This window comes from Camelus dromedarius, chromosome 1, assembly GCF_036321535.1.
Source record: "Camelus dromedarius isolate mCamDro1 chromosome 1, mCamDro1.pat, whole genome shotgun sequence".
In the NCBI taxonomy this organism is placed as follows: Eukaryota; Metazoa; Chordata; class Mammalia; order Artiodactyla; family Camelidae; genus Camelus; species Camelus dromedarius.
In genome coordinates, this window is record NC_087436.1 from 111001226 (window position 1) to 111212799 (window position 211574).

The window sequence follows — 211574 nt, forward strand, 5'->3', positions numbered from 1 at the left end:
AGAAACTGGAGTGATGCAACTCAGGCAAGAATCTCCAAAAGATTTATTTCCAACAAACCACCAGAAGCTAGGGAGAGGCAAGGGAAAATTCTCTTGCAGGTTTCAGAGAAAGAATGGCCTTGCCAACACCTTGATTTCTGACCTCTGGCCTCCAGAACCATGGGGTAATACATTTGGGTTGTTTGAAGCCACTCAGTTTGTGGTACTTTGTTACAACAGCCCTAGGAAACTAAAACACATCCCTAGTATCTTCACTTTGTCAGATGAGGCTGATTAAAAACAGACCTCCCCTCTCCTTCCCCTGTCACACACAAAAAATAGAGTACTTTCCCCCGTTTAGTCCTTTTTAATCCCTAGTTGGGTAGAAGTCTGTTACTCCAAGGTAGAAGCAGTAGTGAATTTAAAGAGGTCCTCTTTATACAACCAGTGATAGCTGATTTGGCACCTGAGCTTGCACACACACACACACTCTCTCTCTCTCTCTCTCTCACAAAATCATATATTGTGGAATCATTTTTTCAAGCTTAGAGACATTTGACTTCATGCAAATCTCCTTTGCTGCCTACTCAGTGGAACTACTCTTTCAAAATAAATCCAGTGATTAGATACTAATAGCTGTCACAAACATGCATTGGCAAGCTATGAATAGCAAGCTTAATCATGAGATCTAAACTCTCAAGAATAGAAGCTTCCTAAACCTGAAACATTCCATGACAACAAAAACTTTCTTCATCCATCTGTATGATATTTCCACATCTCTATCATAGGCGCTCCAGGAAGAAAAATAACTGGTTGAAATACCAAGATATTAATTGGCCAAAGGAACAATGAGACCTATTCAGACCAAGATGTGAGTATGGATCTCATTAACAGTCCCCAGTAATAGCCTCCAATTGGTAGACAGAGCAAAATATTTAAATAAATAAACAAGATGGTAAAGCCAAACCATGCACTTTAGAATATATATGTTACCACTGGTATGAACTTGCATTCCATTAACATTACAGAGATTACTAAATTACCAAATTCACCATTTTAGTAATAAAGTTTTCAGAGAGAAATCAAAACAAGATTACCAAAGCCACCATTCAGCTTGCCTCATTTCATGAATGGAATCCATGGTGTTGGCCCAAATGGCTTTTTACTTCTTGTTTTGCCAAAGAGCTTAATCAAATAAGTTATTTTAAACAAAATTTACTAGACAATAATGATTTTTAAACTTTCTAGAAAAGAAAATCATTGTGAAAATACTTCGTAATTTAGGAGTGTTTACAATTCCAGGCTCAAATGGAATCTTGTAGATGCAGTCCCACAAAGCCTGGAAAAAGTCATCTCTGTGGCTGAACTTTTTCATGTATTTTATGCCAGTTATTTTTCTTTTAAAGTGAGATAGTTGAAGTGGGGAGGGTATAGGTCAGTGGTAGAGTGTGTACTTAGCATGCCTGAGGCCTGGGTTCAATCCCCAGTACCTCTGTTAGAAAAAAGAAACCTAATTGCCTCCCCCCAAATTAAAAAAAAGTTTAATTAAAAAAATAATAAAATAAATAAAGTGAGCTAGTTGACTGAAAAGACTTTTAGAACCTTACCAATATGAAATATTTTCCATTTAAATTCTAAAGCAGCTATCCTATGAAATTCTAAAATTTTCAAGCAAATTTTTCTGCACGGTAGACATGTTTTAATGCAGCAAACAATTTAAAATTAGTCTTGAATGTATTTTAAAGATAAAAATTAAACGTATTCACCAAAGAACTTCAGTTAGTAGGAGAATGAACACAGGACAGGTAAGATACATTTTCATATATAACTCTGAAACCGTCTCAATTATCTGGGAGAAAAAAATATATACATATTTTTTAAATTTTCTGATCTGAGTGCTCCCTTCTAAGAAACTAGTTTCTTTTTATTCATGCATTCATTTACTTATTCATTCAGATATTTATTGAGTGCTTGTTTTATATAGGGCCCCAGCGCTGGATACTAGACAGCATACTGGATACAATAGTGCTAGATACCACTGCTTTATTATTCCATGTATGTGAGCCTTTTTTCTTAAATATGTGTGAACTTTAACAAAAGTCAAATATATGCCTGAAAAAAAAAAACAAAAAAAAAGGTAGCATTCTTCTCTAAAGGGATTAAGCAAATAATTTAGGGAAAAGTATGGTGGTTTTCCATAGCCTTTGGTACCTGTGGTAGGTTGTCTGATTGGCTCACAATTCTTCCTTCCCTTCCCCACAATCTTGCCAAGGTTCACGTTGGGCAGAATATACATCCCATTGACTTTGGACTTGACTGTGTGACTTGATTTGACCAGTGGAATGTTAGCCAATGTGATATAAGGAGATCATGGAGTCTTGCTTGCCCTTGTGCACATCTGTCATCCTCATGAGAAGAGCATGCCCCAAGTAGCCATGGATCCCAGAATGAAGCACATGGAGTGCATATGAACCCAAACTGCAACCGGGAGCTGAGCCTACCCAAACTCAGAAAACCTACAGGTCTGTCAAGTTGATAGTAGGGGAGAAAGGGAGAGAGAGAGAACAAAAACCTTTGGAAAATAAAAATTAAACTGCTTGGCTATTCAGTGAACACAGTCATAACATGCAGACCACTTTTATAGATGACCAGTTTTTAGAATCAACCCATAGATAAAGCATAGAACATTTAAGTATGGTTCCAGGATAGACTGTAAATGTTATCAAAAACTTGAGGCAAAAATGCAGATGATGAAAAGTGGAAGCTAAAAGAGAAAGAAAGAGCAAATGGAAAGGTAAGGGTGCTAAAAACCTTCATTTTGAGAAATGGAGAATCAAATACATTGTCTCTGGTTGATGAAACATGGAATAAAAGTGTGTTAGATATTTTCAAATTTTAAATCACTGCATTAGTTTGCTAGGGCTGCCCTAGCAAAACGCCACAGACCTGGTGGCTTAAACAACAGATATTTATTTTCTTATAATTGTGGAGGCTGGAAGTCTGAGATCAAGGTGTCAGATTTTGTTCTGAGCCCTCTCGCCTTGGCTTGTAGATGGCTACCCTCTCACTGTGTCCTCACGTGGTCTTTTTTCTCTGCACGCATTTCTATTGTCTCTTTGTGTCCAAATTTCCTCTTATAAGTGCACCAGGCAGACTGATTTAGAGTCTGACCTCAAGGGCTCATTTTAACTTAATCATCTCTTTCAGGACCCTGTCTCCAAATGCTGTCACAGTCTGAGGTAGTATGGGTAGGGCTTCAACGTATGAGTTTTCGCAGGACATATTGCAGCCTATAACAAGCACACGTGTTTAAAAGCACGTATTCAAATAGTGATATAACTATATTGAAAGGTAGGAAAAAAGGGAAAATAGATGATAGTTTGACAGTATCAAAAACTGAAGTCAGGAACCAGTAGTAAACACGTATTATTTAGAGATAGGGAGCTAATCCAGGGTTGCCACATACAGTTGCCACATACAAGTGGTACAGAGTACAATGGAGTATGAAGGTCCTGGCTGACCACAAGAATAACTATTAACATAAATGGTTAAAAAATTGAAAGTAGTTGGCTGTGGAGAACAGGACTGGGATTAAGGAAGTGCAAGGCAGACTTATTTTTTCATTAAAAACCATTCAGTACTAGTTTATTCTTAAATCATGTGTACACATTAGTTTGATTCAAAAAACATAACTCCAATACATAAATAAATGTTTCATTTCTTCTTTGTCTTCTCCCCACTGCTGCCCTATTTGCAAACTTTATTAACTCTTGAATGGACTATGATAAAGTCTTCTAAATTCTTTCCTTTCCTCTAGTACCCTTCAACCTATCCTGCAATGTCCCAGAGGGTTCTGTCTCCAATAAAAATATGTCCATGTCTCCTAAGGAAAAAAACCCTGATTCTAAATCAAAGAAACTACACAGGAAAAAAATCAAGAAATGCTCTTTTCTGGCCATTATCCTATAAGAATATAACATCCTTCTATTTGATTAAACATATGTGATTGCTTTTTTAAAATAGGTCAGACACACTCAAATATCACCAGTTTTGTATGGTTTAGTACGATAGATCAGAGGTTGAACTTGATATGACGCAAATTACCTTGTCTTCGATGAGTTCACAATCTAATACTTGTTAAATTGTCCCCACATAATCTACTTCTTCCTGCAGCTTTTCTTCTAATTCATTAACTGCTTGTTTAAATAAAGCACTTTTTAAATGATTTAAAAACAAATATGACCATGTCATTCTTCTGCTTAAAATATGTCAGTCATCCTGCCATCCTCTGTGTGATGTTCCTTACTTAACCTGGAGGATAAGATCTTCCGTGATCTGTCTCTTGCCTCTCTCTCTCAAGTCTCTCCTCTGATCCCTCTATTATTGTCTATAAATTGTCATTTCATGTCTTCTCAAAACTGTTTGAGGTTTTCCCCATTCATCATACCATAGCTGCCTTTAGTCTTTTTTTTTTTTCTTTACTTTTTTTTCTACCAAAGTATAGTCAGTTTACAATGTTGTATCAATCTCTGGTGTACAGCACAATGCTTCAGCCATACATGAATATACATATATTTGTTTTCACATTCTTTTTCACCCTAAGCTACTACAAGATATCGAATATAGTTCCCTATACTATACAGTATAAAATTGTTTATCTATTTTATATATATATATATCAGTCAGTATCTGCAAATCTCAAACTCCCAATGTATCCCTTTCCAACACCTTCCCCCCTGGTAACCGTAAGTTTGTTTCCTATGTCTGTACTGCCTTTAGTCTTACATCATCCAGTTGGAATGCTCTTTCTCCTTCTAAAATCTGAACTCTCCCCTCCCCTCCAACTCACTGTCTTCATTGGGCTTATTCTCTTCTTTCCATGTCTGAAGCCAAGGTGTCTGGCTCTAGACAGCGCTCATTCCCGGACTTGGTTTCCCTCTCTCCTTTTTGAGCTAGCTCTGTTCCTTGGCGGTGGTTTTATTCTCAAGCACCATGTACTTAGTTGCAAAACGGTTGTAGCACATTTAGTAGAAAAGAGCAAAGGTCTCTCCCAAATCTCACTGTGTCTCTTTGGCTCAGACAAGGTACTATTTCTGTCTCTAGAGCCAGTCACGGTCAGGGACTGCAATCTTCTGATTGGCCAATCCTGAGTCACCTGCTCAAGTCTAATGTCAAGAGATGGACTCAATTCCATAGGAAGCATATAAACTGAGAATAGGAGAGGGAATGGTCTTCAAGAGAAAATTAAGGTCTAATTTCTAAAAGGAAGGCCAACAAATAGTGTGCAACAAGCACTATAGACAAATGTCGTGATCACAGAAGCCAATTCTGTGACTTATCCTGGAAACCCAGCACTTAGTGTAACACTTGACAAGCATTAGATGCCGAAAATGTTTACTGAGTGTTTATGTGTGGAGTATTGCTTCCTGACTGAAAGATAAACTTTACAATAAGGTATATATCTTAAGTATTGATTTTTAAAATTAAATCACCCAATGTATACAAATGCAAGTTGTTTAAGATATTTCTGTGAAAAATGAACAGTGTTTTTATAGCTGTATATAAATTTGCAAAGGAAAATTCTGTCACATTTTTATATATACTGCAGTTTTCTTTGAACTGAGAAAATCATGTAAAATCCATCCCAAAGTAGTTGACATTTTAGAAGGCTTTTTATTTTATTTTTTATCTTTCTTAAAGAGTGCTTGGAAACCAATGCTTTAAAAGAAAATGCTGCTTCGGCAATAAATTTTACATAATCCTCAAGGTGTCAAAATAAACCCCTGGATCAAGGGATTCATAATAGAAAAAGAGCCTGCTTTTTAAACATACAAAAAAAAGTACATTTAAAGACTTATCCTCAAAAGTGATTATGTGCAAGTCAGATTTCTTCGAGGAATAAAGGTGTGCTAACTAGCAGGCATTCTATCTTAGCAACTGAGATTACCCCAACTACATGATGCAACTATTTCATTAGCTGCATGTGAATAACTTGATTCTTCTCACTCTTTCTATTCCTTGTAGAACCTATCTGGGCAGCTATTTAATACTACCAGGCCAAATTCCTTCTTCAGTTCTTCCTGCCAAGTAGTACCATAATTGTCATCAAGATGTGATCATCTGTTTCATATTGCTTTAATTCATACTAAATAAAAGCACCAGAGTGATTTGCCATTTTATTTCAGCTCTTATTCTTGAAGAGTAGAAAATACGTGAAGACTTCTTTTTATTCCTGTTTCAAAATCATGACTGTGAATTAATTAACATTATCCTATTTGATGCATTGTATTATTTGATTGAAGGAAGAAAGATGACTAGAATGGAAAGAGAAGGTGTTCAAGAGAGAGGAAATTGGTTGGGGGAGGGAAAGACTTTACTTAATAGAATATAAGAGTTTTCACAGTCCAGAAATATTTTGCCCAATATGGTAGCCTCCTTCCACATGTGGTTAATCTTAATTGAAATGTGCCGCAAGTGCAAAACACACATAGAATTTCAAAGACAGTACAGAGAAAACAATGTAAAATACCTCATTAAAATTTTATATAGATTATGTGTTGAAGTGAAAATGTTTCAGATGTGTTGGATTAAATAAAATATATTCTTAAAATTAATGTCAATTTTACTTTTTAAATATGGCTGCTACAAAATTTAAAATTGTACATGTGACTTACATTTGTGTCTCACATCATATTTCTGTTGAATAGAGCTGATCCACAATTTATATGCCAAAAAGTTAGAAAGGTCAGAGGTGAAATATGAGATATAAAGTCAAATTTTACAAGCATTCTCAAATAATGTTTTCTGTTTTGACAGGTTAATTCGGAGGACTATTCATCTGTCTCATAGAGGTCAGGGTAAAGTAGGTAAATTTTTTTCAATAAAGTAGCTATTTGGTTTGCCTGTCTGGATATCTAGATTCCCTTTTCCTGCTAATAGTGCCCTCTGTGAAGCCATCTCTGCCTAATTTTGAGGCCATGTTGTTTGGATGAGGCCGATCTATGTTTCTAGAGTTCTTCATGTGACCCAGGCCTAACCATTCAGAATATTCCATTCCCCTGGCCACGATAATTGGCTCAAGAAATTGATAAAAGTTGGTCAACTTTGACTAAGCTGTGTATTTCAGAGTAACTAATAAAGAAGTGGTGTTGCTAATCTGGGGGATTAAGTCTGTAATGAGCACATGGGGAGATCTGACCTAAGAAGGAAAACAGTAAGCCAGAAAGAGAAAGAAAAATGCCATATAATATCACTTATATGTGGAATCTAAAAAAAAATGACACAAATGAACTTATTTACAAAACAGAAACAGATTCGCAGACATAGGAAACAGACATGCTTACCAGGGGAAAAGGAGGTGGGGAAGGATAAATTGGTAGTTCAGGATTTGCAGATACTAACTATGTACATAAAACAGATAAACAACAATATCCTACTGTATAGCACAGGGAACTATATTTGATATCTTGTAATAACCTATAATGAAACAGAATTGAAAAGGTATATATGTATAACTGAATCACTATGCTATATACCAGAAAATACCACAAAATTATAAATTGACTATACTTCAATTTAAAAATTTGAAAAAAACAAAAAGAATGAAAACAACCAAGAGGAAAGCAATGGTAAGAGACAGAAAGAAACAGATTATTTTTGAGTACCTGGATCCATTCTGTGGCTGCAGATATCACCTGGAATTTTTCAGAGTTTTAACAAATTCCCTACTTTAATTAAACAAATTTAAAGTTCTGTTTTTCAAAACTAAGAAGTCTGACTAATATAAAGGGATTAACAAATGATTAAGTAAACAATATGCATTCACAAAATTCAATAAACATTCCTAGAAGTTTGTCTAAGTTTAAGGAACTATTAGGTGGAGGAAGGCACAAAGTCATTATTATTATTATCATTGTCACTATTATTATACTATTTCATTAATTCATCAATTCAACCACCTATCCATCCATCCATCTATCCATACAGTAAGCACTCACTGAGATCCTCTTCCATGCCAGGCATTATCATAGACACTGAAAAAGCAAAGATAAAAATTCAAAGTCACAGATATTGGGACTCTATTTTCTCCATTATTTATGTGCCTATTACTAATTCCTTTTGCTCTTCCAAGTATCCTTCCAATTTTCAATTTTCTCCAGGTCAAGCCTGTTACAAATTCTGCTCCATTTTGCCCCAGGATATTCTTTCTTGGATCCCTCCATCATCCTGCTTGCGTTTGGACTTTCTGGGTCTTCTGCCAGCTCTCAGCTATAACTGTCCTTCCTCACCTTGGGAAATCCTTTGACCTCTTTCTTATGTTGGATTCCCTGTTTCTGTGATCACTTACTCATTTAGTTATAAGAAAGCACTTACCCCAGTAGCATCCTGAAAAGGAGTGCATGGGAGGTACATGTTTTGAGAACTTGCAAACCTGAAAATATCTACTCTATTCCCATAATTGACTGATAGTTTGACAGGTTTTAGGATTCTAGTTTGGAGATCACTTTGAGTTATAATTTTGAAGTAGTTCCATTGTCATCTGCTGGGGAGTCCAATACTACTCTGATTCCTTATTCATTGTGCGTGACTTACCTTTTCTATCTAGAAATTTTTAGAATTTTCTCATTATTCCTGGGATCGTGAAATTTCATGATTATGTGTCTTGGAGTGAAGCCACCCAATCTAGAGGCTTATTTCCCTTAATTCTAGGAAATTTTTAAAAATTATTTCTTTGATAATACCAACCCCTCAGTTTGCCCTATAGTCTCTTTCTGGAACTCATGTCACTCAGACACTGGACTTCTCAAATTGATCTTGAAATTTTCACATCTTCTATTGTCTGTCTCTATATCTCTTTGGGTTTTTTTGATGCTACCTTGAAGAAATTTTCTGTCTTCACCTCTCAACACTGCTATTGAATTTTATCTTAATTTCATCTGAAATATTTTTAATTTCCAAGAGCTCTTTCTTGATTCTTCGTTCTCTGTTTTCCATAGCATCTTGTTTCAAAGTAATTCTTGTTTTAATATTGCAATATCTTATCTTTTGAAGATGCTAATTGTAATTACGTGGAAGCTTTCTTGTGTTCCCTGCATTGTCTCTGTTTTACTTTGAATTTCTTTCATCTGCTTGTTTTGGTCTCTGTCTTTCAAGTTGGATGTTTTCCTCAAATGTCTAAAGATTCTTAGCAGCCAGTGCACATTTATGAGTAAAACATTTTTTGGACGCTCTATGCAAATGGGTGCGCTTTATGACTCCTGGACCTTACTTAAGTATGATCAAACAGATGGCCAGCTTTTCATTAAGGAGATATTCAAGTGTTAGCATGTATAAGTCTTTTCTGTGAGACTTTTGAGTTTCTCTTGAGAAGGATCTCCAATTTCCTGCTAAAGGGTATAAATCTGGCTATGGGTATTATGAGGAGCAAGTAAAGGGAAATTTAGCAACCTTTATTTAGTAAGATGTGTTTAGTCTGCAGCTTTAGCCCCTCCCTCTACTACTTGGAGTCCTCAAATTCATAATCTCTCCAATCCAATTCCTCTAAAGAATAAAAGTCCAACCTCTTGTAGGAGCTGGGATAAAAAGTTGTGGCTGCACATACATGATGGAGAGGGAGTCCAGAAGCAGGGGTAGTTCTCAGAGCTCCTTACACAATCTTTCAACCAATCCCTGGGCTTTTAGCTGACCTCTCACCTCTACCTTCTGTTTTAGGATTCTTCTATTTTCTGGGAACAACGGAGAAACAGAGAGAGATTGGGGAAGAGCAATGATATTCAAAGAGTTGCTGGGTTTTATATTTAGATCTCTTTTTTCTTTCAAGTTTCTGGTTTAGAGGTTTAGAGCCTAATGACTTTAGTGTATAATAATGAGATCAGGTAATTTTGCCTATTAAATTTGAAAGTCTACAATAGGATAATATTAGACTATTCTTTACCTTCCACTGTTGCATAAGTGATTATTCATTATAATTTAAATCTTATTATTGTAATTTAAACCTTCAAATATTCTATAATTTTGACATATTGACTACTAAGTTAAAAGGTACTAAAGTTTTATCAACTTCACATTTTAATTCATATCTTTATCAAGGTAAATCATAGTATAATTTAATTGCCTCATCCTTTTCTACCTTTATTTCATGTCTATTCTCTAGGTAGATATAAATAGGGACTACTATCATATTTTGCTGGTTAAATAAACCTTCCTTATGGTAATATTTTAAAATAAACTTCTTTAATCCACTGAATTTTACTTCGGAGCTTTACTGCTTGGCCTATTTGCCTGAACTATTGGTATTTTGTATTATTTTTATATCTAAATATTTTCTGCATGTTGAAACTGGGGACCCAATCCTAACTATTATCAACAGCATGGGAAAAAATTTCAAATTCATCAGTTGTTCATATTTCAGTTCCTTAAGGCATATTGGTGGGTAAAATGATACACCTTATTCACATAAGACATTGTGGTTTATTTTGTATGAGGAGTTTTAACATGCAGAAAAGCCAAATAATAATTTCTTAATTTGAAACATAACCTCTGTAAAATGGAAACATGCCACCACCTTTTGTCATTGTCTGGACATCAGAGATAAAAAATAACTTTGGATTTAAGAGTAGGTCTTGAGAATGTTGGAGGGGGTGGAATGAAAGAATTCCTATGTCTTTCATGTTTTCTTTTAAAAAATCCCATTTTGCTACCCTTTCATTTCAATTCAGCAAAAGTCTCTTGGGTATCAACTAAGTGTAGAAACAGGTATAAAGAAATGATGAATACCCAGGTCTTGACTTTACAACCTACAGGGTGATAGAGTGGAACAATAGATACATCCATAAATAATTATAATACTTGGAAGAACATGATAAGATCCATGAGAAAAAGTATAAGTAAAGTGTTTTAAGAGCACAGAAAGAAGTATTAGACAAGCTCCGTGAGAGTAGACATCGAGAAAGTATCAGATGGCTGGCAGCGAAAACCCCAGTTTGGCTGAATGGTATATTAAATACTGCGGGATCATGCTTTTTTGTTTGTGTCACTATTTTCCCTCAAATAATCAGTAGTCACTCATGAAAATCATATAAAATACAGGTTCCTCAATTTCTGATTTTTTTCCACAAGGCAACGTTATCACCTTCTTTACTGCTTCCCAGTGTAAAACGGTCGTTAAATTTGGAAAGACGTGTTCAGTTTCCAACTCCATGATGAATTCCCAGATGTAGGTAGTGTGCTACACAAGGGGCAAGCTTTTCACTAAGATCACAAAAGTCTCTGGCCCAATGAGCGGAGTTTGAAAGTAATACTTGGGAAAAGTAATACTTGAAAAGAGGAAGAAAAAAAGAATGAAAAAAATGGAATAAAAATGAAAACAACAACAACAAATACAAATTCCAATTCCAACACTGACTAGCTGAGTGATGTTGGGCAAGTAAACTTCTCTGAGCCAATTTATAATTCCTTCTCTACAATATGCGGATATTAATAACACTACTTATTGTATAAGGTTATGGGAAAGGTTAAATGAATTAATACTGTATATATATGCTCAACAAATGATGGCATTATTATAGCAAAAAAAGTCAAGATTAGGAGTCAAGAAATTTGATCTAATTTGGGGCCTACTGCTTATAAATTTTGTATCTACCTAAATTGCTTACTCTCTCTGGGCCTCGATTTCCCTATCTGAAAAAGCAAGGGATTGACCTAAACAAACTGTACTCTTTCTAAACTGTAATAGCCTAGGTGCTATAGATATCATTTTTATTTGACTTTGAACTATGAAATTGGATTTAATTGGATCAAATTGCCATCATTAAGCATATAATACATTGAAATTTTATTAAAGGCTGAAATGAAAATGATAATAATGAGTTAGGCTGGGGGAATAATTTCAAGGGGACACAAAAAAGAGTAGTGATAGATCAGATGCTATTAACATGTGCCTGGATGTAAGAAAAAATAGATGGTAAAATTATTCAATTTAGATGCCAAGCTCAAAGGTACATGATTCAGTTAAAAAAAAAAAGAAAAAGGAAACATGCTCACCCTAATTTCAGTATTGGTTATCCTGACAGTTTAGGGCCTGAGTCTCCCTAAAATAGCAAAAATTGTATCTGATATAAGATATTTAGTGTGAAGAGGGTAACAGAGTGTAATAGTAATGTTTTAAAAGTATATTTTAGATTTATCTTAAAATACCCTATGGTTGAAGTAAACAAAGAACATGAACAATGAAAATGTGAGATACCACCCTGACAAGAGTGACAATATTGGACCCAATGTCATGCCCATTTTTATGTATACAAAAGGCAATTTTGTAATAGGAAATAGGTAGATATTACAGTATAAAAAATAAAGTGCATCATCATATATTTCTGCTTCTTCAATTTTTATTCCGTCCTTTGAAATGTTATCATTGTTCCCTACAAAAGATACAAAAAAGATGTTGATAATATTTGGAAATGCATCAAAAAGACAAAATCGTTAATCTATTTTATATATCTCTAATTATTTAACCATAGTATTGAAATTAAATGCATCAGCATGTATATCTGAGTTAATGGTGTCCTTACAGTCCAAACTCTCATAAGAAAAAAAAAAACCTAAGAAATCTTGGGCTCATAAACCTGGATGAATCTAAGTTACATAAAATTTAGCATAATATGATTACGTGGCTGATTAGAAATTTTCCAGAAGGGGGCTATGTTCCATGTCCTAATAATTGGTTGATCAAATTTGTCTTTGATTTTTAGATCTCTGATTAGTGCAGTGCATTACAGTTCAGAACTAAAAAAAAATAGCAAAGTGTGATATTTTTAAAGAAGCTGATAAAGTTTACTTAAAAAAAGGCTTTTCAGCATTATGAGTAATTTTATAGTCAATTAAGTCATCTAATAGTTATAAGTTATAATTCCAAATATCTAATTCATACAAAAGGGTTTAGATTTTATTAAATTATAAAACATATATTATTTTGTATTACATGTTGTTAATTCATAATTGAATAGGTATTTTACAATCTTAACTAGTATACTGGGTTGTTTATTTTTGTTGCAAATTAAAAGAATAGCTTTCATTTTGGGTCAGTAACTCAAAAAACATGACTCATCATACACTTCTGTAATTTTAAATTTCTCTACTAGGGAAACATGGGTATTTCAAACAACTCCAATTTATTTGTATGTTTATATCATATTCTCCTAAAATGTACCTTGGATTGGGAATTGACTGCCAAATGACCATACAAATCATGAAATGTAATTTTCCCAGTGGTTAATATCTACACTTGGTACTCTATTCATGTGCTTATAAGTTTTAGATGGATAACAGTGAACTTTGATGGGTATTTATGGTGGTTTGAAGTAATGACCCTAATTTTCTGATATCTTTCTGTATCCATGCCATGAGTAAGTTTCCTCCTAGTCAGACTTTGGGCTTTGTCACATGATTTGCCTTGGCTAATGGGAGAGTAGCAAGCAAACATAATGCAAGCAAAGACTTGAAAAGCACTTACACATTAGTGTTCACCCTCTTGTTTTGCTTGATATGCTACCACTATATAAATGAGCTCAAAGTAGTTTCTGGATAATGAGATGCATGGCTTTGCCCTTCCCATTACTCTAGCAAACAGGGAGCCAAACTCCAGACCAGAGTGAGGCCATCCTAGATCAAGCAGCTTCTAGCATTAGCAGTCCCAGCCAAGATCAGCAGGGCCTCACCAGATAAACAGAACTGCCCATTTGATATGTAGAATTTTGAGCAATAACAAATGGTTGTTCTTTTAAGTTACTAAGTTATGGATTGACTTGTTACACAGCAATAAGTCAATGATACAATATGTATAGGAAACAGACAATAGAACAAAAACATCTTTCCAAAGATCATTAACATTTTTATATCATATATCTGTTGTTATATTAAAATTCCTTTATGAGTAGCTAGATTTTCAGTGTAGGAGACAATCCTGGATATGACCCTCTTTCTATCCTTGATTTTATATATATCCCAAATATCTGTCAAATCAGTCAATAAATATTAGGCACCAACTAAATGCCTGGAACAGCACTAGATGGTGAGAATACAAAGGTGAATAAGCTACACTCCTATCTCTATGTTCATTGAACTCACACAAACGTCAAGTAATCAGATTATTATACTCTGTGATACTTGCCATGGAAAAGTCTTTGCTCTTCAAAGTCAAGCTGAATTCCAAAGTTAACTCTATTTGTGTATTTCATTATATCTGACCATGATCTCCTTCTTCCAGAAATTCTAGTGATATGATATTCATTAGTTCTGTTCATTAATATTTCTATTTCCCCTTCTTTGGGGGAACATGATAGCACTGCACTTTCCCTTATGCAGTAGATTGCAAACGCGGCCACAAATCACTTCTTTCCCTCTTTCCACACTCCTTTGCAATGTGTCTTGCAGCTCTTCCTGTTAAGAGGTAGGATCTATTTCCCCATATTGACACTGGGCTTGGCCATATGATTTACTTAGGCAATGGACCTGGAGCAAATGTAACCCAAGAGGAAACTTCAAAAGTGCTTGTGCATTGAAGCTTGCTCTCTTGCTGCTCTTAGAACCCTGTGACTGCCACCATGTGAACAAGCCAGGGCTAGTCTCCTGATGATGAGGGACACCTGGCCTGGTGGCTCTACTGTCCCGGCTGACAGCTCACCCTCAGAAACAGCTGTGTCGTTGACAGGCAGCTAATCACAAGCACCTGAGTGAGCCCAGGGCCAGCCAGCAGAACTGTCCCACTGAGCCTAATACAAATTGCCATTCCACAGAATTATGAGCTAAACAAATAGCTGATATGATAAGCTTTTAAGTTTTGGGGTGGTTTGTTATGCCCCTGAAGCTCTCTGATATACTGCTCCTGTGAAGTTAGGCATAGCCATATGATTTGCTTCACACAGTGAAATATGTCACTATTGGCAGAAGTCTTTAAGCCCTTGACCATGACTCAGCATCTCCTATGTCTTGTTATGGTGACTGGGGAACTTCCAGATGGTGGGGCTCCATAAACCTGGGGTCCTGAGTAGATATGGAACAGCTCTCCCCACCGTCCCCAATACTGATTTTTGGAGAGCATAGTTTAAGTAAGAAATATATCTTTGTATTAAACCTCTGAGAGTTTGTATTTCTATTACTGGAATATAACCTAGCCCATTCTGGCTAATACAGAATTTGGTACCCAGAAGGAGGTACAGTTATGATAGGAACCCTAAAATATCTAGCTATGACTTAGAAACTAGTGGATGGTGGCAAGGAAACTATTGTTAGAGACCGGGAAGTTGGCAATCCATGCTAGCTGTGGTAAAATATTTGCTAAAACTATTCATTCATGTCTCCCATTCTTCTGCTTTCTAAACAGAAATGTTTACCACGGTTATTTTGCTCCTATCCCACCATTGTATGTTCAGTGCACACGTGTGTGTGTGTGTGTGTGTGTGTGTGTGTGTGTGTGTGTGTGTGTAAGCAGGGATACTTTGTCTTTTCAAGTCTCCATAACAAGAGAAAAGTTTTTTCCTGTTCTAATACAGGGACTACTAAGCATCATCCAGAGATGCTGAACTTTGAGATTACTGCCATTACTGAACAGAATTTTTGACTGTTTCCCTTGTGTTAGGAGTGAATGTATTATAGTATAAGGAGAGTGATCTGTAAATTGGTGACTAGAACGATGGATTGCAGTAATCATTGGTGCTGTTCATCAGTAAATTTGGGTTAATTTTCCTTCTGGCAAAAAGCAGGATTATACTTCCTGCTCCCTTGAAGATAGCATGCCCATACAATTTGCTTTTGTCAATGAAATGTGAGTGGTATTGACTTGTATCACTTTTGGAAAGAACCTGTTTGCTATTCATCTTCCTTGTGCCTATCATGCATGTGGGGAAGAAACTGATTGGAGCCTCCCTAAACCATCTGGCTGCTTGGTGACAATGGCTAAATTGAAGCTCTCCCCACTCCTCCAATCCCTTCCTCCTACAGAGATGAACATGTTGATGAGCAGGAAATAATTTTGTTTTTGTTTTTTTAAACCACTAAAACTTTTGGATCTTTTGTTACTGCACCATAACCTAGCCCATCCTAACCAATGTAGATTACTGTGAAAGTGATCAGGAAAGCTGTAGAGGCTGATCACTTGGAAATTATAATACCACTAGAATCCATAACTGAAACCATCCACTGATAATCTCAAAAGCACCTTCACTAGTGATTTCATTTGTTTCTCCAATTGTGTCGATTCTAGAAAAGATTATGAGATTTCAAATTGTTTTTTTAATTTGTGAAAATATAAAACTACTTCTTGACTACTGAGAGATAATGATGAGGAACGAATACTCTCTCCTACAAAGGAAAAAAAAAAGATGGATAAAGATAAGCTATAAAACAGGGAGGGTGGAACTGAACTCAGAATTCACAGGCGTTTCCAAGAAGAATTAAAACATAGTTCCCATAGATTGATGCATAAATTTCCCGTAATACACAGTACCTCTCAGCAAACTTTGGGTGTCTTAGCTTCAGTGCAGCCTCCTGCACATGTACAGAGAAACATGCACAACCGCTGTGGTGCAAAAGAATGTTAATGGAGTTTATATCTAATCAAAAGCTTTCTCTCTGAAGAAGTATTTTCTTCAGCGTAGCGTGGAATTCATTCCGTAACATTTGTTAAATGCTAAATCCCGTGCCACGCACTGTACTAGGTTCAGGCAAGTTAAAGACGTACAGAAAGTCTCAATGGGTCGCTGTCCTCCAGGAGTTTACTTTTTGTGGAGCATAAAAGTTCCCCCTTTGGAGTTTTCACCCAGCCACATCCAAACCCACATAAACAATTTCCTGCGAAAAGCCCCGCACCTTTTCCCTAATCTTTACAAATATTCTCTCGCTTTCCGAGATGTCATCGCCCTGGAAACTGAAGTCACTGCGAGCGAGCTCTCTCTGGATATTTGGTAGTTATTTGGGAGCAGCCGAATGACAGGCAAGCTCTTTCTCCGCAGTGGCGAGATGACACTGACCCGTCAAAAGCACTTAAAGCACGAAGCGCAGCCCGAACCTTCGAGACCGATAACTCTCGCGGCTTCCAATGCCCTTCTGTCGGAGAGCCCAAGGAAGTTAAGGCGGCTGGGTCAGACCTCGCAACACCTGCAGCGAGCGCACTATCTTGGGCACAGAGAATTGGAGGCTAAACGTACAAGCCGCCCAGCGCTGAGAAGTCCAAGGCCAACCTGCAAGGCCAAGTGTGAAAGGAGGATAGGAACGTGCCCATCTCTGCTGGACTACAAGAACCGGCATGCACCGCGCCGCAGCGGCAAGCTCTGCTTCGGGACCCCCGCGCAAAGGGGCCTGGGAAGTGAAGTCTCCGGGCGGCCGGAGTCGCGTCGCGAAGGCAGAAGGGAAGCGTTGCTAGTCCGCTCCATTAGCACGCCGGTTCCTGGCCGGGCTCCGAGCCTCTCACTCCCGCTCAGGGTTTTCGCGGGCGGCAGGAGCAGTATGGCTCGCTTGAGTAAACTCCTGGGGGAGGGGAGAGAGGGGAGTAGTTGGGGAGGCGGGGTCAGCGGAAGCGGCAGGTTGCTTCCTTCTCCTCACGCTCGCTCCCCGCCTCTCCCTGTGGGAGCGGTGGGAGGGGGAGGGAAGGGCAGTGGGAAGGTAGTGTGACACGTGTCAATCAACCCCCCTCCGGGGGGCGCGCGCTCCGGGGCTCGCGCCGAGGGCTCGCGCCCCTGCCTCGTGCCTGCGCCGCTCGTATGTAAATGAGGGCGCGTGACGCGGGACGCAGATGGACAAGGGAAGAGAGAGAATGGCCGCTGCCGCCGCCGCTGCTGCCGCCGCCGCCGCCGCCGCCGCTCAGTGCCGGAGCCCTCGGTGCGCGGCGGAGAGGAGAGGATTCCGGCGGGAACTCGACTCTTGGCGCCACCGCCTCATGCACTGTGTAGGTAAGAGAGACACGGGCCGGGGCCCCGGCTCCGCGCGGCGACGGCTGCCGCAGCCCGAGGAGTTTGTGGCTGAGGGGTTTAGTTGAATCTCCCGTTCGGGTCAGTTCAATGGGGGAGCGAGATGGGAGCGGCGGCGGCGCGGCGGCTCCGGCGCTCGCCTTTTGTCTGGGGGCTCCTCGCCCGGCGCGGTCCGCTCTCCTGCTCCTCCTCAGCTCTTTGGCTCCCCGGGAACTGTTAGTTCGGACCCGCTCGCCGAGCCCCCGAGGAAACGGCTCGCTCGCGCTCTCCCCGAAACTCCTCGGCGCCCCTCATCGCTCTCCGTCCACCCTGTCAGGAGAGAGGAAGCGGGCCGGCGGGTCGGCGCCCGGGCGGAGGGGAGCCGGCGGGCAGAGCCGGCGGGAGGAAGGCGGGCTGGTCCGCGCCCCCACCGGGCGCACACACACCCCCTTCTCGCCGCCGGGGGCTGGGCCGGCCGACGCGGCCGACTTCTCGGCGACCGGGACCTGAGCGACCCCCGGGCGCTCGCGAGGCGGGGGCTGCGGCCCGGCCCGCGGGGGGCGAGGGGCGGCGGGGGCGTCGCCCGAGGGGCGGGGGCGCCCAACTCTGCCCTCTCGCGCTCGGCGGCGGCCGCGGCGGCGCAGTGTGTACCCCTTTAAGAAGGAGCCGCTCGAGCGCTGACGGTTGGGATTTGAAGTTCTTCCTCCCTCTTTGGAAGTCTGGATGGAGAGGGGGTGTTGCCATGGCGACGGCAACCCCCCTTCTCCTCGCGGACGCCCCGACGACTCTGGTCCTCTCTTACTGTCATGTGATGGACCCTTCCCTGCACAGACACGCACATCGCCCTCCCCACCTCCCATCTCCGTCCTCCTGCTAGTTCGTCTTCCCTTTCTGTTGGGTCGGAATCGTTTTGCTTCAAACTTCTGGGCTCCGGGCTGTCATTCTGCGGGGTGCTGGGGGGTGGCGGGTGGTAGTGGGACCTCCCCACCTTGCCGCTGTCGCCTTTTTTGTCTGAGTGAGACGTGTGCGTGGAGCTGTTAATCCAGCAGGTTGGTTGAGTGGGCATCGAGGGGACCAGGCGGGTCATGGGATGGGGTGTGTTGTGAGTGTTTGTTTTGGAAGGGGTTGGTGGGTAGGAGAGCAGGAGAAGCACTAGGAAGGAAGGTTGCATTGTCTCAGTGGATAGTGGTAGCAGCTTGCTCGACTGGCGACTAAATCTTGGCATTTGGAGTTAAGGAGTAACCTTAGTGCCTTAAGAAAACAACTCTCTTACCTCGTTTCCATCTGTTCTTGCGCCACCTCGCGCCCCCTCTCCTCCCACCCCCCTCAGATTTGTTTGGTTAGCGCCTAGAAGATCTTCCTTGTTTTTCACTAGTGAAAAGGAGCTTTTGGTAGGATAAACTAGTACAACTTCAGCTCAGAAATGTGCACTGAAGAATACGATGCATATTGGAAAATGTACGAGAAGGAAGGTTGCTCTGATTAGGGGCATTTAAGTTATGTTTAATCAATGAACTGCTTTACCCTTACAAAATATGTTTTGGTCTTATCTAAGGAAGCATTCTGGGAAATAGCTTTAGGCAAGTATTCATAAGTGATTTTACCTCTTTAAAAAAGTGTAAGAAAAGTCTCACAGTACTCCTTATATAAAAATTTTAAGATAAGTGTTGTTAGTGCTTCCTGAATACAAAATGGACCCGGTTTTTATAATTGCTTATGTAAAGATCTCTTCCACTGACAACCTGTTTGGAAATTGTTGAATTCGTTCAGATAGAATCAGGCAGGATGATAGCGTTGTAACACTGGCTCACGGTGTCATCGTGTTAAGTTTTGCCGAAGCACGCAGTGATTTGACGATGTCTTTGTCGATTATTATGATTTAGAATACTTTGGGTTTTTCTTTTTTTCTTATCTTCTTACTTAGATGCAATAAGTATGGCTTTATCTCACAAATATTTGTGCTTTTGAAAAATAGTCAAATTTGAATTAAATTCAAAATTAATTGGATTTGATGGACAAAGGGAATTACGATATGTTTCTGTCTTACCTATTTGAATAGCAAGTAGCATTGGAGGACATTGAAAATTGAGTTCATGCTGTGCGTCTAATACGCAGTTTCTATGTTACATTTTTAACGTAATATATACCGTTATAAGGTATTTGAAGGGGATTTTTTTCCTGAGCTCTAACTACATTTGAGAATTGTTTCTCCTAGCCCTAGGCAGGAGACCCAATTAAGACTCATCTCCTGTTTTGTTTTTGTCGTTGTTGTTTTTACACGATACAACTCTCTTAAACAGGATATACACTTGTTGATTGGGTTTTTTCAGTATCCTATGTGTGAAGCATCTGTTCATAGTATGAATTGGGATTAAATGTATTTTGTGTAACTATTTTAAGTTACCTTTCGCTATTACTTTTGTAAACATATTTGCAAAAAAGCCATATTTTTACTTCACATATATGTATGTGTGTGAATGTATGTATATATATACTTATGTGTTGGATACTCAATGCTCTTACTGCTTGAAATTATTTTTTATAAAATATTCTTTCTGCCTTTGGGGAAGAAAATGATCCATAATTCTTATTTTTAAATAAGGTATAGAAATTGTAAGCAGCGTCTCAGGGCTGTACAGCAAATCAGTATTGAGTCAATAGTGAGGTTTCAAATCTCAGTTCTTAGCCTAAATCTTTAATCTCATTCATTTTTTAAATAGCATATATAAAAATTCTAATTTTATGGGCAAAATCTTGATTGTACTAAAGTTAAATATTAACTAGCTAAGACATTTAACTCTTGATATGGAAAATGATGTTTACCTTTCTCTGTTTGTGGAACTCATCTCTTTAGGTTAGATTTGTGGCTACTCTGATTTATTTCAGGTTTTTCTTTGTTTATGGTTTAATTGAAGAGTTGTCCTATAAGCTCTGTGTCTCAGTTAATAGCTTTCTTTACAATGTGGTGCTTTTTACAGTTTTTCTGTAATCATCCTATACTGTAATTTTGAGTATGCTTATCTAACAAATGTTTGAATGCTTGTTGGGTATAGTGAATAGTATCCTACTGCTCAGCATGATATTGAGTGATAACAGATACTGTTCTGGATCTTATGCAATACATAATATAACTAGTATCTTGTAAGTCATAAAATTTAAAGCAAAGTCTAGGGTAAAAGGAATGAATTAATATATTTTAAAACATTATCAGAATTTATATAGTCTATTAGGATATTTGATCTGGGAAATAAGGCAAGTTTTTTGTTTTGTTTCTGTTTTAACTTTTAATTTTGGTATAATTTTGAAATTATGAGAAAAAATTGGAATAATACAGGGAACCTCTATATACCCTTACTACATTCACCAGTTGTATTATATTTTACTTTATTTGCTGTATCATTCTTGCCTTATATCCATCTATTTTTTTTTTCTGAACCATCTGAGGGTAATCTGGAGACACACATTTTTACATCTAAATTCAGTTATATTTCCAAAAACCAAGGACATTGTCTTACCTAACCACAGTGTAGTTATTAAAACCAGGAGATATAACATTTACATACTATTAATAGCACTATTATCTAATTCATAATCCATATTCAGATTTTTATCTGTTAGTCTATATTATTTATTTTTTCCCCAGCCCAGGATCATACATTGCATTTGGGCATCATATCTCTTTAGTCTCTTTACTGGAATACTTCCTCAGCCTTTCTTTTATTTATTGACCTTGACATTTTTGAAAAGTACAGGGCAGTTATTTTGTAGAATATCCCTCAGTTTGTTTGTCTGTTGTTTCTTCATGATTAGATTGGTTATGCATTTTTGGCAGGAACATCTCTGAAGAGATGTCTGACCTTCTCAGTGCATCATATCTTAAGGTTCATGATGTTGGTTTGTCCCCATTTTGGTAATGGTAGCTTTGAAAATTTAGTTAATGTGGTATTCTCCATATTTTTCCCTGAAAGTTATTATTTATCCTTTTGTAATTAATACGTAATTTGTGAAAAATACTTGGAAGACCAGGATATTTACATAGTCTCATCAAAATTTCACTCATAAGTTTTAACATCTGTTCATGATGTTTCTAGCTTCATTTTATAGCTAGTAGTTGATATTCTGTCATAAAGCAGTCTTTCTCATCTCCATTATGTATTTTTTATTTATTCAGTTATTTTTATCAGTATGAATTCAGGGATTCTTATTTTATTCAGTGGTTATTAAATCCATTACTGTCATTATTTTGATTCCCAAATTGTTCCAGATTTGGCCAGTGGGAGCCTCACTGAGCTAGTTCCAGTGTTTTTTGACAAGTCACGTGTCTCCCCAACCACTCCCTGCCTAATGATCTTTTTGAGCACTTCCTTCCTGCCAAAACAAGATATTCTGGGTTCATCTTGTACTTTACCTGTCCTGGCCCTGACATCAGCTATTTTTCCAAGGAGTTTTCCATTCTTTTTAGTGGGAAACAAATAAATAAATTAATTAATTAATAAATTTATTTTAAAGCTATTCTACAGTTCCTTTCCCCACCCCCATTTTTTTATTTAAATAAAGTATAGTCAGCTTAGAATGTTGCATCAATCTCTGGTGTACAGCACAGTGTTTCAGCCACACATACACATACATATATTCCTTTTCATATTCTTTTTCATTATAGGTTAACTACAGGATATTGAGTGTAGTACCCTGTGCTATACAGTAGAAACTTGTTGGAAAATACATTTAGATACCAAGATCTGAACAGTAGGTTTCAGGACTGTTGTTTAGTTCTGTTTTTCTGATACAGAACCTCATCATCAGTGTAACTGATTTGCCTAAGGTTACAACAGTCAAATGACAAAAGGCTTGATTAGAATGATTTCTATAAACTCCAGCGTCTTTCCAACATACCATTGTTGTCCAGTGAAAATATAATGTGTGCCAAATATATAATTTAAAATTTACTAGTGACCACATTTAAAAACACATTTGATTTAGCCTAATATATTAAAAATATTTTAACATTAACCCATATAAAATTGTTGAGTTGGCTTACATTCTTTTAAAAATATTAAGTCTTTGAAATCAATTTTTTTTAAGCATATAGCAATCTCAGTTTGGACTAGCTACATTTCAGGTGCTTAGTAGACTCATGGCAAGTGGATACCACATTGGACAGCACAGTTCTGTAGTGTGGCTTCATCCAGCTTTTCTTTTTTAATTGAGTTATAGTCAGTTTACAATGTTGTGTCAATTTCCAGTGTAGAGCACAATTTTTCAGTTATACATTATCATACGTATATTGATTGTCACATTCTTTTTCACTGTGAGCTACCACAAGATCTTATATATATATTTCCCTGTGCTATACAGTGTAATCTTGTTTATCTATTCTACATATGCCTGTCAATATCTACAAATTTTGAACTCCCAGTCTGTCCCTTCCCACCTCCCTCCCCCCTGGCAACCACAAGTTTGTATTCTATGTCTGTGAACCTGTTTCTGTTTTGTATTTATGTTCTTTTTTTGGATTCCACATATAAGCGATCTCATACGGTATTTTTCTTTCTTTTTTCTGGCTTCACTTAGAATGACATTCTCCAGGAACATCCATGTTGCTGCAAATGGCATTATGTTGTCGGTTTTTATGGCTGAATAGTATTCCATTGTATAAATATACCACCTCTTCTTTATCCAGTCATCTGTTGATGGACATTTAGGCTGTTTCCATGTCTTGGCTATTGTAAATAGTGCTGCTGTGAACACTGGGGTGCAGGTGTCTTTTTAAAGTAGGGTTCCTTCTGGATATATGCCCAGGAGGGGGATTCCTGGGTCATATGATAAGTCTATTCCTAGTCTTTTGAGTTATCTCCATACTGTTTTCCACAGTGGCTGCACCAAACTGCATTCCCACCAGCAGTGTAGGAGGGTTCCCTTTTCTCCAACAGCCTTTCTAGCATTTGCCATTTGTGGACTTTTGAATGATGGCCATTCCAGCTGGTGTGAGGTGATACCTCATTGTAGTTTTGATTTGCATTTCTCTGATAATTAGTGATACTGAGCATTTTCTTCATGTGCCTATTGATAATTTGTATTTCTTCCTTGGAGAATTTCTTGTTTAGGTCTTCTGCTCAGTTTTGGATTGGGTTTTCAGCCAACTCTTGATGGTACCACTTATTTCAAATCTGTTGATACTAACCAAACCTATAGCTTTCCCCAGATCTTTTATTTGAATAATACAATACAGTGAATAAGAACATAGGCTCTAGGGGAAAAAAAAAAAAAAAAGACCATAGGCTCTGGAGCTAGACTACCTGTGTTTGAATCTGAGCTGTTACTGCCGACGTGTGTGGACACTTTACTTATCCTCTCTGTACTTCAGTTTCTTTTCTGTAAATTGAAGATAATGAGACTGAAAATTGTGTTGATGTTTGTTAACATGTGTCTGCCGTATAGAAAGCATTCCAAATGTTAGCTATTGTTATTATGATTGTTTTACGCAGGTTGTTAGCAGCTTTAAGCTTTTTTTTTTTTTTTTTTTTTTTTGGCCAATACAGTCTTTCTGGTGGGAATGCTTTTGAACAATGAAAAGATCATGAGGCATGTTAGAGGAAAAGACGGTAAGGGCTGGAAAGATCTATATTTTAGTATATTCTTGAGCCACAGGGTCATAGAGCTTAAGAATCAAGTATAATCACTTAACCTAATCTTGGCTTTTTTTACATATGAGGAGAACAAAAGACATTTGATGCCATTTTGTATTTTAGGAATGTTTTGGCTTAGTAGTAACCGAATACAAGAAATTAATTTAAAATCATTAACAAAATCTGTATCATACTAGATCATCCTAAAGCTGCTTTTTGTTGGTACCTACTCTGCCCTCTTCCTGACAAATCACATCACTGTCTTAGAGCTCTGCATTCTGCAAGGATTTAGAGTGAACTTTCTTCCAGCTACCTGCTGCATTTATCATCAGCATTATCAGTATCAGAGGGTATTCTCTTCCTCTCTTTTTAACCTCTGAAGAAGTTATGGGAGCACTTCATAGAGCTGTAACACTTGAAGTTGGGGTAGTTCAGGTAAATAAAGTTCTAGATGATCAACTTGACCCTTCTTTCTGGATGCTGCTTGCCTCCTACCCTCTTTATTTCCCCAACTAACTTCCACCTCATCTTGTCACTATTGCCGTGTAAACCCTAGAAGAGTAGATTTGCTTAGAAATCTGGATTTGATGAAAACTGTGATGGATGAGTCAACTACAGGTCAACTACCCCAGATATTTGGTTGAACATCCATTTTTTTCAAACACTGACAAATTTTTTATCCATTTAAAAAGATGTAAATCATAGTACTGTCTAATATGCATCAGGCAAATGGATTCTGTGATGATCTTGTGTAGTTGAGCAGTTAAGACATATAACCAAACTTCTCTGTAAAATAGGCATATTGGAATTCTGCATGTAAAATTTGAAATTCTGTGTACTTTTGGATTATTGTATACTTGGAAGTTCTGCCATCCTTAGGACCAAGCAGTGTATGAATTTTGTGTATTTGCAGATGTTAGAAACAGGCTGTAGTCTAGTCTGAGCATATCACTTGTAGCCTCCTTTCTGTATGGTGCTGTCTCTTCCTGTCCATGCTACTTCCCTTTGCTGGCTATACATGTGTACCCCTCCCTGCTTGGCTGTGTACTATGATAAGTTGCTATAATGTTCCCGACTTGTCTTTCAACCCTGGATCTTTTATTCTTATACCACTGCACAGTCTTGGGAGGAGCAACAAAAGCATGTAGATTTTTGGATATGCATGCAGTTTTTTCTTCCTTATTAGTAAATCCAGTTTTTCAATTATGGTATCATATATTACTGGGGTGTGACACTATGTCTTTTTCTGTTTTGATAATACTCCTTTGTGGTGTGGGGGTGTGTGTGTCTGTGTAATATGGCCAGCATTCATGGGTGAGAGATAAAATTTGGTTAGAGCACCACATTCATTTGGGGGACTCATTTAATTTTATTAGAGTGCATGCATAGGGGCTGAATCTATTATTGAGTAATAATGTCAAAAATTTTATTCAGCACAGAATATAGATACAAGAATGTAAATAGGCCCAGACCAACCTACTACTACCATTATGAAACTAATTAAGGTAACAATGCCATATTTGTATTTGAAAAATGGCACTTTGTTCTTAATTAAAGCTAAATAAAAATTTGTTTTGAGAATTTTTGTGTTTTCTAGAAAATAACTTACAATGAAGAATCACTTTTCTATATCTCATCTCCTTTCCTTTCATATAGTTTTTGCATTAATTAGCAACAACCCTATCCTGCTTACTTTGCTTCTTCTTTTTTCTTTACCTTAATCTGTTGCCAGGTTATTACTACTTTCTTCACAGTATCTCTTGGATTCAGTTTTTCTGATGGAGTAGTAAGCACTTGGGCAGATTCAGGTAAAATTCTAGTTTATATCAGTATCTGCATTGCTAATTTTACTGTCCTTCAGTCTAGCTTATAATCTGCGTTTAATCATTATTTGAAATAGCTCCTTTGATTTTGCAGTTTACAAAGCAGTAGTGGTTCCCAATATGTCTGTTTTCATCAAATAAAAGCTCCTAACCATATTCAGTTAGTTAACCATAGTCTACCAGGCTTATTTTTCCCTATTTGCCTAGTTTCTTCTTTAGAAACTATTTTCATCTGCTTTTACTTCTGTTTTGTACACATTGCCCCAAATCTAGAGTATCTTATTAATCATAACAGCTACCCTGAATCCTCAGTCACCTTTAAAATCCACCTGTACCCTGGAGTCTTTTCTAAAGTATTTATAGAAGAACAAGGTTGAGATCTTTCTCTGTTAATTCATTTTGGCCAATTCTTATCTGATGGATATGTGTAAATTGTGTATGGAGGAAAATAACTTTCTCCAGTAGTCTTCATATTTGAATAGTAAACCATTTAGTAAACAGTTCAGGGATAAGGGACTAAGTCTTGACACATGGTAAAAAGACTAAGAATTGAAAGAACACAGTTCCATTTTGGCCTTTACCATCCTAACATTAGGCACAAGTCATTTCACTTTTCACAGATGGGAGTCTGTGAAACTAGGTTAATACCTGTCCTTAAATGTTCACTATTTTTTTGTTTTTTATGAAAGGCTCTGTAATACTTATATGGTGGTGGTTTCTGGACTAAAGATATAGATTAAGGAATTACTAGTATAAAGATGACATTTAAATCCGTGGAAATGGATGAGATCACCTAATATAGTATACAGTATAGATTAACTCATAGTATAACTGCAGAGGAGTGGAATACTCAGTACCATGCCTTAAGGAACCTTAATTAACCTTTGGATGGAGGAAGAGAAGCCTCAAAGTAAGACCACTGGACTTCTACACTGAAAAGTAAGGCCATTGACTAAGTAGGAAAACTGGGAGAGGTGGTATGACCAAATCTAAGAGAGAGGAGTGTTACTATAAGGAGGGATTGTTAACATGTTGATGAAATGTCAAGTACCATTAAATAGGGAAGCGTACGTTGTTTTTGGCAACATGGAGGTTCTTGGTGACTTAGACTAGATAAATTTCAGCAGGGTGATGGGGATGGAAACTATGTTATAATAGATTTAAAAGTAATTAAGATGTGTGTAAGTGGAGGAAATATTTGTAGCAGACTACACATTTGAGAAGTTACATTCTGAGGAAAAACAAATAGAGCAGTAATTGGAAGGATCTGAGGTCTAGGGATGTTTGTTTTATAGATGGCCAATAAGAAGGGGAATACTTTTTTGAACTGATAATATTCATGGTTACTTATATGTTATTTAAGCTGAGGCTTGATAGCAACAAAATATTGAGAGAGAAGTTAGATAAATAGGATGGGCTTGGCTTAAATCAGTGAATGTGAACTCTAAATTTGTTACTTTTTTCCTTCAAAACATATTTTCCTAATTAAGTTCATCACTAAGATAGAATATGTGTGGCATTTATTAGTGCATTACACATTTTAAAAGAATGATTTTTTCCAATGAATTTACTATTGTCAGTCATCAAATATCTCGAGTCTTATTGTGTGTTGGTTAATTACAGTGTAATTGTATATTTATTCCTTAACTAGGTTCTGAGCTAGAAATGGACTTAGGAATCACAGATCAAAATACTAGCTTTTTAGACAGTAGGGTTGTATTAAAGAACCTGGCTTGTAACTAATGGCAGATTAAACAATATCACCCTGAACTGAACTTATCAACCTACCAAAGACAGAACAGCTGGAGCTGTAGGCCTCTTCTAAAATTCAAGGACACTCCACCCCATGTGGTTGGCTTATTGGTAGATATGACCATCTAGGCAGCATGAGCAGTAGGCTTGAGCATGCATGAAAAAATGACCTTTAAAACATTAATCTATCCCATAGGAACAACTCAGGATGTTGCTAGTACTAGTCATTCCTCTTTCCTTTGGTAGGATGAATAAGGGGTAGAGAAAAGGGCACAAGCTTCTTCCAGGATACTTCCCCCAAGAATATGAGAAGTATTAGACGAGGTGGGAACTGGAGTTTGGTAAAAAAGCTAATTCCTACACTAGGAACAGGATTTAGGCTTTGCTTTTAAAGAGCTCGCAATAATCAGGGATGTTAAGTATTAGAGTTGGCATAATATAATGGAAAGACATGGGAGAGAGCAATTAGTTTTGATTTGAAGGATCTGAAGTGACTAGGCTTCAAAGGATTGAGTGAAAGCAGGAATTGGCAAACTTTTTTTGTAAAGGGCTGCATGAAAATATTTTAGGCTTAGTAGGCCATATGGTCTCTATTGCAGCTCCTCCACTCTGCTGTTGCAGTGCAGAGGCAGTGTATAAATGAAAGCGCATGGCTGTATTCCAGTAAAAAATTATTTACAAAAATAGGCAGATTTGGCCTACAGGCCATAGTGCTGATCTCTAAGTTAAATGATCCACAGGAAAGTAGGGTGGAAGGAGTGGGCTGAGGGATAGTATAAGCAAAGGTATAGAAGTCTAAATCATATGTATTCTGAAAATATTCAGCACTCCAGTGTCATTGGAGTATAGGGTGGAGGTAGGAAGTGGGACCGAAAATATAAATTATGGCATCTATGAGGAGGGAATTATGAGCCTTTGAAGTTTGTTTTTTAATGGCTAATAAGCTTGATCAGATAAGTCAGCTTATTTTCATTTTGAACATCTGCTGTTGGTTCAGGTTTGAGGGGGTTTTTGTTTGTAGTAGTTTAAGAAGCTCAAATTGAAGCAGCCCTTTTAAGTCAAAACTGGGAAAATGAGCAGTCTCCACTTCAGTATATTAATTAAGATATTGGATTGCTGAAGTACTCTCAGATTGCACCCTTCTTTTTTGCCTGGGTGCTGAACAATTTGAAAATTAAAACAAAGAGAAAGATCAAAGCAGGATATCACTTTTGTTACTAATAAAGGCCAACTTAGAGAAATAACTTGGTGAGAGTCAGGTGGTCTGGCATAGGCCAATTTATTCACCCAGTTCTAGGCATACTAAGCAGGCTGAGCAGAATATGAGCTCTCTGCAGGTAGCTCACTCCCAAAGGTATACTCAGTTATTCTTTACAAAATCACCAATCATATCAGTCACTTCAGTTCCCTAGGGGTGAAGAGAGGCTCAGATGGTGTTTATAATGCATCCTTCCTTATAGAAACAGGAAGCAGGGAAAAGGTGTTACTCCTCTAACTATCAGTGCTAATTTTTGCAGAGTTGTATCTGGGCATAAGTGTACTGGAAGCAGTACAACTGTCATTATACTGAAAACAAGTCAAACTTATCTATTCTGGATGTTTTAAAAAATATTTAATTCTAGTGTTTGGAACACCCATATTTTTTAAACAATCAAAATAGGGGTTTTTTTTTAATGAACTGAATTTTCTGTAGGCCCATGTAAGATACTTTATTTGACTAGAAAAGAGAGAAGACTTCCTTCATCAATTTTCAATTGATTTTTTCAAGTTTAGAAAGAATTAGTTAAAAGAGGAGAGCACTGTTTCTTTAAGTGGAAAAAGCAGATACTTTGACAAATAGATTATCCTTTTAATTAACTCTGATTATGGGTGCTTATGCAGTTTATTCACTGGTATCCTTTTTTTTTTAATGTCATCAGTTCATTTTTTTTTGTCCTCTTCCTCTTCCCTTTCTGGACGTTTTAGTACTAAAACCGTCAGGTGGAGCCAAACAAAAGTAAGTATCCACACTGAATGGGATATGTGGGAGGAGGAGCCATGTCCTCTTGAAGGAGTGGGATGTCAGAACCTGGAAGAGGTGAGGTGGGTCGCTGTGTGAGTCGATGGAGCTGGAGGCGTGAGGAGCAATCTGCATCGGAGGGCACACTGGGATAAGGTGTTTGAGCCCAAGCAGGGTCAGTATGGTATCGTTGAAGGAGGATAACTTGGTACAGGATAAGAGGATGATGAGGACACCTACTTGGGTGAGGGGTGGGGCAGCGGAAAGTCATCCTTGTAGGAGAGTAGCCTGATTCGGGTGTATTGAGCCTTGGGTTGGGTGAGGTGGGATTCCGTGCATGGAAGCATCCCAGTGCAAGGTCAGAGCCTGAGGGATGGGGGAGGAAAGCATCCCAGTGGAGGGTGAGCTCGATATATGGGATGTTAGTGCCCAAGCAGGATGAGGAGGATATTCTTGTAGGAGGAGTACCAGGCACAAGGAATAGGGGCCTGAGCAAGGTGGGGAGGTTATACCCTGGGAGAAGATGTGGGGATATTGGGGCAGTGAGGGATAAGGAGAGCATCTATGGGGGACAGGGAAGCAGCCACAATAAGAGATTAGTAAATACAGGAAAACTGGTCAAATAAGTAAACATTAAGGATAATGGGAGTCTGGCCTTTCACTGTCTGAGAAGAGAGTTTCCAGTATGGAAATGGAAAAAACTAGAATGCTCTCTGTAGTGTTGGATTGGAAAAGAGGTATTGGTATGAACTTATGGTTTTAATTATACATAGATGTAGAATATAAAAATATACACGTATGCCCTATACTGTGCACTGAGAAGGGGCCTAGGAGCAGTGACACCCCAATAGCAGTGAGCATAACGTATCATTGTTAATTTCCTGATTTTAATGTTTGTATTTATAAGAGAATGCCTTATAGAAAATGCTTCTTAAAGAATTAAAGGGTGATGGGATATCATGTAGGCCGTTTACTCTCAAATAGTTGGAAGAGTAAAAGTTCTTACCATATGTAAATTTAAGATTGTTATGAAGTAAAAATAAATTTTTAAAAGCAGTGTCATTAATCTTAATATTACATTGTCTTGAATTAATCACTTTCAGCCCTTTTCATAGTTGATGCTATATAAATTGTCTTGCAGACTTTTCAACACTAAGAATTGCCCTTTGAAATAATGACAGCTAATATCTTTTGAGTGCTTACCATGTGTCAGACACTGTGGTAAGCTTTTATGTGTTTTAATCACATTTAATTTTCACATGTGAAATAGTACAATTTTTATCTTCATTTTACAGATGAGAAAACCAAGGCTTAGAGAAGCTGACTTGCCTAAGACTTCCCATCTAGGAAATATGAAGATAGAATTCACATCTAAGTCAATATTACTCTTTTGGTCAAACCTAGTTCAAAAATGAGCAAGTCTGATCCTTCCTGCTTCGTGGTCAGATAGTTGCATTTAAAACTTCAGTACCAGAGCTGTCCTGTTTTATTTTAGAACTTTGAATTTTGGGACTAGGGAAAACTATTCTGGGTTTAGACTTCCTTGGCCTTTTGTTCCTGGCCCTGGAATAAGAGAGACCCAAAGAATTCTGTATTTGAATGCACATATATTAGAGTTAAGGGTTCCCTTGAGATGGATTAATCAGGGAATAATACCCCGCAATTTCTTGGTCGTAAAATTGGGAATGGAGGGCGATAAGAACATGGAGTAGTGGAGCATAGATTACTAATGTTAAGTTTTAGTCTGGATATAAAGTTAATCCTCTATCCCAATTCCAGAAATGATAACCATCCCCTTTCAATTTCTTTTGAACTTTTCCTAAGAATGGCAAATGATCAAATAGAAAATAGCTGATGACAATTTGTTTCATTTTAATTCTCTTTGCCTGTGCTCCCCATACCCATTTAGAGTATAGGAAAGTAGTGCCCTGGTAAAATACGTGTTTGTTTTTTGTAACACACCAGTATTCAGCCTAATCAGTACTATTTTTCTCCTTTGCCTTGCTTCTTGACCTTTAAGTATTTCTGTTCTAGCATAGGTAGTACTTATGAATGGGAAAATTTCCCTAAAACTACACATTGGCTTACTTATCTAACCTCACTATCTTCATTCTTCTCCTCAGTCTAAACCCACAGATCTTTTTTATCTCCGTCACAGACTGAATTTTTGCTGACCCTCTCATTCTTTAGACCTATTCTAAAATTGTTCTTTTATTTTTTATCAAGAATAATTGAATTTTCAGTGTTGAAGGAAGCATGGCCATCTGCTGTAATCCTTTCATGCATCTCTTTTCTCCTCATAATTTTTTTCAGTAATTATTTATGGGCCAGGCATTGTGCTAGGGGATTTGGATGCATTAGATTGTCTTTGTGAAGCACAGTCTTGTAGTGAAGACAGACCTCTCCTACTATAAAGTATGATAAATGATATAATAGAAGCGTATACACTATTGTGATATAGAGGAGGAGAGTGATCAGGTTTCTTTGTATGGGTACAGGAATGGTCAAGGATGGTTATGGGACATGAGAAGAGAAAAGAGAAATAGAAGCTGAATCATAGAGAAACTCTGAAGCAGAATATAATAGTAATTATTTTATTTTAAATTATTTTATTTTACTGTGGATTAGACATTAAACTCTTACACTAGAATCCATTCGATTTTCACAACAGTCACGTAAGTAGGAACTATTTTCATCATCCTTGCTTTACACATAAGGAAATTAAGTAACTTACAGGTAATGGAAAACCATTGAAGGATTGGTTTTCAAGCCTAGGAGTGACGTAGTCTAATTTGTGATTTTTTTAAGATTACGCTGCCAGTAGAGTAATAGGAGAATAGGACAGGCAAATCAATCAGGGGGTTGTCAAGATAGGCCAACCAAGAAATAATGAGGGTCTGAAATAAGAGTAGTGGGTGAAACAGAGGGAGGGAAAGAATTCAAAAGATATGAGGCATTACAGTCAACAGGTTTTAGTCATTGATTAGCTATGGGCATACAGAAAAAGAAAGAAGAATAGAGAATCATTTCCAGACTTCTGTTTAAGAGGCCTAATTGGATTCTGGGACCACTCTCCAGGGTGGGACACAGAGCAGTTTTATATTTGAGGAAGCAGAGTCAGTATATAGGCTTCTCAATATCTGGGATCAACACATCAGGGTTTGCTAATTTGCCTTAAGCCAGTTGTGGCAAGGGTATGTACAGCAGGACCTCTAAGGAAACCATTCATACAATGGAACATAGCAGACTATAAATTCTGAGCTTTCATAGCTCAGAGGCTCTTACTTCTGCAGGTATGAGGTGACACCCCTGCATTCTTGTACTCTTAACATTGGAAGGTACAGTAGTGGCTTTGGAGCTTGATTATTATTGTGTGTGTGGTTTTATTTTTTAACCCAAAATTTTATCCCTTATTATCTGTCAGGAAAATATAGCCTAGACAGACTATATTTTTTGTTTGATATGGAATAATTTTATAATAAATAATAAGTAATTTAGACAGACTTCTTCAAGTCATTTTTCACAAATTGTGTTGAAGTTGGTAGAATAAATGAATATGGTTCATTGGTCATATGGTTATAGATCTCCAAAGCATAAAATGATTACTTCTTCAAACAAAACCCTGAACATTTCTCTGACCTTCATTTTTTCTATCTCCTCCCAGTTGCTAGCCTATCTCATTATTTGATTTACTTGATCTCTCTTCACTTGTATGTCTTAACACGTATCCTAAACATATCTAAAACTGAATTCTTGATCTCCCTCTGCCAAATACCAAATCTGTTCCTCTAGTTTTTTTCATCCCATTATATGTAATTTCTCAAGTCAGACACCTGGAAGTCCTCTTTCACTTATTCTCTATCTCTATACGCATTTCACCAATTATTATTTATTATACTTCCAAATACATCTTATATCCATCCTTTTCCCTCCATTTCCACTCCAGTCTAAATCATCTTTACTTTTTTGCCTGGGCCACTGTAATGATTGTTAATGGTTCTGCTCTGATTCTTCTTTAGTTTAACCTTCTGTGCTGCAGACAACAATTTGATGAAGTCTTTGCTCTATTCACAACCCAGCGATGACTTCCTTTTGCACTGGAGGCAAAAACATGGAAGTCTGATATATTCTGGTTTTTTTGAAAATTATTACAGCCTGCCCAAAAGTTGCAATATGGCAAACACCATGAGAGTACAAAAATTGGCTTGAAGCCAGATTGTGAATTTTTTTTTTTTTCCTTTTCAGGAGTTAGTCCTTATTCTGATACTTAATTGAGAGTCAATTGACATTTTTGTTGGTTTGCTTTTAAGAGGCGAGGTTCACAGGAATTCCACTTTCCACATTCTGTTCAGTAAATTTACTATTGAAATTCTCTACTTTATACCAATCCTCTGCAAATATTGATTACTCTTTCTCTGGGGAAATATCAGAAGTAGCTTTTCCAGGAGAATATTTGAAGACTTGGACATAATTTTTAAAATTGTTATGGGAAATTTTAAATATATAAAAAAGAAGAAAGCATAATGAATCTCCATATTTTTGTGACTTTTATAATAGTATTGCAGATTCTGGACTAATTTTTAAAATTAGAATTTGTATTAGAACAAAACATTTTATATGTTGGTTGTCTGAATGCAATAATCAAGCCATTCCAAGTTCTAACATAAATACATATTTTGTTGCGATAGTTGTGGGTTTATGCCAGAGTTATGAAAAATATTGTGACATTGATAATATCTCACTGCTTGCTTTTAGGCTTAATATAAACTTTTTTTGGTTGTATGTGGTTTGATTTGAGCCAAAAAGAAAATGAGTTCTAGACTCTAGAAGCTCACTCTCCTACTATTCCTCTCCTCTCTCCTCATTCCATCTTTTTTGTTCTGCCTTTTGAATGGCTGTAAAACGAATAAGAAACCATTGCTGCTTGTATCCAGATCTATCTGACATTTTATATTCATCAAACAAATCAAAGAAGGTACTGCTTATTAGTAGATGTGTTGCATATGTTGAAGAGCAGTACATTGTTTTTAATCTTGTAGAGCCATTGAATTAACAGTAATATAGCTAATGTATCAAAATGTCTCAGAGCATTCATTGCATTTGATTGTTGGTAAAATAAAAATAACTTACTAAAAATGTTTTCACATTAGTGTTATAATATTTGTTAGCACTCATAATAATTTGGTACTTACAGTTTGGTCTTGGGTCTTTATTCAGATCCACATCAAATTAATTTATGGCTTGGAAAATCTGAATTTTAGGAGATATGGATAGATAGAGATCTGTAGAGACATAGATGTATATACAGATATCTAGGTGTATATACATACACACATATGTGTATAATTTGTTGTCAGTAATAATAATTGTGATGATTCCAAGAGTCTTTTTTTGAAGTATTTTTAGTTTAATGAACAGTTGAGAATTCCTGTCGCTATTTGTGTGCTTAAAGTCACAATTATATTTAATTAAGATTTTTTTGCAGTAAATTATGAATTTGGAGTCCCTTTTATTCTAGGTGTCGCTTATTAGCTGTGTAAGCTTTAAAAAGTTATAGGCTATTCTCTCAAAAGTTGTTACATCTTACTGATTTTCAAATCAGTGCTTTCATTCTTTCTTTGTACTGGACCTCTCTGCAAGATTTGTTGACAGCCTCTTTCTCTTGACATCTTTTTTTTAAGTTTTACATCTTTGGATAATTTTCCTAAGCTCAAATGTGATCATGTTACTCTCTTTGTAAAATTGTTCATTGGTTCCCCACTAACCTTAGGATAAAGTCTATAAATTCACAATGTGGTTTAGGAAAAGCCCAGCATAACCTGCACCTCTGTTCTGTAGCCTTTTTTGTCATCCTTGAGCACTACCACCAAGCAGCTGCATTAGTAGTACAGTAATAATAGCTAACATTTATTAAACACCTATTAATACTTGTGCCAGATATATGCTTTACACATATTCTGTCCTTTAATCCTCACAGTAATCTTGAGAATAGGTATCATAGTTCGCATTTTATAGAGGAGTCATGCTGAGCCCTTTTTGGGTTCTCAAGTACTGTGCTTTTGGCTTTTGCATTTGTTTCTTTCCTTCGGGATTACCAGTAACTACTCTTCATTTCTTCTTTTTGTAAACTTTTAAAAATCATAACTACATAGAGAAAAGTATATAGATCATAAACTTATACTTCAGTGAACAAAAAAGAACATAACTCTTGTAACCACCACCAGATCAAGAAATAGAACCTCTGAGAAGTCACCTCATAACCCCTCTTAATTAATCTCTCCTCTAAAGATGAATAGTTTTCTAACTTCTTAACACTATAAGTTATTTTTGCCTATTTTCAGAAACTTTACTTAAATGGAGTTATATAGCATTTATTCTCTGTATCTAGCTTCTTTAACTCATTATGTTTATGCAGTTCATTCACGTGGACTTCTGTAGATGGTTTATTCATTTTCGTTGCTCTATAATATTCTAATATGTAAATATGTGATAATTTAAGATTTGGGGTTGTTTCCAGTTTACATTATTACAAACAATATAATTAACATTCTTTTTGGCAGGGGGGTGTGTAATTAGGTTGGTTGGTTTGTTTGTTTTAATGGAGGTACTAGGGATTGGACCCAGGACCTTGTGCATGCTAGGCAGGCACTCTACTACTGAGCTATACCCTCCTTCCTTAGTTAACCTTTTTTTCAATACTCATTCTTTTATTGCTAAAAAAAAATAACAAACATAAACTTAATGGAAATTGGATAATATATACTTAATTACTCTCTGCCCTTGTTTTATCCTCTTCAATTAAATATATAGAGTTACCTTTAAAATAGATTATTATCAAGTTATGTTGAAATTTCTTAATTTGTCAGGCACTGTGTTGTCCCTTTTGTACTTTCTATCATGCAAAGTATCTTTGGAAATTTTCTTTTTAACTTGTGACACATTTAATAACCTTATATGTGGCAAATGATATTATTTGTCCTTTGAGGGTGGTGGTGTATTTTGGACATAGCCAAAAGACATTTGGAGCCAAGACAGTAATTTTATGAATGATACACTGTGTCAGAAGTCAGTTGAGATTTCAAGGAACATAGACTTGTCTTCCCTGTCCCTATCCCCTTGTGGCTTTGAAAACTATTCTTTTTGCAGAATTAAGTCACTGAATTCAGGTAGGGTTATTAAGCCACCGAGATAAGCCAGAGTTTATAGTGTATTTTGCCTTTGAGGTCTTTTGCCTTAAAAGCTGGTTACTTTTGCAAGTTACTTATCTTGTACTTAATTTGTATTTGAGCATTATTTCCTTAATTTTTGACAGTGGGTTTTTTTTTTTTTTTCATTTTTAGCCTTTTTCTTCTTGAATTTGTCTTCTCAGCAATTAAAATTTTTATCTTTCCTTTGATCACCGTGCCATTACTAACACCCTTCCCCAAATTAAATACTGAAGATAATGTACCTTCTACCATCTTCTCTCACTTTCTCTTAGGCTTTAATTAGTTCTCTCTTCTTGCTCATCTCAGGCATCCTATATAATGATTATTGAGCTTGTCTGCTGTTTGTCTTTTTTCCCCATTAAACTATGACCTTAAGGCAGGTGTTCATTAGAAGTTTAACAAAAATGTTTTATGAAGACTTTGTCACCTATTTTAGTCTTCTCTGAAACACTGTATTTGCCACAAATGCCCATTTTTACGTTAGTCATCTTTCTTATTATTTAAAAACTCTCTACCTCTTTATTGAAAAAGCATTGTGTTATTAAGCATAGATGATCCCCCTCTCCCTTCAGCCACATCCTCTGTTGGCTGCATTTATTAGGCGAATTCAGCTACATTTATTAGGTAAATCACTTTGACAGATCCTGAGGTTAAACAAAGGTAGTAATGTTGTCCCTGTTGTCAAGTTGCTAAACAGTCTAACTCCTTTTCCTCAATGAGAAAAAAAAAAAGTCTCAAGTTAGGATGTGAATATTCTTGAAGAATGTGGTGCTGGTACCAGTGAATTCTGACAAGTAAGATTGGAAAAGTCTCTGTGATACCATTTGGACAGTATTGTTGTATATCAAATCTTTGTATTTTGCACATGAACAAACTGCTGCTTAATATGGTTAATTACTCAGCTAGTTGTGAGATTGGAAGAAAATGTTTTAGGTTAGTTTGGAAGACAGGACACTTGAGAGGTGAACAAAGATGGGAGAAAAGCATTTTAGACAGACAACATGTACAAAAGCTCAGATTTGTAAATAATCTAATGTGTTAGTTCTTCTAAGTGGCATGTAATTTAAATATGACAGAGTTGTATAAAATGAGGTTGGAGAATATGCAGGGGCTAGATCAGAGAAGCTCCATATGCTATCCTAGAATATTTATAATTCATTCTGTAAGCAGTAGATACCCATTGAAAAGTTTTAAGGAGAATTATTGTAATTGTCTGGTTTTTTAAATGGTGAAAGTTGATTAGAACAGTGATTGCAATATCAAAAAAATTTACAGAGTAATGTATATTCAAATACCTTCATTTTTAGAAATAAAGCATGACGAATGAAAATAGAAATTCTCATTTATCTTTTACCAGACCCATTCCCCCCTTTCCTCCATCCTGGAGATATATTTTTCTCTTGCTGTGAGTCTCTATAAAGAGTTCATAATCTACTTTTTATAAGTTACTTCAGTGGTAGAGTCAGATATGTTTTTTTATGTACTAGGTGTCTTTCATGGAGTTGCACATTGAGTTTTTCTGTGTCTGTTTATTTTAAATGTTCAGCAGATCTTCTATTTAAATTATTAACTTTCTTCCTAAAGCATATTATTATCTCCTATTTTCTCTTTTCATTTGTATATAAATCTAGTTGTTTTATCAGTTAGGTGGGCTTGAAATGAGACATTATCAGTACTATAAAATATGAATATTTGGTATTTAAACTTTATAAGGGTGACTTGCAAACTTAATAAAAGATAAAGGGAAATAATATGGACAGAGCCTTGTCAAATGTGTTTCCTGAATTTGTGCCTGTGTAGGAGTAAAATTTACTCAGGTAGGGGTAAAATCTAGTTCAAATACCTGAATTGTGTATTTCCAGTTTCTGATAATGTCTATCACTTATTTATTGTTTTATTACATTTTACTGTGAAATGCCATAGAGATTAGCTCTGGATCTGGAATATATGTGTTTTATTAAACATTTGAGGACAATAATCAAGTCTTCAGCATATAAAGTGTTGATAATATTCCAATATATGCATTTTATTAAGTGTTTGAAGACAATAATTAAATCTTCAACATATGAAGTGCTTATAGAAGAAGGGTTAGTGATTCAAAGAGAGTATGTCATTTGTCCAAGATCACATGGCTGGTATTGTGGCAAATTTGATAACTTCATATCCATCATCATCCTGTATTTTATGAGAGAGCAAAACAGACTCATATTAGATATAAAAATCAGGGAATACTCTTAGCTCTTAATGAGAGTATGAGACCAATTTTTTCAACAATGACTAAGAAGCATTTGAATACAGTGAAATAATTATTCTAGTATCAAATAAACTATATTTAAGTCTTGAACAGGATTAGCATCTATCTTATACATGTGCTTATTCGTCAGTAATTCCTTATGACTAGTTTGGTTTCCATTTGTTACATAAATGTAAATTAGAGAAAGACATAGATAATTAAAGTATTTTGGGTTTTTGTCTTTTACTGTCTATTGAGATATGTGGACTCAGTTACCTTAAGGCTGACTTTCAAACCAGCATTGGCACTGTTGACATTTTGGGCTGGACATTCCTTTGTTGTGGGGAGTTGTCCTGTGCATTGCAAGGTGTTTAGCAGCATCCTTAATTACCAGTAGATACCAGTAGTTTCATTTATATGCTCATGTTAGAGGGTTAGAGAGACTTCAGAGCCTTATAATAGAGACATTTTTATTAAGAGAGTCATCATAATCCTTAAATCATATAGAAAATACATTTGACATATGCTTCAGAAAGAACAGAATAGTAAGAAACAACTTAAGAAACTTAAGAGGCAATGGTTACACTGAAACTAAAGTGCCTTCGAGTCTAAAAAAATAGAAAAAGCACTAAACTAAGCAAGGCATAAATATGGGTTCTTCTTAGAACAAGGTAGCATGTAAAATAAATGGCTGTAAATTTTAGAAATATATTTTGTGAAGAAAGATAAGTTTTTAACTTACAGATTGGGCTGTGTTTTAAAAATTGTTCTGAGAATGAATATCTTTGATCTCAGAGTGAAATTTTTCTCTCAAACATTTATTCAGCAAATGTTTGAATGTCTTATATGGGCCAGACACTAAGGCTCTCATAGCAGGCAAGATGACATGATGCTTTCCTTCTTAGAGCTTATAAAAATTTGTGTCGCTTATCAAATAAAAATACCAAATAAAGATTTGTTTGTGTGATTTTGTTTTTCCTATCACTCATCTTCCCCAGATTTGGGTTGAGGGCAGAATTCTTGTCTCTTCTTACTCACTGATGTACCTCCAGCTTCTGGAACATATGGTAGACTTGTAAATACTTGTTAAATAAATAATTGATTAGTTGGAAAGAGACATTACAAAAATTACATGTGATTAATTAGAATTGTGATAGGTGCTCCAAAGAGAGTATTATATAATAGAGATCATGTAACAATGGGTCTAATCTAGTCCAAAACTAGATTAGATTAGCTGAAGTTTTAAATTTGAGGCAGTGATTCCTTTTCCCCCCAGCTTTATTGAGGTATAATGGACAAAAAGTACATATATTTAAAGTATACAGTATGATGATTTGACATATGTATACTTTGTGCAGTGATTAACCACAATCAGGTTAATTAATACATCTGTCACCTCACAAAGTTACTTTTGTGTGTGTGCGTAAGGAGAGAGTCTACAATCTACTTTCCTAGCAAATTTTAAGTAACAATATTACTAACTATAATCACCATGGTGTACATTAGATCTCCAGAACTTATTCATCTTAAAATGGAAGGCTTATACTCTTTGACTAGCATCTCCCCATCTCCCCTAACACACTGGTAACCACCATTCTACCCTCTGTTTCTGTGAGTTTCAGATTCCACGTATAAGTGAGATCATAGGTACTTGTTTTTGTCTGGCTTATCTCACTTAGCATAATGCCCTCTGGATTCAGCCATGTTGTTGCAAATGACTGGATTTCCTCCTTTCTCATGGCTGAATAATATTCCATTGTCTGTATATATCACATCCTCTTTTTCATCCACTGATGGGCACTTAGCTTGTTTCCATGCCTTGGCTCTTGTAAATAATGCTGCAACAAACATGCGGGTGCAGATATCCCTTCAAGATAGTGATTTCGTTTCCTTGGGATATATATTGAGAAGTGAAATTGCTTGCTCATATGGTAGTTCTATTTTTAATTTTTTGAGGACCCTCCATACTGTTTTCCATAGTGGCTGCACCGATTTACATTCCCACCAACATTGCACAAGGGTGCCCTTTTTTCCACACCTTCCCCAGTACTTACCTCTTGTGTGTTTGATGATAGCCATTATAACAGGTGTGAGATGATATCTCACTACGGTTTTGATTTACATTTCCATGATGATTAGTGATGTTGAACACCTTTCATGAACCTGTTAGCCATTTGTCTATCTCCTTTGGAAAAATGTATATTCAGTTTCTCTGCCCATTTTAAAATCAGATTGTTTTGCTCTTTGCTTTCGAGTTACATGAGTTTTTTTTATATATTTTGGGTATTAACCTTTTATCAGGTACATGGTTTGCAATTTTTTTCAGAGGTGGGCTTTTCATTTTGTTGGTTTCTGTTGCTGTGCAGAAGTTTTTTAGTTTGATGTAGTCCCACATGTTTATTTTTACGTTTGTTGCCTTTGCTTCTAATATCATATCCAAAAAAGTATGGCCAAGACCAATGTCAAGGAGCTTTCCCCCTATGTTTTCTTCTAGGAATGTTAGGATTTCAGTGATTTTTTAAAACCAAGACTTTAGGAATAATTAGGAGTTATCTAGACATGTTTTGGGGACAAGAATGTGGGTCAGAATGTATTGTAGGCTGAAGGAACAGCTTTGTATGAATGCCTGAGTTGGGGTGTGCCTTTTTTTTAGGGTTGGGTGTTGGCAGGGGTGGGGTTTGAGGAGTAGCATGGTACCAGATGACATACTAACTTTTCTTCTTTTATATGTTGAAATACCAAACATTTGTAGTAAAAACAATATCATTACAGTATCAACAGTTAAAGTAGAAAAAAACTTTTAAATGGTAGTTTAAAAATATTTGGATTCTGATACTTGATGAAAGCCTGTTTTAATTAACTAGAAAATGAGACTCCATATTCCATCTGTGTGCTGGTGATCTCTAAGTCTGTGTTTCTACCTCCGGATGTTTTTGTTTAATTTATGTCTGCATGTCCAAGTTAACATATCCAAAAGTGAACTCCATTTATATCTACTAATCATTTGAGATAAACAAACAAAAAAAAACACTTCATGGATTTTCTATCTCAGTGAACGTTTGTTCACTCAGTTTCTCAAGCCAGAAATCTTTACTCCTCTCACTTTCACCTTAAGATAATGAAACTGTGTCACTACTTAATTATTTTTCCATTTAATTGTATTATACGGCTCAAAGCCATTCTCTTTTTCTTAGGTAAATTTCTTCCTAGATTTATGTTCTTGTTTTCTCTCTGCTGTATTTCTGCAAGTTTTCTAAGCATTCTAGCTTTCTTCAACTTTGTGCATTTTGGTCTTGTGCCACTTGCTGCTTGAGTGATTTTTTCTGAATGCAAAGCTAATCCTGTCTCTTGACTACTTAAAGTCCTACCATCGCTCTTTCAGGCTTTCAGGCTAAAAATTAACTACTTGGCAAAATGTGCTGTGCCCTTCGGGATCCATGTCGTGTGCATCTCTCCAGCCTTTCATGTTGCCCTCCTTTCACATCACATTCTTTATTTACCCCATACTTCTTCAATTTCTAGACATGCTGTTTAAGTTAATTAAAACTTAATAAAATTTAAACCTGTTAAACCTCATTTCCTGTGTTGGATAGCTCAAGTACAGAACATTTCTATCATTGCACAGAGTTCTGTTGGGTAGTGCTTTCTTGACCATATTAAGCTTTCTTTTCCCTGTTTCTTTATGCATGCTGCTCTCCTTTGCTAAATGTGTAATGTGCCCTTCCTTGTTTTACCTAGCTAACTATCATTCTTCCATTAAGACTCAGTTTGGGTGTTCTCATTTCAGAAAAACCTTCCCTGACACCACCTTTTCTTGTTTCCTCTAACTCCAAAGTCTGAACTCTCACCTTTTGCCTTAATGTTTATTGCATTTAAATTCAGGAGTCAGTGTTTGAAATCAAGATTCTAACAGATACAAAGTATTGAAATTTTGTATAAATTAAAGTTTTACTCAATATAGTTTTATACTAAATATGGTGCATGTATTTACCACCATAGAAATGAAGGTACTTAAATGGATCTATCATCTGAGTACTGACTGAAGAAGCACTTCATTAAATAACTATAACCTTAGAAAAAGATAGTTTGTATGTTACGTAGGTCAGAGTTCTCAGATTTACTACTTGAATGATAATTGCATACATGTAATTAGATTTTAAAACAGAATTGAATCTAGCGAATCAGTTTGTCTGAAGGTAAATTTATAAGCAGAAAAGCATTGTTATCAGATGTGTTTTCATTATAAAAATATAGTATTAAATTTGTAGCTATTAGGTTGACTTTAATAAATAGCGTTATCATGAGCAGAGTGGGGAATGTAGAAAGCATCAGTATGATTACCTACCCTCACTCACGTTTATAATATGGTTGCTCATCAGCAAGTTTTACCTCTACTCTACTTACACACTACTTCCCATCGCTCAGCATCGTTTGGCGTATTTCACTTCTGTAATCATTAGTTCAGATATATTTCTGATGTGTATCTGATGAGGAGAGATTAGATTCAGCATTAAGTTTAGGCCTTCAGAAATGATATTAGTGAGCCAAGCAGAACATAAGAAAGGAAAATGTAATTTTTTTTCGGGGGGAAGACTTTATATTTTTGCCCAGGGCTTGACTCTTCTTCTGGGAAACACACATTCTCCTTGCCTATTTGTAATAGATTTGGTGGTTATATTTTCCAAACTAAAGATCTGGATGCATCTTCTAAAAAGAGGTAGGTTTTTTGTTTTGGTTTCCATTTGTTTTGGGGTTTGTTAATCTATCCAACAATATGAGGCTATCATGGGATAGGAAAAGATGCTAAATATTAGAGTGCCACTTTATAGCTTATGGAAACAGTAGATTTCTCAAGGTATTTCTGATTTCAGATATTCAAATTTAAAAGGAAGGACTACCAGAACCCCAGTTTTCTGTAGTTTAACTACACTTGACTTGGGTTGGAAAGGCTTCATTGATATATCTTAGATATTTAAATTGTGTGGCACAAATAAGTACAACAGGCATTTAAAGACACGTAGATATTAATGAGGAATGGTTTAATTAGGGATACTTTCTTAGAAGACCTAGGTTTAAGTAGACAAAAGAAGGAATGGAAAAGAACAAGAAGTAGAAGCAAAGAAAAAGGAATGAACAGTGTTTGGGGAATAGTGTTGAGACAGGTTAAGAATACATAACTAGAATAGAGGATTGACTATAGTATGGAAGTTGATTTTGCCTATCAGGGAAGGCATTAGGGTCATCTGATGAACTCTCCTATAAAATCATTTTCATATGAACACATCACATTGTCCTTATATTTGCTGTCTCATCCTTTCTGTCTGAAAAGCTTTTTTGAGCATAGTTTTTCTGTGTGTGCTTCTATCATACTTTTTCGAATCATTATTCTATTTCTGTACAAATGGGTCTTTGTTTTTGAAAATCATGGGGTTTTTAATATGCCACAAGCAAGCACAAAGCTGAGTTACCTTTCCATGCTCATTGATGACTGTGACATCTAATTTTCAGTTTTCCATCTTTACTCTAAACTCTGACATCATTCATTTGACTTTATTTCCTTAAAGATAATCCATCAAGCTGTCTAACCTCATAGTTCTTCTAGTTCTTAATAAATACCTTCACCTTTCTCTGCTTCAAAAACCATCTCTTACACCATATTAAAAATATTTTTGGTGAACTTTATTAAGGTATAATTTATAGAGTACAGTTCTGTGAGTTCTGACACACTAACAATTGGATAACTAACTCCTCAACAATCAAGATATACACAGTTCCACCATCCCTCAAAGTTCTTTTATGCTCTTTGGTAGTCATTGCCTTATCCATACCCAAGCACTAGCAACCATTGATTTGATATTTGACCCTATAGTTTTGCTTTTTCCAGAGTATTATGTAAATGGAATCATACAGTATGTACTATTGATACTGGCTTCCTTCACTTAACAATATGCATTTAAGATATATCTGTGTTGTTGCACTTATCAGTAGTTTGTTCCTTTTGTTGAGTAGTATTTTCTTATATCATAGTTTATCCATTCAACAGCTGAAGAACATTGGGTTATTTCCAGTTTGGGGTAATTGTGAATGAAACTCTATGAACATTTGTGAATAGATTTTTGTATAAATGTAGTTTTCATTTCTGTTGGATAAATATCTTGGAGTGGGATTATTGGATCATGTAGTAGTATGTGTTTAGCTTATTAGAAATTGTCAAACTGTTTTTCAAAGTTGTTGCGCTACTTTGCATTCCTCTGTATAATTTGTGAGAAATCCAGTTGCTGTGTATCCTTACCAGCATGTGGTATTAGCAGTTTCTTTTTAGTCATTCTAATAGGTATGTAGTGAATTCTGCTGAGATTTTAATTTGCGTATCAATGGTGAATGATGTTGAGTACCTCTTCATATGCTAGTTTGCTATCCATTTGTCTTTTTGGTAATGTATCTGTTTAAATCTTTTACCCAGTAAAAAATTTTGAGTGGCTTGTTTTCTTAAAAGTTCTTTATATTGTCTAGATACAAATTCTTTTCTTTGAAGTATAGTTGATTTACAATATTATGTTAATTTCAAGTGTACAGCAAAGTGATTCAGATACACATATATGTTCTTTTTCAGATTTTTTTCCATTACAGGTTATTATAAGGTACTGAATCTAGCTCCCTATGCTATACAGTAAATCCTTGTTGTTTATCTATTTTCTATATGTTAGTGTGTATCTATTAATCTCAGACTCCTGATTTATCCCTGCCCACTCCTCTTTCCCCTTTTGTATCTATAGTTTGTTTTCTATGTCTATGAGTCAGTTTCTGGTTTGTAAATAAGTTCATTTGTATCTTTTTTGAAGATAAAAGTGTTACCATAAGATATTTGTCTCTGTCTAACTTACTTCACTTAGTATGGGGAATCTCTAGATCCATCCATGTTGCTGCAAATGGTATTGTTTCATCTCTTTTTATGGCTGAGTAATATTCCATTGTGTGTATATATACTGCATCTTCTTTATTCATTCATCTGTCCATGGACATTTAGATTGCTTTCATATCTTGGCTGTTGTAAATAGTGCTGCTGTGAACATTGGGGTGCATGTATCTTTTTGAATTAAGAGTCTTCTCCAGATATATGCCCAGGACTAGGATTGCTGGATCTTATGGCAACCCTGTTTTTAGTTTTTTAAGGAACCTCCATACTGTTCTTCATAATGGTTGCATTGATTTACGTTGCCACCAGCAGTGTAGGAAGGTTTCTTTTTCTTCACATCCTTTGCAGCATTTATTTGTAGGCTTTTAAACTATGGACATTCTTACTGGGGTGAAGTGATACACCTTACTGTAGTTTTGATTTGCATTTCTCTAATTTTTGCTTATTTTTTGATTGGGTTGTTTGTGGTTTTTTTTTATTTTGAATTGTATGAGCTGTTTTTTATATATTTTGGAAGATAAGTCCCTGTTATTTGCAGTATTCACAATTATTTTTTCCCATTCCATAGATTGTCTTTTCGTTTTGTGTGTGGTTTCCTTTGGTGTGTTTGATTAGGTCCCCCTAAATGGGAAAATATCTTTTATATTTCCTTTCATCTTAACCATTTTGAGGGAATCTTCATTTCTTTGTGTAGATCCAAATGTCTGGGTGGTAACATTCTTTTTTCTGAAGACTTTCACATTTCTTCTGATTATTTTTCAGTTTTTGTTTGTCAAAAGTGTCTTTATTTCACCTTTATTTTTGAAACATATTTTTGCTGTGTATAGAATTCTGGGTTGACAGTTTCAGCACTCTAAAGGTGACACTGCATTGTCTTCTGGCTTGCATAGTTTTGGATGTGAAGTGTGTTATAATTCTTCTCTTTCTTCTTGTGTGTTATTTAGGGTATTACCAGTTCTGTTCAACAGTAACTGGAGGCCTTAGCCAAAACAATAAAATTAAGGCGTAAAAAAGCACAATGACTTAAAATTACAATTGTAGTTTTCCTCAGGTGTTTGTATATAAAAATGTAAGAGAATCTATAGATAAATTATTAAAACTGTTAGATGAGCTGAGCAAATTTACTGGATAGAAATTGGCCACATCTATGTACATCAAAAGGAAATGAGTTTTTTTTTTTTTAAGTTAACATTTTTAGTTGACCATAAAAACTATAAAGTAAGAAAGAATAACTCCAATAAATGATATGATAGACCTTAGTTAAGAAAATCATTCGGTGGTATTGAATATTTTTAAAAAATCATAAAATGGTAATCTTTAACATATTGTGGTATTCACTTAGGAGTAGACAAACAGATCATTGAAGGGCCTAAAAACAGATCCACCAAAAAACGGTTGAGAAATTGGACCTAATCAAAGTTACAAGCTTTTTGTGCTTCAATAGACATTATCAGAAATGGGAAAAGACAATTCACAGACTTGTAGGAAATATTTACAAGTGGATCATATATCTGATAAAGGACCTATATCTGTAAGAACTTTTACAGCTCAGTAATGAAAAGATAAATAACCCAATTAAAAAATAAGCAAAGCATTTGAGTAGACATTTAACTGAAGAACATATGAATTACTGATAAGCTCATAAAAAGATGTTCAACATCATGAGTCACTAGAAAAATGAGATACCACTTCATACTAACTAAAATGGCTATAATTGAAAAGACAAGTGTTGATAAAACTGTAGAGAAATTGCTGGTGGGAGTATAAAATGGTCCAACTACTTTGGAAAACAGTTTGGCAGTTTCTTAAAATGTTAAACATAGAAATATCATATGGATCCAGAAATTTCATTTCTATGTGCCTTCCCAATAGAAATGAAAATGTATGTCTTCAGCTGTTTACAACCCAAAGTTCCATCAGTTGTCAAATGGATGTATAAATGTGGTGACATACAACTACATGCTACAACATAGATGAACCTCAAAGACGTTATACTTAGTGGAAGAAGACAGATACTAAATAGCACGTATTATATGATTTTATTTATTTGAAATAACCAGAAAATGCAAACTTACAGAGATAAGAAGTAGATTGATTTGTACCTGGGGCTGGGGGTAGGAATGAGGAGACTCTAAATGGGTACAAGTTTTCTTTTGGAGGTGATGGAATGTTCTAACATTAGATTTGGTGATGACTGTACATCTCTGTACAATATATATTAAAATGATTGAATTATGTACTTACAATGAGTGAATTTTATGGTAGGAAATTATACCTCAATAAAATATTAATTTTAAAAATCCAGACTTACATTCTGTGATTTCATGGGACATGAAAGTAGCCTTACTAATCAATTGAGATGGAATGGTGCTTGGGATAAAATTGTAGTTCTATATTAGACTGTTCATAAAAATGAATTCTGGTGGATTAAAGAACTACATATAGCAAAAGTTCAAAATTTTATGCATACTCATAAAAATAATTATCTTTCAAAATTTTTCTTATACAAGAAAATGTACAAACCATAGCACAAAATACAAAAAAAAAGTTTGTCTATGCTACATTAAAACAAGACAAAGCAGGTGGAGGGTGTATAGCTCAGTGACAGAGTGCATAATTAGCATGCACAAGGTTCTGGGTTCAATTCCGAGTACCTCATTTTAAATAATAAATAAATCTAATCCCTGCCCCATAAAAGACAAACAAAAAAGCAACACAAAGCAAAAAAAAAAAAACTATGAAAAAAATATTGCAGATCAACTATACTTCAGAAAACCCCCACAAAACTTCTGTTTTGAGAGAACAGAATGAAAAGTTAAGCCATAACTGGGGTGGGGGGTGTGCAATTTATGAAATTGGTAATTATTACCCAGAATACATAAAACTGATTTGATTTTTTTTTTTGAAAAACCAACAGTCCAATTGAAAATTGGCAAAAGGACAATCTGTAAATAACATTTCAATATATGCTAACTTTTAGTAGTAATTAGGGAACTGCAAATTAAAATGGTAAGTGATTTTATGTTCATGTGTTTGACAAATATAAAGCCTGATAATACCAAGTTGGTGAGTATTTGGGGAAAACAGGAACTCTTAAACATAGCTGATAAAATATTAAGATCTTTAACCATATAATGCAATATCTAGTAAAGTTGAGAATGGTCATAACTTAGGGCCAAGTAGTTCCACTTAGAGACTTCTACCCAAAAGAAGCTCTAACACTTGGACAGGAAGACACATTTATGAGGATTTTTGATGCAGCTCTGTTTGTAATAACAAAAAAAGTGAAAAGTCACACAGCTCTCAATAGAGAAATGGATAAACTGCATGTATCTATATAAATGAACTCTGTATTATAGTCAGACTGAACTAGGAATTTTGGTTTTTGGTAAGGGTGATCTGAGTTATCTAGATCAATCCTTATGTTGCAAAGTATGAAAAATGCTTGAGTAGAACTTTTTTTTTTTTAAGAGCTGCAAAGATAATTGGGAATACCTAGGTTAATGTTAGTGGTAAGAAGAAAATAAGGGGTGAAAAGCTGTTTAAGCTTGAGGTCATTTGTCATATTTGTGCTTTCCTGGCCAACTAGGGAAGAGGATCAGAATTCAAATCCTAGGGCTTGTCCAAGGTAGATACCCTTATAGGATATCTATAGAAATTAAGCTGGACTTCAGAAGGCCTTGCCTTCAGGGTAAAAGCAACCAGGCCTAAATGTCCTTTTCCCCTGAAGTCCCAGGAGGAGGTTACCTGTTGATCAGAGCAGGAAAAGGAAAAAGTAAAGGAGAAAAATACCTGAGATTGAACATGTCACAAACTGGCCTTCTAACAGATCTGTACCCTGAGGTAATCAAGGAACCTCAGGCCATGAAATTAAAGTGTTGCTGTGACCTAAATATTTGTGTCTCTCCAAAATTGCTAGGTCGAAACTTAATGGCCAAAGTGGTGATATTTGCAGGTGGGACTTTCAGGAAGTGATGAGGCCATGAAGGTGGAACTCTCATGAATGGGATTAGTGTCTTTATAAAAGAGGCCCCAGAGAGATAGCTTGCCCCCTTCACTATGTGAGGACACATGGAGAAGCTGGCATTCTGTAACCTGAAAGAGAGCCTTCACCAGAGTCTGACTGTGCTAGCAGCCTGGTCTTAGAATTCCAGCCTGCAGAACTGTGAGAAATAAATGTTTGATTTTTATAAGCCACTCAGTCTCTGGTATTTTGTTATAACAGCCTGAATAAACTAAGACAAGTGTATATTAGTTTCCTACTTCTCTTGTAGCAAATTAACACAAATTTAGTGGCTTAAGACCACACTAATATATTAGCTTACCGTTCTGGAGGTCAGAGTCTGAGATGGGCTTCCATGGGCTAAAATCAAGTTGTTGACAGGGCTGTGCTTCTTTATGAAGGCTCTAGGGCAGAATCCATTGTCTTGTGTTTTCCAGCTTTTAAAGGTTGCCTACCTTCCATGTATTGTTGTCCCTTTCCATCTTCAAAGTGGTGGTTAGTCATTCTCCTGATGCCATCTCTCATTCTGACTCTTCTGCCTCCCTGTTCCCAATTTAAAAATCCTTATGATTATATTGGGTCCACCAGGTTAATCTTATCTTAAGGTCAGTGATTAGGTACCTTAATAATACCTGCAACCTTAATTCCTCCTTGCCATGTAACATAATTTATTCATGGATAATGAGTATTGGAACATGGACATCTCTGTGGAGCCTTTCATTATTCTACTTATCACAAGATGGTTTCTAATTGACAGTGCCCTTAGATGTTTTCTGGAAACAAATGATAAGCATCTTTGGAGGAAGAGGGTACATCCATCCTAGGCATTAGGGAGTTTTTAATCTTTTGGGAGCAAAGCCAGTAAGTACTGCATTAACTGCAGAAAGAAGCAAGGCAAGATGAGCAGAAACCATTAGATAGCAGAATAGACCCATACAACATATAATATTGGAATGATCAGATACTGATTTTTTAAATGACTGTACTTACCATACTTAAAGAAATTACAGACCTAAATATCTGCAAGGACTGGGGAGCTGTAAAAAAAGATGTTAAATATTTTAAAAGAACATTGTAAAAGTTGTTAAAATTACTGAAATCAACAAGTCAGGGAATGAACTTCTCCCTCTTATGGGACAAACAGAAAACAAATAAGATAGTAGATATAAACCCAGTCATACTGTTAATTACATTAAATGTTATCTAAACACTTCATTTAAAAAGCAGAGATTTACACTGGATAAAGGTGAAAGATTCAACTATATGTTTTCTATAAGAAGCTCAATGTAAATATAAAGACATAAATAGGTTAAAAGTTAAAGGATGGAAAAAGACATACCATTGACCCTTAAACAATGAGTGGGTTGGGGGTGTTGACTCTCTACACTGCTGAAAATCCAAGTATAACTTATAGTTGGCCCTCCATACTGTCCTCCATAGTGGCTGCACCAGTCTACACTCCCACCAACAGTGTAGGAGGGTTCCCCTTTCTCCACACCCTCTCAAGCATCTATCATTTGTAGATTTTTCTATGATGGCCATTCTGGCTGGTGTGAGGTGATATCTCATTGTAGTTTTGATCTGTATTTCTCTGACAATTAGCGATGCCGAGCATTTTTTCATATGCCTATTGGCCATTTGTATGTCTTCACTGGAGAATTGGTTGTTTAGGTCTTTTGCCCATTTTTATTGGGTTGCTTGTTTCTTTGATATTAAGGTATATGAGCTTATATGTATACTGTATATTTTGGAAATTAGTCCCTTATCAGTCACATCACTTGCAAATACTTTCTCCCATTCTGTAGGTTGTCTATTCATTTTGTTGATGGTATCCTTAGCTGTGCAAAAGCTTTTAAGTTTAATTAGATCCTATTTGTTTATTTTTGCTTTTATTTCCAATATTCCAGGAGCTGGCTCAAAACATATATTGCTGTAATGTATGTCTGCGAGTGTTCTACCTGTGTTTTCCTCTAGGAGTTTTATAGTATCTGGTCTTAAATTTAGGTCTTTAATCCATTTTGAGTATATTTTTGTACATAGTGTTAGAGAATGTTCTAATTTCAGTCTTTTACTGGTAACTGTCTAGTTTTCCCAGCACCACCTGGTGAAGAGACTGTCTTTTCTCCATTGTTTATTCTTGCCTCCTTTGTGGTAGATTGACCATATATGTGTGGGTTTATTTCTGGACTTTCTATCCTGTTCCATTGATCTCTGTGTCTGTTTTTGTGCCAGTACCATACGGTTTTGATTACTGTCTGAAGTCAGGGAGCATGATTCCCCCAGCTCCATTCTTCTTTTTGAAGATTGTTTTGGCTATTCTGGGTCTTTTGAGTTTCCATACAAATTTTAACATTTTTTATTCCAGCTCTGTGAAGAATGTCGTTGGTAACTTGATAGGGACTACACTGAATCTGTAAATTGCCTTGGGCAGTATGGTCATTTTAACAATATTGATTCTTCCAATCCAAGAAAATGGAGGACAGTGTGGAGATTACTTAAAAAACTGAAAATAGACTTAACATGTGATCCAGCAATCCCATTCCTGGGCATATATCTGGAGAAAAATAAAATTCAAAAAGACACATGCACCCCAGTGTTCATAGCAGCACAATTTATGATAGCCAAGACATGGAAACAACCCAAATGCCCATCAACAGATGACTGGATAAAGAAGATGTGGTACATATATACATTGGAACACTACTTAGCCATAAAAAAGAAGAAAATAATTGCAGCAATTTGGATGGACCTGAAGATGATCATTCTAAGTGAAGTGGGCCAGAAAGAGAAAGAAAAATGTCATATGACATCATTTGTATGAGGAATCTAAAAAAATAATAATAATAAGGACACAAATGTACTACTTATTATTTGTAACTAAGATGATTGATTTCTTGAATATGTGCAAGCACATCTGACTGTTCTTTATGATTGGATTACCACATTCTGTTGATTCTTATTTTGTAGTTGGCTTTATTCCTTTGATAACTATGTAAGTTTAAAAAGCTAAAGATCTAATCTGTTCTTAGAAACAATAATTAGCACATATATGTAAATTTAAAATGTGTAGTATACTGTATGTATGTATTTACATGCAATGTATTGTGTATGTGCAGTCAAACTGTAGTAATTCTACCTAATAAAACTGAAAAAGGAGAAAAAGAAATTGATCAAAGAAACTAGAAAAAAAAGAAAATTTACAGTTGGCCCTCTGTGTCTGTGGTTCCTCCATATCTGTGGTTCAGCATCCGTGGATTTAACCACCAGCAGATTTTGTAGTTCTATAGTATTTACCAATGAAAACAATCCACCTATAAATGGACCCATGCAGTTCAATTCTGTGTTGTTTGAGGGTCAACTGTGTAACAAAAGTGGTAGTCATAAGAAAGTTAGTGTGTCTGATATAACATCAGATATAGTAAACTTCAGACCAAGAAATAGGACTTTGGAACAACGATAAAGAGGAGCATTTTTTAATGATGATGAGATCAATCCACAAAGGAGCCATAATATAAAAGTATATGTGTACCTAATACCAGAGATTTGAAATACATGAAGCAAAAACTGACGGAACTTAAAGGACAAAGTTAAGATAGAAAGTTAGTAGAAGTGTAGAAGAACGCTTTCAATCAAGTAGGCCTAAATAATTCTAATAACTGCAGATACATGTTCTTTTCAAATGTATATGGAATATTCACCAATATAGATCAGATGCTACCTGCAAGTCAAATCTCAGTAAATTTAAAATGGTTGTAATCTTGCAAAATGTGTTTTATGATCACAAGGAATTCAGCTGGAATTCAGTAGCATTTCTGGAAAATTCCCAAATATTTGGAAATTAAACAGTACATTTATAACTTACATGTAAAACAAGGCATCATAAGGGAAATTAAGAACCATATCAAACTGATGAAAATGAAGAGACAACTTATCAGAATTTATGAGATGGCGCTAAAGGAGTGAATAGGGAAAAATTTATAGCTTTGAGTGCTTTTATTAGAAAATGACAAAGGTCACATATCAATGTGAACTTTCACCTCAAAAACTTAGAAAAATAAGTGCAAATAAAATAAAAATGATTAGAAGGAAGAATGTATTAAAGGTAATGCAGAAATCAAAAATGTAGAAAAGGGTAGACAGTAAAATGATTGAAACTATAAGTGGTCTTTTGGAGGAAAAAATCAATAAAATTGCTAACATTTTGGCCAGAGTGATCAGTAAAGTAGAGGAGATAATTAAGCTGATATTGGAAATGAAAGGGATATCACTGCAGATTGTACAAACATTAAAAAGGTAATAAGAAAAATCTTTGAACAGTTTTATGCGAATAAATACTATAACTTAAATACAAATTGCCAAAACTGATCAATTAAGAAATAGATAACTTGAACAGTTTTATATTGACCTAAAAAAACTTGGATTCATAATTTAAAACCTTAACCATAAAGAAAACTCCAGGGGTCTGGTTTACAGTTAATGAATAAATATTGTAATACACAAACTCAGAAAACAGAGAAGGATGGTTTAGTTCCCAGTTTGCTTTATGAGGCAAACATAACCTTGTTACCTTAACAAAGACATTTCAGTAGAAAGGATGCTTAAAATCATTAGTCATCAAGAAACTGCATGTTACAACCTCTATGATATACCCATACATGTATATTCATTAGAGTGGCTAAAGTTAAAAAGATTGACATTGCCATATGTTGGTAAGTCTGTGGTGCAACTGGATCTCTCACATATTACTGGTGGGAATGTAAAAGAGTATATCCATATTGCAAAACAACGTTCAATTCCTTAAAATATTAACAACAAGCCAAAACAATTTTACCACTCAACTCAACGATAACACTCTTAGATATTTATTTAAGAGAAATGATTACATATATTCACAAAGAGTTGGTATGCATGTACACATCAACTTTATTTATAATAGTCACGCATTTTAAAGAACCCAAATGTTCATCAACATGAAAATTGATAAGCAGGTTGTCCTATATCCATATAAGGGAATACACCTCAGCAGTTAAAAGTACTGATGCATGCAATCTTCATGATAGGTTGCTGAGTAAAAGAAGCTAGACACAAAAGAGTACATGCTCTGATTCCATTTATGTGCAACTATAGAAAAGACAAGTCTAATTTATAATGACAGAAAATAGATTAGTGTTTCTTTGGGTTTGGGGTTCTTTCAGACAGCTTATTCAAAACAGCACAAGGGTACCATTTCAATTAATAGGAATAGTCTATGTCTGGATTATGTTAAATGAATGTATGCTTTGTCAAAATTTATTAAACTTTTTTAAAATTGGCATATAATATTGTATGACAATTGTATCTCTATAAAATTGACTGTAAAAAAAATCAGAGTACATGTTTGTCAGCTGACTGTGCAATAGAGGAAGTTTGTGAAGTGGAATATATGTAGTAGGAGAAATTAAGCAAAATGCAGCTAAGTAAAGAGAAGGATGTATAAAATACAGGAGAGAGAGCAGCATGTAAGCATTGTAAGAACAACTTGGATACTTTTGATTGGATTCTAATGAAGGATGTTAACATCAACAGATGTTCACTAAAGGAGGTACCTTGGGGCAGAAGGAAAGTATTCCTAGATGAATGCTCTGAGATATGATAAGGAATGAAGAGCAATGACAGTAAATATGTGTGCAAACATAAAAGAACATAATGTTTAGTGAAGTACATGAAGTAATAACAAATAAGAAGGAAGTCTAAGTCCTGGAAGGATGAGAAAAGATTTTGATTAATTTTAGACTTATACCCTAATTTCTGGGAGAACCTCGAAAAGAATAGAGATAGAAGGCTTAATTTTCATACTGATAAAGGAGAAACAAAATTGAATGAAAAATACTCAGTCAATTTCAAAATTTGAAAGAAAGGAGAAAAATAGAAGCTGGATACAAATAGAACAAAAGTAGATAAGGAATTTAAACCCAAATATAAACTTCTAAATTTAAATTACTAAATTCTGATGAAATGTTGTAGTGTTTTAAAAAAGAAATTCCATGTTATTTAATAATACAGAAAGGTTATAAAGAAATAACTGAAAATGACCTTATGGAAACAGTAACCAAAATTGTGTTATAGCTGTGTAATATTAGACCATATAGTTGAATACAAAAATCATTCCTAGAAATAAAATGGGTCACTTCATAATTATATAAAGTTCTGTTCACCAGGAAGATAAAACAATTAGAAGGACTTGATAATATAGCCTCAAAAACTTACAAAACAAAATTTTAAAGAGCAGTAGACAAAGCCACAGTTTTATAGGAGATTTTGCATACTTTTTCTCAACACTTCATAGAAAAAACAAACATTAAAAAACAAAAATGAGTAAGGATGATTAAAGAACACAAATAACATGTTAACCTAATGAACAAATAAAGAATGTTGCATCCAACAATTTTAGAGTACATATTCTTTTTAAGTATATGTAGAGAAGTTTCAAAAATTGTTTATATCAACTATAAAGACAGAAAATTTCAAAGGATTGGAATGATGTTGGGCATTTTCTTTGATTACAGTGTAGAAATCTGTAAAAAGGGTAGACTGTCCATATATATTTGGAAATTAAGAATTATGCTTCTAAAAAACATGAATCCAAAAAGAAGTCATAATGGAAATTAGGAAATATTTTGACTCAATGATGAGAAAATAATGACACATCAAAAGTTGTGGAATGCAGCTTAAAGGAGTACATAGATAGAAACTGATAACTTTAAATGCATATGTCAGAGAATAAGAAAGGCTGAAAGTTAATAAGCTGCAAATCCATTGCAGGAAGGAAAAATATAAGAGCAAAATAAACACTAAATAGATGGCAGGAAGAAATAAAAACAGGCACAGGAATTTAATGGCTAAGAAAACAAACATATAGTAGAGAAGATCAAGGAATCAAAAAAAGAATTCTTTTTAGATCTAAAAAAATGAGAAACTTCTAATGAGCTTGACCGAGAAAAAAGAGAAATAAATGAAGTGTAGAATGAGAAGCAAAAAGGACATGACTGCAGGGCTGTTGACATTAGATAGATATAAGATATGAAGAAACATTTTATGCAAATAAATTAGAAAATATAGTTGAAATGGGCAGGTTCCCAGAAAACTATAACTAATGTGAGAAATAGAATGTATGAGTAGTCCTTTGACGGTTAAATAAACTTGATCATTAAGTACTTCAGAAAGACTATTCCCAGTTGACATCCCTGACATGTTTTTTTAACTGTTCAAGCATGGCATCTTACATTTCCTAATTTTTTCCCAGAGAGTGGAAAAAGAAAGAACATTTCCACTCATATGAGAGTACATAACATTGATGTCAAAGCTTGACCAAGTACAAAGGAAATTTATGGATCATCAGTCTCATTGGTGAACATTGACGCAGACATATGAAAGGAATAATCAGGACAGGAAACCTAGCAGATATATCTCATGATAATATTGGGTTTTCCCAGGAATGGAGGAAGATTGGTTTAATATTCAGTGTAATTCTCCATATTAAGAGATGTAAGACAGAAAAATGACAAGGTTATTTCAATAGATTCAAAGTAAATTTGGTACTCAACCACAAGAAATAATGAAATTTTGCCACTTGTAACAACATGGATGGGCCTGGAAGGTATTATGCTTCATGAAATAAGTCAGACAGAGCAAGACAAATACTGTATGTTTTCACTTATAAATGAAATCTAAAAAATTAAACAAGTAAACAAATATAACAAAACAAACAGACTCAAGATACAGAGAAGAAACTAGTAGTTACCAGAGGGAAGAAGGGTAAAATAAGTGAAGGGGATTGAGAGGTACAAACTACTAGGTATAAAATTTAAAAAAAATTACAAGGATGTCATCTACAGTACAGGAAGTATGGTCAGTATTTTATAATAGCTTTACATAGAGTATAGTCTATGAAATATATTGAATTACTGTGTTGTATGCCTTAAACATAGTATTGTAAGTAGATTGATTGATTGATTGATTGATTGATTTGGTAAAAATTCAAGGTCTTTTCATGGCAGGGCCCCCAGCCCCCCAACTTCCAGCAAGCTAGACATAGAAGGAACTTCTTAATGTGATAAGTAGTATTTATCTTAAAGAATACAGCAAACATATTTAATGATGAAAATTGGAATGCTTTCCCATTTACATTGGGTATAAGTCAAGGATGCTCACTATCACCACTAATTTTCAACATTATAATGGAGGTCCTAGCTAAAGCAATACGGCAAGAACAGGAAAAAAGAAAGCAATAAGGATTGGAAAGGAAAAAACAAAACTACGATTATGTATAGATGATATATTTGTGTATGTAGAGCATTTTCAGATAAATTGTTATAGTTACAGAGTTCAGAATGTTTAGATACAAAGTCTGTTTACAAACATTAATTGTGCTCTACAAGCCTACAAGAAACAGAACTTTAAAGATATTTATAATAGCACCAACACTATGCAGTATGAATAAATCTTTACAGGCTATCTATATCTATATATATATACCGTGGTCTTACCTACTGAAGAATTGAGAAACCCGATAGAATAAAAATATAAGTCCTTACTTGCTTTCTTCTTAAGGCTTTAAGGCTCTTTCTTTCAAGCTTAAGTCTAGGAAATGTACATTGTTTAAATTCAGTATACTTATGTAGGGAGAGGCTATACATTTTGTCCAAAATACCAGAGAATAACATCCTAAAATAGTGGTTTGCAATATTATTTTTGAAGTAAATTGATCATAGCAGAAAAGAGTATCTTACTAGTAGAGATTTGGAGCTCATTCAGTCTGAATTTTTATCCAATGTGAAAGTCTTCTGTAGCATTCTAAAAAGTATTCTCTGGTGGAAGTTCATTCATTTTTCTGCTTGAAATTTCTACTCATGGGAAATCGTCTTGAATTATTTTACCAAGATTTTATTAAGTACATATTTACCATGTACTGTGATAGCACCTTACTTTGTCAAATTTAAGGCATCATTTGTTATAAGATGCATTATTCCTTCATCTTACAGTAAATGAAAAAATACTGCCACTTTTTGACACACCATCGATTTTAATATTCATTTTGATTATAGAGATTTTAAAACATTTAAAAAAGCATTTTATAATTTATGGAACATTTCTACAGAAGTATTTCTACTGTTTTACAGTTTAAGAATACTAATCTACTTTATTTTTCTTTTTGCAGATCTATAATGCTTTCTTTAGTTCTTTTTCCTCCATAATTTAAGCATCCTTAAATTTGTTCCTTTTCTTGGTATCCCAGTTATTTTGTCATCCTGGTCATTTTTCGTTGGATGCCTTGTAGTTTATCAATAACCTGCTTAAAATTGAATGTGATACAGACTTCAAAAAGCAAATTGTAAAATTAGCCAGAAAGTAAAATGCTTCTGTAAGCATTTCTGTAATTCATGAACTAGAGCTTTGTTAATAAGATTTTCAGTAATGTTTGTCCTTAAAACAAGGCGAAATTGTTGTTTTAAGTTTTACAAGTAAGTTTAAATTTAAACATCATATTTTTCACAGCAAGAATTTCTCTCCATTGACACTCATTTACTCATTTTTGTAACTGAGGTTAAAGATGCTACTTTAAGTTAACATTTTTTGTAACCAGTGTAAATAATTATAATACATGTCTCTTTTAATTATTCTTCTCCTCTTAACAAAATCATTGCGAAACAAATCTGCCCATTATTTTAACCTGGGGATGTTTCTAAATGACAAAAATGTTTATTTGTTTTAGTAGTGAATATTCACATTTGAGTATTTACCTTTTTTACAATATCATAATTCCTGGTAGTCATTGTGTGACTTCTTACTATGTTGTATACATTGCCTAGTTCAGCTTCATTCAACTAAAGGAAAAATGACCCCCCATAATATGTTAAATTTATAATTTTCTGATTTGTGTAGAGTTTATGGTTTTTTGATTATTATAAAATTAAGCTTTTTTAGTAGTTAATACACTTTTCTCTCTTTACTAACACAGGTTTTGAGAGTATTTTAGAAGGGCTTTATGGACCACGGCTACGAAGAGACCTCAGTTTATTTGAAGGTAATTTTTAAAAAATTTTATTAAAAAATTTTAACCTGTCCATTTTACAAATGAAAAAACTAGTTGTTCTATACTAACTTTATATTAAAATGAATTTGTGATCTCATTTAATTAGAAAATATTTTTTAAATAAAATGATGCAAATATTGTTTCTATGATTACATAATGTTATATAATCTTTTAAAAACTTTTAGTACACTGATCAGAATGAAAAATGAAGCTTGTTTTTGGCTTGGTGGTAAAATTTAATTTTTGTTATTTTACATATTATGTGCCTAACTTTTTTTTAAAGAGGACTTAAAGGGGTTCGAGTAAATATATATCTCCTGTTGCTATGATATGGGTGGCCTAGACCTCCGATTGTCACTCTGAGAAATCCTGCCATGTGTGTTCAGAGTTTTATATTTATATATAACCCTATTTGTTATTTACTATAGCCTCCTCTTCCAAACATTCTAACATAAATCCTGGAGGGAGATTTTGATCTATGCTATAATTGCTGTGCTATAGTTTAGTTTTTTAATTGTTTGCTTGGAAATGTAGAGCACTAAGAACATTTTGATAGACATTTGAAATTTTATAGTACAGTTCATTCACAAAATGGGCAGTGCTAGTATATGTATTTTTTCTACTTTGATTTTGATAGAATTATTTCTTAGTCCCATGCCTGGTCAATTTTATATACTAACTCTTATCTTCTGTAAAACTCTGGTACTTTCCATCCTACAAAGACCCAACATATCTCTAAAAGTCCTTCTCTCTTGTATAAATAAGTCTTTTGAGTTGAGTGAGCGATAGTGATAGTGGGAGTGTTTGAAGTTTTCTACTCATTCTTTATTAATGTTGAACAGGGTAACTGAGTTATGAATCATACAGCTGAAAGCATTTATGGAGAGATCATTTGTCCCAACCAGCCATCTTCAGTCAGATGAATAATATCCCTGCAGAACATGACTTTTAGAACGGAGACCCCAAAATGTGCCTTTTCAGTGTTTTATCATTCTTATGGCTGAGAACTTTTTCTTATATCTCTTAACTTTACTCATTTCTTATTTTATCATGGTTTAACACTAAATTAAATATTTTACCTGATATATTTATAACCAATACTAATTATAGTTTCACCTATTTTTCTGAGCATGTAAATGAAGAAAAGAAAAATCTAATGAAACAATTTAACCTATGCTTGATATTTCTTCAACTTTCCCTTTTTAACCTGCTCTCTTCATTCGTATCAGAAGGCAGCATTATGCTTAACGGCCTTTTATAACACAAGTTGCAAGCCTCTTGTTTCCCCCACTTTCATTTATTTATTTATGTAGTATGTATATATTTATGTTTCTTCAGAAATTAGTTGTTTATTACATAAAGGGCAGAATGTCCTAAGGAAATAAATTTTTTATATTTTATTTTTAGACTAGTTTTTTCTTAGTATTTAAGTAATGTATGTTCATTTTTGGAAATTAGAAAATACAAATGAGTCAGAAAGAAAAATATTACCCCTAGTCCCATGACCCACAGATGACCTTTAACATTTTTATATAAATTTAAAATATGTGTTTGGATGCATTTATACTTTTATTGAAGTTGTATATACAGTATATATAGTTTTTTGTGCCCACTGTTTTTATTCACTAGTGTTACCATTTGGGTTTACTGTTTTTTTCACTAGTACATCATTTGAGTATATAAATTTCTGGATCATCATTCTTAATAGCTGCACAGTATTTCATTGTAGAACTATTATAATTATTTAAGTAATTTAATATCCTATTGTTTATACCTCATTCCATTTATTTTTTTAATTCTGATCTTTTACTTTATGCCTACTAGGGACTCATGGCTTAGTATTAACTCAAAACTGAGTATTTTTCTCGTATGAATTGATGATTATTTATATTAAAACTAGAGAATCTAATACTATTTTGTAAGTAGTTATATGTTATATTAACTCTTCACAGTGTGTACACAAGGACTTTCAAGTGTACAGGCATACCTCAGAGGTATTGTGGGTTTAGTTCCAGACTACTTCGATAAAGAGAGTAATATGATAAAGTGAATATTTTGGTTTCCCAGTGCATATAAAAGTTATGCTTACACTGTAGCATAGTCTCTTTAAGTGGTAATAATAGCCTTATGTCTGAAAAAGCAATGTACATACCCTAATTTAAAATATTTTATTGCTAAAACATGTTAACCATCACTTGAGCCTTCAGCAAGTCATAATCATTTTGCTGGTAGAGGGTCTTGCCTTGATCATCCTAATACAAAATAAGCATTCAAAATATTTATGGCTGCTTACTGATCAGAGTGGTAGTTGCTGAAGGTTGTAGTGGTTATGGTAATTTCTTAAAATAAGATGAGAATGATGTTTGCCACATCAACTGACTCTTTCAGATTCTCTGTAGCATTCAGTGCTATTTATTAGCATATTACCCACAGTAGAAATTCTTTGAAAATTGGAGTCAGTCCTCTCAAAACCTGCCATTGCTTTATTAACTGAGTTATTGTGAAACTCTAAATTCCTTGTTGTCATTTCAACGGTCTTCACAGTATCTTCCTCAGGAGTAGATTCCATCTCAAGAAACCAGTTTCTTTGCTCATCCATAAGAAGCAATTCCTCATCCTTTAAGATTTTATCATGAGTTTGCGACAGTTCAGTCACATTTTCAAGGTGCTGCCTCTAATTCCATTTCTTTTGCTATTTCCACCATATCTGCAGTTACTTCTTCCACTGAAAGTCATCTGTGAGGGTTGGAATCAGCTGCTTCAAAATTCCTTTTTTTTTTCTTTTTAGTTTATTTTATTTCTACTTTTTCTTGGAGCCGGGAGGTAATTCGATGTATTTATTTTTTCATGGAGGTGCTGGGGATCGAACCCAAGACCTCTTGCATGCTAAGCACATGCTCTCCCACTGAGCTATACCCTCCCTACAAAATTCCTTTTAATGTAGATGTCCTGACCTCTTCCCATGAATCACACATGTTCTTTATAGTATCTAGAATGGTGAATCCATTCCAGAAAGTTTTCAATTTACTTTGCCCAGATCCGTCAGAGGAATCACTTTCTATGACAACTACAACCTTATGAAATGTATTTCTTAAATAAGACTTGAAAGTTGAAATTACTCCTAAACCCATGGACTGCAGAATGGATGTTGTGTTAGCAGACATGAAAACAACATGAATCTTGTTGTACATCTCCAGCAGAGCTGTTGGATGAACAGGTACATTGTCAATTAGCAGTCACATTTTGACAGGATTTTTTTTTTTTTTTTTTTTGACCAGTAGGTCTCAACAATGGGCTTAAAACGTTCAGCAAACCATATTGTCAACAGATATGTTGTCATCCATGCTTTGTTATCCCATTTATAGAGCAGAGATAGTGTGGATTTAGCATCATCCTTAGGGTCCCTAGAATTTTTGGAATGGTAAATGAGCATTGGTTTCAACCTCAAATTATCAGCTGCATTAACCTCTAATAAGATAGTCAGACTTTTGAAGCTTTGAAGCCAGACATTGACTTTTTCCTCCTTAGCTATGAAAGCCCTGGATTGTGTCTTCTTCCAGTATGCGGCTGTTTTGTTTACATTTAAAATCTGTTGTTTACTGTGGCCACTTTCATTAATTATCTTAGGTGAATCTTCTGGATAACTTGCTGCAGCTCCTCAATAGGCACTGTTGCTTCACCTTACACTTTTATGTTATGGAGATGACTTCCTTCTTTAAATGTCATGAACCAGTCTCTGCTAGGTTTAAACTTTTCTTCTGCAGCTTCCTCACCTTTCTCAGCTTTCATAGAATTGAAGAGAATTAGGGCCTTGCTCTGAATTAGGTTTTGGTTTAAGGGACTGTTGTGGATGGCTATCCAGACCACTAAAACATTTATATCAGCGGTAAGACTGTTCTGCTTTCTTATTTTGTGTTCACTGGCATAGCAGTTTTCATTTCCTTCAAGAACTTTTCCTTTGCTTTCACAACCTGGCTGTTTAGCATAAGTGGCCTAGCTTTCAGTCTGTCTCAGCTTTTGGTATGCTTTCCTCACTAAGCTTAATCATTCCTAGCTTTTGATTTAAAGTGAGAGGCTTGCTACTACTCCTTTCACTTGAACTCTTAGAGGCCATTGTGGGGTTATTTATTGGCCTAATTTCAGTATTATTGTATCTCAGGGAATAGAGAGGCCCAACAAGAGGAAGAGAGAGCTGGGGACAGGCCAGTTGGTGGAGCAGTCAGAACACACACACAACATCTATTAAGTTTGCCATCTTATATTGGCACAGTTCGTAGCACCCCAAAACAATTGTAATAGTAATGTCAAAGATCACTGATTACAGATCACCATAGCAAATATAATAATAATGAAAAAGTTTGAAGTGTTGTGAGAATTACTAAAATTGACACAGAGATACAAAGTGAATAAATGCTGTTGGAAAAATGGCAGATATACTTGCTCAACACAGCGTTGCCACAAACCTTCAGTTTGTAAAAAATTCAGTATCTGCGAAATGCAATAAAGCAAAGTGCAATAAAACAATAAGACTGCCTTGTATAGATGTACCACAGTTTGCTTATCCAGTCACTTATCTGAAAGACCTCTTGGTCACTTCCTAGGTTTGGCAATTAGGAATAAAGTTGCTATAAACATTTGTGTGCAGGTTTTTGTGTGGACGTAACTTTCAGCATATTTGGGTAAATACCTAGAAGTACCATTGCTAGATCATTTGAAAGGGAAAGACTGTGTTTAGCTTTGTAAGAAACTGTCAGACTATCTTCATGAGTGGCTGTAATACTTTGCGTTCCCACCAGCAGTAACAAGGTCCTTTTGCTTTACATCCTCACCAGCATTTCATGTTGTCAACTTTTTGGACTTTACATTCTAATAGGTGTATAGTGATATCTCACTGTACTTTGCATTTCTCTGATGGCATATGATAGTGAGCACCTTTTCATTTGCTTATTTGCTATATGCATATCTTCTCAGGTGAGGTGTCTGTTCAAGCAGGTTTTGGAGTTATAGAATGAGTTAGGAAATATTTCCTCTGCTTCCTTTTTCTGAAACAAATTATTAGAGAAACCATTTGGGCTGATGCTTTCTGTTTTGGAACATTACTAATTATTGATTTAATTTCTTTAATTGATAAATGCCTATTGAGATTATGTATTTTTTCTTGTGTGAGATATGGTAGATTTATATCTTCTTTTAATCCAAGTTTGTGGGAAACTAATGTTGTCCATAATATTCTTTTGTTATTCTTTTAGTACTTAGGATCAGTAATGATGGCTCATCTTTCATTTTTGATATTTTCTTTCTTCTTTTCCTTGGTTAGCTTAGCTAGAGGTTTATCATTTCATTAATCTTTTCAAAAAATCAGCTGACTCTAATTTTTTTAAGAGGCATAGAATGTAAACTGCAAGAGTATATTGTAAAATGTTAATCATCTCTGAATGATGGGATTATGAATAGTGTTTCTTTTCTCCTTTGTGCTTTCAATATATTTAATACATAGTTTCATAATGAAAAATTATTTTTTAATTATGTTACCCACTGTTCAGTTTCTTTCCTCAAAATCAAGTTATAACTATTTTTGCATGACCTTAATGAAAAACCTAATTTCAGTATTCTACTTTTTCACTTTTTATTGAGCTTTGTTAATAAACTCCAAGTTTATCTTTTGATGTTAGAGGGTATTGAAGAGAATAAAAACATTGAAAAGAAGTGTGATTAGTTAAAAGAAAATGAAAGTAACATCTGTTGGACTTACGTGTTTTGCATATGTTTTTATTTTATTTTTACTACAGCCTTAAGATGCAATTATTATCATTTTACAGATGAGGAAATTGAAGCTCAGAGAAAGTAACGTGCCCAAGGCCACTTCTAGTATGTGGAAAGACCATGTTTCAGTACAAGGTTGTCTAATTTCAGAGTCTGTTTTCTTTCCCATATAGATTAGATAAATGATTGGAGCCTTTGACCACAAGAGTAATATACATGGTAGAAAGGTTGAACTTTTGTCATTTCTTTACCATCAGTTTTTATATATACATCACCTTTTATTAATAAGGCTAATTGTATAAGGTACATAATTTGACCCTTTTTGAGCTTATACCTTCATGTATTAAAATCTCAAAATGAGAGACTACTTATTTTAGATATAAATATCTGATTGATTGTCAGATTTTGTTTGAGAGGTAAAATGAATGTTTTGTTGTAGTGTTTATTTAATTTTTATGACCTGGAAGGACAGCCTGGACAGAGGGAAGACATCTGGCCTAGAGTTGATTTTTCAAAATAGCTTTTCCTTACATTAGAAAGTATGTATGCCACTATCATTTATTTGGACTGAAAATTAAAAGTTGCTATATAGAGAGTAATTATTAAATGTTTGTAAGTAAAGTCACAGATTTTTGAACCCAGTAAAATTTAACAGCATTTATGTAATCATTGATTATTCAGTGCCATTTACTTAACCATATTGGCATTTATTTTAATTAACATTTCCTTGAATAACTCCACCTAAAATAACTAAAATAAATAAAGGTAATCTCAGCATGCCCAATTTTATTTTGCAACTGGCAATTGTTTTAATTAATCCAAAGTTGTCCCTTAAGTCAGCATATTTATCACTGAAACTTTAAGAAACCTTTCAATGATTTTTCAAAAGTACTCCTTTTCCAGACCTACTGTTTTTTCAAAAATCCCAATGCTGGATTTCTTTCATATCCTCTGTTCATGAGGCCATAATTTAAAAAGCAGTAAGGTTTCCTTGATCTATCAAAATTATGTTATGCTTGCTTTTCAAGTCAAGTTTTTCTACAGTAATTCTGTATAACAAACAGCTCCAAAATCTATTTCATGCTTATGGGCAATCTAATTCACTGGACTCCAGGCTGTGGGTGAAGATTGCATTTCCTCATGACTTCAGGTCCCTGGCTGAAGGAATAATGGCTTTATGGGGCAGATTCTTCTGATGTTGGGTGGTGGAAGTTCTAGAGAACTGTGGGAACTTGCCAGACCTTTTAAAGCCTAAGCGTAGAATGGTATACTGTCACTTTTCTGTATTCATTTCATTGGTCAGAGAGCTGTGCCTCCCTAGTAAGAGACACTGCACGATCCTACATTCAAGAGTGTGAATATGATTCTGTTCTAGTAAGAGGGTTAAAGGTTGGAAAAAATTATAAGCCTGCATAGCACAATTCTGGGTTTTTAATTATACAGATTATATAAATACCTTATGAGTTGACCAGTTATTTACAAAAAGTGATCAGTTTTCTTAAGCAGGAATTTCTGATTTCTTAATTTTCAATTAAAATTATATGCCTTCTACAAATTAACCTTATTAAATTCATGTGTGATAGTATAGGATATAAAAAAAAGACTGGTGACTACCTTGTTAATAATTAGCCTTTGCATGATGTTTTATAGTTTATAAAGTATTTTCATATTTTTAAAATTTGATCCACAAGTAAGTTTCATGATGATATCCTAATTTTATAGACGTGGAAATTAGAACAAAAACTTTGTGACTTGGCAAGATTACAACTAGTAAGTTCCATTCCATTTTGGAGATTTCAAATATAGTCATCTTTTCATTATTCCATACTGGATCTTATGTTCCCATTCTGTGCTCTTTCCAAGTTTAAATGAATACTAGGAATATTTCTGGACCACTGCCAAAATCAAAGGGAGCAAGCAATCACTAATCTCTTTATATTCCAACAAATTATATTATCTTCTCTTTTGACCTGTATATCTGGATTAATTCAAGAGTATCCCAGGGTTTAAACGTAACTAGTATTTACTCATTATTTCAGAAAGATGAGTTTTTTCCTGTATAGTGTAGCAGAAAACGCATTCAGTTTCATTGTGTATTTTAAAAGTACAAGAGAAATTATTGTGGTACACCAGTGCTTTTCAAATTAGTCCAGTTTAGCTGCCTCAGGTGATAATGGTTTATTTGAGGTTCTGTATGTGAGTTTATTTGGGAAAAGAAATGGAGGGAGTTTCTGTTGCAAGGAGCAAATTTGAAAAATCAATCTATTACCAAGTATGGTTAGAATGATAATGTTATTGTAGGTTAATAAAATTTCTTCATTAGAAAACATTTTCCATGAACTCTTAGTATATTACAATAGTTGAAATATAAGGAACATTCTTACGAAAAAAATTCATATTTTATATTGAATAATATAACTTGTTTACTTGCTTATTGCTCTAACTCTTACAGCAAAGCCTTTAAGCAATGTAATAAAAATCTGATCTGACTTTTTAGCAATGGATTTCTACTTTTTTAGGGGGACAGCATTCCATTTTCTCAAATTCTGAAGGCTTTTCTGGTGCTTTACTCCATTTCTCTGTTTTATGTTGTCTTTCGTGATAAGGAGAATTTATTCCTCTTCCCCCATATCGTCTTGTTTTTTCTGATTTCTTTCATAGTGAAAGTAAAAATTAATAGACAATGATAAATTGAATCTTTCAGAAGGCTAAATACTTAAAATTCTAATGTTGGAAAGTTAATTTATAACCAGCTTATTGTTCTTGCTGCTTTGTCTGATAATAGTGCAAATTTACTCTTCATATTCCTTTCTAGATGTCACCAGTTTAGTTTTAAAGTTAGGGCTTTTCCCCTTATAGTTAGTAGTTAGTTTTTTTTATATGAGCCATTGCTATAGAGAGGTAATTTTATTTATTTTAATAAAGTTAGTGTATTTAATCAATATTTTTCCCTCTTTTAAAGACTGTGAACCAGAAGAGCTGACTGACTGGTCTATGGATGAAAAATGTTCATTTTGTAACCTACAGAGAGAAGCAGTCAGTGTAAGTTTTAGTGCTGTGAAATTATTTCTAAACTAATTGTACAATTGTAACACAATTTTTTAAACTTAATTTGTTCTGAAAATATGTGACTTACAGTGAAATTTAAATACTTGATTTTAGTAATGAGAATAATATTTTAAAGTCTTACGTTAGAAGTCTAACATTTAGTTTAACCTACGGATGAAAATCCCAACACACTCATCTTTTTTTGCTTATTTTACATTTCTTTCTTAGAACTCCCTGACTCATAAAGTTAAGTTGCAGATCTGTTTTATATTTAGGAAGACAGTTTGGTCTGAGGCCATCCTATAGTCTGATTTCTTAGGAATTGGTGGTTGGAGGATAATGTAGCACTACATTTTAGCCTTTTAACTTTCTTATGAAGTCTTTTGGATATCAAATAATTATCTCCTGTGACATGATTAATTATTGGTGTCTACAGTAAACAGGCCATAAACTAGATGCGCAGCATCTTCTTGTATGGTGGGAAGTCCTAATTCTTTATGTACTGTTGAGAAGAAGTGGGAACTTGAGAACTTGTACCCATTTTGGTTAGATTAGTGTGTAAACACATCTGCTTTGTTCTTAAAACTTATTATTGGCATGCTATATAGTGAATTTATTTAACAATATATTTTATCTGCCCTCCCCCCTTTTTGACAAAAATTTTGCTGAAGAATAATGCTAATTTGGCCCTCTGTAAAAGATAAATATCTTTTTTCCTGACTCTGCTCCTAAATTTTGTGATCTGTATATAATTTATTTAAAAGGTAGAACAAATGAGCATTTAGAGAATTAATTTTTTTTTTTTTGCCATTTTAAATGGAGTCCTGTGTTTAAATAAAAAGTGATTTGTGTGTGTGTGTGTTGCTTTCTCCTAATTCTAGGATTGTATACCATCTCTTGATTCTTCACAGTCAACACCAACAGAGGAACTATCATCTCAGGGCCAGTCCAACACTGAAAAGATTGAATGCCAAGCAGAAAATTACCTAAATGCACTCTTTCGAAAGAAAGGTAATATTGATATACTTTGTCATGTAAAATTTTCAATAGAGATCTAAAATGTTTTAATTTTCCTCACACACATGTTTTTAGTATGTCAATCTCTACTCCATTCTTGATTTTTTCTTTATCGCTAGTTTTTCTTTGTATTTTTAGAGACATTAGGATTTGCAGTCACTGTAGACCTAGTCTTCATTAGGCATTCCTTTTCACTATTCTATTCTCAAATCTCTCCCTGTCTTTATTTTCTTAATCTACTATAGGCAGATGAAAATTTTTAATGCTTCTAGTCTTCCTTATTTGGTTGCACAAGACTTGAAAATTATTCATGTTCAATAAGTGATATATTGCAAAGCTATTTTTAGAAATGGAACAGTTAAATCATTTACCAGCCAGGTTGGTAGTATATTTGCTGAATTGAGATTTCAGTGTTTCTTTGATATCCTGAATATGCTTACTTGACATTAAAATGTCAGTGTTCTTCTTTGCTTCCTGTCTATCTAAACTATTTAATCCAAATGAAGCTTGTTTCACTTGTTCCCTTGATACACATTTATTAGGCAGAAGTAGTTTTTGTATCTTGAATTACTTGAGAAAAATACAGACACGTAGAACCTTCCATTTTTTTTTCTTGGCCATTTCTGCATTAGTAGTAGAGTGTCTTAATTTTTACCACATAGACCTTTGGAGTAAGTCATGGCATGGGGGGATTTCAGGGGGGTGGTGGAGGGATCATCCTACCTCCCAGCTTCCAGAGATTGAGAAAAACATTACTGTGTTTTCATCCAAGTACTGACTGTGCTTTTACTCCTCTTTTGAATTAGGTAATATTAAATATTTTCTGTTAAATTAATAGCTTCCAGGTTTTAATGAATGATGTTGAATATAGTCCTTCCCTTTGAGAAAGGAGGCTTTTGTTTAGTCTTAATGTTATGAGTTCTTTTATGTGTTGAAATATGAAAATCCTCTGGTTAGAAGAATCATCAGTATATTTAAAGGCCTAAAGTTAAGAACTATATTTTAAGTTCAAAGAACTGAAAACCTTTTCCTGTGTTACTAAAGTACTTAGTATTGAAAAAGTGGCATTGTCTTTAAAAAAATTATTTTTCCAAAATTTTCTATGTGAACCAATATAAAAATACTTTACATGCTTTATGAATTTTATAATATTAATTTTAAAAATTGTATTCTGTCTGTAAGTTTACACTTCTAAGAAGAATTATTGTATCAGATTTACATCACTGAGAGAGCTGTAGGAAATGTATGCATTTGCACCCATGCATGCAGTTAACTTTCACTCACCTTTGAACTTATTACTCAGTCTCCTTTGAATAATTTGTAATGGTAGTAGGTAGAATTATCAATAGTAATAACCTTTAATATTTGATAGTATGGAGTTAACCTGTGCTCCATTGCCCTATTAAGAGTAATCAGTAAAAACTTGGTACTATTTCAGCTGATTCAAGCATCTGGGTCTCCAAGAGGTCTCCTACCAATGGTTGGGTGAGTGTTCATGGATATTTAGTGACCTCTCCATTTGGGGATTTTTTTGATTTTCTTCAAGATCTTTGAAAGATCCCAGGGTTTTTAAATGAAAGAGTCTTACTAGTATTTTTGCTTTACTTCAGGTCTTAAGTATTTTTATCTTTGTTAATTTCTTTATTTGTAGTCCATCATCACTTTCCAGATTTAATTAAACATAAATACTTTTCTACTTGTTTACTTGGGTTTGTTTCTGTTGTTTGTTTTTCATTTTCTTTGAATAAAATCATTTTAGAGATTTCCAGTATGGTCTGACCAGGATGAGGCTAGAAGATAATAACTATCTTTTAAATGGTCCTAATTCCTTTGTGTATTTGTTTATTATTTGTTTATTTTTTTAGGAAGTTCTATTTACTCTGCTTTGAAATAAAAGGCAAAAAATGTGTTTTTAAAGACAGGAAATACTTCTGAGACTTTGAAGCAAATAAAATGTTAATAAAACATATTGTTTAGTGAAGTTTTCATTTGATTCCTGAAAATTTCTCAGTCATTTTTAGGAGTTCTGGATATTAATAACATTAATGTTACTGATATTTAAATCTGTTGCTTAGTTTGAGGAACATAAGCATGAGATCATCTTGCCAAAACAAGAAAATCTTTTAATATAATCCTCATTGTAGCTTGTTTGTTATCCTTCCTAACTATAATTTTGGGGATAATGATGATAAATTAAATGTAAACTATTATTATTGAGAACTCACACTTAGGATAATTATTATCATTGAGGCCATCACTTATGATGGAACACTAGACCCTTTTGGTGCTTTATCTCATTTAATCCCAAAACAGTTTTAAGAGAGAGGTCCTCTTATTATCATTTTAACAGATAGAGACAATGAAGCACAGAGAAGTTAAATTCTGTGTTGTGAACATTTGAATCCTTGAAAGAAATTTTAAAAAGGTCAGAGATGTTCTGTGTGGAGAGCACTGAAGTTCTTTTAAGTATTAAATAGAAAAGCCTTCCTATTCTCTACTACTTAGCAGCCTAGGACTAGAATTATTTTAATTGAATTAGGCAAACTAGAGAGAAACTATGAGAAATGCTCTGTTTCTCATAGGTTTCCTTTTCCTTTTTATGAACTATGAACAGCTTTAGTGATTAGTTCCTTCATAGTGTTTAATAATTGGAGAAAACTTACTAAACTAAATACAGTTCGGACAATCCCTTATAATGAGAAACGAGTCAAAGATACTCTTTCAGGATTGAATAAATAGAATCAGGAGGAGGGGATATTTTAGTGCAGAAGTGAACTTTTAACTAATTTTGTATGTTCTTTACTTTAGAAGTTTTTCAATATTGAATTCCTTCCAGAGGTTAACCCTAGAAATTGTCCAGAGTGCTAGAGTAGAATGAAAGCTCCATGATAGTAGAGACTTTGTTCTGTTAATTGCAGAATCCCAGGTATCTGGAACAGTACTTGTCACATCTTAGATCTTCAGTAAATATTTCTTGAATGAATGAATGAGTACTAAGATAAACTGTCCAGATAGCTTCCAGTTTCTCTACATACTCAGTGGTATTAACACTTACTCTGTTTGAAGACTAAAATTATTTAGCATGTACGTATAGTTTATATTTTCCTACTTTGTACTTAAGTTTATTACTATGTATAGTTTGAATATCAGTAAATTTAGTTGTTTTGAAGTGTGAATAAACATAGGCATATAGATATAAAATGCCTTTTATGAGGCTATCCCCATAAGATATAAACTGAATTATTTTGACTTTTAGCTTCACATTCTCTAATCACCTAAAGTCGTGTAAATCACTGGCTTATGGTTCAGGAAGATGTCTCATCTTTTATTTTTAAATTAAAAAAGGCTACTTAACTTGAATAAATTGGACAAATAGTATGCACATTATAGCTGAATGAATCATACTAAGTATATAGTACAATAAAACCTTTCAGCAAAATACAGTATGTTTTTCCTAGTTTATCTTTTACCCCCACATACATTTACCATTTATGTAACTATTGTTCTGGTCTTGTCTTTTCACAGACCTTCCGTCTGTATCTGATGTAGTTAGTTGAAAGCTGCGATTAAACAGCCCTTTCCCCTTGAATTAACTGATAGCCAGGTTTTATGTAAAGTTTTTCATGCCTTTTCTGAACACAGACCCGTTTCCTTTTAAACTCTTCATTTTTAAGCTTTATACTATTGCATGAAATAAATATTTACACTGCTCTTTAACTAAGTGGATTATGACTGATGATAAAACATTTGATTTCTTAGAAACAGGAGTGTTAATATTTTAGATCACTTTTCTCTAAATGCAATCATCCCTGACTATTTAAATTTGACCTAATTCATTCAGGCCATAAGTGTTTCTTTTACAAGTGTGCCTTTGTGATACCATTGTGGTCATACATAGGCTTTCTTTTTATATGTGGGTTGCCTTTTTGGAACTCTCAGGGAATTGTATGTTAGTGCCATAAAATAATCCACATACCATTATAAGCCACATTCAGAAATGTTCATGAAAAGATTTTCCTTGTTTTGCCATATACAGAGGACATGAATGAAATTCTAAGAACACACTTAAAATTAGGACTAGATTAAAAAATTTTTGCATTTCTATTAAAATCACCTTTCTGCCTGCAATACAGCAGAAATTAAAGGCCGACTATGGGGTCATTCTTCATCACCTGGATTCTTCCCTTTTTTTGTCTTTTTTCACCTCTAATTTGACCCAGTTACAGCTTTACAAGCACCCACATTTTTCCCACTGTGTCTTCTGGAACTTGTGGTCTTTCATCAGCAATCCCCTATATCCTTAGTCTTTTCTCTTAATGTTACCTTTACTTTTTTGCTATAACTGAAGCATATATATTCATAAAAGATGCTTTTATAACCCTTTCTCTTGCTGGATATTTGTAATTCCTTGCTTTATGTAATGTAAGTATGATAAAATTAACAAGCAACTTCTGAGATCTGTATAGCTGCTTTCTGATCATTTATTTGCCCTCATCATCAAAACCATCAGCTTGTTTGGAGCACATGACATCAAACATCCCATTAATATTATCATGTTGCAGACCTCTACCAGCCCTTTCACTTTCTTCCTCTCATCATAGTTCTTGGTGACTTCAAGTTCTATGTAGCTGATATGGTCAACATTCTGGCCTCTCAGTTACTTGATCTTTTCATTTCAAATGATCTCTCCCTCCATTCCACTCCAGCTACCTTTTCCCATAATCATCCCTAGACCATTGCCTCCTGCCAAATAAAATTTCAACCATCTCTTTTTCTAACTACCATTTTATTCCAGTAGTCATGCCAGTATTTTTTTTTTTAACCTCCTTGCATCCTGCAATCTATTGCCCATACCACTTCTTACTGTTTATTGTCTTCTCATGACTTCACATCTCTCCTTACTCAGCTCAGATACTGTGCTTGATCGCTGTGGTCATCTTTCTATAAATCTTAACTCCCTTCTTCTCTTCATATTTGTTTATCAGAACCTTATCTGTGTTTTAACCCAATTCTGTATATATTACACCCTTGTCCTGGAACAGCTGAACTTAACTAGAGTAAAACACCCGGTTATGCTGACTGTGATGTCTCACCTAGTCAGTTTCCTCTATTACAGGTGGTTATGTTCTCTGTCTCCTCAAACCGTCACAACGAAAAATCACCCTTCCTTTTTTTGTAGCACAATCACCTTCTTACATATTATATAATTTACTTTTTCCTTTTATTTATTGTTTATTATCTTTTTCTTCCTGCTAGAATATAAACACTATGAAGAATTGGATTTTTTTATTTTTACTGACTGATATATCTGAAGCATCTGACATTTGGTTCATATTTAATAAATATTTGTTCTTTCTATACTTTTACCAGCTTCACTTCTCAACTCCCCTTGTCTTTTCAACCCATCCCAATTAAACTTTCTTTCCTACTATTCCACTGAAGTTGTTTTTTATCAATTTCATTGGTAATTCCATCTTGTACTACTCAGAAGAAAGTTATCAATTTTCACCTTATTCAGGCTTTCAGCATCATTTGATAGAATTGATCACTTCCTTAATCCTGGTTTCTAGGAAATTATATTCTTTTAATTTCTTTTTCCTATTTCTTGCAGATAACTTCTTTCATATGCTTCTTGCTGATTTTTATCTTCTTGATCTTTAAATATTGAAGAGCCCAGGAGTTAGTCCTCAGCTGTCGTTCTTCCCATTATACCTTCTCTTACTTGATGGCCTCATTTTGTCCAGTGGATTTAATTATAATGTACGTGCTGATGATATCTGCATATTATAGAATTACATCTAATCCTAATCTTTCCTCTAGCTTTACTCTCTTATATCTGTCTACTTGATCTTATATCATGTCTTCTTTCTTATATCTTTCTTTACTAGAATATCTGATAGGCATCTCAGAATGACCTGACTAAAACAGAACAGTTGATTTTACTCTCAACGAAACTTTCCTCTGCCCTAGTCTTTCCCATTTTAGTAAAATGTATCACTTTTGACCCAGGTGGTCAGCCCCCAAAGCTTGGAGCCTTTCTTGATTCCTCAGTGTCCTTTATACCCACATTCAACCTATAGTCAAGTCCCATTGGCTCTACCTTCAAAATCTGTCCAGAATCTGACCGTGTCTCAACATTTCTTTTGCTACCATCCTAAACCACGGCACTTCATTTTTTACATATACTCCTTAAAGAGCCTCCTAACTGGTGTCTCTGCTTCTCCTTTGCCCTTCCGTACCAATTCATTTTTCTTCATAGAAGGCAAAGTGATATTTCTAAAGCCTTAACCAGAACATTCCTCTGCCCAAAAATGTTTAATTGGCTTTGCATGTCAGAGTAAAAAATCTATCAAGGACTTGATCTGCATTGTCTGGTTCTGCCTCCTCTTTAACCACATCTCTTAATTGCCCATTCTTTTGCAGACTCTGGCTTTTTTGCTTTTTCTTAAGTGTGCTAACTTTATTCCCATCTCAGGGTCTTCCTACTTGCTGTTGCTATTACCTCTACCTGGAATCCTGTTTCTGCCTGAGCATTGCACTCCTTCATATTACCAAACATTACCAATGGCCAGATGCCACCCATTGCCCCAGTCATTCTGTTTATAATTCTTTCAGTCACTCTCTTTCCTATCATTCTGCTTTTTGTTTATTTGTTTCCCTGACTGACTCCTCTTTTACCATCTCTTTGTTATCTGCTACTTCTAGAATATAAGAACAGTAAGACAGGGATTTTGTCTATTTTGCTATATCGTAAGCATCTAGAATAGTACCTGGTATAGTTAATACTCAATAACTTAATTGAGTGCATGTAGAAAAGGAATAATTTTAAAGATCAATAGCAATGCTTTAAAATCATGATTGTCTATCCAGCTTTTAAAAACCGTGACTTATAGCAGTAGTATGCTAAAGCAAAATCTTTTAAGAGTCCTTGCATGTGAAAAGCAAGTGCCAAAATTCTAAGATGTTCCAGGGGTCAGTCAAAAATATTGAAAATATAAGAGATTCTAAATTCCTTTCAGAAATGTTTAGTCATTGAATTACTGTTTCAGTGGTTTTACACAACTCTAATAACCTTTTGAGGGCATAGTTTAAATTTGGAGGAAGCAGTGGTTCTTCCATTTATCTTTATAAAATTCTTTAGGACTTGTCTAAAATTTTTATTTGCATATTCTAATTAAGTTGAGACGGTATAGTCTAGTGGGTGAGAGGGAAGACCTAATTCTCAGAAAAAAGGAAATTTTATTTGGGGCTCTATTATTTGAATTAGCATCTATCCTTAGGTAATATTTCTTGCCTATGCTCTGTCTCTAATATGGCAGATAGTGAAATTAGCCTGTATCCAATTAAATGTAGTAATCTGTATATGCTATTCAAAATAATCAGAGTACTAAATTGGAAAAAGCACTTTTATGTGGAAGAAATAGACAATTACTTTTGCTATTTAACTGTTTATTATTAACTTATTTTAAAAATCTTTTTATAATATTCTCTGGTTTTCTGAGTAACTCATGAAGTTACCAGCTGTGTCATCACCTATGTGTTCTTTTATAAAATGCTACTAACTTAGTTCTTTCTTTCCCTGAAGTATGACTTTCCCTGAAGCAAGACTAACATGTTGGCCTTTATAAAACATATTGCTGGTCCATGAATAAAGAAGTCCCTTCATTCAACAAAGATCCACTAAGCTTCCTTCTATATGCCAGGTATCGTACTAGTGAACAAAAGGCAAAAAAACATCCTTCTCTTCATGGACTTTTGTATGCTAGTGATGGGAAGCAGACAGTAAATAAGTAAAGTCTATTTGTGGTTGAATGTGCATACATACACGCATACACCCCTTACACACAGGCTGGATATAAATATATATATAAGGGCTGTGGAGGCAAAGTGGAGAGAGGAGCATAGGGAATGTCAGGTTAGAGGTGGGGATCGCGATCTTATAAAGAGTATTCAAATAACATTTGAGCAAAAGCGAAAAAATAAGGTATCAAACTACAGAAATCCTAGGGGGATTACATTTCAAGAATTAAAGAGTTAAAGTTTTGAAAAATTACAGATCAGGCATGTGGTAGGTGACTGCCACGCCCATTCCTTAGTTTTACAGATCATTTATTTTCCTTTTAAAACCAATCTAAAATTACAGCATTTTAAAGCAAGTAGGGGATTTAGAGATTATTTACTCTGTTCCTTTACTTACATACAAAGAAATAACAGTTAAATAACTTGACCAAGGAACGTGTACTCTAATGTAAGTAACTAATGAAATAATGTAAGATAGTTAATGATTGCCAGTAGCATTCAGTAAAACAATTTTTAAAAGGCATTTTTTAAATGTTTAATTAATGGATGAAAGAGTTGCCTACCTGAAGTTTGATGGTAATAAAAGAGATGGAGGCTTAGTTCCTGTTGCTGTTCGGTGATAAGCAATATTAAGCCACGTTGAGCTGGGGAAGTAGTGGAAAGCTGAATTAAATGCCTGAGGTTTGTCCAAGTCTGAATCCGTGAAACTAGCTCTTAACCATTAGTTGAAGCCATGGAAAAAACAATGGGACTCTTAAAAACTAAAAATGGACCAACTATTTAAGTTTGCTTCACTTGCACTTTTTCAGCTCCTGATTACCCTGTAATGTGAGAAGTCTTCTCATATCATGACCAAACTCTGTTGTATCAACAACCATTTTATCTGCATAATGTAAAGTTTCTTTTAAAGATTTGATGTCAGATATCTGTGACTCCTTTATCTTTACCTGACTAATGATGAGCATCAAGTTGAAAACTTTTCTCAATCATAAACTCTCCACTATGTGATATTAGCAGTTCTTTAACATTTTCATGGTGCACTTCATTAAATCCAGCCTCTTTATCTAGATATAAGGCTTTTTACTTTACAGTGAGCATTTCCTTTAACTCCTGGAAGTTAACCAAAAATACACTAGGTTTGTTCATACTCCATTTATTGTTTATTGTGATACTTTTTCCTAAGCCTGATTGACTTAGAGTGTCTTTTAATCAAAGCTCTTCCATGAATCCTACATCTAGAAGTGCCAAATGCATCAGCATGCCACTGCAGATATTTCATGACAAGTGTGAAAAATAAAAATCTGTGTCATGGGGTATCTGTCCACTGGTCTAATTGGTCAGAATACATCCCAAAGAGACCATGAGATAGGAGATAAATAAACTTACTTTTTTTTAATAGCTTAGTTTCTGCACACCTCCTGTAGTTTATAAAGCATCTTTGCACATAGCACGTGATTCTCTTAGCTGTAAGACTTTAAACCCGATTGCAGTCTGCCTGCAAATTTAAGACAGTCCAATATACTAAATTGGGTGGTACTAGCATCTGAAGATCAGGGCCTTTTAAGGAAAAAACAAAACTCGATAGCCAATGAAATTAGCTGAAGACTGAAGTAAAGTAGTCGTGTGCCTTGAACTGAAATAAAAAGGGTGGGGAGGGGTATGTTGCTGGTCAGCTATTTTTTTTTTCTGATAATTTTCTTCATATTACTGTAGTTTTATGGGTGATAAACTCTACTGTAAAAAACAACTGAGTTATAAGCCGGCCTCTGAAACAATCTACTGCCTCAGTGCTTTTATAAAGGTTCTGTCTTGCCATAATTTTGAGTCTGATGTTTTCAGTTTCTTACTCTCACACAAAGGTCATTTTTTCAAATGCAATTTTTGTAGAGATAGTACTTTGTTAAACATACTCTAACACATGAACTTTCCTTTATCTCATTTAATATGATAATAGTTGTAATTCTCTTTTAAATAATTACTTATTTTCTGTGGCCCTTTGGAACCTCAATGGCTGATTAATTCTTTCTGAATTTCTCTTGTGTATCTCAAGATATAAGGAGTCTAGGATTCTAGCAGAGTTTGATCAGATACTGTACCTTTGAAATGTGATAAATTAGTTTTGTAAATTACAATCTCACCATTTTTAGTTTATATATCATTATGAACTATCCATTACAGTTTACTATTTGCAGTTGGCTAGTTGTACATTATATTGACAGCCTGCTCAGACTGTTCTGTTGATTGGAACTCACTGATTTGTTATTGCTAAGTAGTGGTGATCCCCTACCTTTCTCCATGTGGATTTGTTATGTGTGTGTGTTTTCCACCTTAAAGTATTTTGAATGAAGTCGTCTAAAATGTTTCTATCTTAAGGAGAAAGGGCAAAAGCATAAGCTCTACCATAGAACAGATATGGATTCAAATCTTGCTCTACCATGAATTAGTGATATGGTTTTGATAAACTACTTACTCTTTTATGTGACCTAGTTTTCTCATATGCAGAAGAGGCGTAATAATTATAGATGCTTATACTCTATTGTGTGCCCTCACCCACTAAAAATAGTTTTATTAAAACAAAAGATATTGGTTTACATTTTAGCGTTTACTGTGTGTTTACTAGTAGCTTCTGGTGGAAAAAATACGGGCTATGCAGTCAAACCTAGATTGGTTGGTTGTTTGCTGTTTTATTCATTAAATAGCTGTGATATTGGGCAAGTTACTTTACTTGGTGATGTTATATCATTGTGAAGATTGATATAATGTAAATGAAACATCCAGCTTAGTGCCATATAGGCATCCAGTGAAGAGTAGCCCCATGGTGGACTGCACTAATTTTTTCGCTTTGAATGTATAAGAAAACTAAGCAATGGCATCTAAATGACCTGTTCTATTCATAATATGGCACAGAAGTTAAGAGGTCAGGTTTTTTAGTTAGACCTGGGTTCTAGTCCTGGTTCTACAACTTATTCAGCCTTGTGTGACCTTAAGCAAACTTTTTAACCTCCTTAAGACTAGTTTCCATTTCTGTCTAATAGGAATGATTCTACTTCTTAAGAAGATTATTGTGATGTAAAAGAGATACTGCTTGCAAACTCACCAAATTGTATACATTATTTATGTGCAGTTTTTTGTATACCAGTTATGCCTCAATAAAGATGGGGAGGGATGGGAGGAAGAGATAATGTAAGAGCTCAGTTGTCTAAAACTGCTGCTACTATTATTTATTATTATTATTATCAATTACTTGGAATCACACTAAGTCAACAAAGGAGTATCACCTAGGGGTTAGTTCTCAGATTACATCTTATAATCATTAAGAAGATTATCCTTAGGATTCCATGAATTAGTAACTAACATCAAGGTGTAAGGTGTCGTGCAGTCTCAAAAGTGAGCAGTAGTAATACTTCAGAACTGTCAGCAGCATACATGATACTCTGAATATTTTGGGGAAGTAGAATTGTCACATAAATAGGATACAAATTACAACATTCTTTGTGTTTGTTTTATACAAATAAGTCACTTTTGTGCTTCACTTTCTTAGCTAATAAAATAGAAAAATTTTTTGCTAAAATGTGTTGATATATATTGTTAGCCTATGTAACATTCAAGAAGTAAAAAGAAAAGGAATATTTGAAAAAATTGTTCTATAGACATATACACCAATCAGCCTTCCATAATCATGAGACACTTTGAAGTAAAATTTCAAAGTTGGCTAATCCTGTTAGCTGTTTTTCTTATTCCCTCCATGTTCTGAATATCAGAGAACCAAAACTAATTTTAAAATATTAATAACAGAGTGAAAATCTTGTATGAATATATTTGTGCAATGAAAGGTCACATTTTCTAAAGCAAAACATAAATTATTTAAGAACTTATTATTTTACTTTTTAATTCTTTAGGTATGGGCAATAGAGAGTGTACTTTATAATGATAAATGGGTTTTTTTTAACTTTTTTTATTGTGTTATAGTCATTTTACAATGTTGTGTCAAATTCCAGTGTAGAGCACAATTTTTCAGTTATACATGATCATACATATATTCATTGTCACATTTTTTTTTTGCTGTGAGCTACCACAAGATCTTGTATATATTTCCCTGTGCTATACAGTGTAATCTTGTTTATCTATTCAACATTTTGAAAACCAGTCTGTCCCTTCCCACCCACCGCCCCCTTGGCAATCACAAGTTTGTATTCTATGTCTGTGAGTCTGTTTCTGTTTTGTATTTATGGGGTTTTTTTGTTCTTTGGTTTTTTTTGTTTTAGATTCCACATATGAGCGATCTCATGTGGGATTTTTCTTTCTCTTTCTGGCTTACTTCACTTAGAATGACATTCTCCAGGAACATCCATGTTGCTGCAAATGGCATTATGTTGTCGGTTTTTATGGCTGAGTAGTATTCCATTGTATAAATATACCACCTCTTCTTTATCCAGTCATCTGTTGATGGACATTTAGGCTGTTTCCATGTCTTGGCTATTGTAAATAGTGCTGCTGTGAACATTGGGGTGCAGGTGTCTTTTTGAAGTAGGGTTCCTTCTGGATATATGCCCAGGAGGGGGATTCCTGGGTCATATGATAAGTCTATTCCTAGTCTTTTGAGTTATCTCCATACTGTTTTCCACAGTGGCTGCACCAAACTGCATTCCCACCAGCAGTGTAGGAGGGTTCCGTTTTCTCCACAGCTTCTCCAGCATTTGTCATTTGTGGACTTTTAAATGATGGCCATTCCAGCTGGTGTGAGGTGATACCCCATTGTAGTTTTGATTTGCATTTCTCTGATAATTAGTGATATTGAGCATTTTCTTCATGTGCCTATTGATAATTTGTATTTCTTCCTTGGAGAATTGCTTGTTTAGGTCTTCTGCCCATTTTTGGATTGGGTTGTTTGTTGTTTTCTTATTAAGTTGTATGAGCTGCTTATATATTCTGGAGATCGAGCCTTTGTTGGTTTCATTTGCAAAAATTTTCTCCCATTCCATAGGTTGTCATTTGTTTTACTCATGGTTTCCTCTGCTGTGCAGAAGCTTGTAAGTTTAATTAGGTCTCATTTGTTTATTCTTGCTTTTATTTCTATTGCTTGGGTAGACTGCCCTAGGAGAACATTTTTGAGATGTATGTCAGATAATGTGTTGCCTATAGTTTCTTCTAGGAGGTTTATTGTATCTTGTCTTAAGTTTAAGTCTTTGATCCATTTTGACTTTACTTTTGTGTATGGTGTAAGGGAGTGTTCTAGCTTCATTGATTTACATGGCTGCTGTCCAGTTTTCCCAACACCATTTGCTGAAGAGACTGTCTTTATTCCATTGTATATTCTTGCCTCCTTTATAGTGACAAGAAATATTAAAATACTTTTATGTATATATAAGAAAAAAAATTTTTTTTTAGGCCAGCAGATGTTACAGTATCCTGCTTTAGGATTGCTTCTGTCTTAAATACACTAAGTCAGATTACATTGTTTCTGTTGAGTAGCTGGAACCATGATACTAACCAAATATGCTAGTGAGTCTGATCATGTACTCTAATTTTCTGGTATTGCCTGAACTCCAAAACCTTTTGGGTGGCCTAGAGCATCCTTATTTACTTTGCATGTATCTCATTTTTCAACACAAAATAGAAGAGTTCTGCAAAACCATCTGTGGGCCCATATTAAAAGCTTGCTATTTTTTTTTCATGAGTCTTTATCCATTTTTGTTTTTCTTAAAAAGCACACTTATTGTTCTGGCAATACTGGTTGATGTTGTTGAGGTTTGTTTGTAGAAGAAGCACTCTGGTGGAGTACTGGTCAGTTGCTACCTAGATTAGGGTATGTTGTATACCTCTGGCATCATTGTTTATTGGAGTTATTGGAGTTACAATGTCTAGAATGTTATAGAGATAAACCCAGGGATAATATGAAGTCTGTGATTCTTCCTGTTACATCCATTTCTTTGACTTAATCCTTTTTAGCTCTGGAAATGTTTTAGATTGTTAATGAGTGTTCTTTCATTATTGTTGAGTATTTTGTTGGAGCAAAAAAAAAAAAATTGTACGGAGCAGTACTGTAAAACCGTGCTGTCCAAAATCATGTGTACATGTAGTCAGAGATTAAATAAGATAATCCACTGAAGTGCAAGAATTCTACATTGATCTACATCCTTAATAAAACAAGATTTCTCCAATAAAGGGAACCAAGGCTTTTTGAGAAGTGGTTGCTTCCATAGCTGGGGCTGGGAAAGTATAAAATGAGTTTGGAGCATTTTGTGATGCCAAGAAAGTAAGGAAGTCTCGAAAGAAGTAGGCTGGTAGGACACAGGTACCAACCTGAAAGAGCTGCTGATGGCCAAAACTGGAACAATTTGAGCAAAAAAATAAATACCTATGGGATAAGATCAATATCTATGTTTTCATACTGTTATAAATAAATGAGGAAGAAGGGACAGCTCTTTCTTACAGAAGAATTTCCATTTAAAAATGTAGAAGGAATGCAGGAAATGAAAATCAGCCTTAGAACTCCACAGTGACAATTACTGCATCCACCAATGAGTGCTAGCATTAGTGGGCAAAAGGTTGATGAGAAACAGAGTACTTGCATGCTCTAAGAGTATCTTCCCTAATATATTAGTTACAAAGAGAGAAATAGTAATTTTACAGTACGGAAACCCAGGAGACACCAACTTAACCAAGTGACCCAGGGTAGTATCACCAGTAATAAAACATACCCAGTCTTACTGGTGCACTGATGTCATACACTGAGAAAGGCACATCACTTCTGTAGCCAAAAATGCATACCTTTGAACTAATCATGAGAAAGCATCAGATATGTTGAGGAACATTTTCTCTCAAATAACTGACCAGTACTCATCTAAAATATCAGTATCATGAAAGACAAGGAAAAACAGGAACATTGACTGATTAGAGAAGTCTAAGGAAACATGACTACTAAATGGGATCCTGGATTGGATTCTGGAACAGAAAAAGGACCTTAGTGGAAAAATTGATGAATTTCAAATAAAATCTATAGTTTAGTTAATAGTATTATACTGATGTAAATTTCTCGGTTTTGATAATTGGTTTTATAGAATGTTAACATTAAGAAAAAGCTGGGAAAAGAATATATAGGAAATCTTTTGAGGGAGGGTATAGCTCAAGTGGTAGAGCACCTGCTTAGCATGCACGAGGTCCTGGGTTCAATCCCCAGTACCTCCTCTAAAAATAAATAAATAAACAAACCTAATTACCCTCCCCCCACAAAAAAGCTAAAAACAAAAAACAAACAAACAAAAAGGAAATCTTTGTGCTGCTTTTGAAACTTTTCTGTAGGCTAAAATTACTTCAAAATTCAAAATATTTTTAAAAACATAATAAAAATAAAAAGTAAGTTAACCATTTCAGATCTTTGATGAATAGACTGACAATGGCATCCTTACTTGGGCTTTATATCAGAAGTCCTGTCATATAAAGGAGACTTAGTGTCCTGGGAGAAGAGTGAGAGCTCCGTTCCTCAAACAAGGAGGGATTGATAATGAGGCCCTTATTCTTTGGTTTGCAATCTAAGTGTTGTGATACATCGCAGCTTATATGGCCCAGTTAAATGGATATACATATTCTACTATGTAGTTTTGTCTGAATTAAGTTTGAAAAATGGCATTTAAAAATTATATCATTAATGAACCCTTTTCCAAATATGTGCAGTGCTTTGAGTTGTTTGGCTCATAATAAGAATGTGGCTATGTAATTTATAAATAATACACATGTTTTTAAGGTGTGTTCTCAATTTTGTAAGTTGGTGAGGTGAATATCCATCAGAATTTGAAGAACTCTATTCTGAAGGAATATTTTAGAAACTGATTTTTCTGAAGTCCAGAATTGGTGAACTGAACTTATGAAGAATATTTAATTGCTAAAAAAAGTCTAATAAGGAAAGTTGTAATCACAGGGGAGTTGGACTTTTGTTTTAACAAGGCTAGGAAATTCACAAATACTGTGGTCAGTTCATGGCTTCAAAGACGCAAAAAAAAAAAAAACAAGGAACAAGAATGGTTAGGATGGGCAAAAGGCTTAAATAGCTACATTAAGCTGTGGTAGGCCATGACTTTTACTAAAACTTCATGTAGGCTTTAAGAAATGAAACTTGAAAGTATACTGGGGTACAGCAAGAGTTTCCTTTTATGATAATGTTATGAATTCCTATGATAATGTGGTTCTATCCCTCTTACCCTCCCCCCCCAAAAAAACCCTTAAATGTTGTAAAAGGGAGAAATCCTGCGATTCTGTATTCTCCATGTTCCTCTAACCTGACGGATTCCTCATTACACACGGACAGTTGAGACTGTCAAATCTGTGGAATAAAAAGAAGCTTCAGGAAGCACATGTCTCCTTATCTGATCCTTGATTTTGTGTTTATCCTTCGCAGTGCACGTTCAGTAGTGACATAGTAAACCACAGTGAAAGCAGCATGAGCTATGTCTAAGTCTTCATTCTTGCCTGCCTTTGAACCAACTAGCTCATAAGACTTTCAGAAAAAAAAAGATCAGTTTTCTTTAATAATTCCTTTCAATGACCGTTCAGTTCCTTTTGGTGTGAAGTGCAAGAGAGGAAAGGAATATTTTCTCATTCTTGCTTAATCTATGCCCTGTAAAAAAATAATAAGAATAAAATGAATTTAAAAAAAAGAAAAAATTTAAAAAGCAGAGTATCATTTATTTATGAAATTTATTGAGTTACCTTGTTGTGGTACCACTGTAGATTCCTGAATAGGTAAGTGAGTAACATACAGTGCTTAGTCTCAAGGAGGAAGCCAGCATGTCATATAGTAGGATATGTTGGAGATAGAATAGAGACAGTAGTTCACATGCTCTTGATTCTCATGTCATCTTTAACTTCCTGTGGGTAAATTGAAGATCAAATGGGCCTCAAGATACCCCTGCAAGAAATATAAAATTTTTACACTGTATCCTTCCATAGTGGATTGCTAACTCCTAGAGAGCAGAAAATATGTATTCTTTCTCATTGTCTCTTTTACTACACTGACCAAATGTCATAGTTATATTAGAGTCTTGGTAATTGATTTTTAATAACTTTAATTACAAGAATGAACAGTGATCTTTAGTTAAAATATAGCTCTGTGCCTCTGTAGCTATCCCATTATTTTTCTAGCAAAAAAATTATTGCTTGTTATTAGTAATTTGCATTTTGTTTAGAGTCTCATTCCATTTAAAATTAAAAGCAATAAAGTAAGCAAGCAACATTTGGGAGGGGCTTTTATGGCTAGCTCATATTCAGTAGGCAAGAAAGCAGTATTGTTAGTCTTGTTAGTTGAGTATTAAGCCCTCACTCCTCAGTTAACCTTCCTGCCTGTTACTGTAGCAGGTAAATGTTCTCCATGACCTTGTCATGTCCAGAGAACAATACATTTAAATCCTATAGTAGTCCTTATCAAACTTAACTGATTTAGAATACAGTTTTTACAGCCTCATTTGGGCTTCACTGTATTGTTGAAGTATTTAGATTTTCTTTGGTACGCAGTTTGCTTTTTAACACTTCTATTTTGTTTTCTGTTTGTTCCCAGGAATTCCCCAGCTTTAGCAGATCTAAAGCCTCTCTAGAGATGTTGGTATCTCTCTGTGTGCTACGTTGGTTACAGTGGGTATTTTCTACAAGTGGATATGTTCTGCAAACACTTGTGGTACTACACTCAGCCATAACTGCCCTACAGTTGCCTCTGGACAATAATGTCTAAACTCTTTTGACTATGGCTGTGATAGGAATAAGGTGTTGTCTCAACTACGTTGTTGGGTCAGATTTGATACTACTTAATAGCAACTGCCATAGCAGTTGAGAAGCCAGAAAAAGAGTCTATCATGGGAAATGACTCAACATTCCAAATAATCTAGTCAAATTTTCGCTACAACACAGACTATTATATAGAGAGATATAATCATTAAGATAATATATCTAGGGTAACTTGCCTGACTGTATCACTATTAAAGGAAAATGGTTTTTATCCCTCTTATTTAGTATCGTAATGAATTGTTTCATGTTTCTAGGGTAGCAGGCCAACTGAAAGACTTGAACCATTGTTACTCATCTGTTCTGGCTTGTGTGGCAGAATGTATCAGTAGATTGTGTAAGAAGTAGAAGCTGGATGAAACAGGATGGGAGTGGAACATATGGGACATACAGTAATTGTTGTATTGGCGGTCTGTGGCTGTGGTTATCAAGTGATTCCTAATGGGGATACATTTTTAAATACTAGTTCAAATGCACTTGTGATTTCTTTTCTTTCTCTGAAAATATTCAGAAACTCTGAATCTCTTCTACCTTAGTTTGCTCAACATGCTGTTCTCTGACTTTTCTCATGTTCTTCTTCACAATTGTAAGAAATGAAGCAGAGGGTATAGTATTTTATCATTGCAACTTAAAAATAACATATGCTGTTTTATTGCTATAATTTCCATGATAATTGTTTTATCAAGTTTTTATGTCTCTTTAATTTTGCTTTCTTGCTCGGGGATTCTTAACCTGGGATATTCCCCCAAAAGTTTATGGATGGGATTTCGTGGGTTCATGAACTTGAATGGGAGGGAAATGGCATCTTTATTTTCACTAACCCCTAGCTGAAATTTAACGTTTCCGTCAAATATAAATGTTGACGGCAAGCAGCAGTAGTATTATACTGTTTTAGCAATAAAAATCATAGATATTTTCATATCACATATCTTAAATTATTGTTTACATTCCCACTACTTTGAAATTGTGGTAGATATTAGTCTTAATGCTAGATCTTATATTTTAATTCATTAAGAAAAAAGCACATATTACTATATCTGAATTTAAAAAATTTTTAATGGTATTTCATTATAGTTGGTTTCTTCTGTAATCCTACAAATTTGTGCATTTAAAGCGTGATTCTGAGAAGGAGACCATAGTCTTCACCACACTGCCAAAAGAGTTCTTGCACAAAAAGGGTTAAGAATCCTGCCTACTTTACTATTTGATCTTCAGACTGTCTCCAGAATGTTATACCTTAAGGACTGTGTCCTTAGAATTTATAAATAGACACATATGTATATTTATGCACGTATATGTATTTCCCTATCTCCTCCCACCCCAACCACAGTCTCATCCACTCTCCTGGCTTCAACTCTTCTGTTCTGTCGCCAAGTTACATGCGGTTTCCTAGACATCTCCACATATGTATTATGGGAGGAATTTTAAGTTCAGTGAATCTACACGAAACTTATTTTCCTTTTTAAGTCTGTTTATTTTTCTATGTTCCCCATTAATTAGCAGCATTCACACCTTCCCACTCACTCAGGATTAAAATGCAACAATAATTTTTGATTCTTTATTCTTTTCTTACAACCTCCTCTGAAAGTAGTTATTAATAAGTCACTAGGGATTATTAATAAGGCTGCTATGAACATTCTTACTTTTGGACATTTGTCTCATTTCTCTTGGGAAAATCTGTACAAATAGAATTGTTGGATTGTATCATCATGTATATTTGAAATATATTAGAAACTGACAAATCATTCTCCCAAATTTATCATTTCACAGACTTATTAGAAACACTTGAGAGTTCTAGTTGCTCCAGACCCCTGTCAGCAACTACTGTTACCCATCTTTGTTACAAGCTCTTCTAGTAGACTAAGAAAAGTAAGGAAATTAAAAGGGATCTCTGAAAACTTGAGAGAGGCTTGGCAACTTAACTTTTCAAGGTTGGCTTTGCAAACTGTGTATTTTAAATGTTTTGTATAACAAATTAAGCTTTAAACACATTTACAAAATGGAATAAAATTGTATTCACAAGACCATTATTAGATCTACGGAAGGTATTAATTTGTAATATCCGAGAAGTCCAGTGGAAGGATGGAAATTTGAATTTGTAAGGTTAAAGCCGTTTTTTTAGACCTGCCACATTCAAATATATAATCTCATTCAAATATGATATTAAAATCTTAAATATGTAGCAAATTTGTAAATGTGACGCCCAAGTCAAAGTACTGTCCTGGCTACTTCTATGCTAGACGTAAAACTAGACCAGACTTTGTTCTACATTTTCACTCTTTAGTTCTTTTTATTTGAGAAAAACGTATATCAATGGATAAATTGATAATTAATATAATGACTTAGGAATTTTTTTATATGGCTTAGCTATACCTCTTAATCATGGAGATGAGAGTGTGCGGTGCTGTTTATCTTCTGGTGTTGTAAAGGTCATACTTGTTAATATCTTTCCCTGGAGAATGATGAGGAAAAGGAGAAGACATCTAAATCTGTAAGGTTTTCCATTAATTGCCTCTATCACAAGAGATTTTCAGTAAAGTAAGGATGAAATTATTAATGAAAATCAAGGTTTTTTTAAAATTTGAGAGATTCAGTTAGCCCATGTTCTTACATTCTGTTCTTACAAATGCTTTAAAAAGTTAGATGTGTTAATTACTACTCTCTATTGAAGAATTATCTTTTCCTGGTAATATAGTACAGTGATTGCAGAAGATTAACATTTCTTTATTAATAAACCTCTCTTTTAAAATATTTTTCCAGTTGTATAGTATGGATGCTACAGCTTGTTTTGTTGAAATACAGCTAGCAGTGGTGATGTGTTACAGCATTCTAGGAACAGTTGCAGTAGAGTGTTGGCAAAATTTGTCTGAAAACTTTAAAATGATAAGAATGTTATCCCAGAACAATGTTAGTTTGGCACTAAGGAGTAGGTGCAAGGAATGGAGGCCCAATATAAAAAGAGGCTGAATTCCTCTCAATTGTTCAAGAGGATTAAAAGGGTATCCAGTATGTCATTTTATAAATTCCTAACCCTACATATATACTGTTATAAAATTTACATATTGAATTATGAAGTGATTACAAAACAATGTAAACTGATCCATGCATACTGAGCATGTTGATTTCTAACACATATTTGTTCAATTTAATCTGTTTAATCTGTTTTATATACTTCTGCTGGTGGTAGTTGGAGACCTTTTATAATATTGTACATGAAAAGAGGTTTGGAGTTGAGAGGAAGCCAGAATCTTTTCTAATTAGATTATGCCACTGCTGCTAAGAAAAATAAGATGATTTCAGTCATCATGACTCTTGAGACTTGGCAACGGTAGGATTGGAGGCATGCACAGAAAGGAAAGAGGTGATCAGATTTTTCCCCTCCTATAAAATGAGAATTCAGATGAGATAATTTGAACTAAGGAATTGGATTTCAGATAAATTTTCAAATTTCTTACTGTTGAAAACTCAGGGGAAAAACGGATTCAGATACTGCAGTATACCTTGCTACCTGCTCTTGCTTCTCAAACTGTGTGAATTTAAGAACCAAATACATTTCCAAGAGTGATACTTGTACTACTGCTTTTGTAAGACCACATAGGCTGGTAAGAGTATAGTCTGGAAAATTAGTAAATTGACGTTCTAAGCTCTGCCACCATCTCTGACTTGACCTTTCTGCATTTTTGCTACCATCTCTGTAAAATTATGAGGTTGGATTAGATTTTGTCTCACGTGGTAGATCCTGAAGTCTAGAGGTCCTGAAAGTTGGTAAAAGTTCAGGAACTGTTTTTGACATTTCAGAAAGCCAGAGAAAGACACATATTTACTTGCAATAAGACAATATAACAAACACAGATTCCTTCATATTTGGTTCAAATTGATAATACTTTTTCTTCATAGAACTTGTAAGACAGAACAACTTACCACTTATTGGCATACCTTTTAATTAAATTAAACAGGGAATTAAATTATGAAAGACTGGAAATCACCATGCTGTATATTGTAATATTACCCAAGGTGTAGGTGACCATAGTTTACCCTTACAAATTAAGATTAATACATGTATTTATGGACAAGTGAGAGATCCATCAGTGACCATATTTTTGTATTATCTAGTAATATGTAGTAGACTTTCAGGGGATTTGCTTCCAAGATTGGTTTTCAGTTACTGCGTACCTAAACTTAATTTCATTCCGTTTCTGTTCTCTAACTACAGTTAAACTCTGTTTTATAATTTTGATTAATTCATTTGGGATGCTGAGTAGTATTTTTTTTCTTGGGAATAAATGTTAAATCTAATTCTTATCTAATGTACAGAACTCTATAATGATAATTAAAAGTTAATATATGTGTTTATATTACTGTTTCAACTACATGCTGCCATTGTTGATAATTTGTTTTTTTGAGAATTGAATATTAAGTTTGGAGAAGAAAAGAATGCATTTTACTCTTCTCTCTGGGTACTTCTTTGATTCCCTCTTTTCTTCTGTTGCCTCTCCTGTCTCCACCTAAGTGGCAGTATATGGTATTTGGTCTCCATTATTGGGTAAAATACGTAATACCTGAGCACCAGTATAGCATCACTTTAAAGTGATATAAATTAAGAGTAATTTGTTCTCTGTAAAACTGTGTACTGCATATGTCAGTTTGAATCCCAGTGGGTGGACTGGCGATAGTTGTTCAGTGGATAATTAACATTTTCATCCTCTGCTTTTTAGAGAGACATAATACTTTTTTCTGTCCCAACTTGAGAAAATGAATTTTAAAATGCCTTGATGCCACATTTAGTAAATGCTTTTAGTCTACGGAGAAAAACAATTTTCTAATGTGATACTTGCTCACCTAGTAGTCAAGAAATGTCAAATGGATATGCTATGTAGTTGTCAAAATGTGAGTTGGAATTTAGTTTTTAAGTAGCTTAATATAGCACCTTTTTCTTTTTTACCCATAGTGTAGGATTACTGTTGGTCCATAATTCTTAATCTGCATTCCTAGATTTTCATGGTTAGTTACCTACTTATGGAATGCTATAATTTCCATCTAAATTTAGTTGTCTCTAACACACTTTTTTCAAAAACAACAATCATATTCATTAATGAATAAATCCAATCTTAAAGTATGTATCACCATCAAAACTAAGCATTCTGAATAGTACATCTGTAATTCCTTATTCTAAAGGATCTCTGGTGCCACCTACTGAATAGTTTTTTAAAGGAAGAAAAGTATGTGAAGTCAAATAGATTTTTTACTTAATCCAATTTTTTGTTTTGTTTTTTAAATTAATAGACTTTTTTTTTTTTTACAGTTTTAGATTTACAGAAAAATCGAGCAGAAAGTACAGAGCATTCCCATATACTACTCCCATTCAATTTCTCCTGTTAACATTTTTCATTGATAGTTGTACATTTATTACAGTTGATGAATCAGTATTGATAAACTATTATTAAATAAAAAGTTCATAGTTTACATTAGGTTCGCTCTTTCTGTCTTGTACAGTTGTGCGGGCTCTGCCAAATGTACAGTTTTATATATCCACCATTACAGTGTCATGCACAATAGTTTCACTGCCCTGAAAATCTTCTGTGCTCCACTTATTCATCCTTCAGCCCCATGCCCCAACCTGTGTTAAACACTGATCTTTTTACTGTCTCCTTAGTTTTGCCTATTTCAGAATGTGATACGGTTGGAATCATGCAGTATGTAACCTTTTTAGATTTGCTTTTTCACTTAGCAATGTGCATTTAAAGTTCCTCTATGTCCTTTCGTGGCTTGATACATAGCTCATTTTTTTTTGTTACTGAATAATGTTCCATGCTGTGGATATACCACAATTTGTGTATCTGTTAACCTGTTGAAGAACATCTTTGCTTTAGTTTTTCCCAACTATAAATAAAGCTTCTATAAACATTCACTATTTTATGTGTGGATATAAGTTTTCAACTCATTTGAGTAAATACGTAGGAGTGCAATTTCTGGATCCTTTGCTAAGACTTTAGCTTGGTTAAGAAGCTGCCAAACTATCTTCCAATGTGGCTTTACCAATTTGCATTCCAGTCTGGAATGAATGAGAATTCCTGTTGCTCCACATCCTCAACAGCATTTGTTGTTGTCAGTTTCGGGTTTTAGGCTTTCTAATAGGTGTGTATTGGTATCTTGTTATTGTTCTAATTTGCAGTTCCTTAATGACATATGATATTGAGCATTTTTATATGCTTATTTGCTATCTGCATATCTTCTTGGGTGAGATAATATATCCAGATCTTTTGCCCATTTTAAAATCAGGTTGTTCATTTTCTCATTGTTGAATTTTAAGAGTTCTTTATGTATTTTGGACATAACAGCCATTTATCAGGTAAGTGTTTTGCAAATATTTCCTCTCAGTCGGTGGCTTGTCTTTCCATTCTCTTAACAGAGTCTTTCACAATCATTGCCAAACCAAGGTCACCAAGAGTTTTTCCTGTGTTGTCTTCCAATGGTTTTATAGTTTCATGTTTTACAGTTAGGTGTAGGACCTATTTTGAGTTCATTTTGTTGAAAGGTAAAAGGTCTGTGTCTAGTTTCTTTCTTTGCATGTAATTGTCCAGTTGTACCACCACCATTTGTTGAAGACAGTCCTTTCTCCATTTGATTACTTTTGCTCTTTTATCAAAGATTGGTTGACTCTTGTTTGTCTGGTTCTGTTTCTGGGTGCTCTGTTCTCTTCCACTGATCTGTTTGTCTGTTCTTTGGTCATCATCATCCTGCCTCAATTACTGTAGCTTGTTAAATAGTAAGTCTTGAGGTTGGCAGGATCAATTCTCCAATTTGGTTCTTTTTTGCTATTGTGATGGCAAAGAATCAGTTCGTCAGTATCCAAAAGGTAACTTGTGAGATTTTGATTAAGATTACGTTGAATCTGTAGATAAAGTTGGGAAAAACTGACATCTTAGCAACGTTGAGTTTCTATTTGTTAACGTGGGATATCTGTTTTTTCAGGTTCTTTGATTTCTTTTATCAGATTTTTGTGATTTTTGTGATCAGATTTTTGTGATCAGATTCATGTAGATCCTGCACATATTTTCTTAGGTTTATACCTCAGTACTTCATTAAAAGAGTGTTAATGTAAATTGTATTATGTTTCAAATTTCATATTCCACTTGTTCATTGGTAGCGTGTAGGAAGATGATTGAATTTTGTATATTTACCTTGTATCTGCAACTTTGCTATTGTTAGTTCCAGAAACTTTTTTTTTAGTTTTTGCAAATTGTAATGTTATATGTATTTTTTAGAGTACAGAATATGGAAAATTGTCAGTGTATTTTAACAACTGATTCAAAATCTGAAAAATTGTTATCCTCTAATGAATGTATAGACAACAATTCTAAATGAGATGTTAGTCTGTTGACTCCAAAAGTATACTGAAAGAATAATAATCTAATAATCCCAGACATAGTAACCTTATTCTTAGTTTGAGTCCTAAAATCAGTAAGTTAAAATGAGAATAATCTTTTGTTCATCCTAATAGACTTTTGCTTTTATTTTTATTGAGATATAGTTGGTTTACAATATTATATTAGTTTCAGTTGTAAAACATAATGATATAAAAATTTTACAAATCATGTTCCATTTATTCTTATAGCATATTGGCTGTATTCCCTTCTCTGAATGATACATCATTGTAGCTTATTTATTTTATACATAGTAGTTTGTACCTCTTAATCCCCTATTGCAATCTTGCCCCACCCTCTACTCTTTTCCCATTAATAACCACTAGTTTGTTCACTCTCTGTGAGTCTGTTCCTATTTTGTTATATTCATTCATTTGTTTAATTTTTTAATTTCGACATATAAGTGGTAACATACAGTGTTTGTCTTTCTCTCTCTGATTTATTTCACTAAGCATAATACCTGCCAGGCTTGTCCACATTGTTACAAGTGGCAAATTTCATTTTGTTTTATGGCTGAGTAGTATTCCCTTGTGCGTGTGTATATAATATATATATATATTATATACCACATATATACACCACATATTCTATTCTTTATCTCTTGTCTGGTAATGGACACTTAGATTTCTTCCATTTCTTAGCTGTTGAACAACATTGTTGCTGCTATGAACAGCATTGTTGAGTTTTTTATAATCCAATTTCATTAGTAGTCTGTTCATATCTTCTATTTCTTCCTGGTTCAGTCTGGGGAGATTGCAAGTTTCTATGAATTTCTCCATTTCTTGTAAGTTGCCCATTTTATTGGCATATGGTTTTTTGTAGTAATCTGTTATGATCCTCTGTACTTCCGTGGTGTCAGTTGTAACTTCTCCATTTTTATTTCTGATTTTATTGATTTGGGGCCTCTATCTTTTTTTCTTGATGAGTCTGGCTAAAGATTTATCAATTTTCTTTATCTTTTCAGAGAACCTGCTCTTAGTTTCATTGATCTTTTCTGTTGTTTTTTTTAGTTTCTATTTCATTTACTTCTGCTCTAGTCTTTATGATTTCTTTTCTTCTACTGTGGGTTTTGTTACATCCCATAGATTTTGGATCATTGTGTTTTTGTTTTCATTTGTCTCCACATATTTTTTAATTTCTTCTTTGATTTCTTCAGTGATCCACTGGTTGTCTAGTAGCACATTGTTTAGCCTCCACATCTTTGTGTTTTTTCGCAGTTTTTTTCTTGTAATTGGTTTCTAGTCTCAAAGCATTGTGGTCAGAAAAGATGTTTGATGCGGTTTCAGTTTTCGTAAATTTTACAAGACTTGTTTTATGGTCTGACATGTGATCTATTCTGGAAATGTTACATGTACACTTGAAAAGAATGTGTATTCTGATGCTTTTGAATGGAATGTTCTATATATCTCTATTAAGCTTATTTGACCTGATGTGTCATTTAAGGCCAGTGTTTCCTTATTGATTTTCTGTCTGGATGATCTATCCTTTGATGTAAGTGGGGTATTAAAGTCCCCTAATGTTATTGTGCTACTATCAGTTTCTCCTTTATGTCCATTAATATTTGCTTTATGTATTTAGGTGCTCCTATGTGGGGTGCACACATATTTATAATTGTTATATCTTCTTGGATTGATCCCTTGATTATTATGTAATGTCCTTCTTTGTCTCTTGCTACAGTCTTTCTTTTAAAGTCCACTTTGTCTGATATAAGTATTGCTGCCCCAGCTTTCTTTTGATTTCTGTTTGCATGGAATACCTTTTTCCATCCTCTCATTTTTAGTTAGTGTGTGTCAAGTAATCATTGGTAGATACGCACTTACTGCCATTTTGTTAGTTGTTTTGCGGTTGTTTTTGTAGTTCTTTTTTGTTTCTTTTTTCCCCTTCTCTTGTGATTTGATGACTTTATGTTTAGTGTTAAGTTTAGATTCCTTTCTCTTTTTTGTCTGTGTATCTGTTAATAGATTTTTGATTTGTGATTACCATGAGGTTTATATATAGCAATCTGCATATATATGTAATTATTGTAATTTGCTGGTCTCTTAATTTCAAACTCATTTTTAACAACCTGGCACTTTTACTCCCCTCCCCCTACAGTTACTGTTTTTGACATATTTTGCATCTTTGTTTTGTATATCCCTTAATTATTTATTAGGGATATAGATGATTTTTACTACTTTTTTCTTTTAACCTTCCTACTAGCATTGTACATAGTTGATTTATTATCTTTGCTGTATATTTGTATTTACCAGTAAGTTTTTTTCCTTTTGTAATTTTCACGTTTCCAGTTGTGGCCTTTTCTTTTTCACTTAGAGAAGTCCCTTTAATACTTGTAAAGTTGGTTTGATAAAGCTGAACTCTTTTAGCTTTTGCTTGTCTGTAAAATTCTTGATCTCCCCATCAAATCTGAATAAAAACCTTGCTGGGTAGAGTATTCTTGGTTGTAGGTTTTTTTCCCTTTCATTACTTTAAATATATTGTCCCACTCCCTTTTGGCCTGCAGAGTTTCTGCTGAAAGATGATCTGGTAGCTGTATGGGAATTCCTTGTAATTTGTTGCTTTTCCCTTGCTGCATTTAATATTCTCTCTTGATCTTTAATTTTTGACATTTTAATTGCAGTGTGTTTTGGTATGGTCCTTTTTGGGTTGGTCCTACTTGGGGCTCTCTGTGCTTCCTAGACCTGTATGTCTGTTTCCTTTCCAAGTTAGGGAATTTTTCAGCTGTTGTCTTCAAATATGTCTTCTGCCTTTTTCCTTCTCTCTTCTCCCTATGGGACCCCTACTATGGGACTCTAAGTTTGCTTGATGTCCCAGAGTTCTCTGAAGCTGTCTTCATTTCTTTTTTCTGTTCAGCTTCAGTGATTTTCACTATTCTGTCTTCTAGCTCACTGTTCTGTTCCCCTGTATCATTTAATCTACTGTTGATTCCTTCTAGTGTAATTTTTATTTCAGTTGAATTGTATTATTCATCTCTATTTAGTTCTTTATGTCTTATACCTTTTGGCAAACTTCTCACTGTGTTTATCTTCAGGAATATTTTTGTTGATTCTTTTGTATAGACAATTGTATCATATGTGAACAAAGGCAGTTTTATTTCTTTCTTCCCCATCAGTATACCTGTTGTTTCCTTTTCTTATAAATATTATCTAGAGCTTCCATTATGATGTTGAATAGGTGTGATAAGAGGAGACATACTTGCCTTGTTCCTGATCTCAAGGGGAAAGCATCTAGTTTCTCATCATTAAGTATGATGTTAGCTGTAGGTTTTTGTAGATGCTTTTTATCAAGTTGAAGAAATTCTCGCCTGTTCCTAACTTGCTAAGACTTTGTATTATGAATGTGTATTGAATTGTCATATGCTTTTTCTTCATCAGTTTAGGTGATGATATGGTTTTTCTTCTTAGCCTGTTGATGTGATGGATTGCATTAATTGATTTTCAAATGTTGAATCAGCTTTGCATACCTGAAATAAATCCCACTTGGTCATTCGGTATAATTCTTTTTATACATTGTTGGATTCTATTTGCTAATATTTAGCAAAGGTTTTGAAATTTATCTTTATGAGAGATATTCCTCCATAGTTTTTTTCCTTGTAGTGTCTTTATCTACCGTTTGCATTACTGTAATGCTGACCTTAGAATGAATTAGTAGTTATTCCCATTTCTTCTATTCTTTGGAAGAGATTGTGGGGAATTGGTGTAATTTCTTCCTTAATGCTTAGTAGAATTCACCATTGAAAATTATCTGGGCTCGTGCTTTCTGCTGTGAAAGGTTATTAATTATTAATTCATTTTTTAATAGATCCAAGCCTACTCATGTTCTGTATTTTTCTTGTGTGTTTTTGTAGATTGTGACTTTCAAGTAATTAGTCTGTTTCATCTAAGTTATCAAACTTGTGGGGATGAAGTTTTTCATAATGTTTCTTTATTATCTTTTTAATGTCCATGAGATCAGTAGTGGTGGCCTTTTTTTTTTTTTAAGTATAGTCAATGTTGTGTCAATTTCTCATGTACGGCATAAAGTTTCAGTCATACAGATATGTACATATATTCATTTCCATATTCTTTTTCTTAATAGGTTACTACAAGATACTGAATATGGTTCCCTGTGCTATACAATAGAAACTTACTGTTTATCTATTTTATATATAGTAGTTAGTATCTACAAATCTTTATTCCCCAATTTATCCCTTCCTACCCTCTTTCCCCCCTGGTAACCATAAGTTTGTTTTCTGTGCCTGTTTCTGTCTGTAAGTAAGTTCATTTGTGTCTTTTTTTTTTTTTTTTTTTTTTAGATTCCATATATGAGTGATATCATAGGGTATTTTTGTTTCTCTTTCTGGCTTACTTCACTTAGAATGACGATCTCCAGGTCCATCTATGTTGCTGCAAATGGCATTATCTATTCTTTTTTATGGCTGAGTAGTATTCCATTGTATAAATATACCACAACTTCTTTATCCAGTCATCTGTCGATGGACATTTAGGTTGTTTACATGTCTTGGCTATTGTAAATAGTGGTGCTTTGAACATTGGGGTGCATTATTTTTTCCAATTAAGATATATGCCCAGGAGTAGGATTGCTGGATCATAGGGTAAGACTATTCTTAGTTTTTTGTGGAATCTCCATGCTTGTTTTCCATAATGGCTGCACCAAACTACATTCTCACCAACAGTGTAGGAGGGTTCCCTTTCCTCCACAGCCTCTCCAGCATTTGTCATTTGTGGACTTTTTAATGATGACCACTCAGACTAGTGTGAGATGATACCTCATTGCAGTTTTGATTTGCATTTCTCTGATAATTAGCAATGTTGAGCATTTTTTCATATGCTTATTGGCCATTTGTATGTCTCTATTGGAGAATCGCTTGTTTAGGTCGTCTGTCCATTTTGGGATTGGGTTGTTTATTTTTTTGTTATTAAGTTGTATGAGCTGTTTATATATTCTGGAAATTGGTCCCTTGTCAGTCGCATCATTTGCAAATATTTTCTCCCATTCTGTAGGTTGTCTTTTTGTTTTGTTTGTGGTTTCCTTTGCTATGCAAAAGCTTATAAGTTTACTTAGGTCCCATTTGTTTATTTTTGCTTTTATTTCTTTTGCCTGGGTAGACTGCCCTAGGAGAACACTGCTAAGATTTACATTGGAAAATGTTTAGCCTGTATTTTCTTCTAGGAGGTTTATGGTGTCATGTCTTATATTTATAAGTCTTTAAGCCATTTTGAGTTTATTTTTGTGTGTGGTGTGAGGGAGTATTCTAACTTCACTGATTTACATTTGGCTGTCCAACTTTCCCAACACAACTTGCTATAGAGACAGTCTTTCCTCAGTTGTATATTCTTGCCTCCTTTGTCGAAGGTTAATTGATGGTAAGTGTGTGGGTTTATTTCTGGGCTCTCTGTTCTTCTCCATTGATCCATATTTCTGTTTTTGTGGTGATGGCTCTTTTTTATTTCTGTTATTTGTAACTTGTGTCTTCCCACTCTTCTTTGGTATCCTGGCTAGGGGTTATCAATTTTAATGATCATTTCAAAGAATCAGCTGATCCTTATTTTAAGAAGGCATAGACTATAAAGTGAATTCCTTACTCAGAGTTCTCTGATACCATCTACTTATGGTTTTTTAAGGAAGGAAAAATTCTGAAAGCATATCATTGATTTTTTTCTCTTAATCTGATTTTCACTTTATGGTTGCCATAGGCTTTTTAGATCTTATTTAACATTGGAACATAGAGGCATATCAAAAAGTTAGCAAAGAGGTGCTTTTTGTCAGAATGAATAACTGCTCCAAGGAGAGTTTTACTATAGGGATTTTGCCAACTGTACTCTTTCCTATGAGAATTCAACATTAAATCTTCAGGAATTGCCATGAGATTATGACAACATTGAAAAAGTGTGCTTTTGCTTATTATTCTACATTTAGACTCATAAAATTTTTCCACAGGGTTAGAGCTGTCAGAATGGTCCCATAGAATGTTTAAATACCTTACTATATCATTAAACTTCAAAGATTATTGAAGGTAGATATCATAAATCACTTTACTATATTTAAACTTTCCGAAGAGCTATTTCTATATCTCTATATGAATTATGTCTTTTAAACATAAGACCTATGAATAATTTTTTAATGAATCATTAAAGAAATATTGATTTTTGGTATAATAGGGAATTTTATAACCAAAGGAGATTTAGTTTCTTGATTCTGAAAGTATAGACAATTAGAAATATGAAATTCATTAAAGAAACAATGAAAATGCTAGGTTAAAAATCGAAACTTAAAATAAAGGAGAACAAGAACATATGTCTGTATTCTAAAGGAGAAAATCTCTCCTAGTAATTTTTAGCTATTATCTAGTTGTCACAGGTTAGGAATCTGAGTTCATACTAATTCATAAATCTATAATTTAATCTAAATCATCTTGGTTTGGAAGCAACCCAGTTGTCCATGGAAAGATGAATAGATAAGCAAAATGTAGTTTGTATATATATAATGGAATATTATTTACCCTTAAAAAGGAAAGAAATTCTGACATATGTTTCAATGTGCAGGAACTTTGAGGACATTCACTAAGTGAAATAAGCCAGTCACAAAAAGACAAATACTGTGTGATTCCACTTATATATGAGGTAGTTGGAATAGGCAAAAACAGAGGAAGAAAGTAGAATTGTGGTTGCTGTGGGTGGAGGGGGATGAGATTATTGTTTAATAGATATGGTTTTAATTTTATAAGATGAGAAGTTATGGAGTTGGATGATGGTGACAATTATACAACATTATGATTGTATATAATACTACTGAGCTGAACTATATATTTAAAATAGTTAAGGTGGTACATTTTGTTGTGTATATTTTACCACAATAAAAAAAATATTTTTACTCATCTTGGTTTGATATCTCCTCCAGATACATGGCAGAACCAAAGGCATAGTCTCTAACAATATATCCAAAAATTAAATCTCAAAATATAAAGTTCTTTTAAAAAATGAACTCATTTCCCAAAAGTAAAATAAATAATAAAATACATAAGCAAACAAGGCACTGTCTAGAGTACTATCTACAGTTGTTGGCCAAAATAATAAAGAACCAGGACCAAATCTTCAAAGACTGTGAATTTTGTAATTAAAAGATAAGAATATAAAAATTATGTTTTAATCTATTTAAAGAAATATGAAGTTTAAAATTCAAAATGTGAGTAAAAGCTAGAGACTATCATAAACTACCCAACATGTGTTAAAAATTAACCAAATAGAATGTTTAAAGTGGAAAACATAATAATGGACTTTTAAAACTTAATGAAGTTGTAAACAACCAGTTTTATTTAGAGAGGGTAATTGATCATTGGGAAGATCTGAAGAAGTCACAAAAAATGCAGCAACTAAATAAAAAATGTGAAAGATTCTGAGAGACATGGAAGATACAGTGAAAAGAGTTACTGTGGGTCTAACCAGAGTCTAAGTTGGAGATTATAAATATAATTTAAGAGAGACAATATTCTGAGAATTTTCCAGAATTTATGAAAGATACAAATCATTATATTCAGGGATCTTAGTGTTACCTACCAGGATGAGTGAAAATAAATTCACATAAGACTTAGTTGAAGACGAAAGAGAAAATGTTGATAACAGCCAGAAGTAAAGGACTGATTACTTACAGCCAAATAACAGACTGACAGCTGACTTCTAAGCAAAAAACTTGGGATTTTATATTATGTTAAAAGTTCTTTCATGGAATAAATTTATTTGCAGATTAAAAAAAATAGACTTTATTTCAAACAGACTTTCTTTTTGAAAACAAAACCAAAAAGCCTCTGAGGTTTATACTTGAGAAAGAAACAATCCTGGAAAGAAAGTCTGAAATGCAAGAGGAATGAAAATATGGATGGGTAAATCTAAAGAAAAACTGATTGTATAAAATAATAAAAATAGTATCTACTCGTGGGATTGATAAATGCTGTATTACCTGACAGAAAGAGCATCTAAGCCTAGAGTGATGTGCGTAGAGTTAAAGCATTGTACAGCCCTTTAAAATCAGGCAAACATACTAGTTACCTTGAGACTTTACAAGTAAAACTAGTGCATGTGGAAATTTCTGGGTGAAGTAGTAAAAGAATAGATCTAGAAATATTAGTTTCAAACCAGTAGAAGAGGGAAAATAGTATGGAAAAAAATAACTTCAAAAGAAAAACTAAGGCCTGTAAAAGCAAAAAATAGGAATAAATGGAAATATCAGTTATTTAAATAAAGTATGAATTCTCCAGTTAAGACATAGATTATTAGATAGATAAAACCTCAAATCCACCTATATGTTCTTCATAAAAGACCCCTTGAAAATGTGAAAGGCTGGAAAAAATATGCACTATTAAAAAAAAGTCTGATTAAACCTGTGTATCAACATGATAACATCAAACATAACGACTATAGAGACAAGGAGAAGTATTAAAAATTAATAGGATTTTTATATAATGATAAAATGTACTGTTCACCAAGAAACCATGATAGTTATGAATATGTGTTATCAAAATAACATAGCCTGAAAGTATGAAACAAAAATTATCAGAAGTACAAGGAGAACATCATAGAGAGTTTAAGATCTTAGTTAAGTCAAAGACATAAACTAATGAAAAGAAAGATTTGAATAACATAGTTAGTAAGTTTGAGCTAATGGACATATATAGAACTCTGAACCCAACCATTGCAAAATTTGTAAACATGGTGAACATTTTTTCAAGTATACTCAAAATTTTATAAAACCTGACTGCATTCTATGCCATTAAAAAGTTACCAACAAGTAAAAACTGGTATCATATAGACCGTGTTTATTGATACAGTTCAGTTAAGATGTGATCAGTAACAAAAGATAGCTTTAAATAAATTTATGCAGAAGGAAATTTTATGACATTTCCAAGTAATTCATGGGATAAAGAAAATTCTAATGGCTAGCAGAATATATTTGGCATTGAATGATATTAAAAATACATTTTAAAACTTACAGGACCTTCAGAATTTGGTAGAAGGAAATTTATAGCCTTAAACTTTTATGTTACTTAAGAAAAAGGAACCCTAAATAAATAGGAAAGAGGCAAACAGAAAATACGAACAAAACTTGTGAAATAAAATACAAAGATAAAATAGAGAAGACAGAGTTTAAAAGGCCATTTTTTAAAAAGGCTGTTAAAGTTAAAATGTCATAATATGCTGATATCTGAAGTTTTATATTCTAAAATTCTAAGATTTAATGCTTTAAGGATTTTGCTCATTTTTTAAGATTTTTGGTCTAGAGAGACTTCCCAAATTATTGTCTTTGATTTTTTTCTCCTAATTGGGATTATTAGAAAATAGTAGTATTGTATAAAAATTAAATAATTAGGCTATTGCTTTTTGAGTTCTAAGTGATAGGCACTGGGTAAGCACTCTCTCTGTACATTAGTTCATTTAATCTTTGCAGCAACTCCTTTAGACACTATTAGTAGACTTACTTTACAGAGGAGATTATGGCTTACAAAGTAGTTTCCACAATGTTACACAGCCTGTAATCAGCAGATGTGGAATTTAATACCAGGTATATCTGAATACATGATGTACTTCCAGCCATTCTTCTTTATTGCTTTCCAGTATACTATTTATTTTGGGATAAAAATATGTTAGGTTTTTGTAGGATGGTGGTTCTCCAAGTGTGACACATGGAAACCTTAGGTCCCTAAGACTTATTCAAGGAATCTGCAAGGTAACATTTTTTAAAAATAATTCTGAGATGCTCTTCGCTACTTTTGCTGTGTTGACATTTGCACTGATGGTGCAAAAGCAATGTTGGTTAAAATTATGAGCCAGTGGCAATAAACTATACCCAGTAGTCCTTGTATTCTTCAGCACCTCACACATTGTGGTAAAAAAGGGCCATTACACTTAAGAATGCCCTTGATGAAGGCATAATTTTTTTTTAATTTATGAAGTTTTAACCCTTGGTTTAGACATTAAAAAAAATTCTGTACAGTTAAATGTGAAGTACTCAAAATGTTTCTGTTGCATACCAAATTACATTGCTTGTCTTGAGAATAAAAGACTTTGTTAAAGGTCTTAGCTCATAATGTTGATAGGGCATTTATTAATATCTATGTGCCAAATAACATAGTAATCACCTTCACAAAGCAAAAACTAGAGAGAATTCATAGTAAAGGACAGACACTCAGGAGTATTAGCATGTCACTTTCAGTCCAAGATTGGTGAAGCGGATCTAAAATAAATGAGGATATAGAAGACCTAAAATAATAGTAAGGAATAGTTTATGGATAGAAATTGAGCTCTGCTTAAATAATGTAAACTGTACTTTTTTCTCAAGTGTACATGGAACATTCAAAAAAATTTACTAAGTAATGAAATCCTGAGTAAATTCATAAAGTAGAATAATACAAAAAAGTTTTTTTATCATAATGCAATAAAGATAGAAATGAATAACAGCAACAAAAAGATTGTCTCATCTACTTGCAATGTAAACATTCTTTTAAACAACTTTAGGGTGAGAGGGAAGAAAAAAATTGTAGAATCTCTTTAAACAAATACTAATAATGAAAAAACTACATATAAGAATCTAGGAGATATAATTAAAACAGTGATTAGAAAAAGATATGGCCTTTAATATTTTTCTCAGTAAAAATTTGAAAGTGCAAATGAGCTAAATTCCCATCCAGAAAAGCTAGAAATCACAAAGTAAATCAGAATAATAAACAGGGAAGGAAAAAGTCAAGATAAAAGCAAAATTTAATAAGGTAGAAGATAAAAATATTAGGACTAAAAAATAAATAGAAAAAAATACTTGTCCTTTGGAAAAGGCTGCAAAATAGATAAAGCACTATTTAGCCAATAGGCCAGGCAGCTGGGGAGAGGGTAGTACAGAGGGAGAAAGCGGAGATATATACAAGACACGAGAAGAGGGAAATAACCATTTAAACGGAGAATTTAAAAAGTCATAGATTCTATTGTGTACAGTTTAGGTGAAGTGGATAATTAATAGGAAAATCTAGTTTACCAGAATTGTCTCCAAAGAGATAGAATACTAAATAGGACTATTCTTTTCTTTTCTTTTCTTTTTTTTAAGAAATAGAAAAAAAAAGGGTTAAGAAATCTCAAAAAAAGCACCAAGTGTGGGAGGTTTTGAAAGTTATATTTTACCTAATTTTATAAGATCAGCTAATCTCTATTTCATAAAACTTTGCAGAACACAAAAAAGTGAGTTCCAAATTATTTTTTAAATGACTATGATGTCGATCTAGATAAAAATCTCATAAAGTTAGTTCATATTCGTACACACACACAATTGCAGAATAATCTCACTTATATCAATACAAAAATATATCAAACAAAATTCTACACTGTAGTAATAAAATAATTCATCATGATCAAGTAAGATTTGACCCAGTAACATATGAGTGGTTTCATTTTAGGAAATCTATTAATATAATGCATCTGTTAATCTAAGGAGAAACAAAACTTGAAGTTCATCTCTATTGATGCTCAAAAGATCTTTGACAAAATTCAGCACGTTCCTTCCTGCTAAAAAATATTCAGTAAAAAACGAATTGATGTATATATCTTTAACCTCATAAAACACATGTACTCCAGTTTTTAAAATACAAATTAAAATGTAGAAACTACTGACTGCAGTCCTACTAAAAGTGGAACAAGACAGAATTGTCCTGTCCCACTATTTAACATCTTTTCAGAGGTTTGGGCTTGTGCAATTAGATAAGAGAAAACTGTTTTAGATTCATAAGAATCGGAAAAGAAATATAACGTTCTCTTTGCACATGGTATTGTAAGACCAAGAGCATTGACAGTAAAACTAAAACAGTAAAAGAACTCAGTACAGTGTCGAGATATAAAGTGAACAGTCAGTGACTTTCATGTACACTTAATCAGATGGTATAATTTCATTTACAGTAGTTTTTTTAAAAAGGCAAATACTTTGGAATAAACATACAAGCAGTTTTGGTGTTCCGTATATTAATATATAAATTTTGTATGATCCCTTTAGAAAGTCTCCACCTTCTTGGAGCTATGTATGGAAATACAGCTATGCAAGACTAGATGTTTTTAAGAAACTAGTATGGGAGAGAGGTTGGCCACGTGGTAGAAACATACAGTGGATTACCGTGGAGCTGGAGAATAGAATAAAGCAACCTAAGTGTCCTTCAACAAACAAATGGATTTAAAAAATATATGTGTACACAGTGGAATACTAGGCCATGAAAAAGAATGGAATTCGCAAAAACATGGATGGACTTGGAAGGTATTATACTTATGAAATGAGTCAAAGATAAAATACGTACGATATCACTTAAATGTAGAATCTAAAAAATGAAACAAACCAGTAAATACAACAAAAAGGAAACAGACTAACAGATACAGTGAACAAATTAGTGGTTGTTAGTATGGAGGGGGAGAGAGGAGGGGCAAGATAGGGGTAGAGAGTTAAGAAGTGCAAACTGTTATGTATAAAATAAATAAGCTATAAGGATATATTGTACAACACAGGAAATATAGCCAGTATTTTGTAGTAACTGTAAATGGTATATAACCTTTAAAAAATGTGAATCAGTTATGTTGTATTCCTGAAACATATATGAGATATAATATTGTATATCAACTATACTTCAGTAAAAATAATTTTTTTAAAGAACATTTCTGTGAACTGATAAGAAAGATTAACTGGGTATATATTTTTAAGTGAACAAAGAAAAAAGAAAAAAGAGTATATATAGTATGTTAACTTTTAAGAAAGAAGAGGAAAGAATATATGAATCTTTTTTATTTTTACACAAAAACAAAAGGATTAATTAGAAACTAATGAAATTTGGTTACTTTGGAAGTGGTGGAAAATAAAGGAAAGTAAGTGAAACTTCTTTGAGTGTTGTACAGTTTTGACTTTTGAGGCATGTTAATTTTCTACATTTAAAAAAAGTAATTAAATCAACAAGGATGGAGGAGGGAACCCTGTGACTGAGTCAAACAGACAAATTAAATGAGCCTGTTTATCATATTGATAATACAGAACATAGGAAAAGTTAATTCAAATAACTAATATAGTACTCTGTACTCTCAGGGGGATATATTTTAAGGATAAACATTTTTCAGTAATGATATTGGTATAGTAATTTTATGACTTTTTACTGTAAGAGAAGGGGATAAAAATATGGAATGGGGGAAGAAAAAGAAGAACCCTGTGGACTGCTGGTGGGAATGCAGTTTGGTGCAGCCACTGTAGAAAACAGTATGGAGATAACTCAAAAGACTAGGAATAGACTTAACATAGGACCCAGTAATCCCACTCCTGGGCATATATCCAGAAGGAACCCTACTTCAAAAAGACAGCTGCACCCCAATGTTCATAGCAGCACTGTTTACAATAGCCAAGACATGGAAACAGCCTAAATGTCCATCAACAGATGACTGGATAAAGAAGAGGTGGTATATTTATACAATGGAATACTATTCAACCATAAAAACCAACAACATAATGCCATTTGCAGCAACATGAATGTTCCTGGAGAATGTTAATTCTTAAATGAAGTAAGCCAGAAAGAGAAAGAAAAATACTATATGAGACCGCTCATATGTGGAATCTAAAAAAACAAAAAAAACCCAAAAAACCATAAATACAAAACAGAAACAGACTCATAGACAGAATACAAACATGGTTTCCAAGGGGGCAGGGGGTGGGAAGGAACAGACTGGGATTTCAGAATGTAGAATAGATAAATAAGATTATACTGTATAGCACAGGGAAGTATGTACAAGATCTTGTGGTAGCTCACAGCAAAAAAAAAAAAAGTGAGAATGACTATATGTATATTCATGTATAGCTGAAAAATTGTGCTCTACACTGGAATTTGACACATTGTAAAATGATTATAAATCAATAAAAATGTTTTAAAAAAATAAATAAATATAAACCTTAAAAACAAAAAAAAAACAACAAAAAAGAAGAAACCTGTGGTAGTAGAGGTAGCAGTATGAACTCATGATTTAAATATATATTTAACGTTTATTAGCTTTGCCTATTTTAAGATTCTAGAAGCAGTGACACCACACTAGCAATGACCACACTTACCATCCAGTCCTTGATGCCTAGATAGCGGTCCCTACCACAAGAAGGGAAAATAGGATATTTGGAAATAGAATATTTGGAATACTGATTGATTCCAAGTTAGGAAAAGTAGAAGGTGGACATGGAATATTTTTTTATGCTAAAAAAGCAGAAGATACAGCAAAAAGATGCAAAGACCAACATGAAAGGGTTTCCACTGGCTAAATATGGAATAATTTGTGCATTAAAATGAATAACGATGGCATAGCTAACATTGGATAACAAGAAACCTGAGTTCATAGTGATAATAACAAACAAAAAATAAATAAAAGGTGAGGATCACAGAAGAGAAGGCATTTCTTTTTCTTTAAGAATGCTACTGAAAAACAGAGAATGAAGGATAGAATTAACAAAATTACTGTTTTGTAGCCACTAATGTATTATCAATTGGTGCTAAAACTGTTGAGTAAACACACATTAAAGTATTAATCCACAGATCACTAATTACAAAGGAGAAAATGTAACTCTACAATGGAAATACTTGTTGGATACCAGCTTAAAGCAAGTGATCCCAACAGCATCACTAATACTGGGACAAACTGGTATGATACACCAAGGAAGCATATCACCTATGTACTATTCCTGTCAAATTATTAACCTGAACCTAAATCATAAGAGAGCTAATCTAAATCATGGGTATGCTACAAAATAAATGGCATGGAAGTTAAAAAATGAACAAACCAAAAAAAGTGGGGGAGGGGTGAAGGGAGCAGGAGGAAAGACTTAGAAAACATGACAATCAAATACAATATGTAATCCTAGATTGCAACCTGAGATTGATGATGAAAAAGCTGTAAAGGAGATAATGGAGAAAGTTGGGGACAGTATTGTTTACATTGAAAGTTTTGAAAGGGACAGTGGCATTATCGTTATATATGATAATGTTTTTGTCCTTTATTCTCAGCTCAATTTTGTTTATTTTATTCTTTATGCTTTAACTACTGAAGGAGAGTTAAATCTTCATGATATCTGCAACTTTCAAATGCTTCACCCATAAATAATGTGTGTGTGTAAGGGTGTATATGTCAATCAAATGACACAAAATGTCAAAAGTTATTGAAACTAGAGAGAGAAAATTTTGTGAAAGTACATTGTACTCTTTCAACTCTTCTATATATTGAAATTTTTAGAAATAAAATATTTTGGGAAAAATAAAAGGCATGGGAAAGAACTGTACACCATAAATAGAACTTTCCTTTCCTTCTTTATTTTATATTGTTATCTGCACTAATATGATATTTGTTATTCAGTGATATCAATGTATGTCAGAGTTCTTCATATTTTATAAAATGCTATTTCAGTGTCGTTGTTAATACATGTTAATTGTTGCTAATGCATATCAAACGTGGAGAGAAGAGAAATGGAGATGGAGAAAAAGAAGATAACAAAAACATCACCATCCTGGCCTTTATAATTTTTATTGAATTAATGACTTATATTTTCCACATTGACAATCTCTAATTGAAACAACCCATTCCTAAATCGATCCTAAGAGCAACTATTTCTCTAAGTAAATAGTAGCATTATATGCTACCTATCAATGTGGGGGAATACTAAACAAAGAGTGAATACAAGGAAGTTGGAATCCATTGGTCACTGGTGATTCACATCTCTCCTATATGCAACATGCACTCACTCCTGCCCAAGACCTCCAGAAGTCTTAGTACAGTATCATCTCAGAAGCCAACACTCTTGTTATCTAACTCAGTTCCAGGTACAAATGAATTTCCTTGGTATAGTTCCTTAAGTTCAACACTTCAAGTACAGTTTCTCTTGATCTGTAGACCTTTAAAAGTAAGAAGATAAATTACTTTCCCACATGAATCCAACATACTATGTTAGGACAAGCGTAGAATAACTGTCATAAACATTTCTGTTCAAAAATGGGGAAATAGGATGCACACAGGTGTCAGTGTTTCATAACAGTTCTGAAATCCTGCTGGGCAAATGTTGGAAGCTAATTGATTAAATCTTAAGGCCTGGGAATAATTTTTTATGACTCTTCAATCTGCCCTCTGGGCTCTAGGGTTCCACTCTCTAAGTTATCCTTTCTTCTTATTTTTCTTTTTTTAAAAATTGAGATATAATTCATATACTATATAAAATTCACTTTTTTAAAGTATTAAAATTCAATGGGTTTTAGTATATGTATTCACCAAGTTTTGCGACCATCATCACTATCTGATTCCAGAACATTTTCTTCACCCTAGAATGTCATTACTAGATTAGCACTCACTCCTCATCATTCTCCTGCCCTTATCCAGGCTCTGGCAACTACTAATCTGCTTTTTGTTTCTATAGATTTACCTGTTTTAGACATTTCATATAAATGGAATCGTACTATGCAGCCTTTGTTTAGCATGTTTTTGAGGTTTGTTTTTCTTGTAACATGCATTGGTTCTTTGTTCCTTTTTATGGTTGAATAATACTCTATTGTATGGATATACCACATTTTATTTTATACATTCACCAGTTAATGTTTATTTGGGTTGTTTCCACTTTTTGGCTATTATGAATAATGCTGCTGTGCACATTCATAAACATTTTGATTAGACATACGTTTTCAGTTTTCTTGGTTATATACCAGGAGGTGGAATTTGCTGGGTCATATGGTAATTCTGTGTTTAAATTTTTTAATGTGTTTTCAAAATGCATTTTCCAAAGTGGCTACACCATTTTGTATTCTCACCAGCAGTGTATGAGGGTTTAAATTTCTCCATGTCTTCACTAGCACTTGTTATGTGCATTTTTTTTATTATACTCTCCTTCTGGTATGAAATAATATCTCATTGTGGTTTTGATTTTCATTTCCCTAATGACTAATGATATTTATCATCTTTTCATGTGCTTACTGGCCATTAGCAATATCTTCTTTGTAGAAACGTCTACTAAATCATTTGCTAATTTTTAATTGGTCATTTGTCTTTTTATTGTTGAGTTGTAGGAGTTCTTTGTATACTGTGTACAGTAGACCCCTATCAGACATGTGATTTATAAATATTTACTTTTTTTCTGTGGACTGTCTTCACTTCTTGATAGTATCCTTTTGAAGCACGGAAGTTTTAAATTTTGATCAAGTCCGTTATATCTGTTTTTCCTTTTGTTTCTTGTGATTTAGTGTCAAATCCAAGAAATCATTGCCTTAATCTAAGGTCATAAAGATTTACAATTATCATTTCTTTTAGAAATTTATAGTTTTAGCTTCTATATTCATAGGATCCATTTTGAGTTAATTATTTTATATGGTATGAGGTAGAGGTCCAGCTCCATTATTTTGCATGTAAATATCCAGTTGTCCCAGCACAGTTTGTTGAAAAGACAATTCATTTCCCCATTGAATTTTCTTGGTACTCTCATCAAAAATAGATTGACTATAGGTGTAAGGATCTGTCTTGGGGTTCAGTTCTACTGTAATGATTTGTATATCTGTCCTTATGTCATTAACACCTAGATTAATTATACTTTATAGTAAGTTTTTGTTAACAATCAGGAATTGCTACTCCTCCAATTTAGTTTTTCTGTTTTCAGGATTATTATGGCTATTCTAGATTCCTTACATTTCCATATGCATTTTAGAATCAGCTTGCCAATTTCTACAAAAATGCCAGCTAGGATTTTGATAGGGATTGTGTTGAATCTGTTGATCAATTTGGGGATTATTATCATGTTAACAATATTAAATCTTCCAGTTCATGAATGCTGGATGTATTTCTATTTATTTATGAATAATTGTTATCTTTATGTTTTGTTAAACTTACTCCTAGAAGTATTTTATTCTTTGTGATGCTGTTGTGAATGGAATTATTTTCTTAATTATTTCATTTTGGAATTGTTCAGTGCCATTGTATAGAAATAAAACTGATTTTTGTATATTGATATGGCATCCTGTAACCTTTCTGAACTTACTAGTTCTAAAATATTTTGTATGTGGATTCCTTAGACATTTCTTTACGCAGCATTATGTCATCTATAAGGAGAGTTTCGCTTCTACTTTTTCAATCCAAATGGCTTTCATTTGTTTTTCTTGCCCAATTGTGCTGGCTAGAACCTCTAATACATGTTGAATAGAAGTGGTGAGAGCATATATCCTTGTCTTGTTCTGATCTTAGGGGTAAAACTTTCAATCTTTTGCTATTACGTGTGATGTTATCTGTGGAATTTGTACAGATACCATTTCTTAGACTGAGGTAGTTTCCTTCTATTCCTGGCTTGTTCAGCGTTTTTATCATGAAAAGGTGTTGGATTTTGTCAAGTGCTTTTCTCCATCTATGGAGATTATTATGTGGCTTTGTCCTTTATTAATATGTTATGTTATATTGCCTCATTGGTTTTTATGTGTTGAAGTAACCTTGCATTCTTGGGATAAATCCCACTTGGTCTTGATATATGATCTTTTTTATGTGTTGCTGGATTCTACTTGATAGAGTTGACCCTTGAACAGTGCAGGAGATAGCGGCTAACCCTTTGTGCAGTTGAAAATCCGTGTATAACTTATAGTCAGCCCTCTGTATATGTGGTTCCACATCCACAGATTCAACCAACTGGGAATTGTGTAGTACTGTAATATTTACTAATGGACAAAAATCCACATATAAGTGAACCTGCACAGCTCAAAGCCATGTTGTTCAAGGGTCAACTGGACTTTTGTCTATTCATAATAGATGGTTCCATTTGGTTTTGTAGGGTGTTTTTTTTTTTTCCCTCCAGTTGATTTCTTTGGTTTTGATATCAGGCTAATATTGCCCTCATAGAATGAGCAGGGAAATGTCCCTTCCTCATTTCTCTTTTTGGAGTTTGTGAAGGATTGGTTTTATTTCTTCTTAGTTGTCTAATAGAATTCACCAGTAAATCTGTCTCTGGGCTTTTCTTTGTGGTAGGATTTTTGGTTACTAATTATAGTCTGCTTGTAGGTCTTCAGATTTCCTATTACTTCTTGAGTAAGTTTGATAGTTTGTGTCTTTCTAGGAATTTGGCCATTTCATCTAGGATATCTAATTTGTTGATATATGGCTTTTTTTTTTGGTAGTATTTTTATTTATTATATTTTGTGCTTCTTTAAGGTTAATGGTGATGTCTTTTCCATTTCTGATTTTACAAACTTAAATCTTTGGGTTTTTTTCTTGGTCAAAGTTTTTTATTTTTTCAAAGAACCAACTTTTGGTTTAATCAACCTTCTCTGTTGTCTTTCTGGTAACTATCTTTTTTTCCTTGTCTAACACTTATCATTTATTTTATTCTTTATGCTTGCTTTGGATTTAGTTTTCAGTTCATTTTCTCTTAAGGTGGAAGGTTAGGTTATTGGGTTATTGAGTTTGAACTTTTTTTAATATATATGTTTACCACTATAAATTGCTCTCTAAGCACTGCTTTAGCTGCATCACATACCTTTTGGTATGTTGTTTTCCTTTTCATTCAGTCTTTAGTATATTCTAATATTATTTGTAACCTTGCCTTTTATTCATTATATGTTTGGGAGTATGTTTTTTTATTCTCACATTTGTGATTTTCTTAAATTTTATTTTGTTACTGATCTCTTGTTTCATTTCTTTGAATACTTCTATGTTTTTAATCTTTTTAAATTGATTGAAACTTGTTCTGTGGCTTAATATGTGGTCTCTTTTGGAGAGTTTCCATATATACTTGACAAAAGTATATTTTCTGCTGTTTTGATGTGGAGTGCGATTATATATATGTCTGTTAGATCTAGTTGATTTATAGTGTTGTCGAAGGCTTCTACTTTCTTATCTAATGTCTAGCTTTTCTTTTCATTATTGGAAATGGTTTATTGAAGTCTCCAGCTATTATTGAATATTCTGTTTCTCCCTTTATTTTTCTTAGTGTTTTCTTCATGTATTTTGGGGCTTTTGTTAGGTGTATGTATATATATTTATATTTTTAATTATTGTGTCTTCTTAGTAGATTGAACCTTTATCATTATAAGATGACCTTCTCTGTTTCTAGTGATGAACTCTGTCTTAGAACAGATTTTGTCTGGTTTTAGTATAGCCGCGTAAGCATTTTGTTGGTTACTATTTGTATAATGTCTTTTTTCATTCTTTTTCTTTCAACTTACTTGTATCTTTGAATTTAAAGTGTCTCTTTTTACAACATATAGTTGGATTACTCTTTTTAATTTATTTTGCCATTCTCTGCCTTTCTATTTACATCTAATGTAATCACTTATAAGGTAGGATCTACATTTGGCATTTTACTATTCATTTTCAAGGTATTATTTCTTTTTGTTTTTTCTGTCTCTATTATTACCTTCTTTTGTGTTAGATAGATATTTTGTAGTTTATCATTTTAATTACTTTTTTTTTTACTGTATTTTTTCCAGTTACTTTCTTAGTGGTTGCCCTGGGGGTTGTAATTAACATCTTAATAGGCAACAGTCTAGTTCAGATTAATAACTACTTAATTTCGGTGGTCTACAAAAACTTTGATCCCATGTGGCTCCATTCCATCTCTCTTCCTGTGTGCTGTTATTGTCCTCTATGTTATATTTTTATACATTGTTTGCACTGGGATGGATTTGTGATCATTGTTTTATGCAGCTACCTACTAAGGTGAGAGGAAAGAAGTTACAGACAAAAATTATAAACAAAAAATACATTTATACTGTATTTTAACTATTTAATTTACTGGTGCTTATTTGAGTTACTCTCTAGCTTCCTTTCATTAGGTCGGGCCTGATAACGACAGATTTTCAGTTTTTGTTGATCTCGGAATATCTAAATTTTCACCTCTTTTTTTTTAAGAGAGAAGGGCAAGCAAAGACCAACTCTAAATGTAGAATTCTTAATATATTTTCTAAATAAAGAATTGTTGGTTGTCAGTCTTTTTCTTTCAGTTTCTTGAATATGTCATCCCACTCTCTTCTGGCCTTTATGATTTCTGATGTGATGTTGATTGCAAATCTCATTGAGGATCCATTGTATGTAATTACTTGATTTTTTTCTTTTCTTACTGCTTTCAAGATTACTGTTTTTCTTTGTTTTCTGACCAAAGAAACCAAATGTATCTAGATGTCCCTCTCTTTGAATATATCCTACCAGAAGATTGTTGAGCTTCTTGGGTTTGTAGGTAAATGTTTTTCATCACATTTATGACACTGTCAAACCATCATTTTTCATATATTCTTTGTGCCTCATTCTCTTCTCTCCTTTTTGGACTACCATTTATGAATCTTCTTACATTCAGTGGTATCCCACAGGTCTCTGAGGTTCTGTTCATCTTTCTTTCTTTCTTTTCTTTTCTCTTCTTTTTTTTTTCCCCCTTTCCTTTCCTTCCTCCTTTCTGCCCTTCTTCTCCCCAGACTGGGTAATTTCAGTTGGCCTGTCTTCAAGTTCACTCATTCTTTTTTCTGCCAGTTCAAATCTGCTCTTTATCCATCTAGTGAATTTTGCATTTTAGTGTACTTCTCAACTCCAGAATATCTATTTGTTTCTTTTTTTTTAAAGTTCTATTTATTTATATTTGGTGAGATATTCCACTGATGCATGCCTTTCTTCCTTTGTACATGGTTTCCTTTAGTTCTTTGAACATATTTAAAATGGTTCATTTAAAGTTTTTGTTTAGTAAGCCCAATACTTGGACTTCCTCAGAGACACTCTCTATTGACTTTTTTCTTGCTGTGTATGGTCCATAATTTCTAGTTTGTATTTATCATAATGTTTTGTTTTTTAAAAAGTGGGTATTTAATATAATACAATGTAACAGCTGCGGAAATCAGACTATTCCCCACCTCAGGGTTTGTTGTCACTGCTTTGTGTTCTTGCTGTTATTTTTGTTCTTTGTTTAGTGACTTTTCTGAACTAATTCAGTGAAGTCAGTATTCTTTGTATTGTGTGGCCACTGACATTCTGCTAGTTAGCTTAGTGGCCAACTAATGATTGGACAGAGATTTCCTTAAATGTCTAGAACTGTAAGATTCTCAGTCTTTGTTTAGGGGCTGTGTGTGTATTGGGGTAGGCTACTTCAGAACTGGGGAGGGAAGATGGGAATAGAGCAATTTAAAATGCCATATAGTTTGTTCTTTTCACTAAAATTTAGCCAATATTTTTAAAGACACTTCCTGGAAAGCTTTTGGTTAATACCATAGTTCTTTTACTTAATGGAGTGACATCCCCAAACCAAAAAAAAAAAACCCTAAAATTAAAGTAAAAAATTCACATTTTACCTATATCGTTATTAACAGAGTTAAATTTGAAGAAAATCCATCGGATTTCTGAAGCATATTTTCCTGACTGTCCTCCTGAGTTGGTCTTTGCTCAGTCTTTCTTAATTTTAAAACATCAGTTCCTATCTGTACAGACTGAAAGTTTTCAAAACAATCAAGACCTGGTTTCTTTTTGTTGAATAGTCCTTCTGTTAGTATATTTCTCTCTTCTCCCATTTTACTATAATTAGGAAGAAGAAACTCAACACTTCACTTAGAAATTTCCCTAGATAGAGCACCCAATTCATTAGGCTAATTTTTGTTTTCCAGGTCACTACGGACAACAGTGTTATAAAACTTCCTGACACTACATAAGTATTTTTTTCCTCCACTTTCCAATAACATTTACCTCATTTTCCTACAAATCCTCACCCTGCATCCTTATCAAAGACCAAAAGGCTTCTATTAATCTGCTCCTTCAGAGGACTTCAGGCTTACATTAACACTCTCCTCAAAGCTTACTGCCTGGTTGTAAAGCCACACCTACATACTAGGTTTTTATTCCAGTAGCATCTCACTAATGTGTACCAAAGTCTGTATTATTTATTAATTACTACTTGACAAATTACCCCCTAAATTAAGCAATTTAAAACAACAAACACTTATTATTTATTATCTAACATTTTCTCTGAACCAGGAATCTGAGAGTGACTCAGCCGGATGTTTCTGGCTCAGTTGTCTGAAGTCAAGCAGTCAGCTAGGGTTGCAGTCATTTGGGATTTGGTTGATCTAGAGCATCTTCTCCCAGGTTTACTCATTTGACTATTTGCGAGAGACCTCAGTTCCTCGCCTTGTGAGCCTCCTCATAGTGACAACTCACAGTATGGCTTCCTCCAGAGTGAGTGATGAGAGAAAAAGAGGCAGGACAGAGTGGTAGAGGGAGTGAGATGACAGCGAGCACCAATGTTCAAAGTATCCAGGGTAGAAACCACATTTTTTTATAACCTAATCTTGGAAGTGACATACACTTCTGCAGTATTCTATTATTAATCACACAAACGACCCCTGATACACGTGGAAGGGACTACACAACAGTATGAAACCAGGAGGTGGGAGTGGGAATCGCTGAGGACCATCTTGAAACTGGCTACCACAAAGAACTTGTTAAACTTTTGAATTACTTGAAAAGTAAAGAGATAGGGCAAAAATAAGTTATTTCTGTCTTCTTGGGGGCAGTAGACACCACTTCTATGTGGCAACATATTTTCTCATCTAGCCAAACGTTTGTTAGTTGCCTGAACTTTGAAATCATTTGAGTTTATAATCCCTGGTCTAAATCTTTAGTTAACTCATTTGCTTTTATGTAGTTGTGACAACTTATGCAAGTAATCTGGAAGGCTCATTAGCTAATCAGCAGCTGAGTAACATTTTCTTTGTCTCTCTCTCTCTCTCTTTTTTATCTTATTTATTTGTTTGTTTGGTTTTTGCCAAGTCCTTTGGTCTCACACATAGGTTTATTCTCAATATAAATTAACAAAAACTGAGTAGATGAATAAAGTAGCATTGTCTTTTCTGCTTTAAACTTAGCTCTAAACTCAATTCTAAAGTAATAGCCCTAATCACATGTTATGAGTCTTACCATGTTTTTGTTCTTTTTTGATAAATTTAATTATTTTGAATTTATAAGGTGATATTAGTCAATAAATTGCAGAGCAATTAACCAAAATACCTAAAAGTAAATCCAGTATCTCCTTTTCAAACATAATACAAAGCAAGATTAGGTTTGAAAAAAGGTTGAATGGAGAGGAATGTTCACAGAAGTTTTCAGAGATTCCCGGAAGTAATAATCAAGAAATGGTATAAATTGGGAATCCTTACAGATAACATGAAAATTTCTTGTTTTGATGTAAACTACTTTAGTTAGGTTACATTTTCTCATACTGTTTATTCTGGGCCAAAATATATCACATGGACTTACAAATTATGTACTTATTTTCCTAGTTAATAATTTTATATTAACCTAGTTAATATTTTTACTTGGCATTTTATGATTTAAATAAAATACAAGTTCTCAGTCTATATCTTTTCGTTTCTCTTGTTATTTTCACTATAACCTAAGATAACAGTGTATTAATGTTAGCTGTTAAAATGCCAAGTACAGGAGTTCAGTATTTTATCTACAAGCTCATATAACCTTAAAATACTCTTGTGAGCAAGCCTTGTTATGATTTTCAAGGTTCTATTATCATTTCTATTTTTATGAACAGAGAAACTAAGGCCTGGAAGGAATGTATAACTAGCCTAAGTTCATAAAGATGGTTAAGATTCCAATCTATAACTAAGTCTTTCTTTTTTTATTAAAATGTTGATGTACAGTATTACTTTAGTTTCAGGTTTTCTACAGAGTGATTTAACATTTGCATACATAATGAAATGATAACCACAGTAAGTCTAGAACTGTCTGTTTCCATAAAAGTTATTACATTATTATTGACCATATTCCTTATGCTGTGTATTCTCACTTATATGTGGAATCTAAGAAACAAAACAAAGTAAACTAATTTAAAACAGACTCAGTGTTAGAACAAACAGGTGGTTGCCAGAGAAGCGGGGGCATTGAGGGGATGAAACAGGTGAAGGTGGGGATTAAGACGTACAAACCTCCAGTTATACAACAAGCTGCGGAGATGTAATATACAGTTGGCCCTTGAACGGCATGGGAGGTAGGGGTACTGACCCTCTGCACAGTCAAAAATGTGAGTCAAACTTTACAGTGGACCTGCTGTATTTGAGGTTCTGCATCTGTGGATTCAACCAGTCATGGATTGTGTAGTACTGTAGTACATATTTATTGGGGGAAAAAATCCACATTAAGTGTACCCCCGCGGTTCAAACCCATGTTGTTCAAGCATCAACTGTATAGCCAAGTCTTTCTAATTCCCCCCCAAAAATAGTGCCTCTCTTCCCTACTGGAGTCTAAATGAAGAATAAATGTGAAGCCTAAAATGTTATTTTTTTTATAGGCCCTTCTCAAATGTTTTTTTCAGAATTCAAAATTTTTTGTTTTGAAAGAGGTAATATAAGGAGGTGTTTATTATGTAATATCTCTAACAGGTCCAAAACAGCACCCTGTGATCAAATATGTTGATATTTCTGCAGGACCATAAACAGATTCATGTTGGCTTAGGTCACATTTTGCTACCAAATGTGGTGGTCATGGTATGGAGGGAGTTTGTTGCCTTTCCTTACCTCTAAATAGTATCTTTTCTAACCTCCTAGCATTTTGGAATCATGTTTCTATAAAAATAGTTGTTTTTCCGCCTAGTGAAGTACTTGCCTTCAGATCTCTTAGACAAGTGCTGTAGCTCATACTGAACCCCAAAACTAAGGAGACTTATCCCTTCAATCTCAGACAGCCCTGGATCAGGGCAGCCTATTCACATAACACTGATCTGCCTGGGTAAGAGTTGAGGCTTTTAAGGAGCAAAGAACTAGTATCTCTAGAAGTAGGCCCACTTGTAAGAGGAAGTAGTATGGAACCAGACCAAGTATGCTTAGTCATCCTTCCCAGTTTACCAGTCCTTCTACCTCTGAAGGAGCAGAGGAAATAAAGGATTAGAGTGAGGCCAGAAGTGTGTGTGTGAAAAAGCCACCACCACCACCCCCACAATACCAAAACTCTATCACTATGATACTGTGTTTGTAAGTGGTCTGTTCTTATTCCATACCTCTTAACTATAAAATCATTGAGTTGTTTTTACCTCTTGTACAAGTTTCAGGCAGAATTGTGTGTCACTGCTGACCTTTATTTTGGATATAGCTGACAAACGTGTTTTGGGATAGGGGACTGATTAAGACTCTCAGTAATGGTACTGCTGTATTCTATAAGGAGAAACCTAGTGAATGTATGCTGAAATATTTAGGAGTGAAATGTCATAATTCTGCAACTTACTTTCAGTAGTTCTTCAAACTAAAGAAAGTAAAAAGAAGGTGAATGTAGCAGAATACTAACAATTCTTGAATCTTGGTAGAGACTGTCTGTCATTGTAGTGGTCTTTATTTTTTCTTTGTGATTGAAATTTCTTGATATGAAAAGTTGAGAAACAGAGAGAAATCCTTGATGATATTCAGGCTGTACATGAAATGTACTGCATTTGACAGAATTGAAAAATTAATGATACAAATAGTTAAAGAGTTTATATGTTTTCTTTAATAGTTAATGTGTGTACCAACTCTGTTAGGTTTAAAATTGCTTGGTTACTTATATATTCAATTTATTTTCACATACTAATAATTTAATCTCTGGTAGAATACATTTGAATTGAAACTCTGAAAATAATTTGTTTTTATGTGTAATTCTTTATCTGTATTTCAGTTTCAGACAAAAATGGTTATTTTCAAGAAGTGATTATATACGCTAAGTTTTGGGTTGACATATTATCATAAAACTAATTAAATCTACAAGGTTTCTACTGCTAAGTCCTATAAACCAGTTTATGAATTGATTCTAAGAGAAATTATGAACTGACTCTAAGAGACTTCTGAAATCATTAATTTATAATAAAAATAAGAAAAACATTGGTATTTTGTGTTCTGTTTTTTAATTCTTATTATATTTATTTCTTCCCTAGATCTTCCTCAGAACTGTGATCCTAACATTCCCCTAGTTGCTCAGGAATTAATGAAAAAGATGATACGTCAGTTTGCAATTGAGTATATTTCAAAAAGTGGTAAAATTCAAGAGAATAGAAATGGTTCAATTGGACCAAGTCTAATATGTAAAAGTATCCAAATGAATCAAGCAGAAAACTCGCTTCAGGAAGAACAGGAAGGCCCCTTAGACCTCACTGTGAATCGAATCCAAGAACAAAATACTCAGCAAGGTAAGAATTTTGTGTGTATGTGAGATATAGTTTTATGTTTGAATATTCTTAAATGTACATATAAACTTATATTCACAGAACAGTTTATTTTGGAAGTAATATTACTTGTAATTAGCCTCTGTAATATGAACTAGAGAGATGTGTGTAAATTAGACCTTTTGTATTGCAATTGACTTTGTTTGTAAAGAGAAAATGAGAGTTGCTCTCAGTCTCTTTTCACAATAAACTGTATAGTGAGAGAATCCTCACAAGCACCCTAAAAGCAAGGTATACAAATAAATGGATGTGTACAATGTAGAAGTATTCTTATAATGTACAGCTGAGAACATTGATGAAGCACTTGCTGTGCAGTTTTTTGCCCTTAGGTGAAAAATAAGAAGAAATAGATGATTTATCTTTAATTGTTTATGATGTAACTAAGGAGAGAGAAAAGTTAATACATGTGATAAATTTATTATAATCATGATACATTTTTCATAAGAAACCTGATGATGAAGCTATGTTGGTGTTACCTAATGGTTAATTGAAGGAAGAGCTATGATTCTCCGAGGAAAAGGAAGGAAAAGCCTTTTGGTGCTTGTGGAGGATGCCAAACAAGTGTTTGCTTGGAGAAAAGTGAACAAGTAGCTCTTGTTAACCCAAGTTAGGGATAGTGTTGAAAGTCCTTGATGCCAGAAAAATATCAGCGTTAAGTTTGATTGCAGAAGGTGTGGTGTTTGAAGCTCTAAAGAAGAATACACTAGTCAGTATTTAAAGAAGGTGATCTTTTCAGTGTGTGAGACAGATCAAAACTGAGAGGAGCTAAAATACGGAAGTAATTTTCTCTTTTTGCTTCCCTAACTTTCAGTTGAATGAGTTTATTTATGTGGAAGGATATGAGAAATATTGAGATAATTAGATGTGTTATAAGACATATTAAAGATGATTATAATAAAAGCTTAAGGACATGATGTATCAGTACATTGAATTTTGGAAGTTAGAAAGCATAGGATTTTCAGAATTTTTGTTTGTCTTACTTTTCCATGTTTTACACTCTCTTATAGCTCTTCTTTTTTGTGGGAGGCAGTTCAGTGTTCTAAAGAGGACTAAAACATAGGCCTTGGTATCTGTGACAGACTTGGGGTTGAAATCTCAGCTCTGCTACTTAAGTTACATGAACAATTAACTTTACCTATCTGAGCTTTAATTTCCTCACTTGTTATTTTGCAATAATAATTATACACTCATTGGAGCAATGTGAAAGTTAAATGTGAAATAACCAACTCATAAAAGATACCCAAACATTAGTCTCTCTATTCTCTCTACCTCATGTTTCTTACCACCAGCGAAGAGAAGCATTGGAAACAACATGGTAGTTATCTGTAAATATTTGTATGGCTGTTACACTAAAGTAGGACTGAACTTTCTCTGAATGGCTCAATGAGTAGAATTAGGATCACTAGCTATAAGTTAGGTGAAAACAGATTTCAGGTCCATGTAAGAAAGACTATCTCTAAGGCTCAGACTTTTTTTTAAAGGGGAAGGGGGAAAATGATTTCCTGGTTGCCTAATCATTAGACATTCAAAACTGTCAGATGAATAGTTGGAATAGATGATATTTTAAAAGTAAATTTCCAGTCCTTACATTCAGTGATTCTATGAACTTGAGTGATAAGGCAGACCCAAGTAAATATAGAAAATAAGCAATGTAATTACTATTTTAATTATTGTGATATTCTAGGCATAAATGCGTATGTGAACATTTGGAGGTTGAAAAGAGTAATGGTGGTGGATATAAATCTATGCTTTAAGTAGTCTTCTTGATTATTTTAATTTTGGGAGTGATTTCTTGTCTCATGAGATTACAGTGTTCTTTCTTCATGACAGGATTCATTTAGCTTAATGTGGCTTCTGATGTAGAGAGCAAAGGAGAGAATGGTAATAGATAAGACTAAAGAAACAGGTGAGGATAAGATTATGAGAAAGCCATATAGGAAATACTAAGGATTTTGACTTTTCTTAGTGCCATAGAAAGCTGCTAGATTGCTTTAAGCAAAGAGTCATAAAATCACATTTTCTTTTATAAAACTGTTCTGCTGTGGTATATAGATTGGTAAGCTCAAACTTTGCCTACTTGCGTACCAAATTTTTTTTTAATGGAGTACATAACCTTTGATGCATTTGTTTGTGTACACATGCATGTGTATACATATATACACTAATACTTTATATGTATTAATCCTTTCACAAATTAAAAATTTTAAGGTTGACATAAAGACATTATAAGCAATTGTTAAATGTCTTGCTAATCATGATGACCTTATCTTATTTACACATATAGACTTTGGAGAGTTTCATTAGTCATAGTAGAAGGTATAAATCCATATTTCAAATGGTTTCTTTCAGAAATAAAAAAGCTTTTGGACTGACTTCACTGTTCATACCTTTTAGTATAATTAATAAAGTGCTCATACTAGTAGTAGCAAGATTAGTTCTGTTTTTGTAATTTGCTAGTGCTTATATTTTTCGTATTATTCTCACTCTGTAATTTCATAACTGTACTCCTTTATTTGTTCATTAGTGAGTTATTTTAACAAATTAGATAATATAAACTATAAACTGTAGATAATCTAAACCATAAACCATGTGGATACTTTATGAATTGTCTTACAACTATAAAATTTAATCCCAAATGGTTTTAAGATAACCTTATATAATCTTCAAGCAATAGATAATTCTTATCTCTTACAGACTGTTTTAAAGACTAGAGAAGAGAAAAAATACTGATGTAATCGTGATACCAAAACAAGGCACAGATGGCAAAGGAAAGAAAAGTTGCAAACTAGTCTTATTTACAAACCTAGGTGCAAAAATTCTGACTAAATATTAGCAAATTAAATATAGGGAAATATAAAAACATTATAAATAATGACTAGGGAGGCACAGATGAGTCTGCATTTGAAAAACCTTTATGATTTAACACATTACAAAAAAAAGAAAAAGAAAAACCATATCATCCTAATAGATACAGAAAAAATTTATAGAAGCTGACACATTTATGATTTTAAAAAGGCTTTTCACAACCAAAAATAGATGAGCACTTCTGTTATGAGGGACATCATAACCAAATGATTCAGAGTAATAGATGTGACAAAAATGCATACTATCACCAATTTTCAGCATTTTATGAGAGGCCTTGACTCGTATAATATGAGAAAATAGAAGTATTAAAATAAGCAATAGGTTAAAGGGAAAGAATGAGCAAAACTGTGGTTGCTTACAAACAGTATAATTGTGTATATAGAAAATATGAAAGAAAATCTACATAAAGTTTTATAACTGATGAAAGTGTTCCAAAAAGGTACTACTCATAATTATATATTACAACATGTCAGCTGTTATCCAGTTAGAAAATCCAGTTTATAAATAATTTCTTCTGCAATAGCAAAAAAAAAAAAAAAAGCAGGAAAAACTTTAAAACGCCTAAGACTGAAACTAATAAACTGTTTTAGACCTTGTGGAGAGCACTACAAAACTTTATTGAAGGATATAAAAGAATACTCCCAAAATGAGTGATTATATTTTAAATGAATGGGAAACCTTTAAGAGATAGCAGTTCATCTTTAATGTACTTTTAAAATTCAGTGCCACTCCAGTCAAAATTCTGGTAGGGTTTATTATGAAAAATGACTTGCCAGTCCTAAAATTTATGAGCAATACTTAAAGAGCCAAGAATTACCAAGTCAAGGTGGTGAAGGACTTCTCTAAAACATATCAGGACTTAGTGTAATAATTCAAACAAGGTACTATGGGCCATATACAAATCACTAGGACAGATTAGCAAGCCCAGAAACTCTCCAAACATTAGTGGAATCTTGGTAAAGGACAGAGAGATGTCATTGTAAATCACTGAGACAATGGCCAACTCAGTAAATAGTTTCAGGGCAATTGGTTACCCACATGGAGCAAAAAAATAAAAATAAAAAAGATGAATCCCTACCTCACACCACTCACAAAAATAATTTCAGTCTGGTTAAAGTGCTAAATGTTAAAAGCAAAACAAATGTTAGAAAAGATAAGGGATTATGTCTTGAGAAATTCTTCCTTAGTTTAAGTTAAAATGCAAGAATAACAACCCATATTATAATTGTGTAAATTTGACTATACTAAAATGTAAAACTTAAGTATTATAAAAGTCACTGTGAGCAGAAAATTGAAGCCTTACATTTGGAGACAATGTTTATGGTTGATGTAACTAACAACCATTCAGCTAACCAAACAAAACTATGGCCAATGTGGAAAACACAACTGTGTAGAAAAATAGGCAAAAATAGTTCAGAAGATAATAGAAAAGGCAAATAAGCAAACAAAAAGATGCTCAAAAGAATATCCAGCCCAGCTTTCATCCCAGTATATGGTTCTTTTATTCTGTTGTATATAACAGAATAAAAGAGATGGTAATTCAACCTCTGACTGTAAGTACTTAGAAAAAACTGTGTTTGACAGCTCTGACAATTAAGCTCATATCTCGGAAACATCCACCCTTCATTTTATATTTTTTCCATCTCCAACAATATTTTACCTAATAGTACTGTCAATATTTGTAGAAATTATATCTCCAAGTCTTCTCTTTTCCATGCTAACCTTTAGGGTTTGTGGGTTTCTTTTCCGTCTCAACACTATGAGAAAATTTATTCCTTTTACTTATTAGTGCTGTAAATATTCGTTGAATCTGTTTTGTCTCTTTAAACCTCTACTTTCCATGCAAACTGTTACAGCTTCTCTAATTGTTCTTCATAAATCAATTTTCATACTCTGCAATTTCCTTATCCTCTCTTCCACAAACTCTAGACTGACTTAAAATATTGTTACCCTGAAGGAAACATTCCTATTTGCCTTTCCATTGTACTTTCTAGCCAAGTGCTTCAAATATTAGAGATATTTCTTTGTGCATTTTCATTATGCAGATTTGTATAAATACTCTGAGCCTCAAAAACTGGGAGAAAGTAAGTCATGCATTTTTTTGTCCTGGAACACTAACTTAAAAGACATGCAGACATAACATTAACATGTCAAAAATAATTTGTTTTTTGGTTTTAACCGGGGCACAAAAGTAAAACTTACCCTGAGTTACAAAGTACAGGAAGAAATTTACAACTTATGAACCTTTATCATTATTGTGACCACTATGAAGAATTTACCAGTTCTATAAAGAACAAGATCAAATGTGGGCAGAGATGAAACAACAGCACTTCATCGGCCTTGTTGGTGTAGTTTTCTACCATGAAGTCCAGTGATTATTGTGGTAGAACTTTGATTTTAGTAAATTCTCACTTCATTGTAATTGTTTCCACGTTTATCTCCCCACTATAATCAACATTTGGGAACAGGAACCTATTTATTCTCTTTTGTATCTCCAGTGGGTGTATGATGTATGACACTTTGGGTTTACTGAATTAAAAACTTTTTACTATTTTCAAATGCTATTAAGAACTAAAATGAAGATTGAGACTTGATAATTTACGATTTTAGCAGTGAAATTTCTTATTTTAAACATACTAGAGGAAAATATTATGTAATGTCTTTATACTTAAACAATGTATGGAACATTGTGTCATGATGAACATTAATTATTGAAGTGCCCTGTAACCTTTTGACATTTTTAGAATTATTTTCCCTTGGCAACAAATAAAGTTAAATTTTTTTAAGAAATTATTTCACATTGCTATCAGTAGGCTGAACTTTGGAAACCATATCTCCTAGTTTGAATAAGATTTTTTAAGAGACAAATTATATATGAGACTAATATGAACTAGGCTTCAAGTGAACATTTGGGAGATTATATTGAATAAAAGATACAAATTTAAGTGATTTGTCCAGTTGTCATTAAGTATCCTTTATTGTTGTTGCTGCCACCACCCCTAATCTGGTTTCTTGGCTGAGATTAAGGTAGGTGAGGTTGTCAGCTGAGATGTTAAACTGTAATTTAGAGAGTCATGTATCATTTTATGATACTACATTTTATAAACTACGCTATTTATAAATGAAGTTTGTTGTTACTTTGTTAGGAAAATACTGAACAATTTTTTTAAAGAAAGAGAAGATATTTCTGTATCTCATAATGAAAGCAATAAAGTTACCCATCTTGTTTTTCTGTGCTTAACTTTTGTTTTCCAAAGCTAAAGACATATGGAAGAAAGTGTTAATGTTCCATGATCGAGAAGATACCATATCTTAGTAAACCTGAGGAGTAAAACATACCAAGATTATCCATGTCCCTTCCAGGCTAACCTTCTCTGACTCTAAGAGAGAAATAAATGATATTTAAAAATTCCAAATCAGGACATACCACTCATCTGCTTAAAACACTTTAATGATTTCTAATTGTCCTTAGGATAAAGTCTAAAATCCTGGACTCACCAAGATCCAGACTCTGCCTACCTATCTGTTCTCATCTTGCATCTCTCTTTAGTCTTCATATTGGTTTTTTCTGTTTCTTGAATGTCACATACTCTGGCCTCCGAACATTCATACATGCTTTTGCCTCTCTGCAGAAGCCACTCCCTACCTCTGCCAGTTTTTTCTAAATGAATCTTACTGGGCTTTTCTTTAGGTCTCCTTTTAAACATCAGTTCTCTAAGAAAACCTACCCCACACTCTTAAATTGGATGCACACAGACACACATACACACACATTCTTGTTAATTACCACCAAAATTTGTTTTGGTCTCTTACTGTATTTTTCTACAGCATCCTGTATTCTTTTGTAGCCTCATCACCCTTGTAATTGTTTCCACCATCTTATTTTGTGCTTTCTATTTGTCCCATTTGTTAAGCTTTTTTCCTCCTTTGTTATTTTCTTTTAGATTGCATTGTTTCTATTTTAATCTTCTTTCTTTGCTAATTTTGAAATTATATACTCTGTTGCTATTCTGTAGTAATTACCCCAGAAGTTTTTTAATGTTTAGTTAACTCAACAGTTAAAGTAAGGAATATTTTAGCTTGTTTCCCGCCGTGACACTTACAGCCAATTTATCAATGCTTTAATTCTCTTTTTATAACATCACAATTAAAATATTATAACTATTTTTATATAATCAATTTTTGTTTAGTTTTACATACATGATTACCTTTTTCCTTTGCTTATCATTCCTTCCTATATCTCAAAGTGTCTTCTGAAATCAGAAATTCTTTTGATAAAGATTTATTGGTCGTAAACTCTCGGAATAGTTTTTTCAGTTTCTTATTTCTCTTTAACTACCTTTGTTCTTAAAAGAGATTTTTCCTGGGTCCACGAGTCTGGGCTGACAGTTACTGTTTTCTCGCCGCTGCTGCTGTGATTGTGTCTTGGCTTCTGTTGTCGCTGTAACTACCCAACAAATAGTCTTTCCTTTGTAAGTAATCTTCAGACTCTCAACTTTCAGCATCTGTCACTTACTCTCTGTCTCTGTTTTGTTTATGCTGTTCTGCAGCTTGTCTTGGATATATTTGGGTGTATACTTTTATTTATTCTGCTTGTGAGTCATATCATTTCAAAACATTTCTAAAACTGAGGACAAATTTCTTTCGTCAGTTATGATTGTTCAGCCATTATCTTTTCAAATATATTATAATTCTTACTTTATCTCTTATTTGAATTTACTGAGACATAATTTGGACCCTCTCATTCTAGTTTTCATATCTCTTATCTTCTCTTTCGTATCTTCCAACTTTTTATCTGTCTGTTATATCCTGATTAGTTTATTTAGAACTATCTCCAAATTCACTGTTTCTTTCTTGAGCTATTCAAACCACTGTTTAATATTTGTCTTGAGTTTCTAATTTGTTGTTATTTTTTCATTTCCAGAAGTTACTCATTACTTTTTTGAAATATGCCTGTCAACGTGCCCCTAATTTTACAAAAGAATGAATAAGCAAGATACCAAGAGTGACTTGAGAGGATTATTTTAGGTAAGGTGGTCAGGAAAGCCTCCCTGAAGAAGTGAGTTTGAACAGAGAATTGAATGGTGAGAGATCCTTCATGTGAAGATGTGAGGGCAGGGCATTCCAGGCCAAAGAAATACCAAAAACAAAGACAAAAATATCAGAAATCAAAGAAGGCAGGAGCAGATCAGGTATGTCTGAGGAGCTGTATGAGGATTTTCTCAGTCACTTAAAAATCAAGAGAAAAGTCAAAGCTTTTTCCATAAAATCAGATTGTAGAGTGTCAAGAAATATGATTGTTACAGTATATTTAAGCTGGAATTTTCTTTTTTCTATTTTGTAAATAATACCAGAAACAAAAAAGCCATGCATTTTAAATTCAAAAGTTCCATAAATATTACCATGTAAACAAATCGTCACTTGACTAACCTGATTAGCTGTATGAAGTACAACAAGAAAGAAAAAGAATAAATAAATCATTTTCTTTGTAGCCATTACATTTTTCCTGAACCTTTGTTATAGTTTGATATAAAATTGACCATTCTGTTACCACATGGTTTCCAAGAGACAATTCGTTGGGTTTTTGTTTCCTTTTCAATTTCTTCACATGTTTTCCCTCCAAATAAAATATTCGGTAATATATACCTTAACATAACTTTGAAGTTATCAGTGTGCCAAAATAGGATTCTCATGCTCAGGCTGAATAAAGTAAAGCTAGATAGTATTCCATATGTAAATCTTCCTCTGAGTTTTCTGTTACATGAACAAAATTTAAATTTTCTTTCCATGACTTGTATGACTTTGCTAAGATCTTGTCTCTATCTACCCCGCTGGACTTAATCCTTTTCCTTTCTTCCTGGCTTATTATGTGCAAATCACACTAACCAACACATGCCAGGCTCACTTCACTTCTGAACCTTTGCTCTTGCTGATCGCTTTGTCTGGATTAGTCTTCAGATTTTCTTGTTCCTACGGCTTGCCCCTCTTCCTCATCTGTATCTCAACTAGAATATCACCTTAACAGTAGGGGAATGATAAAATCAAATGTATAAAAATAACATTAGAAAAATCAAAAGACAAATGGCAATCTATGAAAAAATATTTGTAATTTATATTACAAAATAAAGGACTAATAATCTAGTGCATAAAGAGTTTCAAAAAATTGAGAACTAAAAGATCCACAAACTGATAGAAAAATGAGCATTGTTTTATTGTCACTTCATAGATGAAGAAATTTTAAGAGCCTTTAAACATAGAAAAATAAACTCATAGGAAATACACTCATATATGGTTCACACCTATCAGACTACTGAGAATTCAAGCTTAGCAATGTAACCTATTTGGTGAGGCTGTGAAGAAACAGGCATTCTCATGTATTGGGGAATACAAACTGGTACAATCCTTATGGAGCGGAATCGACAGTATCTATTAACATTATATACATTTACCCTTTGACCCAGCAATCTCATTTCAAGGAACTGAGCCTATGATTACAGTCATATAAGTATCGATGATATGTATGCAAGTTTATTCACTGGGGGCATTATTTATAATAGCAAGGAATTGGAAGTAACGCAAATGGTTAACTAAATTATCGTACATTCACACAGTGAAAGACTGAACATTTGGGGGAATAAAAAGGGTGAGAAAGATCCCTAAATTTATAGTGACATTTAAAAGCAAGTTACAGAACGGTACATATTACATGTTCTCTTCTATATAAACAAAGAAGGAAAGATAAAAACTAATAAGCATGGTTACCTGTAAGGGTTATAAGTAAATGAGGTGGAGGGGGCAGGATGGAAGTGCTGTGAATCAACCTTGTTATGTAGTTTTATGGAAATATTCAACATAATCCAAAGAATAAACATTTTAAAAAATTAAAGTGATCCCTAAAATTTGAAAAAGAATGTTACAAATGAACCTGGCCACATCAAGTCAGTAACATACTGATACTGAGAAAAGAATTATGTCAGTGACTTTACCCAGTATTTTGACCATACTTTCTTGGTGGAATATAATCTAAGGACAAGGGATACTTCAGAGAAATCCTAAACTTTCTTTTAATAATATTAATAATAATATTGTCATTGTTCATTATTTTGGATTTATAGAATAAATCAAATATGTAACCATGTTAACGTTGTTTTAGGAAACTAAGATTTTCAGGGTAAAAGAAGAAACAAGTGCAAAGTCAAGTAATAACTCTGTAATACTACATGTAAATTGGAAGTGTCACTGCAAACTCACATTTTTTTTTCTTTTCAAAAATACACATTTCCTAGTCTGACCCCTGAAATATTCTAAAAGCATGACAGACAGCTCAGTAGCATTGAACTTAGGCCTGGATTGTTGTCTCTATATATTATTTTCCTTTAAAAGAAAGCAGGCCTCCTTGGAATCCAAGTCTGGATCAGAAAATGTGCAGAATGAGCCTGGAACTTCTTTTATCAGCAAGCAGGGAAGCGCCAAAGACTAATTTGTCAACCAAATATAGGAGCCAGTGTTAAGGATTCCTGTTGGCCAAAAAGGAGAACATTTAAGCATCGAAAGGAAGAACAATTACAACTGAAACATATTGAATGTTTTAAAATCCATTAGTGTATGATACTTCAGCAGCACATATGAAAAATTAGAATACAGAGAAGACTAGCATGGCCCCTGTGCAAGAATGATATGCAAATTCATGAAGCATTCCATAGTTTAAAAAAAAAAAAGCCGTTAAAGTTACTAGTCCACTCTGAAGGAACATACTATTTCCTTACTTTGAAAATGAGCAACTAGAGGAAGGACTTAAGTATTTATTTTGCTTTTCTTTTACAAATTGTATTTCAAGACAATCAGACTTCATTTAAGGAAGATTCTTGAAGAAGAGTTTCATCTAATAAATATGGAAGACATGATAGACTTAAAATTACTATTTCATACCTCCTAGTAAGATAATTGAATCAAACACCATCATCAGAAGATAAAGCTATAGAGGAATGGTTATTCTATATTTTGTATGTTTGAAATTTGTCTTAGTAAAAATGTCTTTTTTAAAAAAGAACAAGTCATTTTCTTAGAGGCTTTGCCTGATCATTTATTCCAACATAGTAACCTCTTCCCACTTGGCCATTGTTATTCTGTCCTGTTACTGTGTTTTATTTTCATTATAGGTCTTATCACCTTGTGAAATTATTTTTTTATTGATTTGTCTTTCCTTTTTATGCTCTGCTAGAATATAAATTCCCTGAGAGCAGGAACATTTTCTATTCTGCTTCCTACTGTGCGTAGAAGAATGACTGGCATATTATAACCATTCAGTAGATATTAATCAAATGAATGAACTGTAAAGCTATGCATTGTAGAAAAGCTAAAAATAGATAAACAAATGAACAAAATAAAAATCTTTTCTTCACCTACCGATAGGTAACTGTTATGGTTAAGTTTTCAATCTTTCTGAATCTCTTCCTGGAAAAAGATACTCACACACATACTTACACACTCTTAGGCTTGCTCTCTTCTGCCAGAGCTCATTCCCACGAATCATTCATTATATATAATCCTCTGTAGTTTGTATTTTTTAAATATTTTTTAAACATCCATATGTTACTATTTTTCTGCAGATCCGTTTTAATAGTTAAATAGATTTACTTAGCCGAATAGTATTCTATATTATGGAAAGATCACATTATATTTAATTCATATCTTCAGATATATAAGCAAACATACTTTAGCTGAGATTTTTGCACTCAATCTTAATTTTTACTTGAAGACAATTTCCTAGAAGTGAAATTGTTGCATAAAAGAGCTTTCATAAAGCTGTTAGAAGTCAAGATAGTGGATGTGGGGGTAAGTTAGTGACCCCGAGGTATGATGGGGGAGCTTCTGGGTTGATGGTGGTGACCTAGGTGCTATTTACATAAGCATGTTCAGTTTATGAAAATTCATTAAATTGTGTACTTATGTTCATTCTTGTTATGAATGTCATATTTCAGTAAAAAAAATTTTAAAGTTCATATAAATCATTTTTGGATGAGCATGACAAAGGCTAGCAAATCTAAAGTTTTCCAATATATAGTTGTAATAAATATACATTCCACATTTTAAATGTTTGGTTAAAACTTAAACTTACAGAATAAAGTAGTTCAATACATAAGATAAAAAAGAGAATGTGTTTTTTAAAATATTTTTCAAGGTATTGACTTGAAACCTCTTGAAACTTTGCTTTAGTTCAGTACTTAAAGGAATAACTGAAGAAAGAAAGAACTACAGTGAAATTCTTTTTTTTTTTACAATGAAATTCTAAAATGGCTTGTGGTGGAAGTGCTGAAACCTTGTTTAATTTTACCAGTAATATTTTCCTAGTTCAATTTCCTAGTTCAATTTCCACATCCTAAATTTACTATAAGCACTTTACTCTGATTTATTTTGCCCCTTATCAGTATTAATAAGTATTAGATGGATGAATTCTATAGGATTTCACCTATGTATGCACTAAATAAAACACGTCAGGAAGGCAATAGCCCTTCCCTTTTAAAAAGATGTTTGACATGCAGAGGAAGGCAGATGAGGGAAAGAAAAACCAATGTTAATTGATGTGCTACTCTAATATTACATTGATTGTTTCCTCCATGACTCTGAAACTAACTCAGCGGTTAAACAAGTAACAAAAACAATTTTAAAATAAAATTTTGATAAACCCAAGGGGTTGCTTTTACACTTTGGTATTATTTTGTTAGTAAGTTTGTGGGGGTTTTCCATTAATATATGCTCATTATGGCAAACATGGGGAAAACAGAAAATTAGAGAGCAAGATTATATATATTATGTGTGTGTATATTTATATTATATATACATTATATATACATACATGTGTGTGAGTTGGTGCCCACACACATATTTTAATTACTCACATCCTTATTAAAGGTTATGTTCCATTTGTTATATTTATTTCCAGATATTATTCTATATTTGGTATTTTGGGTTTTTTAAGTATTTAGAGTGTTTAAAAATGTATTTCTACTTATCAGTAATATGGAAATCTTTGGCATATTTTTGTGCGTAAAACCATGTTCATGTTAAATACTAGTTTCTTAAGATAGATGCCTTGAAGAATGTGAACATTTTAAAGATTTTTGATAGCATATTGCTAGATTATTTCCAAAAGTGTTCCATTTCTGAAGTGGTAATGTTTAAAGGTGCTAAGTTTATTATACCATTATCAACATTGTAACTTGTCTTTTTAAAAAATTACACAGATTAGAATTGTAGTTGAATGCATACTCTGGAATATGACTGACTGAGTTTGAATAGTGTTTTCACTACTTACAGCTGTGTGACCTTGGGCAAGATAACTAACCTCTCTTTCACTCTCAGTTTTGTCATTAAAATTTGCAAATTAATAAAGCCTATTTATATATACTGGGTTGTGTGAGCACTGAATGGGTCAAGACATGCAATGCTCTTGGAGTAGTGTTTTGCATACTTTGTGTACACTATAGAAAAGTATAGTTTTATATATTTAGATTTTATGTAAGTTCTATTTTCTGGAAATCAGTTGACTATAAATGATTACTTTGAAATCATGGGAATCTCCTTGAGAGTACAGTAGGAGAAAACCAGGAAGAGCCGAAGGCTGACTAGAACAGTACATTGAGGGGCTAAAAGGAAGGCAAGAAGACCCATTTAAGGAGTTAGATAAGAAGTGGTCAGAGACATAAAGTAGAAATAGCATTAAGGTATTTATTAAAACTGTTAATGTAGGTTTGCATCAAAGAGTATTAAATATTAAGTTGCAGTGATTTTGATGAAACTTTTATTGCTATTGATTAGTAATTTATGAAATTTAATTTGTTATATTTTTCCCCTTGTCCAAAAAACATAAAATGTATGTGATTTTCTCCTTATTAAAATTCATTTGCCTTCATGTACTGAATCTTACCAATATTTACATCTTTAGTATTGATGATGAGTAATATGTTTTTAAAAAATCTTTTAGCTCAGTATGGGCTGAGCTTGATGAATTTGTCTTGTATGGCACCTGGAGATCAATAATATTGTGAGAATAATAAATATATCTTTAATATACTTAGTATTCATATTTAATTAAGTCGTTAGTGATCATCAGTCTTGATATTTCTGAAGAAAAATCTGTATGATTATTAGAATCTAACAAATATAGAAATTGGTGATTAAAAATTGTTCTTAGCCTCTTTAACTTAAGTGGAATTTCTCTGTGTAAAGCTAACTTCTCTCATATGGAAAGCAACTTTTTGACTATGCTGCCATTTTCGGGCTGGCTGAACAAAGTCCATTGATTTCATGACTGTTTTATCAAGTCAGGATCTGCTGTGTGCAGTGCTGTATGCTGACATTGGTGTGACAGAATTGAGCAAGTCATTGATGAGTCAGTGAATGGGTCTTTTTTTGAGATACTATTCCTCTCATGCCCTTGTTTTTATAAGTGAGTCTTGTGAGAGAATCAGCCAAGTAAGTATACTTAATTAAATATAAATTGTAAAGATTCTAATCTGTATAGATTCTAAACATAGTTACTAATTCCCACAATACTATTGGATTGCCTAATAAGCTAGGCAAATTATAACATGTCATAAATACAGTATAGAAGAAGAGGGTGCTGTAGAAGTATGAAGAAGGCTGGGGGGAAATTAGGAAAACCTTCTTTGAGGGGCTGATCCCAAAGGACGTATGTAAGTTAGCCAGGCCAAGATAGCACAAAACATACCTTGAAAAATGGACAGAGGCCAGATAAGAGATGAGAAAGAATAGTGTCCTTGGATGAGTGAAAAACAATTCTGTATTATGAGGGGTGCATTTGTCTGCTTTGAATAGATTCTTTATCAGGAATTTGCAGGAAAATAAAGAACTGAGAACAATTGATAATGGAAATTCAAATCTTCGTTTTGGTATGCAAATTCTCAAAAAAAATTTTTTTAACCCAATAAAATGTTGATACTCAAGAAATTGCTTAATTTGGTCATGGTTTCAGTTTTTCAAACATCAGTCCATTTTAAGAGTTATCTCTGATAGTGTCATGTGCACAATTATCTGCCCTGTTGAAAGATTACACTGGCCTCTCTTTAATTCTTTATCTTTTACATTAGTGTTTAATCAGAAACAATTAAATTGTGTTGTTAATGCTCAGTCAACAACCAGTAAATGGAAACAATTGTGTTTATTAGGAAAATGCAGTGTAATAATCATGTTCCCATCACCCAGGACTACTAAATGTATTTGATCATATTTGCTTCTGGTATGTTTTCTCTAAAGGAATTATCACATCCTTTGTTTATCCTTGGCAGCAACCACTGATAATACCTATTTATACATCTATATGCAAAATAATTTTGTGTGCTTTAGGGATTCACATAAACGCATACTAAATGCACGCTTGCACGCTGATTTACCCCTGCAACTTACTCTTACTCATCAGGTTAGCAAAAATTAAAAATCTCAGCAACACCAAGTGTTGTCAAGGGTATGGAAAAAATTTTGGTAATACCTAAAAAGTTTAAAATGTATACCCTACTGTCCAGCACTTAAACTCCTAGGTGTGTATCTTTGAAAAACTTTTATACATGAAGCAAAAGAAAACATTTAGAAGAATTTTCGTTTCAGCATTGTTTGTAATAGTGAACAACTAAAACAACCTAAGTATCTACCAATAGATGAATGGTAAAAGAATTTCAGTCTCTCTTTCTTTGTGTTTTATTTATTTTATATTGCTCTGCTGCATTTTTAGCATAGTAAGTACTTAGTTTTTATTCATCAAGTTAATTATTAGTACTTTGATAATATATACACACAAAACAATGTACCGTATACTTTATCTATCCAGTCTCCCATTTTACCCTTTTAATCCAGGCATTCTAACTTCTAGCAGTAACTGAATTTCTTCTAATTCTTTGAAATTCTAATTATCAAATATTCTTGAACATTTATTGTGTGCCAGGCACTGTTGTAGGCAGTGGGGTACATCAATAAATAAAATAGACATGGTCTCTGCCTTCGTGTAGCTTATCGTCTGGTGGCTAGCCCTAGGGAGTATACACACAACTAGAATATAGCCTGCTAAATGCTAAATAACGTAGGTAAGTGTTGCAGGTATAGGAACCTAGAATACTTAGAACCAAGTTCAGTTTGTGTCCTGAATGACTGAATGATGAGTAAGATTTGGTGAGAATTAGTATCAGTGTGGGAATAAAAGGGAAGGATTAGGAGTCTTCTAGGCAGAGGTAGCTAATTGAAAGTGCGAAAGCCCATAGCTGAAAAATAGCCTAGCACTTCCCCAACAGGTTTCCCTTTTCCACCCTTTGCTCTTTGCAGTCCATTCTCCCCACAGCAGATTGATCCTTTAAAAACATAAATTAAACTTGTGCCTGTCTTATGCTTAGTGTCTTCCAGTGGTTTCTTGTCTCTTTCTAAATAAAAGTCAAATTTCTTGCCATGGCCCATAAGGCCCTATGCGATCTGCTTCCTGTAACATTTCTGATCTCATCTCACTCAGCCTGGCTTACTGCACTCCTGTCACCCTGGCCTCTTTGCTGTTCCTTAAACACTCCAGATATGATTCCATATCACAGACTGATCCTTCTAGAAGCTTTCTCCCAGATAACCAGCTTGGTTGGTACCCTCGCTTTCTTCAGGACTCTATTCAAGTCAAAGAAGCCTTATACTTTTAACGCTTGATAAAATGGCAACCGCCTTAGCCCTACCCTCATTACTCTGCTTTGTTTTTCCTAAGTAGCACTTACCATCAACCTGAAATATGGTTGGTGGTGATGGTGGAGGTAGTGTATGAATTGTTTGCCTAGATCCTAAGCACTGTGAGACTAGGTACTTTGTATGCCATTTTTACTGCTGCTCTCCAGATTCCTAAAACAGTGCTTTGCACATGGTTGAATTATTTTTAAACCCAGCTGAAATTTTGAGTAATTTTTTCAATATGAATTTTCTTATAATTTCTTTCCTTTAGCTTTAATTTTCAGTTTTTAGCTATCAGTAAAGACATACTCACAGCATTATTTGTTGCTGTGTTTTAAATTCATATTTTTATTCTTTTTGAAGTTTATTGGATTAACAATATATGAGTCATTTAAGTTTTATTTATGTAAATTCAGTATTATAATAGTAATAAAAACAACTTCATTTTAGCAACAAATATATAGGCAGTTGTTTTCAAACAGGTTGTTTTTCTTAAAATGTCTTATTTTGTCTTCATCCAATCACAGATGTAACCACAATATATTACATAGGCAATGATTCAACTGTTGTGTATTTCAGTTACTAAAAACAGTAAGATGTTATACTGTGAGTTCCAAAAAATGCATTGGTTGAACATAGAGTCAAGGATTACCTTAAGTATATGTCCCACATATTGCTAGTCTTGGTAAATGCTAATTATTGTTCTCTTATTCATCATCATATTTTCTATGCGCTGTTTTGTATGACATACATTATTCCTACTTTCCCAAAGCATTATCTGGGCAGCCTTGAACAGAAAACAGTCCTGTTTCTATTGAATGAGCAGTCAAATGGCTCACTGTAGAGCAGTGGGAAAGGTGACCAAGGCTGAATTTTAAACAGATTTTATATCATAGTCTCTTTGTTTCTTCATATCACTTGGCAATGCCAGATCTTTCTCTGTTTCTTTTTTCCTATGTAGTGCCTTCCCAGTCATGTCCTGTTGCTAAAACCATAAGATGAGTTGGTAATGACCACATGTCAAATGCAAGTGTTAATTTTTAGGTCATGAATTAGGAGATCATCAAAATATGAAATGTTAAAATGTAAGGATTACCTATTTGTCACAAATATAAAGTTTTTTCTCTTGCAAAAATTATAGGGGATGGAGTGTTAGATCTCTCTACAAAGAAAACCAGCATAAAATCTGAAGAGTCATCCATATGTGATCCTTCTTCTGAAAATTCAATGGCTGGGTAAGCAATATCTAGGAAATAATAAGTTAATATTAATATAAAATTATGCAGAGAACTCTTAATACTACTTTGAGTAGATTGACATATGTAGTTTTCTTCCAGAATTTTCGTCACTCATAAGTGTGTGTCTCTCATACCTTTCATTTGTCTTTTCTCTTTCTTTTTTATTCTTTCTGTTAAAGAAAAGTTATCAGAACAATCACCAAACTTTAGTTCATGTTACTAAAATGAACTACCAACTTAATCATAGAATACAAACTAAGAAGCAGGACAAGTGAGAGAATTTTAAATTTAATATTTAGGAGGCAATTTTAAGGAAAATATGTAATTTCACTATTTAGTTTTTTAAACAATCAACCAATTTTAAAAATACTGTACTTACTAATTCTTATAACTAACTTAACAGTGTTTAGATTTTTTTTTATTGTGTTTTAGGTGTGGTGGCAGACAATTTAATATATCTAGAAATCGCCACAAAAAGTCCTTTCATGCTTTAAAGCTGTTGTTAAATTACATAAATAAATAAATAAATAAATAAATAATAGTGAAATGCTTTTCTGTTGGACTTTTGGAATTTTTTTTTTGTAGCTTTTGCATCTTCCCAATAGCAAACTGCATAGGAAGCTTTTTTGTCATGTTTAAATCTTGGATGTAGAGTGAAATTTGTTTCAACTAAGGCTGTAATAGCTTTTTTGAGTCACAGGGTATAATGAGCTTTCTATTTGAGAAACTTTGAAAATTATAGTGATAACATTTAAAGTAGAAATAACATGTATAGTATCTAAAATTATTTTACCCAAATATAACTTATCTACTTATTTCAAATTTTAAGTTTTTATCTAGAAAAAAATTAGTCTTGTGGAAATATGGGATGTTTGTGTTTGGAAATATTCTTGCTGCTGCAGATTTCCTTTAAAGGGGTTGACTCTTTTATTACTTGTTTAGCGGTAACGTCACGTTTCTACTAACAAAAACTCCTTTAGGATTTGGGTATTTTTTATAATGGAACTCTAATTGTAAAAAAATTAAAAGTGTTGCTCTGCAAGCATCTGTCAGAGGAATAGCAACATCATGAGAATATTTTTTACAAATACTGAGTTAGGATTTTATGTTCTTGGAAGGTCTGCCCGTTGAGGCCACTGTATGATTGACACACTGTCCTACCAGGACTGTAGCGTTTGCTTTGATAAGGAGTAACTACTACATCTCACAGACTTAAAAGAGTCATAAGCAGTGATGTTACCTAAGCAAGGAGTATAATAAAGGAGTGGACCCTCCCCTTCCATAGCTGTGTGAGAGTCTCTCATGCATCAGTTTACCATCGTTTCATTCCATCCATCCAGGAGACTACACAGAAACAGAGAGGACTATGTGGAAAGAAGTGCTGAGTTTGCAGATGGTTTGCTCTCAAAAGCTTTGAAAGACATTCAGTCTGGAGCACTGGACATAAATAAAGCAGGCATACTTTATGGCATACCTCAAAAAACTTTACTTCTCCACTTAGAAGCCTTACCAGCAGGGAAGCCTGCATCTTTTAAAAACAAAACTCGAGATTTCAATGATAGTTACTCATATAAAGACAGTAAAGAAACTTGTGCAGTGCTGCAAAAAGTAGCCTTGTGGGCAAGAGCTCAAGCAGAGCGCACAGAAAAAAGTAAACTCAATCTACTTGAAACCTCAGAATTAAAATTCCCAACAGCTTCCAGTTACCTCCATCAGTTAACTCTACAGAAAATGGTTACTCAATTTAAAGAAAAAAATGAAAGCCTACAATACGAAACTTCACATCCTACTGTACAGTTAAAAATTCCTCAGCTGCGAGTAAGTTCTGTTTCAAAACCACAACCTGATGGTCCTGGTCTGATGGATGTTATGTATCAAGTTTCCAAAACCTCTCCAGTCCTTGAAGGATCAGCTCTCCAAAAACTGAAAAATATACTCCCTAAACAGAGCAAAATAGAATGTTCTGGGCCCGTAACTCACTCAAGTGTTGACTCTTATTTTCTACATGGGGACCTCTCTCCTTTGTGTCTTAATTCTAAAAATGGAACAGTTGATGGAACCTCTGAAAATACTGAAGATGGATTGGATCGAAAAGATAATAAGCAGCCCAGGAAAAAACGTGGCCGTTACCGGCAGTATGATCATGAAATAATGGAAGAGGCTATTGCAATGGTAATGAGTGGAAAAATGAGTGTTTCCAAAGCACAAGGAATTTATGGGGTACCTCACAGCACTTTAGAATACAAGGTAAAAGAAAGATCTGGAACACTGAAGACTCCTCCGAAGAAGAAACTCCGATTACCAGACACTGGGTTATATAATATGACAGATTCAGGGACTGGCAGCTGCAAAAACAGCAGCAAGCCTGTGTAGATTACTTGTTAGGAAAATGTTTGTGTGTGTGTATGTGCGTGCGTGTGTGTATGTGTGTTTGCGTGTGTGTGTATGTGCACAGGTGTGTATTTGTGTGTCTGTATACACACATGTGGGAATTACAGATGCTCACTCTGACAGGAGACATGAAATTTTACAGTTCAAAAACCACTTACATGCCTTTTGAAAAAAGTTTTATTCAGGGTTTTCACTGTGGACAGAATTATATAGTTGCTTACTTAATTCTGATAGTTTGTATTTAATCCTTGTATAAATAGGTGAAAAGGATTCAGGTTTTCTTTAGTAGTCAATAGCATAAAGCGTTGTGGGAAAACAAGTAATTGTCAAGTGAAACATTTTTATTAGTGAAAGACCACTCCAGCCATTCAGTTGAAACCATCTTATAATGGAAATATGATATTAATAGCTTGTAAGCATTCTTGCATAACATACTTACAGTTATTGTAAGTATATCAAACAACCGGTCAAAATTTAAAATAGTTATCTCCACACTAATAAAAATTAATATATACAGTATTAGTACACTACAGTGCATTCTATGAAATATGAAATGCACTCAAGTGCATCCACCAGGAATAGAAAAGAAAACCTTAAATGATATGTATAATGAAATTTAATATTTATCATTTAATAGTTGATTTAGCAGGAAGTTGGGGTTTATAAGGTATATACTTTAAAAAAAAATACTTACACATAGTTAACCCCAGCAGCTATAGAATCCTTTAATATAAGATGGAATACTAAGAACAAAAAGTAATTTAAATTTAATTATTAAAATAATTTAATTTTGTTTTTCATTTGAAAAATAAGCTAATGTGTAAGGTTAGAAAAGAAAGTTGGAATGCAACTTAGAGCATGTTTATAATGTGCACAGAAAAAGCTTGAGAATGATAATTTTGGTTTAAATGTGCTGGTTAGTTGATGTTATGACTACTTTAAATTTTAAGGATTGTGACACACTCCTACTATTGAAAAACCTCAGTGTAACTTTAATATATTTGCTGCTGTGACATTTCAAAACATTTTCAGTTTATCAAAATGAATTACAGATTTCATTTTGATGGGTGATACATTATCATTTTGCTAATAACCAAATTTGCAGTTTGTTCAGGGTCTTGAATAGATTTACAGATATTTAACACTGAAGCTGTTTTGAACTTTTGGTAATGTAAACTCTCTACTAATTGGGTAGTTAGAAGCTGGGCAGTGCATTTTAACTTTTACTAGACTCATAAAAGAGACCAGTAATTTTATATAGCAGTTTTAAAATGTGGTTCAGAGTATCCATGTTGGATTTATGGAGTATGCAGTTTTAGTGGTAAAATGTTATAAAGCGTGTGCCTCCATATAAAGAATGGGGGTTTGCTTCAGAAATTCAAAATTCTCCGAGTGCCCCTTTTCTCTGTTAAAATTCAGGTTCTGATCACTTTTTCTAAGCCAGTTTTCCTAAGTCCGAAAGGAATACTTAAAGCTGAATTTAAAAAAATAAGTGCACCTTGTCAAATACATGTGTTTTTACACTTGTGTTTGTGTGTATCTAATAATCACATATACCTGTAATACTAAAGAGATTTTCAGCTTATCACATTTAAAAACTGCTTACATATGTTTAAAGAAACTGAAGAGTGGGAAACTACACAAGCAAGTAGTTATTTGGTCTCTCTGATCTATACTGAACCCTCTTCAGCTATTAATGTTACCTGCATACTAGGGTATGAATCCTCTTGCTCTTTTGTTTTTGTCCCCAAGAAAGTATACATAATAGATTGCAAAACAGCAGATGTCAGGGTCATCTTTCTTTTTAAAGAATTAAGCCATATTTTGTGAGGGCCAGAACTTGGATTATTTAATATATTTCCTCTTCCCCCCACCCCATTGAAAAACAAAGTTAAAGATAAACATTTCAACACAATTTTATTGACCTCTTTATACAGAATTTTACTTGGAAAAATTTGGGGGCTTGAATGCATTACATAATATTTATATTGTATTGAGCTTTTTTATTCCTCACACTATATTTACATTAATAAATTGATTGAGAAGTTTATAGTAAAGGGATACTTACAGAACACTTTTATATCATTTAGAAGATGACCTGACCAAAAACTTTACAGGATTCATAAAATCAGGGATCATTTTGCTATTGACTTCACAGTGATCAGTAGTTTTATAGGTAATATTATAGTTAATTTGCAGCCTTTTAGTACTTGTATTATTTATTTTTGGTCAGAAATAGTAAATTAAATATTTTTTGATAGTTTATAGGTAATGATCAACCCATAACTTTTAAAAGAAACAAAATGTTTCTAATTATTGAGTTAACTTTTGATTATACAAACTAGGAAAGGCAGGGAAATTTATGGGTTCCCCTTCTCCCCAGTGATTCTATTAAGATGTTCTTTATGTTAAACTTTCAAAGTACTTTATAAATTTAGTTACCAGTTACTACGTATTAATTGACAATTTTCTGAAAAATCCAGTTTCAGCAGACTTTTAATGAAGATGAAAGCAACCCTTATGTGCTTTCTACTTATTTGAATGTTCCTCAAGTATTTTATATTTAAAAAAAAAAGAAGGAAAAGAAAAAACAGTGCCTCTGTTTTTAGAAAACTACTGCTCAGTAAAGTTGTTTAAACCATTTCTGGTAGCTAATGACAATTTTATATTAAATTGTATACTAACTTTAGTGAGACTGATTTTTTTAGTTGTTTACAGTACAAATACTTGTATTTGTTTTTTAATTGCAGTATTTCCATTGTCGCAGTAATTTAGTAAAACTCTGTGGCTGCCTTGATTTTGACAGATTTTGTTAATATAAACTGATTGTTAGGCAATTAGTTATATTTATGCATAAATCAATTGCACTATAATTCATGAATTATTTATTACAATATTTTCTAATGAATTCATGTATCTGTCTTGTGTTGTAAATGTACTGTAATTCTGTTTCTATTTTGTGTTGTTATATATCTAAATCTGATTGTATGAATTTTAATTGTTCAGTTAACGTGTTTCTAGGTTGTAATTTGTAGTAAAGCACTTCAATGCTTTTGCACTTAAATTTACAACACTGTTGGTGTGTGATTGATTTACTCATTCAGTAAAAGAAAAAAAAGAAAAAGCAAAGAAAAAAGCGACTACACTGGCTTCTTTGATTCACTCTAGGAAGCAGTTTTATTAATATTAATGTTAGAATTGACTTTCTCCAATGAGAGCTATTTCAACAACAAAACTTGGAATGGGCTAAATGGATAGTAAAATACAAAAATAGGCAGGATGTTTTTGTTTACAAATCAAACAGGAAAAGGTTAGAAGGTTAAAACATTTTTTAGCATTTAAAAACAGGGGAACTGTGAAACATACAATTTTAGAAACTTTATTATAATCAGTTGAAAATAAATTCTAGATTGGAGGCTTGTATGTATTCAACTATTATTTACTCATATATTAGGTTTTTCTTTGCATTTCTAATATGCAAATATATGGAAAAGAAAAAAATTGAAGCCAGATAAGCATATTGTGAAGTTTTATAATTTGAGAACTTAGTTATCTAATGTCTGATATATATATATATATATATATATATATATATATATATATATATATATATATATATATATATATAAATCTTAATACATGAACATCTAATTAGTAACTTTTTAAAGCTACTCTTCATATGGTATTAGAAATTACTGGCCACTGTGGTATTTTTGAAATTCCATTATTAAAAATAATAAACTGAGTAAGAAACTCTAAGAAGTATAGGCTTCTTTGGAATGTCAAAAGAGATATAAAACTCTTACAGTGGTTTTCAGAATAGTTAACACTAGTCATTAGTTTTTATTATTTCTACTATATACTTGACTAGCAGAAAAAAGCATTTGAGTATTTCAAGAACTGTTAGGAAAGCATATTAATCTTTAAAGTATAGTGCAATGTATTTTTCTGAGAAACATGTAAATCTCTCAATTATTTTCTCACAGATATGCTTAATAGACCATAACGTACATAACATAACTGAAAGTGTCTCAGAACCTTTTTTGGTTTTCTTTTGTTTATGTGAAAATTAACAATTTTTAATTTACTAGAAAAAAGTAAAATACCACTTACATCTTCTTATTTGATAGCTAACATTTCCTCCTGCCTTTGTCTCTACATATGTATTTTGAATTATCTAATAGTGAATCTTGGGAGTCCGTTCCATCATTTTACACTCCCAATCATGATAAAATTTACCAAAAAATTATTTTCAGAAAGGAAGGGATACTAAGGTCATGTCCTGTCTTCATCTGTCTAGAGGTGGCAGTAGATTTTTAAAGTTTTATTGTAATTTTGTATTTCTTCTCATTTTTTTTGAAAGCTACTTTATGTCAAATCACGTTAGCTGTAGTAGTAAAGCATTGGTTGACTCTAGTAAAAGTATCTTTTTTCTAGAAAAATATTGATCTAATTTGCAGAATTTGCCCTAGTGTTTTTGCTACTCAAATGGCATAATTTTTATAAAATGTGGATAAAATATTCCATACTTATCTGTGAAACAGACTAAGCCAGTTTTAGAGAGCAAAATAAAAATCTAATTTCACTTTTCATTTTAAAAGAGAAATCCTTTAATTATTAATGTATGAGAACATAGTATCCTTTTAAACAAAATACAGTCTTCTGTAGCAATTTATAATCATCATATTTCAATTACAGCCCTAAATAAAATTTCTACAAACCAGGAACTAACAACAAATACAAGAAATCACGAATGGGAGACTATTTTCATGTACAGAGTTTGGTGATATGTTTAATTTAAATAGATACTTTTCTGAAACAGAATTCTTTCAACATATTTTATTCTTCTTGCTGCTGGTATTGGATTAAAAAAATTTTTTGTAGACTTCTACATTTGTTGCTAAGTAATCCTGGGTTTTAGTTAATGTTAGATGTATTTAGTTTCTACAGTGGGACATTTTCCAGCATTTGAAATTAAATAATTAGGTAAGTAATGCCTATAGTTTTGATGTAATTACTTTAGTATTTAGAAATCAATTAAAATAGATTTCATTTTTAAATAGCTTAGTTTTGTTTTTTTTTTTTCTTATTAGGTTAAAAGGCCTGCAGCTTAATCTTAGAAAATATATTCTGTTATTTATGTGAAATATAAATCCCTCAATTTTCCTTGTGACTATGCAAAACTCTTTTATTAATAATTTTATTTTCACTACCTTGAAAATAATACCTATTTTAAATAAAGATAGATTTTTTCCTACACCTTATTTTTCTTATTTGTACTAATATGGACTAATAACTATCAAAATAACTTATAAAATGTCTACTTTACAAAAATCTTAACTCCTTCTGAAGTACTTTCCATTAAATATTCTTAATATATCCAAAGCACTAAACATTAGCAGTCTGTAAATATATCTGTCAGCAGCAGCAACTTTTATATTACAAAAATAGGGCTTTGATTTGATTCTTATACTTAGTCATAGGAAATTAATTATCATCAGTGCTTCATTATATTTTTGCTAAACAATAATCAAGATGTCACTATTGCAGCTCTTTACAGGAGTTAGAGGAGTCCAGCAATACTAAAATATCTTTTGTTCAAACTCTTTTAAAATTATAACTCCTTGTGATACTGGTATTTTTACTGTAATTCATTTTTTGTTTGATTTTTATTTTTAGTTCAACTGTTGATGCAAAATCAGAGGAAGCTACTAAAATGGAAAAAGGAAAATCAGCATTAAGCAAAGTTTTGGAATCTTTGTGCATACATCACCAGCAACAAGTTTTGGCTATGTTGAAATTTCTAGTCCAAGAGCAGAATGCTGCTTCTCTTTGCTGTTGTAATACATCATATACTGTGTCTTCAGAATCTCAAAAGCCCCTAATTGAAGATGATGTAGATGGTCTATTCTGTAGTTGTGAATATAGGCTGGCAGAAAGAGGGTGTTTACAAAATGAAAAACAAAGCCCTGGTTTTGTGCCTCTGCCAGTCTGTATTAAAGATTCGCATTGTTTATCTTGCCAAACTGTAACTGTTGAACACATTAAGACAGTAGCGAATAGAGGAGTTGGAAACAGTTATAATTCTCACAGGTGCTGTGCTGGACTGTTACCAAACATTCATTCCACAAAATCAGCCTTTCATACTCCTGTTTCGTCAAGGGAAGTACGTGATGTTTCAGTAAGTCTTAAGGATGTTTGTAGATCTCGAAGTCCCTCACCCCCGCCATTATCACCTGTACAGACGGAAGGATTTGAAAAATTGAAAGATGTCATCTCAGAGTTTTCAGCCTTAGAAAATAACAAACTTGAAACAAACATTAACCAGCCTCCATCTCTCACACCAGCAGAAATAAACAGTGACAAAGGTGATCATGAAAGTAAAATGTGTAAAACTAAAAAATCCAGTAACTCTGATTCTTTGCTCTTAGAAGACAGCAATAATTGTACTACAAATCATGAAAAAGGTGAAACTACTGTAATTTTTCAAGATTTAATGGATCGTATTAATGAAAAATTAAAATCAATAGAAACTATAGATATGACAAACTTTATAAAATTCTCTAGCAGTGATGGTAATACAGATAATGATTTAAAATTGAGAGATTTAATAGCCTCTCTGTTGCATAATGCAAAAGCCAGTGATTACAGTTTTATGGAATTACTGAGTCAACATGATAAAAAGGTAGAAAATAAAATTATTCAGACAAGATTTCGAAAGCGTCAAGAAACCTTATTTGCAATGCACAACTCTCCTGACTCACCTATATTTAGAAGGCAGTCTTTACAGATAAAAAGAGAACTTGCTAGTCTTGATGAAAATTTTATAAGGAAAAAATACACTGAAAAAAATTCAAGGAAACTTACGCGCAACGATGATCCATTTTCACCGGACAAAGAAGAATTCTATCATTGCCAAGGGCCGCCTTTACAAAATTCTAAAAGCGTTCAAGGTAATAATCATGCAGAAACATCATATTCACCAGATTATGCATTACAGTCATTGCAACTACCTCTTCATAATTTAGAAACTAACTTGACTTTTGATGCATTTTCAGAAAGCTTTAAAACAACTTCCCCTGAGAAAATGAGCATAAGAAGATCACAGGAGAAATCTGTGGCTGGAAAAACATTTTTGCAAAATTATAAGGAGAAGCCAAAATTACAGAATACTCAAACTCCTTTGAAAAGTGATGTTCCTGGACTTCTGAACAGAACTAAACGAAATATTGTGCCTCCGGGGTGGTATTCTATATATGTAACAAATAATTATGTTTTCAAAAAATCCCCTAAGGCCAAAAAAGTTTCTGAATCCACAAAAAAAAAAGATCCAGTGAAAAACATTCAGATTGAAAACTCACATGATATAGATCTAAATAAAATTGCAATGAATTCTAATTTACAGGTTGTTGTGGAACGTTTGGAAGATACAATAAATATGGCCCAAAAGTCTTGGAATAGTCAGTCGTTATCAGAAGGATACAAAGCATCCAAGAAATTGATAGAAATTGATGGTAAAGATCAAAATACTGCTAGAAATATGACTCTTGCTGTAAGTAGAATGGCATGCAAAGAGCAGAGTTTATCGAAATCTGTGGTAACATCCACCAGTATTAAAAGCAATCATACACCAACACTTGATTTGAATAACAAAAGACCTGATAGCCAGAAAAAGTCACCCCTTTTAGATATGGGTAGCTTGATGTCCAGTGTTGAAAATGTACCAACAAAATATAAAGCCATTGAAAGATCTTCTTTTTCCAGCTATTCTAGTCCTATCAAACTCATGTTTTTATCTGAGGTTAAAAGCAGTGAAGGAGTCAAATACACTTTAACTTCAGTCGGTACTTGTGAATCAAATACTGATCTTCCTTCTTCTGAAAAACGACCAACCCATCAAGTAATTGACCAAAGAAAAGAAACAAATGAGGATATACTGAATGTCAACTTTGAAAATTATAGTTCCAATCTTAACAATAGTGCTACTCTTCAAAGAGAACTAAGCAAATTTAATTGTGCAAAGGAAGCTGCAGAACCCTCTGCAATGTTTATGGATGATAAGATGAGTGATAAGCCTCAAGAGGGACCTAAGGAATATTCAAGCAGCGCTGTTAATTCATCTTTTAAAAGAAAACCAGGTAGACCTAAAAAAATAGGTCCCCAGGTTGTGAAACAGATTAAGCGACCGATTGGAAGGCCACCAAAACCTAAAACTGACCAAACAGACATCACTCTTTGCCAAAATGAGTCCTTCAGTGCTGGAAAGAAAAGTCCAGAATCTCTCGTATCAGAAGTAAAAGAAGGTATTTATAAAAAGAGTATCACGGTAACTGTCATTTATGGAAGGTCAAGAAGAACTAAAAGGCATGTTTCTGAAGGAAGTGTGGACATAAGCAATGTGCTGTCTGTAAACAATAACGCTGCTGGTTTTCCAGCAGGATGTAACGGTCTCCAGACTATCGGAGAGTGTGAGGTGGGCTTGGGCGAGAGGACAAGTGCTGCTGCAAGCTTGACTACTGACAGCGGGGTCTCAGGGCCCGGCTTGGAACACGGCAGCCCTGTCAAGAACAAGTCTGTCATACCTCAGCCTTCCAAGAACATTATTCGACCAAATCAGAAGCCCTTGTCAATCATTAGGAAGCCCGGTAGACCTGCAAAAGTGAAAATCTCTGGCATATCTGTGACTATTCATAGAATTTCACCTCAGGAGAGGGAAGTAAGTATTAGCAGTTGCTTACCTCCTTTAGAACAAGAGAATATATTAGAAAAAAATCTGCCTGAAGAAAAGCATGATCACCAGCGCAGTAAGGTGAACACAAGGCACACTGAAGCTGACGAGTTTAAGAGTGGATCAGAAAGTATGGTTGCTACTATACCTTTGAGACATTCTGTTAGGGATAGAAAACCATCTCTGCATTTCTTACATTCATTAGCATCTTCTAGTTCACTTATTTATAGAAATGCTCTGCTCCATAAATCATGTAAAATCCATTTGCAGAAAAGTCAAAGTCAGAAAGATAAACATAAGCAGTCAAGGATTAAAATAGCTTCCAAAGGTACTCCAGGAGCTAGAAATTCAAGAAATGCAAAGACGTGTTTGGAAAATAAATTAATACCCGTTTCTGAAGTATCCTTGGACCCTATAATTTCATCAAACCCTTTGCTCAGGTGGTGGGCTGCTTCTACTTCAAACGATTCCTTATTAGAGGAATTAAACAATAGATTTGAGCAAATAACAAATGCTTGGGTGCGTGTGAGTGGCGATGAAGCTGAAAATTGTGTTAAAAAAAGAGAACGTGTTGAAAATGATAACTTCAAAATAACAAGCCCTTTGGAAACCTGTCTTTTAGAACTTGAAGTTTCACCTGTAAAAATGCTTTTTCAGAAAAAGTATGATTTGAATGAACTCTGTACCTGGTTTATGCAAACAACAGAGACACAATCTCTTTCATTAGTTAGAAAAGCAAATGCTCGAAACCCTTTGGAAGTAATAAATACCAGAGGAATTAAATTAGGGAACAAATATTCCGATTTTAACACCAGCCCCTTCAGAAAGCACTTTAAAAAATTTGCACTATCTTCTCCTTCAAAATCATCAGGGAAGTTGCATTTACTACATAAAATGGTTAGCTCTCCACTTTTAAATGTGAAAAGTAATTTAACACTAACTAGATTAAAAAGAACTGAGTTTAAGAGGTTGCAGCATGAAAGGTGGAGGCGAGAGGGAAAGCTGCACAGCCATGGAACAGGTGATTGGATCTCTAAGAGGAGAAACTTAAGATTTTTCTGCCAGAACCAATTTTTAAATAAGACTGAGGGGAAAACAAATGCTGACATCCCACTCCAAGGGAAAACCACAGTAGATAATCAGTTTATTTTGCCACCTGAGATCAGGGATGACTTTTTGCAGCAGAGGGTGGCAATGTCTGACTTCAAAACACATGCTAGTTTAGAGAATAAATTTAAGTCAGAAGCAAAGGAGAATGGAACAAACTGCAGTCAAAAAGATTTTGAAAAGGGGCCAAGACTAGGAAATGTGTGTCCAAATAATTGGAGGTCAAAAACCTTAAAAGATTGTAGAATATTTTTGAGGAAGATCAACTATCTTGAACACAGAAATACTTTTAAGCTAAATACAATCATTTACGCTCCTGAATCTGTTGACAGTGGAAGTAATCATCAGACTCATGTAGAAGACTCAAAGCGCTTTACCTTAAGATCCCATTCTGCTAGGCAAAATTATTTTAAAAAGCAATCTAAAGAAATAGAAAATGCTAAAGCAAATAGTCCTTCAAGCGATAAATTTCCTAGCCAACTTGACAGTAGTAAGTTAAATAAATGTGTTAACTATGACAAGAATCCTTCTGATAATTCTGAAGTTCTTAGCAAATTGAACAAAAGGAAAAGACCACCATGGAAGACCACAGAAATGTCAACAAAAAGACATAAACGACAGTCTTGCAGCAGTGGACAAATGGCAAACTATTATTCAAAATCCCAACTAGGTAAGTTTTTCTGTACTTAATTTTAAAGTTTCATTATAGGTGCCTTGTGTAAAGTATGAGATAATGGGTAGGAAAGGAACAGCTGATTTAGTTTTAATTGATTTCCAAAATATCTGGACAGTCTTATTTCCTTGGCACCTAGTATGAAACTCATGAAATTAGGTGTTGCTAAATGTCCCAGTGCACTTCCCCAAATCTAAATGTTTCTGGGATTACAGGCAAATTAAAGTGTATTCAGTAGAGACATAGAAAATTTCTACTAAATATATGTCATTAAAGTAAACATTACATTATCTACTTTTGCATCAGGTAGGTTTAATATAAAATACAGAAAACAGTTGGACAAATAAATATGACCAAGTCACCTTCTAAAAGTTAACTACTACACTGCAGGCTAATATATATTTATTGTCTTGATAGATTAGTAACTTTGAGACCACGTGGAGAGAAATAAAGACTATCTCATTGCTAAATTGATAAAAGACTATAACGTGTCATAATCCTAGGGTATCAGTCTCATATTCACCATTAAGTTGTTAGGCCCTTTGGGGACCACTTTAAGATTGTGTTTATTTAAAGAGTGTCAAGGAACAAGATATTTTTTCCCAATAAATCATCAAACTTGTTGAACAGACATTGAATTAGATCCCATGGAAATAAAGATGAGGATTTATTTCCAGGGATAATCCACAGCCTGGCAAGGGAGAAGGTCATATACAGGTAATTTTAAAGTGATGCTAAATTCAGAAGGCAAATTACTGAAATTACTTTAGCAAGTAGTTATGTGGTTTATACAGTTATGCTGACCTGACAGTGGTGCCTCAGGGAGACTGTTACCATTAGAACCTAGCAAAAATGGGATATAAACACTGTAGCTACCAACATAGCCAGTTCCATCTCTGCTGATTGATGGGTGCTGGACAATTCAGAGTATGTAGGAGTGTGGTAGTGCCTGTTGATTACTTCCCTGACATGAAAGAGTGGAAATTTAAGGATATCTTATCATGGGGTTGCACTGTTACATTGTCTACTTTAGGGGAATCTTTTGTGGGGTTGGGGAGGTATTGTTGGCTTTATCTTTGTTACCTTCTTTAGAAACTTACATAAAAGCTTAAAAAAAATTTCTCAGGTCTTAGATTAAAATATTAAAAGCAGTAATTAAACTCAAGATTTGATAAGCTAAAAGATTATTATGACCCCCCCCAAATTTAATTGCTTAACTGAATAACTTTAAAATACCTATTTCAGTAATATCTAACATGCAGGGATTAAAAAATGTTAACTCTCTAACATGCAATGATTGAAATTTTAACGGTGGTCAAATTAGAGTCTCCATTATGAAAGATGAAGCAAATCTAAAAGCAGTGCCCTTTGTTTCTTGCCCTAAGGATAACTAAAAATAATTATAACAAAAAGTATGTCACAAAAAAGAGAGAAGTCTAATAGTAATTTAAAAAAAAACAACTTTTAATTCGCCTAAAAATATTCACACGTATTTTTAAAACTGTCACGAATGGAGAATAAAATATAGTGCTTCATTTTTAATTCTTTATACATGTACATCCTCATTTCATAGTAAAGGTAGTTTACATTGTCATTTTTCAACAGAACTGTGTTTTATCCTTCCAACTTCTTAACCATTGTATCTTTCTAAGGTATAAATATAAAATTTATTTTAATACGATTCTTCATCTCACTAAATATGCGATCACCCTAGAAAAAAAGATGGAAGATGCCTAATTATTACTTTTTCAAATTAATTTCAAATCCTTTGGTGATACTTAAAAAAATTTTAGTGCCATATTGAGTTGTTTTTCACCGTTTCTCCTTTTTAAGAGTGCTAGTAATAGTCCCTGTTCTGCTTAAAATTTTATTTATCTTTCACTGATAACTTTCCTTCTTTATTTTTTAACATTCTTTTTCACTCAATCAACAAGGACATTATTTTTATAAAGTTGTATTTATAGCAATATTTGTTATATTTATCTGATTTTTACATGTTTCTTAAAGTGTTGTTTTTTCTCATTCTTGATATTTCATACTTCTTTTTGCCTCTTGGGAATGACACTAAAATTCATTATTAGTTTTATATGTGTTTTTCTTCTTCATAGAATTATTATTGACTGGAAATTTGAGAGACTTTTAACAACAGGCCTTTTCTAGGAGAATTCCTAGGGCAATGTATACAATGAATCATGGAATATTTCTATTGATGAAGAGTTTTGCCTCTACCGTGAATGTCTTGCTTTTATACATTTCAAGATTAACTGTCCAGATACAGTTTAATACACGGGATTTTTAAAGTTATACTCATTACATTTGTACTTCTTTATATCAACTACAGACATGGAAAGGAAGAAGAAATGCAGTTCTAATCTATTCTTAGTTCAACAAATAATGAATGCCTGTAATATGCTCTTAGGCACTGTGGAAGGTTCGAAAAGTTCTTCTGCCGTCTAAGTGAGAAAACAAGACCTGTGTCATTTATTTTTTCAATAGTAGAGTGTATTTTATGTTTTAAGTGGGATGTTATGTTTTAAGAGGGTAGAATGGTTAAAGTCATGGTTTGTACTCTTGTGGAGCTTACTGTCTCATGGGGGACAGGGAAGAGGAAGCCCAGGAGAGAGGTGAGTGCTGTGATGGGAGAGGGAGGTGGACTGTAGGAGCGCATAGGAGGGAAGCTGAACGCAGGCTTAGAGGGTTAGGCAAGGATTCCTACATAGTCACATCTAAGCTGGGATTTGAAGGATGTCAAAGTATTAGCAGTCCAGAGAGTATTTTCTGCAGAAGGAAATTGCATATGGAAAATTTGGGTGACAGAAGAGAGCTGAAACACTGAGTAATTTAGTTCATATAGCTGAGGCACAAAATAAGAATTAAGAATGGGGTAGAGGGTGACTGAGAAAATGGCAAAAGATAAAGCTACTGGGGTAAACAGCCCAAACTGTGAGGTCAGCATCAGTTAATGAAAAAAATGTCTTGAGCCCTTATGATAGTATCATTACTGGAGAAGAACAGGTGTATTTGAGAGAGATCTATGAAGTAGAATTAATCTGTTTTAGAAAATAGAGGAACAAAGGATAACATCCAAGTTTTGGGGCTTGAACATCTGGGTAGGTGCTAGTAACGTTCCATTTTAGACATAACGAATTTGAGGTATGTAGTGGGATATCCAAGAAAAGATGCTTTAGAAAGCAGTTAGTTAATATGGGTTTGTTGCTCAGGAGAGAGGTCTGAGCTGGAGGTAAAATTTGGGGGTCAGCAAGTAACTGAAGCCACGAGAGTGGAAGAGATTGCTCAGTGTAAAATGTGAAGAACCTCGGGTCTCAGAGCCTAAAGGAAAGAAGAGAGGTGTACAAGGGGACTGCTGAGAGTGGTCAGGAGGGAAGAGGAAAGCTGGGAGTGTGTGGTGAAAGGAAGTGTGTTTTAAGAAGGGAAAAAACAACAGTGTAAAATGTTGATAAAAGAGGTTAGTTAGTCCTTGAAATGTTCCAGTCAGGATAGCACAAGAGGTTATTTTAGAGATTTGGGAGAGAGCAGTTTTGATGGACTTATAGAGTCAGAAATCTTATGACTGAGTAAATGCAGGAAGAGGAAATGACGAAAACTAGCACAGAAAACTGTAAATGGTTGCTTTTGGAGAGGAGATGGGGAGGCGATGAGAAGAAGCCCAGTTGAAGGCAGGTTTTAAAAAAGAAAAAAAATAGATACATAGATGCCAGTGGGGAGAAGCCAGTGGAAACTGAAAGGCTGAAGACAGAAAAGTGAGGTGGCCGGTAGCAGAAATGGAGTGAAGTCCCTGAGTTGATTACTGAATATTATAGGGCATTGGTTGGAAGAGTCGCTTCCCTCCCAAACGTGAGAATGGTGAGAACGATAGATGGGGATGCAGATCAGCTCCCAAGTTTCTGGGCAGCATGTTGGGGATGGTAGAGTCTGTGGTACCAAGGAGTAACGCAGAGTGGTGCGGTGAGTACTGGGCTCTGTGGATAAGGTTTGAAATACTGTCTCAAGAGATGACAAGATTGAACAGCTTTGTGATCTTATCTCGGCTGCCAGAATATAAGCTTGGAGAAAGCTGGGCCCTTAGATTTGATAGTAACTGTGTTCACCAAGTGAGTGTAACAGAAGAACAAAGAGATCAAACCAAGAGTTTATTCTGTGAATTATGAGAAATTACAGACTCCAAGTGTAATTCTAGGGAGTCTTTTTCTAATAGTTGTGCACAATATAGACTTGAGGGGGAGGGTAGAATGGGGGTGTGTGAAGGGCCAGTCGTGAGATGATTTTTGAGGTGATAATGGCCTAACACTGAGTGTGACTATTGAAAATAGTAATATAGACCTTTTTAATGTCAGTGTCTTTTCAGTTCCCAAAGCAAATGTGTGCTTTTTCCTAACTGATATATATCTGGATATAATAAACGGACTTCGGACACCTCTGGGGAAATTTTAAGAGTAGAATAACCTAATGTGTACTTAAAGCTACTGTCCTGATAGTATTCATTCTAAAATGTTAAGTTTCCCATAAAAATTCAGAATTCAAGTTCACACCTTGAATTGGATTCTGAGATGAGTGAAAAAAAGGTCAGTTTGTCAGCTTCTCCCGTTTTGTCATCTGTCCTCAAAAATGACTGAATATACATGTACTTTTTCCATTCAGAATTCTGGTTTTCACTCAGGTATATAACTGATGGGCAATTGTAACTAATAGTATACTTCTTTAACTACCTAAAACTGAGACTAACCACACATTCTTCTCTGTTCCTGCTAGTGAACACTTTACCACATTTTTGGAGACCTAACTCAAGGTGTTCTTTTCAGTTTGTATGGTTGAGGCAACCCTCGGCATAGAATATTTTTAAACACTTAAAAACAAAATTTAGGGTTAAGGGTCTCTTCGTGTGCCGTTTTCAGCATCATAATTATTATCTAATGGAAGCATGGAGTAGATGATTTTCCAAATTTCATTTTGATAGAAAGGTGTTTCCAGATAATTCCACCACCTTAATCTAGTTGGCTACAAGCATTCCAAAGGTGTGTTCCGTGACGCACTAGTCCACCAAGACGTTCTGGATGCAAGGGGATCTGTGGTCTGATAACACTGGGAAACGTTCGGTTCTCTTTCCTGTGCTCCCTGAGTCACAGTGCTCCATTTGCATGTTAAGCCACAGTCTTCAAGCGTCACACTCCACAGGACACAGTTCGGGGAATATAATCAGGAAACACGGCTCTACATGGTTTCCTGCTAGTTTCTCTATACTCACTGTTGTGTTCCCAGGAAGAATGCAATGACTGTAAAAATATAAGTTAATTTATGTACTAGATTTGTTCTTGTACATAAATTGTTAGAGTAATTAAAATTAAATTGTTAAGTGCTTTGTTAAGATTCACCATTAAATGAACACTGTGGTAAATACTCCAAAATGATCATGTTTTGATCAGTCTATTTTGTAAGTTCTTTTTTGTATATTAGATTTTATTTCTCAGTGAGTTAAGGAAGGAAGAGCTGCAGTCAATTCAGCTGGTTTTCCTCCCTGTATGATAAACCATGAGAAAATATTATATGAATTCAGGAAAACATATGAGATCAGTGTCTCCTCAAGTCTTAACTAATCCACAGTCTTAATTTGATCAGAACTGGATGAAACAAAGACAGATATTTTAATGTAAAGAAATTAATAAATGCATCGACCTATTCCCTTTTACATGGGCTTCATATGACCACTTGCTACCTGCCAGTGCTGTAAGCAAAACTGTGAAACTGTGACCCAGTAATTTAAAATATTCTAATGAAGTCAAGAATTTCTAATAAAAATCCTTTCTGTTTACAGTTGGGTTTTCTGCCCATCATTGTAATTTTCTCAGGAACTGAGTACAGAGAAGAGTTTTAGGTTTTGAAGAGTTTCTAACTCTTGCCATAAATACTATTATTAAAATATAAAACAGCTGTTTGATAATCCCTTGTCTTGATATATTTTCCTAGAATTTTTCTTGCATATTTTATATCCCATTGCTTTGTCAACCATTACTGACTTTTCCAGGATTTTCTGCTTTATTTACTAATTACCCCACATCTTTCATGAAAAACTATTCAATTTATTCAACAAATATTGTATATATTTCTTTTGACTGACCAGGCATTGTTAGACATTAGAATCAAAAAAGAACTCAGGGAACTTGTCAAAAAATATTTCAAGCTGTTTCTTCAGTTTGGCAGCGTAATTAGCATAACGCCAAGAAAGCTGACTTGTCGCTTCTCCGCGCTGGTGGCTGCGTAATGCAGCTCTGGTAGCTTTCCAAATGGGGGCATCTGGCCCCGGGCCTGCTTTGTCACTAGTTTTGTTGGAACGTTGTCATGGTCATTCACTTATATGATGTCTGTCGCTCTTTTTATGCCACAGAAGCTGACCTGAGTAGTTGCAACTGAGAGCATGAAGCACGCAGAGCCTAAAATATTCATTATCTGGCCCTTTGCATAGAAAGTTTGCCGACTCCTGTTTATTTCAATGCAATTTTCACATGGTGTGACTAGGGGAAAACAGTCATTGGACTTTTTTCAGTAGATTAAGATTACTATATCCAGTTCATCCCAACACCCCATCCACTCCCCCCCGTTGTCCACCCCCTCCTCCCACACAATACATTTCTCACATGTGGTTGTTCCATTTTGATTTATCTCTGTGGGACCAGACCTGTCTTTATCCAGCAGAGTGGTGCTGGGGGAGCCACGAGTGCCAGTGTGATTCTGTTTTGTAAATCTTTATTCTCTCCCTTCAGCCTCCAGACCTGCTCTGTCTATCTGAGGTAAGTTCAAGGGTCACCCTTCTCTTCCTTAACCAGCTGCTACCACCTGTTAGAAAGAGATTGACTTCAGTGCTTCACACCCTAAATTCCTTCCTCAACTGTTGTCTTCTCCCCTTCGCTATCCCTTTTTTCTTCTCTCAGGAATTCAGAATTCTTAGTTCAGCTCTCCTGGCTACCATATTTCTCTCATTTTTCCTGTGTGGTAAATAGTTTTCTTTGTAGTGAAGCTGAGTATTCTGTGATTATCATAATGTTAAGCCTACTGAATTCACCTATTGTTTAATTCAAAAAAAAAAAAACAAAAAACAAAAAGGCAGAGTAGGGGTCTGAATGATACCATCCTTCCAGGTTTTTTTTCTTCCTTGTTTTTGTTTAATTTTAAACAAGACTTTGGCTTCTTTTTTCTCCCCCAATTCCAATTCCAGGCAACCTGGAAAATTTGTTTACTTCTTTGTTTCTGTATTATATAAAAATAACTAGATTTTAGAAGCCTATGTCTATAGACCCCACTAATTTATTCTTTCAGAAATATTTGTCTCCTGTATGCCAATAGTATAGCGTGCTAGACATAGGGGAAATAATGGGGGACAAAACTAGAAGGCATTCCATTCATGGTTCAGGTTTATTTGGAGGGGCAGACACTGAGAAAACAATTACACAAATCTTACAAGTTCTTAGTAGGTGGTCCTATGAGGATTCTTTATAGGGAGAGCTTATCAAGTCAGGGAAGTGAGGGCAGACTTCTCGGAGGACATGGCGTTGAGCTGAGCTGTGAAGGGTGAGTAGGAATCAGCTAGGCCGAGCGGCAGAGAACTGGGAGGAGAGGAATGACTTCTCAGGAGGAAAGAACTGAATGTGAAAAAACCCACGAGGTCCAGTGTTCTTGGCAGGTAAGACGGGTAAGACGTGACTGGTGTGTCTGAAGTCGAGAGAGAAGGGAGAGCATGATGTCAGGTGCGATGAAGACTGAAGAGTGAGTGAAGGCAAGAACGTGCAGGTTCTCCAGAGCCATGTGTGTGGACTGTCAGTGGCTAATTTCACCCCTCGTGCGGCAGTACCAGCACCTGTCCGAGGCATGCTTAACGCCTCAGCTGCTAGCTCTGCATTCTTTCCGGTGGGAACACAAATTATATCCAGTCCTACATGGCCTCTGGGTATTCTCCACCTGGTCCTTTTCACAGCCTTGGGAAACATTTGTGTACTGATCAGTGTTTATCTCCAGACTTCAGGGGTCGCTGGAGCTGGCTCTCTCTGCAGTGCTCTCTCCTGTATATCGCCCCACACATTCTAGTCACCTTGGACTCCCTCACCTCTAAACTCTGTCTTCTTGGGAAGATTTCCAAGTTCTCTTTGGGTTCCCCCCTATATACAGCCCAGAAAGTCTCCAGGCAGTAAGCCAGAGCAAATGTTAGAGCTTACTTCCTTTGTTTCCCCTTTTTCAGAGTTCACTGCCATCCTGCATTCCTGTCATCCATTATCTTAGAAACATTGTTTCATATATTTTGTGTTTATTTTTTAAGTCATTAAAAGTGAGAGGGCAAACTCATTTTATTACTTCATCATGACTAGAAGCAAACATCCCAGATTTATTTGTTTAACAAATATTTATCCAGTTGCTGTATGCTGTGTGCTGGAAATAAGACCAACAAGAATCTGTACTCTTCATCAAGCTTGTATTTTAGTGGGAGGGCGTAAGTAGAAAACATCAGGTGAACTCTGTGTTCATGAAATTGGATGCTATGAGGATTTCTAGGGGAGCTACGTTGGGCTGAGTGCTCGGGAAGGTACCTCGGCCATCGCTGATGACTGACGCTGCATCTGGACGAGAGCCAAGGAGAGGTTGTGGAACAGGAAGGAAAGACCTGGGACTCAACCCTGAGAATCCCAGCATGTGTCAGCCAGGTAGAGCGGGAGGCCTTGCAGTGACAGGAGGAAGCCGAGGAGAATCAGTACTGTGTTTTGTCTTAGAAGCCAGAAACAAGAGTGAGTCTCAGACAAGAGGGTATCTTACTCTGCTCAGGCTGCTGCAACATAGGCTGCATGGCTTAAACAACAGAAGTGAGTTGTCTCGCGGTTCTGGAGGCTGGAAAGCCCATGATCGAGGCTAGAGGGCCCCGTTCCTGGCGAGAGCTCTCTTCCTGGCTTGCAGGCCGCTTTCCTGTTCTCTGGTGTCTCCTCCTCTCATAGGGACACCAATCCTATTGGATTATGCCCCTGCCTTATGACTTCATGTTACCTTAAGTACCTCCTAAAGGCCCTGTATCTCTCACTATGGGGGTTAGGGCTTCAACGTGTCAGTCTGGGCCAGGTGGGGAGGTAGGCAATCCAGTCCATAGCAGAGGAAATGGCCAACAGTGTTGAATGCTGTTAGGATAAAGAAGTTGAAAACTAAAGATCATTCATTCAACTTACCATTTCATGAATGACTTTAGTAAGGGCTGTGGAGTAAAGGCCTGGAAGCTAGACTGGAGCAGGTTGAAGAATAAAAGGTATGGAAAATAGTGATAGCACGTCTAGGACAACTTGTTAAAGCAATCTAGCTCTAAAATATTAACCTGATGAAACAAAAGATTGAGTGAAGCCTTGTTTTTTAAGGAATGAGGGACCTTGCACTTGTGTAAACATTGTGGTGAGGACACAGTTGAGAAGAGATGGTCTGTCATTTATCTATTGCCACAACAGTGCTACGCTACAAACACCCAGAAGCAGTAGCATTTCTTTCACTCATGAGTCAGTGATTGGCAAATAAGGCCAGAAGACTCTCTGGGTCTTGGCTGGGCCCCCTCGCGTGTCCTGAGGTTGGCTGGCTGTCAGGTGGGACCGCTCAGCCCTGCTGCGTGTGTCTCAGATCCTTCCCGCAAGCCAGCCCCAGCACGTTCTCGTGGCTGCAGCAGGTGTGCGTGTGAGCATAAATCCCGAGCAGCTTCTCAGCTTCAGGTCGCATCGTTTCGCTAGGATGCCGTTAGCCAGAGCGCATCCCACAGGTGAGGCAGTGAGAGGGCGCTGTAAAATGTTAGGGCAAAGAGAGTGAATACAGTGGTGGGTGAAGAGCTGGGGCTGTTAATGCACTTAATCTGCCACAGATGGTATATTAAAAAAAAAAGGAAGGAGGGCAACAGGATTGTACTTTTTTTTATTTTTAAACTATAATAGCTTTATTTTTACTTATTTTTTGTTTGTTTTTTTTAACATTTTTTATTGATTTATAATCATTTTACAATGTTGTGTCAAATTCCAGTGTTCAGCACAATTTTTCAGTTATTCATGGACATATACACACTCATTGTCACATTTTTTTCTCTGTGAGTTATCATAACATTTTGTGTATATTTCCCTGTGCTATACAGTGTAGTCTATTCTACAATTTTGAAATCCCAGTCTATCCCTTTCCACCCTCCACCCCCCTGGTAACCACAAGTCTGTATTCTCTGTCTGTGAGTCTATTTCTGTCCTTTATTTACGCTTTGTTTTTGTTTGTTTGTTTGTTTTTGTTTTTGTTTTTTAGATTCCACATATGAGCGATCTCATATGGTATTTTTCTTTCTCTTTCTGGCTTACTTCACTTAGAATGACATTCTCCAGGATTGTTGATGCTGATCACTGATAAGTTCCTGAAAAGAGAGATGGGAACAGATCCAGAAACACTGGTTTAAATCATACCAGGTTCTGCAATATTTTCTAGTTAGCTAGTTGGCATTATCTTAGACTAACAACTTGCTAATTGCTTTTAATTTCATATTAATGTAGTACTGAAATTTTCTATTTTTATAAAAATATCAATCACATTTATGTATTTATTGAATAATTGAATACCTGTTATATTTAAGATACTGCTTTAGGCGCAGTTGTGTTACCCCAAGTTTATATACAAGTTCATTAAGAAATTCAGGGAAAGCTTTTGTCCCTAATCGGCCAAGGATCTCATCTAAATCACATAGCAGTGCAAACTGTGGTCATTGGCTCCTGAAAAGAATTGGCTTTGTGCCCTTGATCTGACTATAATTTTCTTCATTCTATTCAACTAAAAATGTCAGTAGCTATCCCATTTCTCAGTACAAACTATTCTTTCCATTCTAGATGTTTTCTCTCGAGTTCCTGATTATCACAGTTTGCTCTCTAATAATCATGGTAACACTTGGTTTGCACCAGTGTGCTAATCTTTTATTGAAAAAGTAATTTTCCTAAAATTGGTTGCAGTAAATTGCAAATCTAGGATTCTAATCCAAGAGTATCAGATTTCAAAGTCTTGCTCTTAACCACTAGGCGGTTCTGCTCCTCCAGATAAATATACTGAATCATCAAAAGCAAGTCAGGAAAAATATCTGACTTAAAATCTCCCACTTAAGATTCTCCCAAGACCTTTAAATTCATCAGTATCCTACCAAAGGGAAATTTTGCTCTTGAGATAAATTTGTCTTTTTAAAAACCCCAAAACCTGTACAACCTAACTCTTACAGAATTTGCCACCAAGATGAAGAATTTATTTCCTCACATTAGATCTCACGGTTAACTGGTAGACCATGTTCTCCTGGCTACATGCTGTGGCTCTTTTACATTTGACCCCCTTTAAGCCTGGAGATTCAAAATTAACTGTTGCATTACTTACCTGTCTACACAAATTATAGGAACAAACTAATTTGGTGAACATTGCATAAGCAAATATCTGCCATTGTTTATCCCCACACGTGAACCTTTTGATTTTAATTCTTGTTATTAGTACTGATATTAGCTTAGGTTTATTGACTCCTTACTGCGTGTCCAAACAGGCATTTTACATGCATTCTCTATGCTTTATTTACATAAAGTCATTTAGTAATCGCATTTCCCTTAAGATGTGGGTATTATATCTTCACTCCCCAGTTAAATTGAAGCTTAGAGGCTAAAGAATGTACACTCAGCAGGTGATTCGATTCAGGCTCCGAACTCCGAACTCCAAACTCAGGCTCTAGGAAGTCTCCCTCTGACCCAGTTTACTAAAATCCTCATCCCTAAAGACCTATTTCAAATGTTTTCCCCCCAGTTTCCCCACTGCTGGGATTAATCTATCCCTTCTCTGTAATTCCTCCAGCCTTAGTTATTCCTTTTATTTATATTTACTGCATGCTGCTTTTAATTCTGGTAACTTACAAATACTTTTCTCTCTGCCTCCTCACCAATCTGCAAAACCCTGGCGTGTCGCAACTACTTTATAAGTGGTATTTTCCGACCTGTCTTGATCATGCTAAAGTGTGTTTCCTGCAACGTGGCTAACTTAAAGTTTATTGTCTGTATGACAGAAATGAACCATCACATACCTCCAGTAATAAATAAAACAAGTTTAAATTATTAGAGTTGAATATATAAAAATCATTTTTGTTAAAATTAGAATTATCAGTAATCATTCAAATCACAAACGATAATTGTCTTTCCATGACCCACAGAAGATTTTTATCTTTTATACTTTCCAAATGCACATATTCTGTAAGATTCCGTTCAGGTGGTGGAGAGGGGCTCTGTCTTGGGGTGTGTGAAATTACTGAAGCATTGAAAACAGGCTTAGATGTCTACACAATGCCCTTGTTCAGCCCTCACCTACCATCTAGGCTCCTGACTGGACAGAGACAGAGAGGCCTTACTTGGGATAAGTACCCCTCTCCTAGCTTCTTCCCCCTTCACCAAACTGCGCCTTGTTAAACTGAACCTTCGCGTTTGTAACTCCATATGGTTTCTAAAGCACGTTAATTGACTCTTGTTAGATCATCAGAAACACGTAAGTTAATCGGGAGATGTCATTTTTTTTCTTACAGACGAAGAAAATGAGGCTGAAGGAGGCTAAGGTTACTTGTCCAAGGTCGTAAGGCTGATTGTTAATATTGTCAGAACTGGAACCCAGGTCCCTACATTCTTTCCCCCAACTCGTTTCTCCCCAAAGTGCTGCTGTGTGCACTGCTGCTGAGCTTTCGTAAGAATCCTTGATAGAGATTTATAAAGCCGCTTTATCAGAGGATTCAAATGCTGCTAATTCAGCTTTCTAATCATGATGTAAAGCAGCGAAGCCATGAAATAAAACTGATAAACCTGATAATAGAAAATTTTAAATGGATTCACGACAAAATCACTGTAAGCAGATACAGTGAACTAGGCAGGGTGAGGAGGGGAGTGGGATTGTAACTCACATAGACCACAGGATTAATCTTAAGTGCATATCAATGAGAAAAAGACCATCTCAACTGGCAAAGAACGACGAAAAGGAAATACAAATGGCTTCTAAGATATGAAAACAAGTTTAACCTTACTCAGAAGAAAAATGCAAATTAAACAATAGCATACCATTTTTTTAAGCTTCCATAAATTTTATTATATATTGTACGAGTGTGAGGGAAGGGAGATACATTCATACATCGTTAGAGTGTAAAATGGTACACAGTCTATGAAGGAAATTTTGGAAGGAAGATGTACTTGCACACATACTTGAAGAGACACATAAGAATATTCAATACATTGGTATTTTAAGCAAAAGATTGGAATAGCCCAAAAGTTTATCAGTCGAAGACTGGCAAAGTCAATGATAACATATGCATAGAATGGAATCCTCTGTAGCTAAAGAATCAAGTATTCATTGTACAAGTACGAAACACTCCAAAATATACAAGTGAGATATGGAACGGTATACAGAATTGTGTAGGGGAAAAGGAGGTATTTGAAACACAGATATATATCTCAATGTAAAGGGACTATCTCGAAGAATTGCTCCTAGAAGAAGGACTCGGAGCACTGAGAGACTTCATTGTATAACATTTTGTAATGATTGATCTTTTAATTTTGCAGACTTATTACCATTGTTTAAAAAATCCATCAAGAAAACTTGAGAAATATTTATTAATCTTTCACTTGGTACAAATATATAATTATATGACAGGTGTCTAGCATTAAACTTAACAAGTTTGGTCAAAATTTTAATTTCCAGATATAAAGGGGTATTTGTTCAAAATTCCTCTAGGTTGCAAATTCTTTGAAAGCATGGACTGTATCTTTCTCATCTTTGTAACCCAAAAGTGCTTTCTGATGGGTACTCAATAAATGTTAAATAATTTGGTGTAGAAAATGGAAATGAAAAGTGCTCTGGTAAGTAGTAGATTATAATTAGGGATCCAAGTTCTTGTATTTGTCCACATACGTGTGGTTAGGACGCTCTGAGAAAGAGCAGCTTATTTGTCTATTTCCCTCTACCTTAGCTTCCCTATCTTTTAAAAAGCAGTAGGGAGTGACTAGAAAGTTCCCTCTAATGCTACTCCAGTGCCTCTGGTTCTCGCACTTCGAGAGAGCTCCATTCTGTTCTCAGGGTTCTGTAGATCAGAAGTGCCCAGACTTCAATACCAACTAGTTGTCTTTTTGTAGATATATATTTATGAGGGAGTAAACATGTTAGTCTGTTTATTGGTACTAACGTTTAACTCTTTTTCTTAACTGGTATTTTCTTCCGATGCATGTCGTTTTGTGCATCCCTGGAGTCTGTGTTCCTAAATTTAGAGCACACACTCTGGAAAAGTCACTTTAAAAAATTGTCTTTAAAGTACTGAAAAGAACAATAATGTAGTTATTGAGTATTATTCTCTGATGAATACACTTTTGTCAATCAGAGAGCAAACAGAAAACAGTTATTTTTATCACCATGATTTGTTGTTCCATGCCATCATTTCTTATTTTGGAGTTTGACACCTGTTAGTTATCTACCGAGCTATCTCAATTAATTTCACTGTATTTTTATAGTTTGCCTTAGGGTTTCTCGAAGAAGTATAAAAACTTTTTTGTTTTGAAAATACAAATAATAAAAATACGAAGACTAGCAGTTCCTTGGAGGAAGAAAAACATTAATGTTATTAATTGTATCTCAAGGTTTGGGCTTTTTTTAAGTGATTACTTTTTTTTTTAATGTGAATTTGTTTTATTGAGTTATCGTCCGTTTATACTGTTGTGAAGTTTACTTTTTGATGAGTAATCTTATAAGCTACCTGTCGTTTTATTTCCTATCTGTTTACAAAAGTTGAAATCATGTCATTTCAGTAGAACTGGGATGGTTTGTCTGCAGAGGACTCAGTGAAAAATATGATAGTTGCTAACAGGGTAATGTTCGATCTTGTAAAGTGGCTTAACAGGTTAAATCTCTCTGGGTTATTGAATGGCAAGTGAGTCAGTTGCTTGAAGTTGCAAGGAGGGATCAGGAGAATGCTACTACTTAAGTCTGGATGCTGCTGTCATTTACCAGCTCGAACAAGTTGCTTAAAAACTACCCAGCTCAGCTTCCTCTTTACTAATGGGAAGAATCGTTGACCTGTGGTTGGAGAAAGCTTAGGAAGGATGCAGCCCAACCAATCAGTTAAGTGTCAAATGAGCTAATGTATAGCAAGCTATTAAATGGTTTCTAACCATAAGGATTCACACTGGAAAATGTGAAATGAGTATCATCAGTATTACTTAAGACGGGATTACGTGTGCATTGCACGTGGTGGCTCGCTGCCCTGTGGACTCTGTGATTCTAGAGGAGGTTCTCAGAGAGCTGGTAGACAGGCATAAGGGGAAGAGCAAGGACTGTGTTCCAGTTCCAGCCCCGTGTCTTGACTTCATTTGTACTTCAACTCTCTGCGACTCACTTTTATCGTTTCTTATGCGCTTAAGCATGCCAACCTTGCTTGGTTGTTACGATGTTTAAGTAAGATAAGACATGTAATGTGCCTAGAATATAGTAGGCATTCAATAAATTGCTTCTTGTCTTGAAGTGACTCTGATCCTGGCTGGTTAAAGGAAAAGTTAAAAGAGTTTAATCCAGCCAAGCTCAGTAGGTAAGATATGCTTTCTGATGTACACTGATAAAAGCCATACATGCTGTTTCTGTCCTGTGGTATCTGAGTGGCCTCACCATTATCTGTATTGTATTCAGTTCAGTGAGGCAGGAGCTAAAAACAACAAACTCTTGTACTTTCAGGATCATAAATGCTGTATCTACTCTAATATTTTGAGGTCCAAGCACTAGAACTGAATTTTCTTTTACAAGGTTGATAATTTCTTTGAAATTAAAGTAAAACTAAAGTGATTTACACTTTTTTTTTTCCAGCATGCTACAAGTGAAAACTGATGAGAAACTGAATTTGTCTGATGGGAATACAGCAAGTTGCCCTTTGAGCCCCGTTAAGATGTGCCTTAATCGTCCCACTGAATGGAATCTGAATTTGACAGCAGCATCTCTAGCGAGCTGTACAGTCCAAAACCAAAATCTCAAACGTGAAGAGAAATAGATTGCAGTTCTTCTTGCACTGTCCTTACTCTGTATGCCAATATTCTTTCTGCTGATAAGCATTCATCATTGATTTTGAAAGATTTCTAATCCTGTGATTTGTCTATATATTAAATCATTAGCATTAATCATTTTGATTATATTCTTTGTACTTTTTTTTTTTTTTACATGTTTTACACCAGACCATTGTGGAATTTTGCAGAACAAATGGATTTTGATGTTTCTCTTTTTAACAGTATTTTGTGAATTTTTTATGCCGTAAGTTGAAATAATTTTCCCTAGTTTTCCGTGCCCAAAGCTTAATATATAACGCATTGTGAGATATAGAAGGCTAGCAGTGTGAGGATTTGTGACGATAACCTGGCCCATGAGCAGTCGTGTAACAGGTGGATACCAACTACCTCGAAGCAAATTGGTCAAAGGCAAAGGTATCTCTTCGAAGTGTAACTCTTTCAAAGTTATATATGTATAGAAAGATTGATCATAGTTTATCATGAAGTAGCATGTTGCCATTCATGTGAAAATCTGAGCTCATCAGTTATTTGTTTTTAAACCTGCAGTCTGTGGGCTTTAAGAGCAATGGCACAATTGCATGTTTACTATTCAGCAAATCTGTGCCTCTTTTACAGACAAGAATGCTGTTTGGTTTCTGTAAATTATCAGTTTTGAGTGAAAAATGGTAAATGGATTTATATATATTGATTTTATTGTATTTTAGCCATTTATTTTAAAGTGTAAAGGGATGTCTTAAAATCAGGATAATATTCCTTAATAGTGCAAAAGCATAGCTTCATCATTAGCTTATGTGATTGTGTCTAAAACTTGAATAGTAAGAATACTCAAAGTTTGGTGCTTAAATTTATTTTTCCTGTGCCAGAGAAAGAATGCTCTGGTATGGTGTTCCATGTAAGTATGTAAGAACTTGGCTCCTTCCCCTCAGATAGCCTGGCTGTGGGTTAAATGGGATTTAGTTCGCTGTGTTTCTGAAGACTTTTACTTATGGCACATTTTGTGTACCTTGAAAGTCCTTATTTCTCCTTACCTGCCCCAGCCCCCAAATTATTTTTACAAAGACAGGGATTTAACAAAAAAAGACTTACATAAGGAATTTGAAGCACAGGAAAAGACACAGAGCCAACAGAATGAAAAACAATCATCTATTTTCCATTGTTTTATATCACCACATCTGCCTTTTCCTTTTTGCTTAATAAGCATTCTTACTTTGTAGCCTTCAGACTCCTTTTGTATTTCTAAGTTTTATAAAGCACATATACGTATGTAATGTAGCAATTTGGTTCAAAAAAGCACAGCAATCTTACTTTGGCTCCATCTTAGAATATCACCTTAAATAAATGGCCTCTGGTCAATAAACCTAAAAAAGCACAATTACTATTAAAACAGATCCAATGTTAGGGTATTTCTATTCTGTATAATAAAGAGAAAGACGATTATCAGAGGGATAATAAAAGGTGTTTTGTTGGGTGTTGTAGAAGGAAAGAGGACTGATTTCCCACAGCGTAGGTTTCCTAAGTCAGGAAAGTGCCGATTTCAGAAAGTGGACAGTAAAGAAATAGTGCTCATAAATTAGTATGTAGTGGGCTTCCTGCCACATCTTTTCCCAGTTTTTTTATTATCTACAATAAATATTTTATGCCAAAAACATAGAAAACTCCATGATTAATATGTAAATATGAACATCTCTGTAGCCCAGGAAACAACGTAAGCAAAGTAGGGCTCTCATACGCAGATATTTTAGGAAAAAAAATTACCCATGCAGGTAGCATTACCAAAATGTTTTTAGTGTCAGAATCACAAAATTATCAAAATGGTACCTATTGAACTCGGATGCTGGATACCTTGGTTCATTATACTGGTCTTTTCCTGGAAGTAAGCTCCTTTCTAGCCAGTTTGTGGTACTTCATTTTACTCTTAAGGTGTTGTAAAATGTGTTCCGAGATGTTTTTAATCTGTGTGGGATCTGCCACATCTAAGTTAAAACCTTGTCAAATGCAAGCCCCCAGCTAGTTACACTTAAAACTTGTCCGTAACTCCATGATTTTAAGGCATCGCCTGGGAAGGCTGGTTGAAAAGCAGGGTGCTGGCCCGCCGCAGACTGATTCACGCCGGGACTGACGCAGACAGCCTGCGGAGCACTGACAGATGCTGTCTTAATGCTTCAGTACAGGCAAGGGACATGGAATCACCCAGCAGGAAGAGCTCTACAAGACATCAGACTTTTTCTAATTTTCATACAAGGGTAACTTTATTAAAGCAAACAACTGAACATAATTTTAAAGGACATTTTTCAAAGGAGTCCACCTCCATCATCTCTTCTAACTTTCATCTTCACTGAGGAATTGTGCAAGGTTAAGTTTACTTTTTTCTAGTGCTGCTGTTTTGGCTCGTCTTGGTAATCTCATCTTCATTTCTGATTCTGGCTCTGGAACTTCATGATCACTAAACAGATGTTGAAAATACACCAATTTAAATACAAGCTTTAAAACCAGTTTATTTATAAATAAAACTGTTTTTGTTTCTGTCTATCAGTGTATGATTGATATCCCGATTCCACTAAGCTTAAAACTAAAATCTTAAAACCAAACAAACCTGACTGGCTATCCAGCAAAGTGAGTCATGGAGAATCTAGCTAATTTCGTTTTGTATCTACTGGAACCTGGTGTTATACAGAAAAAAAGACAAAAATCCAAACTTCTATAAGGAAGCTTACAAACAAATAAGGACCATAACAGCTACCCAAGAGTTTTGGGGGGAACTCAAGAAGTGGGAAAAAAAAGTTCTGTTTATTTAAGCAATAAATTCCTAAAACACTGTAAATAGCAAGTTTCCCCAAAAGGTATTTTAAATTTAGTCAAAACTTAAAATTATATACTAAAAATATATATACTGTACCAATGAATGAATGAATGAATACCAGACAGCTGTAACCATTCAGCTTCCTACAGGAGCTTATTGGCAGAAACCAAAAATAACACTATACTACTAATATTGTCCAAATTACAGGCAGAATTATTCTACCATTATACATGTAGAGAACCCAAATCTAAACCTCAGTAATTTGCTAATTCAAGATCAGAGAAATCACACATACATTACCTTGTAACTAGAGGAATATATGGAAAAACAATTTGGAAGAAGGTATTACAAAAATGACTACCTAGTACTAAAGGCCATGCCCATGGACAGGAAAAGCACACAAGCCGTAAGAAGTCAAGTGCTCCAGGGCACGTTATCTAGAAAGCTCTCACCGTTGTCACAGATTATCTTGTTGCATATGGAGCTGCTCTCTTTCACAGTAAAAGCAAACTACAATTTTTTTTTACTTCTATATAAATTAAAAAAACATATCCTACACATGCATGGCATACCTTTCAGAGTCAGCCTCAGCAGTCTGACGTCTCCTGTTCATTCTAGCTGAAGCTGTCACTTTTCTCCGTCCTTAAAGACAATATAATTCATTATCAAACTGTATTATCAGTTGCTCATTTAAAAATCTATTTTCTGTGCTACTCAAATCCTTTATTTTCCCTCTTCAACACATTTCCTTCTATTTCCTCGCCACCTTTATATAAATTATTAACACCACAGAGAAAACGAACCCAAGTAAGATTAAAATTTTACTAATTTCTTTTGTAAGCTCTGATAATAGGCAAAGGAGTATATGGAAACTGAGTTATAAGGAGGCAAATTTTTGTTAATTTGGGGGAAAGGAGCATGTGAAAAACATGTTAAAGAAAGTACCTCTATGACACAAACTGTATGAAGAAACCAATGAAAATTAATGTTAGATGTGTTAACCCTGCAAAACAGGTCCTAAAGAAACAGAACTTTAATCAGTAAGGTAATGACTTGTAAAATATTCAAACATATACATGGTCAATATAAATGTACGTTCTAAAACACTTCAGTATAAAGATTAAAGCCTTTATATACTGGAGGGGTTACAAAAATTCTACTTGCTAGAAATTTAAAAGGGTAAGAAGCAAAGTTTGGCCCGTGATGCTCCTCATTTATGAGAAATAAAACAGCACATATAATTAAAGTCTGAGCTACTAAAAAAAAAAGTGGAATTCTCATGGTATATCTGACTAAAAGCAATCTGATCAAAACCAAATTATTCAGTATGATCATTTGGTTGAAATTTATATACCCTATTCAGGTGACACTTTTTGTTTTCTTCCAACTTTGCATATTTGCTTGTAAACTTCTAAGACAGTTATCCCCAGGAAAACATTTAACAATGTGGGACTAAACAACATGGGACGAATGTGGAACAATATCCAGCAATTAGCATTTAAATAACTGATTGGCTACAAAACAGTATTATGGCCAGATTCCATCTAGGAAAAAATTATGTCTCCAGAGAAAAGAGCCTCAAAAATATTTTTTCAAGAAGTAAAATAATGGCTCATGGGTGGAATTACTCACATTCTTTATATTAGTTTCCTAGGGTGTATATTCTGATTCTCCTGTAATATGCATGCATTGTTTTGTAATAAGAAAACAATAAAACAATAAAAAGATCTTAAATTTCAGACATTTTTCTAAGTCTAGTGATCTCCTAAAGTCAACATTTATTCCAACAAATCTCCTATTGTTGGATATCCCTTGGGAAATAAATTACGCTGGGAAAAAGGAAAACAGAAGCCCGGAAAAATACTAGGAGGGCAAAAGAGACAAAAAATGCTTAATCATCTGCAGGACAGAACAGAAGTAAGTGATAATATATAAAATTATCATTGATCATTTGATAATAACAATCTTAATTTAACACTAATCTTCCTTTGCAACATGATCTTTTGCATCATATTTCTTTCAGTCAAAAGCACTTGGAGCAACACTGATATTACTGTCTTTTAGACGCAAAGCAAAACCTAGTATCAGCTAAAACAAATCAAAAAGAAAGTTAAGGACACCTAAGACATCACAAAATCTTTATCCCTAAGGAAACAAAGTATTTCATTGGAAAACAAAACTGAACAGTTTTATTAGAAAGTTAGTCAATTCATACGCTACCTCTGTTAGTCTTTTGCTGAGTGGATTTCGTTCGGGTTGTTTTTACATCCTTAACAGGAGTTATATATACTTCTTTATTCTTTTCTATTAAAGGAAATAGCATAACAATGTAAATTAAAAATAGCTTCGTGAAATATTTAAAGTGATCAATTTTTCATAAAACAAATGACAACCAGTCCCAATACTAGCTATTGAAAATTTTTCATAAATCCATGTTCCAAAATATGTGCACACTGGACAATAAGCACGCAAAACTCCTAAGAACACAGTATGCATGGTCATGTGGTAAGAAATGTACCCAAAAAACTATAAAAGTATAATAAACACTTATCAGTAATATACTTTCCCAGGGGGTTAATTAGAAAAACTTCTTTCATTTCTGATATCCAATCACATGTAGAGGAGGAACACAGTGTGTCTCAGTAAAGATGAAAAGGACAGTCTCACAAACACTCGGGTCACCATGCTGTCACCACCTTCACTGTGAAAAGCAGCCGTAGGTGCGCCGTCACCCTGCGCTGCTACCACCTGGTCACCATGCTCTTTATTTTCCTTTTCTAACTGAATCTTGATTTTCTCCAAAGCTCTCAGACACGTTCTATCTTTTACTTGCTGTAATAGAAAACATTTTTTTAATGCAGCATTTTCTAATCTTCTTTCAAAAAAGCTATATACTGATAAAGATGTTTAAAAATATTCTAAAAGTTCTAGTAAATTTATGAAGGAAATATTTACCTCAAATGAGCAAAGTCACAATGTGCTAATATATGTATAAATATTAATAAAACTATGTAAACTCTACTTTGATAAAAATATACACACATTAAGAGGAACTAGAAACTACTTGCCTCCAGAATCTCATTCAACAGAACCAGAAGATCTTTAGCAAGATGGCTACTGAGTTCTAAAGAACTCAAGGCTTTCGTATAGACTCGAATTTCTGGTGAATATGGACACGTTAGAATCTCATTGCAAATTTTTATAGCCAGGTTGTCATGCACGGTTAAGGCCTAGAAAATCAAGAGAAAAATCCTTGTAAATTGAAATGATATGATTCCAATACAGCTTACACATCAGACATTTCCAACTATCTTGCCATAGTTCCAAATACATAATGTCTAAAACCAAATTAACATATTCCTCCCCAAACACGTTCCCCTTCTTGTAGAAGATGCTGTGGTACAGGGCCTAGGTCCACCCCCTTTACTACTGGACCATTCATTCTCCAGGCTACAGAGTTTTGGAGGCTAGAGTTCCCAGATACAGAACTGATCCAGGCTGAGGACAATGATCTTGCTCTGTGCAAGGTCACACCTCCTCCCCAAGGGTTAGTCCACATTCAGCAACTGGTAGATACACAGGTACAACAGCCTAGCCCTTTCTCAACTCTGGACAAAGCAAAGGACTGTCCCAATTTCAGAACTTCCTGTGAGATGAGCTAGAACCTTAAGACTACATGACAGTTCAACTTCTTCCTCTGCCCAACCTGTTTCCTCCACTCCTACAAGACGCTGATCATGAGCATATGCCCTAATGTCCACAGCTTCTCTGAGGTCTTCTGTCACCCACACTTAGGACCTCAGAGTTATCTTGGATTCCTCCATCTCCCTTGCCTCACAAAGCTCTATCTTCTAGGCTTTTGTACCCGCAACTTTTTTCTATGTCAATTTCTGCTATTTTTTCTTTCTGCTTTCACTACTACTTCCTTTTACTCTTTTTCTGTAAATGTTTATCTCCTAATTATACAGATTTTTAACTGCTTTATTTATTAATATTCTCTTTCTATTCCTCTTACCAAATCACCTCACCTAATAACACTGACCACCAAATCAACCTTCCTAATAAGTAACTTTCATTCCATTAACCCTTTCATATACACCATGCAAATAGGATCAACTCCAAATTCCCTATCCTAATGTTCTGCCCTAAGAGCCCATTCAGGATCCTCAGCTGGAATGATTTTTCCCGTAGTTCCCCAACATGACTTGGACAACCAGCTACATTTAATCACCTTTACTAAAAGTCTTTTTCTCTCTTCAAATCACTCCCCAAATCCCAACAAGGCCTAAGTAAATTTTACTGGGTGAGTTTTAGAACTAATAATGCTGTACTCATCACCCCTCCCACGTGAACCCTGCCATCTTCTGGAGTGCTAAAGTGCTTTGTAGCTGTATCACTGACCCTTACTGTATTTTGCTTTAATATCATTTGTAATCTTCTTTCCAATGATATGTAACATAATAACTTGAATGAAGTATGCAGCCACTAAAAATCAATTAAAACAGAAGACCAGTACTTTCAACTTAATCAGTTGGCATCTAAAATCATTAATAACACATTAATTTTCAATATGGTGAATGTCTGATCAGGTGATATTAAAGGGTTAAAAACCAGCTTACATTTAATTTGTGGGAGAGTATGCACTCAATTTATCTTCTTTGTATTAAAAACAAGACTAAGCTTGAGATGAGTTTCATTCTTTGAATTCTCCTTCTATCAGAAACATAGCAGGTAAACCAACAATTGAGGACTCAATGAGTCCTACATAACAGTTCATTATTCAGAATGATTAACAGCCAGTGGTAGGTGAGGAGCAGACAATAAGGATGATGAATTTTGGTAACTTCTTTTCAGCAGCAAAAATGTTAGCATTGATTACTTCTGTTTTTATATGACGATCTCCCCATTTCCCAAAAGATCTTTTTTAAGTATAGCTGACCAACAGTATTACATTAGTTTCAAATGTACAAGAGAGTGATTGAATATTTTTATAGATTATGCTCCATTTAAAGTTATTATAAAATATGGGCTGTATTCTCCTATGCTGTAGAATATATCCTTCTTGCTTATTTATTTTTTACATAGCAGTTTGTACCTCTTAACCCCCATCTGTATCTTGTCCCTCCCCTCTTCTGACTCCCCACCGGTAACCCCTAGTTTGTTCTCTGTATCTGTGTTTTTATTATATTCATTCATTTTACTTTTTAGAATCTACATATAAGTGATAAAGTATTTATCTTTCTCTGTCTGGCTTATTTCACAAAGCATAATACCCTCTAGGTCTACCCATGTAGCTGCAAAAGATCTGTGTTTCTTGCTTACTTTGTTATGTGCCACCATATAAACCAGAAACCTAAGATCAACATGTAGAGCTCTCTGTTTCAAAGAATCTATGCGAGGGATTATTTTACCAAAACAACAGTAACCTGCATGCAGGGTACCATCCTTACCATCCATACACAGGCTAACACACTCACCCACCTGATAATCTTGGGAATCCTTGGCCTGAGGATTTAATCCACTTGGTCTTGTCAAATCTACAAGTAACTCAGCAACATTAGTGATATCTATTTCAGCTAAAGGAGAAGATGCCGGGGCATTAGCCAGTGTTTGTAGAGTTGGAAGAAAGGCTTCTTCAAAACATTCCTGATTAGTCCTATTGAAAAATAATTTGAAGTATGTTAGCAAGAAAAAGCATGATTCTTAAAAAAGCAAAACAAAATAAACAAAAAACCCCATTATATATCAAATTCACCCCATCAAGATGGAGTACATGTTTAGGAAAGAACAAAATAATTCAGGTAGGTAGAATCTAGTAAGTTCTCATTTCCTTACTTACCACTGGAAGAAAAGAGTTAACAAACTAGATATGAGTCATGGGGAGCCTGAACTTAAGTCAGATTTTGATTTATCAGTATGACTATATACCTGCTTGCATAAGCAAACATGGGGAAGAACACGCCTAAGCAGTGTCGGAGTCGAACATCCTCCTCAGTCACAGGGTTATACCACAACAAGACAAGGCGAGAGAGAAGCCTGCTGCTGACCAGAAGCCCGGAGAACATCAGCTTGGCTAGTCCTTCTGCAGCTCCTGTCCTGAGTTCAGACACCTAATAAAAATGACTTTCGTTAAAAGAAATTTTTTATTTGTACTTCCTTTTTAATTAAGCTTTACACTGTAGCCTGTCCTATGGTATTTTTACATAAATTACCCAAAATCACTCATGATATTAGTAATTTTTTAAAGGCACATACAAAGATTTTGTTTCCCCCTATTAGGTTTAGGCTAACATGACAAATTACTAGTCTAGCTATGAAACTTCAATTCCCTTTAAATTCTTTAGAAGAACCAAATATCTCATAATATTGTAAAACCAGAAATCAAAACAATATATATTAAACACTATCATGGTGCTAAGATATAGAAAGCCGTCAGCAATGGTCTCTGCTATCAGAGAAGGCCTAGAAATGAAAGCTCCAGAGGCGAGAGTGGCAATGTGTGTGAATGAGGGGTAAAATGTGAACAGAAGGTGAACAAGTGGGAAAAGGCATTCTGAGAAAGAGTAACCAAAACAAACCTAGAGAAGAAAATGGGAAAGAAGATGTAGTGGTATTCAAATGGAGGTACAGGTATAAATGAGTGGTAGTTAAAAATACTGGTTATTGACAGAGAATTAAATCCAAGCCTCTGCTTCCTAGTTGCGTGACCCAGTCCTATATATATATTACTTAATTTCTTTGTATTAGCCTCAGTTTTTTTCATATACAAAAAGGAGATATTAAAGGGGTATACTTTCAGTTATAAGATTCTAAGTTCTATTATGTGTAAAGGAAGGGAGGGAGGGAGGAAGGAAAAATAAGTTCCTGAGACCTAATGTAAAACATGGTGATTACAGCTGATCACTATTATATCACTGAAATTTGCTGAGAGTAGAACTTAAATTTTCTCACTTAAAAAAAAAAGATAAATATATGAGGATGCATTAATCATCTAGTTGAGACCAGGAGCAGGGACAGAATCCTAGAAACAACAAAAAAAGAATTAATATATGACCCAGAAATCTCATTTCTAGAAATACACCCCCAAAGAACTGAAAACAGCTACTCAGACAAACACATCTTATAGCATCACTAGTCACAATAGTCAAAGGGTGGAAACAGCCCAAATATCCTTCAAGGGATGAATGGCTATATACATAAAATGGAATACTGTTCAGCAGTAAAACGGAATGAAGTACTGACATAAGCCACAACATAAATGAGCCTTGAAAACAAGCTAAGTGAAAGAAAGCAGACACAGGGTCACACACTTTATGATTCCATTTATACGAAATATCCAGAAGAGTTAGATCCATAGAGACAAAATGCACACTGGTGGTTGTCAGGGGCTAGAAAATCGACAGCAACTGCCTAATGGGTAGTTTCCTTTTGGTATGAGGAAAATGTCTTAAAAATTAGATAGAAGCAGTGGTTGAACTATCTTGTTAATGTACTGTCAATGAATTGCTCACTCTAAAATTGTTAGTTTATGCTATGTCAATTTCACCTGAATAAAAAAATTTAGAATTTAAATGTTTATATATGGTATAAAAATGTAGTTCATGACAACCTTAAGGAAAGAGATTAATCACACACTGTATTTTAGAACTTCCACTTACCTAATGTTAAAATTATTTTAGATTATTTAAGACTCCTGGGGAAAAAACTTTTAAGTCATAGATCACAAAGACAGAGAAAAAAAAGATGAAAAAGTAACAACACCCCAATAGTCATTTCGTGCTTGTTTACATGTCAATTCTCTATACATGTAATTTGATAGTAAGAAATGAGGTATATCAGAAGGGAAAGTAGGATTTAATTATGATATTCAAAAGGCAAACTGTTTAAATGTTGGCCAACATGAATTTCAGCCTAAAAATATACACATGCTGAAAATGACATTTCATAATAATAGGGCTACGATTATTTCTTACCTCGCTATCTAAGAAATCAGAAAGTAGTCTCAAAACATTCTTGGCTGTAGCAGACTCTTCTTCAGATTCTTCTGACTCTTGCTCTTCATCAGTGTTTATTTCTGTCCCTTCATTTTGAAGGGCTTTGATTTTTTTAGTTTTGAATGGTTCAAATCCAAATGTCATCAGCTGGTCAAAGATTGCCTTTAAAGCACTTATTTTTATTGTCACATCATCAATTTGCAAAACCTAAATTGAAACATCCCCCACCAAAAGTAAATTAAGTATACTTTTATTCTGTTTACACCACATGAAATTAACAAATATCTTATTCTTAGTCTAATTTCAACAACAGTAGCAGGTTTACGTAATATTTTTCAAAACAATTAAAATCTTCATTTTAAAGTTACAGTTTTTATTTATTTGTACCATAACATTTAGTTTTATTTCCTTCAGAAAAAGTTCATCTTCAGTCAAAAATATTCCTGAACTAGAGTCAAGCTGAATTATATTATTTGTCCCTTTCATATATTTAAAATGTACATGTTCAATTATGATTTTGTCATTTTTTAAGATCTAGAAAAACTGTTCAATATATTATAATTGTTAGGGGCCATCTATCAAGACAAAAACATTGCATTCTAACTGATGAAAAACATTCATCAGAACATCAGTATTCCTCTAGGTTATGAAGTTTCATTAAAGATAAATTTTTCTTATTAGCTCAATATATTCAGATTTCATTAACAGTGAATTCAGCTTTGAATGAACTGAACTCCTTTATAAAAGGAAGTGAACCATAAAACCTAGCAGTTTTTATGTGTCTATCCTGAGTTAAGAAAACTGAATTCCTACATATCAAATTTCAAAGCTATGGAAAAAAAGAGTTGAATATTTCTCTTACGAAGAGATGTATTATATTCTAACTTAAATTTTGGTAATTGACAAACTACTTGGCTATATAGCTTAGCCTTTAGAATAAATAAAAATCACCTTCAAGTTGGTCAAATTAAAGAATGAAGAAAAATGGCTCAAAATTACAAAACTTCGAAGGAAATTTCAAGACACATCTATTTCACATTTTCTTATAGCAAAACTTGCATATCCACCAAAGTCAAATGCTTATTTATGAGAAGGTACTGTCATGACTATTCTCTACAAATTCTAAACATGCTACTCTCTCAAGAGCATCTTGGTTTTTCACGCCCTGCCCAGTCCCTTACTGGATAGCAATAGTTCTCAATACTGGATATTTATTTAAGAAAGATTTTAAAATGAAATAATTTCCCTCTCCTCCCTTTCCAACAAATATGTATATATTTCTTAAATCAATTTTTATTACTGAAACTGGATTAAAAAAAGAACTGATTTCTTACTCCTCCAAAATACAGCTCTTTTCCCTTCATCTAAAATCTTTCAATGATAGTCGTGAAAATATCTTTATAAAGATAATTCAATAACCATTCAGTGGTTAACTTCTGTTGATTGTGAACCCCTTTGAGGACCTGATAAAAGCTTAAAACTCTACTCAAGAATAACATACAAAACAGGCAAAATTCCACATAAAATTTATTTTACTGCATTTGTATATAGTATCTTTCACAAAAATTTTTAATTTACAAAATTATATCTATCTTTTTCAGACATTCTGAAAAAAAGTTCAGAGATAAAAGTTGCTTAAAGTTAAAAAAAAAAAGGAAAGGTAAACTTTAATTTTTAAAAATTTTAATTCCATGACAAAGCTGCTATTGACTGTTTTGATCTGAAAGAAGGTACAATTATGGTTTGGTCTTGAACATTCATTTATCTTTCACATGAACTTGATTTTGACAATTCCTTTTCATTACAGAAAATTCTACAGGAGCAGAGAGTATCAAAGCTCCTACAGCTTTCTCTGTCAAGTGGGGGATGAGTTAGTACTAAATCACTCCCCAGTGCTCTAGGACACTCTCAAGCACTAAATTCTTATTACATTTCTTCTGTCTGAAATGACCAAAATACTTATTACTGACGTTATGTCAACAAAAATTAAAAATATCAAAATCCACATTTCGTCTTTAAAGGTCACGTGAACTTACATATTTTTGGAAAGAGTTCTACAGTATTTCTTTTGCTGTAGAACTAGAAATTCTGCACAGTTGTCTACCTCCAATCTCCTCCGTCAAGACTTCTAACTTGATTACAACAACTTACAATTTTTCAGAAGCATTCATAATGGTATATAGGGCTTCGTAAGGAATGTTTCACCCCGTTTTTAGAGCCCAAAACACTTCTACACTTAGTAAACTAGAAATAAATGAACTCTTCACTATCAAATGTTCTAGTAAGATTTTTCTTTCATTTAAAAAAAAAGTAATGACCAAGGGTCAGCCTAGCAGTTCACAATCCATCCTCTAGAAAACCAGGAAACTGAAATAGAGAACCCACTGTTTTAATTTCTTAGCAAAAAAAAAAAAAAAGAAGACTCACTGAAAATGTAGGATTTTATTTCCTAGGCATCTATAAAGCCAATAAATTTCACAATAGTAAACGACTCCTTTTCGAATTAGTAGCAGAATCACTGATGCTAATACTTGGCTGATATAAGAAGAAATAACTCTGTATAACACAGGAAGATTCATTCTACATCTTGATGAATGAAGCAAAACCAGATGTATGGTGAAGCACTCTGAATGATTCATCTGAATTAAGTACCAAGATTTTTCTTCAGTTTGAAAAGAACACGTACACCATCTTAAAGATAATAGTTTACATTCCAAGTTTCCAAAAAGATCTCAAAATACAGAAAATGTTCTTTGATAACAAGCATGGGATGATAAATATAAAAAAAAACAGCATTAGGAATTTAATCCTTGCACATTAAATGAATTGATTAGATGCCAAGGAAATTAAAACCCTGAAATTCCTAAAGATTGTCATTTGACAAAAGTATGGTTTTAATTTTCTTCCTTTGACACAAGCCACAAGCAGTTTGACCATTTCCAAAACACATGACTACCAAGTTCTCTCTAATTGTGTATTCTCTTTTTCTTGGCAATGTCATAAGCAACACTAAAGGATGCTTCATTAATGTTGGGAGAAAAATCAGCTATTGGTTGACTTCAGTCTTTTAAAATAATCTTCATGAAAATGATAATCCATGTCACATGTTATTTTCAAGGCGAACACACAAAGCACTCCCATCTACCTGTTGGTAGTTCACACTACAACTCCTTGCAGGTTTTTTATCCTATCACATTTGGCAACACCAAGATGCTACACAAATCACATTGTCTTTTTACATGGGGAAGTGAGGGGAGGTTTATTTTCCAATTAAAGCTAGGCCCAAATGTTAAAAACAGACAGCCAAAGAAGTTAAAAGGTCAAATGCATCCCCCGGGGCACCAGATTTAACCCCCCTTGTCTACCAGTAGCACTCTAGCAGCTCTTCTATCTTCCCTATATTGTCAGTTTTTTCCTTTCAAATGGGTCATTCTCCTTAGGATACAAACATGCTATAATTTTCTCCATCTTAAGAAACATTCAAACAAAACCAAAAGACTTTTCTTTTTACCCCATATTTCTCTTGCTACCACTCCAATTCTCTGTTACTCCTAACAAAATAAAATCGTGAAAGAGCAGTCTACACTGGCTGTCTCCAATTCCTCTCCCTTAATTCTCACTTCAGCTCACTCCACGAGGCTTTGCCCTCCACATAAACTATTCACATGAAAGTCACCAAACACTTCCTTACTTGCCTAAAATGGTCCACTGTGAATCCTTATCAACTTGTCACCAGCATTAGACAGTTGGGTCATCCTAGTTTCTTGAAAAATCATCTTCATTTGCCTTCTAGGACATCATACTCTCTCCTTACGGTCAACTTCACCCTAGTCTTTACTGCTTCTTCTTCAACCCCCTAACTTTTAATGTTGCCTGAGCCCCAGGGAACTACAAAGTTGAGATCTCTTCTCAATCTATAATCATTTGTCAGGTAACATCCAGTCTCTAGGCACTGGATACTATTATAGAATAAACTTCTAGATTCATCTCCCCAGCCTGGGCTTCTCTCCTATCTCCAAACTCAGATACAAATGCCTATTCAATATATCCACTTGAACCTCAAACTTCAAACTTACCATGCCCCAAACTGGACTCCTATTTCACCCACCTGCCATAAAACCTATCCCTCTGTTTCCCCCTCACAGGAAAGAGCAGTTCCATCTTTTCTGTTATTCTGGACAAAATCCTCAGTTTTATTCCACTTCCTTCTCTCACATGCCACATCAGACTCCTCAGCAAATTCTACAGACATCATCTCCAAATTTATATTACCACTTCTCATGACTCCCATAAGCACAACACTGGTCCAAGTCACCATGATCTCTTTCCTGGATTATTGTAGTATCTTCCTTACGTAGGACCTTCTCTGCTTTCGAATGTGTATCCCTATAGTTAATATTAGGGATCTGCAAACTATGACTCATTGGCCAAATCCTGTCTGCTGCCTGTTTTATACTGCCTCCAAGGGAAGAACAGTTGTACATTTTTAAATGGTTAAAAAATAACATCTCATCATATGCTAAAATTATATGAAATTCAAATTTCAGGGTCCATAAATAAAGCTTTATTGAACTACAATCATTCTTATTCGTTTATGTATCATCTATGGATGTTTTCACACTATCACAGCAGAGATGTAGTTCAGACAGACCATATGGTCTAAAGTCCGTATTTTACTCTCTAGCCCTTTATAGAAAAGGTTTCCCAACCCTTGGTCTACACCAACATTTCATCCAGTCAGATTATAAAAATCCTCTACTCAAAATTTTCCCATTCCTTCCCATCTCATTCGCTGTGAAAGCTACATCTTTACAGACTGTAAGTCTCTAGAAGACATGGTTGTTCTGCTGTCTGCAAACCCATTCTCCTACTAGTCTCCCTTTGCCCAGTCTGACCTAGCCATATGAGCTCCTGCTCCTTGAACACAAGAAGCAGAGGCCTACTGCAGGGCCCCTTCCCCGCTCTTCCCTCTCTTTGGAAACGTCTTACCAAGATATCTACATGGCTCATTCTCATTTCCCTCTGGTAATGGCTCAAATTTTGACTTATTAGTAAGGTCTTTCTCAGTCAAACTGCTCCCTCTCCCTATTCCCAGTCTTCATTCCCCTTCTCTGCTTTATCTTTTTTCTGTCTGACATACTATATATTGTTCATTTTTCATCATATGTTTCTTCTTCTAAAATGTAAGCTCTCTTAGGACAGCAACTTTTGGTTTTTTCATTACCTATCTTATTTTTTTTTCTAAGTCTAGAATAATGCTGGGCATTTAATACGCATTCAATAAATATCTGCTACATAATTAATCTTAAAAATACCTTTAATAACTGACATTTCATCTTTTGTCTACAAAGAAGTTTTAATAAAAAAATCAAAAGATAAAAATCAAGTCCCTAAAAGTCATCCATAATTATCATCATTGTCAGTAAGCCCTGGAATAGATTAAATTTATAATACTGGCATTATCACCATAGATTTATTTAAGGCAGTAGAATCAAGATTTTATCAAAAGATAAATCCTACCTGCAATAGTAATACAAAATGTTTACTTGCAAAATCCTGATTCTGTAGTCCACAGCATCCCAAGCACAAAACAGCCAGATTTCTTACTATAGGATGAACACTTATTATTCCAGGAAGAATCTAAAATGAATTAGAAATTAAAATAATTTTGATCAGGACAAGATATTTATAATAGTATATTAAAAAGTTGGTTAAAATGATAATTTCCGTATATTTCACAGATCTACTTCATTTCTACATTGTTTATTAACTCAAAGAAGTTAATTTCTGGTTTAAAAAAAGGTAATATTAAATTACTAAAACAGAAGAACAGAGCAAAATACACTCTGATCATGAGATACCTTCCCTCCATCCGCCAAAACTGACTCAATGGTTTCCCAATGCCCTCAGAAAAGATGAAAATCCTTAACATGACATATCATATACCCCATTGTGCAGTCCTTCCCAGTATTATCTTATACCATGCTATCCCTTGCTCTTTGCTTATTCAGTTGATCTGATTTCAATGCCTCTTATTCAATGCTGTCCACAAGAAGTATAATGCAAGACACATGTCATTTTAAATATTCTAGTAGCCACATTATAAAGTAAAAAGAAACAGGTGAAACTAATTTTAATATATTTTATTTTACTCAGTATAAATAAAACATCAATGCAACATGTAGTCAATATTTAAAAGCTGAGATAATTTACATTCTGTTGTTTCTACTAAGTCTTTGAATCCAACATATTTTTACATTTCTAGCACATCTTAGTTTGGACCAGTTTTTAATAGCCACAGGTTTGTAATATCCACATGTGGCTGATGGCTACCATATTGGAGAGAGTGGGTCTAGATCATTCATCCCTCTAAATATCTACTCAAATATCAGCTCAAGGACACCTTCCATGAACAAATGAAATCCCACTATCATAAGTTCACATATGACCATACAGCTCTTCTTCATAGCAATCATCAATGACTTAAGCTTTCCTTTTTTGATTGATATCCCTCCTCACCTGACCAGAGGATCCACAAGGGCAGTCTACATGTATTTTGTATACCATGTATAGTCTATCCCCAACATTGAGAATACAGTAGATATTCAATAAATATTTGTTCACTTAAAATTTATGATTTGTATTTAAAGTACAGTAATTTCATTAAAATATTATAACTCCTCTATCTAAATATCTTACTCATTTACATCCCTCTAAAATCATTATGACTATTCAATTTTGTATTCTTTCTTCCCTGGGTACTGCATGTTTTCCCACATATATTTAAGTCCTCATATGTATTACAATTGTGTAATTATTAATTATCATAATTTATCATTCTCTTGCAATAGGACCAGACATAAAGCACAAAAGTAGAACTTTAAAAGCATCACTTTTCACTACAGACATCTGCTTCATTAAAAATAAAACTGAATTCTAATAGTTTAATAGATCCAGCTTTAAATAGCTCTAGACTGTTGTGAACAGTAATTAGTCCTCTTTACTACATTTAGAAACTCATGACAACCCAAGGAACTAGATTTTAGATCATAGTCTTTGGCTGTTTTCCACTAATCCCAAGTAAAAACAATTTGGAGAGAATCCAGGAAGAGTTTAGATACATTCAGTATTTGCTAAGTTGCACTATTAAAAAAAATATTCTAAAGCTGCATGTCTAATACTGTAGCCACTGACCACAAGTGGCTACTGAACACTGGAAATGTGACTAGTCCAGACTGAGATGTACTTTAAGACTTAGTATGAAGAACAGAATGTAAAATATCTCAGTAGTTTTAAAACTGAGTAAAAGATGAAATCATAATATTGGGGGTATATGAGTTAAATATATTAAAATAAATTTCATGTGTTCCTTTTTAATTTTTTAAACGTGGCAACTAGAAAATTTAAAGTTACATGTGGTTTGCATTATATTTCTACCAGACAATGTTGTTCTAGAGGCTTTCAGTATTTATGCCCCTCTGGTCAGTTAAATGGAGATTATCTATGAAGGGTTACTTTAGTAAAAACTCTTTTAAATATATAGTAACAAACAAATTCCTTTCACAGGGCTTAAAATGTAATCTTATAGTCCTTCTATGTTAGGAAGATTCTGGTACATAAGTATTCCTGATGTGTCTACTTCCTCTTACCATTCAAAAAATGAAGATATCCTGCATCTCTTTCCAGCATAAAATAATTTTTTCAAAGTTTCTTAAGGAATAATTATAACTTATATACCAGCTCCTTTACATGCATTATCTTAATTTAATCCTCACAATATGAAGCAGCCACTATATATATATGTATGTGTATATACTATATATATATATATATATTTTTTTTACCATTTATATTTATCAGATGTTAAAAATGGTCTTTTCATTCTTATGAACTCCAAAGAATATTATTACTTATAAAAAGAGGAAGGACTGGGCTAAAATAAAGCCTCAAAGGGCACCAAACATACCAAGGATTCAATGATGCCATTCATGGTTGCACCTATACCTGCTGAAGTAGACATCTGCTTCAACAGTTCATGGCACAAAATAAGACACTTTTGTAGCGTTTCAGCATCATTCTAAAATGGAACACAAAATATTCAGCATTAGTAAGAATATCTTCCATCTGTCCCTTGAATGTTTGCTTTTCAGGGCTTTTTGTCTAAGCCATGGTGTCTCTATATACATTCCCTGCACAACCTTATCCAGCCATACAACTCCATTTACTATTTATGAGCTAGTCCAACTATTTTCTAAGTTTCAGATTCATATATACAACTGCCATAACTGACATTTCCCTCTTGTATGCTCCACAGGCTTCTTAATGTCTAGAAGTCTATCAAATACAACTGTTAAAAAAGACAGCTGAAAGCTTTAAACGTTGCTAGGTATATAACTTCAGTATTTCATTTCAATAAGAAAATTTCTAAAAACAAAAGAGTAATTAAACTTTAAAAAATATGTGTATGATGGTATTGTTACCATAGAAATTATTTTCCCAACATCAGAAAGGTCATGAGTCTTCCATACACAAGGGAAAGATGCATTTTCCTTTTCTAAACCATTCAAGACAAAAACAAACAGAAGGAAACCACTGGAAGGCAAGTTTCCCTGGCAAGGAAGAAAGACTTTAGATTCCAGAGATTTGCATGACAAGGGAGCAAATCAACTAAAGTCCTAGCTACAATAATTAAAGTTCAATGAAGTCTTTCACAGTCCAAAATAAAAAGGAACAGGCAGAAAAATATTATTTTCATATTAATTCATGGTACTGTTAAAAATCCCTCTGAAGTGAATATATTCTGGTAGCTAAGTTAAGAAAACAAGGTTCAGCTGAGATGATTACTAACAGCAGAAAATTAACGTGAAAAAGTTATCTATACCTTCTCTATGTGGACTTCTTTAATTTCAAGTTGCTCTGTCTCTTTCAGTAGGTTTATTTTGGCATCTTCTAATGCTTTTATTTCTTCTTTTAATTCTGATGCTTGATTAAAATCCTGTAAGGCAATGCAATTTTCCAAAGCTTCTTTTGCCTCAATAAGTTTAACTTTTATTTCCGCCATCTAAGAAAAGATATAAATTGTGGAAACATCAAACAAAAACTATTAATATGAAAATATAGCGAACTAAAGAGTATTATTTAACATCTCAAATGTCCAGACGTTAAGCAGTCAGGCACGTACAAAGTTGCAGTCTTCCTGAAACAGAGATTGGCAAATCTTTCAGACTGACACAGCCTGATAACATTGTAGATACTCTTGTAGTTTAATAGTTAATCAATAATTGACTTTGTGGGGACAATTTTGAAAATGTACAACAAGGCGAAATAAAAGACTTGCATAATTACATTATATTCAAGCATTTCTTTAATTTAGAAGAGAGTTACCTTGAGTTCTTTCTTTCTTGCATCAGCTGGATCATTATTAGCACCAACATTAAGAATGGGTGCCCGAATCTCTGAGATAATTTCTGTAACCTGATAAGTTATAATTCAGAATACAAGCTTTAATACGTGTTATATAACAGAAAATGCCATCAAACTGCTTTGTAAAACTCCAAGCAGTATCCATAATCTCTTGAAAAATAGAGCAAAATATACAAGCAAAAGAGGCACACATTCTATTTGTTAGACAATTTTAGAAGGAAAAAAAAAAAGACCAAACAATACATATGACTAAAACCCCTAATATGGTAAACAAGCACACGAACACAAAATAAATTCTCTCATTTAGTGCTTGAAACAGAAAACAAAAAAGCATCTAATCTTAGGCAGCATAAAACTAAAATTTCCTGCCTAAAATCCTCAACTTCCTCCCTTGTTCAGCTCCAATGAGAGTTAAATATAATTAGAATACTCTTTTATTCTTCCTTTGGGTATACAATGCATAAATAATGACCGCAAACTAAACACATTCCTTTCAGAGCCACTGGGCATTGGAGTTGGCCAATTCAGGAAAATGAAAGATACCTTAAGCAGATGCTGGATAACCACTAACTGAGAATGCTGTAGAAGGGATTTAAGTCTATGTATAAGGAAAGGCTCGAAAAGACAACCTCTGAACTAACTTGCAATACCAAGACTAAATGATTTTAAGAAAATCAATGATAACGGGTATTTCTTTTTAGGCTACTCTCGAGAATATAACAGTTGAATAAAGTAATATAATAGACAATATTTATCTCTGTATTTACCAAGGACTTTATGAACATTATTTCATTGGACAGTGAAAGGTAGGTTTTGTTGTTATTCTTATTTTGCAGACAGGTAAAAATTCTAAATTAAATATGTTGGGCAAAGTCACAAAACCAGAAAAGTATCCAAGGGGATCTGAACCCAGGTATGTAAAATTCAGCCAGTTCTCAAACATTTTAGCAACCAATGCATATGTTTCACCACTTCCCTAACCTGCTTCCATTTCAAACTGATTCAACACAATGACAGGGATGGTAAGAGAAGAAAGGAGATGTTTTTAAAAGTGTGTGTGAGAAAGACAGAGTTGGTTTTAAGAAGTTTAAAAACTCGATAAAGAGGCAGAACTAAAACAAAGGCAGTTAAAGACAAAGTCAAAAGTACTAAAAAGAAAATAAGACAATCCTCAATGTTATTGACAAAAACCTTTTACCTTCATCAACAATAAAGAAAATTACTCACAATTTGTGTTCTCTTATTATCATCTATAATGATGTGGAGCAGTCTCTCAACGAGAAAAGAAATTAGGGATATCGGGGTGGTGGGTAGAGTAAGAATCTCCTGTAAAAGAGCCAGCAGTCGTTTCCTGCATTCAGAAAGAATTATTTTATTTTAAATATGACAGTAGAAACACATTTTATCTCTAATATTTCAACTATTCTGCAGGCTTAATTACATTTGTCTTAGTTCTTTTTTATATTTACCACTAAAGGCACAAAAATATGTATAGACTTTATATCAAAAATTCACATTCTAGAAAAAAAATTTATAAATGACCCTATAATCTTTCATAAATCAACATGATGAAATAACAAAATACCATAACTGAATCAAATCTTTTAGAATGTACTTATTTCAGAGAGGTTTAGTAATAGTAATAGAGATTTTTAAGCAAAAACCTACAATTTTATTGATTTATTCTGAAGAAATTGAATTAGAAACTCACTTCCATATGTATGCATACATATACATTCATATTTAGAGAAAAAGGGACAGGATGTATTTCCTCTGATATATTCCATATATATATATTTTATATGTATCTATACATTCCTGTTATCTAAGAGGAAAAAGAAAACTTCATATAGCACTTTAGAAACCTAGGTTAAATATATTTAATCATATTGTAACAATTCTATATTTCAATACAGAAAATCAAATTAGAACAAGAGTTAACATTTACACGTACCTTCCTCCTTCTTCACTGGTATCCAAAGACTTGATAATTAGAATCAATTGTTGACCTATGAATTCTTTTGTCATCAAATTGCCAATATAGGAAAAATCACCTCTCTGTTCATCATTAACAACTGGAATGCTCTGAATATAACTAAAACAAGCACAATTAAGAAAATGTAGAAACTGTTAAGAAACATTAAACAGCTCCCCATTAAGTCAGAAAAGGATGATTGTCTGCTCCTATCAGTCCAAAAATGTAGATATTTATACCATGTTAAACTTATTTGGTCTATAGAGTAAGTTCTATGCTATTGTCATGAATTTTGCAAACTTAATGGCTTGATTCAAAAGAATTTGGAAACTATATTTCCATTAAAGATTCAAATTTCCTCTAGGAAATTTTCAAAAGGTACATATTTATGTCTCTTAAAATAACTAATTACTCTAATGTCACTGTTTATCAATTATAAAGTTCTAAATTTCTTCTCCAAAAATCCAATTATTCAGAAAGAGCTAGTCTTCCCTGATCATCCGTAATTAACCATCATTCTTTTGTTGAAAATAGTAGTGACAGTAATTACTTAAGTAATCCATGAATACAATGACCTTCAAAAAAGTCATAAAAATACAGATAGCATCATGAGCTTGTATTATCCTTACTTATGGGCCCTACTAATCTCTGTATTGTTACTATTTTAGTGTAGGTGCTACTAAGCAAGAACCATCAGCTACCCTTTTATTTCTACTATCACTGCTCAAATTACAGCCTTTTATTACCCTCACCTGGATAACATTCAAGAGCCTACCAGAAGGTCTCCTTTTTTGTATGGAACCAAAAAATGCCACCTAAAGGCAGAATTAAGAGTTTAAGCAGAATTAAGAGTTTAAACCTATACAACTAGGTGACTTAAGGTTGGAAATAATATATGAAATGATAATCCTGACAAAAAAAATGTCATTTTTAAAATGTCAAAAAAAATTAAGTTATAGATACTGCAGAATTATGTATGATAAATAAATAAACTGACTCATCTTATAAAATGACAGCCAAGAGTAAATAAAAGCTCATAAACCTCTGGCCATGATATCAGGACCTTCAAGGGCATCAGTTACCTTTTGGATTCTAGCAAGAAACTAAACAAAAGCTACAAAAATGATAACTACTGAAATCAATAAATTGATTTCAATAAATTGAGTTACTAATTTCTGACAAGCTAAAAAATCTTCACTCATCTTTGAATCCCTCCCTACTTCTCCATCCCAGCTTTAGCACAATGTATAGCATCAAGACTAAGGGTATTTTTTTTTTAATAAATTCAGAGTAGTTGTTTCATTAATAGATTACAAATTCTGAATTGCATAAACATAACTTAAAATGGACCTACCAATTTTAATTACCATGAAATCATCTCTTTTCAACCATTTTTAAAGATAGCCATGATAATGAAGAGACCACTCAGGAGTCTTTTTTAAAAGCTCTCTCCAAGAATTTATATTTAAGGCAACTTTCTAAAAAATGTATTGCTGTCCTTTTCTTACTCAAATTTGATAAGCCTCATTAAGCATCCCCAATTTCTCTCTTTATGTAAACACCTCAATTAATAGGAAATTGGTAAGAGTTCTAAGTCACTAACTCTTCCTGCTACAAAACACCTGAAAATGTATTTGAGATGATCAAGAAACTTCCATTAATTAATTGTTTCTGCGCCTGAGAAAACTAATCCTATCTAGAGACACTGCTCCAAAAAGAAAATCATCCTATATCTTAGGTATTCTTTCAATAATAATTAAAATACAATCTTTAGTTTTCCTTTTTATAAGTGAAAAAAAAAAGTTGATTTAAGTTACTTATTTCAAAACTCACAGATTAAGTAACAAAAGAAATATAAGAATGCCTGACCTCTTAAGAGTCAGAGGAACCAAGTTCTCCACATGTCAGTTTTCACTAAGAATTAATCTGTGAAGCAGTCTTTGAGGAGATGCTCTCCCCATGTTATTTAAATATTTAACATTTCCTCATATTTTCTTGTATTTTCTCCAACTTCTATTAGCATTTATTACTTTTATATAAATATATATTATTAAGCATTGCATCAAAACTCGTTCCTTTTGGAAACATTTCAACATGGCCCAAACAGCATTATAATGAATATTCCTGTTAAATATTAAAGCTTGAAATAATTACCATTAAAACACTTAGTAGATCTGCACATGTTTTTCATGATGTGCAAATGAAATAGCTTGAGCTATAAGTCTAGAGCTCGAGCTGTAAGTTTCCGTATTGGCTCACATTTGAGATGTTTTTCCTGGATTCAGTGTTCTGTATACAAAATTCAAACACATTCTTAGCTTTGTTCTCTAACATGTATGTGGGACCATTATAAGCAAAAGCAGAATACTATATTTCAAACAAAGAGAATTCAGGCCCATAATGCATATAAAATGAAAGAAGGCTTTTTAAAAGATGCATCAAAATCATGAAATTTAAAATCTACACACCAATATCTATAAAATATATATATATATATATAACCTTTCCCACTTCTGGGAATCAACCCTACAAAATCCCAAATGTACAAAAAAAAAATGTAAAGAAAGCTTAACATACTTTTATCAGTGAAAACTGAAAACACCTTAAATGTCCTTCAACAGCGGAGTAAATTAAATGTTACTGCCATTCTATGGAGTGATATGTTATGGACTGTGATAGATTTGTACGTACCAACATATAATGATGTCAGATTATCAGTAGTTGAAAAAAGATAAAAAATATGTATAATGTGCTATATTTAAAAAATTATGCACTTGTGTGTGTGTAAGCGAAGAGAAAGAGGTTGGAAGTGTATACCCCAAATTGTTTAGCTGTTAACTCTAAAGGGATCAATGGGATTGTGGAATCAAGAGATAAAAGAGGAAATTGACCTTTTTATTCTATGTAATTTTGTATTTGAATTTTGACAAGAAAGCAGTCATGTTTTACTCGTATAATTTAAAAGTTAACAAAGTGAAAATTAGAGTAATTCAAATTACTTAAGAAAAAGATACTTTGAAAAAACATTTTTTAAAAAAGAAAGCCAAATAGTAATACTTTTACTTAATACTAAAACTAGCCACAGAGGTCCACCTTATCAGCTGGATAACTATGGTCCATGCACCAGATCCAGTCTGCTGCCCATTTTCAGCTTGCAAGCTAAGATTTTTACACCTTTAAACAGTAGTTAAAATATATATGTAAAAATATATACAATGTGAAAATTACATGAAATTCTAATTTCTGTCCATAAAAAAAGTTGATGAAAGTTTTATCAGAAAACAGTCACACTTATACATTACTTATTTTCTTTGGCTCCTTTGCACTACCACGGCAGAGTTGAGTCACTGTGACAGAGACAGGATGGCCCAAAGACTAAAATATTTACTACCTGGCACTTAGAAAAAGGTTGTCATCATCATTATCAACTTTATGGAGAAACGTTCACACTTTTAAGAAAATGTCCCAAAACATATTGACTTTGCTCTTTCAATGTACTGACTAGCACAGGATATTCTTCAAAAAGACTCAATGTGCATACCTATTCTTTCTTGTCCAAAAAAAATAGATTTTAACTTATTCTCAATCAAGCATGGCTTTGAGGGAGGGGGCTGGGAAGTTGACACATACAACAACACAAGTACAGTCCAAACCAAAGGAAAAATTTTTACCTCAGTAAATACTCTGCATACACTACAGGCTCTGGCAAAATCTGTTCTAAATATTCTTCACCTTCATCTCCTTTTGATTTCAAATACTCACAAAGGACACGCCAATACAAAGCAATTTCAGGAGTTAATCTTTCCAATGGAATCAATTTCCTTCATTCAAAAGGGAGAGAATGAAAGATAACTTAATATCCAGTAAAAATTTGAACTGAGTAGAAAAATGGAAATAAGAAACAGACTTGATTTATAACTGCTATCTTTTTAAATTCAAAGTCACTAATTTATTCACACAAAAAAGAATGAAAATATTTAGACCAGAAGAATCAAATGAGCAAGCATAGAGATGCAAGCTGTTGGATTTTCCATGGTAAGCTAATGCAAAAATCAACATAACAAAACAAAACAAAATACGCAGCTAAACTAGTCTATGATAAAGTAGTGAGTTCTTACACAAGGAGGAAAAATAGAGAAAAAAGACATCTACCAGAGTTAAAAAAAAAAAGGGGGGTGGAGATAGAAGATATTAATACAATCTTAAGTAATGGGGAAGGGGATTAATTTTAATTGCAGAAGTTCATCAGCTTCACATTTCAAATAATGAATACTACATATACCTGCCATCATTATTTTTACAGATTTCTGCAAGTTCATTAAGAGGAGTCACTGAAAATAAGGCATTGAGAACAGAGACGGCCACTTCAGAAGAATTTTCCACATCCAACCGATGAAGCAACTCTAATATATTTCCTTCAGTAAAACGTAACCAGCCTTGGAGAAGATGTTTCTGCATTGCTTGTTTCACAGCATCTGTTAAGTCATTTGAAACACGGGTGAACAATCTCCCTCCAGCTTCCATTCCTATATTTTGTCTGTTTTAATTAACTTTTTATCAGATCAATGTTAACATTAAGTCAACATGTACTATAAAAATGGGAAGAGACAGAGGCAAAACAAAGCATACTAAAGGAAAAAATAAAATACAATGATATTACAAAAGTCACTAAGATGCTTACTTTCAAATGAAAATAGAAAAGGTCAGAATAAAATACCCAACCACTACCACAGCCTACACAAATATTTTTGCATTCCTTCTCCTCTGGGTTTACTGGGCTGCAGGTTTGATTCCAGACTATATGTAATACCTACTATTTCACTTGTTGCCTGAGTTCATCAATTTATTACACATGATTGCTATTTGCAGTAGTGAATCATACAAGCATAAGTCACTGAACAAATGTTATTCTTAGTTTTTTAAAGTTATCCTGGTCATTAGTTCTCCGAGAATATTTGCAAACTATTGCTATAGCAATATTAAGCCGTCTTAGCATTCTCATGGGGTCTGGAAATTTAAAATATATTCTTCATCATTGCTATAAGCAGATTCCCTAGCTGTCACAGGGAGAAAAAGGAAAAAAAAAATCGGAAAATTATACTAGTCTGACCATTCCTAATTGTTTCAGATGCAGACACATTGGTATCAGGATATACACAAAGGGGATGTTTTTTTAAAAGGGGATGTACTTTAAAAGACAGCATTTTTTTTAAAGGAAGAGAGAGGGCTGAAAAAGAGATCCTGCCCTATTTCTGACTTAAGTTATTTTTTATAGCCTTAAACTATAGTTTCTCCATATGTAAAACAGAAAAATACTAACTCTGCTGCTTCTAAGTATCAAGATTTTTAACCCTAGGAAATGTATTCTATACAATATACCAAGATAGACTTTGACAGGCTGTGGGAAAGACACGCTTACCTGATCTAATTTACATCACTCTTTTCTAAACCTTTTAGGTCTGACCTCAAAATCTACTAAAGTTTTATGTATAAAGATGTCTAACTTACCTGATCTGTCATTAAGACCTTGTTGAAGGAGCATTACTCTCTGAGCAATGGACATAGCTCTCATGTGAACCTTTTCAGCTAAAACCTTAAAGAAATATTAATAATTTTAAAAATGGCCATTAAACTCAAAATAGTTTATGTATTTTATAACTAATAATATATCCTTAAGAAAATTATCAAGAATCTCCAAAAAAAAGTCAATATCTAGTAACACATTAACACAATAAAATTCTATCTAAATTACCTATACTCTCTGTGCATAAAAATCTCAAGTGAAGAAATCATTATTATGCCAAATATTTTTCAGAAGTATTTTAAGAATATGGCTTCTTGCCGTTTAAGAAAATGCCTACACAAGATATTGGACTTATTTACCTGATAAGCCAGCTTTCTGACAGCCTCTTTCACATCCTTGGTGCGCCCTACAATTCTGGGCAAAGTCTTTGCTGATGGAGCAATACATGATAACACTGCCCGCCTAACTTCTGGATTTGAATCATTTTCAATCAAAGTAGCATATGCTAAAAAATAGAGCAATATATTTCAGTACACTAATAAAATATTATTTATTTACCCAGTCACAATATAGACCACATTTTGATACTTAACAATATTTATTTTTAATCAATAAAAAATATAATTTTTTAGTCTTACACATTTAATTTTAGCTGAAGATTTTTTCTGCCAGCTTCTCTTAAAAACGGCAGAATGAGAAATTAGTCAATGGCCTGGGCATGAAGGCTAAAACTGAAAACAAATAGCTCTAAAGATCATAGAAAATTCACCATTAAGATTATGTCTCTTCTTCAAGATTTAGACAAAAGTCTAGTATGGCCGGTAGTTTATTTTAAACTGATATGGCTTTATTTACTTATTTTTTAATTTATGTATTTATTTTACAATGTCACATTTTTTAAGCTGACGAATAATATTATACATTACAGGTACACAATATAGTTATTCACAATTTTTAAAGGTCACACTCCATTTGTAGTTATTATAAAATATTGGCTATATTCCCCTGTTGTACAATACATCCTTGTAGCTTATTTTATACCTGGCAGTTAGTACCTCTTAATCCTCCACTTCCATCTTGCCCCTCCCTCTTACTTCCCCCAACTGGTAACCACTAGTTCCTTCTCTACATCTGTGAGTCTGTTTCTTTTGTTATATTCACTAGTTTATTGAATTTTTTTTTAGATTCCATATGTAAGTGCTATATTACAGTATTTGTCTTTCTCTGTCTGACTTACTTCACTTAGCATAATGCCTTCCAAGTCCATCCACGCTGTACACCAAAAACTAATACAACATTTCAAATCAACTGTACTTCAAGTAAAAAGCAAACAACCAACCAACCCAGTTAAAATATGTTCAGAACTGAACATTTATCCAAAAGAGGAAATGCAGATGGCCAAAAGGAACATGAGAATCTGCACATTACTAATATCAGGGAGATGCAAATCAAGATCACAATGAAATATCAACTCACACCTGTCAGAATGGCCAACATTATAAAGAACACAAATAACAAATGTTGGCAAGGACATGAAGAAAAGGGAACCCTTGTACACAGTTGGTGGGAATGTAAATTGGTGCAGCAACTATAGAAAAGAATATGGAGGTTTCTTAGAAACCTAAAAACAGAACTACCATATGGCCCAGCATTTCCACCCCTGGGCATATATTCCAGAAAAACAAAAGCATTAATTCAAAAAGACACATTCACCTCACTATTAACAGCAACATTATTTATAATTGCCAAGATATGGAAGGATCCTAATTGCACATCAACAGATGAACAGATAAATAAGATGTAGCACATATATGAAATGGAATACAACTCACCCATAAAAAAGAAGGATATTTTGCCATTTGTGGCCCTTCATTGACTTTTTTTTTTTTACTTCAAAAACTAGTATTTTATAACTGGCATAAACATTTCCATTGCATCAAAAAAAGCAAAACACCTAAAAATAAACTTAACCAAGGATATTTTTATACTCTGAAAACTGTAAAACACTGATGAAGGAAACTGAAGATGAAACAAAGAAATAGAAAGATATCTTGTGCTCTTGGACTGGAAAAATACACATTGTCAAAACAGCCATACTATCCAAAGAAATCTACAGATCCAATGCAACCCATGTGAAAACACTGAGATTATTCACAGAACTAGAACAAACAATTCCAGAATTTATATGGAACCATAAAAGACCCCAAATTGCCAAAGCAATCTTTTGTAGGTCTTTTTTTGTCTCTTATTCTTCTTCTTGTTCTCTTTTCTTACGGTTTGATGACTAGAGAAGATCCTTTAACATTTGTTGTAAAGGTGGTTTGGTGGTGCTGAATTCCTTTCGCTTTTGTTTACCTGTAAAGCTTTTGATTTCTTCATCAAATCTGACTGAGAGCCTTGATGGATAGAGTATTCTTGGTTGTAAGTTTTCTTCTTTCATCACTTTAAATATATTGTGCCACTCCCTTCTGGCCTGTAGCATTTCTGCTGAAAAATCAGCTGATAACCTTATGAGAATTCCCTTATATGTTATTTGTTGCTTTTCTCTTGTTAATATTTTCTCCTTAATTTTTGTCAATTTGATTACTATTTGCCTTGGTGTGTTCCTCTGGGTTGATCCTGTGTGGAACTCTGTACTTCATGGACTTAGGTGACTGTTTCATTTCCCAAGCTGGGGGAGTTTTTGGATATTATCTCTTCAAGTTTTCTCAGGTCCTTTCTCTCTCTCTTCTCATTCTGGGACCCCTATAATGTGAATATTGGAGCACTTCATGTCGTCTCAGAGTTCTCTTAAACTATCCTCATTTCTTTTCATTCTTTTTTCTTTCTTTCTGTTCTGCAGTAATGATTTCCACTAATCTGTCTTCTAGCTCACTGATCTGCTCTTCTGCCTCACTTAGTCTATTCTTGGTTCCTTCTAGTGCATTATTCATTTCAGTGATTTTATTCTTCAACTCTGTTTGGGTATTCTTTATACTTTCCAACTCTTTGCTAAAAACTTAATTCTTAATTACTCCTCATGAGTTCTCTGAACATCTTCACCATTATTACTCTGAACTCTTTCTCAGATAAATTGCCTATCTCCTCATCACTTATTTCTTTTTCTGGGGTTTTATCTTGTGCCTTGTCCTGGGAGCTATTCCTCTGCCACCTCATATTGTCTTTCTATTTGTATTTTTAGGTAGGTTAGTTATGTTTCTCGATCTTACAGAGGTGGCCCTCTCTGGGAGACATCATATGCATCCCAGCAGTACACTCCTCTCTTGTCACCCAAGGGCCGGGGCCCAGCCAGTTCCAGTGTTTATAGTCTGGCCTGTGTTTGTGGATTCCTTCCAGGTGCTTTGGGATTGTTGTTTTATTATTTCTGGAATCTGCCCCCTGGTGGATAAGGCTGGACTAGAGGCTTATGCAGGTTTCCTGGAAGGAGGAGTTGGTGCCTGCCCCCCTGCTGGGTAGAGCTTGGTCCTGGTCCTCTGGTGGGTAGGGCCTTATCTAGGGTTGTGTCTAGAGGTGCCTGTGGCTCAGGAAGTCTGCTGATACCAGTATGTTGTTTGGCCTGAGGCTTCCCAACCCTTAAGCCTACAGGCTGCTAGGTGGGGCTAGGTTTTGGTGCTGATGATTTAATCAAGATGTAAGCCTCCAGAAAAACTCATGTACATGAACACTCTTGGAATGTCTGCCACCAGCTTTTATGTTCCCTGCATGAGAGGAATGAATAAGTGACTTAGAAGACAGGATAACAGAAATAACTCAATGAGAACAGTAGGCAGAAAAGCAAGTAAGAATCTGAAAGCAATATAAGGCACCTATAGGATAATATAAAGCATGCATAACAGGAGTCCCAGAAGAAGAGGAAAGGGAATTCAAAATTGAAAAGGTATTTGAAGAAACCATGACTGAAAATTTCCCAAACCTAAAGAAGGAATCAGATATCCAAGCACAGGAAGCACAGAAGGTCCCAAACAAGAAGAATCCACATAGACCTACACCAAGATATATTATAATTAAATGACCAAAGTTAAAGAAATGATTCTAAGGCAGCCAGGGAAAAAACAAAGTTAGTTAGAAGGGATCCCCCTATAAGGCTTTCAGCTGATTTCTCAACAGAAACATTGCAGGCCAGAAGGGAGTGACAAGACACATTTGAAGTCCTGAATGAGAAAATCTAGGATTCTTTATCCAGCAAGAGTAAACCTTAGAACAGAACGACAAAGAATTTTACAGACAAGCAAAATCTAAAAGAATTCAGCATTACTAAACCTATCTTAAAAGAAATATTGAAAGCTCTACTCTAAAAAAAAAAGAAGCAAGAAGCTACAGAAAGGAGAAAACCACAACTGGAGATGCAATAACTATAATGAGTTATAAGAGAATAAACATGAAGATGTAAAAGAGGACATCAAAATCATAAAAGGTGGGAGAGGGGAGCAAGAAAATAGATTTTTTTAAAATTCTTTTTAGGATATGTCTGAGCTTATATGACTACCAGTTGAAAGCAAGCAGATGGGTTAATATACTTGAAAAACAGTGTAACCACAAATCAAAAGCATACAATAGAGTCACAAAAACCAAACAGAAACCAAGATAATACAAAAGAAAATTATCAAACAACAAAAAGAAAAAGAAAAAAAAGAAAGGAAGAAAGAAAGAGGAAATATCAAATCAACTGGAAAACAAGTTCAAAATGGCAAAAACACACATCTATCAATAATTACTGTAAATGTCAATGGACTAAATGTGCCAATCAAAAGACACAGAATGGCAGATTGGATAATAAAACAAGAATCTACAATATGCTGCATACAAGAGATCCATTTTAGGGAGAAGGGTGCACATAGATTGAAAGTGAGAGGATGGAAAAAGATATTTCATGTAAATGGAAACAACAAGAAAGCAAGAGTAGCAATACTGATTTCGGACAAAATAGACTTTAAAACAAAGGTCAAGAAGAAGGATAAAGAAGGACACTATATAATGATTAAAGGAGCAATACAAGATGAAGATATTACATTCGTTAACATATATGCATCCAATATAGTAGGACCTAAATACATTAAGCAAATACTAACAGACATAAAGGGAGAAATTGATGGGAACACAATCATAGTAGGAGACTTAAACACCTCATTAACATCACTGGACAGATCTTTCAGACAAAAAATCGTAAGGCAATGGAGAAACTAAATGACACAATAGAAAAGTTGGATTTGGTTGATAGTTTTTGGACATTACATCCCCCCAAAAACAGAATATATATTCTGTTCAAATGCACATGAAATACTCTGTAGGATAGACCACATACTTGGGCACAAAAGAAGCCTCAACAAATTTAGGAGGATAGAAATTATGTCAAGCATCTTTTCTGACCACAACGGAATGAAACTAGAAATCAACCACAGAAAAACAAATGAGGGAAAAAAACCACCGCCTGGAGACTAAACAACATGCTACTAAAAAAGCAATGGGTCAAAGATGAAATCAAAGAAGAAATTTAAAAATAGTTTGAGACAAACAACAATGAAAACACAACCACACAAAACCTATGGGATGCAGCAAAAGCAGTCCTAAAAGGGAAGTTCACAGCTATACAGGCCTTCCTCAGAAAACAAGAACACTCTCAAATAAACAATCTAACCTACCCCCTAAAAGAATTAGAAAAAGAAGAGTAAGCAAAACTTAAAATCAGTAGAAGGAAAGAAATAATAAATATCAGGGAGGAAATAAATAAAATAGAGATTTTTAAAAATAATTTTTAAAAAAACCCAAACTAAGATCTGGTTTTTTGAAAGGGTAAACAAAATCGACAAACCTCTGGCCAGGCTCACCAAGAAAAGAGAGATGACACAAATAAACAAAATAAGAAAGGAAAATGGAGAAATTACAACCAATACAACAGAAATACAAAAAAAATCATAAGAGTATACTCTGAATAACAATATGGAAACAAATTGGACAACCTAGAAGAAATGGACAAGTTTCTGGAAACGTACAGTCCACCAAGACTGGATCAAGAAGAAACTGACCACCTGAACAGACTGATCACTAGAAATGAAAGAGAACCAGTGATAAAAAAAAACCTCCCTAAAAAAAAAAGTCCAGGACCAGATGGCTTCACTAGGGAATTCTACCAAACATACAAAGAAGAATTCATACCAATCCTTCTCAAACTTCCCAAAGATTGAAAAGGAGGGAACACTCCCAAACTCATTCTATGAAGCCACCATCACCCTGATACCAAACCCAGACAAAGACACAATCAAAAAAGAAAATTACAGGCCAATATTACTGATGAACTTAGATGCAAAAATCCTCAACAAAATATTAGCAAACAGAACCTAGCAACACATAAAAAAGATCATATACCGTGATCACGCTGGATTCATTCCAGGGACATAAGGATGGTTCAACATATGCAAATCAATGAATGTGATACACCATATCAACAAAAGAAAGGACAAAAATCACATGGTCATCTCAATAGATGCAGAAAAAGCATTGATAAAATTCAACACCCATTTATGACACTCTTACCAAAGTGGGTATGGAGGGAAAATATCTCAACATAATAAAAGCTATTTACAATAAACCAACAGCCAGCATACTGCTCATCGGTGAAATGCTGAAAGTCTTCCCCCTAAAATCTGAAACAAAACAAGGATGCCTACTCTCACCACTTCCATTCAACCTATTCAACATAGTATTAGAAGTCCTAGCCACAGCAATCAAGCAAGAAAAAGAAATAAAAGGGATCCAACCTGGAAGAGAAGAGGTGACATTGTCACTGTATGTGGATAACATGATACAATACACAGAAAACTCTAAAAGCTCCAAACAAAAACTACTAGAGCTGATAAAAAGAACTCAGCAAGGTAGCAGGATACAAGATTAACATACAGAAATCAGTTGCATTTCTTTATACTAATAATGAAGTATCACAAAAACAAAGTAAAAGAAACAATCCCTTTTAAAATAACATCCAAAACAATAAAATACTTGGGAAAAAATCTGACCAAGGACGTGAAAGACTTATACAAGAAGAACTACAAAACACTGATTAAGGAAATTAAAGGTGACTTAAAGAAATGAAAAGATAGCCCATGCCCTTGGATTGTAAGAATCAGTACTGTTAAAATGGCCATACTACCCAAGGTAAACCCAAGGATTTGATCCCTATCAAATTACCCATGACATTTTTCACAGAACTAGAACAAATAATCTTAAAATTTATATGGAATCACAAAAGACCCAGAATTGCCCAAGCAATACTGAAGAAAAAGAACGAAGCTGGAGGAATAACACTCCCAAACTTCAGATAACACTACAAAGCCACAGTAATCAAAACAGCAAATTGGCACAAAAACAGACATATCAATCAATGGAACAGAACAGAGAGACCAGAAATAAACCCACAGACCTACAGTCAACTAATCTTTGACAAAGGAAGCAAGAATATACAGTGAAGAAAAGACAGTCTCTTCAGCAAGTGGTGTTGGGAAAACTGGACAGCTGCATGTAAACCAATGAAGTTAGAACACTCCCTCACACCATACACAAAAATAAATTCGAAATGGCTTAAAGAGAATATAAGACAAGACACTATAAACGTCCCAGAAGGAAACATAGGCAAAACATTCTGACATAAATCTTAGCAATGTTCTCCTAGGGCAGTCTACCAAGGCAACAGAAATAAAAGCAAAAATAAACAAATGGGACCTAAATAACTTATAGGCTTTTGCACAGCAAAGGAAACCATAACCAAAACAACAACCTACAGAATGGGAAAAAATATTTGCAAATGATGTAACTGACAAAGGTTTAATTTCCAGAATATATAAAAAGCTCATACTACTTAATAACAAAAAAAACACCCAACCCAGTTCAAAAATGGGCAGAGGACCTAAATAAGCAATTCTCCAATGAAGACATATAAATGACCAATGGGCACATGTAAAACTGCTCAATATTGCTAATTATCAGAGAAATTCAAATCAAAACTACAATGAGGTATCACCTCACACCTGTCAGAACGGCCATCATTCAAAAGTCCAAAAACTATAAATGGTGGAGAGGGTATGGAGGAAAGAGAACCCTCCTACACTGTTGGTGGGAATGTAGTTTGGTGCAGCCATTATGGAAAACAGTATAGAGATTCCTCAAAGAACTAAAAATAAAGTTACCATATGATCAGCAATCCCACTCCTGGGCATATATCCAGAGGGAAACTTAATTCGAAAAGATACATGCACCCCAATGTTCACAGCAACACTATATACAATAGCTCAGACATGGAAGCAACCTAAATGTCCACTGACAGATGACTGGATAAAGAAGTTGTGGTATATTCATACAATGGAATACTACTCAGCCGTAAAAAAGAATAATGCCATCTGCAGCAACATGGATGGACCTGAAGATGGTCATTCTAAGTGAAGTAAGCCAGAAGGAGAAAGAAAAATACCATAGTTTTATCACTCATATTTGGAATCTAAAAAAAGAAAAAAGAAGACAATAATGAACTCATCTACAAAACAGAAACAGACTCACAGACATAGTAAACAATCTTATGGTTACTGGGAGAAAAGGTGGGAAGAGATAAATTTGGGAGTTTGAGATTTGCAGATGTTAACTACTATATATGAAAACAGATTAAAAAACAAATTTCTTCTGTTTAGCACAGAGAACTGTATTCAATAATAACTTTTAATGAAAAAGAATATGAAAATAATTATATGTATATGTGTATTACTGGAACATTATTCAATAATGAAGTTTAATGAAAAAGAATATGAAAACAAATACATGTATGTATGTGTATATACACACACACACACACACACACCTGTATTATTGGGACATTATGCTGTATACCAGAAATAGACACATTGTAAATGACTATACTTCAATTTAAAAAAAGAAAAAGAAAGAAAATTCATCTGCTGAGAATTTAACAAAGTCAGCAAAACTGAAAAAGGATTTAGGAAGCTATACATACCATTAACCACCGGGCATTCATCATCTTTGGGATCCTGAAGGCGTGAAAGAGCAAGAACTGCCTGTATCCTTACATTTGGAATTTTATCTTTCAATCTAATAAGCATGGCTTCATTAATTTCATCAAACAAATCATCATCAATCTGGGCATTTTCTGGCATATTTCCCAAGAGCTTGTTTATGAGCTGGCACACTCTAAATCTAACTGCATTGCTGTTTGCCTCATGAGACTAAAACACAAACAAATCAAAATTATTACAAGTCACATAATATTACTAAATAATGACATAACATTTGAATTCTGTACGTTTAGGATTTAAGAAGTTACAGTTCATTCCTTGCAGAGAAACTATGTTACCTTGATCCATATGTATACTACATACACATAATACAAAATCTCAAAATATACACAGTTCAAAGTAGTTGCTAAATTACAAGAGCGTATTCCTCTTTTCAGGAATTCTTACTTTACTTCTAAAATAGAGAACTCATTTAAAACAAATGTATGTAAGAACTGGTTTAGAATGGTCATTAAAAATTTAATGCTGGAGTTATTTAAAAAGTTCACCTTTCAATCTTAATGACAGTTCTAATATTTCCTACAAAAAGAAGATCCATTCAGACATTTTCTCAATTACCAGATATTTCATTCTCTAAAATATACAAACTCCCATGGCTCTTTTAAAATAGTAAAATTTTCTACAATATTTCCCCAAAGTTCTAGTTTTCATATACCTTTAACAGAAAAGTGAACAAAAAATTTAAAATGCCACCATCTTTCTCTTCCTCATCATCTTCCATATCTGACTGGTGAAATGAGGTAACAAACTTGGCTGCAAATTCTATTACTCTCTCCACAGCTGGTTCTCGTTTATAGACCACCATAGCATATTTAAGGTAATGAACAAACTCCTCGTGAAAATCTGTTTTGTCATGCATCTGAAAGACAAAAACTCTTCACAAACTGCATACACAAAATCCTTTTTTGCTCAGCTTTACCAGAGTTAAGCCAGTAGAAACACTAGCCATAACTTAAACAAACTAAAATCATTATTTAGTAAACTCTCAGTTATCCATATCATCAAAAGAAAAATTAATTTGCACGAATTTCTCTCCATAGAAATTTACTATTCCCAGGGAGTAAACAAACCTGAATTCTGACAGTGAAAAGACTCCTCTGATTTTTTTCAATATCCTTGAATTCTCAATACAATGCCTTGGTATCAGTTTAGTAAAAATCTAATTCTTCATTAACAACCCTAAATCAACAATGGCTTTAATATTTTGTCATATTTACCCTTAATGTTACACAGCAATTTCCTTTTGACCAACTTTCACATCCTATCTCATATCCTCAAGCCCTGTTACACTGACTTACAATTTTTCTTGGACTTCAAAATAATTTATTTTCCTGAAATTCATTGTCCTACTCTTCTCAAGGCTCCATTCAAAACGAAACAGTATTTACATTACTAGAGAGGAACCAGGTCCTAATGATTAATTTGCTAATTGGTGATTGATTCAATTAAACCGTGGGGCGAGATTAGTTATTTGACGTGGGCGGTGACCTGAGGGAAAAACAATCGCCCAGCCACTGGGTTCAGGGTCCACCCTGCGGCCCTGCACTAGGCGCCGGTCTCCATCCCAATTCACCGCCCGACAGAGAATTAACGGTCCGTGCCGGAGGCCGCCAGGGAGAAGGGGGTGCCCGGGAGACCTCGGGCAAGTTGCCAGATCTCTCCTAACCGGGTCAGGAAGGTTACATAGCTTGGAGTTCTGGTTCGTGGAGCCCAGAGGGTCAAGGGAAGCCGCCGGGAGAGGCCGAGCCAGGAACGGGCGGCGGCGGCGGAGGTCCGGCACCGCGCTTACCGAGCCGTAGGTGCGGCTGAGCGCCACCACCAGCTTCGCCTGGTTCTGGTGTGGCTGCTGCGCCAGCTGGAAGGCCTCCTTAATCGACAACAGTTTCTTTTCCGCCCCCATGGCGCCGGGACCCTGGCGGGATGAAGCCTATCCGCGCTCGGCTGCAGCAGGCCCGACTGACCACCGTCAGAATCTCCACAAAGACGCTTCAGAATCCGTTCAGCGGGCAGCCGAGGGCGTGGCTACCGCCAGAGCGTTCAAATAACTCCCGCGGGAGAAGGAAATACCGCGAGATTGCCGTGAGAGCGTAGAGAGACGAGATGGAGCCACCCTCTTCAACATCGCCGTTTCGACGCATGCGCTTAGGGTCTTTTAAACGGCTTTCCGGGTGGGAAGTGGCATTTCTAGGAGAAGGGGGGTGTTGGCTCCCCCGGAAGTGGTGTCGGCAAAGGGTGCGAGGCCGACTGCGGTCCTACTGTTGGAACGGAGATGGTGCCGCGAGGCCTGGCCAGGTCTTGCGGCTGGGTGTGAGGCGAGGAAGAAGAAAGGATCCTCCATGGGTGAGAACAGGGAATCTGCTGAGGGGAAGAATCCCTGCTCCCGCTGAAGGGGAGGAGGGGTTTGTTCGGAGATGCATCGAGAAGGGAAAGAGGGCGCGCTGAAGTGCTGGGCAGCGGCCCGGCTTCTACTGCTGAGGGGGAAGTTCCCGGGTCGGCTGAGGGGGCGTTCTCAGGTCTCCACATGGAGGCTGGCCACTGGCTCTTTAAGCCTTGGGTCCGCGGTTGCTGCAGGGCCTACAGACGAGGGAGGCAGTCTGGGAACCGCCGCGAAGAGAGGCACGAGTTAATTTTGATACAGTTTGTTCTAGATGTACCAGCTTTCGAAGCCTAGTTTACAAAAGTGCATAACGACAGCGTTTTCAACAAAGAACATAGAATGCTAAAAGGTTTAGAGTAGTGGTCGGGATAAATTCGGAGTACCTTCCAGCAGGAACTAAATCTTTAAACTTTTTTAATGGAATTATACCATACAAAAACCAACGTCTCAATACTCTGAGCCAGCTAAATAAATAGATTATAAAGCCATCTGTATGCCTTTTTTCCTATTGAACTACCTTCCCTCCCAGTAGTAATGGATTTTCTGAATTTACTGTTAACTTTTATGTGTTAACGACAAGAATAGATCTCTGAATAAGTATATTATTGTTTTCATGTTCCAACATTATATAAATAATCATGTATACTACTTGCTTTTTTCAGTAAGTATAATTTTTGAGATTTATTCATATTGATACTTTTATAGCAATAACTTAACACCTTATGGACCCTTTGTTGAGGAAAAATTAATCAATGGTTGATCTAAGAAAGAAATGGAGAATTTTAGTCAAGCCAACCTGAGGCTGATAACCTGGGAGGTAGTCTTTCAGGAAGCTCTGAGCTGACTTTTAGCCGTCTAAGCACAGTTATATACATTTTTGAGACAAAGAGTTAATGCTTCAAATGATGCATTGTTGACTGTACACAATCCACATCTACAAATACAAAGGGCATAGTGCGTCATGCGTCATGTGACCTCTTGCAATATTAAGAAGGAAGGTTATTTCCTAACGAGGTCTAGTTAATGCAGATACACAACACACACTAAAGAGGAGAGAGACCCAAAGAGGCAGAGAAGAATTTTATGTTTAAATTTTTCTTGTCCCGCCATAAAATACGAATTTTATTTCATCACCAAATATGCCAGAGGCTGTTTTAAGGACTTTACCCTGCTTAATCCTTACAAACAAAGCCTGTAAGGTAATGTCTTTCTCCTTTTAAGGAGAGGAAACTGAGATACAGGTAGGTTTCTTTAGTATTCTGTTGTATTAATACACCATAATTTATTTGTCCACTCTCTTGCTTCATAGTCCTAATTCCTGAAACATTATAGATATTCAAATGCTAGTTAAAATAAAAAATATGGTAGCAGTTGGGTTGCCCATAATTTCAAAATTATCAAGATATCTAATTTCTGAAAAGGCAAGCGGGGTGGATGTTTTAGGTTGATCACCTAGAGGGAAAGCATAGAGGTTTAAGAATGCGTGGAATATACTGATAATGTTTATAATCTCACCATAGCTAAAAATATAGAATGTCTAGACAGCTGTGATGAAAGAAACCTAGAAAGGGCATTAATTTCTTAACCAAGTATATTTGAAATATCATTTTAACAGGTAATCAACATAAATTATTGATGAGATCATTTACGTTATTTTTTTCCCTACTAAGTCTTTGAAATTGGATGTTATTTTATACTAGCCACATTTCAGGTGCTCAATAGATACATGGGGCTAGTGGCTACAGTATTGGATAGTATAGAACTGTTCTTACTTTGGGAACCATTGTATGTTCCGTTTGTTTTTCATGTAAAATCAATTGGTGAACTAAAAATTAGAATAAACTAATATTTGGAGGCATTTTCTTACTTTGTGGCCTTTATGCTCAGCTCTGTGCTTTGGGTGCCTGCTACCTTTGTTGCTTTGTTTAACTCAAATTTCTAACAATATTATTTCCTTTACCATATTTTATTTGTCTGTCTCACCACAACAACAGGTGACTTAATACCATTTTGTCAGTTACTGAAAGATGAGGCATCTGGCCACCAGAGGTCAGCCTAACTTTTTATTAGCTTTGGAGTGAGGAGGATTAATAACATGTAAAGATACTCGATTACAAAAATGGGAGTCTTTGAAACGGGAGAAACTATTTGTAAACCGTATATCCCATAAGGGGTTAATAGAAAGTATATATAAGGATCCATACAATTCAATAGCAAAAAAAACCCCAAATAACCCAATTAAAAAATGAGCAAAGGACCTGAATAAATGTTTTTCCAAAGAATGCATACAGATGGCCAACAGGTATATGAAAAGATGCTCAACATCACTAATCCTCAAGGAAATTCACATCAAAACCACATTAAGGTATCACTTCACACCTATGAGGATGACTGTTATCAAAAAGTCAAAAGATAACAAGTGTTGGTGAGGATGTTGAGAAAAGAGGGCCCTTATACATGTTGGTGGGAAACAGTATGGAGGTTCCTTAAAAAAACAAAAATAGAACTGTCATATGGTCCAGGAATCCCACTTTTTGGTATATATTCAAAGGAAATAAGATACTGTCTCAGATATATCTGTGTTCCCATGTTTATTGCAGCATTATTCACAGTGGCCAAAATACAGAAATTATCTTAAGTGTCCATCAATCAACTAATGGATAAAGAAGATATGATATTTATATATACACACAATTCAGTTTTTAAAAAGAAGGAACTCCTGCAATTTCCAACAACATAAGTCAATCTGGAGGACATTATGCTAAGTGAAATACACTAGATACAGAAAGACAAATGCTGTGTGATCCTACCTATATGTGGAATCTTAAAATGTTGAACTCATAGTAACAAAGAGTAGAATGGGAAATATCAGTGGCTGGGGAATGGGGAAAATAGGCAGATGTTTGTCAAAGCATACAGACTTTCTGGAGACCTAAGGTACATCATAATGACTATAGTTAATAATTATGTATATTTGAAATTTGCTGAGGTTAGGTCTCAAGTGTTCTCACCATGTGCAAAAGAAAG

The 211574-nt window shown here is 34.3% G+C and overlaps 2 protein-coding genes, 1 non-coding gene and 1 pseudogene across 11 annotated transcripts; 2 read left to right on the plus strand and 2 right to left on the minus strand.

The window, feature by feature from the left end:
• The first annotated feature begins 17619 nt into the window (after positions 1-17619).
• Positions 17620-171910, plus strand: LCORL (ligand dependent nuclear receptor corepressor like). Of its 9 annotated transcripts, none has more exons than XM_031436809.2 (9): positions 17790-17921; positions 60476-60541; positions 66370-66448; positions 69276-69355; positions 70243-70372; positions 122296-122547; positions 140300-140393; positions 148467-153292; positions 169190-169333. In XM_031436809.2, the coding sequence occupies exons 2-9, from the start codon at positions 60503-60505 to the stop codon at positions 169201-169203; spliced, it is 5514 nt and encodes a 1837-aa protein (XP_031292669.1). In that variant the 5' UTR covers positions 17790-17921; positions 60476-60502; the 3' UTR covers positions 169204-169333. The 9 variants fall into 9 exon arrangements, with proteins under 9 accessions (XP_031292663.1, XP_031292674.1, XP_031292675.1 ...); XM_064487797.1 differs by having other exon boundaries at positions 17905-17921; positions 66340-66448; XM_031436803.2 differs by lacking the exon at positions 66370-66448 and having other exon boundaries at positions 17620-17921.
• On the plus strand, positions 133050-133155 carry LOC116149171 (U6 spliceosomal RNA). Its single transcript, XR_004132808.1, has one exon. It is a non-coding gene; the product is annotated as a U6 spliceosomal RNA (small nuclear RNA).
• Positions 171614-208203, minus strand: NCAPG (non-SMC condensin I complex subunit G). Its single transcript, XM_010991029.3, has 21 exons — positions 207960-208203; positions 206826-207029; positions 206092-206320; positions 197459-197604; positions 197084-197168; positions 195858-196050; positions 195247-195396; positions 191555-191695; positions 190828-190951; positions 189562-189651; positions 189059-189238; positions 188144-188254; positions 185698-185817; positions 180157-180384; positions 178112-178293; positions 177665-177839; positions 175252-175413; positions 174880-175015; positions 174404-174487; positions 172756-172825; positions 171614-171826 (listed from the first exon to the last, which is right to left on the minus strand). Exons 1-21 carry the CDS (start codon positions 208068-208070, stop codon positions 171703-171705), a joined length of 3045 nt encoding a protein of 1014 aa, XP_010989331.1. The 5' UTR covers positions 208071-208203; the 3' UTR covers positions 171614-171702.
• LOC116148999 (U6 spliceosomal RNA) lies at positions 192166-192266 on the minus strand (annotated as a pseudogene).
• Positions 208204-211574: the final 3371 nt, after the last annotated feature.

Bases quoted from the DNA above. Each gene is read 5' to 3' on its own strand.
- LCORL (XM_031436803.2), top strand. From the start codon at position 17,765: ATGGACAAGGGAAGAGAGAGAATGGCCGCTGCCGCCGCCGCTGCTGCC. The intron at 70,373-122,295 runs GTAATATTGATA...TTTCTTCCCTAG, and splicing joins TGCACTCTTTCGAAAGAAAG to ATCTTCCTCAGAACTGTGAT. The intron at 122,548-140,299 runs GTAAGAATTTTG...CAAAAATTATAG, and splicing joins AGAACAAAATACTCAGCAAG to GGGATGGAGTGTTAGATCTC.
- NCAPG (XM_010991029.3), bottom strand. From the start codon at position 208,070: ATGGGGGCGGAAAAGAAACTGTTGTCGATTAAGGAGGCCTTCCAGCTG. The intron at 189,652-190,827 runs GTGAGTAATTTT...ATAACTTATCAG, and splicing joins ATAATAAGAGAACACAAATT to GTTACAGAAATTATCTCAGA. The intron at 175,016-175,251 runs GCAAGTAGTTTC...TTTCTATTACAG, and splicing joins TGTTGAATGAGATTCTGGAG to CAAGTAAAAGATAGAACGTG.